Consider the following 288,358-nt stretch of genomic DNA (forward strand, 5'->3'; position numbering starts at 1 on the left):
AAGATCATTGCATGAACGCACTATTTCTATTATTACATTGGAATATAAAATTAAATATTTCAACTCACCATAAGGCAGAATCAGTGGGAGCCCTGAGTGTGTCACTTGCCACGTCGCCTGCCACCAGATGCAGCTTGTCACTTGCCACGCTGCCTGCCACCAGATGAGGAATGCCACTTGCCACGTCCCCTGCCACCAGATGAGGAATGCCGCTTGCCACACGCTACCTGCCACCAGGATAATGCCACTTGCCATGCTGCCTGCCACCAAATGAGGAATGTCACTTGCCATGCTGCCTGCCACCAAGTGAGGAATGTCACTTTCCACGCTGCCTGCCATCAGATGAATGCCACTTTCCATGCTGCCTGCTACCAGATGAGGAATGCTGCTTGCCACGCTGCCTGCAACCAGATGAGGAATGCTGCTTGCCATGCTGCCTGCCACCAGATGAGGAATTTCACGCTGCCTCCATATGAGGAATGCCACTTGCCACATCCTCTGCCACCAGATTAGGAATGTCACTTGCCACACTGTCTGCCACCAGATGAGGAATGTCACTTTCCACCAGATGAATGCCACTTGCCACGCTGCCTGTCACCAGATGAGGAATGCCGCTTGCCACGCTGTCTGCCACCAGATGAGGAATGCCATGCTGCCTGCCACTAGATGAGTGCCACTTGCCACACTGCCTGCCACCAGATGAATGCAAGCTGCCTGCCAACAGATTAATGCCACGCTGCCTTCCAGTGCCACCAGATGTGGATTGTCACTGCATTGGTGGCACTGGTTCATTTAGCATAGAGGCAAGCCTCTGTGCAGTGGGTGTTCTTGAATAGAGGCAGGAGAGTGGTGATGTGGGGCCGAAGATGAGAGATGATGTTATCTCTCTGCTCCCTGGTGCACCAGTGATGTGAGGGCAGAAGAGCTGTGATGTGGGGGCGGGCGCAGAGAGATGTAATCCCTGCTTGCCAGCTTCTCTCACCCTCCATTCTCTGTGATCCACCGGGCTCTCTCACCCGCCCGCCTCTGTGATGCGCCGGGCTCTCTCGCCCGTCCGCCTCTGATGTGCCGTGCTCTCTCACCCGCCCTGCTCTCTCATGCCACCCGCTGCATCCGCAGCCCAGCTGCAGAGATGCTATGGCCCAGTAGTGGGCTGCGGCCCTGGGGTTGGAGACCCCTGATTTATAATATTTAGGTTTGTTTACTTAAATGCAAGTGTGGATATTTTGTTTCAAATAAATGTTACTATGTTTTTATTGATTCCTGCTCTTGGACAGTTTTGTTTTCTCTGCATGTGTACTTGGATCCTATTTCAGTCTCATGTGCTTTGAGCTGTGAAATCCATACTCTTCTGTCATCCATCTAGACTTTGGGTTCAAAAGCCCATCTGTCACAGGCATCCCAGCCCCTCCAGTTGAGCACCACCACAGTTCCAGATTCCCATAGACTGTCACAAGAGCTCCTCGTCATGAAACCAAGTACTGGGAACTATTTGTTTGTATTTCATTTATGTGGATTTTCCAGGCCAGTTTACAGCTATTTCTTAAGAAATTTTTCTAAGAGTTAGGCCATAGGACTGACACAGATTTGTTATCAAGTTCTGTGAACTATTTGTTTACATTTTTCATGTGTATCTCCCCAGCCCTTTATACAGCTACTTCATTTGAATCTTAACTGACATTTATTTTACCCTTAATGATACCCACATTAATAATTTTGGTTTATATCATATACCAGGAGTGTGAGCGCCCAGTTTTTCTTGCTTGTTTCAGGGCCAGTACAGGCGGTAGCCAGAGGCAACATTGCACTGGTGTGGTGGTGATCAGGAAGACTGGCACTGGCTGAACTGGTCTGGTGACACTGGGGACTAGTGTGGTAGCAATCAGCAACACTGTTGTTGACTTACACTAGTCTGGTGACACTAGGGACTAGTATGGTAGAATTCAGGAACACTGTTGCTGACTTACACTGGTGACACTGTGACTGATGTGGCGACAATCAGAGGCACCATTGCTACCTTACATTGGTCTGGTGATAGTGTCACTAGTGTGACAGTGTTAATGAACACGGTTGTTGGCATACATTGATTTGGTGACACTGGAACTGGCATGGCAGTGATCAGAAAAAATGTCGCTGGCTGTACTGGTCATCCCCCCCCCCAGTGCTCACAGCTTATAAATCTTCTTTTTACCTTAAAATACTGCCACTATATACCTTTTTGGATGATCTGTATACCACAGTTACATGATAAACTGCAGAGTTTCTCCAGTGCTGAGAGTTCAGGTAAGAGGTGATTTCCACTACAGCCTGTATACATGCCCACATGTGTGATGTCAATATCATGTGACCTGGCTAGCTCTGATCAACAAGTAAATGTTCTCTCTAGCATACAAGACACAACTCAGCATGTGCAGGCTGGCTACCTGTGTTAGCTGGTCTTTCCCAGGTAGACAGTGCAGGAGGGGGAGGATCTATGCATATAGGATAAAAACAGCATTTTTACACAATGCATAGGATTAACCCCTTAAGTTCCACAGTGAGTATTACAAGAATGCTATGCTGCATATACAGACTGATTTTACTGTTGTGGGTTTAGTAACACTTTAAGGCTTGGTCACATGGGAGGTTGGGAGGGAGGGATAAAACTGAAGCTCAACCCCTGTCCCCTTTTAGCTGCAAAAGCAGTGGCCAGGGGTGTACACTTCACAGCTGTGATGCTTTGATTCACAGCTGTGGCAAGAATTATGTACCCCTGACAATCGTGACCCATTCAAGTTAATGGGGATGCTTGTGTGGGGTCCAAGGAGTTCAAGCAGGTGGCGAAGAGGCACCTCCTCACCCCCTTTCAAATGCTTTCTGAAGAGTGAACTAAACAAGGATTGCTCTTCAGAGAGCATTGCACAAGTGAATGAATCCTTATGATGCCCTATGGTGACAGTATGACTTGTGTGGCAGTGATCAGAGACACTGGGACTGGTGTGGCAGTGATCAGGGATACTGTGACTAGTGTGGCAGTAATCAGGGATACTGGGACTGGTGTGGCAGTGATCAGGGACACTGGGACTGGTGTGGCAGTGATCAGGGATGCTGTGACTGGTGTGGCAGTGATCAGGGATACTGGGACTGGTGTGGCAGGGATCAGGGACACTGTAACTGGTGTGGCAGTGATCAGGGATGCTGGGACTGGTGTGGCAGTGAACAGGGATACTGGGACAGGTGTGGCAGTGATCAGGGATACTGGGACTGGTGTGACAGTGATCAGGGATACTGGCACTGGTGTGGCAGTGATCAGGGATGCTGTGACTGGTGTGGCTGTAATCAGGGACACTGTGACTAGTGCAGGGGTGATTAGGGACTCTAACTGGTGAGCGGGGATTAGGGACTGTGACAGTATGAGGCTCTGTCATCATGGAAAGGACACAGCGTTTGCACATTTGCTGAGTGAAGAACTACAAAGTGTTAAAGAGGTTGTAAACCTCTCTGTGGAAGTTGTACCTATAGGTAAGCCTAGAATAAGGGTTACCTATAGGTACTGTAAATATGTCCTAAAGATGCGCCATTTAGGAGATATTTACTTGATGATGTCACCTGCGCATGCTCTGTGCCCTTCTAGCTGTTTCTTCACAAGCAAGTGCCGTGACTGGTGGCTCCTACTCGCATGCATGGCAGTGACGTCACACAGCTCCAGCCAGTCACAGAGCCGGAGTCTGCAGCCCCAGAAGGAAGAGGAACATGGCTGCGGCCTGTAGGGGGGACAGCACGGGCATCATTTGCAGGCAATTGTCACATGTGCTAGCATGCGATGCATACTAACACACTATATTTTACTTTGCAGGGGCAAAGGAAGGAAGTAAAACCCATCAGGGTTTACTTCCTCTTTAATTTTGAGCATAGAAAAATGCTTTTGCAGATGTCAGCTGCTATCCGATCCTGCCTTAAAATCCAGATGGACGGTGGTCTTATTTTCCATCCATCTGGTGGATTGGATAGGATCGGATAGGATTGGATTGGATGAAACCTGATTTCCCTGTAGAGGAAAGCAGAACCTGTCATCTGCCTGCTCAGTGGGGATCAGTGGATCGATTCCCCACTGAGCAAGTAGAGTCCATCAGGTGGCGCTCGTGTGAAAGGGGCCTTAGAGGGTCACCTAAGTGACAGAATCTGAATCTGCTCGGGTCTCTGACATCACATTCAAGATGGCAATGCCCAGAAGCAGTCTTTGCCCTTGTACACACGGTCGGACATTCCGACTTTGTCCGATTGTGTGTAGAGAATTCCGATCGGACAAAGTACCACGCATGCTCAGATGAAATTCCTAGACCAAAGCTATTGGCTACTAGCCTGAACGTAGTCCCGTCGTAGCGAAATAACATCGTCACGTTACGTACAACTTTGTCCGACCGTGTGTATGCAACACAAGTTTCGGACAAAATCCGTCGGAATGTCAGACCGTGTGTACAAGGGCTTGGTGATTTTGAATGTCTATACACGTGAGGCTAAAATATATTAATTAAATGCAAATATCTTATGAAAAAAGATGTTGAAATTATTGATATGTCGACAATGTCTCTTTAAGAAAGCCAGTTTTTACTATAGGTTTCTAATCCTGAGCGCTGTTTGCAAAATTCGGATTTCTCCACCTCAGAGTAGAGCTGCACAATTAATCGTCAATAATCGTTATCGCAATCTTGACTAAAGTTTCACAATTCTTTCTATGCAAAGAATTCTCTCTGCTCTTCTGAAGCCACAGCCTTCAAAAGAAAGGAAAAGAAAAACTGGGCAGTCTGCCAAGAATCACAACATTCTTTATCAGTTGAACTTAAAGTGGAGGGTCACCCTGAAAAAAAAAATACATTAAAAATGAGAAAAAAATCAGAAAAAAAAAATGAATTTTTATTTATTTTTTACTTACCAGAAATGCCTGTTGCTAAGCACATCATCCTAATCTTCCTCTTCCTCCTCCGCTGAGATCTTCTATCTTCTCTCCTCCGTGCAGCATCTTCTGGGTAATGGGTCGTGCTGTGTTCTGGGAACTGTGTGTCCCAGAACACAGCGCGCCCCATTCACAAAACGCTGTGCGACTCGCGCATGCGCAGTAGGAAACGGGCAGTGAAGCCGCAAGGCTCCACTGCCTGTTTCCCTTAGCCAAAATGGTGGGACCCGAGAGCCGAGGGATGGGTCAGCCTCGGACGGCCGACATCGCGGGCGCCCTGGACAGGTAAGTGTGCTTATTAAAAGTCAGCAGCTACAGTGTTTGCAGCTGCTGACTTTTACATTTTTTTTTTTTTAAACCGGCCCTCCTCTTTAAGTATAAACATTTTAAGTTTGTCAATGGAATAGCCTTTCTGTGTAAATGAAAAAAAGTTTAACCACTTAATCACTAAGGGCCAGTTCACACCGTGCAGTTCCATTTTTTCTGCACCAATACAGTCAGTTCCGGTCAGTTTCTGGTCAGTTTCTGCACTGCACTGACTGCATGGTGTGAACTAGAGCCATTGGAATACATTAAAAACACTGTGCATGCATTTTTAGAGCCAGTTCACACCAGACACAGTTCCATTCAGTTCTGTGCTCTTTTTTTTCTGCACTAAAAATGCATGCACAGTGTTTTCCATGCAGTTCCGTTTTTTCTGCATCAATACAGTCAGTTCTGGTAAGTTTCTGCACCGGAAACTGACTAGAAACTGACTGCATGGTGTGAACTACAGCCATTGGAATACATGGAAAACACTGTGCATGCATTTTTAGTGCAGATAAAAAGCGAACGGAACTGCGTCTGGTGTGAACTGGCCCTAAACCTTTTTCTGACATTTGTTGATTTCAAGTTAAAATAATTTTTTTGGGCTAGAAAATTACTTAGAACCACCAAACATTATATTTTTTATTTAGCAGACACTCTAGAGAATAAAATAGTGGTTGTTGCAATATTTTATGTCACACTGTATTTGCCCAGTGACCTTTCAAATGCATTTTTTGTTTAAATTGCTTTAAAGAATTAAAAAACAAAAAACAAAAAACTAACCAGTAAATGTGAAAGATTTTACGTCGTGAGAATCGTGAGAGAATCGTGATTCTCATTTTGGCCAGAATTGTGTAGCTCTACTTCAGAGTTACTTTTATTACCAAAATAATACATAATAAGCAATCAAAGAGTTTGAAATCTAGAAACAGCAAACTAATGAAAGAAAATGCTAAGCCATAATCAGGTAAATCAAACAGGGGGTATTACACCTTTGGAAATAATTAACATAATAAAAAATGTAAAGGATTTAAAAAAAAATATAGATAATATTTTTTTCATTGCATTTCATATAAAAGTATATTTTTTAACAGGCCCTGTTGCTTTTGTGAGCTGAACATAAAACTGTATTTGGAATTACTGGTTTTAGCATAAAGGAAATCTCTAGTTGTAGTGTAACTCAAAGACGTCACATCACATTACTGGGAGGGAATTTTCCCACTTTTCCTCCCGCCCTTGTGTGACAGGTCAACTACTGATTTCACCTGCAGTGAAAACTGATACTGGCTTGTGTACACTGTTTGTCATTGCATTTTGAATTGTGTAGTGTAATTGGCAAGGTGCCTGCAGCAAAATCCTTTCTACGTAACTCAATTCATTACTAGGTGCAGCCAGGACAAGGCTGTGTGGAGGTGTTGCTAACTACTTCTCTCCAGTAAATCTACAGGAAGCAACTTAACATTGCATTTTTGCAGTAAGGGAGGTACCAGGAAAAAAAAAAAAAAAAAAACCTGTCTTCACCAGGAAGTAAACTGAGCAGATATTCCAGCGTTCAGATTTACCTAGATACCATGTTCAGCAAGGTGTTTTCGTCATTCTTTAAAAATTTTAAAGACAGTGCTGGCTGATTCAGGACTTCAGTTACCCCGCTAAGTATTACATTTCTTTCTGCGAATAATCTGTTTTTGCTCCTAACTTCGTTTTTAACCCTGCAAAATCACATATTCTGTCCAGTTGCTTGCAATCTATTTTTTTTCCACAGGACCTAGGCTCATTCAGCAATGTTATTTCATAATATACAGCTACGACCATAGTGGTAAGGGAAAATTTGTTCACTTACCTGGACTTGGAGTACAGATTCTGACTCTCGAACCTGAGTATGGGAAACTATTTTAGGAAAAATTGCAGCTGTTGCTTGACAATTTGCCCTTGCTTCCTTAAAGAAAAGGCAGATAATTATAAACCAGATCAACCCACAGTTTTTGTGAATAACCATCGTAGGGATCCAACCGACCAACGTGTATCTTTCAACTTTCAGGGAGGACCTCCAAATGTAATTATAGAAACTCCAAGGAGCAATGACTTATATGTGGCTTTATATGACTACAAGGCTGTCACAACTCAGGAGTTAAGCTTTAAAGCTGGGGACCAATTGATGATTTTGCAGTTTACACATGAAAGCTGGTGGAAAGCTAGGGCCTTTGTTACTCATGGAAAATCAGAAGGATACATCCCAGCCAACTACGTTGCTCCTGTCGACAGCATCGAATCCAAGCCGTAAGTCTGCCATTTTATTACCGTACAGCTCTGATTAATTAGTAGGTTACATATCTACTTTGATAAATCATGAAGTATAAATGAAAATGTGGCGTTGAGTAATTCGCTTAGAATTTGTCATCCCTTTCTGCATTTTGTATAGATATTAGACATGATATTAAGGTGTCTTAATTATCGTTGGTTTCAGCCTTCTTTTGCCAAAAACTGGGCATTCGGTGAGGACTGTTATACGGCCCTCTCTTTCTACAATCTGCATGTATAATAGAGACCATTTTAAAGGGCCTTCCTGTTTACAGCGTGAATTGGACCCTATCTTGCTGAATGCTGGTAATATTAGAAAATGAATATGGGTGTAGAGTGGATCGGGCATTTGTTTTTGTTTTTGTTTGCTGGGCATTCAATGAGAAATGATCATGTAGCACCTGTTTTACACCAACACAGAGCAAGCGATTTTTGTTTTGTACTGTACATGATACTGTTTTACTTGCACTAACATCTACATTTTCAGGGTGTACCCCTTCTGCAAAGCAGTACTGCTTGGACCTCAAAGAAAGGGGTACAACCCAAAAGCTTGCCATGGAAATTTGGTTGTTATTGCAAATTAAAACAGTATTAAAAAAGTTTTGTTTTTGTTGCTAGTGCACTAATGCAATCACCCCAAGCATGTTTTGAACAAAACACTTTTAACATTTACATAGTATTTTATATGTGAAGACATGCTCTAGGAGAGAAGGTACCAGATTGCATTACATTATAAGCTCTGGTAATTTTGAGTCACTCCGCTGAGTAGATGGCTATTATTATCTATTAGTACAGTAAAATGCATCTAGAGATGGAAAATGGGTGGTAATATTAATACCAGCATAATATTTTCAAGAAAACATATCCCCTATGGTATAGGGTACCTTGGAATAATTATATTATTATTATATTATATATAACCTAATGGGACCTTCATTTTTCACTGTCCCTAATAGACAACAGCAATACCACTATTGTTATAATTAATTTACATAGCACTGACAACATTCTCAGAACTGTTGCATGACTTGCATCACTTGGTATTGAGTCTGAACAGATTACATTACTAGACTTCTGCTTTAATATATTTTAATTAAAAACTGATGGTAAAATATAGTGCTGGTATCATGTACCTGGTGATGACTGGAATGTTGTGGAGACCTCTCTTGCACCTCCTGCCCAGCACTCCTGAAGGTGGACACAGAAAGAGTGAGGGCACAGAGTGGCACAAGTGCCAGAATAGCTGGCTGGTGATGTCCACACTTAGGTGAAGGAAGCTGGGGGTCGCAGGCCTAAGAACAGGATATTGATGCAGCTTGGCACCGGAGCAGGAGATGGTAGCAGAGCTGGTCTGCAGGCAGCGACTAGTGGCAGCTGGGCAACCAAGGACTGAGTCAGCAGGCAGAGCAAGTTCAGGAAGCAGGCCAAGGTCAGGAACAGGGCAGCACAGAATCAGCAGTCAAAGACAAGTCCAGTAAACCGGCCGAGGTCAGAGAGATCAGGTGAACAAGGTTAATGCAGGAGCAAAGGCTAAATCCAGGAAAAAACAGTCATATACAGGTAAGCAGGTTCAATGGATCAGGTCACAGAAATACAGGTACAAGCTGAAGACCATTCAGCAATGGCACCAGAGCAGGAGATGGTAGCAGAGCTGGTATGCAGGCAGCGACCAGTGGCAGCTGGGCAACCAAGGACTGAGTTAGCAGGCAGAGCAAGTTCAGGAAGCAGGCCAAGGTCAGGAACAGGGCAGCACAGAATCAGCAGTCAAAGACAAGTCCAGTAAACCGGCAGAGGTTAGAGAGATCAGGTGAACAAGGTTAATGCAGGAGCAAAGGCTAAATCCAGGAAAAAATGGTCATATACAGGTAAGCAGGTTCAATGGATCAGGTCACAGAAATACAGGTACAAGCTGAAGACCATTCAGCAACTGCTCATGGTGACAGGCCATTTTAAATAGGCCACTGGGCGCCAAGTACACATGCTAATTCCTACGTGTATGTGTGCGAGTGCATGTGCGAATGAGAGCACTATGAACTGGAATAGTCTATTGCCTCTTTGCCTAGAAGTATTAGCATGTGAGCAATGCACACGTGCACAAATATGAGCATAAACCTGTACTGGTTTTCTGGTGCTGGAAATCTGGTTTACCTTACAGCCAGGTATTATCAAAATTATATTTTGTCACATAACAAAAGAAAGGAAATGTTCTTCAATAACAACAGATCATGGCAGAGTAGTAGCCACCCCCTATCAATTTTCCAGACGGTACTCAGTAGAGGCATCATCTCCCTAAGTGACATTACTTGTCTAATAAAGGTACACTTTGTATGAAATCATAGCTCTAATGCCCTGTACACACGGTCGGACATTATGACAACAAAATCCGCTGGATTCTTTCCGATGGATTTTGGCCTGAACTTTTGCATACACACGGTCGCACAAAGTTGTCGGAAAATCTGATCGTTCAGAATGAGGTGATGTATAACACAAACGACGGGGCTTTAAGGAGGCCAGTAGCCAATAGCTTTCGTCTCGTAATTTATTCTGATCATGCGTGGCACTTTGTGCGTCGGAAATTGTCTACACACGATCAGAATTTAAACAAATGGATTTTGTTGACGGAAAATTTTAGATCCAGCTCTCAAACTTTGTGTGTCGGAAATTCCAACGGAAAAAGTCAGATGGAGCCCACACACGATCGGAATTTCCGACAACACAATCTGATCGCACATGTTCCTTTGGAAAGTCCGACCGTGTGTACAAGGCATAATAAGGAAATATTGTACTTAATAGGTCACTGAGATGTCAGATATTCTCATCACATATGTCCCAGCAACCTAAGAGGACTTCAACTCAAAAGGTGACAATTTGTTGTGTATTTAGCAAACATTTAGAAATGTTAGTTGTGCCTAAGTAGCTTCCGAAAAATCTCCTGAAATAAAGCAGACCACTTCCGGGTATGTCAATGTGCTTAGATGTTCCTGTGCCTACGGCCTTATTACTATTTGTCTGCCATGTGAGATCCTGCTGGTTTCATGAGATTTGAAGTGAGCTATTGTGATGTGACTACTGTGCTGCTTGTGGTAGCGAAAGTTGTACCTAAGAACCTGCTGTCCATGCATTTCTCTGCTTCTGTTTAATTAATTATTTGAATCTGTATCCCTCCACCTGTCCTGCTGCTTCTTAAATATTCCCCCACAAGTACTTAGATCACTAATCATCAGCAGGTAGCAATGGCAAGAAAGCAAAGTGGTAATCTTTTACCAAGATGACCATCACCACACAAGTGCATAGCAATGCATGGCAAATCAGTGCTGTGCCGACTTCCTCCTGGGGCTGTACACCTGCTGTGCTCATTATGAGGGGCTCCCACCATCCCTGTGCTGTGCTCATTATGAGAGGCTTCCACCATCCCTATGCTGTGCTCATTATGAGGGGTTTCCACCATCCCTGTGCTGTGCTCATTATGAGGGGCTCCCACCATCCCTGTGCTGTGCTGACTTCCTCCTGGGGCTGTACCCCTTCTGTGCTCATTATGAGGGGCTCCCACCATCCCTTTGTTGTGCTGACTTCCTCCTGGGGCTGTACCCCTGCTGTGCTCATTATGAGGGGCTCCCACCATCCCTGTGCTGTGCTGACTTCATCCTGGACCTGTACCCCTTCTGTGCTCATTATGAGGGCCTCCCACCATCCCTGTGCTGTGCTGACTTCCTCCTGGGGCTGTACTCCTGCTGTGCTCATTATGAGGGGCTGCCACCATCCCTGTGCTGTGCTGACTTCCTGGGTTTTTAGCTTCATCATAACCAATAATCGTGATTATTATGACAATATTAAAATGATATTAACAAACATTCTTATTTTGTCCGATTATAAATCTCCCCTCGACTACCAGTACCAGTCTCCCACTCCCATATTAAAAAAGGTAATTTTCCCAACCCCCACTCAGCATCAGAAGAAAACCTCTGATTGGTCAACAAAACACCAGTCACGTTTCTGGAATTTGGATCCGAAATTCGTCAACGAAATTTCTTATTTCGTATACAATTCGAAAGCATAGAATTTTCGTAGGAAATGAACCGCACATGTCTAGTATACATGTGTAGATTATCCAGTAGAAGGAATAGCTGTCAAGAGATACTGAATGAGTCCATAGCCCAAAAGGTAAAAGAGTACACAGCAAGATACAAAGTTGCAATGATAATTCAAAACTATTTCCTTATACCTATCATTATTGTCTTTTATAACTTGCTTCATGTACAGTTTATGATGCTGTGTACTCTTATTATATTGACTTACTGCTGGTATTGATGTCAGTTTTTATATTCCTTCAATTTTTTCAATTCAAGCTTTTTTTTTTTTTTTAACAATTCTGTAATTCATTGATGATTTACTGTATATTCATTTAAATTAAGAATTGTAAACTGTCAGAGAACAGAAACAGAGGGAGGAAAATAGAGGGGATCTTAAAATTTGGAAATTTTGTTTTTGCAAATGTCTATGAGAATATTTTTCCCTTTTTGGAGATATTTCCTCTCACTTCCTGTTGTGTCTACAGGACAAGAAATGAAAAGAAATCTCTTGAATGGAAAAAAAAAGAAGAAAAAGATAGTTAAATACTTAAGGACTGCATGTGTGCCGGCAGCGGGCCGCTTCTGCTGTGATTAGTTACAGAAGAAGCCAATCAGCGGGTGCCGGGCAATGGATGCCAGGCACCCGCCAATCAACAGGCAGAGACACAAGGCAGAGCTCTTGCATCCCAGCCAAGCTGGAAATGAAATCAATCATTTCCCTCAGTAAAAACAGCACACAGTTTACACAAAAACACTGTCTGGGCACACAGTTAACCCTTTGATCCCCCTAGATGTCTAACCCCTTCCCAGTCAGTGTCATTAGTACAGTGACAGTGCACATTTTTAGCACTGATCACTGTATTTGTGTCGCTGGCTTCCACAAAGTGTCAAAAGCGTCCGTTAGTGTAAAATAAAAAATACTGCAGTCTCATTATGGGCCGGTTCACACTGCAGGCGAGGCGAGGCGACTCCGACTTGCCTCGCCGCGACCTGCAGCGGCCTCGGCGGCGACTTGCAAATGACTTCTGTATAGCCCCGAGGTCGCCCGAAAGTAGTACAGGAACCTTTTTTCTGAGTCGGAGCGACTCGAGTCGCTCCTCTCAGAACGGTTCCATTGTACAGAACGGGGGCGACTTGCGGGAGCGAGGCGAGGCGAGTCGTGTCGCCTCGCATCGCCCGCTGTGTGAACCGGCCCTATCAGTTGCTGATTGCTGCCATTACTTGTATAAAAAAATAATAATACATCTCAGTATATTTACAGTACCAGGGTTTGTAAAGACTATAACTTTTGAACATACCAAATAATATAGGCTTATTGGGATTTTTTTTTTACCAAAAATATGTAGCAGAATACATATTGATTTTCAATTTTTTATTGGATGTTTTATAGCAGAAAGTAAAAAAAAAAAAAAAAAAAATATATATATATATATATATATATATATATATATATATATATATATATATATATATATATATATATATATATATTTACATTTCTGTCTTTTTTTGTTTATAGTAAAACAAATTAAAAGGCAATGGTGATCTAATATTACTAAAAGAAAGCTCTATTTGTGGGGAAAAAAATTATATAAATTTTATTTGGCTACAGTGTTGCATGGGCAATTGTCAGTTAAAGTAACTCAATGCCGGATCGCAAAAAAAAAAAGGTCATGAAGGGGGCAAATCTTCTGGAGGTCAAGTGAGTAAAGTAGTGCAATAAGAATGTGCTGTTTCTTCAGATAAAGATGAACCAGTTAAGGGGGTTAAGGATATTTTAGAAAGATGCCCTCTTAAGGGTCCTGCTGAAAAATTTCTGCATTCTTTTCTGATGGACCAGGAGTGTTTTGGAATCCTCATTGAATATTTTGTTTGCCGCCAAAGAGAAATCAGTGCTTGTTGAAGAAACCAAATTGTAGCAAATGATCGCCTCTTTATGTGGTCAGGAAAAAAAGTGCACCAATAGAATAAAATACATTTATTGTTGTACTTAAAGGAGTTGTAAAGGCAGAAGGTTTTTTATCTGAATGAATTCTGTGCATTAGGATGAAAAGCCTTCTATGTGCAGCAGCCCCCCTAATACTTACTTGAGTCCCATCTCTATCCAGCGATGTCCATCCTCGGCCATCCGGGACTCTCCCCCCCTGTTACCCTGACACAAAGCAGCTGCGCCATTGGCTCCTGCTGCTGTCAATAAAACTTGCCTATTATGAGAGAAAGGGGGGGGGGGCTTGGCCGGGCTGCAGCTTGGCTCGGGTGCCCCCATGGCAAGCTGCTTGCTGTGGCAGCACTCAACAGGGGGGAGGGGCCAGGCGCTCCAGCCAGGGACCGTAGAAGAGGAGGATCCAGGCTGCTCTGTGCAAATCCAGCTGCACAGAGCAGGTAAGTATAATATGTTTGTTATTGTAATAGAAAAATAAATTCGATTTTACAATCACTTTAACCACTTAACAACCACGCTAAAGCTGAAAGACAGCTACAGCTTGTTAACTCTGGGAGGGCGTACTATGACGTCCTCCCAGAATTGCACCCCTGTGACCCCCTGGGGCATGCACACGGGAGTATCTGTGACTGCTGGGTCTGACGAATCATGGGTCACTGTAAATGACCACTGATAGCGGCCGTTTACCATGTGATTGCTCCATCAAATGATGGAGCAATCACTTGTAAACAAACCGGCATCATGTCCGGTTCCTCAGTCCCCTCTCTGTACCGATCGGTACAGAGTGAGTGGAGAGGGGAGAGCAGCACTGTGGGCTGGATCTGTAGTGCCCACAGCGCTGCTCTGTGCCCATTGCAGCCGCATCCATTCATCCATGCTCAGCCATCCATACTCAGCATGAGCAATACTCATCCATCCATCAATGCTCAGCCATCGATACTCAGCAATACTCATCCATCAATCCACGCTCAGCCATCCATACTCAGCAATACTCATCCATACATCCATCCATGCTCAACCATTCCATCCACCCCCATCCATACTCAGCCATACCCAGCCATACTCAGCCATACCCATCCAAACCCAGAAATACCCAGCCATACCCAGCCATACTCAGCCATACCCAGCCATACCCAGCCATACCCAGCAATATTCAGCCATAGCCAACAATACTAAGCCATACTCAGCAATACCCAGCCATTCTCAGAAATACCCAGCCGTACTCAGCGATCCTATCCATACTCAACCATACTCAGCCATGCTCAGCCATACCCAACCATACCCAGCCATAACCGCTTCAGCCCTGGAAGATTTTACCTCCTTCCTGACCAGAGCACTTTTTGCGATTCGGCACTGTGTCGCTTTAACTGACAATTGCGCGGTCGTGCAATGTGGCTCCAAAACAAAATTGACGTCCTTTTTTTCCCATAAGTAGAGCTTTCTTTTGGTGGTATTTGGTCACCCCTGTGGTGTTTATTTTTTGCGCTATAAAAAAAAGCGTTAATTTAAAAAAAAAAACACATTATTTTTTAGATTTTGCTATAATAAATATCCCCCAAAAATATGTTAAAAATAATTTTTTTCCCTCAGTTTAGGCCGATACTTATTCTTCTATATATTTTTGGTAAAAAAAATCTCAATAAAGCTATAGCATTTACAAAATAGAGGATCGTTTTATGGCATTTTTAGTAATAATTTTTTTTTTACTAGTAATGGCGGCGATCAGCAATTTTTATTGTGACTGCGACATTATGGTGGACACATCGGACATTTTTGACACATTTTTGGGACCATTGTCATTTATACAGCAATCAGTGCTATACAAATGCAAAGATTCCTGTGTAAATGACACTGGCAGTGAAGGGATTAACCACTAGGGGGCAAGGTAAGGGTTAAGTGTGTCCTGGGGAGTGTTTCTAACTGTGGAGGGGGCATGGCTACATGTGACACATCGCTTACAGGGAGCAGAGATCAGTGACACTGTCACTAGGCAGAACGGGGAGATGCTTGTTTACATTAGCATCTCCCCATTCTTCTTCCCCATGAGGCGATCGCGGGCATCCCCAGGGCGATGAAGTCTGCGGGACTCTCGACCTGACTCACGGAGGTCCTGGCATTCTGCCGACGTACATCGGTGTGCGCCAGTTGGGAACCGGTTAATGCTCAGTCATCTCATCCGTACTCAGCCATCTACATTTATGGCTCAACCATGTTCAGCCATCCCCAACGACGGCTCATTCATCCCCATTCATACTCATCCATGCCACATCAGTTTTTATCCATGCCACATCCATGTTACTACAGTATCTCACAAAAGTGTAATAGGTAGTCAGATTTGAAATGTATGCCCCTAGAACACCTGATGGTGCTCTCTGCATGTTGGGCTGTAGAAAAATCTCCCACATGTGGTATCACCATACTAGATTATAAATTGGTGTGTTTTCTTTCCAAAATTGGGTAATTTTTGGGGTGTTTCCATTGTCCTGGTGCTCCAGGGCCTTCAAAAGTGCAAGAGGTAGTCAAGAAATTATATGTGTAATTTATGCTCCTAGAAAGCCTGATGGTGCTTCCTGCATGTTGGGTCTCTGTATGTGGCCAGGTTGTGTAAAAGTCTCACACATGGAGTACTCAGGAGGAGTAGTAGAATGTGTTTTGGGGTATAATTTGTGCTATGCATATGCTGTGAGTGAGAAATAACCAGCTAATATGACAATTTTGTAAAAAAAAAATTGATATTGCAAAGAATTGTGGGAAAAAATTACAACTTCAAAAAATTCACTATGCCCCTTACTAAATACCTTGTCTACTTTCCAAAAGGGGTAATTTGGGGGCTATATGTACTTTCCTGGAATGTTAGGGTCTCAAGAAATTAGATAAGCTGCCAGTACTTCAGGTATACTTCAGGTGTAATCAGTTTTCAGAGATTGGCACCATAGCTTATGGACTCTATACTTTCACATAGACCAAAAAATATACACCAATTTGGGTTATTTTTACCAAAGATATGTAACAGTAAAAATTTTGACCAAAATGTATGATGAAAAATGATTAATTTGCTAAATTTTATAACAAAAATTAAGAAAATTTAATTTTTTTACTGAATTTTCAGTCTTTTTTTCTTTTATAGCGCAAAAAATAAAAAAGCCCAACTGTTAAATACCACCAAAAGAAAGCTCTATATCTGTGTGAAAAAAACTGACATATGGGTACAGCGTTGCATGACTGAGTAATTGTCATTCAAAATGTGAGAGCACTGAAAGCTGAAAATTGGTCTGGTTAGGAAGGGGGTTTAAGTGACCAGCGGGTAAGTAGTTAATAGGGACTTATTTCTCCACATTTCTCATGGGTGGGATAGCCTATTGAAATGAATGGGCTGCCCTACACGCAGCCCACAGCTTGCAGCTCGCAGCCAGCAACCTGCACAGATCTGTTCATCCAATAAATTCAAGCTGTGTATGAGGACCTTTACATTTGTAGGAGTATGGCACAAGAAATCTTGAAAGTAGCTATTTTATTTTGTCTTCTATAGTTTAAGTGGTAGTGGAATAAAGTGTAGTGATTTGTCTTGCCTATATTAAACAGTTTCCTATACAAGGTATATTTTTGTTGATGCAGGCCTTATGGCAAAGCCACTGTTTATGGGTCGCTAATGACATTTACAGGTTGCTCAATAAACTCTACATACATGGTTTGGGGCACAGCTTTGTGCACACAGATACTATTGCAGGAATGTAACATTCTTGTTCTATTTCTGTCATTACTTATTTTTCTTTCTGGGACAAAGTTTTTTCTTACTCTGAATTTCTGTTTTCCTTCTGTCATTTTTTTACTGCTTTTTATCATTTTTGTTAAGCTCAGGCATGAGGAAGTCCATTTGTATTTCTCATTGCCAGTAAATATGCTAACACTAACATATTCTTGGAACATTCGGTTGTGGCTCTACAACAAAGTAGTGGTCTTACAACAAGGCAATTGCGCAAGACCAGTAACAAACAATCCAATACCATCTTGCTGCTAAAAGCTGACCCACAATTGGTTGTCGTCCCTGGAGGTGCATTTATAATACAGCTTCGTGGTCTTACCATGATCAAACTGTGGCTTTGAAAAAAAAAATGACCAGCACATAGCTAAGCACATATTCTTATGCCACGTACACACGATCGTAATTCTCATCGAAAAAAGCTCTGATGGTTTTCCCGACGGAATTCCAACTGAATTCCAGTCAAGCTGTCTTGCCTACACACAGTCACACCAAATTCTGATTGTCTAGAACGTGGTGACGTACAACACGTATGACGGGACTGGAAAAAGGAAGTTCAATTGCCAGTAGGCAATAGCTTCTGTCTCGTAGTTGAATCTGAGCATGCGTGATTTTTGGCGTGTCGGAATTTCATACATATGATCTGAATTTCCGATAGAAAGTTTTTCCATCTGGAAAATTGAGAACATGCTCTCAATTTTTGACTGGAGGAAATTCGAACATCTAAATTCCGAGCATACACACGGTCGCATTTTCCGATGAAAAGCTCTCATCTGTCTTTTTCTGGCCATAATTCCGATCGTGTGTACGCAAGCAGAGCCCTATTAATTTCAATTGATAGAAAAAAAATGGCCAATCCCCACAATGCAGGAACAGTGTTAGCACTATTCCATTATTTTTTATGAATAGGCTCCCTATTTATTATTGGGCATATTAGTATAAATCACTTTTTTCCTGTGAAAAAAATGTATCACCTTTTATATAGCAAATTTTAGCTGTACATGCCATATTGTCCCCATGTTTGCCAGATTGAGTCACATTAGCTACCCTTTCTAGGTTAAACAAAAAAAAAAAAGAATACAGAACAAAAGAATAATGCAGAATTTTATTTTTTTACAGGCATTTATATAGTTCCAACAATTTATGTAGCACTTTATATATTATTATTATTATACAGGATTTATATAGCACCAACAGTTTGTGCAGCACTTTACAACATTAGGGCAAACAGTACAGATACAATATAATTCAATGCAGGAGGATTTAGAGGTCTGTATTTTACATTTGTATCCTTTCTTGCCCTCAAGGAGCCTGCAATCTAAGATACCTACCTCACATGCATACATACACATACTAGGACCAATTTAGATTGGAACCAATTAACCTAATGCCATGCCTTTGGATTGTGGAAAGAAATCCATGTAAGCACCGGCAGAGCATGCAGACTCCATGCAGGTAGTGTCCTAGTTGGGATGCAAACAGAGGAGCCTACCGCTACAAGGCGGTAGTAATTACCCCGAGCCACCCCCATCAAATCATTCTCTCCAGCTATTACCTTTTGTACAACCACCCCCTCCCTTTAGAATGTAAGCTCTATGAGCAGGGCCCTCCTGTACCTTTTGTATTGTACTGTAATTGTGTTGTCCCCCCTATACATTGTAAAGCGCTGCGTAAACTTTTTGCGCTATATAAATCGTGAATAATAATAATACTAACAACTAAGTTTAGTAACCTATTTTCTTAGCATTTCTTGTGTTCTTGATTATGTTTGTTGACCTTTCGTATTTCTTACCCCTCTCCTATTTTAAATTTAAAATTTGCTGGTTGCCATGCATGGGTATTCTGTGCACATATGGGCCTTTCTCTCTGGACTACATGCACAACAAATTAACTTGTATAATAGCCACCCAATGAATTACCTAAATCATCCACTTTTTTAAGTTTGGCCTGCAAGACTTAAAGTGGTTCTTTACCCTAAAGTGGAAGTTCCACTCATGTGATCCCTCCCCCCCTCCGGTGTCACAATTGGCACCTTTCAGGGGGGAGGGGGGTGCAGTTAGCTGGATAATCCAGGTATCTGCACCCACTTCCGGGACAGACCGCCGCAGATGCCTCACCCCCCCCCCCCCCCGTTGTGTTCTGGGAAACACACAGTTCCCAGGACACAGCGGGGACCAGCAGAGAAGCGCATCGCGACTCGCACATGCGCAGTAGGGAACCGGGCAGTGAAGCCGCAACGCTTAACTTCCCGATTCCCTAACAGAGGATGGCGGCGGGGGCAGCAGGGAGACGAGCGATCGCTCGTCATCTGTCGCCGACATCGCTGGACCCTGGGACAGGTAAGTGTCAATTTATTAAAATATTGCAGCTGCTGGCTTTTAATATTTTTTTTAAAGGTGCAGAACCGCTTTAACTAGGCAGCACTCATATTATTAGGTCAGTGCTGCCTAGTGTAGGTGGATCAGTCTGAGAATCCCCATACCTGGTATTTCCCCATCAATGTAAACCCCTTTATCATCATTGTCACAGTACAGACTACATTCCTAAGTGCTCATAGAAAATAATAGTTCTCTGCAGGGAACCCTAATGCCACATACACACGATTAGACTATTCGGGCGGACCACAGTCCGCCGGACAATTCGACCGTGTGTGGACTCCGGCGGACTTTTTCTTCCAAAATGTCCAGCGGACTTTGAAAGAAATATTGACTCAGAATTGTCCACCAGACTAAGTCTGCCAGATAGTCTGATCGTGTGTACGTGGCATTAGTCCAATTGATGTGAAGTAGAGCACACTAAGATCCCACTTCATGGCCATAGAAAAATGGGTCTTTATATATAATCCTTAGGAGACCAAACAACACTTATAATTATACGTAGATATAAAAAATCCCAGATGGTTTATTATCTTAACATTAAAAAGTAGAGGCAAGAACACCTCGGATATAAAATAGTAATATGTATTATTATTATACAGGATTTATACAGCACCAACAGTTTGCGCAGCGCTTTACAGAAATGGAAATAATAGTGCCATAAATTGTTAAAATGTAAACGTACTTCACTTGAGCTGTTTTTTCAGAACAGAAACGCCAATCTTTAATATTTTGAGATACGACTTTAAAGAAATTAATATTTAGAGAAAATCAACACACACCAAACGATACAAAAAAATAAATATATAAATATATATGTTTTTTTAGGATAATAATAATAACAAAATATTTACTTCAAGAAAGAAAGTTTTCCATACTGCTAAACAAAAAAGAAAAAAAAAAACATCATTAAATATATAAACACAAACAAACAGAACACAGACCTGTCTGACACCGTATGTCAGACTGACACCAGGTTTGTGGTCAGTCTACCCCAGCCTGAGTGGAGGATACAGAGGCACAAACACATAGATTCTGCCACGAGATTCAAGAAAAAATTAAAAGCTGAAAACTGGAGAAAAATAAATAAACTAGAAAAATCCTGGATATTGGCAAAAGGCAAATACTCTCTGGTAGAGGTGCACTAACAACCCACAGTATGGACATTAACTAGATGGTATGCTTATATAATAAAAGCACTTGATATATCTATATATTACATCAAGAACAATAGGGGAGGGGTACCGAGGCAAAATCTGGCCTGCACAAGAAAAAAATTGTCTTAAGTGAAAAATACCACACAAAGACCAAATGGTTATATGTGATAACATTATGTAAAACATTTTTCTGTATACAATCAAAGTTTTACAAAAATCCATAAACACAAAAAAGCAATCCAACAAAACTCATAGATGGTATAGGTAGCACAACCATCAATCTCCACATGTATGGACTCTCGAAAAGTCACAAGCCATACAGACTCAATGCAAAATCCCCACTCCTGCACAAAGTAAAAAACAATTGACAAACAAAAAAAATATATAACATATAAATTAATAGAATAATATAATAAATAATAAAAAAAAATAGAAGATGGCCCAAGGTTGGATCATCATGTGACCACTGCTACAGATTAACAAAGCTGCTGTCCAAAAGTGTCTTTGTGGCACCTCCATTTAGCATGGAGACACTCTAATGCCGCGTACACACGATCAGATTGTCCGGCGTACTTAGTCCGCCGAAACGCATTTCAGCGGACAATTCGAACGTGTGTGGGCTTCAGCGGACTTTTCCAGCGTGAAGTCCGGTGGACTAAGAAAGTATTTTTGCACTCCAATCTTCCCGTCGTACTTGGGTTTCAGCGGACAATACGTTCATCAGTAGTATACTAGTACGGCAGACTAAGAATGACGCATGCTCAGAAGCAAGTATGAAAAAGGAAGCTATTGGCTACTGGCTATTGAACTTCCTTTTTCTAGTCCCGTCGTACGTGCTGTACGTCATTGCGCTTGCAAACGCCGGACTTTCTGTGTGTCCGTGTGTGGCCAAGTCCGTTCGGTAGAAAGTCCGCCAGACTATCCGCCGGATTGTTTGCCGGACTAAGTATGCCGGACAATTCGCTCCCGTGTACGCGGCATAATACAGAAAGTGTGTTAGTGGCCGGATCACCAGGTGATAACAGAGAGAAGAAATGAAGACTAAAAGAAAATTAACAAAGCAACAGATTTTAGAATGTTATATGCAAAGTATCTTAAAGGCGCTGGAGTGCCAATAAATGTATGCTGGCGTCCATTTATCCATGTGTATGGGATTTTATGTTGTAAGGAGTAGAGAGCTGGATTCCATAGCATGGTTTGAGAATCTGCCAGTTGGGAACATATTGTATAAGGCACTTTATGACTTCCTTTGAATAAAAGGGGCCATAGATCCCTGATGAGTGAGCTGTTCACTTAAACCTGGTGGAAAGGAAGAGCCTGATTTCTTTTGGTGCCACATGTTTTTGACTTTTGGATTTATCTGCACTGATCACTTCATTTGAACACTTTTTCATGGATATTTTATATTTATATACATGTTTTGTTGTAAGCCATACAGAGACAGGGCACCCTTAAATACCTCCCAACACAAAGCATGTCAAAGCTTGTTTAATTGAAGTCATGCACAGTGGGCTTAATTGTTTTGTATTGTAACTCAGCATCTTGAAGATTGGCACCTCTGTCCTGATGAAGCAGCTCATATGAAATGTGTTGACAGATGAACAATTTGTTTAGGCGCTATTATTTTAATGTTCTGTATACATTTTATTATTATAGATCTGAGATGTTTTTGCCTCTATTTTTTAATGTTGAGATAGTAAAGCATCTGAGATTTTATATATCAGCATAAATAAATAAATAAAAAGTAAAATAAATAAGGAAAAAATAAAAATTAAAACCCGCCGGCTCCCACCGAGCTCATGTGCAGAAGCGAACGCATACGTGAGTAGCACCCACATATGAAAACGGGGGGTTCAAACCACACATGTGAGGTATTTCCACAATCGGAAGAGCGAGGGCAGTAATTCTAGCCCTAGACCTCCTCTGCAACTCAAAACATGCAACCTGTAGAATTTTTTAAATGTCACCTATGGAGATTTTTAAGGGTAAAAGTCTGTTGCCATTCTACGAGCGGGTGCAATTTTGAAGCGTGACTTGCTGGGAATCAATTTACGCGGCATAACATTATCTTTCACAATATGAAAAAAAATTGGGCTAACTTTATTGTTGTCTTATTTTTTGATTAAAAAAAAGTGTATTTTTTCCAAAGAAAGTGCGTTTGTGGGATAAAAATTAACCATATTAAATTGAGGGCATTGAACCTCTCATTGCAGAGTACCACCCAGAAAACTTTAGAACAATCCCACCAATTTATATGGGTGCCGGAAGCTCTACCATACCTTGCTATATATATATATATATGACCTCATCAATTCAAACGCTATACAAAAGAAATGACCCTGCCCTGTTCAAACGACTGACTGAAGACCTAGCTAGATTTCAAATTCACCCCCATCGTGGTTCAGCAGACTACACTCAATAAGGCCCTTTTCACACTGGGGTGAGAGTGGCGTCGGTGGTAAAGCACTGATATTTTTAGCGATGCTTTACCGTCATTTTAGCAGCGGTATTCGGCCACTAGTGGGGCTGTTTTACCCTCCGCTAGCGGCTGAAAAAGGGTTAAAACCGCTCGCTGCAGTGGCGCTTTGCTGGCGGTATAGCCGCGCTGCCCCATTGATTTCAATGGGTAGGAGCGGCTTAGGAGCGGTGAATACACCGCTCCTTCACCGCTCCAAAGATGCGGCTAGCAGGACTTTTTTTACCATCCTGCCAGCACACACTGGAGTGAAAGGAGACACTTTTTTCAGGTGCTATACAGGCACTATTTTTAGCACTGTAGCGCCTGAAAAACATCTCAGTGTGAAAGGGGCCTTAAAATGAAGGTGTTACCGAGAGTACTATATCTGTTTCGCACCATACCTGTGACATTGGTCCAAAAGGACCTTCAAACATTTCAAAACAAAATCCTCCAGTTCATCTGGGGAGATAAGATTAGGGCGAACAAAGGTACAATGTATACTCCAAAACAGATTTACAGAAATACTTCAACGCAACTCAGTTGGCCCAACTTTCTAGGTTTCACTCCCAGCAACCACATGCAATATGGATGAATATGGAATCTTAATCCTGTTGTCCGGAACAAATCTCACACATCATGTGACTCTCAACGAGAGAGAGACCGACTATACTATGTCCTACCCTCTCCTTCTCGTTAGAAATATGGGACAGACTAAAAAGGACTCAGAAATTTAAGTCACACCACAAACCATTAGCACCTCTATTGAAAAATAGAGTTCACCCCGGGCCTCACTCCTCACTCATTCGAATGGTGGAGCAACAAGGGCCTAATGCGAATAGCCAACCTTTGCGACCACAAAGGTATGCTATCTGAACGACCCCTAATTGATAAAGATGAAATGCCACCCGCAGAATGGTACAGATATGCCCAAATACACCATTACATACAAACAGTGGCTCCTAAGGGAGATTTAGCAACATTAACTCCCATGGAACATTTATGTAGACAATATGATAAAATTAGAGAACAAATTTATGCAATATATACAATAATGATGTATGGTTTGACGGAACTGACCTATATGATCCAATGGGAACAAGATCTTCAGGAAACCCTTGACCTCGAGGAATGACACGCAATTTCTGAGACAGCATATCATACCTCCATAATAGAGGCTAATTACAAGGTCCTCTTGAGGTGGTATATGGTACCGGCCACTTTTGTACCTGGTGTCACCTCCGAGTGCTTTAGGGGATGCGGTCAAGTGGGAACTACTTATCATATTTGGTGGACATGCCCCAAGGTCAGGAGATTTTGGATTAGAGTGTACAATTTTATTTATACCCTTACCCAGATAAACCTGACGAAATTAGCAAAACATGCACTTCTGGGTGGCAGGATAGCGAAGGCCTCAAGATCCCAAAGACGACTTCTCACATTCATATTTACCTCAGCCAAAATAACTATAGCAAGGAATTGGAAATCCACTGCCCTGCCATTCGAACAGCTTAAACATAAAATGTTGTGGCTCATGTTGAATGAAAGGTTGAACAGCAATGGTACAGGATAAGATGAAGTTATTTCACAAAATATGGGATCCATGGATTAAATATCTGACAAATGATCCCAGGACACTCTTGCAAACTAGACCTACCCTAGAGAAATGGTTCTCTGGGCACGGAGCCATGCAGGGCCAGTGCTACCACTAGGCAAACTAAGCAGCCACCCTCTGCATCTGCAGGCTGCAGCATGTAACTAACTCAGTCTCAGGCAGCAGCTCTGTCTGACCGGTAGTGTAACTAGAGGCGCAGCACTTGAGCCAGTGCTAGAGGAAGCAAAGCCGATGCTTCCTGTATAGCGCCACCTCCTGTCACATGGACAGAGCAAAGGGGATGGAGTCATAGGTGGTGCCAATGGGGGTGGCAAAATGAGGTTTTGCCTAGGGTGTCAAAGATTCTTGCACCTGCCCTGTTGGAGCAATATCTGTAACAGTTCAGAAGCTGCAGTTGAGCTGATTTATGTTGCACTGCATTTCTTTGGATGCAGTAGGTCCTATCAAGGTGCATTTGAACTCCAAACAAAACAGGTCAAATACAGTCTTTTATTGACACATGCTGTGCTGACAGTTGGACAGCATGCAGCCCTGGCTCCCAATGTCCAGCAGATCTGTCTCAGGAATGCAGCAAATATGAAAGAACTATTTTTTCCTGAATAGAATAAGGTGCCTGGTAATCAAAAAGTGAAGAAGATTAGTAAAATTTCTAACCAGGCATGCCCTGGCCTGTCATTGGATTATAAATCTGTTTTGCTTTAACAATAAAATCATGGGAAAAAGAAAAAAAATCACATACTTAGATATTTTTCAATCAATATTTTATGACTAAATGTAATTTATGAAAGAAATGTAAGGTATAACCTCTTAAGCATATCTAATCATTGGTAGAAGGTTAATTACATTTATCTGTAAAAGCTGAGCAAATAATATATCCGTCAGACCAACACAGCCAATAGGTCATTGAATCATCACATTGGCTTCCCATGAAGCAATCTGTGAATGTGTAGTGCCTAGTATAGAAAAAAAGGCCCCCACATTCCTCAACCAGGTAGCTTGTCACTATGATCGAACCAGACAAACCAAAATAAGTTCACTCCTATTTATGTAAGGAAAAAAGAAAGGAACAATCAGTTTTGGGAAATCAAAGTAAAAGCCCTAAGGATCTCTTTACAAAAAATATATATATTTTTTCAATCATACCATTGACATACCACTATTCCTTATCCTATACCCTAAGGCCCCCATTCACATTTGAGCATTTTGTAGCTTGAAGCATCTAAGCTCTAAATGCTCAAGGAGAAAAAATCAATTATTCTCTATGGAGATGGTTCACCTCTTCACTCCAAGTCACTGGAAGCCAAACACCTGAAGCTCAAAAAAGTTCTGGAGCTACTTTTGATGTGCTTTTAAGTGTTTATTTATTTTTTTATCCATAAAAATGCATTGAAACACACAATTTGTGTGTTTTTTTTAGCATTTGTTTGGTCGATTTGCAGTGTTTTGTGCTGATTGTTATGAGCCGTCACCTAAATAAATAAATAATCAGTAATTAAATAATTATAATGTAATTGCGTGAAGGGACAGAGTTAAGTATTATGTCTAATACTGTTTTACACTTTCAGTTTATCTAACAGGAAGTCTTATTGGGAATGGTTTGATCAAAGCAAGCTTCAAATAAATCATTGGGCCAATAGGCAATAAACTTTCAAAAACAGCATGGGTGAACTAGGTAACATGTCCCAATTCAAAACAAATGTAAAAAAAAATCTATTCGGCCTGTGATTTTTTTAAATACTTAAAGTGAAACATTAAAAATGGCCTATTCCTTTACAAAACATGTCTGGGGTGCCCCAATCCTGCCTTTGATGTGCTGAAAGTGTTACTGCAGCTTTTACAAATAAAAAAAAAAACATTTAAAATTGCCAGCAAATTACATTTACCTGCTATCTTCTTTATTAAAAAAGAAACAGCACATAGACTCCCATTAGTCCAGTCATAAAGCCTGGCTGGCCAGGACAGGGGCGGGGGGAGGGGGGAGGATTGAGCATGCACTTCCCGCTCTTGAACCATACCAGGCCACATACCCTCAACAGAGGGGATGCTTTGCTGGGGGGACATTATGGCAAAGCAATTTGTCCCCATGCTGATGAAGACAAGGGCCTCTTTCCCACAACAGCTTATCAGAATCTAAAGCCCCCCTTTAAAAAAGAGGTATAGCATTTAAAAAAAAAATCATAACCCAATAGAAGGCTGCAGGACCAATCCCAGCTTCAGCTTTCCCCCGCCACCACTGATCACTCAGTTCCCGGTCTTCAGCCTACAGAGATCTGGTGACTGTCAGTCGCTGGCTCTTTGCTTTGCCCCTCCAGCCCTCCATTGCTCCTTGGAGCGTTGGTCTGTGGAGGGGACAGAAGCAGTTGGCTCAGTCTCAGTTGCTGAGAGGCTGATTCAGCTGCTGGTTTAGGCATCTGGATGGATCACAATTGTAAAGTTGGGATTTTTCCCAAGCCTGGATTAGCTGTGTGATTAGCTGTGTGACTACACCCAACAAAGGGCTTTAGCCTGCTGTCCGCTGAAAACATGTTATAGGGGTGCAAAACAAACTGCACTTTTGTGATCCATCAGAGAAGCACAGCCAAAATAGCTTGGCCTATACTCATCCTTTAAAAATAAGTGGACCCCCCAGATACCAACCCAACTACATTGTACCCCTACTCATTCACCAAAAACATGTAACCTAAAAATAAAGACACCCACATATTTGACAAGCCCTAAAAAACAAAAACAAAAAATCCCCCAAAAAAGTGCCTCATTGTAAATCTAATGTCAATCAGAATGCCCGCCACCCACTGACTAGTTCAAAGTAAAAACCTTGACAGACCCAACACACATGACCAATGTTCAAATACTCCAAATGACAGTTGTCATCATCTATATACAGTAAGAGAAGGGGCGGGGATATAGTGGTGACATCATTGACCAAATATGACTAGTGGTTATATTTTGGCAGGGTCTCTCAGTCTCCACTCTAATTTATCCCAATGGTGTTCTATCAGGTTGAGGTCAAGTTCCTCCACCCCAAACTCGCTTTATGGACCTTGCTTTGTGCACTGATCCAAATCATTTGGTGGAGGGGGATTATGCTGTGGGGTTGTTTTTCAGGGGTTGGGCTTGGCCCCTTACTTCCAGTGAAGGGAACTCTTAATGTGTCAGCATACCAAAACATTTTGGACAATTTCATGCTCCCAACTTTGTAGGAACAGTTTGGGGATGGCCCCTTTCCTGTTCCAACATGACTGTGCACCAGTGCACAAATCAAGGTCTATAAAGACATGGATGAGCACATTTGAGGTGCAGGAACTTGACTGGCCTGCACAGAGTCCTGACCTCAACTTTGATTTAGAGCCGAGACTGCAAGCCAAGCCTTCTTGTCCACATTAGTGCCTTACCTCACAAATGCCCTTATGGAAGAATGGTAAAACATGCCCATAGACACACTCCTAAACCTTGCGGACAGCCTTCCCAGAAGAGTTGAAGCTGTTATAGCTGCAAAGGATGGGCCAACTCAATATTGAACCCTACGGACTAAGACTGGAATGCCATTAAAGTTCATGTGCGTGTAAAGGCAGATGTCCCAATACTTTTGGTAATATAGTGTATATACACACTTCGTTTTGAATAGATATTGGCAATATTAGAACACCAGTCAGGTTATTATTGCAGTCTCTGCCCCCTGGGATAATCACCTTCTCTATTTGTCCTGGTAACCATTGCCATAGGATAGGGACATATAGTGAAAATGTTACAGTTGTCAGAACAATATAAGGGAAACCTCTCAAAGCAGGTACTTCTTTCGATGCACTTTGCTCGCGCTGAAGTGATTTTCTCTCACTAAAGCCTAGTACACATGGGCCAAATGTCGGGCAACATTCAGCTCGTGTGTAGCCAGCTTCTGTCGAAGGGACATGACCGAAAAAGGTCTTCCAACCTGCATCCAATCAGCACTCTCAGCCAGTGTTCTGACGGGGGGGGCTGTCCCCTGTCAGAACACAAAAGCTTAACAGGGGAGATCGCTGTACTAACATTGGATTGTTAATACAGTGGCTCCTTCTGAGCTCTTCAGTTTTTTTTCCTTCAGAGCGCTTGGTAGAACAAAAAAAAACAAAAACCTCACAGTGTGAATCAAGTTTTAAAGTGGTTGTAAACCCTTACAAACCACTTTGACCTACAGGTAAGCCTAGATTAAGCCTTACCTGTAGGTCTAAGAAATATCTCCTAAACCTATACGGTTTAGGAGATATTTACCTGAAGACAGCCACCGCTGTCTAGGGCGCATGCGCCCTAGACAGCAACGCGCAGGCGCACTGGGTAAGCCGCATATCGCGGCGATATGCTGCGAGTGTCGGCTCCCGTGCGCATGCGCGGGAGTGACGTAATCGCTGCTCCGGCAAATCACAGCACCGGAGCAGCGAGACTCACCAAGAAGAATGCTCGGAACTACAGGGGACATCAGTGACTTCGCTGGCTCCTGTGTCAGGTAAGTGACACATAATGGACTGCTATGCGATGCATAGTAGTCCATTATGCTTTACCTTTGCAGGGAATGAAAGAGGAAGTAAAACCATCAGGGTTTACTTCCTCTTTAAAGTGGTTGTAAACCCACAAACAAAAAAAAACAAACAAAAAATATATATAATATATATATTATATAATATATTATATTTATATATATAAATATATATATATAATATATATAATACTTACCTTAGGTCGAAGCCCCCACAGGGGCCTTTGTTCACCGCTCCTGCCAGCGACGTCGCTCCCGGAGTCACTTCCAGGTATAGCGGGCTCCGGCAGCTCACGGGAGCTGCCGGTAACAGCACAGTCTAACTGAAGCAACAGCATGTACTACCATTGCTTCAGTGCGCATGTGCCAATGACGTTGTCACATGCATATACAGGGGATACAGGGGATGTGTTCTGACTCCTCTGTTTCCCTTTGCTAGGCATTCGGTCACTTTTCATAGAAGATAGGGAAAGCCATAGTGCTGACAGAACAATAATTAAAATGAAGAGCAGTACTGTCACTGTACTAGAAGAATGTCTGTAGGAATCGCATAAGTCTATGACCCTAATACATACCTCCCAACATTTTGAGATGGGAATGAGGGACACCTATCAGCAAAAGTATGCAGGCATAGGACACACCCCTTGTCACGCCTTCTTAAAGGAGAATTGCACAAAAAAACAAGATTGGTTGAACCCACAAGTGATTTTTTTTTTTTACCACTACTATTCCTTTATATTGGCTTTTGAAATTTACAAATGTAGCAATTTAGGAATCAGATGAAAGGTTTAGCGCTGAAAAATACTTTTTGATAGGTAAAAAGTGCATTTTATATACATCTATATAGATCAGACCAAAACGAGGGACAAATGAGGAGGAAAGAGGGGCAGAGGGACATTGCTCCAAATCAAGGACAGTCCCTTGAAATCAGGGACAGTTGGGAGCTATGCCCTAATGTATCATAGAGGCGTGCACGTGCCTGCTGCACCGGCCACCCACGATCATGGGTATGAGAGCCAGAACAGGGATTTGTGTGAATACACAAATCCCCATTTCTTACAGGAGAGGAGAGACAGATCTGCCATTCCTAGAAATTAGGAACAGCGATCTGTCTCCTCCTCCAGTCAGTCACATCTCCCCACAGTTAGAAACACACATGAGGGAAGACATTTAACCCCTTGATCGCCCCCTAGTGTTAACCCCTTCCCTGCCAGTGACATTTACACAGTAATCAGTGCATTTTTATAGCGCTGATCGCTGTATAAATGTCAGTGGTCCCAAAAAAGTGTCAAAAGTGTCTGATCTTTCTGCCGCAATGTCGCAGTCCCGCTAAAAATCACAGATCACTGTCATTACCCACTACAGCCCCGGACCAATAAACACCTTAAGGACCAGAGGTCTTTTTCCAATTTTGCACTGCGCTGCTTTAACTGGTAATTGCGCGGTCATGCAATATTGCACCCAAACGAAATTTGCGTCCTTTTCTTCCCACAAATAGAGTTTTCTTTTGATGGTATTTGATTGCCTCTGCGATTTTTATTTTTTGCGATATAAATGGAAAAAGAGCGAAAATTTTGAAAAAAAAAGATATTTTCTTCTTTTTGTTATAAGAAAAATCGAATAAACTAAATTTTAGTCATACATTGAGGGCAAAATTTATTCAGCCACATGTCTTTAGTAAAAAAAATGTCAATAAGCGTATATTTTTTGGTTTGCGCAAAAGTTATACCGTCTACAAACTAGAGTACATTTTCTGGAATTTACACAGCTTTTAATTTATGACTGCCTATCTCATTTCTTGAGGTGCTAAAATGGCAGGGCAGTACAAACCCCCCCCCAAATGACCCCATTTTGGAAAGTAGACACCCCAAGGAAATTGCTGATGGGTATGTTGAGCCCATTAAATATTAATTTATTTTGTCCTAAGGGATTGAATAATGACAAAAAAAAAAAAAAAAAAAAAATTACAAAAAGTTGTCACTAAATGATATATTGCTCACACATGCCATGGTTATATGTGGAATTGCACCCCAAAATATATTCCGCTACTTCTCCTGAGTATGGGGATACCACATGTGTGGGACTTTTTGGGAGTCTAGTCGCGCACGGCACCCCGAAAACCAATCACCACCTTCAGGATTTCTAAGGGTGCAAATTTTTGATTTCACTCCTCACTACCTATCACAGTTTCGAAGGCCATAAAATGCCAAAATAGCACAAAACCCCCCAAAATGACCCCATTTTGGAAAGTAGACACCCCAAGCTATTTACTGAGAGGCATGTTGAGTCCATGGAATATTTTATATTTTGCCACAAGTTGCGGGAATATTACAAACTTTTTTTTTTTGCACAAAGTTGTCACTAAATGATATATTGCTCACACATGCTGGGCATAAGTCAAATTACACCCCAAAATAAATTCTGCTGCTTCTCCCGAGTACGGGGATACCACATGTGGGAGACTTTTTGGGAGCATAGCCACGTACGGGACCCTAAAAACCAAGCACTGCCTTCCGGATTTAAATATAAAATGCTACCAAAAAACTGTTAGCGATCGCAGGGATCAGGCCTGACTCTGCGATCACTGAAGTTATGTGTTTAGTGTTTTGTAAGTGACAGTGATCGATCGATACTGCACTTGGGTGGGCTGGGCAGAGGGGCAAAACGCAGGTGCTAGCAGGTATCTGGGCTGATCCCGCTAACAATGCGTTTTTTTGGAACCCTGAACTGCTGGGGATGCTAGTATAGATCTGATCAGATCAGATATTGATCTGTTCAGATTCTATACCACTACAGAAGGTTTATGCTTTGCGTGTGGGTGTTAGCGGTACTGGCACTAACCTAGCGCTGCCTGGGGCGACGCAGACCCTGACCCTAAAACCTAATTGATATCACCCGCCGGGTGATCAGGGGGTTAAACCTTTATTGGGTAGTAAATGGTGGGTGCCCCGATGCTATAAAAGCAAACTAACCAGAGTCACCCGTAACACTTATACGGTGATCAGTGGTGAAAGGGTTAACTAGGGGCAATCAGGGGGTTCAAATTTTTATTAGGTAGTATATGGGGGTCCCTGGCACTATATAAAAACCTGACGGGGAACCTAAATAACTAACTGGCTAACCAGCGTCACCAGTGACACTTATACTGTGATCGCTGGTGAAAGGGTTAACTAGGGGCAATCAGGGGGTTAAAACCATTATTGGGTAGTATATGGGGGTACCTAACGCTATAAAAACCTGGCGGTGAACCTAAAAAAATAACTAGCTACCTAACGACACTAGTGACACTAATGCAGCGATCAGAAAAACGATCGCTTAGTGACACTGGCAAAAGGGGGTGAAAGGGTTAACTAGGGGCAATCAGGGGGTTAAAACCATTATTGGGTAGTATATCGGGGTACCTAGCGCTATAAAAACCTGGCGGTGAACCTAAAAAAACTAGCTACCTAGCGACACTAGCGACACTAATGCAGCGATCAGAAAAATGATCGCTTAGTGACAGTGGCAAAAGGGGGTGAAAGGGTTAACTAGGGGCAATCAGGGGGTTAAAACCATTATTGGGTAGTATATCGGGGTACCTAGCGCTATAAAAACCTGGCGGTGAACCTAAAAAAAAAACTAGCTACCTAGCGACACTAGCGACACTAATGCAGCGATCAGAAAAATGATCGCTCAGTGACAGTGACAAAAGGGGGTGAAAGGGTTAACTAGGGGCAATCAGGGGGTTAAAACCATTATTGGGTAGTATATCGGGGTACCTAGCGATATAAAAACCTGGCAGTGAACCTAAAAAAATAACTAGCTACCTAGCGACAGTAGCGACACTAATGCAGCGATCAGAAAAATGATCGCTTAGTGACAGTGGCAAAAGGGGGTGAAAGGGTTAACTAGGGGCAATCAGGGGGTTAAAACCATTATTGGGTAGTATATCGGGGTACCTAGCGCTATAAAAACCTGGCGGTGAACCTAAAAAAATAACTAGCTTCCTAGCGACAGTAGCGACGCTGATGCAGCGATCAGAAAAATGATCGCTTAGTGACACTGGCAAAAGGGGGTGAAAGGGTTAACTAGGGGCAATCAGGGGGTTAAAACCATTATTGAGTAGTATATCGGGGTACCTATCGATATAAAAACCTGGCGGTGAACCTAAAAAAATAACTAGCTACCTAGCGACAGTAGCGACACTAATGCAGCGATCAGAAAAATGATCGCTTAGTGACAGTGGCAAAAGGGGGTGAAAGGGTTAACTAGGGGCAATCAGGGGGTTAAAACCATTATTGGGTAGTATATCGGGGTACCTAGCGATATAAAAACCTGGCGGTGAACCTAAAAAAATAACTAGCTACCTAGCGACACTAGCGACACTGATGCAGCGATCAGAAAAATGATCGCTTAGTGACACTGGCAAAAGGGGGTGAAAGGGTTAACTCTAGGGGCAATCAGGGGGTTAAATCTTTATTGGGGGGTGATAGGGGGCTACCCTGGACCTAACACTAACTGCCCTGACAGTTTTAACTGTTACAACTGACACTGAATGCATTGATCAGTAAAGAAATGATCACTGCAATCAGTGACACTGTGACTGGGGGGGAGGGGGGGGGGCGGGGGGGATCGGGGGGGGGGGTTTGTACCTATGTGTACCTATGTGTCAGTGTAGTGTTTTGGTGCACTTACTTTTAGTCTTCTCCTCGTAGTCCGGTCAAAAAGACCGCCCCGAGGAGAATGACATCCCTTCCTCCTTCCTGTGTAAACAATACACAGTGGGAGGAAGCTCGTCATTGGCCAGGAGCGATCCAGAGGGGGTGGCCAGAAACCAACGGCCATCCCCTCATCACGGATCGCTCCTGGAGGGAAACGGACCGCCGTATCCAGCGGGAGGGGGTCCGATCGGACCCCCCACCCGCTGGAAGGCAGGCACGTACATCTACGTGCTTGTGCCTGCCTGTGCCATTGCGATGACGTATAATGGCAATATGGCGGTCCTTAACCACTTGCCGACCGCCGCACGACGATGTACGTCGACAGAATGGCACGGGCAGGCATAAGGGCTTACATGTACGTCCTTGCCTGCCCGCGGGTCGGGGGCCCGATCGGGCCCCCGCCCGGTGCCTGCGGCGGTCGGTATTCGTTCGGGAGCGATCCCGGACGAGGGGACGGCCATTCATTCATGGCCACCCCCTCGCGATCGCTCCCGACGAATGAAAATGTCTGGTGACATCACTTCCTCTCCTGTAATGTAAACACAGGAGAGGAAGTGATGTATTCTCTCCTCCGTGTCGGTAGTTTTCGTTCCGGCACCGAGGAGAGAGCATCGGTGAGTTGCACAAGCACTACACTACACAGTAGAACATGCCAGGCACACTCACACCCCCCCTTTACCCCCCTTTACCCCCCAATTACCCCTGCCCCCCCAGTCACAGTGACACCAATTGCTTTTTTTTTTTGCATTGGTGTCATTTGTGACTGTAATAACTGTTAGGGCAGTTAGGGTTAGCCCCCTTTAGTTCTAATGTGCCCCCCTAACCCCCCCAATAAAGGTTTAACCCCGTGATCACCCCCCGTCGCCAGTGTCACTAAGGCTGGGTTCACATTGCAGCGGTTTATGAGAACGAATGTGATTCGCACCGCACTGCAGTGCAAATCACATCCGATCTCTGTGCGATTCGAGTTCAGCCATACAGATAGTATGGCTGAATTCGTGTCGCACCCGCCGTACCCGCCGTACCCGCCGCAAATTCGCACGGGACCCTTTTTTTGGCCCGCAGCAGAATCGGATCGCATGGGTGTTCACACCATGCGATCCGAGTTTGCAGATCGCACTGCGATATGCGAACTGATCTGGGGGTGTCATTAACATTTCACTGACACTCCCAGCAGTTCGCATAGGGCAGTGTGAACTGCCGCCGGGAGGCATGCGATGCGGGAACCCGCCACGGATTCGTGGCGTTCCCGCATCGCTCCAGTGTGAACCCAGCCTAATAAGCGATCATTTTTCTGATCGCTGTATTAGTGTCACAGGTGACGCTAGTTAGGCAGGTAGGTATTTAGGTTCGCCGCAGCTTTTTATAGCGCCAGGGACCCCCATATACTACCGCATAAAGCCCCCTGATTTCCCCCTAGTTAACCCTTTCACCAGTGATCACCATATAACTGTTACAGGTGACGCTGGTTGGTTAGTTATTTTTTTATAGTTTCAGGGCACCCGCCATTTATTACCTAATAAAGGTTTAACCCCCTGATCACCCGGCGGGTGTCATTTGTGACTGTAATAACTGTTAGGGCAGTTAGGGTTAGCCCCCTTTAGTTCTAAGGTACCCCCCTAACCCCCCCAATAAAGGTTTAACCCCGTGATCACCCCCCGTCGCCAGTGTCACTAAGGCTGGGTTCACATTGCAGCGGTTTATGAGAACGGATGTGATTCGCACCGCACTGCAGTGCAAATCACATCCGATCTCTGTGCGATTCGAGTTCAGCCATACAGATAGTATGGCTGAATTCGTGTCGCACCCGCCGCACCCGCCGCAAACTCGCACGGGACCCTTTTTTTGGTCCGCAGCAGAATCGGATCGCATGGGTATTCACACCATGCGATCCGAGTTTGCAGATCGCACTGCGATATGCGAACTGATCTGGGGGTGTCATTAACATTTCACTGACACTCCCAGCAGTTCGCATAGGGCAGTGTGAACTACCGCCGGGAGGCATGTGATGCGGGAACCCGCCGCGCATTCGTGGCGTTCCCACATCGCTCCAGTGTGAACCCAGCCTAATAAGCGATCGTTTTTCTGATCGCTGTATTAGTGTCACAGGTGACGCTAGTTAGGCAGGTAGGTATTTAGGTTCGCCGCAGCTTTTTATAGCGCCAGGGACCCCCATATACTACCGCATAAAGCCCCCTGATTGCCCCCTAGTTAACCCTTTCACCAGTGATCACCATATAACTGTTACAGGTGACGCTGGTTGGTTAGTTATTTTTTTTATAGTTTCAGGGCACCCGCCATTTATTACCTAGTCTCACTAGTGTACCCCTAAATTTAGGGGTGTCTACTTTCCAAAATGGGGTCATTTGGGGGGGGTTTGTGCCATCTTGGCATTTTATGGCCTTCAAAACTGTAACGCTCTTAGAAATCCTGAAGGCAGTGCTTGGTTTTCGGGGCCCCGTACGCGGCTAGGCTCCCAAAAAGTCCCACATATGTGGTATCCCCGTACTCAGGAGAAGCAGCAGAATTTATTTTGGGGTGTCATTTCACATATGCCCATGGCATGCGTGAGCAATATATCATTTAGTGACAACTTTGTGAAAAAAAAAAAAAAAAAAAAAGTTTGTAATTTTCCCGCAACTTGTGGCAAAATATAAAATATTCCATGGACTCAACATGCCTCTCAGCAAATAGCTTGGGGTGTCTACTTTCTAAAATGGGGTCATTTGTGGGGGTTTTGTGCCATCTTGGCATTTTATGGCCTTCAAAACTGTAATAGGTAGTGAGGAGTGAAGTCAAATATTTACGCCCTTAGAAAACCTGAAGGCGGTTCTTGGTTTTCGGGGCCCCGTACGCGGCTAGGCTCCCAAAAAGTCCCACATATGTGGTATCCCCGTACTCAGGAGAAGTAGCAGAATTTATTTTGGGGTGTCATTTCACATATTCCCATAGCATGTGTGAGCAATATATCATTTAGTGACAACTTTGTGAAAAAAAAATAAAAAATAATTAAAGTTTGTAATTTTCCCGCAACTTGTGGCAAAATATAAAATAATCCATGGACTCAAAATGCCTCTCAGCAAATAGCTTGGGGTGTCTACTTTCTAAAATGGGGTCATTTGTGGGGGTTTTGTGCCATCTTGGCATTTTATGGCCTTCAAAACTGTAATAGGTAGTGAGAAGTGAAATCAAACATTTACGCCCTTAGAAAGCCTGAAGGCGGTGCTTGGTTTTCGGGGCCCCGTACGCGGCTAGGCTCCCAAAAAGTCCCACATATGTGGTATCCCCGTACTCAGGAGAAGCAGCAGAATTTATTTTGGGGTGTCATTTCACATATGCCCATAGCATGTGTGAGCAATATATCATTTAGTGACAACTTTGTGTAAAAAAAAAAATAATAATTATTTTTTGTCATTATTCAATCGCTTGAGGCAAAAAAATAAAATATTCAATGGGCTCAACATGCCACTTATCAATTTCCTTAGGGTGTCTACTTTCCAAAATGGGGTCATTTGGGGGGGGTTTTGTACTGCCCTGCCATTTTAGCACCTCAAGAAATGAGATAGGCAGTCGTAAACTAAAAGCTGCGTAAATTCCATAAAACGTACCTTAGTTTGTAGATGTGACAACTTTTGCGCAAACCAATAAATATACAATTATTGACTTTTTTTTTACCAAAGACATGTGGCTGAATACATTTTGGCCTAAATGTATGACTAAAATTGAGTTTATTGGATTTTTCTAATAACAAAAAGTAGAAAATATCATTTTTTTTCAAAATTTGCGGTCTTTTTACGTTTATATCACAAAAAATAAAAATCGCAGAGGCAATCAAATACCATCAAAAGAAAGCTCTATTTGTGGGAAGAAAAGGACGCAAATTTTGTTTGGGTACAACATTGCATGACCGCGCAATTACCAGTTAAAGCAGCGCAGTGCCAAATTGTAAAAAGACCTCTGGTCATTTACCAGCAAAATGGTCCGGTCTGAAAGTGGTTAAGTGGTTAAAGTAAAAAAATTAAAAATTTTTTAAAAAAATGCCATAAATCTATCCCCTATTTTGCAGACGTGATATCTTTTTCGCAATCAATATACGCTTATTGCAATTTTTTTACCAAAAATTTGTAGAATAAATATTGCCCTAAACTGATGAAGAAATTTGTTTTTAACATTCTTTTTTAGATATTTAAGTTAGCAAAAAGAAAAAAATCTTTTTTTTCAAAATTGTCACTCTTTTTTTGTTTATAGCGAAAAAAAGTAAAAACCACAGAGGTGATCATATACCACCAAAAGAAAGTTGTATTTGTGGGAAAAAAAGGAAGTCTATTTTGTTTGAGTACAGTGTCGCATGACGATGCAAATGTCTATTAAAGTGACGTATTGCTGTATCGCAAAAAATGGCCTGGTCATTAAGGGGGAAAATCTTTCGGGGCTGAAGTGGTTAGGATAAAAAGCCTTCTGTGTGGAGCAACCCCCTTCAGCCCCACTAATACTTAGCTGAGGTCCTTCTCTGCCCAACCATCCGAGATTCTCCTTCCTGATTGGCTCAGACACAGCAGCAGTGCCATTGGCTTCCACTGCTGTCAATCAAAGTCAAGGGCACCTTTTTGGGATAAAGGTTTTACATGAATAAATACATTGTAAAAGCTGGTCATTGGAAGTACACCTGTCAGTGTCAGGCTCCTTTCACATGGGACAAATCTGTTTTTGTTCAGCGGGGATTCGTCCACTGATCACCTGCTGAGCTGAGCAGAGTGGGTGGATGAACGGTCTTTGTCTGCTCCAGAGTGGACGCAAGCACAGCCCGCTCTGCTGTATGGGCAGCCAGATGTAAACAGACTGGCTGTCTGTTTACACCCAGCTGCCCTCCAATCTGGCCAGCTGGAAGGTGAGGAATGCCCTTCTTTTTTCTGCCGGATTGGATCAGACCCCCAATGGTAGCATACAAGTCCATTTACATCCAGTGCTCCATATGGATGAATGGAGGATTGAATAGGGTCCAGCTGCAAAACAGACAGCCAGACTCGATATGATCTTTAGAATTAAATGGTTTGTCTAATCCCTTCAACTGCTACATCTACAGGAGAGCAGGATCTCAAATTTTCCAACAAGAAAATCTAAGAATTCCGATCGGACAAGTGCTACGCATGCTCAGATCAAATTACGAGACCAAAGCTATTGGCACTAGCCTCGACGTAGTCCCGTTGGAATGAATGAACGTCATCATGTTCCGAACGATCGGATTTTCCGACAACTTTGTCCGACCGTGTGTATGCAACACCAGTTTCAGGACAAAATCCTTCTGAAAAAATCTGACGGATTTTGTGGTCGGAATGTCCGATCGTGTGTACGGGGGCTTAGTTTCACTAGGGTATTAATGCTGAGGTGTAATTGTGGCTTGCCATTGAACTGGATTTTCATTAATATCCCAAATTCTTATCTGTTTTTTTTTTCTGGAAACACATACCAGACAGTGATGGATCAGTTTGCAGCATTTGTCTTGAGTGTGAATCATCTTTCACTGTCATGAACACACGCACAAGTTCGATCATTTTCTGCTGACAGCTTTAAATAAGGACAGAGAGGGAGCAGATCCTTGCAGATAAACCATCCATTTGCCCATTCTAAAACAATCCGGTACTTACCAGCCCCTGTAGTATGCAAAAGAAGAAATGTCGAAAGGGTGAAAGAAAGCGAACGCTGTATGTAAACATTCCCTATCTCTGGCTTTGTGTTTCATCTTTTATATGCACTATTTTGGAAAGTAAGAACTAATGACAGACAACAAATGGAAGGGGCACAGTTAAAGTTTTTTTGTAGTTAGTGAGCTGTTCTTCTACCGGTATATCCATTCACCATGAAGGTAAATGCCAGCCTTTCAAGCAAAAGCCAGTTTTCATTAAGGCATCACTGTGACATGAAAACAGAAAGGCAGTGGTGTAGCTTAATACACTTGGGCCCTAGTGCAAAATATGAGCCAGAGCACCAAAGCATTGACCCTGTATCCACTGCTCCATAATGTACATCCCCAATCCCTACTCTCTTGAAGGTAATATGCCTATTTCTTTTCCTCCTGTACCTTAAAACCACTCCTTCATAAACAACCCCCCTCCATCATTTATAAACCCCTATATATTGAACAGTGTGTCTTCTCTCCTCCAGGAGTAACAGTTTGGCTGTAAACATGTTAAAACTTAAAGACAAAAGGGAGGGAATTCGGATATAGTTATGTTGGTCCCACAAGCAGGGGCTCAAACCATAACATTTGCTATCCTGGTGTCTAAACCACTTTCAGGCATCGGTGGGAGTTATGTGTTGTCCAATGGCTTTCAGGTGGTTCATGTCCCGAAACCTTGGGATTGTGCTTTGTCATCCCGCATGGTTAGCATGTAGGCAGGTAGTGGTTAATGCTGCCCCAGCCAGGAGGGAACAAGTTAACCTGTTTCCTGAATTCTGCTGGGCTCAGCACCCCTCCCTGTGCTCATGAATTCAGGAAGGAGGCCCTGCCCAAATTAGATCCAGCCACATGGGGAAAAATTAAAGGCTGTAAGGTACAGATATAATTAGTTCAGCCAAGCAACCACCTGGGGGGAGAAGAACCTGTATGGGAAACTGCTGAGGGGCTGCTGAGCCCTGTATTCCCACATTATACAGCTTGCTGCATGGGAAGGAAAGACACAGACAGGTAACCTCCAGCTGCTTCTACTGCCAGGGCTCTCTGCCTCTCTGGGAGTCCTTGTTTCTGCCAGACCCTAGAGCCTTCCACATGTAGGGAGATTGTAATCCTCCCTGAAGATACCAACTGCGGACTCTGCCAAGTATGAATTATTTCCTGTGCAGTTATGCTGGGTCATTAGGGATTAGGGATGTGATGCTGCCTACACACAACCGGACTTCCTGGCAGACTAGGTCCGACGGTCTTCCCGATGGACTTTCAGGGGAGCTCCGACTGACTTTCTGAACAAACAGACGTGGCCACACAGGAATGGACTAAGTCCGTTCATTTTGAACATGATGACGTAAACGGGACTAAACAAGGAAGTTCAATAGCCAGTAGCAAATAGCTTCCCTTGCGTTGTATTTGGTCCAGCACACAGATGAACGGTTTCCCTGATTTTAGTCCGTTGGGATTGAGTCCGTCGGATAGATTTGAAATGTTCTATTTCTGGGTCCGTCTGATTTTTTTTTTTTTCGAAAACCGATCGGACTAACCCACACATGATCGGCTTGTCCGATGGACTAATCTCTTCGCACCTAGTCTGCCGGAAAGTCCGGTCATGTGAGCGCAGCATTAGAAATAGACTGCACTTTATGTTGAACTGTTATCTTGTGATTCTCATCATGCTGCATTATTCCAGTAAAGCTTTTAAAACATTGACTTTGCCTGGTCTGAAGTTACCAAAGGGGCGTAATACAAGTAACTAGCACACATAGTCTACAGTTGGGTCACAAACACATTGGTGTGTGAAGACCTCAAAGTGGTAATACAGTGTGAAGATACAGTGGTTAACAAGGGTAACGAAGGTTGGGCAAGCGGCCTGCCATAAGCATGCACATGTGGTGGTGAGATAGCATCTTGCATTGAGGGAAATGTTGTCAGCACTCCTTTTGCAGTGATCTGTCTCCCATAGCAACAGGAACAGATCTTCATTGCTGGGACCCCCACCTGCGCACAGGTATGAAAGAGGAAGAGTTATTAAAGTACATACATTGAGTCTAGTTTATTTGTTTAAGTGGTTGTATAAAATGCTCGGCACAAGTAAAGGTACTCCCTGTGCCAGGGAAGTGATCCTGTTCTAGATGTCTAGGGTAGCAAACTCCTACAAGTAGGATTATGTACGTGGAGTAAAGATAGATATCCACTTGTTTCAGACAATCCCAGTGCAGGCATTTTGATGTTGGTGACTTAAAGCCACTCACAAGATATTTCTCCCACACACAACAATTTACCACTTACATGGAATGCAAGATATAATCAATGAGCAATCATGTACAACAGCGTTCAATGCCACACATTATAAAAGGAAATGGCAGAGACCAATCAACCAGAATTAAGATTAATAAAAGGCTTATACATTCCTATAAAGAAGAATGTCAAGGTTGTTAGAACAATTCTGTTGTTCGTGCTTACAGTAGTTTACTGTGTATTATACAGTTAATAATACTGAAGCCTTCTAATAAGTAGCCATGTAAATACATTCTTGCTTTTCACTCTTGAAAATATAATAACAGAACTATACACAGCATAAATGATAGATGCCACTGCAGTCAAACAAAGAGCTAAATAGAATTCCCACAAACTGTAGGTTGACCTTATAAGAACAGAGAACTTGAAAACAAAGCTGAATAACCTATTCAACTTTTAATTATTTCAGTTGTTTACAGAGGTGTAGATACTTATTTACTTTTTTTTGGGGGGGGGGGGGGGGGGTCAGCTCTCTCAAATTGTAAGATATTATATGTAGTTGACATCCCAAAGTTCGAAAAATACACTAGCTATGTCCTTCCTGAAATAATTCTTTACTTGGAGTCATACTAACACTACCAGGTTGAAAACACACGTAGTGAAGACATTCAGTAGGTACGAAGTGCAGTACCCCCTTACCTTTGGCCAGATGAGAGGGGCCCCCAGGTATCTTGGTGGGCTATCATTCAAAATGCTCAACTCTATGTGAAGTGAAAGGAATTGGACATCAGTCACTCTAGAACATTTTAGGAGAGTTTATTGGGCAATAAAAACTGAATTAGAGTGAGAGTTAGATAATAGGATACCAAAAAACAACAATGCAGCTCCAAGTTTCCAATACCAGCTGTTACAGGTGATGAGCCTTTAAGACCTATAATATGTATACACTGTACTGATTCTGAATGAATGTATTTGGCAGTTTCACCAGTTTCACCATTTTTTTTATAAATAGACTGTTATATAATTGTATTCTTTGTATATTGCATGAAACAAAAACTCTAATGTGGGACTTCCCCTTTTAACCTCAGACCTGGTGAAGGGAGGAACATTAGGTGTTCAACCGGAAGCATAATACGAGGGGGAATTTACTAAAACTGGTGCACTTAGAATATGGTGCAGCTGTGCATGGTAGCCAAATCAGACAAATCTGACAAATCTGTAAAGTGAACTTACACAGGACCTCATAAACGCCCCCTCACCCAGTCCCGTTGACCTGGAGCGCAGTGATCTCCTGTTATGAGCCCTGCTATAGCCGTGTCATCGGTCCGGGGCTTAGAAATCAGCTCGGCTTTCTCTCTTCTTCTTCCCCACTGACAGGACGGGCTATCCGGGTTCTGATTGGTAGGCGCCGCCCATGTGATGATTAGAATGCTCCTAAACATACCTCCTGACAGGGTACATTTTGGAGATTAAGTCAAGGGGATTTCTAAGCCCCGGACCAGTGATGCGTCTATAGCAGGGCTCATAATGGGAGATCTCCCCGCTCCAGGTCAGTGGGACTGGGGGGGGGGGGTGAGCAGGGGGTCCTGTGTAAGTTCACTTTACAGATTTTTCTGTAAAGGTGAACTTACACTTTAAGCTTTGACAAAAATACATGGAAGCTGATGGGTTTCTTTACAGAGCTGCACCAGATTTTGCACTCTCCGGTTTTAGTAAATAACCCTCTGTGTCTAACCTGCATTCTTCAATGCTTGGCTAGCTGCTCAGGATATCTTGATACATCTTTCCAATGCATCTGCACAAAAGAAAGGAATCTTCAATAAAATGGCCTACTTTTAAGGGAGATTTTTATTGGAATATTCAGAAAATTACAAATCCAAGGTTATGTGCAATTTGTTATCCAAAGTGAAATGAGCAGCCTTAACAAAATATGACAGTACAACTTCTTAGAACATGAAACGGCTAATGTGTGGCAAACATTTTAAGTCCAGGAATGTAATGAACACCATGGTAAGACATATAACAAATACCATAGGTGGCTCTTGCCACTGAGTCGTTACTTAATTGGGTGGAGGGAAGGGGTGCTTCCACCCGGACACCCCCGTAGGGTGCTAGACTGTGTCCGTGTGAAGGCAATCCCATCTTCCTGCAATTTAACCATCAAAGCAAGTTCAGCATTCAGGATCATACGACATTGATTCACAAGAAGTAGACGTTTTCAATTGTTGGGATGTGGTAAAAAGCGAGAGGGGTTATATCAGAGTTAGGAGTGTCTTAATCATTTCATTAGAGTTAATCCAGTCAGTCAATTGTTGACACTTTTGGTGCATACGTGTTTTGCTATGGTGTCGAAATGCCAAGGTAGTTTCGTGAATAAAATGTTTGTGTGTGGTGCTGATCACATCGTGGAGAGAGGAGTGATCTGGATTTTTCCATTTCTTAGCTATACTAAGGCGAGCTGCCAAGAGTATATGAATTGTGACAGTTCTTGTCGGATTGTGGACTCGATCTATATTCAGAGATAACACAACATTTTGAGATTTACAAAATGTAAAAAAAAAATTCCCCACAAAATTGTCATTGTAATAGGTTATTTCTCTCACATGGCATGTGTATACCATAAATGATGCCCCAAAATACATTCTGCTACTCCTCCTGAGTATTACGATACCACATGTGTGAGACTTTTTCACAGCCTAGCCACTTAGCCATCATCAGGTGTTCTAGGAGCATAAATTACACATCTAACTTGTTGACTACCTATTACACTTTTGAGGCCCTGGAGCACCAGGGCAAAGACATGTGACACTGTTGTGGCACTGATGACAGATGGCACTGATACGTGGCACTGATGGCATGTGACTTTGGTGTGGCCCTGATGGCAGATGGCACTAATACATGGCACTGATGACACGTGAAACTGATGACAGATGGCACTAATACGAGGCACTAATGACAGATGGCACTAATACGAGGCACTGATGACAGATGCCACTAATATGTGGCACTGATGACACATGACACTGATACGTGGCACTGATGACACATGACACTGATAACAGATGGCATATGGCACTGGGGACAGGTGGCACTGGGTACAGATGGCACTGATAGGTGGCACTGGGTACAGATGGCACTTATAGGTGGCACTGGGGACAGATAACATTGACAGGTGGCACTAGAGACAGATGGCACTGATAGGTGGCACTGGGGACAGATGGATGGCACCGGGGACAGTTGTCACTGATGCATGGCACTGATAGGTGGCACTGGGGACAGATGTCACTGATAGGTGGCACTGGGGACAGGTGTTACTGGGGACAGATGGCACTGTAGGCACTGTGTTGTGAGGTTTTTCACTCACTGCTGCAGCCATTCGCTCTCCCTCCTCACATGCTGTCTTTGTGTGAGGAGGGAGAGCCGGTGATGAGAGATAATCTCATATGTTTACATACGAGATCATCTCTCATTGGAAGCTCCGATCGTGTGCTAAATGGCCGCTGTGATTGGCCATTTAGCACAATCTGTGATTGGCTGTGTCCAAGGGACACTTTCAACACAGAATTTCCCTGATGCGCGCCCGCGGTGGCGTGCATTGGGGAAGTAACTGGAGGACGTCCAGGGAGGCCCTCCCGGCAATTGGCATCTGCGCTGTAGACGTCTTTCGTCTATAGCGCGGGCGCGAAGTGGTTAAAGGGAAAAATATATAATTATTTTTATATTGATGACGGTAATCTTATGGTCCTCAAAGAGTTAATGCACCTGTAGTGATGATAGAAGAACTAGTTAAAGGATAAGTTCAGCTTTGGGAACATGTTATATGTTCCACCTGCTTTTAGAGTGGAACATGCAATATGTTCCAGCTCCTGCAGGGGCTCAGCGTTCCAAGCTCTTGCTGTGACAGCAATACGGGGAGAAGTTCCCCCGCACAAGCTGTCACTTTTTGAAAATAGTGTACCCGTGCAGGGCTTCGCCCACATGGTCAAGTCATTAGTTCATTAACAGTTTTGTGAATGGACGAACAACAACTACTGACAGCTTTTGCGGCTGTCGGCTTGTGGTTCTTAATGAACTATCACAGCACTGTTGAGCACAGTGGTAGTTCATTGATTCTTCCTGTCAGTGTGAAACTACCTGCCCAAGCAGTTTCCAGGCTCCTAAAAAAACAAACTGTTTCTCTTTGTTTATATATTAAAAACTGTACTTTACTTGGAGACATCAATATTTTTTTAGGCTCTCTCATTACACTAAAGGAACAACGAGTTGTTACCAACTCCTTCCTAAACCATAAGGCACCAGGTGATGATGGATTATCTATGGAGGTTTATAAATGCTATGCTGATATTATATTAGCAAGGCATTTCAAAGTATTTGATGTGGTCTTCCATAAACAACTTCCACCACCCATGACAAGAATTAATAGTATCACTCCTAAACCTGGTAAAGAAGATCAAGAAGATCCTCATTGTTATAGACCTGTCTTTCTTATATAGTGTGATGTTAAGATTCCGGCAAAAGATTTGTTAAGTAGATTGAGTATGGTCATCACTTCAATCATTCACCCTGATCAATCTGACTTTATGACACAAATATCCAACTCCATTCCTGTGGCTTATTTATTAATATGCAAACTCCCTCAGATTATAGGAGTACTAGGCCCTTGCTGTCACTTGATGCCACCAAGGCTTTTGATAGTATAGAAGGACTGTATCTTTGGGTGGTGTTGAAGGTACTCCTAAAACCGAACCTCTTCAACTCCTGGAATAAATTTCTATATGCCAACCTTGTAGCTGCTCTTTCTGGAGTGATCAGATTGTAGCTTACTTTAGAATTGGGCAGGGGCACCTGACAAGGGTGCCTCCTTTCATCATTATTATTTGCATTAGCCCAGACCCTCATGCCATTTGTTTGACAATCCCTTGCCTGTTAGCCCTGAAAATCATCAGAATTGATTTTAAAGATTGGGATGCTATTGCCTTTAAGGGGGTTCGGAGTTCAAACTGTTCAGCAAATGTACCAACAACCAAAACCAGGCACATTCAGCTTATCCCTAGTAGTAAATCTAATAAAAAAATTCTCATTCGTATGCTTTATAGATGCCCAAAATTACACAAATACTAGCACTCCATGATCACCACTCTTAAAAGCTAAGTTCACCTCATCAGGCAGAATTTGACAATAAATAGAAGCCTTTTCTAACTTTCCTAATGTGCTTATCTCTCATGTACCTAGTCCATGGCAGAATGGATTCTTCACCTCTCAGGTTCAAAATGTATAAAAATGCATTCTGAGACCATCACTTCCTGTAGCATCATGTAACCATCCAGGAGACATCATATCCCATCATGCACTGTCTTACTGAATCACAGAACATGGTGTGTTTACTACTCTGGATCACACCTTCCTCATTACTATACCACCTCTGTTTCTATTTCCACCCACTTTCCTACTACTTCTTTTAAGAGGCTATACACTCTACAATTCAAATGTACAATCTCCTTTAGATTTACCATCAGACGTTTAATGCAAGGGCCTGCTTGATTTAATGCAAATTGAATATATTGTTCAGGTGGGTCATACTATTTCAGAGTTTTGGTAAATCTAATCAAAATTTTACATAGGTAGTGCAATAGGATTGCATAGCTTTATACAAGTACATGGGAGGGAGTGGATGGAGTTACTCAGCTGTCATTTTTCTTATGTAAGGAAGAAAAATGTTTCACTTACAGGCCTCATTTGCATCAAGTGTAGTGGGAGCATACGTTTTTGGCGCCCCTATTGAATTCAATGCATAGGCACTGGGCTGCTCTACAGCCAACAAATGCAGCAAAGTAGCTCATGGGCATTTTGGTGTGTTGCAGTTTGCATGTTTTTACAGCATGTTTTGCTTTGTTTGTTGCATGTTTTTGCATGTGCTAAAATGTATGTTTGCTTCTGTATTTTTGGTGCATTTAAGGATTAAACACTTAAGGACTGAGCCTCTTTTTGAGATTTGTTGTTTACAAGTTAAAATCAGTATTTTTGCTAGAAAATTATGTAGAACCCCCAAACATTATTAAAAAAAAATTCTAACACCGTAGAGAATAAAATGGCGGTCGTTGCAATACTTTCTTTCACACTGTATTTGCGCAGCGGTCTTACAAGCGCACTTTTTTTGTTTCAATTATTTTTATTAAAGGTTTACAATACAAAGAACAAAAGGTCTCAACTTTACATTGTGCAAAACACAACTTGTTCAGAGAGCTATACATTAATTATTTTGATTTACTTGGTAATTCCTCCTATTGTTACATACATTTATGATCCTAGTTCCTCATCTGACTATCGGGGGAACCCGGGTCATCCCATCGAGCAGGTATCTTCCTCCATAGCCTAAGTTGGCCATGATCTGCCAAGGGTGAATAAGAACCATAATACCACAAATGGAATCAAGATTGACAAATAGTAATGAAGAGTTATTAACAAAGGGGGGTAAAACAAATTAGAGAAAAAAAAAAGAAATTGCCGGATAGACGGCAGAAAAGGAAAGGTCAAAGAAGAAGGGGGAGGGAGGAGAACCGTGGCTGTCAGCAAATTGCCATTGACTTTACTGGAGCAGCTCCAATAAAGTCAATGGCAATTTGCTGACTTGCTTTTGATGTACGTTTTAAATGTGTAGGGATGAGCCAAATGGCCAAATGTACCTTGGTTCGATATAAGGCAGGTTCGCAGAACATGACTAATGTTCAAGTGTTAAATCTGAACCCCAATGAAGTCAACGGGAGCTGAATGTTAAAAACAGTAATAGACATTTGCTAGGCTAATAATCAAGGGATTATCAAACAAATGGCATAGAGGTGGGGGGATGTGCTGAGCAATGTCCTGGGGAACATGTACAGAAAAAGTTTTAAAAGTTCTGTTTGGTGGGGGAACAATGATTTTATTAGTGTTAGAGTCATCATTAAAAAATGCAAAATAAAATGCTTGAGGTTTGCCCTTAACTGTTTACTGCCCGCCCACCGTCAAATGACGGCGGGGCAATGCAGCTCTTGTTCTGGGCCTCTGTCATATGATGGCGGCACAGAATGGCCGCATCGTGTTGCTAGGACACGGTGCGACCCCGATCTGTGTAAAGAGCCGCATGCCGTGTCCAATCACAGCCGGTCACATGTAAACACGATATACTGGTAATCGGCTCTCCTCGTCTCACACTGACAGAGTGTGAGGAGAGGAGAGCCGATCAGCGGCATCTCCTCACAGGGGGGCAGTTAGGGAAGTAATCATCAGTGCCCTGATTACAATATATAAATAAAGTGTAAAAATAGCATGCCCACCAATGCCAGCATACAGTGCCCACCAGTGGCAGCAATCAGTGTACACACTGCCCACAAGTGCCATAAATCAGTGCATATTAGCCATGTCAGTCAGTGCTGGCAATTAGTGGCACCTATCAGTGCTGCCCATCAATGCTCATCACTGCTGTATCGGCCATCGTTGCCCATATGTACCGCCTATCCATGCTGCCTATCAGTGCCTGCCACTGACACCTATCAGTGCCCACCACTGCCACCTATTAGTGCCCATCAGTGCTACCTAACAGTACCCAACAGTGCCACCTATCAGTGCTCATCAGTGCCACATATTAGTGCCACCTATCAGTGTCCATATGTGCCGCATATTAGTGCTTCCTCATCAGTGTCACCTCATCAGTGCCCATAAGTTCTGCCTCATCAGTGCCCATAAGTGGCAACTCATCAATGCCCACCGGTTCAGCCTATCAGTGCCTATCAGTGCTGCCTCATCAGCGCACATCAGTGTAGGTGAAAAAATACTTAGTTACAAAATTTACTGAGAGAAAAAAAGTTTAAAATTTTTGGACTTTTTTTTGTAAAAAATAAAAAACCCAGCAGTGATTACATACCAGCAAAATAAAGCTCTATTTGTGTGAAGAAAATGATAACAAATTTGTTTGGGTACAGTGTAGCATGACCGCGCAATTTTCATTCAAAGTGTGACAGCGCTGAAAGTTGAAAAATGGCTTGGGCAGGGAGGGGGTGTTCGTGCCTGGTAGGCAAGTGGTTAAACTGCCTGTGAAGTGGCGCACCTGTACCATGTATGCAACCTACTATAAGCATAAACTGATATTTACAAAGAAAATTAATGCCATTAAAATTGCTGACAAATGACAGCTTCAGCCATGCTACTGCCTTTGTGATCAAGGCAGACAGGGATTTTCTTTGTCTATACCAGACCCTTATCAAGTATGACGTTTTTTCTTTTTTGGGGGGGCACCCCCACACACAAAATAAAAGAAAAAAACATAGGGACCCTCACAAAATCCATACCAGGCCCTAACTTAAGCATTAAACCTGGTTAGCCAGATAATGAAGTGGACAAGGGATAAACCCTATCCTGAACCATGCTGAGCCATATGTAATCAAAATAGGGGGTACTTTGCTAGGGGGGGACTCCCTTGGCAAAGCACCTTGTCCCCATGTTGATGAGAACAAAAGCCTCTTCCCCACAATTCTGGCCTGATGGTTGTGGGGTTTTGTGTCTGAGGTGCTTTTCAGAATCTGGAAGGCCCCTTTAATGATAAGGGTCACCCAGGTACCCAGATCATACCATTTGAGAAGGTTATGGAATGTACGATAAGAATCTGTTCTCGCATTGATCCCTGTCAGCTTCTGTTTGTCATGACCATATTTGCTCAAGGATCTCACCCAGCTTCCCTGGCCCCTTTTATTTCCTTACATAAACTGACTGGGGATCTGTCATTTGTGACAGGAGTGATGGCAGGTGAACATCGGGTTGTAAGATTACTGTGATAGATTGTGGTCCAGCGAGCTGCAAAATCTTTGTACAGGGTGAGGCTGAAAGTGCCTTTGTTGCATATCAGTGACAGCTTGTGTGAGTTTGATCAGTCATTTGTCACAAGTTGATGAAAATGGTGGAGAGAAACTAATATATCAGACAGTATAGAAGCACTCCTATGCCTACAGACTAATAGCATCATGAGATTTTGAGTGAGATTTGGTTATGTCACTATTGTGCTGCTTCCTAGAAAGGAAGCATCAAGATCTGTGGTGCAAGGATATACTTGCTTCTGCTTGGTTTATTTTGTAGATTTGTGCTATTTTAGCATTCCTACTGCCTTTAGTCATTGGGGGGAACTTTGACATGATGAATCAAAGTCCTGGCTGCTACTCTACCAAAATGTGTGGAGACCAAGGATAAGCTCAGTGTACAGACTAAGCATAAGTTTAGGGCATCAGGTGTGGACAAATGTGACAGCTTCTGGTTGTCAATGGCTGCAAAGAAAGAGGCAGGTACCCCTGCCACTTCCTTACCAACCACTGATGTCACCAGGCCCATTCACTTACATGGCTGGGAATACCTGACCATGCAAGCAAATGGTGTCACCACAATCCCTACTTTATTCTTTATATAGCTGATGACAACTTGGGGAGCTGTCTTATGACTTTGTGTCATATCAAGATAGGTCATGTGTGGTAGGTCACTGTTTTTTTCTTTGGCGATTCAGCAGGCATCGCGATTGATGATGGATCTATGAGGAATTTTTATGTGGATTTTTTTATTAATAAAGGACTTGTCAAACATTTGGGTGTCTTTTTGTCTAGGTGACAACTTATTTTTTGTGAATGAATACTGGTGATTGTCCTTTCAGATGCACAAGAAATATGTATAACATTGTTCTAAACAGAATGCTGACATATGTCCCATTGTAACATATCTGCTTCTGGGTGTCCAACGTTTTTAAAGCAGGAATGACTGTTTTTTATACTACATGTGAAAACAATGTATGTACTGTAATATAGGATCAAAAATCTCAAAAAAGGTGCCTGATTTTCTGTTAAATAATATATTCATTCCATAGCATTTTTTTCCTTTACGTGAACAAGATACCGTGCTTATAAATGAAATTCTTTGAATGTCACAGGAACACATTTACGTACATTTCTTGTCATACTGGTTTTTCTTCATTTTTTCTTGTCACAAAAATATATGAGCATGTAAAAAATATGTACATTTAAATTATGCAAAGATTTCCTTTTCTATCTAATTTATAGTATATTCATTGAAAACAAGGCCGTTTTATTTTTTATTCCAAAGTTTAGGCTAGGGGTAGATCATAAAACACTGTTTAGGAAAAATATAATTTCTGTAAATCTAAAAAACTAAATTTAACATGGGCTTTTGTTTTTGAATGATGATGTGCAAATACACCTAATTTTGATTCGCAAAGGTCTTCTGTAAATCCTGTCTGAAATTTGGTAAACCTCAACTCAACATTGAATCCAATTGTAATGGATATATGACATACGCTGTTAAACAATTTTGGAGATATTAAAGGCCAATAAAACTATTACAAAAAAAGGCAAGGAGAACTGGACACTGCCAATGGTAATTTAAAAAGAAATATAGTACAATGGGGAGAGGGGCTCTCAACCACCAGGCTGTAGCCACAACTTCCCTCCCCCTGGGCCTCCAGCCAGCTGCAAAATCCCCTAACCTACCAAAGTGCTTCCCAGCTACCATAGTGCATCCAACCTTAATTGACCACAGTGTTTATTACCCCAATAGTGCCCCCCAGGCATACCCCCCAACTTTCTGAAATAGGAAAGAGGGATACCTATCAGTAAAAATGTGTAGTCATAGGACATGCCCCCTGCTACACCTCCCTTAAAGGAGAATTATAAAAAAGAAAATGATTGGTTTTAAACCACAAGTTTTTTTTTTACCATTACCATTCCTTTATATTGTTTTTTTGAAATTTAAAAATGCAGCTATTTAGAAATTGGATGAAAGGTTTAGCACTGTTAAACACTTTTTGATAGATACATAGTGCATTTTATTTACAACTATATAGATCAGAAAGAAGGGAAAGAGGGACATTGTTTCAAATGAGGGACAGTTGGGAGCTATGCCCCCAGGGCCCCATGAGGGTTCTCAGCACCCACAGTGCCACCCAGCCTCCCATGTGCCCCCTCCCCTTCAGTTGCTGCAGAATCCTTAGCCTTCCTTAGTGCCTCCAGCCTCCAACATTGCCCCACAGTGCCTTCTAACCTTCCACAGTGCCGCCTAGCCTCAACCCCTGGAGATACCCAAACCCTCTCCAGAAACCTTGTCCCTGACATGGTCACCAAGTCTGATGCAGAGTTGCCTATCCCCCACAGTGACACCCAGCCCTATCCAAAGACCTTGAGCATTTTAGAACATATTTTGCATTTCCATACTTTTCATGTGTGTGTTTAAACTTTACTTAATTTTGGTGCATGGAAGGTTTTGGAAAAATTTAACGGGCCCTGATCTCAATCAGGTTAGAAACTAATGCCTGCGGGATGCCTTAAAACTTTATATTGCTAAACAGAACAGTAATAATACTGTTAGCCTCAGTGGATGCATACTCTCACACCGCTTATGTGGCTAGATACTGTACATACTGTATACAGCAGCCCTGAAACATGTCAGTGGTGAGTTATGCTCTGACCAAGTCCTCACTTTTATTCATAAATTATATAAGAGATGAACCATAATGGAAAGCATCAAACTTTCCAATATCATTGCCGCCAACATCCCAAAACGTGTAAATAGAAAGATCCCCTAATAAGGAGTATATATATAAATGTATATCAAAGATGTTATCTGCCAGAATTATTGATAGATCGCCTCATGGAGATGCACAGCCAGAAAGTGCTAGGGACCCATAGGGGGCCCGCATCAAACCCGCACATAGTTCTTATATTATGCTGTTGGGGGAACAAACAATCTCAACGTGTGGTATCTAGGCAGTTGAACAGCACCTGCAGCAGTGAGTAGTGGAAGAGACTTGAACTATAAACCACCAGAGCTAACTCCCAGAATGCACTAATGGCTACAATGCTAGACTGTCTAGTAAGCACTGTCAGTATTTGAGATGACAATAATGAGCATAGGGGGACTGAGGGAATTTGCAGACAGATTCAGTGAGAGGGGCAGTCCTTAGGGTGTTTATTCTGCCGGCCTTTGTTGGAGCCCTTGAAGAAGTGTCGGTGCCCTTAACAAAAAAGTCTTAATGAACCTGCATGCAGTAGATATAGGGTAGATGAGGGTCAGAAGCAATGACAGTTAAGTATAATGGTGGTAAAGAATTGGTATGAGTGCAGTATAGATTTGATATGGTACATGTGGTATGAGTTGGGTGCTAACAATCTCTGTTAGCAATGTTATTAAAAGGCAGATAGCCGCTCAGCCAAGAGAGAATTGCATTCTTTCTTTTTTCTTTTCTCAGTGACAACAACTAGCCACATTTTGCAGACATTCAGAATATGAAAAAGATTTGTCTTTGATAACAGTATTAGAGCCAGTGATGAAGGGCTTTGGGCTGCAAATGCAACATGGTTTTGACATCAGTTTGAGACACTTCCTGAGATTGTTCAAAATTAATTTTACGGATGCATTTGACCTGCGGTTGACCTCCTTCTGACCTGCATTGTTTTTTGAAATCCTATAAATTTGTAAGGGGACATAAGTATTTCTTATAAGAACAAAAGCCTATTGACACTGACTCTATATGAAGTACAGTAATTATTTTGTGATTAGTGACAAAAACTTTACCCACTAGTGGTACATCTAGTTTGAACATTATCACAAGCTGTTAAATACAATTTCAAGTACATTATTTGGCCAAATGTCTGTGAATACCCTTCCAAATGATTGCCTTTAGTGTATGCTAGCGAGGAATGTTATTAATGCTGCAGCATATAAAAAAATGTTAGACATATGTATGTGTTCTTCCACCCCTATGGCAACAGTTTGGGGAAAGCTTTTTTGTGTTCCAGCATGATTGTACAAATGTGCCCAAAACCAGGTCCATAAAAACATAGTTTGATGTGTTTGTTGTTGAGGAACACAAAGGCCTTCACAGGACCCCGATCTTGAGCCTCCTGAAAACTTTTAGGATGAACCAGAGTGTTGAATGTGAGTTAGGTCTTTTAACTTCACTTTAATTAATTACTTGTGACCTTACAAATGCTCTTTTAGCTGAATGGGCAAAAATTCCCATGGGCACATTCCAACATCTTGTTAAAAGCTTTCCCACCTCCATATTAATACCTATGGCTATGGCATTGGATTTTGATAATTTATGCTTGATGGTCAGTAGTCCACACACTTTTGGCTCTATAGTGTTATTTGTTACATGAAGATTAACGCTGAAGTCCCCTGCAATGCGACTGCATCGGTACTGCAATGGCTAATTGCTTGCTTAAAGGATGTGAAACAAATACTGTGAAAATGGTCCTTGCGACTAATGGTCTTAGGTCCTGACATTTGCAAAACCAGTGTTGGGTCCATAGCCCTACATTGGATGTGACCACGTCGAAGGAAAGTCAAACAATATAACATGCTGCCTACTGGGGAGAGGTGAGACTCGGGTAATTACAATAAGCATTTTACCCTCCTTAGACTAGACCCTCCGATTTAGGAGTTAGTCTGGAAAAGAGATAATGAAACAAACCACTCAAAACAGAAAAAGATAAAAATCTGCAATGCTATTGATGAGACAATTACTACCTCTAGGGAGATTGCACAGACCTTCCACAATTCTTATTACCAGTTATGCAATTTATGGGACCCTCAAGAGATTCACTATTGCCTTCTCAATGTCACTTAAGCAGTGGATCTCTGTGCAACAAGTCAGTGCCCCATACGCCTTTTTCTGTCTTGGTGTGGTTACCCCACCTCCCCGCCCCCCGTGCCAGGTGAACCCTTAAATCTCACCCAATGATAGGACCCACTCTCAAGGTGGTACATAGAACTTTTCCACTTTCAAGGATTTCTCCTGCCCTGACGCACCTATCGCCAATGAGAGGGCACCCCGATTTTCCTGCTTGATAGCAAACAGTTCTGTTACCTTTTATAGGCAGGCAGAGGTAGAACTGTATACTTTATCTCAAACCAGGACTGGCTTGAGCTGAAAAAGATTCAAATTATGCTTTCGTCTCCTTTGGAGTCTCTGGCTGCTTTCCGAATTAGGCACTCTCTTAGGTCCTTACCAGCACCTAATCAATATGCTAGTTCACTCTTTCCTTTTGAGTCCTTATGCTAAAATATGTCAGCTATTCCCCACCTGCTTTCGGTGGTAAACAAACTGTTTATCATTCCCTCGGATGATTATCTCCCTCCAAATATATATACTGTAACTGTCAAACCAAATTACAAACCACATTTACCAAACCCAGATAAGGAGGACAATTCCACCTTCACATCTCTGTCTAAAAGATTTCAGGATTGAAGTTAAAAGCTCCTCACACAATGATACTGGGTTCCTGCTCTCTATCACAAACACTTTCCACAGGTCCACAGCACATTGCCAGCAAGTCCTGAGTTCCTTATATCGCATGTTTTGGAAGTGCCTGTTACTTTGTCCTTTCTGGGTGGAAGTACGTAAAATATTTTGTCAACTTACTTCAACAGATTTAGGGAGCAACCCTATTTGTTATCTCCTGCAGATTAATGTAGTGCCACAAAAATGCTACAAATCTTATTAATAATAAGACACCCCCCTCGATTTGTAATGAAATTTACAAGATGGGGAAATTGACAGCTACTTTGTACAATTGTGAAGAAACATTTCTTAATACCTGGTCTCCTTGGACAGTTATTTATGATAACTTGCTAGGAAATCAGACAGTACCCTTGTTCTACTTACAGGTGTTATCAGTACGCCAATAGAGTGCCAAGTTCTAGGACCCTACCGGGGTTCAGATTGATGTAAAGAGTTCCAGAGGATGGGCGAGGCTCAGGAGAAGTCCTGGAGATGAGCATGGGAGGAGGAGACAAGGGAGCTAGAGAGAAGGCTGTCTTAGGAGGAACAAAGAAGACGGTTTGGGTGATATATTGAGACAAGGTTTGTCGTGTATCTTGGAGCACAACTGTAAATGGCTTTGTATGATGTTGTTAGCATTTTGAATTCTATTTTTGGATGATCACTGATTTCATAACTTCATCTACTCACCCCTGTCTGCAATTATCATTAAGGATTTTCTGAGAAAATAACAAAAATACTTTAACTGTTTCATTGTATTTATGCCAGAAACTAGCAGTCAGGCAGACAGCATTTGCAGGAGATTACCAATGACAGCCTCCAAATTGAAATCAGTACAGGCTTACTTTAGAAAAGTGATTCATGCTGGTGGTGAGTTAAAGCATTTTACAGTTTTGTATGACTTTCAGGGATTCTATTGGAGAAACCATTGTGCTAAGTTCTGGGGTATGCATACCTGCTTTGATCATTATGAGTGGTCCCACTATCCATGCCACTCTTATTGTTGAATTGTTTTATTTATTGTAAATTATCGGAAATTCAGCAGGAACTGCTGGATAATTGAAACGTGAATGATAACACCCAAAACTGCCAAGTGCTCCGGAAGTGTTTGGAATTATGCCCAAAAAAATTGAAAAACTCCACTTATAACTAAAAAGATCATTTTGGACAGATTGCACTAACATCTCAGTTAGAAGTTCAATGACAAGTTGTACCCCATGATTTACAATGGGTATCGTTCATATATGTGCGACTTCAAAGTAGTCCCTGTGCTACTTTGGTTCCACTTTGATGCGCCTTGGGGTCCAAAGACCTCAAGATTGCACAGGCATTGCCTCAAGTCATGTCAAAGTCAAGTCAAAGTCGCATGGCAAAGTAGCACTGTCAGGTTGCACAAGTGTGAAAGGGGCCCTTCTGGCATTTTTTTTTTTAATTTAAGTGTTTTTGCAGCTTTTTACAAGCATTCTTAAAGCGCTTTAGAAGTGTATTATCCAATCATGTGCAAGCTAAAATGCTGTTTTTTATTTTCCTTGCATGTCCCCCTCGGATCTACAGGGACTTTACTTCCAGTGCAAAGTGGATTTTCCGTTAGTAAATAACCCCCAATGTGTTCAGGGATTGCTTACAACCTACTGATTTATGCCAGTGACCACCCCTAGCTGCTGCTACTCAGCCATTAAAATGTAGCCTTATTATTATACTTGCCAAAATGAGGACACACATAATGCTTACATTTAGTGGCATGTGCTAAAAAAACTGTACCTGCTTGCTTCTCTTTCCCACATACAAAGAATGGACTGAGTTTATACAACTAATAGCTATTTCACTTCAAAGAGATCAACTGAGCAAATAATGTTCAATTTTTCAATAAAATGGAATACAAAGCTTTGTTAGTAGTGCACAGACAGAGTGTTGTGTTGTGTATATATAAATAAATACATTATCACATGAATGCTTCTCTAAAACCTGCTTATCTGCTTCTAAAAATTTATTTTATCTTGCAGTTCATTTCAGTAAATTGTGTTGACCTGCATTATTTTTCTGTAGCTCACAAGGTGGAATGAGACAATGCTTGGATCTTTTGGAGAGAATGTTATGTTTTAAATTAATTTATTAATCAGCAATGTAAATTCTATTCTTACAGAGAGCATTTCAGTCTGCTCGTGCTGGCCACATATTTGATAGGTGTGACATAAGACAATGGAACAGCATGCATACAAGGTTTATCACAACTTTGATATAAGAGTAAAAAGGGGATTTCCTCAGGTCCACTGTGGAAAGTACCCCACCAACAAACCTTAAAGCAAGGGGTCTCTTAACTTTCACAACACAGGTGCAATGCCACCCAACTGGCCCACATCAAACACTGGTTCAAAAGACCACACAAGACCCTCTGGGTCAACATAGAATCCTCATAAATGCAAAACAGGAGCCTACTTTTAATGGCTGCTGCCTGGCGACCATAACACAACAAAAGATGCCACTTCCAACTCAGACGTCTATTGCTGCTTGGAGAATTTTACTTTGCCAATCTAGGCAGGGTCTTTTCAGCTCCCACATATGCCTGCTATAGAAATTCTGTAAGTTCTCATTCCATATGTACCCGTGCACAAACTGGTGAAAAGGGGTATCAAATGGTTTGAGGAATTAATGCCAGGCTCCGCTCCTAAATCTACTTTAATTATGGAATATGCTCTTCCCGATTCCTTTTCCTTTACATGTACTTGTATCCGGAGTTTCCTGATACGACACCCCCCTCCCAAAATCTACATTAACTCACAGGCATTGAAATGTTATACCTGTCATCTGAGGCCCGTAAGGGCATATTCCTTTTTTACAATTTACTTAAATTTAAGAAACAATTTGAAAAAAAAACCTCAGATGCTTGTGTGGGAAGCAGATATTGGGAAAACCTTTTTCCACTCGCAATGGTCCACTGCCCTTCACTATAATTGCATAGCCTCACACTGCATCAATCAATGGGACCTGATGGCAAGATGGTACAGGACACCATATCAGTTAGAAATTTTTTTCTCCTTGATCTCTCCCCTTGCTGGAGAGATTGCAAGCAACCAGGTCACATTCCCTAAATATTTTGGCCCTGTAAATGTCTGACAAGTTTCTGGAACAAAATATTTAATATCTCAGAAATTAGTGGCATATTGTCTCCTCCAGATTCAACTCTAGCACTATTACACATAGGTATTGATTCCTATCCCAGTGAGCTTAGAACAATAATACATATTCTGATGAGAGCTAAGCTAATCATTGCCAGACACTGGAAAGACAACCTGGCACCAAACCCATCCGAGGTAATAATTCAAGTAAATCTTAATTAGTGATGGGCTTTATGTTTGAGTCATAATATATCATATATTGTTGATATAATATAGTGCAGAGTATATAGTGCAGTCAGTGTAGTGTATATACTACAGTACAGAGTATATAGTGTAGTCAGTGTAGTGTATATAGTACAGTGCAGAGTATATAGTGCTGTCAGTGTAATATATATAATACAGTGCAGAGTATATAGTGCAGTCAGTGTAGTGTATATAGTACAGTGCAGAATATATAGTGCAGACAGTGTAGTGTATATAATGCTGTGCAGAGTGATATAGTGCAGTGCAGAGTATATAATACAGTGTATTGAAGTGGTTAAGGGGAACCCTATGACAGAATCAAGAAAAAAAAAGCGTGGGGTCCTCCCAAAATCCATACTAGGCCCTATGGGCCTGGCAGAGGTTTTAAAGGGAACGCCATGCCAAAATGTTAAAAAAAATGGTGTGGGGTCCCCCAAAATCCATACCAGACCCTTATCCAAGCATGCAGCCTGGCGGGCCAGGAAAGGGGGGGACGAGCGCGTGCCCCTCTCCTCCTATGGTCCACTGCCCCTCTCCTCCTAAACCATACCAGGCTGCTTGCAATTAACATGGGGTGGGTTGATGGGGTCAAAGGCCTCTTCCTGACAACCCTGGCTGGTGGTTGTCAGGGTCTGTGGGCAGGGGGCTTAGCGGAATCTGGAAGCCCACTTTAACAAAAAGTAAAAACCACTAGAGACAATTTTTGACAAGTCTTTTATTAAAAAAGTGATGTAAATCCACAGTCAATCATGCTGAAAAATAGAAAAAATACAAGACACTCCGCCCCAAAGCACCCGCCCCCATGTTGAGGGAATGTGGTCTAGTATGGTTCGGGGGGGGGGGGGGGCGCTCTCTTGTTTATCAGCATTGGTGGGACTCTGCAATACATTTATGTTCCTCAAACCCGTGGGCAAATGGAACGCCAGGGGAGCAAATGGAAAGAATCTTTAAGTGGCTGGGAATAGAAAGGTAGCCTTTATTGAACTCGTTACTTGGTGCTGCATGTCATGTAACATAGCAAGGTGACTGCCTAGAAGGAGAGAATAATAGAAATTTCCTGTGTTTTATAATGTACAGTACTAAATTTATGTGTTCTGCAGCGACTGATAACCTTCACTTCACATTAATGTACTCTGAGATGACTTTCTGAGGTTAAGACAGAATTTTCTCCCACCCCACTAGTATGAGTTACAGTTGCCTGTTAGTGAAAATAGCATCCCTTTGCATATGCATGTAAATATTCTTTCTGGAGCTGTTTTTCTGTGTTGGTCTAAAAGAGGCATCAGTTTAGGAAAGAGCATTATCCTTGACGTGGAATTAGAAGAATTATGTCCTCTGCTTCTCCTGTCACTGCTTCAAGACCCAGTGCAATACATTATATACAGTATCTCACAAAAGTGAGTACACCCCTCACATTTTTGTAAATATTTTATATCTTTTCATGTGACAACTCTGAAGAAATTACACTTTGCTACAATGTAAAGTAGCAAGTGTCCAGCTTGTATAACAGTGTAAATTTGCTGTCCCCTCAAAATAACTCAACACAACTCTTCAGTGTTATCACATGAAAAGATATAATAAAATATTTACAAAAAAAAAAAAAAATGTGAGGGGTGTACTCACTTTTGTGAGATACTGTGTGTGTATATATATATATATATATATATATATATATATATATATATATATATATATATATAACTGTACATAGCATTGGCCACAGTGGGGCATGATGGAAGTGCATAGGGCAATTTTTGCACAGACAGTGTTTCGGTTCGCAGCAGAACATGCAAACAGGCAAAACATTTATTCAAACATGCGAACACCGTTAACGTCTATCGGACGTGGGCCTATGGGCTTATATGCAAGTTATTGCCATAAAAAGTGTTTGGGGACCTGGGTCCTGCCCAAGGGGACATCAATGCAAAACAAAGTTTTAAAAATTGATGTTTTTTTCAGGAGCAGAGATTTTAATAATGCTTAAAGTGAAACACTAAAAATTAAGTATTCTTTTAAATATTGTGCCTGGGGTGTCCTTATTATGCCTGTAAAGAAAATAATTGGTATGGGAGTGCCGGGGTAGCCGCTCACGCTAACCCTTAAGCAGTTCCAAACCACAATAGCAAAAATTGGACTATGTTGGTACTTAGATAACTTAAACAAGCAAAAGAAAGAAGAAAATTTAATTAAAATTTCATATTTAATAAACACATAAAGAAATGACAAAACATCACTCATTAAAATGTAATAACAAATGCACCACAGTTAGAGCATTCCCAACAGATTCCCCACAGGGAGGGTTCAAATTTGATGGCGCACAGATTTTCTCAAAATTCCTCTACTAGTTTCGCAGAGTAAAAACCGCTTCTTCAGGAGGATATCTATACAGAGTATAAGTAAATAACATTTCAATAATTAACAAACAAGAGCAGCATTATTATAAAAATAACCATTCATATAATTGAGAGAAAAAGGTCAGCTCACCACAAACTCGAGAAAATGGGTCGCAGATAGGGAGGCCTCCCTATCTGCGACCCATTTTCTCGAGCCAGGGTGACAGAGTATGAGGAGGATGAGGACAGCTTTGCTATCCAATTCGCCAACTCTTCTGTGTGCTGTGGCTCAATAACACGGCCAGCAGCAGCAAGAAATGACACGCGTGCCCCACAGCAACCTGCAGAGGATGCACCATGTCCACGACCACCACTGTTGAGCCCTGTGAACGTCTGCCTCTCCTTGGTGGCCTTCCAGACATTATGTATTTTTTGTTTTGCAACACCACACTACACTGTATTAGATACTGTGTACACCGCTTGAAGTGTATTAGAAAGTGTACAAGGGACTTAGTCCCTCTGAACCATGATTGGCCAAAGGCTTTGGTCAATTATGGCTCTCTCAGCAGAGTGCGCTGTGATTGGCTAAAGTATGCAGGTCAGGTTCATGCTTTGGCCAATCATCATACAGCAATGCATCTTGCAGTGCATTATGGGGCATTCTGCTGCACTCAAATTTTCTGTGAACGCCCCATATGTTTGGTTTGTTTTAGAACAAACGAACACCCAATGTTCGAGTCTAACTAACTTCGACATGAACAGTAGGCTCATCCCTATGCTCCACATAGCACAGATAGCTGTCACGTCTGTTCCATGCAAATGTGTCTTATAACTTAAAGTGTTTGTAACCCTAAAAAAAAATTGGGACCTCTTGCTTTAAAGTTATACAGCACAGTGCAAATGTTATTTGCCCCCCCCCGAATCACCTGAAATACCTGGCTGATACTGCCTGGCTATGCCCTCCCCCATGTAAACTGACCACGGTTTATCATGGATGCTGAGCCCTGACACAGTGGTCAGTTTACATACCTCAGTCATCCGCAGCTGTCCTCTGCCCTCCACTCCCCTGACGGGGGTGGTGTCAAGGCTCAGAAGCTATGATAAACCGTGGTCAGTTTACAGAGGGAGGGCAGAACCAGGCAGGATTATCCAGGTTTGTATAGGTTATACAAGGCGCCAAATTACACAGCATAAGCACCGTGCTGTATAACACGCTTTAACTCCTTCAGATCTGTGCTATAGCCGAATGATGGCTACAGCGCGGATCTACTTTGCTGGGAGGCCATCAATAGACGTCCTCCCCTTTGCATGCTCCCCGTGCACACCCTGCAGGGCGTGCGCTGTGATCACCGAGTCAATTAGGCTTGGGTGATCACAGATCGGAGTAAAGGGTCGATCCCAGTCCCTTACCACATAATCAATGATAGCTGATCATGTGATATAAACAGAAGATTGGTATTTTTTTTTTTTTTTAAAGCCGATCACCGGCTTCTGTGCAAGAGATCCTGAAGCCGCCTCATCTGTGCCAACCAGTACCGCCTGCCAGTGCCATCTGCTAGTGCCTACAGTGCACACCAGTGTATAACAGTGGCAGCAATCATTGCCACCTATCAATGCCCACAATGCCACCTATCAATGCCCACCAGTGGCGCTAATCAGTGCCTCATCAGTGCCACCTAGCATTGCTGCTTATCAGTGTCACCTACCGGTGTTGATCAGTGCCCATCACTGCCACCCATCAGTGCCCATCACTGCCAGCTATCAGTACCACCTATTAGTGCCCTTCAGTAGCACCTATCAATGCCCTTCAGTGCCACCCATCAGAGGCACCAATCAGTGTCACCGCTCAGTGCCCACTAATGCCACCTATCAGTGCCCATCAGTGCACCTTATCAGTGCCCACCAGTGCCACCTATTAGTGCCCATCAGTGCTGCTTCATTAGTGCCCATTAATGCAGCTTATCGGTATCCATAAGTGCAGCCTATCAGTGCTCATCAGTGCAGCCTCATCAGCATATATCAATGAAGGAGAAATAAATTACCTGTTTGCAAAATTTATTAACAAAATATAAAATGGTTTTGGTATGGTATTTTTTTAATTTCGGTCTTTTTTAATTTTCTGTAACAAAAAACAGAGGTGATCAAATACCACCAAAAGAAAGCTCTATGGGGAAAAAATGAAAAAATGTGGGTACAGTGTTGTATGACCGCATAATTGTCATTCAAAGAGTGACAGCACTAAAAGCTGAAAATTGGTCAGGACAAGAGGGGGTTTAGGTGCCCAGAAAGCAAGTGGTTAAGAAAACAGGATCCATTTTTTTTTTGTTAGGGTAACAAACATTTTAAATCAATCAACTTTATTGTACAAAAAACATACGAACATTAAAATGCTCAGACAACATATGTGCCCTAATAAATGCTCGGTCGTCTCTAATCTAGTGATTTATTCTGGCAGTTCAAGGGCAGCTTCATACATATACAGTTAATACAGTTCATTCTCAAAAGCAAAAGAAAAAAAACCTCCATGAAAAACTTAATGTCAAAATATATATGTACAGTACTAAACATGCATGACTTCACTTGGGTATGAGACACCCATTGCCTATAAATGCTCATGTCCATTTGAACATGTATAGCTCCACCCTGACAGTACAGTGGTTATGCGTTTCCCATGTAAACTGTATATCCATTGTAAATCTAATGTATCATTGTGGAAATCTGTGTTAGACAACAGATCCCATTCAGATAGACATACAGAAACAAGTTTTTCATGGAGGTTTAATGGAGGTCCAAGCTGAACCAGTATAACTACTTTTGTACTTTTGTTATATAGATACGTAAAGGTAAACATACAACAGTCTATGATTCCCTGCCTATTTGGACTACGTCCGTTTATCTTAAATTCAGTGTAAGAGCAGATTCACAAAATAAGCATATGACCCCCAACTGTCCCTCATTAGGAGTTACTGTCTCTTAGAACCAAATCCCTCCATTGTCCTTTTTAGACAGATGTGTAGACCTCTATAATAAATGCAATAAATATTACAGTACATTACACATTTTTAAAACCTTTGTATTATCGCATCATTTAAAAAACACTATACAAAAAAAACATAGTGATAAAAAAAACAAAAAACGTTTTGCTTATTAATTCTTTATGGTCCATGTAACTGGTGGCATGGCGGGGGTGTGTTCTTTGCCTACATTATTTGTGCTAATAGGTGTACCTCTTCCCCATCTCAGAAAATTGGGAGGTATGCACAAGTATCATATTTTATGAAGTTAGAGGGGGCAATTTCATCTTCCATACGTCATTATCTTACAGGGTAGGATCTGATTAACAATTGTTATGTTTCATGTTTCCAACATTTTGACAAGAAAGAGATCATAAGGCTGGTATTTTCTTCTAGAAAATGTGGCAACCATATATATACTGTGCATAAGGAAGGCATGACAGCAGCATGACTATGCTAAAAATGATTGTTTACATATCGGGGACGTGCAGTGAGGTCAGTGGCTAATGAGGCACTGTATAGTATCAGAGCCAGATACACACAGGTTACATACGGCGCGATTATTAAAACGAGAGCAATAATTCTATTACTACATCTCCTCTGTAATTCTAAACATGTAACCTATAAAAAAATTGAAAGCGTCGCTTATGGAGATTTTTAAGTACCAACGTTTGGTGCCATTCCATGAGTGTGCACAATTTTAAAGTGTGGCATGTTAGGTATCTATTTTCTTGGCGTAACATCATCTTTCACATTATAAATTAAATTTTTTTTTTTTTTATATTCATGAAAAATTGCTTCACTAATATCGTGTAACCTACAAAGTTGCAACAACCACCATTTTATTCCCTAGGGTGTCTGCAAAAAAATATATATAATGGTTGGGGGATCTGAGTAATTTTCTAGCAAAAAAAATATGATTTTTTACATGTAGGGGAGAAGTGTCAGAATTGACCTGGATGGCAAGGGGTTAATTACCATAAGTAAGTAATATACAAATAATCATTATGTATTGTTTTTAAGGTAATTTACTATATTTTCAAAAACTGTACTCATGCAGATGGCTTATCAGACAAATTACTGAAGTTTGAAGCTATAACTTCAAACCAGTAATTTCACAGTACATAGAAAATAATAAATTATTATGTTATAACATATAGCATAATATATGATGTAGCTTGATTAAAACAGTACCCTTTCAGCAGCAGAAGATTCTCATTCTCCCTCTTAACTGTGAGAAAAACAAGGGATTGTGGGAAAATCTTATACCTATAAAATCATGCTTTTTCCTTCTAGTTAGCTGGGCTGGAAGGGAGAATTTGTCTTTTAGACATCTGCCCCCTTCTATGACACCGCAGTGAGAGGATAGCCTCCACTGCAGCATTTTGTATTAGACAGCTTGTTCCAATGGTGCTTTACGATTGGTCCAAGGCTCCAAGCTGTCCATGGAGCTCAGTTTTCTCAGCTTCTGACAAGAATTGAGAGGCACTGTGAGCTCATCCTCTCAGTCTGCTACAAACAGAGTGTGCCAGCTTGTATTTAAACTAGCCATTCTGTATGTAGCCTCTAATAGGCTGCACAAGAAGCCCCATGGCAGGAGCCCAAAATCTTGATCAGTGGTGGGGTAGGACTTCGCTGCCTCCCTGACTGCACTACCCTGTTACATATTTGAATTAGTACTGTTGATTTAAAGCCTAAGTTTCGTTCATAGAAGCTGTAGTATAAATTGTCAGCTGAGCGGAAACGGACGTAGTCGGACGCTCATGATGAGAGCCTGTGACAGCTCCTTAGTTGTATTAATCTCCACCACACCAGGAGATTACAGCTGTGAGGGTGAGTGGGCACAGACAGGAGAGGATTTCAAATAAAAGTGGTGTCAGAATAAGGGACACCCTACTGACTGTCTCCTGTGCTGATTTTCTGTTTTTATTTTGGGTGCACTTAGGCTTTAAATGCCATTGTATTTGTGTACAGACCTGTTTTAGTTTTCCTCTACATTTGACATCTATAGTCTATACCAGGGGCAAACATTTTTATTTTTATTTGCTTATGTCACACCTTAAGACTATCACTTACTTGAATAGGTAGAGAAAATAAATTGTCAACATAATAATAAGATTATACATAAGTACTGTAAATATCAGTGCTTGTTATGTTGCAAAATTCTTTCTTGTGGTTCTGGTGTCATGTTGGAACTTTGTCACAAACCTTGGATGGGGTTCAGCAGTACCGTACTGATACATAACAGAGATCGTGACAGTGTATTTCTTTCTGCTGGATTTATCATGGAGCTTTGTGAGTCACCTCCCTGCATTTTTCTTCTTGTCAGATCTTATCCGTTCATACAATACCCTGTTGGGTGTGTGACTACAACCTCTGTGTACACTGTGCAGTCATATGCTTATATGACATTAGCACTGGACTATGTGCTATATTGTCATTATTGTGTGTACAGGTGTAAAATAAAAGTAAAATAAAAGTTAACACACAATGGGGAAGATTTACTTAGGCCCCTTTCACACGGGACGGATCAGTAATGATCCACCCCGTGATGATCCGCTCGCTCAGCGGGGATTGCTCCGTTGTCCCCGCTGAGCCGGTGGCAGACAGGGCGGTCTCCGCACACTGTGCAGGGACCGCCCTGTCAGCTCTCCGCTCTCCTCTATTGGGGATCGGATGAGCACGGACCTTCTGGCCGTGTTCATCCGATCCGCTCTGCAGACGGATAGAAAAATAGGATTTTCCTCCGTCTGCAGAATCGGACCATAGCGGAGGCAGACAATAGCGGGTGTCTGCGGATGTTCATCCGCAGACACCCGCTATCCCATAAGGATGCATGTATGTCCGTATTTCATCCGCAAACGGATGGATGAAATACGGACATACTGTCCGCATGTGTGAAAGGGGCCTAAAGCTGGTGCACTCAGAATCTGGTGCAGCTGTGTATGGTAGTCAGTCAGCTTCTAATTTCAGCATACCAAGTAAGCTTTTGCAATAAAACCTGGAAGCTGATTGGTTTCTATGCAGGGCTGAACCAGACTTTGCACTCTCCAGCTTTAGTAAATAACCCTCTATGTCTCTTACAAACCTGTAAGAGACAATTAAACAATAAAAACAAAGCTGATTTAAGTGATAGTTTCAGACGGAACAGGAAGTGAAGGGAAGTTTCTTCAGCAGGGGCACAGGCAGAAGTGGCGTTACTAGGGGGGGCAGAGGGGGCCATGACCACCCAAAATTATACTGTGCCCCTTATGTGCCCCCCCAACTAAAAGAAACTGACACTGGGACTCTGGGAGCAGTCTGGAATGCAGGGGACTGGGACAGACTGAGCTGCCGTAGCACTGGCTCCAGCTTCATCTGACTCTACTTCTGGCCACTGGTTGTTAGAGCCACCTGGTCTCTACCAGTGACATCATGGCCATGACTCCCTCTCTCCACAGCATGGAAAGCAGAGGAGGATTTGACTTCCTCCTTCTCTGCACCTAGTGCTCCTGGGGCTCAAAGCAGCTGTCTGGTGGAGCGTGGCCGCCAAGGTAGGAGGGGCGGCACGTAGGGGAACTGAACCGTCCATTTCTCTTCTGCTGTCGCTGAATTCTCGCTTCTCCTCCTGCAGGCATTCAGCGTGGCAGGAGATAAATTGATGTATTTGTTCCTCTATGTGCTGCCCAGTCACTCCTCTGCCACGGCCATATTGCAGGGGACCCATGCGGGCACATCTATTTATGCAACCAGGGAGCCTATAGGCTACCTCTGGTTTGTCCTCTGGGTGCAGTGCAGCTTTTGTGCCCCCCATATACTGCTCCCCATTGTATAATGGTCACTGCTCCCTGTATACTGCTTGCTGCATCCAGTCACTGTATACTGTATAATTATTTATTTAGATTGTATTTTATTATTATATTTTAAGGCCCGTATGTTGCTCACTGCTCTCCCTCCACACTGTATACTGCCCACTGCTGTCCCCCTGTATACTGCTCACTGCCCCCCCATGTATACTGGTGACTCTCCAAAGTATACTGCCCCCTGTATACTGCTCACTGCCCCCACCTCAATGTATACTGCCGACTCTCCGAAGTATACTGCCCCCTGTATACTGCTCACCTCCTCCCCATTGTATACTGACCACTCCCCTCCCCTGTATACTGCTCACTGCATCCCCCCAAACTTTATACTGCTCCCCTCCACTATATACTTCTCCTCCATATATGGCTCCCGCCCACTATATACGGATCCCCTCGTATACTGCTCCCCCCACTGTATACTGCCCACTGCCTACCTTCCCCCATATACTGCTCCTCCCCTTCCACCCCATCCTCTCTCTCTCCTCACCTCTCTTGCATGCAGGCAGGGGGAATCAAATAGGCGCTGACTAACTGGTGACAGCAAGTGAGCAAGCACTGCCACTGAACCTATCCCCCAAGCACTGCCACTCATCAAACCCCACCCCCACTGATCCCATCCTCCTAACGAAGGACTACAGGTCCCAGCATGAACCCCTGCGATCTAAAGGGTTACATCCTTAGATCTATGGGGTTCATGCTGGGACTTGTGGTCCTTAAATTTGTGAGGGAATCACATCCTTGATCCTCAGGAGATCATGTTGGAACTTGTAGTCCTTCATTTTAGGGGATGAAAGACTACAGGTCCCGGCCTGAGCCCCTCAGAGCTGAGGATTTGACACAGCCAGTAATGGTCAGTGTAGGAATCAGGTAGGTCAGTGTAGTGGACAGGTAAGTCAGTGTACTTGAGCAACAAACAAAGGTGGATTTGTAACAAGACCCCTGGAGTGCATTCTATTCTTTAAAAAAAACAAAAAAAAAACAATATATATATATTATGTTTTATAGTTGCCCCCCTGATTTTGTTCCTATCTCCCCATGTGCCTCCTCTAAATATGAAAGCTGGAGATGCCACTGACAGGCAGATGTTGAAATCGAATGGAAGTTCCAGCCCTTCCTCGCTCTGTCCAAGTAGAAAAATAAATCTGTGATTATCTGTGGCAATAATGGTAATGTATGTATATATATATATATATATATATATATATATATATATATATACTGTATATATACACACACATACACAGTGCCTTGAGAAAGTATTCATACCCCTTGAAATTTTGCACATTTTGTCATGTTACAACCAAAAACATAAATTTATTTTATTGGGATTTTATGTGATAGACCTACACAAAGTGGCAAATAATTGTGGAAGCAAAATAGCTCAAGTTCTGTCAGATTGGATAGAGGGTATCTGTGAACAGCAATTGAAGTCTTGCCACATATTCTCAATTGGATTTAGGTCTGGACTTTGACTGGGCCATTTTAACACATAAATTGGCTTTGATCTAAACCATTCCATTGTAGCTCTTACTATATGTTTAGGGTCGTTCTCCTGCTGGACGGTAAACTGCCACCCCAATCTATTCTTTTGTAGACTCTAACAAGTTTTCTTCTAAGATTGCCCTGTATTTGATGCCACCCATCTTCCCATCAACTCTGACCAGTTTCCCTGTCCCTGCTGAAGAAACGCATCCCTACAACATGATGCTGCCACCACCATGTTTCACGGTGGGGATGGTTTGTTCAGGGTGATGTGCAGTGTTTGTTTTCTGGCCACATAATGTTTTGCTTTTAGGCCAAAGAGTTACATTTAGGTCTCTGACCAGAGCAATTTCTTCCACATGTTTGCTGTGTCCCCCATATGGCTTCTTGCAAAATTCAAAAGGAACTTCTTATGGCTTTCTTCCAACAATGGCTTTCCTCTTGCCACTCTTGTGGAACGCACAACTAATAGTTGTCCTGTGACTTAAAAATGTTCAGTTTATTAATATACACATCAGGAAGTTATTCAAAGGAAATAGTTCTGGTCTAAAAAGCACAACTCCAACATTTTTATTTTATTTTATTTTATTATAGTATAGAGAAGGATAACAGGACACTATAAATAAAACAGACAGAGGTCCTAAACCCTTCTCACTCTGTAGAAAATGAAAATAAATCTTTGGATGAAGTTAGCTTTAAGCTGCTCGTAGAATTTAAATATAGCTGTAATTGTTAAAATGAAAATCAATTCTGGCATATTAATCAAAACAGGTCCTACAATAGGACCCTGCTAATTTGGATACACTCAAGCTTTAGGCTGCTCATAGAATTAAAAAGGGGTGTTGGATGAACAGGAAATGAAATCAAAAGAACTGCCCAGCATTTAAATGTAGCTACAGCAATGAAATCACTGCTGGCATATCAATCAAAACTGGTCCTAAAACAGGGCCCTGATACTGTAATTTAGAAACACGCAATATGTAAATAACTAAAAAATAATGAATTTTAAAATTAAACAGTACAACCGTATACAACATTTTTATCAGTAATAATAATAAAAATAATAACAACAATCACAATAATATTACTTCCAGAGCTTCAATAATAGACAATTAGGCCATCGATCACATAATAGAGCCAAAAGAAAGGTTTGGGAGGTGGGAAGCACAAGCCAAGCGCAATTGTAAAGATTTACTGTATGGTTGTAGTATTGATTTGCAATATTATACTTTACTTGATATGATTTGAAAAATGTATACATAATAAAATGAATGTTTTTATACGTCTATAAGATTATGACTGTATATGAGCTATACTATAGTTTGTCAGTCTTACATTATACACAAATGCTACCCACATTAAAGTAGTTGAAAAGCTGAAGGTTTTTATGCATGCATGAAGGTAAAAAAAAACTTCAGTTTGCAACATCTCCCCCTCCAGCCCCCTCCCCTTATACTTACCAGAGCCCGATCTCAATCTAGCGATGTGCACAGAAACAGATGCTGTCCCAGCTCTCTGCCTCCCCATTGGCTCAGAGACATCAGTGAGAGCTATTGGCTCACCCTGCTGTCGGTCACAGCCAGTGAGGAGGGAGTAGGGGGTGGGGTTGAGCCCTGCTCTGTGTGTCTTACAGAGGGGGGCTCAGGAGCGAGCGTGCGCAAGTACCCCTGTAGCAAGCAGCTTGCTATGAGGGAACTTGGCAGGGAAGAGAAGCCGAGAGCAGCGGTGGGGACCTGAGAAAATGAGAATCACAGCTTCTCTATACAAAACCATTGCACAGAGCAGGTAAGTATGACATGTGTGTCATTTAAAAAAAAGAAACGAGCCTTTAGTATCACTTTAGCTTGTTTTTTTTCTAATACACATTCTGGAGCTAGTCATACTACTACATCCAGCAAAATTTGCCTTTTTTTTTGTCCTGACAACTGCTGCACAGCCTTTATGCTAAAAACATCCATACCAGCAGCTCTTCTTAGTGCACATGCACTGTGGCTCCAATCATTCCTATGAGTGAGCTATATTCCACAGGATGGGTGTGGAAATATTTTTAAGGAACAAGGTCGTATGGTGCCAGCCATGTCTGCTCAGTAAAGATTACTGGAACAAGAATGGCAGGGGGTATTGAAAATATTCAAACTGTTTTTTTTTTTTTTTTTTTTTAATAAATTAAAATATCACAGCAGAGGAAATATACAACATGTGACTTCATGTTGTATAGTTTTTAGTGTGGCATCTGACAGAGGTCAGCATGGAGGACGGGGTCTAGGAGGGGCAGCCACTTGCCCAGATGAGAACTGGGAACCTTTAGCCTGGGGAGAAATGCAATCTACTTTTCCTTTCACAGAAATCACAGTCTATATCATTTTGCAAACATAGCTAAGTGAATAACGTGGAACAGGGAATGAAAAGCACAACATAGAGAATGGGATGTGTAAAAAACAGAATGTACAGCACAGTGTACAAAACAAGACAGTGCAAAATTGGAAATGTACAGCACAGCTTACAGAATAGAACAGTGCAAAATAGTGAATATACAGCCCTATTTAAGTGAGAGCGTACAGAGTAAGGTCACGTGGAAAAGGGAATATACAGTACAGTGCATAGAATGAGGTGGTTTGGAATAGGAAATATACAGTGCAGTGTACAGAATGAGGTGGCGGCAACAGAGAATGCCCCTTAGACTGTAAGCTCTAACGAGCAGGACCCTCTGATTCCTCCTGTATTGAACTGTACTGTAATTGTACTGCCTGCCCTTATGTTTTAAAGCGCTGTGCAAACTGCTGGCGCTATATAAATCCTGTATAATAATAATGTGCAGTACAGTATACAGAATGAGGCAGTGTAGAATAGACAATGCACAACACAGTGTACAGTATGGAAAGATGAGGAACAAGAAGGGGAAGGGAACTACCTACCACCTAGTTTGCCTCTGCACCTGCCACCTATCCACCAGAATCAGGATACTGCTTGATACCCAGGGCATCTAACAGCAGACTGCCAAGCTTGACAGCCCACAGGACACAGATGGTGCAGGGAAGTGTTTAAAATCCTGGGACTGTCCAGCAAAATCCTGGACACTTGGCAATTATCACACCAGTATGTGATACCTCATGGACAAAAAACAGCTGTTAAAGCAAAGAAAAAAATGCTAAATACACAGATTAAATACATATAGGAAGTTATTTAATATGCCAAATGATTTGTTTTTCTTTCCATACATTTCTGAGATTACACAGATCTGCCACATAGCACAGTTCTGTCCTGTCAAGATATGAGACCTGTTTTTCAATTTTGCAGTTAAAGTGATTATAAAGTCTTGTTTCTTTTTTTTGTTAAAAATAACAAACATGTCATACTTACCTGCTCGGTGCAGTGCTTTTGCACAAAGCAATCCAGATCCTCCTCTTTTTGGGTCCCTCTTCAGTTCTCCTGGCCCCTCCCTTCTGTCGAGCGCCCCCACAGGAAGCAGCTTGCTATGTGGGCACCCGAGCAGAGTCGCAGCTTGGTGTGTCCATTCAGACACGGAGCTGCAGCCTGGCCCCTTTTCTCTCCTTATTGGCTGACAAACTTTGGTTGACAGTAGAGGGAGCCAATGGTGCCATGCTGCTGTCTCAGCCAATGAAGAGGGGAGTTTTGGGCAGCCGAAACACTCCTGCAACATCACTGGATCTAGAGGTACCTCAGGTAAGTATAAGGGGGGCTGAGGAAGGCTGCTGCACACAGAAGGCTTTTTATATTAATGCATAGAATGCAATAAGATAAAAAATCTTCTGTCTTTTCAATCACTTTAAATATTTGTTATGGATACTATCCTTCCCCCAACGTGTGACTGGACAGTAAAAGGAGAAGCAGCACCCTGATATGTTTATCTTTCTTTGCTGTCTTCTCCTGTCAGCGTGTTGTTTGTTAGCATATAAGCACTCCATCACAACTGACTGGCTCTATGTGCTGTTTCTCCATCTCCCAGTCTGAGCCCTGAGGTATAGTGAATTGCAAATTGCTGAATCTATTTACTTATACTGCTTGTTTTATGATGTATTGAAGAATACAGAGCTGCATTAATCTGTTTCTTTTATATGTGCTTGTGGTTTAGCTCCAAAATGTGTATTAGCACAAATCCCTGGGAAATTTAGTTTACTGCAAGTACCAATCATTTTTATTTATTTTTTTCATGTGGTATGAAAATGATGAGCTGTCAAGGGTACAACAAAAAGAGCTGATTGAACAGTAGCTTACATCTACCTTGTTTACTGACTGAGGGTGAATTTTTTTTTTGCAGGTGGTTTTTCCGTTCAACAAAAAGATCAGAAGCTGAGAGGCAGCTCTTTCTACCGGGAAACCAAACTGGATCTTTTCTTATCAGAGAAAGCGAGAGCCAAAGGGGAGATTACTCACTTTCTGGTATGTTACTTTAATACAATCAAGACTGTTCCAAAACAATATTCTAAATATATTTGATATATGTGCACAAAGCAAAGTTTTTTTTTAATGTTTATTTTTTCAAAAAAATTAGAAAAAAAGTTAATAAAAACTCATGAGTGTAGTGGGTCAGAAATAAATGATTATAAGTTGGATAAGAAAACTGTTACCCTGTTATGAACTGAAGTCAATTGCTTGATGCCTGCAAACGCACCTTAACACTTTAGCCACTTTTAAAAGCGGCACACATTTTTTCTGCAAATACGCTGAAAAAATACATTGAAAAAAAAAAAAAATCCTGTGTGCATGCGCCTTATAGGAAAAACAGGAAATGGTGGTACACCACAGACATAGTCAAAGTCCTTTAAATGTATTTTATGGAATCCAGACAGACAATTACACAAGGTATACAGATATGGTCACATGTTTCACTCGAGTCACTTGAGCTTACTCATAGCAATGATATTGTTCAGATATCTGCTATTTAAAGGAGCACTAAAACGGAAATGCGCCCACAATCAGCTGATGCCCAACAATATAATTAACCCGGACAGGAACATCACACTTAAACAAGGACATTTAAAATCATTGATCTTGATAAAATATAGAGACTAACTTAAAAAAAAAATATAAAGAAAATAAAAAAACGATAAATAATAATATAATACCATAAATGTGTAAAAAATGAATGAGTGATCATAAATACAAATTAAATGAATACAGAACATCCTCATAATCAACAAGTATGGGCAAAACCAAAAAGATTTGAGTGTTCCCGCTAGAGAAATAAAAATAAAAATAGAAAATATACTTTTATTTAGGTTCTAAACATGAAATAAAGTGTCACATATAAATATATAATGTAACATGTAGTGTCACAGCAGAAAAAAACTCAAAAACTATATACTACAAAAAAAGCCTAATAATAAAACCAAAAAGACAAAAAGACTAATAGTTGTAGACATGTTTAGAGACACCTTTATGTATATATATGTATATATGTGCATATATAGTTATAAGCCATATGAGTACTTTCCTGAATTCACTATGTAAGAATACCATAATCCTATTACATTGTGTAGATACAGGCTAAGGAGAAGAATGGGTAACATCACATATATAAATCCAGCAAAATAAACATATTAATAAATCATGAAAACGAGTGATGTCCCATTCAAAGTTTAAGCCATGGGGCATACAAGTCTTAAAATGAAAGATCCAATATACTTCTCTTTTACAGAGTAGACAAAAGACATCCCCCCACCTCTTAGGTACGTTAACTTTTTTCCAAAAACCTCTACTCCTACAGCTGAAAGATCTTTATCATGCTGGCTATTAAAGTGATGTGCTATGTTAGTAGATTTATTATTTTCTATGCTATAAAGATGTTCATAAAATCTATCCTGCAAACGTCTGGTGGTATGTCCTATGTACTGCATGTGGCTAACCCTGCAGGTGATGATGTATATGACACATTTAGTATTACAATTGAAAAAAGATTGAAAGTTTTGTTCCCTATCAATAGAATACAAACGAATCACATCACCTCTAATGATGTGCCCAGAGCAAGGGCAACCAGTGCCACCACAACAATAGCTGCCCTTGCAGTGCAGCCATGTGAGGGACCTTACCTTATCTGGTTGAAACAAACTCAATGACAATGAATTATTAGTGGGTGCTCTTTTTGGAACGATATTGACACCATCCCTAAGAAGATCAGCACATATCTGATCCTCAAAAATGATGGGCAAATATCTATGAACAATATCTTTTGTCTTTAAATTCTGAACTGAAAGGAGTACTCAGAGTGAGTCTATTCTTATTAAAAAAAATTCTAAGGCATGAGGCCTTTGCAGTAGAATGTTCACCTTTTTGCTAGTTTATTGCTTTCAGTATTATGGCTATAATATATAATTGTATAGATACAGAAAGAAAACTGTGAGCCTAAGCCGAGAATTTTTATTTTTTTATAAGTAGGCCTCGAAGTTTTAGTTTTTCAAACTATTCATTCTTGTTCCTCAGTGGCATTATGTATATGCCTGCCTACAGATGGCACCATGTCAATTTCATGAAGGTTGACAATTCTGTCTCCTAATGCTGTGTACACACGATCGCACATCCCGACAACAAAAACCATGGGATTTTTCCGACAGATGTTGTCTCAAACTTGTCTTGCATACACACGGTCACACAATGTTGTCGGAAATTCCGAACGTCAAGAACACAGTGACGTACAACATGTACGATGAGCTGAGAAAATTGAAGTTCAATAGCCAGTGGGGCTCTTCTGCTTGAGTTATGTACACACGATCGCAATTTGTTGTCAGAAAATTTGAGAACCAGATCTCAAATGTTGCGCAACGGAAATTCCAATGGAAAATGTCCGATGGAGCCTACACACGAAGCAAATTCTGGCAAAAGGCTCCCATCAAACATTTTCCGTCAGAAAATCCGACTTCGTGTACAGGGGCATTCGACTTCTTCAAATGAAAATACTGCTTTTCATTGACTTATGAAAAAAATCATACAGATTTCTAAGCGACCCTGCAAAACTGAGATAACTGTAATGGTAAGCTTACATGCTACGGCTAATGAGTTGCATTTCATTTACTGCACAAGCAATTTCTTTTGCAGATGCCGAAACAATAAATGGAATGATCAGTTGTGTTTTTCTTTTACCAGCAATGTAATACATCTCATGTTTGTGAAAAAAACCTGTTTAGATTGTAATGAAGCAAATCTATTTTCAAGCTATGCTAAGTTGCCAGTTTACCTTGTTAATTATCAGAAGTAAATTGCAAACTGGCAAAGTCAATGAAGAAATAATGCTGACTGTAAAATGAAGTGAAGAAAAAATATCATGCTAAGTTTTATAATTGTAAACCAATTCTTTCAAAATAAGTGGATTCATTTATGATATACTTTTTCCATTAATAAAAAAAGCTGCTTTTAAATTGTTTATTACTTGGTAGGAATGGTTTAGTTCTTAATTATAAATTAAATTTATCTGAATAAGAGGAAATTGCCAGAAAAATGTTTAATATTACATAAAAATAATGTGCAATTAAAGAAGGGCTTCTAAAAATATTTCATATTATTTGTGTGTCTTTTTTTCATATAATTCCTAATAACGGTATAGTGATGACAGTGTTGGGCACAGTAAATTGATGCTGATATACACAGAGTGTCTGTATTATTGCATTCGGGTTATTACCTGGTTTAATAAATTTTGCCCCTGTCTTCACAATTAAAAAAAAAAAAATTAAATAAAACCTCCCTGTAAAAAAATGATATACACTTACCCTTCTGGTGGTCCATGTCTTAAAATTCCACTGCGTTGCAATCCCTGGTCCCTGCATTTAACTGATTTTGGAAAACAGTAACACCACTTTTTTTAAAAGAGACTGCCAGAAATGTAAGTATATAGCACTTCTTTTTACAAGGAGGCTTTACTTTAATTTTTACCCTGTAAAGACAGGGTGACTTTGAGAGAATTATGTAGCTGCAAGTACTGACCTTCATTTGAGAGTACCAGTTGCATGGCTTTAATACTGAGTCACTGATGCAGGACAATTGAGTATTAAAAAAATAATATCCACCCAAGTCAGTACCTCAGAAATGATTGCAGCCACTGGATCAATTGATAGCCACTTTTTGTGAAGGTTAGTCACCTCATGTTCTCAAAGTAAGAGTTTTTCCATGGTTTGATTTTATCTATTCATGTATTTATTTTTAACTACTATTCGTGCACCTTTCATTACTGATTGACTGAAAGTTTGTCTCTCCATGATCTGCCGGTCAGTGTTTTCAGTTCCTCACTGGTATTATAACTGTGTCATGGCTGTGCCATTTGGCACAGCCAAGGGGACATGTGGGAGTACTTCCCTCTTCCTTATGCCCAGGGGCGTGACTAGAAATCACAGGGCCCCATAGCAAAATGTTGTATGGGACCCCCCCCCCCCGCAAGCAGCCCCCCTATAAAAAAAATTGACTAATGCCATTGAACAACAGATTACCACACCCAGCTTATATTAATTTCGAACAACAAAGTATGCAGTATACTGTATGCAGCCCCTGAAGGACATACATTGCTGACATCCATGCCTTCTAACCAATTTCTGTTATATAAAATTAAATAGTTCATCTCGTCATAATGCAGAATCTGTGGGAGCCCTGAGTATGTCACTTACCACCATCGCCTGCCACCAGATTGTCACTTGTCACACGTTGTGGAATGTCACCTGCCACATGTTGTGGATTGTCCACTTGCCACGTCCCAGATTGTCACTTGCCACACATTATGGATTGTCACTTGCCACATCCTGGATTGTCACTTGCCACACATTACAGATTGTAACTTGCCACATCACCTGCCACACGCTGCGGATTGTCCACTTGCCACGTCACCTGCCACATGTTGCGTATTGTCCATTACTCACGTCACCTGCCACTAGATGCAGATTGTCACTTGCCACGTCGCATGCCACACATTATGGATTGTCACTTGCTGTGTCACTTTCCTGTCCTGTCACAGAGTCAGGCAGCAGATTGACACTGCAGGGATGCAGGGTGGGCGCCGGGCAGTGAGAGATGATGTCATCTCTCTGCTCCCCTGTCTGCCAGCTCCCTGACTGACCAGCCCACTCACACCTGCACTTTCACCCACGCTGTTAACCCAAAGACCCACGAAGCCTCACGCTCTCACCCACGGAGCTGCTCGCTCTCACCCGATGAGCCAACCGCTCTCACCCGCGGAGCCACCAGTGGACCCCTGGAGCCTGTCCTCACTGGGCCCAACTTGGCTGCGGGCCCCATAGTGCCCGTGTGTGTCGCTATGGTGATAGTTCCGCCACTGCTTATGCCGCTCTGTATCAGTGGTCTGCTGGTAGGAACGTTTATTACAGGTGAAGGATGTTTATGCAGGTGGGGGATATTTATTGCCTTGGTGTTTATGTTTGAAGGGATGTTTATTGCTGATGTTTATCGTGGGGATGTTTATGTTGGGGGCAGTTGGGTTTACACATTATCAGTTTCCCTGGTGTCTATAGTGTTTGTTACCATTACAACTGGTATTTTATAGCAATTTGTATACCTCTGGTGTCAGATTGTCACATGATCTGTGTATTTATTTTTAGTTGTTTATTGGGGAGTTGAAAGTATATTTAAAGTGTTACTAAACCCAGGATCCTGCATTCACTATATCTGGTCTCCCACAGTACACAGAACATGAAAATACTGTTAAAATAATAAAATATTTTAGTAAATATAGGCTACTAAATACCCTTTATCATCAGCAGTATATAGCAGTCTTATGACTTCTATCAGTGTCTGATTAAAGCTTGTAGGAGGCATTTTCATTCTTCTCTGACTGTCCTATGAGGCTGCAAGACTCCTGACTTTCTGTCTAGACAGTGTTGATTGCTGAGTACATGCATCCTCCCAAGAAAATAAAAACTCTCTAACAAAACACACCAAACTAAGCATGTGCAGAGTGCCCCCAAGGTTCTGTTCTATCAGGAGATGGATTTTGGACTGTGGAAGAAGGGGAGGATCAGAGAAGATAGGATCAAATAGCCTTTCTACCCAATGCAGAGCATTAACCCCTTAGGTTTCACAGCAAGAATAACAAGCATGCTTTACTGAATATACAGACTGATTTTACTGTTGTGAGTTTAGTAACACTTTAAGCTAAAGAGTAACTGACCTTACTTTGCTGCTCAGAGGGAAATGTAGCATTTTCTGTTTAATATCTGTTTTAGAAATATTGGCCTCTTAGAAGTGGACTCTGCTCGGCATGACACCTGTATATTTTTCACAGAATATTCAACTTTAATACCCAATTCCAAACACTTTTGAGCTCTTTCACTATACCCAAATTAGGGGTAAAAAAGTTAGCAATCACAAAAATATCTTGCTGAATCTCAGAAATCTTAATACATTTCAAATTCAAAGGAGCAAAAAATTTGGAAATGGAAAATGTTCTAAAAACACAATTTCTAACAGCATATGTATTGTTCATTCGATAAATGGCATTCATTCCAAAACCACAAGATGCTGTATCTTGTTTGTCTTGCATTGTTGATACATATTGTTATTTCTAAGATTTGTTACAACTTCTTGTAACCTGACAAAAACTTGTATTTCTTGTTAAATTCCAGGCTAAACCTAAAAAAATGCTCCCTTCCCCCTCCTGACACCTATACAGTGTGTAGGGTGCCTCTTGAGAGGGAAGACAACAGCATTGTTTTTTTTTGGGGGGGGGGGGAATCAATGTATGTATGTGGAGTGAGACAGAGAGGGGTAGGGGATAGGTGTAATGCCCTGTTCGCACGGTTGGACTTTCCGACGGAAAATGTGCGATCAGATCGTGTTGTCGGAAAATCCGATCGTGTGTGGGCTCCATCTGACTTTTTCCCATTTATAGTCCCATCGTACGTGTTCTACGTCACTGTGTTCTGAACGATCGGATTTTTTGACAACTTTGTGCGACCGTGTGTATGCTAGACAAGTTTGGGCCAGAATCCATTGGAAAAAATCTGACGGATTTTGTCATCGGAAAGTCAGACCGTGTGTACAGGGCATAACTCTGTATTTTAGCAGACAGGGCTGGCAGCTCTACTTTGGGTTTCAGTGCAGCAAAGACACTATGCTGTCAACTCAAACACGAAGTTTAGAGCACACTGATTTTTTTTAGAAAATATTTTTCTGGTAGGTATTTTTCTGTACTTGAACTATTTTTAAAGGTATAAAACAGGCAGCAACATACATTTATTGTGGAGATCTACTAAATATGTTTTTTTTTTTTATAATATGCCCCGGAATGCACTTTAAGACACAAAAGGTTTGGGCAACAATTCTTATATGTTATATACTTTTGTAACATTAGTGGAGTGATCATTGAACGTTTTAGTTGTATATTCAGTTCCCCTAGGTCAGGAGGCTTTTTAAGCGCACGATTCTAGCTTTGCTCAAAAACTAAAGCTAGGTGCATGCATACATTTCTTATTTCAATTTAGTTATTTTTAACACTAACAAAAAGACACAAATACAACTAAAACCAACATTGTTTCTTTCTGCTTTAAATTGTACTTCAGAGTTCCATTTATTCATCGTAGGATATGAATTATTAGCTCATTCTGCACAGACATCGACCTGTCAGATAACGTTTTATTATTTGTAACATTACTTACATTCTAAAGGTCACCTGATAAGGTATGTGATACTTGATTATTTTCCAATTCCTGTTTGGTTATACTTTAATTTTGCACATATCATGCTAACCTGGACTGAGCTGGTAAACATGGTACACAATGAGGAAGAGTGAATGCAGTTATAGGTAATTTACTGATGGCAGAAATGTACACAGTTGTTTACACAAACAAACTGTAACAAACGGTATATAACTTATACAGTTTAACTATATGAGAGTTTCAGAAGACAATTAGAGTACCGACACTCATACATTAGCTCAGATTGTAGTATTGTTTGTACAATCTCCATCTCTTTAATATGTAAGTTGAATATGAAAGGGTGAGAACCAATGTCATAATTTTATTGTTATTGTGTATTTCCCTAATGGGAAGATCTCCTCTCTGTCTGTGTGGTCATCAGGACAGGTGAAATCATCAATAAAAACATGACAGGGGTTCAGACCTTCCCAACATAAGTGTTGGCTAAGGTACTTTGACAGATAAGTGTGTTTTTCTTTTTCTCGCATATCTCTCTTGGGGGGGGGGGGGGGGGACAGAAAGAGCACATACCTGGAGCTCTATGTTGAGGGGGCACCCAAGAAATTCAACCGCCGGTCCCTTTCCTCACTGACAGGAGTGACTGCAGCACCTCTTCTGTCAGAAGGAGAAGGAGCCTACTGTGAGAAAAAACCTGAGTCTCAGTAGTGCCACTGGGGAGTGAGGGAAGACTACCCTCGTACTACTGTCATCTCCTAACACTAGCCCTGTACTCCAGTGATTGCTAATCAGTATGAGTTACTAAGCATTCTATTAGATACTCACCTGCACTGGAACCGTGACGTGCATACAGTGGGGTTGATTTACTCGAACTGGAGAGTGCAAAATCTGTTGCGGCTCTGCACACAAGCCATTCAGCTTCTAACTTCAGCTTATTCAATTAAGCTTTGAGAAAAAAAGCTGATTGGTTTCTATACAGAGCTGCAACAGATTTTGCACTCTGCAATTTTAGTAAATTAACCTCAATGTCCTGCCAGTAGGTAGCAACAGATAGACAGTCAGGGGAGAAGGAGTGCTTGGGGCAAGTTACTGTGTTACCTTCCTTTCATGCCTTGCACCTCCCAGCACATAACATGAGGCAGCATAGAGTTTGAACCTTCCTAAAGCCACCATGGAGCCCTGAATAGGACCATCCCTGGAATTACACAGCCCTAAAACCATGCCCCATGGCAAGATGGCACTACCAGCTTCTCTACTTTACCAAGGTAAGTGTTTGTGGCCCCACAGTTGTACTCAGGAGCTGCAGAACATATCTGCCATTCCAGGTACACACCCTACCAGGCACAGAAGGGGCTCTATGGCACAGAAGGATGTGTATTTTGCAAATTGGATTCTATGGATTTTCTAGAGGAGACCACCCATATGCAGGAAGTGGGGGGATTGACAGGTACCAGGCTAGTCCAGGTGCAGCAGGCATGAGCCCAGAATGCACCCCTGTGCTCCTTATTCTATATTATTCTAACAAAATACAGCAGCTGTGACTTCAATGATAATGCCAAACAGTGGGGACACCAGCCTGATTCAGGGTGACCACACTTTTAATCTGTGTTATTATATTATAACCACTTTTTTAATGGATCAGCATTTTCAGGGATAAATCAGGCAGCAAGGAGGTGACATAGCACCTCCTTACAACCTGTCAAACATGCTCTGAAAAGTGGTTCATGTGATGTAGCACATTCCACAAACATTACATAAATTTAATAGATTTTGCTGCGTATGCCACTGTTAGCCTCATCCCCTCGGGGGCATGATTTGCCATCTTCACCCTGGTCCCGACACTGCCTGTGGGTCTTTTCCCACTGATCTGAGTGATGTTTTATATGGGCAAATGTCCTGTAAAATGACCATTCCCTATTTTATGTACAAAATTAAATAACTGATCATCAAGTTCAGAAATTTTCCAATAGTGCCGTTTATAAGGGGAGTGTGGGAACCCTTCCATGTAGCTACATAGTTGAAATACTTAAAAAAAAAAACTTGTTCTAGGGCTGTCTTAATATCATGGGCTCCTGGGCAAAGTAATGCATTGGGGTCCAGACCAGCCTGCCCTAAATTTACGCATCTACTCTCAAGAATTAAAGTGTAAATAATTGATAGAATTAAACATATATTTATTAGTGATTTCAATATAATTGATTTTAAACAATAAAAAAACATGCTATAAATCAAAGACTAAATTAACACAAAGAGCACAGTACAGGGGGAACCAGGAGGGCAAGATACTAAGATCAGGAAGTACAAGTTTCAGGATGCTGCTTAGAACACGGCGATACTGGGAAAACTTAGTAAAATGCATGGCTATCCTAGCAGAGATGGGACAGTTGGCAAGTATGATGTAATACAAGATTATCATGGGGTCCCCATGCATCTGGGGCCCCTGGGTAGTGCCCAAGTGTGCCTAAGATTTAAAACAACACTGCTAAGAGAAGAATTTACTGTTTTTTCTTTTAAAAGTATAATTATGTCACTTTAGAAAAATGACAACATTTTCTGTTAAAACAAACTATTGTGATCATCATATGATGTTTTCTTTCTTGTGCAACCACTTCTCTTTGGTTTGTCATAGCTGAGTATTTTTGGACATGGGAAAAAAAAATCTGTTCCCATGCAATAATTGTTTTCACATGCACATGGTAAAGGTATTTCACCAAAGATTGAATGTGATCTCAAGCTCTAAGCAGAGTGGTGAAAAAGAACAGTGAACCATTTGCATGAGCAGGGGAATTGGGAATCTAGGAAGTCCTGTACGCAAATAAATTATTGCTGTCACATTTAAAATTTGTGTTAGAAATTGACAGCTGACTGAAATGGAAGGGTCATGTTCATTAACATTGAATAACAAAATGACTTGTGTAGCAATGATACTGTATCCTGTATGTTGTACCCAAGTAGAGTTTTAGAATTAAAACAAGACTAAGATACAAGATATTATTATTATTTTTTTGTGGTTGAACTGGATGGACTTGTGTCTTTTTTCAACCTGACTAACTATGTAACTATGTAAGACTTTGCTGCCATGTTGCTTAGATTTATCAATGCAGTTTGGTTTCATCAAATTAAGAATTTGCTTTTTTTTTTCTAGTCTTCGATGGCAGTGCTGTGAAACACTACAGGATTAGAAGGCTTGATAATGGAGGATTTTATATTTCACCGAGAAAAACGTTCAGGAATTTGGAGGAACTTGTGCAAAATTACAGAAATTTAAATGATGGTCTCTACTGCAGGCTCACAAGCCCATGTAGAAAGGTATTTACAGATTCTTCATTTACGTCTTTGTGTGTATAATATTTTCATGTATTCAGCTGAGTGAGATATATCATTCACAATATGCTATTCTGCATTGCTTATAATTCAGAAAGGAACAGATCCCCTGTACAGAGAGAATGTGATATTCAAACTAGCAGCTGTTACTCTACACTAATAATCAGAAACCAAGCTGTGTGGTTCCTAATCATGTGATCACTATGATAGCCAATCCTAGTGCTCACATTGGTTTGTTTACAAACCAAACCTGTCAGCTCAGCTTTTACTGTGGCTTGCCCACAAATAAGCAGTCTGTAGATGTTGCAGAACAATACAGTAAGTAAACAAAAAGAAAATGAAAACGTTGAAATAATTCAAATGTGTGTAAAATAACAAAAAAAAAATACAATAAAAAGGTAAACGTGTTAGTGTATAATACATAAAAACACAAGTAGGGTAATAATTAAAAAAGTGCACCAAACAAATGCCTTATAGCCTTGAAAAAATATTTAAGTAGGCAAATTAGTCATAGAGTTATTGTGAAGTTAACTGACACACACTGATGCCTAGTACACACGGTCGGACATTCCGACCACAAAATCCGTCTGATTTTTTTCTGACAGATTTTGTCCAAAACTGGTGTTGCATACACACGGTCGGACAAAGTTGTCGGAAAATCCGATCATTCGGAACGTGATGACGTTCGTTCGTTACGACGGGACTACGTTAAGGCTAGTAGCCAATAGCTTTGGTCTTGTAATTTGATCTGAGCATGCGTGGCACTTTATCCGATTGGAATTCTCTACAAACGATCGGAAAAAGTCAGATGTTTTTGTCTGAAAATTTGAGATCCTGCTCTCAAATTTTTTCCGTCACAAAAGTACAATAGGGCCCACACACGATCGTATTTTCCAACAATATAATCCGATCGGACCTCCTCTGTTGGAATTTCTGACCGTGTGTACAAGGCATGACACTACTAAGCTGTGTTAATTTCCTCGTCGAAAATATTTTTTAGACTAAAATACGAATAAAAACTAAAATGGCATTTTAGTCAAAAGACTATGACTAAAACCAAATCAAATCAAATTTCTTTTTTCTTAATATTCTTAACATTTAATGTTCGTAATTTGTTCTGGTAATATGTGCAATGGCACTACAGCCAAAATAGTTTACAGTTTTTTTTTTTTTTTTTTATATTTTAAAGTTGAACTTCTGTTTGTCAAAAAGCAATATTTTTGCCTGTTTAGGAAACTTTGGTTTTATTTATAAAGACATTGTGAGGTTCATTTACTAAGAAAAACGGGGAGTAATGGCCGCTCTGCATTTAGTTACGCCCAAATAAGCCAATTAAGACTTCAACTAGGTGAATATGTGCTAATACCTGCGAACATGCCTTTGGAAATGTGAAATCGGCATATCCGTGAATTTGCAAGTGCCAATAGCTACAGAGTTTATTATATGGAACTGCACTGCAGTCATGATCACATGAATCTGAATAAAACATTTTCATGTGAGATGTCCTGTACCTTGTGTGCATCTATTTATGTATATTCCAATTAGTATTCCTAGTTTGTTTTCTTCTTTTGCTAACGAATGCAGTTATGAATGAGTATAACAGAGTAATGTCTACTATTCTGTAGAGTTACATGTATTGAAATTTTGCAGTTACATATCTGTTATATGTTTTTTTTTCATGTTAATTAAATTTTTTATGAGACTATAACGCAGTAATTATTTATGTTTATTCTTTAATCATACTACACTATTGTGCAGGGCTCAGCGTACTTAACACAATGGCTTGGTGGTGTGCACTGATGTCTACAAAGCACTCAAGTTATGAGTTCAAATCCCAGCCAACCTACCACCCACCTAAGGTAGCTGTATTGATTTTTCCAGTGCACAAGCGAATTAACCCCTTCCCGCCGAGCGTATGCAGATGTGCGTACTCGGCTTCCGGGGGTATGTAGGCATCATCCCGGTACTGTTTTTTACAGCGGACGATTGGCTATCCAGCCATAACAACTGAAGAAGCTGAAGCTGTTATGCCGGAGGATCGGGAGGGGACATCCCCCCCTCCCGCCACCTCCCGCCGCTGTTACCGGTGTTCCCGCTCGATCGGGAGCACTGATTCACAATCTGATGCTTCCGGCTGCTGGGGAGGAACTGGAATGACGCCGTAATCAGCGTCATTCCAGTCTCCTAATAGTAAACATGGAAGCGACGTCATGACGTCACTTCCCGTTTACTTGGCTGCCAATGGCGCCGGTTTAAAAAAAATATACAGTATTCAGAATCGCCTTTTTTGGCGATCTGAATACTTTGAAGTGTAAAGGAGGGATCTAAAAGACCCCCGATCCCTCCATAAAGAGTACCTGTCACCACCTATTACTGTCACAAGGGATGTTTACATTCCTGTGGCAGCAATAAAAGTGATCAAATTTAATAAAAAAAAAAAAAAAAAAAAACAATTTATTCATTTTAAAATAAATTTAAATTTTTTTTTTAAAGCGCCCCCGCCGTCCCCGCGAGCTCGCGAAGCAAAGAAAACGCATACGGAAGTCACACCCGCATATGTAAATAGTGTTCAAATCACACATGTGAGGTATCGTCAGAGCGAGAACAATAATTCTAGCACCTCCTCTGTAACGCTAAATTGGTAACCGTGGTAACCGTAAAAAAAAATGTAAGTGTCGCCTATTGAGATTTTTAGGTACCGTACTTTGTCGTCATTCCACGAGTGTGTGCGATTATAAAGTGTGACATGTTTGGTATCTATTTACTCGGCATAACATTATCTTTCACATTATGCAAAAAAATTGGGCTAATTTTACTGTTTCGTTTTTTTTAAATTCATGAAAGTGTCCCTTTTCCCAAAAAGTTGCGTTTAAAACACCGCTGCGCAAATACCGTGTGACATAAAATATTGCAACAATCGCCGTTTTATTCTCTAGAGTCTCTGCTAAAAAAATATATATAATGTTTGGGGGTTCTAAGTAATTTTCTAGCAAAAAATATGGATTTCTAACTTGTAAACACCAAATTCCAAAAATAGGCTTAGTCATGAAGGGGTTAAAAACAAAGTGTAAACTATTACTCTGCATGTTAACTAGTGTGTAATTTTTGGAATTCCACACCATAATATTATTGAATACTTACAGACCATTGCATGCATTTGAAGAGTTACTATTATGGAATGAACTGAACTGATGTGCATTGGCTATTTTCAGCATATGCTGCTGAGTACTATGCAAGCATTCAGTAGGTGATACCAAGTATGAGATTTGAACTCATGGCCTGAGTCTTTCAAGGTAGGAGTGCAGACCACTATCGCACTGAACTGAGAACATTTACTAGTGTTTGATTCTTTTCATTTTATACAATAATGTTTTGCATTTGAGGCATTTATATTATGGAAACAACCATGTCCATGCTGATGTGGCATAGGCTATTGGGCATTTGCCTGTTGCAGGGAAAAAAAAGTTCTAGCGAAGATGCAAATGCTATTCAAGTCTATGGGACACGAACATGAAAAATCCAAAGTCCTGATTTTAAAGGTTTATGTGCAAGTTATTGCCATAAAAAGTGTATGGGCACCTGGGTACTGCAATAAAAATTAAGTATTCCTTTAAGTAGCATGCCTGAGGGGCCCCCTTAGTCTGCCTGTAAAGTGGTGCATCTGTGCGATGTATCATAGAACATAGAACATGTTGCAGCAATAATGACATTTCTAAAGGAAAACATGTCATTTAAACTTTCTTGCGGCTGTAATGTATTGCCGGCTCCTGGCAATATAGATGAAAAAAATGGTAAAAATGCCATAGGGTCCCCTCCCTAAGTCCATACCAGGCCCCACACTTTTGAGGGCCTTAATGCAAAACTATACCAGCAAACACATAAAGCAATCATCAAACCACAACCTTAGTGGGGTGTGGGTCCTGCATTATGCACACACCCCCAAAAATGAACATGTCTATCTGTAAACCTATATAAGCACTGCAAACAAAGATTCTGGCCTCTTCTCAGCCCAAACAACCGCCACAACTGCAGGCCTTTATATAACTTAGCTAGGATTGCTAGCACACCTACACCCACCCAGTAAAGGACACACACACACCAGTATAAATGATTCTGTCTCTTCAGGTATGCCTCAAGTGCTCACACCTGTTCATCAAGAAAACTCACTCTTTACAAATGAAAGAATGCATCAGCATATATATCTCTGTAGGGAAAACCTAAAACCTGGCCATAATCAGGGATGCCAAAAATCTACAAATAAACTTGTACATTGTTGGGCATGTGGAGAGTACAAATCAGGAGATGACAACTTTGTGAGGGCTGCTTAACACAAATTGTTGACAAAGTGCATTTAACATTCATCATCAGCATACAACATTAAAATATGTGTGCAGGATCACACCAGACATATACATCCTTATCTAATTAGAAAAAATATATAATAGCCGTGCTTAGGAAGCAGAATATTTTTAGGTTGCTGTCACCCTCTAAGCCCTCAGTCCCTGTTAGGGAGCTATGGCTGTTTAGCTATTTATAATGTTATTATAGGGCTTATGGCGCTACCTATAACAGAATTACTAATTTATCTATAATATAATACCCAGGTTATATTTCCCAGTGCTCGTGTCAGTGTATAAACAATGGGATTAGCTTATCCACACACCACGTTACCAGTCAAATATGCACTGTACTATTGTAAAGGAGACAGCAACCCAAAAAAGAATAAAAGGAAGGGCAAGGAGGCTCAAATCAATATCTTATATGAAGACAAAATCCCTAACAAAAGGCCCCTTTAATGCTAATGCGTGCTCACTTCCCACCTACCCCCTTTATGTACACCCCACTGTGGTGCGCCCAAAATGTATTGTACCCGAGGTGGGTAATGGGCGTAAACTAAAGTATTCCATCAAATAAAAGTGGTGAAATGTGAAAAATAAAAAATAATAAAAATAGAAGATCCCAATAAACAAATAACTATACGTGTTTAGTGTATCCTTCTTACAGGAAGGATCTAGGTAATGTCCACATGAACGTTCTATTGTATCTGATGTAATACAAACTCCAGATCCTTATCTCACAGATACTATAGAATCCAACGCCATTAGAAAATATTATAAACTAATAAAGTGTCCTCAAGGTGCAAATAGTGCTAAAGTGCAATACCTGCAAAAAAACTTGATGCAGCAAAAAACCATCAGAAAAAATATACACTAGACTCATGCAAAAAAATATAAAAGCTACAGTGCAGAAAAAACGATAATTGCAACAATATTTTAGACCGTACAGACAACCGTACTAGGTTGACCCATGGTAAACTCAGACACCACCCACATGTGTTGTCTATACTGCTTATCATAATGTAGCAAAGCCATACCCCTGTATGTCTGTTGAACTTCGACTCAAGGTAACAGAACAGATCAGAACAATGTTACGGCATTTTTTCCCACTACACTTTTTTACCACGAGCTGACCGGCGCACGGCGATATACGTCGGCAGAATGGCACGGACAGGCAAATGGGCGTACCTGTACGTCCCTTTAAATTTGCCGCCATGCCATCGCGTGCGCTCCGGCGGCACGTGTGCGCGCCGGTCGGAACCTCCGTGAGTCGGATTGCAGGTCCTGCGGTCTCGATCGCTGCGGGGATACCCACAATCGTCTCACGGGGAGGACAAACTGGGAGATGCTAATGTAAACAAGCATCTCCCCGTTCTGCCTAGTGACAGTGTCACTGATCTTTGCTCCCTGTCATTGAAGCAGAGATCAGTGATGTGTCACACACAGCCACGCCCCCCACAGTTAGAAACACGCCCCAGGACACACTTAACCCCATACACTGCCACCTAGTGGTTAACCCCTTCACTGCCAGTGTCATTTACACAGGAATCAGTTGCATTTGTATAGCACTGATTGCTGTATAAATGACAATGGTCCCAAAAATGTGTCAAAAATGTCTAATGTGTCCGCCATAATGTCGCAGTCATGATAAAAATTGCAGATTGCCACCATTACTAGTAAAAAAAAAAAATCATTAATAAAAAGGCCATAAAACTATCCCCTTTTTTGTAAACGCTATAACTTTTGCGAAAACCAATCAATAAACGCTTATTGCGATTTTTTTTTTACCAAAAAATATGTAGAAGAATATGTATTGGCCTAAACTGAGAAAAAAAATGTTTGTTTATATATTTTTGGGGGATATTTATTATAGCAAAATGTAAAAAATAATGCATTTTTTTCAAAATTGTCGCTCTTTATTTGTTTATAGCGCAAACAATAAAAAACACAAGGGTGATCAAACACCAGCAAAAGAAAGCTCTATTTGTGGGAAAAAAAGGACGTCAGTTTTGTTTGGGAGCCACGTCCCATGACCGCGCAATTGTCTGTTAAAGCGATGCAGTGCCAAATCGCAAAAAGTGGCCTGGTCTTTGGCCAGCAAAATGGTCCGGGGCTTTTAAGTGGTTAAAATGAAACTTTAGTCAAAAAATAAAGTCCTGATAGATCACCTCAGACTGGCTTAATTTACAGGTATAGCTGTAAATAAGCGCCTATACTTTAGTTTAAAATCCAGAAATGCAATGTCTCCCCCTGCTCTGCACATGCTCAGTTGTTCTCTACTCTCAGCACTGTGCCTAAAATCAAAGTCACTAAAGGCCAGATAGCTGACAGCCTTAAGCCTTGTATACATGATGAGAAAACTGGATGAAAAATTCTGCTTTTAACGTGATTGTACGATAATCTGATCATTAATACACAGCTGTTGTCTGAAATTTTCTAAACAAACATGAAAATTTTTCTCATACGATACCAGATTGTACAATTTTCATTTAATCAGTACAGTTTTAGTCTGAAAATACAATACAAATACACTACAACACTTCCAATTTTTTTTTCTGTTGTACAAGAATATTCATACTTTAGTAACCTATTTGCATTCGATATGGAGACTAGCACGCAAAAACAAAAAATGACAATCATTTGTCCAATAATCTCATTGTGTTTACTAGGCTTTAGGGTTTACTGTTGCTGAAAGGGGAATAAAGCAACAGGAATAAGCCAATTTGTGCAGAGCGAACACAGATTAGGAAGTGAAAAAAGAAAAGCAAAAGTGATAGAACTCTGCTACCAGGGATGCACAAAAGAGTTAAGCTTACAAGGATAGTGTCTTATCTTATCTCGCTGATATTCTCTCCTTTCTCCTTCATTGACTGCCTGTAAACTTCAGTACTGTAAGCTTCTTACTGAGCCAATACATACAATTAAGTCTGGAAATGTACATATTTTAATTGAAGAAACTGACATTAGTTTTTGAGACCAAGGAGAGGGAAAGAGTTTCCAATTAGGAAGTTTATGCTCTGACCTTAAACAAAATGGTGGCCTCCAGCAAGCGGAAACAGAAATGATGCTGGAGCCAATTTACAGCATTCCCTTATTTTGGAAGCATAAGTTACGCTTTAACCACTTCAGCCCCGGAATAATTCCCCCCTTAATGACTGGGCCATTTTTTGTGTTACGGAGCTGCATCGCTTGACAATTGCGCGATTGTGTGACGTTGTTTCCGAACAAGATTGACGTCCTTTTTCCCCCACAAATAGAGCTTTCTTTTGGTGGTATTTGCTCACCTCTGTCGCTTTTTTGTTTTTTGCGCCATAAACAAAAAGAGAGCGACAATTTTGAAAAAAAATTAATTTTTTACTTTTTGCTAATATTTGCTATAATGTACCCAAAAATGTTTTTTAAAAAAAAACAAGTTTCTTCATCAGTTTAGGCCAATATGTTATGGTAAAAAAATTGCAATAGGCGTATATTGATTGGTTTGCACAAAAGTTATAGTGTCTACAAACTATGGGAAAGATTTATGGCATTTTTATTATTATTTTTTTGTTACTAGTAATGGTGGTGATCTGCAATTTTTAGCTGGATTGCAACATTGCGGCAGACAGATCGGACACTTGACACATTGTTGAGACTATTGACATTTATACAGCAATCAGAGCTATAAAAATGCACTGATTACCGTGTAAATGTCACTGACAGGGAAGGGGTTAACACTAGGAGGCAATCAAGGGGTTAAATGTGTTCCCTCGTGAGCATTTCTAACTGTGGGGGATGGGATTAATTGGAGGAGGAGACATATCACTGTTTGTAATTACTACGAACAGCAGATCTGTCTCTTGTCTCTCATCAGAACGAGGATTTGTGTATTTACACACACAAACCCCCATTCCGGCTCTCGTGCCTACAATCGCGGCCACACCCATCGGGTCCCCAGCTGTGCAGCCGGCATATATGTGCGTGACGAATATGTGCGTGAGTCGGTCGGCAAGTGGTTAAGAAAGTATATGTTATTTAACACTTGAGGAATAAGATGAAAGTGGCACCACTCATCATACTCCTCCTGACCTTGTTCTTTCCATTTTCCAATTTATCAATATGAAACAGCAGTAGGGTAAAAATATAAATGTATTTCCTGTGCCAAATCTTATCCTTTATTTCCTCTTTTAGATGAGCTCCTAAGGACCTTCAAAATAGACACAAGTACTGTTCTCTGCATTATCTAATGCCGCGTACACACGAGCGGAATGTCCGACAGAAAAAGTCAGACGGGAACTTTTCATCGTATATTCCGATCGTGTGTATGCCCCAGCAGACTTTTTACGTAGAAAATTCTGACGGACCTAGCAATACAACATGTTCTGCATATTTCCGAGGGAACCAATTCCTGTCGTGAAAACCGCTCATCTGTATGCGGTTCAGACGGACCAAAAACGACGCATGCTCTGAAGCAAGTACGAGACGGAAGCTATTGGCTACTGGCTATTGAATATCCTTTTTCTAGTCCCATCGTACGTGTTATACATCACTGTGTTCTTGACGATCGGACTTTGGTGTGATCGTGTGTACGCAAGACAGTTTCAGCAGAATTCTGTCGGAACTCCGTCGGATAAACCTTCAGAGTTTATTCCGAAGGGAAATCCAGTCGTGTGTACAGGGCATCACTGTTCTCCTTATCCCCCCTAGGAGCCTCTTCTGGTTTAACCACCATAGTCTTCAGTGTGCCCTGCATCCCCATCACCTCAGGGGTCAACACTGAAATCACCAACCCTTCACTCTGCTGTTATGTCAAAGGGGCCCCCAGAGCTGTGGCACTTTTAGCTGAAGAAACTAAAGGGGCCCAAACACCTGATAACCAACTTAAACCCTACCCTATCCCAATGTTCTAGTACCATCTTCGAGTTCCCTAAAAGGTCTACTAAACCACTAATCCCTCCAGCCCTAACACTATCTGTGGTGCGTAAAGTGAAAGTGAGGAATGAAATCTCACTAGACCCACTGAGCTGCAACATTCCAGGTGGACGACTACGATAATGATTTTAGTGTCTAATGCCGCGTACACACAACTGGACTTTTTGACAGCAAAGGTCCGACGGAACGAGTCCGTCGGACAATTCGATCTTGTGTGGGCTCCATCAGACCTTTGCTTGTCAAAAATCCGGCGGACTTTAGAAATAGAACATGTTTTAAATTTTTCCACCGGAACTCCGCCGGACTGAGAAATCCATTCGTGTGTATGCTAGTCCGACAGAACAAAAACCGACGCTAGGGCAGCTATTGGCTACTGGCTATGAACTTCCTTATTCTAGTCGTACGTCATCATGTTCGAATCCGTCGGACTTTGGTGTGATTGTGTGTGGCCAAGTCTGTTGAGTCTGAGTTGAGTCTGAAAGTCCGTCGGAAAGACCGTCGGACCTAGTCCCTCGAAAAGTCCGGTCGTGTGTACGCGCCATTAGGCAATTGTGGATAATACGTTCATAGGTAAATGAGTCAGCAAAATAAAAATAAGTGAAACTTTATTATATCACACAATCCCATTAAAAAAAAAATACATGCAAAAGGTAAAACAAATAGCATTTCAGTGTAAGGTAAACAAAACTAGAAATAAAAACGGAAGTTATAAAAATCTGACACGCTAATTGAAGCATTGTGCTTCTTGCCTGCTCCCTGCAGCTTGTGTGAGAAGAAGGAAGTGAATATCTCAGGCTAAGAGAAAGGTAAAGAACAGCTGTTGGAATATGTCATTGTATATGTGCCGACATAAAAATAAAGTCTTTGTGTATCAGCATGATTGTGGATGAGTGTGTGTAAGCGTGTGTCCTTATGAGTGTGTCCTCTCTTTTACATAATTCAACTAGATATAAGACCTCCTACTGTAAAGTTATGTTTCCTAATACAGCTACATTTGTTATAGCCTTTTTGGTAGTTGTAGATAGAGATTTCTCCAAATATATACTGTCTACATGCATTTGACTGACACATTCTTCATTACCTCACATAAATTCTAACTGACAGAAGTGTGCTAAAATAGTCTGCAACATTAGGTAATATTTTAAATAAATACATGATATAAATATTTATAACTGAAAATATACTCGTATATATATATTTGTGTTTCCCCAAAAATAAGACCTAGCGTTATTTTCCAGGAGGGCTGCAATATAAACCCTACCACAAAAATAAGCCCTAGTTTAAAAAGTTTGTAACATCCTATAATCCACTCTATTACAGTAGTATATAATGTACAATGTGTGTGTTTCTGTAATATAATATAGTTGAGAAACACTGCAGTAGAGTATCATACTGAACATGAACAGTTGTTGCAGAGCCCATTCACATGCCTATTTCCAACCTGCTGTTTCTACCCAGACTTTGTTAGGAATCTAAGGATAATGTCCCTCTGTCCCTCTTTGCCCCTTATTTGTCCCTCAATTTGGTCTGATCCATATGGTTGCATCTAAAATGCAGTTTTTATCTTTCAAAATTGTGTCCCAATGCTAAACCTTTCATTCAATTTCTAAATTGCTGCACTTGTAACTTTAAAAGCCAATATAAAGGAATAGGAGTGGTAAAAGAAAAGTCCTTGTGGATTTAATTAACCTTTTTTTGGTTAATTCTCCTTTAAGGGAGTGTGTCAGGGGGCGTGTTCTATTACTATATATGTTTGCAAGTAGGTGTCCCTCTTTCCCATCTCAAAATGTTGGGAGGTATGCCTAAAGATACGGTTAAAAAATACAATATACATTACAAGCACGCTTGTTTATACACTATAGTACCAAAAGTACTGGGGCACCTGCCTTTACATGCACATGAACTTTAATGGCATCCCAGTCTTAGTCCTTTGGGTTCAATATTGAGTTGGCCCACCCTTTAGGCTGGGTTCATACCTCTGCTAATTGGATGTGGGATTCCCCGCATCCAATTCGCATAGAAGGAGAAAGGAGTTCACATGTCTCTGGGGCTGCTGCGGAACGCACTGCACAGAAACTCTGTGCATCTTTGCCTCTGTTTCAGGGCAGAATTCAGGCAAAGATTCTGTCCTGACTCGTCCCTGAAATGGAGAACAAGGGCGATCCGTGGCCAGTTTAGGTGTGAACCGAACCTTACAGCTATAACAGCTTCAACTCTTCTGGAAAGGCTGTCCACAAGGTTTAGGAGTGTCTGTGGAAATTTTTGACCATTCTTCCAGAAGTGCATTTGCGAGGTCAGGCACTGATGTTGGACAAGAAGGCCGAAGCTGAAGCTTTCTGATGGCAGACTCCGCCTTTCCCTCTACTCTGATCAATGGAACTGTTGTACTTACCAAGCTCTGGTTACCGTACAGCCATTGGAGAGCATTCATTCATTATTTCCTGTTTCCTTAGTGAGTATCTGATAGGCTATTGTAGTCGCATATGTTTTCAGGTCATTCACAGCTCATTGGATCCCACACTGTCTGCGGACATGCATTTGAGACTTTATCACTCTGTTTTTCCTCATCCCCAGGACTGTTCCATAATAGCAGCATTCCCTTCAGCTACGGATTGGTGTCCCTTTGATTTTTTGCAATGGCTGTTGTCTTTATTTCATTCAATAGGACTGCCTGGCCCGGTGGTGCCATTTCCTCCCATTGCACTTATCCATAGTGCTTTATTGGTCTATTTGTATGCTTGTTTTGTGTCAGATGCTCTGTCTTTGTGTGTGTTTTCTCTTTGTCCCCAGAAAATGTTGTCTATAGATGGTGTTAGGTGTAGGATATCTGCTCATTTTTTTATGTCATTTTTGCTATCTCCATTTTTTCAATAAATAATTCAAATTTTGATAATTCATGTAATTATATGTTTATTATTTCCCTGGGCTCTATCTGTGTGGCACTTTGTACTGTGCCATCTTTCTGGTTCAGTGCACATTTTTGACATGCTCTCCTTGGCCACTGAGTCCCACTCTATTTGAGTGTGTAGATAAATACCCAGGGGTACCGTCATGTACCCCCTATTTAGCTGGTTCCCCCTCCCCCTCTTTTGTTATAGGGGCCAGGTAGTTGCCAACATAAACAAAAAAAAAAAAAAATTAGACACTTTTTTTTCCAGAAAGCCAGTGTAGGTGGAGTATTCATGTTAATTAGGGGTGGGGCATTCATTTGATGGATGTGGTCAGTGTGGCAAAAATTGGTGTGGTTTAAATTACGCTAAGTATTGGGTGTGGCTTAAAGGGTGTGTGGTTAAATTGAGTCTGAGACTTTGTTGGGCCCCCATGCAATTTTGCTCTCCACCCTAACATCCCAGAAAAACTAAACACACACACACACACATACACACACATAGACTTATTATTATGTCAATAATTAATAATGTAAACATGAAGAATTGATTACTGCTCACTGATTGGTTGCTAGAGATTACTGCAGTTAGTACAAGAAATGGTAAGAGACTGCAGACATAGTACAGAGACTGCAGGCCACGGCATACTACAGGAGAGGGTCAGAGACTGCTGGTGTAGTACAGGAGAGTGTCAGAGACTGCTGGTGTAGTACAGGAGAGGGTCAGAGACTGCTGGTGTAGTACAGGAGAGGGTCAGAGACTGCTGGCGTAGTACAGGAGAAGTTCAGAGACTGCTGGTGTAGTACAGGAGAGTGTCAGAGACTGCTGGTGTAGTACAGGAGAGGGTCAGAGACTGCTGGTGTAGTACAGGAGAGGGTCAGAGACTGCTGGCGTAGTACAGGAGAAGTTCAGAGACTGCTGGTGTAGTACAGGAGAGGGTCAGAGACTGCTGGTGTAGTACAGGAGAGGGTCAGGGACTTCTGGTGTACTATAGGAGAGGGTCAGAGACTGCTGGCATAGTACAGGAGAGGGTCAGGAACTTCTGATGTACTATAGGAGAGGGTCAGAGACTGCTGGCGTAGTACAGGAGAAGTTCAGAGACTGCTTGCATAGTACAGGAGAGCGTCAGGGACTGCTGGTGTACTATAGGAGAGGGTCAGAGAATGCTGGCGTATTACAAGAGACGATCTACAACACTGCATTTAGTACAAGAAATGGTCAGAGAATGCAGACATAGTAAAGAGACTGGAGGCCATGGCGTACTACAGGAGAGGGTCAGAGACTGCTGGCGTACTACAGGAGAGGGTCAGAGACTGCTGGCGTACTACAGGAGAGGGTCAGAGACTGCTGGCATAGTACAGGAGAGGGTCAGAGACTGCTGGCATAGTACAGTAGAGGGTCAGATACTGCTGGCGTAGTACAGGAGAAGTTCAGAAACTGCTGGCGTAGTACAGGAGAAGTTCAGAGACTGCTGGTGTAGTACAGGAGAGGGTCAGAGAATGCTGGCGTATTACAAGAGACAAAAAGATTAAAGACAGACAAAACCGCGCTATGGTAATAGATATACTACGCTAAACAAAGGTTGCTGCCGTCCCTATACCTCACACCTCCCGAAGAAGGTCGTGAGCTGCAACTGTTATGTCGTGAGTTTGCAACTGCATTATAACAGTATTACAAGAGACGATCTACAACTGCATACCTTAATTTGGGCAAACTGTAGCTTACAGGACCGGAGTGATACAGCAAGTAAATAGTTCTCCTCTATTCGTCCCCCAATGGCCCTTGAAATCCTTTGATTCGTTTGAGCCTTGATGAGACCTTAGGGATAAGCATGGAACAAGTGACTCCCCTATCACAGACATTAGCCATCCCCATGAGATACAGAGCACCCACTGCTGCCTCCAAAAACCCACAAAAACAAAAACAGCCCCCCCCCCCTATCAGCCATTTGTCTCCACACAGGCCATCCACTACCGCTTCCTCTCACCCTCTCAAAAAAATAAATAAATACATAAATAAACAAACAGGCCCCCTAAAATCAGTCATTTGTCTCCATAGAGGCAACCCAGAGCTGCTTCCTCTCACCCCCCCTAAAAAAAATTGAAAAAAAGAGAGAATCTAGGGAGAAGAGCCATTATCATGGGCCCTCCTGATCCCTGGTCGGGTCTCCTGGCTGTGCAGCAGTGTCCCACTGGTCTGCGACTCTCCTCTGCCTGGTCACTATTGCTCTCCCCGGGCATTTCGGGTGTTTTAAATCCCGCTCTTTTCTCACAGGCAGAAGTACAGTAGAGGGTCAGAGACTGCTGACTTGTGGCCGAGGCTGCTCCCGTCCCATGCAGCAGCAGACCCCTCTGCCTCTCCTCTCTCAGCTAGCCATGCCCCCGCTCGCTATTGACCAATTGCAGAAGGGCACCATGAGACTTGTGACTTCACTGATCAAGAGGAGGAGGCAGTGGGATGATGATCATCATCAGAACGATGATGCTTACACCAGCGGCGCCACTTTAACCATATCAGTGCCAAAATCCCCAGATATCTGTGACAGTGCCCGATTTTAGGGACAGGCTTCCGGATCCAGTCAGTCCTACTCAGGAGAACCTGATCCCTGATTCTGTGGATCAGCTCCCCAAGATCCTTGGACATGGTAACAAAAATAGGGAAAAAAAAATAGCTGAAAGAGAACTGTTTACTCACCTCACTGTAACATAATAGGTACAGAAAGAAATGGCAGTTGCTTGCCTTCTTGGGCCTTGTTTACCCTACTCATCCCCCAGCTCTAGGCGAGTTGAATTGTGGAAAAACACGAGACGCATTTGCGATGCCATTATTTCTCAATGGTACCCCCAAATCGCTGCAAAATCGCACAAACTAAAATCGCAAGATATGTGTCACTCAAAAGAAGTTCCGTAACTAAAACCCACCTGTCAGATGTGAGCATTATTTAAACTGAATGTATGCCATCAAAACTGCAGCATTAATCCATACACAACCTCAGTTAAGTCTCCCTTTTGCCTATTGCTTCAGGGAGATACATTCTGATGTACTCCCTATCTAACCTTTATGTGCTATTTATAGTTACAGTTTACGCCAGGGTTTTTTTCATGAAGGTTTTTGCCTCTTGAAATAAAAGCATTACTTCCTTGTTTGACATTCTTCTAATAGTTGTTGTTTGGCTACAAACTGCACAAAAAGTAGATTCATGTGCCATCTTGTGGAAAGAAACACAATTGCAGCTCCTTCTTTTCTGTGTTCAGATTTCATTTTTTTTTTCCAGGTACAGTCCTGATAATAATTAAAGATATAAAAAACCTTTGACGGTGTATCTGTTTTTGCTTATAAAATATTTGGTGTAATTAAAGCAAGGCTTTCTATAAAACAAATAGCTTGGTTGGATAAGGAATTTAAGCGTTTGTGTGTAAAATAATTGTTTTGCAGACAGAGCAGGTGTTGAGGCGCTCATCCTTCAACGTGTTGGGAATAATAACAATTCCACAAGTCAGCCAAGAGAAGAGAGAGAGTTCCCAAAGCACACCTACATTGAAATTAAAAGTAGAGTGTCATTTGTGGGGCTGCCATTAAAGTAAACCTGTATCTTTGCTCGGAATGGGAAAAGCACAGGTTTACTATAAAGTGTAAATAGAAACAATATATATCTAAGTTACTTAATTACTTTTAAGTAAAATAAACTTTAAATGAATGTATTGAAAATAGAAACATGTATTTGTTATAACACCTCGGGTAATTAAGCACAGAATCAGTCTCTATGAACTCACAGCAAGTGGAGGGTGACAGCGAGATAACTTCACTTTAAAGCAGGGGACTCAAAACTTTCTAAACTAAGGGCCAGTTTACTGTCATCTAGATTTTAGGGGTGCCAAAATGTACCCATTGGGAGTAGAAATTGTCCTGGCGTCCATGGAAGTAAACAATACATCTTTGGCATCAGGGGGAGAAATAGGGCCACATCATTGGTACCAGTGAGACGAAGAGTGCCCCATTGTTGGTGTCAGTGGGAGAAATAGTGTCCCATTGTTGGTGTCAGTGGGAAAAATAGTGCCCCATAGTTGGTGTCAGTTTGAGGAATAATGCCCCATCATTGGTGTCAATGAAAGAAATAGTGTCCCATTGTTTATGTCAATAATAGGAATTATGCCCCATTGTTGGTGTCAGTGGAAGGAATAGTGTCCCAAAATTAGTGTTAGTGGGAGGAATAGTGTCCTTTTTCAGTGGAAGGAAAAGTGTCTCAATGGCCAAGATAAGGGCGAGCAAAGGGCCATCGTTTGGAGACCACTGTTCTAAAGAATTGGACCAGATATCTTGAGTTCAGGGTAGCTATCAGTGGCAGCCGCTCATTCAGGGAGCACGGGCGCCTCCCCTCTAATCCATGCGTCTAGCCCCTAATCTACACGCAGGGGCGCTGGACGTATGGATTATGGATTCCAATGGGGCTTTTTTAGCACATGGTTAGAGCCTGAGGCTCTAATTGGCTTAAAAGGGGGGGGGGGGCTCGGAGCCCACCTAGTTTTGTGACATTAGCAGATTATTATTTGCCAATTTCTTCCTGTTTTTCCTCCCGGCCAGTCAGGATTGCCCGGGAGTCTTAAGACCCCATTAGCCGGATTCCAGGACTCCTGATTGGCCAGAAGGAGACCGCTGGGAGTCGGGAAGAGAGTGATGAAGGTAGGTGCGGGCTGGCAGTGGCGACCAACGGTGGTTTTTAGAGGCATTCAATCGAGTGACGGTGGGGAGTGGTAGGGGGGATTGGTGGTGGTCAGACGGCTGGCTGGGGGGGGGGGGGGGATTTGAGCAGCAGCCACCACTGGTAGCTATTGCGAGACAGATGGAGACAGATGGCAGGAATAAGTCTCTGTACTCATGGCAGTTTCTGGCACTATTTTCACACGTGACTACTGCCATATTGTCCGAGAAGGTTCATATGTTCTACTGTGGCCCTAACGTTGGTCGGTGCATAAGCTCCTGGGGGGACCACGAAAACCAGACAGGTCAAAAGGCAGAAGTCTAAAAAAATGATTCGTTCATAAGAAAAGGGCAGGGCTCTTGTGGACGAGTGATGCCAACCTTGCTGAAAGAGTAGATCCTTTACAGAAATTAAGAAATCGGAGTTGGTCAATGTTCTGTCAATCCCAATACCAGAAAACATTAGCAGCATTAGACATGGCCTGAACACCTGTAGATAACCTGGCAAAGGATAGGGGAAAAATAGTCCTCGTGTAATGGAATGCAAGTATTCTATGCCCTAAACCTACATAACGGTATATAAATTATTTTAGGTGTGATGTTTTAAAATCATGTGAAATGTTATCTATGAAGTTTAGCAGGGATTTAATCCTATCTATCTATCTATCTATCTATCTATCTATCTATCGATCGATCGATAGATAGATAGATAGATAGATAGATAGATAGATCGAGATCCCTGCACTAAACTTCATATATAACATTTCACATTTTAAAGCATTACACCTAAAATAATGTATGGCTATAGAACTGATAAAATAACAAACAGGCATTAGGCATTAAGACTTATGTCAATGACAGATCAGATGTTCTGTTTTAGGCAAATACTGGGAAAGACATAAAGATGTGGAATAGAAAGGGGTTATCTGCTGGGTTCCCTGTAGTGCAGCATATGACAACATCAAAAATAAACAGTTGCATAAAGTTTTGAGAAGAGTGGGCATGCCAAAAAGCTGGTGGGTAAAGTGGAAAAAAATTGATATACAGTAGATGTGCATCCAGTCATCTCTACTAGTGGCTTTCAATAATATCTTTGACTGAGATTGATATCGGGGTACATTTTCTTTAATGTGGCATTTTGGAAAGTTATTAGAAAGTCATAAAAAAAAAACCCAGGTCACATCTTTATAAAACAAATGCAGTGATGTAGTTTTTTTTCCAGGCTTTCTGGCAAAGGAAAAAGGAGCACATATAATGGATTTGGTGGTTAATCAAAAGAAAGCTATGTTTCCAGAAGTAATGGGAAAGGCAAAAGATAACTATTTGTATGAAGGCAGAATTTAATGAGGAATGCTTACAACTTTTTTGCTCATTGTTTGGAGTAAATCATTCTTTGCAGAGAAAAACATGTTAAACCAGCATGTAAAATAGGTAGATACATTAGTAAGAAATACTTATGCTCATAAATATACTGTATTTTTCTATACGTCATTATTTTGTTTCACTAGACCTTGTTAGTTGAGGAGGATACACTGTGCAGTAAAGTGTAAAAATTTTGGTCTTTTACTTGTATTCTTTGTTGATATGTTTAATATATATTTTTTTTCCTCCAAACCAGACAGAAATACCGTTGCCACCAGATTTGTGTTTCCAAACTGCAGATCACTGGGAAATTGATCGGAACTCTTTGATGTTCCTGAAGAAACTGGGACAAGGTCAATTTGGTGATGTTTGGGAAGGACTGTGGAATAACGCCATATCAGTGGCCATTAAAACTTTAAAACCTGGTATGTAGTGCTGATATATGTGGAAAGTGTAATGCTAGAGTAATGTGTACAATAAAACAAACTTGTTATACTGGTGGATGGGGTTTGGAATGGAGCATTGCCAAAGTCTGGGAAAATATTGAAAAAATAAAACGGAGGTTATAAGGGAACACAGAAATGGGTATTCCAGGCTAAACGAGTAGCATAAAACTTGTGGTGCCTGCTTTTTGCCCAGATGTAAATAAATAAAATGACTTAAAAGTTTGCTTTAAGCAAGGTTCCAATAGCAGTCTAACACAGGTTTATCATGACTCAGGATACAAGGTATTAGAAAGTACCAGGTTTGTTTTTAACTTGCACATGATTGGATGATAAAATCAGCAGAGCTTACAATCATTTCAGATCTACCCCTTAGCGACTGCACTTCCAAGTGCACTTTCAGTGCAAAGTGGATTTTCCTTTCGTAAATAACCCCCATAGTTCTCTCCTACTTCTGCCTTCCACAATGCAGCTGGTCATGCCTAAGTGATCAAGCACTAGGCCTCAGGCCTATCACATGGGGGTATGGGGAAAGTTGTTAGCTCTGTAAAGTGTTACTAAACCCACAACAGTAAACTCAGTCTGTATATACAGTAAAGCATGCTTGTTATACCCACTAAGGGGTTAATCCTCTGAATTATGTAAAAAGACTGTTTGATCCTGTATGCACAGATCCTCCCCTTCTTGCATTGCTTCCAAAACATGTCCGGATAAGACAGAGTTAGTGGAGTCAGGCTGCACATGCTCAGTTTGGTGTGTATTGCTAGAATTTTTTTTTTTCTTGGGAGGGTGCATGTGATCAGCACAGGGCCAATCAGCACTGTCCAGGCAGAGGGCCAGGTGTCCTGCATCCTGATAGGACAGCCAGTGCAGAATGAAAACTCCTCCTACAAGCGTTAACCAGGAACTGATAGAAGTCACAAGACCGTTATATACTGCTAATGAGAAAAGGTTATTAGCAATTTATATTTACTAAAATTATTGCATTTTCATGTTCTATGTGTAGCTCCCTTCTAGGTAGGTGCGGCTCATGCTGTCTTGCAAATTTCCCACTGGTCCAATAGTAATGAGTTATACTGGACAGTGGGAGGAAACCCAACAGGTGGGAGCATGGATGTAGATACAGCCCTGGCCAATTAATATGCATGCTGGGTACCACTTCTAAGGAGAGAGGTGTAGGTAGGAAGGAGACGGCTGCCTCACATAAGCTGCCATGTGGCCTCAGGTGACTGACCTGAGGGCCTGAAATCTACAACCCAAGGTTCCTGTACAAGGTGACTGAGGGAGGAAGTCTATGGGTCTGGTCTTATTTCACTGGTATAGAGTGTTACTTGGAAGTTGGAAGGAGTCTACTAGCTGTCCCGGGACATTTTGTGAGTACAGACCCCTGAAGGGATCCCTTTAGACTGAGTGTGTTTCTGAAATCCCCCGCTGGTCCTAGAAGTCAGCATACTGGGTGTGTGAGCTAAAGGGGACGCATGCTAGTGTCTTAAAGATATAAAGTCCACTGAGTCTCTTCTGCTACAGAGGGACCTGTTCTTCCATACAGACACTGTATGGTTCAGCAGATAATCTGCTTCACAGTGCTACAGAGAGAGAAAGTTATCCTAACCTGTGAATAGTTAATTTGGAATATCCTACTAATTTCCTTCTCCTACCCAAGTTCCCCAAATAAAACATAAAAACACCCCTGGACTGATCATTGAAGATAATGAGCAGAATAGTGTGTATGTTACCGTGTAACTGTCTGTGGATTAATCAGTGGGAGACCCGGGTACAGATATTCAAGCAGTTCCTACAGGAGCAGTGCTACATGTGTACTGTGGGGGACCAGATATAGCAAATGCAGGGTCCTGGGTTTAGTAACACTTTAAGTTCAGATCTCGCAAGTGTTTATATTCAAAGCATACAGAATGAATTGGGGGCTCCAGCAGCTGCAAAGGGTGGTAGTATGTTTGCAAAAGTAAATGACAGACTCTTTACTAAGCCTGCTATCCAACAGACTTATTACTTTACCTATTTGCTGTATGCTTGAGTATGTCCATTTATAGGCTCCATGTTCATAGCAGGAAAACCCAAGGAAAGGAAACGTTTCTGTGATTGTTATGCTTTATCGCTGCTATATACATATCAGTGATTGAAATGTAATAATGCAACCATCCTACTATATCTAGTGGTGAAAAACAGCATTGCTTTTAAAAGAGATCAATTAGCAAAGAGCATACTAATGTTTTATGTTGAAAGATATAAGCTAAGGTCAAGTATGTGTACTACATTATAATGCGCTACTATGAGATACAGATGGACAAGCATGGTGAATGGATACTAATAGAGGGCCTGATAGGAAACGAGCAATCAGATCCTTTTAATTATTGTCAGCCTTGGGAGAAAGATATGCTCTTTATGCTCTTTATGATCTGACATCAAGTTAAGTGCATCAAAAACAAAAAAGAACAATTCCCTTTACTTTTTTATGCATTATAGGCTAATTTTTGTATTCCATTGACTTAATAATAGGTTATGTTAGAATATGCAGCATTATTTTAGGTGTAATACTGCAATCGATCTACTAGAAAGGACCAGTATAGAGGAAATTGCAATAAAAATCCCAAATCTCTTAGCCCTTGTACACACGGTCGGACATTCCGACGGAAAATGTCCGATCGGACCGCGTTGTCAGATAATCTAACTGTGTGTGGGCTCCATCAGACTGTTTACATCGGAATATCCGACAGACAAAGTTTTAGAGCCGGGCTATAAAACTTTCCGACAACATGATCCGATCAGACTTTGTCCGATTATGTGTAGAGAATTCCAATCAGACAAAGTGCCACGCATGCTCAGATCAAATTCCTAGACCAAATTGGCTATTGGCTACTAGCCTGAACGTAGTCCCGTTGTAACGAAATAACGTCATCATGTTCTGAACAATCGGATTTTCCGACAACTTTGTCCGACCGTGTGTGTGCAACACAAGTTTCGAAACTAAATCCGACTAATTTTGTTGTCAGAATGTCCGACCGTGTGTACAAGGGCTTTCTTTCACTTTTGCATTATTTATAACCCTATGTTGCTACATGAAGCAGATGTGCGATGATTAAAACAGTATTAAACCAAAAAATTTAATATATTGCAGCTTACAAATCTTTAGATGTAGTGGCTGCATTTGTTTTAGTTTTTTTATGCTTTATTCCTTCTGTTTTTCACCTGATGATCTGGCCAGTAACACACCTCCTAATCCACGTTGCACTACAAGTGCAAACTACAAGTGAAAAGTGCACTTGAAAAGGCACTGAAAGTGCACTTGGAAGTAAAGTTGCTGTAGATCTGAGGGGGACATGCAAGGAAAATAAAAAAAACAGCATTTTAGCTTGCACGTGATTGGATGATAAAATCAGCAGGGTTTCCCCTCATTTCAGATCTACCCCTTATGCTGCGTACATACGATTGGAATTCTCGTCAGAAAAAGCTATGAAGGTTTTTCAGATGGAATTCTGCTCAAACTTGGCTTGCATATACATGGTCGCACAAAAGTTTGCTGAACTTTCAACCCTCAAGAACCCGGTAACGTACAACACTACGACGAGCCGATCAAATGAAATTCAATGCTTCCGAGCATGCATCTAATTGTTTCCGAGCATGCGTAGGAATGTTACGCGTTGGAATTGCTACAGGCGAACGGAATTTCCATTCAAAACTTTTTCCGTCGGAAAAATTGAGAAGACGCTCTTAAACTTTTGCTGGTGGAAATTCGGGCAGCAAAATTCTGATGGAGCATACGCATGGTCGCATTTTCCGACCAAAAGCTCTCATGAGTCTTTTGCTGGCCGTATCCAGTCGTTTGTACCCGGAATTAGATTTACACGACTGCACTTCTGAGTGCACTTTCAGTGCAATTTCAAGTGCAGCTTGCACTTGTAGTTTGCACTTGTAGTGCAAAGCGGATTTGCCTTTCGTAAATAACCCCCTTAGTGCTCTTAACTGAGACAAGTACACACTATAGAGGGATGTGTTTTGATTATATTTCATGCCTGAGGTTTACAACCACTTTGGACACAAGGAAGTCTAGTTTATTATCTATTGAAAATCAACCCTTGTTTCTGTCTGCGTTGTCATTATAGATTTACTGTTCTCCTCCTGTTTAGAAAACTGCTGTCTGCAGAATAGGAAGAGTGGGATATTTCTGTAATGGAGTCCTGCATAGCAATAAAACCAGGCAAGAATTCAAACTATTTTAGCTATTTACAACTGAAAAAATAAAAAAAAGTTTAGACTAAATGTTCTTTTTAGTTAATGAAATAGCTTTTTATCAAGCACTTGTACATAGAGTAAAGATCATAGACAGCATTGGAAAGAGTAGATATCATATCATTCCAGCACCATTACTAGAATACTCCCTTTTTAAGGGTTAAATATGGTTTGGTGCATCCCTTATGATGTTCCAGAGTCTTCTCATTTGATTTTTTTTTTTTCAAAGGCCAGAAAGACATAAAAGGTTCTTGTTCTTCTAACCCATTCAGCATCCTCCAATTATACATTTTCTTCAGCTGAACTGATATCTTTTGATGGCTTGGAAGATTTGCAGCACCCTTCTTTTAAGATTACAGAAAACAGAAAGCAATTTTAGCTATTCCCACATGGTCCCTGTGTAGATAGGAGTAGTCCTTAATAACATCAACTCTTTGCTATTTTCTTTCTGCTGTTTGTATCTCAGGATCAATGAAACCGGAGGACTTCCTAAGAGAAGCACAACTTATGAAGAAACTTCGACATCCAAAACTGATCCAGCTGTACGCAGTGTGTAGCTTGGAAGAGCCTATGTACATTATTACTGAGCTCATGAGATACGGTAGCCTGCTTTCATATTTAAAAAGTAAGTATGCATAATATATTTTAGCTTTTTTTCTGTTCACTGCTGCATGTTTCACATGGATAGTGGAAATCAATACAGTGCATAGCATTGTCATAGTAGAGAGGTCAATTTAGGCAAATAGACCGTTACCTTATTTTCCCCAGCATAGTGCATATGGTAAAGAAGATTCACTTTGTGAGGAATACCCAACCACATGCAAGGAATATAAAAAATAAAAAAAAACGAACATTCTGATACTCCAGATAGTAGGTCCTTTTGGTGTTCATAGTATTTTTGATTGCATATTATTGGATGAAGGAAGCAGAGCTACACCTCATTCATTAGAGGGGTTGTAAAAGCATAAGGTTATTTATCTTAATGCATTCCGTGCATTAAGATAAAAAGCCTTCTGTGTGTAGCAGCTTCTTTCCGCCCCCCTAATGCCCTGTAGACACAACCGGTTTTCCTGTCGGAATAAACTCTGAAAGTTTTTACGAAGGAGTTACGAAGGAATTCCGATGAAACTGTCTTGCGTACACACGATCACACCAAAGTCCATGCGTCAAGAACGCGGTGACGTACAATGCGTACGATGGGACTAGAAAAAGGAAGCTCAATAGCCAGTAGCCAACAGCTTCCGTCTCGTACTTGCTTCAGAGCATGCGTCGTTTGTGGTCCGTCGGAAAAGCAGACAGACAATCGGTTTTGCCGAAATATTTAGAACATGTTCTATTTCTAGGTCCATCAGAATTTTCAGAAAAAAAGTCAGATGAGGCATACACATGATCGGAATATATAATAAAAAGCTTCCATCGGACTTTTTCTGTTGGACATTCCGCTTGTGTGTACATGGCATAACACTTACCTGAGGTCCCTCTCTGTCCAGCGATGTCGACGAGTGTCTCAGCCATCCGATATTCTTCTTCTTGATTGGCTGAGACACAGCAGCGGTGCCATTGGCTCTTGCTGCTGTCAATCAAAGTCAGCTAGCCAATCAGGGGAGAGAGGGGGCAGAGGCGGGTTGGGGCTCTGTGTCTTAATGGGCACACTCGTTCGGGTGCCCCCATAGCAAGCGGCTTGCTATAGGGGCACTGGACAGGGGGGAGGGACCAGGATCACAGAAGAGGGACCCGAAAAGAGGAGGATCTGGACAGAGCAGGTAAGTATAACATGTATGTTATTGTTAAAGAGGAAAAAAAACAAGCCTTTACAATCACTTTAAGCTGAGTGGAAATTCCCTTGCAAAGTTAAAATGTATTTACAAAGTGAACAGCCTTTTTGTCTTTAGTAAACTAAACAGTATTGTCTATGCTGTTTCGAAAGCCAACACTGTACCGTACACTGATCAACCATAACATTGTGACCACCCACCTAATAGTTAGTATGCCTACCTCCCAAATTTTTGAGATGTGAATGAGGGACACCTATCAGCAAAAGTATGCAGCCATAGGACACACCCCTGCCACGCCCCCTTAAAAGAGAATTGTACAAGAAAAACAAGATTGGTTAAACCCGAAAATGCTTTTTTACCATTACTATTCCTTTATATTGGCTTTTGGAATTTACAAATGCAACAATTTCGAAATTGGAAGAGAGGTTTAGCTCTGGAAAACACTTTTTACTAGATAAAAAGTGCATTTTATATACATCTATATAGATCAGACCAAAATGAGGGACAGATGAGGAGGAATGAGGGACATAGGGACATTGCTCCAAATCAGGGACAGTCCCTCAAAATCAGGGACAGTTGGGAGCTATGAGTATGACCCCTTTTGCTAAAACAGCCCTGACCCATTGAGGCATGGACACCAAACTAACATCCACATGAGTGGCAAAAACCAAGGTTTCCCAGCAGAACATTGCCCAAAGCATCACACTGCCTCTGCCAACTTACCTTCTTATACCCCATCCTGGTGCATTCTCATCCCCAGGTTAGTGACGCACACACATGGCCATCCACGTGATGTAAAGGAAAACGCAATTCATCAGACCAGGCCACCTTCTTCCATTGCTCCATAGTTCAGCTCTGATGTTCATGTGACCATTGTAGAAGCTTTCGGCTGTGGACATGGGTCACCATTGGCTTCACAGTCCCATACACAACAAACTGAAATGCCAATTTTTTCTGCTTTCACCACATCAACTTTGTGGACAACATGTTCACTTGCTGCCTAATATATCCTACCAATTTTCAGATGCCATTGTAACGAGAGATTCCCTTTACCTGTTAGTGGTCATAATGTTATGGCTGATCGGTGTATATACATTGATCTCCTGTAATTTCTCATACTATATATTATTGATAGTAAGTTGTTTAAGAAAGGTATGCAAAAGAAATGCTAAAATGTTTTAAGGTCTAACATTCGTGCATAGCCTACTTTTTTGTCCTTGTGTTAAAACGTTTTACACATCCTCTTATATCTGTCAGTCATTGGACTCCCTTTTTATTCTTGTCAGAAACAGTCAGTTTCTGTGTGAGGGGAAGTATGGTAAAATATAGAGAAGTGAATAGAAACAATGGGCTATAATTTTCCTGTGCAGAATTGGAGAATTCTGTTCACTTTATTGCAAAAGACTGTCTTGCAGCTCGTGAAAAGAAACAAAGGGAGGTGTTTTAGAGTGCACGTTTTAAAAATTCACAAATTCGTGCTTTGCAAGGAAGTAATAATTGTCTCTTTTTTTGCCAGGATTTTTACACGCCATCACTTCTAACATTCCCTTACCATTTATTGTCTTCTAAATGTAGCGGTGCCCCCGTGGGGTCGCTGCGTGTAGTAGTTCCACATATTACCCTGCTTGGCTAGGCATTCACTTCAGACACACTTTGCTAGTCAATGAACAGTCCTTTAGCATGTTTTTTTGTTATTTTATTTAGGGATTAAAATTGGATGGGGAAAAGGGACATGGGAGGCCCAAATAATGAATCAGGCTTGTTTGAACAAAGATAGTTGAATCCAGGGCTTTTTTTTCTCAGAGAATTGGTGCATGAACTTCCCCTTTCAGGAGTTACCCATTGTTTTTGCCCCTATCTACCTCTGAGCGCCAGTCCTTTGTTCTATCCCCTACCCACCTCCCAGCACTGCCCCTTTTAGAAAATACAGAGCCAAGTAACATTTGTGGTACTAAGTAATTTGTATGGAATTTGTTATTGATAACAAGAAAAGTAGTAAAATAGACACCCCCACAGCCAACAACAATAGACCCACCAGCAACAATAGATCCCCCCTCCCAATGGACCACCTACAACAAAATACCCCCAGCAACAATAGACTCTCTAGCAGCCAGCTATAATAGACTTCTCCCTCAACAGTAGATCCATCCCAGTGACAACTGACCAATCAACAAAAGATTCACCTCAGCAACAATAGATCCCTCATCAACAACCATAGACCTCCCCAGCAGCAATCAACTCTTCTGCAAAAATAGATCCCCTCCAGCAACAATAGACCCACCAGCAGCCAGCATCAATAGACACTGTAGCACAACCCAGCACTCCTTTCCATTACATACATTCAGTGATGGAGGTGCCGGACCTGCGTTCCCCCACGTTCCCCCGCGTTCCTGCTGAAAAAAAGCCCTGGTTGAATCTATATTGACAGTCTCTAGAGCTCCACACTCCTCCAGCACTCTACTTGAGATAACTTTGCTTTCTCTACTATACAATCCTAGATTCCTGTCACTGTTATCACATGGTTAGGCCTCACTCTGAATAAGTCCCAACAGTTCAATAATAGACATTTTCTGACAGGGGTCTGCAGTCCCCTTTGGTGTAGCAACCAAATAACGATGGAAAAAACATTTGCGCTAACTGAAACTTGGTGGACTACTGATCCCAGAAAGTCCGGTGCAAGTCCTGCCAACCCTCTTGGCTGCAGCAACTTGACTTTAACAACACCACAGTCTCTCCCTCTGGCTTCAAATCCAATCCTGGCATGTCCCTCCCAGAGCTTCTCACTGTGCTTCTCACTCACCGGCCCCAGAATGGATCCCTCCTGAATGACTTGCCCAGCAGAGTCCCCAGTGTCCTCTAATGGCTCTAATCAGATGCTTCAAAAAACCACCCCAGCCTCTGTAATTCACGCGTCTGGCATCCTAAAAAGGGCCGGACACATAAATAGGGTTTGTCTGCAGTGGCAGTGGATAGATTCATGCTATGCATGAATCTATCTATTATATAGGGGGTGGTGTGGATAGAGGGGGCGGCACCCGTGTGCCCTTAATGGATGGGCCGCCCCTGACCATGAAATATAAAATACTATACACTCAATAACTAAATAAACCAAATACTAGTATGGTAAAGAAATACCGTACATGAAGGGCAAAAAAGATTGCAACAGGACACTAGTAGCTTACCTGCTGTGTGTCCAAACCTTACTTGTGCCATGGCATGCAAAGGCATAGAATGTTTGGATTTTTGTCTATCATCACTGCTTAGACCATTGTTACCATGGTGCAGTTCCTGAGCCTTCCTACTATTCATGTTGTCTATTAGAACCAGCAATATAGTCTCAGACATTCTACCCAACTGCAGGGGTGCTGCCAGCATGCCTACATATTAGCAGGTGATGGCATGCATCCTGATCCAATTCCCATATAAAGGGAAATAGGCATCATTCTCAAATTGAACCGTGCAAGAGTTTTTTTGTGAGTGTACTCCTTACTGTGTAATGTAGTTACTGATCATGTTTAAATATCATCTGCCCTAAATCTTGCTGTTCTCTCATGTGTTAGCTGTCTGTTTAATTTTTTACATCCAGCTGTGGGTATCCTCAGCATTATGCTCTGGCAACATTTCCTGAATACCTTTTTTCTCAGTTGCTGGCACATTTCACCCCTGGATGGATCCAAACCTTTACCTGACCATGATCACATACAGGTGATACTCGAAACATTTGAATATCGCACAAAAGTTCATTTATTTCACTAATGCAACTTAAAAGGTGAATCTAATCTATGAGATAGACTCATTACATGCAAAGCAAGATAGTTCAAGCCATGATTTGTCATAATTGTGATGATTATGGCTTACAGCTCATGAAAACCCCAAATCCATAATCTCAGAAAATTAGAATATTACATGCAATTAATAAAACAAGCACATAGAACAATCTCGGACCTCTGAAAAGTATAAGCATGCATATGTACTCAGTACTTGCTTTGGGCCCCTTTTGCAGCAATTACTGCCTCAATGCGGCATGGCATGGAAGCTATCAGCCTGTGGCACTGCTGAGGTGTTATGGAAGACCAGGATGCTTCAATAGCGTCCTTCAGCTCTTCTGCATTGTTCAGTCTCATGTCTCTCATCTTTCTCTTGGCAATGCCCCATAGATTCTCTATGGGGTTCAGGTCAGGCGAGTTTGCTGGCCAATCAAGCACAGTAATCCCACAGACATTGAACCAGGTTTTGGTGCTTTTGGCAGTGTGGGCAGGTGCCAAGTCCTGCTGGAAAATTAAGTCGGCATCCCCATAGAGGTCATCTGTGGAAGGAAGCATGAAATGCTCCAAAATCTCCTGGTAGAGGGCTGCGTTTGCCCTGGACTTAATGAAGCACAGTGTACCAGCACCAGCAGATGACATGGCTCCCCAAATTAACACAAACTGTGGAAACTTCACACTGGACTTTAAGCATCTTGCAGTGTGTGCCTCTCAATTCTTCCTCCATACTTATAGATGCAAAATGTTGCTCTCATCAGGAAAGAGGACTTTGGACCACTGAGCAACAGACCAGGTCTGTTTTTTTTTTAGCCCAGGTAAGACGCTTCTGACGTTTGTTGTTCAGGAGTGGCTTGACAAGAGGAATAAGACATTTGAAGCCCATGTCCAGGATCCGTCTATGTGTGGTGGCTCTTGATGTACTGACTCCAGTCTCAGACCACTCCTTGTGACAGTCCCCAACACTTTTGAATGGCCTTTTTCTGACAATCCTCTCCAGGCTGTGGTCATCCCTGCTGCTTGTGCACCTTTTTCTTCCACACTTTTCCCTTCCACATAACTTTCTATTAATGTGCTTTGATACAGCCCTTTGGGAACATCCAATTTCTTTTGCAATTACCTTTTCACAATATTCAAATTTTCTGAGATTGTGGATTTGGGGTTTTCATGAGCTGTAAGCCATAATCATCACAATTATGACAAATCACGCCTTGAACTATTTTGCTTTGCTTGTAATGAGTCTATCTCATATATTAGTTTCAACTTAAGGCATCAGCATACTGAGACATTTTGGAATATTTCATGCTCCCAACTTTTTAGCAACAATTTAGGGATGGCCCTTTCCTGTTCCAACATGACTGTGCACCACTGCACAAAGAAAGGTCCATAAAGACATGGATAAGCAAATTTGGGGTTGGGGAACTTTACTGACCTGCACAGTCCTGACTTCAACCCAATAGAACACCTTTGGGATCAATTAGAGTGGAGACTACGAGCCAGGCATTCTCGATCAATATCAGTATCTGATCTCACAAATGTGCTTCTGGAAGAATGGTCAAACATTTCCATAGACACACCCTAAACCTTGTGGACAGCCTTCCCAGAAGAGTTGAAGCTGTTTTTGCTGCAAAGGGTGGGCCAACTCATTATTGAACCCTACGGACTAAGACGAGGATGCTATTCAAGTTCATGTTCATGTCTGGAGGATATTAGTTATGAGGAAAGGTTGCGACCATTGCTGTAATAAACCTGAGTGTGTACTAAATGCTGTGTAGATTAAACATTGCTCATATTAAAGTGGCTAGTACTGGAACTAATGTGATTCAATCTGTGAATTCAATACATAGTAACTAAATAGTATAGTTCTTGTAAATATGTGCACAGTCCTTCAAGCCTTAAAAAATTGCATAGAAATTTCCATAAAAAATTATTTGACAAGAAGTGACAGGTGCTCTTAAAGAGTGACACTGTTGCTTTTCAATCTTTTGTGCTGGTGCTCTTTACAGTGCCCCTATAGGAAATGCACTCACCCGAAATCCTCACCCCACACAGGGGTATAAAGCATTCACAGTATCTACCACTGTGCGGAACTCTGAAGATCCACAGTTTTCTTTATTCCTATATACGATCCACCCAGACATACAGGACAGACAGGTCAACTGGGAACCAGAGAGAAACCACTGGGAATCAGAGAGAAACCACTGGGAAGAGAGACGAGAACACCCCCGCAGACCCCAAAGATGGGGAAGAGAAAATGTGTCAGAGGCAACGAGGGTGGAATTAAGTAAAAGAAGGCGAGCGCAATAGAAGGAGGAATTTTTAATCTAATTGAAGTTGTTTTTAATGAAGAAGAATTAAAAATATTAGATTTGGGATTGAAATATGCACCTGACAAAGACTTAGCCCTTGTACACACGGTCGGACATTCCGACAACCAAATCCGTCGGATTTTTTCTGACGGATTTTGTCCAAAACTGTTGCATACACACGGTGGGACAAAGTTGTCGGAAAATCCGATCGTTCAGAACGTGATGACATTATTTCATTACGACGGGACTACGTTCAGGCTAGTAGCATATAGCTTTGGTCTAGGAATTTGATCTGAGCATGCGTGGCACTTTGTCCGATCGGAATTCTCTACACATGATCGGACTATGTCCGATCGGATCATGTTGTCGGAAAATTTTATAGACAAGTTGGAAAACTTGGTCTATCGCATACTCTGACTGAAACAGTCCGATGGAGACCACACACAGTCGGATTATCCGACAACATGGTCCGATCGGACACCTTCCGTCGGAATGTCCGACCGTGTGTACAAGGGCTAAGATAAATTTGAGGTCTATATAGACCTATAAGAAAACTGAATATAAAAAAGTTTTTTGCCTCCAAGAACTGAACCAACAAGCAACAGAATATACACTTTGCAACCACTCAAATTAAAAAAAAATCAAATTTTTAACCTTAAAATACAATACGAAAGTCTAAAAGTCTTCAAAAGGATGGTGAAAGAAGACATTAAGAAACTGAAGGTAAAAAAATCCAGGAGAAAGAATATTTGGAATACAATAAAATAAATAGAAAAGAAGAAAGAGGTAATCGTATGCCTGGCCGATAAGGGAGGGGGATTGGTTATCCTCAATAAAGGGGATTACGAAACAAAAATTAATAAATTAATGTGCACAGGACACATAAAAAAACTTCAGAGAAACCCAAAAGTAGAATATGAGAAAAATTGAAAATCTTTTATTAAACGAGGAAAAGGCAAAGGAGTTCTACCAAAAAAGGAAGCAAGATATCTAATTCCTGACTCTGCATAAACATCGGTCATTCATTCACCCACTGGCCTGTATGAGATTGTTGTACAATTTTTAGGCCTTTTTCCAAGGCATCCTGGTTGAAAAAGACTGCTTTATAAACACCATGAGTGTTATTTAGTAATGATTCTAACACAGTGTTGTCTACCATCTTCCCCATGGTCCATTCCCCAAAATGTAAACAGATATTGCATTATTGTTGAGGGAAGAGTGTTTGGAGCCATTTCTTTACAATGTTAAGTTTTGCATTCTATCTTTTTTTTTTTTTTTATTTCTTATGCATGGTATTGCTAATGTATTTTGTAATGTGAATACAGTATAATACCGTTGTTCAATATAGTGTTATATTGGACCATTGACCTGTTGAAAGCATATGGCCCAGTAAAAATAGGTCTGAGGAATAAAGAATAATTGCCCTTAAAACAAAACCTTATTAATTACCATTCCTGGACTATTGCAGTTCAGCAAGCTCACAGAAAATGTAAAGTCTCTTTACTTTGAAAAATGTGAATGAATTTGTTCCTGGTTGAAATTGCATTGCCGTGCACTAGACAGGGATAAGAGTTATTGCAGTTTTGGGAAAGAAAAGTAAAAGAAACGTAATGAATTGCCCTGCCAGTAACACAATTTCTGTCATTAGCAGAATATTGATTACTAGCTGTTCATAGTAATGCATTTTTTCCAATAGTAAAAACATCTAATTGCTTGTCATTCTTACTGGATTTTTGATGTTAAGACTTATATACTGATGTGCTGTATTTAAAACGATCAATGTATCTCACTGAACTTAACCTATAATCTAAAGAACATATCTGTATAGTGATAGTGTAAACTAGTGGTACATAATATATCTCTGAATACGTTTTGTGCCTCCACATATTTTTTTAAGTGCACTAACAAATGTTACGTAGACAAAAACAAGTTCAAGTAAACAAAAGGCCCTAACAAGTCTTGTATGACAAACGCTCCAACATTGGTAGCTCATGTCTCATGACATGTGAAAATCAATCTTTCCCAATTTTGAAAATGCTCCCTTGACTACTTTGGTCCCACTTTGGTCCTACTTCAGCCCATTGAATATCATTGAAGTTATATCAAAGTAGGATCCTTGTCCTGACCATCCAACTTGTGACATCCGACATGGTGATTACAGCAGTAGTAAAAGGAATTTATGTCACAACAGGATTGTTTTGATTGGTCAAAGGATAAGTCTACTATCACAAAGTTGGATCAAAATAGTATCCTGCTCATTCAAGTCGGGTGGATGTAGGACCGATGTAGGACTGATGTTGACAGTGGTATGATTGTTGTGTAGTATCAGTGTGAACCCAGCCGGGTATACACAGGTGAATCTTGACCGGTTCAGCAGGGACCGACAAGATTCGGTCCGTCAATGGGCAGACTGAATGTACCAAGTTGATCGATCGATTTTCTTGCGATTATTGCTAGCAGCTTCTATAGCCTCTAGCAATTACATTTGTCTTCTCCTAGTGGGAAAAGCTTTCCCTCACCCTTGCCCACCGGGAGAGGACAATTACTGATTCCCCTGTCAGCACTGTCTGTGTTGATGGGGGAATCGTTCGGATTTCTTTCTTGCAACCCGTGCTTGCAGGAAAAAAATTTGCACTATGTATGGCAGGCCTAAGTACTCATTCACACTAGAATGCAATGTGGGAAGCCTGCGATCCATGCACATTTCCCACACCACAATTAAAATACACTGCCTTTGCGATCTGCAGCGGGTATCAGTAAAATGTTAACAACACTCAAATGCAGGTTGCAAGGGATGAGGTTCACATTTACTGCAATCTTTGTTCCTCAACAAGTCCTGTTAATTTAATTTGCAGTACTGGGAAATGTTTACTTTAACCAGTTATGGTTTGCATTGTCTTTAAACTAGGGCTATCAGGCTTAGAAGGACCAATAATGGGGACTTTGGATAAGCCAGCCCCTTCATAGGTTGGGATGGGGATATGCTTAGAAAAGCCAGAGTGTCGTGTTGTAGCTTTTTTAGGAAGAAGATAGTGAGAGCTAATATTTAAAGAGGGAATCGTTTAGGACTTTAAATGAGGTATATGGTCAAACGAGCATACACCTCCATCCCTATTCATTGTTAAGAAAAAGGGGAGAATTTGGGACTTTGAGTGAGACGTGTGTTTGGACAAAAATAAATATTAATAGATAAATTGCACAATAAAGAGGAAGTTTATTCATATAAATGAACATGGGACATGTTACATAGCAGATATGAAAAGCTGATGGGCATATATTAGATATAAAATAAAATTTATATTATTGCACATGATACATAAAATAAAAAAACAGAGTATGATGTAAATGCGTGATTGAATGAAAAAAATGCATTTAAAAGCTTGACGTGTTTCGTGGATGAAGTTCTACTTCTTCAGAAGCAAGTGCAGAGTGCGTATCTATAACACATATTCCAAATTACTCAAATGAAATTGAATAGGGATGTAAGGGGGAGAGAAAACCAAACACCCCAGAGTTACTTACATATCAGCTTTAAAGTTGGTCATAGAATGCTAAAACATGATGGTTGAGGAAAGCGGGTAAATATCCTTGCTGGGAGCTGTGGGGGCATATGACTGCAGGCAGCCAAGGTGGAAAACACCACAATCAAGGGGAGAGATGGAAGGTGTCCATGGAAGGTATTGCATAAAGATGTCTGCAAACAGTTCCAATCTGTATGAATGTAAAATGTAGGTGGCCAATAGAAAGTGTATGGCTTGACTAACAAGGGGCATAGAGCCTGTAGTGGTGGAGTCAATGTGAGAGTGAAGGGACAGAAAAAAGTGTGGTGAAGACCACCAGAGACCCTCACACCAGAGCAAACAAAACATGATGGGGTAAAACATCCTGAGCTCACGACAGACCAATCCTGTCCAGAAATTCAGGAACTGACTGGGGTGGCGAAAAAACAAAAAAACCCCAAAGGGAGAAGTGGAAGTAGTGAGTGTACCTGGTGATCCCAGTGCTAGTGATGTGGCTTCCATGTGTGATCCAAAATGTATCCAGCATGAAATGAGGGACAATGCCTCCCTCAAGACTGAAGTGTATATACCCGCCAAGGCTGTTAGGCATAACACCCCCCAGCGTCAAACTGAGCGTGTTTGAAATGAAGGCATTCCCACCAGAACAGCTGAAATGATGCGGCCAGTGTCTGGGGAGATGCCCAACACACGCTGAAGTCCCTTCACTCTCACCACTACAGGCTCTATGCCCCTTGTTATTCATACTATATACTTTCCATTGACCACCTACATTTTACATTCATACAGATTGGAACTGTTCGCAGGCATCTTTATGCAACTCACCATGGACACCTTCCACCTCTCCCCTCAATTGTGGTCTTTTCCACCTTGGCTGTCTGCAGTTATACACCCCCACTGCTCCCGGCAGGGATATTTTCCAGCTTTCCTCAACCATCAGGTTTTAGCATTCTATGATCAACTTTAGAGCTTATATGTAAGTAAATCTGGGGTGTTTGGTTTTCTCTTCCCCTTACATCCCTATTCAATTTCATTTGAGTAATTTTTATTTTATAGATACGCACTCTGCACTTGCTTCTGAAGAAGTGGAACTTCATCCACAAAACGCGCCAAGCTTTTAAATGCAGTTGCACATCTCACTCAAAGTCCCAAATGCTCCCCTTTCTCTTAACGAAGATAGTGAGAGCTAGCAAACTGCATTTAACTGAATGTTCTTATTGGGACTACTATCTGTGTCAACAAGAAATCTAAATTCTAGCTCGTGGCAACCACCCCCTTTGTTGCTTTCTTTCTTTTGAGGTTACTTTTATCCGGAACTTTTTTCCTTTTGATTTTAGTTGGTGCTCAATTTTATCTGTAGTTCGGGTTTATCTGCTGCTGTCCCATCCATAGCAACGCTTTATTTCAAACATTTTTACTACAAGACTTTCCTTTAAAAAAATAAAGGTGTGTTTTTTGTTTCTGGGGGTGATATTTTAGGGTTTTTACTTCTTTTGGAATTTTGTATTAAAAATCTAAATTTCCTGTCTCCGTGGAATCAAAAAAAGAAATGAGGAGAATGGACATCCCCGGAACAGAAAAACATACAGCAATACGACTAAAAAAGGTTCCAAACCTTCCCCTACTCTGCTAAATAAAATTTGTTTTGTTCCTTTCTGTGTTCAAATTTGGAGATTAACCAAATTAAATTAACCAATAAAAATAACCATTATTTTACAGAAATCTCCCCATTCGGGAACATTTCCAATTTTCTTTCTGCAGTGCTTGTAGTTGGGCTACAATAAGCTTTCAATCTAATGAAAGATTATTTAGCCTACATGGTTAAGTGGAGTACATGTTTATGTAAATTGGGAAAATTGCAGACAATCTTGCTGCCACTTTTCTTTTCTCTTAGGAGAAAAAAGGGCCAACATTAAAAACCTAGGAGACAGCCTTTTTATTGAAAGAATTCTGTGTCACTGTGTCTTCTAAGATGGCACCATACACATTTGTTGTTATAAAATACTTTAATAGGCACTGTGATGAGATATCTATAATATATATATATATATATATATATATATATATATATATATATATATATATATATATATATATATATATATATATATATTATTTTTTATTTTTTTTCAGATGATAATGGCTCAACGGTTAGAGTACCTCAACAGGTGGACATGGCTGCTCAAGTGGCTTCAGGAATGGCATATCTAGAAACACAAAACTTCATCCACAGAGATTTAGCTGCCAGGAATGTACTTGTTGGAGAAAACAGTGTTTACAAAGTAGCAGACTTTGGACTTGCAAGAGTTTTTGAGGTAAAAATATTAATTTTACAACCAACTATAATTTAGTTTGAGTTTGGGGCACTGAAAATCGTATTAACTAGATTCAGGTGTGCACAATTTGCGACTTTCAATTTGTTGGCAGTGGAAGGTTTCCTTCCAAAATATCCTTAAGATCAGATCCAGTGATTTTCTAATTTTTAAATGGCTGAAAATCATAATGAATATGCCTGTTACATGTACAGACTGTTCATGGCTGTTCTTTGTGTCAGTTCCTCTCACTGTCTGTATCTGTTTTTAAAGCCTACATTTAGTCAAATTAAAAACAAAAATCATTACAAGTGACATCACTTGATATTAAAGAGGAAGTAAACTTTCTCTCCAAACTTTTACCTATATGTAAGGCTATAATAAGGCTTACCTATAGTATTGAAAATATCTCCTAAACCTGTACAGTTTAGGAGATATTTCCAGTGCATGCCGACAGTGACATCACTGGTGCATGCGCTCTAAAGGAACAGCCCATGGGTGCCATTCCTTCTGAGCCTGTGGTGTGAACGGAGGCTCCTGCATGCATGCACAGGAGTGACTTCATTGTGGCTCCGGCCATTCATATAACTGGAGCCCGTGAACCTGGAAGAAGCTCCAGGAAAGATGTCGGCCGTGACAGTGGTGTGTGGGAACCACTGCAACAGCTTTGTCGTAAGGTAAGTATTTCATAATGAGCTAGTATGCAACGCATACTAGCTCATTAGGCCTTTGTCTAGGATTTTTTTTCAGAGGTTTACAACCTCTTTAATTTGACGTGTCCCTTGTGCTGCTGTCTCCTGCTTTCCTTGAAATCTTCATCATCTGACACCCTTCCCCCAACACCACTGCTGTAAAATTCAGTTGCAGTGGGTGTTAAAGAGGAAGTAAACCCTGGTGGGTTTACTTCTTCTTTATTTCCCTGAAAGGTAAAGCATACCATTATGTGTCACTTACCTGAGACCGAAGCCCACAAAGTCTTCATTGTCCCCACGAGCAGGAAACATCCATCTTCGCCCCTCTTCCTTCTGGGGCCGCAAACTCTGGCAATATGACTGACTGGAGTCACGTGACGTCACTCCCGTGCATGCGCTCGGGAGCCGCCAGTCACGGCATGACCCCTATTAGCAACGGCACAATGTGCCCTTTCTAAAGGGGACATGCGCCGTCACCATCGGCGCTCGTCTTTTTAGTAAATATCTCCTAAATCATGAAGGTTTAGGAGATATTTCCAGCACCTACAGCAAAGCCTTAATATAGGTTTACCTGTAGGTAAAAGTGGTTGTACAGGGTGTACAACCACTTTAATATTACAAAGGCAGATGTGACAGACACTCAAGAGTGACTATGCCCACCCTTTCTTCTCCACTCTGCCATTTATAAAGGCTGGACTACAACTTCTATGAATGAAACACAATCTGGATTGAGGATTTACAGAAGCTGCAGTACAGTTTTTATAGATGCAAAATGTGAGTGGAAATTGCAGGCATAGTTTATTTTATATGTGGCTGTCATAGCTCCATTCGTTCTATTAACCCTTGAAGAGTAACGTGATTCTAAAGGCAATTAAAAAAAAAATAGCAACCATGTCACACTTACCTGCTCTGTGCAATGGTTTTTCACAGAGCAGCCCTGATCCTCCTCTTCTCGGGTCCCACGCCAGTGCTCCTCACTCCTTTCCCCTAACTAGCTGCTTGCTCCGGGCACTCATATGTCCTGGATCCTGAGCCAGTTTTGTGTGTCCATTGACATACAGAGTGCATCATGGCCCATCACTGGCTGTGATTGACAGCAGTAGGAGCCAATATCTCCAGCCAAGTTGTCACTGCCAAATTTTAAAAGTTCTAACTCTCTCTAGGAAATTTCTAAACTTATGCTATCTGACACATCTTACCTGTATTTACAGTATCCCACAAAAGTGAGTACACCTCTCACATTTTTGTAAATATTTTATCATATCCTTTCATGTGACAATACTGAAGAAATTACACTTTGCTACAATGTGCTACAAGTAGTGAGTGTACAGCTTGTATAACAGTGTAAATTTGCTGTCTCCTCAAAATAGCTCAACAAGTTAAGTTAAAATGTCCAAATTGGGCCCAAAGTGTCAATTTTGTGTGTAGCCACCATTATTTTCCAACACTGCCTTAACACTCTTGGGCATGGAGTTCACCAGAGCTTTATACGTTGCTACTGGAGTCCTCTTTCATTCCTCCATGACGACATCACGGAGCTGATGGATGTTAGAGATCCTGCGCTCCTCCAACTTCGATTTGAGGTTGCCCCGCAGATGCTCAATAGGGTATGGGTCTGGAGACATGCTTGGCCAGTCCATCACCTCTACCCTCAGCTTTTTTAGCAGTGCAGTAGTCATCGTCCCGGAGGTGTGTTTGGGATCGTTATCATGTTGGAATACTGCCCTGCAGCCCAGTCTCCAAAGGGAGGGAATCTTGCTCGGCTTCAGTATGTCACAGTACATGTTGGCATTCATGGTTCCTTCAATGAACTGTAGCTCTCCAGTGCTGGCAGCACTCATGCAGCCCCAGACCATGACTTTCCTACCACCATGCTTGACTGTAGGCAAGACACACTTGTCTTTGTACTCCTCACCTTACACACGCTTGACACCATCTGAACCAAATATGTTTATCTTGGTCTCATCAGACCACAGAACATGGTTCTAGTAATCCATGTCCTTAGGCTGCTTGTCTTCAGCAAACTGTTTGCAGGCTTTCTTGTGCATCATCTTTAGAATGGCTTCCTTCTGGGACAACAACCATGCAGACCAATTTGATGCAGTGTGTGGCGTATGGTCTGAGCACTGCAAGATGACTCCCCACCCCTTCAACCCCTGCAGCAATGCTGGCAGCACTCATACGCCTAGTTCCCAAAGACAACCCCTGGATATGACGCTGAGCTTGTACACTCAATTTCTTTGGTCAACCATGGTGAGGCCTGTTCTGAGAGGAACCTGTCCTGTAAAACCACTGTATGGTCTTGGCCACCATGCTGCAGCTCAGTTTCTGGGTCTTGGCAATCTTCTAATAGCTTAGGCCATCTTTATGTAGAACAATTCTTTTTTTTCAGATCCTCAGAGAGTTCTTTGCCATGAGGTGCCATGTGGAACTTCCAGTGACCAGTATGAGAGAGTAATAACAAATTTAACACACCTGCTCCCTATTAACACCTGAGACCTTGTAACACTAACGAATTACATGACACTGGGGAGATAAAATGGCTAATTGGGCACAATTTGGACATTTTCACTTAGGGGTGGATTCACTTTGGTTGTCAGTGGTTTAGACATTAATGGCTTTGTGTTGAGTTATTTTGAGGGGACAGCAAATTTATACTGTTATACAAGCTGTACACTCACTACTTTACATTGTAGAAAAGTGTAATTTATAAAATGTATGTAATAATAAAATATTTACAAAAATGTGAGGGGTGTACTCACTTTTGTGAGATACTGTAGTTTACATGTATTTTTATTTCACACATTTTTTTGCATTTTTTTTTTCAGGATGATGATGTTTATGAGTCCAAAAATGATATAAAGCTTCCTCTAAAATGGACAGCACCAGAAGCAATCCGCCACAGCAAATTCACAGTCAAATCCGACGTCTGGTCATTTGGTATTCTACTTTATGAAATAGTGTCCTATGGAAAGATGCCTTACCCGGGTACGTAATGTGATTTCACTCAATAGGTGGATGCAATTTGGTTTTCGGTAATTCACAGATTAACTTTTTTATTAAAAAAAAATACACCTAATTGTACAAAAATTTGCATAAAATATCTATCTGGCAGAAGAGCCATCCCTAAGCCTCCTTATGTTTGCATTTCTCACTTCTTTTTAATTCTTATCAACCCTCTCCTGTATGTACAGAGCCCTAGATAACAACAACAACAATAAAAAAACTGACAGTGTTCTAATCCTCCCCTATCCTTCCCCACTCTATCCAAAACTAAACATAAGTTTGGGTTGGGCAGGACATATATTTTAACTCAATTTAATCTTGTTAACAAACCATTATATTATACATTTCAGATATATATTTCTACATAAAACTTGCATAGGTACCCAAAAGTATCTTGATATGCCTCTAATGAGTACAAAAAAAATGCTAATAGTAGGGAAGAGTAGTGGGATGGCCTCCACTTTACTTCTTTTTCTGCACAGTCCAGTCGCAGTATGGATTGGTTGCAGGATCAAACAGAATTACCTAAATGCACTGTTATCTGCAACCTGAAATATTTTTTTGCAAAAGCACAGTTGTTTAATTTTTTTTATTTGAATATAAGATGTGTTTCCATACTTCTTAACATCCTAATGCTGTTAATTTCCTGAAAGTTTGCAGTCACCTCTGTCTAAATACAAGTGTACATAATAAGTGCTGCAGCAATAACCGCATGGCATTTCTCAGGCCCACATGGCTTTTTTACACAAGACCAGCTTGTGTGACAAGGTGACAACACAGGAAACAGGGACATAGTGGTTTCATAAAAAAAAAAAAAAAAAAATGAAAATCCATGAACAGTAACATACATGGCAGGATTACCAAGTATTGTTTTAATAAAAGCTGCATATTTAAAAACATTGCAAACTACATTTGAAATTACTTGAAAATATTACATCTTATACGAGACTTTAGTGACTGGGTTTACATACTGTATAGGTTAAAAGAAAAGAAGCACACTAATCAGAGAAAAGAGCAACGCTGCACATCCTGTTTTTACAGGAGCAGTGATTTTAATGAAGCTTAAAGTGCAATAACAAAAATGAAAACTTCCTTTAACTATAGTGCCTGGAGGGCCCAGCATGCAGCGGTCAGTGATGTCACAAGGCGGGGCGGTGCCACCAGGGTGATGTCGGCAGGTGGCTTGGCACCTTACCTACTGTATATAAGAACTGTCAAACAGCAAGCCAGGCATCAGCGGTTTGCCTTAGTTGACAGCAGAACATTTTTTTTTCCTTTTTTGGGCCCCCCCTCACCCCAAAGCACCCACCCCCCATGTTGAGGGCAGGTGGCCTGGCATTGTTCAGAAGGGGTGGCACTCGCTCACCCCCCATTCCTGGCCTGCCAGACTGTGTGCTCCGATAAGGATCTGGTATGGATTTTGGTTTTTACTTTTTGGATTTCACTTTTTTGTAGCCGGCAAATCTTTAATGTTTTTATTTTATTCAGCAGTCAGCAGGGAAGCCTATTGACGGCTCATGACTTATCGGTTGTTAAAAAGGAAGTAAACCCTGATGGGTTTACTTCCTCTTTCATCCCTGCAAAGGTAAAGCATAATGGACTACTATGCATCGCATAGTAGTCCATTTTGTGTCACTTACCTGACACAGGAGCCAGAGAAGTTACCGCTGTCCCCTGTAGTCCGGCGCATCCATCTTCTCGGTGGGTCTCGCCGTTCTGCCGCTGTCATTCGGCGAAGCCGCGATGACGTCACTCCCGCGCATGCGCACGGGATCCGCCACTCGCGGCATATCGCCGTTGACCGCGGCACGCTCAGTGCGCCTGCGCGCTGCTGTCTACGGCGCATGTGCTGTAGACGGCGGTGCCTGTCTTTCAGCAAATATCTCCTAAACCATGTAGGTTTAGGAGATATTTCTTGGACCTACAGGTAAGCCTTAATCTAGGCTTACCTGTAGGTCAAAGTGTGTTGTAAAGGTTTACAACCACTTTAAGGATGGTGCAGCCAGCTTCACAGCTTGCTTCTTAACAACCAACTATTCACTGCACCCTGATTGGGAAAAGCTTTGCCTAATCAGGGCTTAGAATGCACTGTGCAGCACGCAGTGCATTGCTCGGTATTCAGGGGGGCGAACATCCACCGAACACCCTGCAAATTCGGCAGTTCAGGCCCAAACCGTTCACCCAACTCTCCTTAAAATATATAGTGGATAACTAAGGCTGCTGTTAGAAATCACAGGGACCTGTAGAGCCTACCTAACAGGCCCCTCAATAATGATATTTTTGCTTAAAATAAACTAAAATGATTATTAGTGGACACAAGCACAACTAAATTCTTGCTAAATCTAAAAAAATAAAACTGTATTGAGTTAATAAATAAATGAATGAGGTCTTGGGGCTCATGCACAGGGGTGCTGTGGTCTGTACAGTGTCATTTAATGATTTGTTTATGTGGCTGGAGCCACCTGGAGCTGTGTGCAGTTACCCTCTGTTACGGTATGTGGACACAGCAACTCTCCGAACACAGCCGCAGGTCATAATTTGACAGGCTTGTAGGTGCAGGTGTATGACCCTGAACACAGGCAGTGTGCATTCAGGGCCACTCACTCGTACCTGCACATTTATCAAATTAGGACCTGCGACTGTGTTCATACAGCCACTGCATCCCCTTAGAATAACAGGTGGCTCCAGCTGCATGCACAGTACATTCATTTACTGTGTCCTTAGGACTCATTCACATCTGAAGTTAGAGTGCGGTAAAACCCAATGGTTGAGCTGCACTGTTACCGCCCACCAACCGCTTCCCCTTAGTAACAGAGGCAGTGGCTAGGGTTGTAAACATGCCACAGCTGCAATACTATGCTTTGCTGCAATAGTAGAAATTATACTCTCTTTGAACAAGACCCATTCAAGGGAATAGCACTGCTCTGCAAATGTCCTGCGACTGTGTGTAAAGAACGTGGTTGTGGCATTCTAGTGTGGGGTTAAAGTGGATGTAAACCATATTTAAGAAATTTGACCTAGGCGCATATATCTGTAGTGTTTACTTATCTCTCTCCAAAGCACTAAGTCCCATGTCTTTCTGCTGTTTCGTCCCAGCATGAAAACTTCTGACAAGTTCTCTGTCAACTGAGATAAAAGCAGCTTTAAATGTGTGCCAGGGAGGGTGCTATAAATAGATTATTAGACAGCTGGTCTTGTCACAGCAGAGCTCTGCAAGGATCTTCTTGAGGGAAGGGGAGTGTGTGCTTTTCCTCCAATCAGCTGTCTCAGTGTATGCCAAGAATACACTCCTACATTTGAATGAGGAAGTAAAAATTCTACCACGATGTTAGAATTCTAAATATATAAAGCTGAAGACAGCAGATATGAAAGTAAAAGTTATGGAGGGAGATTTGTTTCATCCTTGTAGATCATCTGAAGCTGTTCACTTCACTGGGTATATGTGAGGGTTTACATCCCCCTTTAAATCAGGAGGTAAGGAGGCAATAAACTTCCTCACCACCTGTCAAATGCTCTCTGAAGAATGATCAAAATACTAACCGCTCATCAAAGAGCAAAGGACATGTAAACAAGCCCTTCATTTTTCTTTAATTCATTTTTTGTATTTTTCTTTTCAAATTATTTTTTGTACCTTTTTTTAACAGCCCTGTTGGGGCACTTTGGTGAAATATTAGTAGTCAAAACTTGTTGTCTCACTTTTGAGACAGGGAAATGAAAAAAGGACAGAGAATCCTTTGCAGCCTCAGCTGTACAGATGAATGAATAGGAAGTGCTCTGAGGCTTTCTGATCATTCACAAGCTGAAGCATAGTCAACAAAGTTCACTATGCTTCATTGATGAATAGACTAATGCCCCGTACACACGAGCGGACTTTTCAACATCCAAAGTCCGAAGGACCGAGTCCGTCAGACTATCCGATCGTGTGTGGGCTGCAACGGACTTTTGTGATTCGCCAAAGTCTGACGGACTTTAGAAATGAAGCATGCTTCAAATTTTCCCGACGGAACTCCGCCGGACCCGGTCCCCTTCGAAAACTCCGCTCGTGTGTATGCTACTCCGACGGACTAAAACCGACGCTAGGGCAGCTATTGGCTACTGGCTATGAACTTCCTTATTCGAGTCCAGTCGTACGTCATCACGTTCGAATCCGTCGGAGTTTAGTGTGATTGTGTGTGGCCAAGTCCGTTCGGCCGAAAAGTCTGTCAGAACTCCGTCGGAATTCCAGCAGAACTCCGACGGAACTCCTTTGGAAGTCTGTCGGACTTAAGTCCGCTCGTGTGTACGGGGCATTAGGAACATTCAGTACTGATCGCTGACTGTGTTTATTCAGAAAAGGAAGGGGCTAGTAAATATGACATATTTATGAGCCACTCACACTCTATCCTGAAATGGGCCAGAAATCTCCAGCTGCCAAGGAGAGAGGAGAGGTGGGAAGCTGGCAGTGCAGGCACAAAGAGAGGGCTCGGACAGTGGGTGGAAGAGGGGGGCCCGGACAGCAGAGGGGTAGGGGCAGAGATACTGTAATGAATCGCTCTGCAACGCAAGAGGAAGGGATGCGTGGAGGGAGAGAAAATCTGGCAGCGCTACAGGGGGAGCCACAAGAGAATCAGTGCTAGCAATAAGGCAGTACAGCAATCCTTCCTACTTGGCAGATGCCCAGAACCCCCTTTTGAACTGATAGGACCTATATCTGGTACAGGAGAGCCATTTGTACTGCCTTACCAGTGAAGTAGGGGTTCACAAAAAAAACAAACATATCTACTCACCTAGATGGCTGCAGCATTGCTCCATTGGCTCTATACTGAGAATTGAGTTATCAAAGACTGCTGATCGCTCAGTTCTAGGTCTTCAGTGAGCAGAAAGCCAGTGACTGACTATCTGTTCTGCCCCTCCAGCGCTCACTGTATTACCAAGCTGTGAAGGGTGTGAGAATGGCTGGCTCAGGTTCTCAGTGGCCTGCTGAGATGCTGAGTCAGCTGCTGGTCGGGCATTTAGGAATCTCCTGACATTATTATCCATGCAGAGCCTGGGCCTGCTCTGTGATGTTAGCCAACAGTGGGCTTTAGCCTGCTGTTGGCTGAATCTGGGACACAGGACTGCAGGAGTTCTGGCCATACTTCTTTTAAATACTTTGGTTATAGAAACACAATTCTAGTAAACAAAGTAATTGTAATAGAATGAGAAATACGAGTAATGCTCAAACATTAACTTTCCTTTGAAAATACCAGTTGCTCATAAAACGCTGGAAACAAACAGTGACAAGACCACATTTTCATTTAATTGAAATTATCTACCTATTATTAAAATAAAACAAAGTGCTTCAAATACTTTGCTGTAAATTTTGGTTTCATTTGAAATTCTTTAATAAGAAACTCAGCATGTGGAGAGCAATTACAACTATGGCTTACCTGCCGTTTCACCAGCTGAGCAATTTCATGTTTTTTAATTGCTGATCAAGGTCTCTTTACTTTAACCTCTTTACAAGGTTATCATGTAGTTAAAAGAATCCCACCGAGAACACTGATGAAAATGCATCCCTTATGTAAATTCTTAAATTACAGGGCTTAGTTTTAATTTTTCTCTTCTTCTTTTCCCTTTGTGTAGGTTGGAATGGAAGACAGACACTGGAACAACTTGAGCAAGGGTACAGGATTCCTAAACCACTCAATTGTCCTCCAGAACTTTACAATATAATGTTAGAATGTTGGAATGTCAAGCCAGAGACCCGACCAACTTTTGAAACATTACAATGGAGGCTTGAAGATTTCTTTGAAAATGAATCATCATCCTACCTTGATGCAAATACATTTTCAAATCCTGATTAGACAAAATCAAATTGACCTCAAATAGAACTAATTCAATAATCTTTATCTCTGGTTAATAATATACTGATGACTGTGAAATACAGTCAGTGATATCTATTAAATCTTTAAAACAGTGAAGGAAAATCAAAAGAATCCTAATTTCAACAGCCGACGCATGTCTTACGTAAATGAAATGTTCAAAAAGACTTTTTCAAGGGATTATGTGAAAAAAATCTAGCACTTTAAATCAGCAGAAACACTCCCAAAACGAATACGTATGCAGTATACCAAAACACATGGTGAAAAAGGTTCCTTATCTCATTTGTTTTTGTGTTCTCCAGCAGAAGGAAACATAATCTGGATGTTTATCTCTTGTAGGATTAAAAAATATATATATTTTATTAAATATATTTTAGGGTATTTCAGTACACTTAAGCAGTGTTTCAAGTATTTGGTGACTTATATACCATCATTACTACCTATATAGCAAATATAACAGTACCACTTGAACTTAGCATTAAATAATAAAGTATACTCTTTGTCTATGATGCCAACATCAGATCACATAGTACCCATATCATATCCAAAATATCTTCTGAGAACAAAGAAGCAGAAATAATTGATTAAAACAACATGCTGCCGTGGCCTGCCCAGACTCCTGATGCCAGATGGTTCAGCACTCAGTGGGTATGTGTAAGTGCCAGGTCATGGATTATATTGTATGTGCACAGAAAGACTTTCCACTATTTTCTGAGGCTAGGTTGTGGTTCTTATCCCAAGCATCTGTCTCCATTGAGATGTAAATTCAGGCAGGCCAAAGTATCAGGCCGTTTTTTCAACAGTTTTTTTTAGAACATTTTGAAAAGTGATCACTCTAAAATTGCAGTCATATTTTCGAGGGCACTTTTTAAATATTACTGTTGAGCTTATGAAATAAAGTCAATAGGTTTAAGTTACTTACGGGAACCAATAGGGTATTATGTTTTGTTAATGTGCCCACATCAAACTGGAATCTTATTGTGTGTCAAGCATTATTGTTCACCATTACTCTTAGCAATGTTAATCAATATGTCCGTTTCTATTCACATTTATATCAACTCGTTTCCATTGACATAATGTATGCTGTTTGATGTTTGTATAATCTGTGTAATTTAATGCCCCTATATTTGTAACTGTGAACATTTTACTTTTTAGGGAATGATATTAGAACAGCACTAAAGCAGGCCATAGTTGAATAGAACTTTGAACAAAAAAATTCTTAAGAAAATTTGCACAAACATTCTCAAAACGTGCTCAGAACATTCAAATGTTGTTCAGAGGATTTTGTTTGCTTTTAACATCTGGATTTTGAAATGAATGGACTTTAAAGAGTGAAAAACACATACATTTGTCCATTTGAGAAAGAGCTTTCATTCTGCTCCTTTAACTTTTCTTATCATTGCAATTCAAAATGAACCTACTAATGAGTAGAACAAAACAAACTTTCTTAGAACATTCTCTACTTGAGATTTTTTATTCAAAATTCTACCAATTAATGGCCCTCTTTATTATTGCTAAAAGAAAGCAGTTGCTTTTTTGTGCTGTTCCATGTATTATTAGTAAGACCATATTGGAATAAGTTCAGCAAAGCATTGCACATATTTACTAGCCTAATCAAGCTTTTTGCCAGAAGTACAAATCTTCAAACTGAATGGTGGGTGGTGGGGAAATATTTTGCTATTGCTGACAATAACAAATGCAGCAGGATATTTTAAATTGTGGGACAAAATGTTCCCCTCCTGTGGCCTTTGGTGGCTGGGGCAGAGAAATGCTTGGATTAAATACTGGCTATATCTGAAAACTCCATTCATTCAAAAAAATAAATCTTTACCACAGCATAGGAAAGAGACTGGAAATTGTAATGTTACTAGGTATAGCTGAAAGATACATGTGGATAGATAATATATTGTATGTGCCAAAAGAGCCCTGCTCCATATGAAAACTGTAAGACTGCTAGTGTTGCTTAGACGCGTTAAGGAGTGCGATAATGGTAAATGATGGTTTTGAAATTACTAGTTTATTTTAACTTTTGCAGAATCGAGTTTATCGTTATCAGAATGATTACATTCTAAATTAATCCACGTTAAGCATTCAGTTTTGACTCATACAGTATCATAGCACCGTTATATAAGAAGTGTGAGTATGGTACTTTAATGATGATATATGCATCTATGCAGAAAATGTAGGAATTCAAGGAGAATGCAAAATTGATTTACTGTAGACAACCCAGAAGATGACTTTTGAAATTAAATGATAAGTCACCAGTAAACCGGTGCACTCTAACACATCCACAGTCCATTAGTCTGCATCTTCCACTAACCTAATTATAAGTATATTCTTTTTTTAAATAGCTAAAACGTTCACACAGGTAAAATAGTCATTGTTATAATATGAAATTAAATGTTTTCTCCTATTACATCTAAAGGCATCGGTCCTTTCACTGGCCTTCATGCCCCCTAAAAGACTGCTAAACATCTTGCTTATATCATTTTGTTTTTTTGCTCCTCAAATAATTCAGCTTGGTACAACTCTTGGTGTTCACTATGGCAGTCTATTGATTGCATTGTATACACTGTATATCTGTACCATCTATTCCTACTTAACACTCAGCCCTTATACACACGGTCGGACATTCCGACGGAAAATGTCCAATCGTACCATGTTGTCAGATAATCTGACTGTGTGTGGGCTTCATCGGACTGTTTCCGTCGGAATATCCGACGGACAAAGTTTTAGAGCTGGGCTATAAAACTTTCTGACAACATGATCCGATCGGACTTTGTCCGATTGTGTGTAGAGAATTCCGATCGGACAAAGTTCCACCCATGCTCAGATCAAATTCCTAGACCAAAGCTATTGGCTACTAGCCTGAACGTAGTCCAGTCGTAAGGAAATAACGTCATCACGTTACGTACGGATTTTCCGACAACTTTGTCCGATCGTGTGTGTGCAACACAAGTTTTGGACAAAATCTGTCTGACAAAATCAAAATGTCCATTTGTGTGTACAAGGGCTTATGGTTGTGATTTAAAAGCCCAACTCCTGCCAAACTTTTTGGAGGAAAGGATCAGAATTTATGATAAATTTGTATTTGTTCTTCCTGTGACTGTACTGGGAAGACTCATAATTACTTTGTGTACCAGTTACACTACCGTGGCACCAGAGCAAGAAATAAGGGACTGAAAGTTACATGGGTTTTAACCTTTCTGAATGTGCTAGAAAATATTTTTTTGTTTTTGTCCTTGTTCCCCATAGGAGAGATTTCTCATCTCTTTCCAGTTGGCTCAACCACCAAAAAAGCTAGAGAGGGGCGTTAAAGTGGATGTCTCTTCAATGGTAACACAGGCAGCAGGAAACTTAAAATAGCTAGTAATAGTTTACAAATGTGCCCAGGCTGAGTAAAATTTTGACTCTTTTTATTAAGCCACCATATACCACATTATTGCATTAAGTATAAGAGCACATCTCACTGTGATATATTGTGTTATGCCGCATACACACGACCGTTTTTCCCGTCAGAATAAACTCATGGTTTTTTCGACGGAGTTCCGCTGAAACGGACTTGCCTACATACGATCACACAAAGTCCGATCATTTAGAACTCGGTGACATACAACACGTATGATGGGCCTAGAAAAATGAAGTTCAGTAGCCAATAGCTGCCCTTGTGTCATTTTTGGTCCGTCAGAACAGCATACAGACGAACGGTTTTCCCGATAGAAATTGATTCCATCGGAAAGATTTAAAACATGTTCTATTTCTAGGTCCGTCAGAATTAAAAAAAAAAAAAGTCAGATGAAGCCCACACAGGATCGGAATATCCGATGAAATGAGTCCATCTGACCTTTTCTGACGGAAAGTCCAACCGTGTGTACACAGCATTAGAGTAGATGTAAACCCTAACTGAATGACATTTGTTTTGCTAAAGCACTGTGTATCATGAACAATTTCTATGATTCTTTTTTTTAATAAAATACATTCCAGTGCTGCTGGTTTTCTGCAGCCATGTCCTGTTTACATTCACTCCAGCAATTATTGCATGTCATTTCCTGAGAAATTACCAGATTTTTTTAAATGACAAGCTTACAATTTTAAAAATACTGGAAATTACTTTAAGATTTGTATAAACATGTTAAATTGTATATAAGATTTTAGTGATTGGGTTTATACAGTACATAATTTTTTTGGTGGTGGAAAACACCTTCCCTGCTTCTGCTCAGTTGGGTCACCCTCACCCCCCCCCCCCCCCCCCGAGGGTCATGCGGTTGGTCATCCAACTTTGCACTTAACCCATCTAAGTTGTGGCCGCACAGCGCTCCTATGGGCGTCCTGAGTGCACCCTTTTTTGAAGCCTATTAGAGCTTCTGGCTCTAATCACATGCTTCAAACCCCCCTCCCCCAATTGGAATTTGTGCGTTCGGCACCCTGCATGTAGATTAGGCGGCTGGACGCATAGATAAGGGGGGCAGCGCCCATGAGCCCATAGTGGTTGGGCGGCCACTGGCAGAAAGTGATTTTTTTACTTACATACCAATACTCACTGCAACATAACACAACTTTTACTCATATTGTGCCTTAAGTACAAATCATTCTAATAAGTAATATACTTTTTAAATGTTTTCAGCATTATATGTTTACACAATTTTCAACTGAAGGTTTGTCTGTGTTTAAATGCACCTGGGTTACAGTTGCACTGCATATCTAATATTTAATATTACTGAGTAACCCAAGGGTAATTTAATATGGTGGTGAAAAAAGAAACAGGCACAGTTTAGTACCCCTTAGGTATATATCAATTATCAGTATACCTTATTCTAATTAGCTATTATAGATAATTACACTTTGGATGGTGCTCTTTAATTAACTAATACTTGATATGTATTCCAATTCCATTGTTAATTGTGAATGCATTTCCAAGAAGCATGCAAAGAATTGCTGCACATATTAACTAAAGCGTTTGTGAGTCTACAAACTTATTTTAACGTAGTGTACAATTTGGATGCTATTATTTTTATGAAGGAAGTTTTACTGTTGCCGTGTACTGTTATGCTTTTGTTTATATGCAGCTCTTTAGCAAGTAAGGAAAACCCATTTTGAATTCAGAATTATAGGAAAAAAAACAAAATGAATTACCCATTCTTATGTTTTTAAATGTTATTTTAAAATATTTTAATATGTTTACTATACAAATTAAAATAGATCTAAACACTAACTGGGTTACAGTTTGCTGTAAATACTTTGTATCATAAACAATAATTTTTTTCATAAAATAGCCATTTTTTTAGGAAGTACATAAACCTTTGTGGTATTTTTTATTGAGAGTGTATACCATATTTAACGGCGTATAACAAGCACCTTTTCCCCCTGAAAACAGAGGATAAACAGTGCCACCGATAATGTTTTACCAACAGGAGGTAGGGATCGGGCGGTCCGCTCTGGGAGCCACCCATTGGGGGGTGTCAGGCTAGCTGCCCCGCCTCTTTTGGTCCTGGGACAGCGCTGCCTGCATAGTCTAAAATTTAGAAAAAAATCACTTGCCAGCCCCTCCTCATATACTGCTCCTCCTGTGTCAGTGTTGTAAAACAAAGCTTTTAAATATCACGATAGCTCAGTTTTTTCTGGCTGCTCTCCTCCTCCTGCTGCTCCTCCTCCTCCGAGTGTAGCTTTAGATTGGAGGAGGAGAGCGGCCACATGACCATCTATGTAATGTCAGAGGAGAGCAGTCATGTGACCAGGTCAGTGAAAGAAACTGGACCAATGAGGTATATGAAGGCTTCGTTTTACAATGAGTGACACAGAAGGAGCAGTGTAGAAGGTGCTGGCAGTGATTTTTTCTTAACTGTAGAGTATGCTGGCAGTGCTGTCCCAGGAGACTGGAAATTTCCCGGGAGTGCAGGGGGAGGGGGGCTGTATACTGGATAGGGGGCGGTGTACTGTGCAGGGGGTGGTGTACTGGATGGGGGGCTGTGTACTGGGGAAAGGGGCTGTATACTGGATGGGGGCCTATGTACTTGATGGTGGTATGTGTATTGGGGAGGGGGACTGTATACTGGATGGGGGACTGTGTGCTGTGGAGGGGGGCTGTATACTTCATGGGGGGCTGAGTACTGTGAAGGGGAGGGGGGCTGTTTACTGGATGGGGTCTGTGTACTGGATGGGGGGCTGTGTACTGGGAAGGGGGGCTGTGTACTGGATGGGGGGCTGTGAACTGTGGAGGGGGGCTGTATACTGGATGGGGGCTGTGTACTGGATGGGGGCTGTGTACTGTGTAGGGGGGCTGTGTACTGTGCAGAAGGAGGGGCATTGTTTACTGTAAAGGGGGCTGTGAAAATATTTTTTCATTAAACTTCCCTTTTAATATTGGGGTGCGTGTTATATGCCTGTGCGTGTTTTACGCCGATAAATACGGGTATTTAAAAAAAACCTTTTGAAATTACAATAACATGGTAAACCTATATAGGATGTTGATTGGATTTAGATCCACTTTAGGCTTCAAAAGTAAAGTGTAATTGTATACCTTTTCAGTCACATTTACAGATTGCTTATTTTTTGCATGACACTGCTTTCAAAAACCGTTTGCTTAAAGAGGAAGTAAACCCTTCCAAACAACTTGGACCTATAGGTAAGCCTAGATTAAGGCTTACCTGTAGGTCCAAGCAATATCTCCTAAACCTATATGGTTTAGGAGATATTTGCCCGAAAATGGGTACCGCTGTCTACGGCGCATGCGCCGTAGACAGCGGCGCGCATGCGCACTAAATGCGGCAAATCCAAGAATGGATTTGCCAAATTTGTCGACTCCCGTGCGCATGCGCGGGAGTGACGTCATCGCGGCTTCGCCGTATGACAGCGGCGGAGCTGCGAGGCGCGACTCCCGTGCGCATGCGCGGGAGTGACGTCATCGCGGTTGCGCCGCTGTGATTCGTCGGAGCTGCGAGACGCCACAAGCAACATGGATGCGGCGGACTACAGGGGACAGCGGCGACTTCGCTGGCTCCTGTGTCAGGTAAGTGACACATAATGAGCTACTATGCGATGCATAGTAGTCCATTATGCTTTACCTTTGCAGGGAAAAAAAGAGGAAGTAAACCCATCAGGGTTTACTTCCTCTTTAAATGGAGTTGTTAGTGTGGGCGCATTTAAATCTCCTGCCAGGCCTTCCATGCTTTCTGGAACACTAGCATTGTTGTTCATTGTTTTCACTTGTAAGTTTGCAATGTATTTCTAATGGATCCAGGTTCAAGTTAGCTGAAAAACTACATTTTATACACCACCCTGTAGAAAATTCTCTATACAAATATATTAAGAATTCATCCATTGGGAACTCCTTTGGCAGAGACCTAGCAGGAGACTGAAGCTTGCCCCACTCCATCCAATTGAAAAACATACATACATTAGCTATTCACATACTCATTGGAGTTCTCCTCCAGATAACTAGCACCTACCATATATATTGATATGATTTGTTGAACCTTTTCCAGTTCAGTGAAAATTGTGCATATTTCAGACAGTTAAACTAGTGGAATATAAATATGTATGGGAATGTTGATAAACAAATAGTTTTGTAATTTTTTGTAATATGAAGCATACCTTTATTACTGTGCCTTGGATAAATGATTGCCATTTGTAACTATAGTCATAGCATTAGGCTAGCATTGCCAGTTATGACATTAGGAAGTATGCATTGTGATTAGCTAAGATGTATGTACTAGATGCAAAAACTGTCTGTCCTTTGGAAATAACTTAAGAAATACTAGGTATAAATATTTATACACTGTACAACACATAATGCATATGATAATAAATGCAAATTAATTTAAATAATAATAAACAGAATTATATTTTTTTCTTGTACAAAGTACATGTTAAAATTCTAAACTCTACAAATAAACTTGACTACATGAAAAGTAAATTATTTTCTTTTACTATAATTCTGCCATGGGTGCTTGGGCAGCAGCATATCTTTTTAATTATACAGTATAAATATTCAAACTATGTGTAGCATAACACCTTTTTTCTTAAAGCGGAGATCCGCCTTGGAGAAAAAAATGTAAAAGTCAGCAGCTACAAATGCTGTAGCTGCTGACTTTTAATATATAGACAGTTACCTGTCCAGGAAGCCCACGATGTTGGCACCCCCGCCGATCTTCGGTTTGACTGTCAGGTGCAGCCGCCGCCATTCCAGGTAAGGGAACCCGGCAGTGAAGCCTTGCGGCTTCACACCTGGTTCCCTACGGTGCATGTGGGAAGAGCACTGCAATTTGTGATTGTGATTGCAATTTGTCAAAAAAGACCCTGATTTATTTATTTTTTCTTTGATGCTAAATGTGTTGCTGACACTGTTCCTGAGAGCCATAATGATCAGTAATTCAAAATAGTAAAACTTAGATGCTTAATATATGCCCTTTGAAATTACATTACTGCTTTGTGAAACAAAAAAAAAATCTATGTTCGCTTAAGCCCAGTACACACGATCAAACAATCTGGTGGAAAAGTCCGCTGGACAATCCGCCCGTGTGTGGGCTCCGGCGGACTTTTTTACCCAAAAGTCCGGCGGACTAAGATTGTAGTGTTGCACATCAATCTGTCCACCGGACTCGCATTTCGGCGGACAATACGGCCGTGCGTGTGCTAGTCCGCCATACTTTTGAAATGAACAAACTTTTCCCACCCGGAGAAGAGTCCGCTCATTTTGAGCACGGCTCCAGGTAGCCGGGACCAGCGAAAGAGGGGGGGCTGGTTCCATCACCTGGTATGGACTTAAAGGGGAATCCCTACACCAAAAGAAAACAGCGTGGGGGTCCCCCCCAGGTCCACATAAGACCCTTATCCGAGCACGCTACTGGGCCGGCCAGGAAAGGGGGTGGGGACGAACGAGCGCCCTCCCCCCTGAGCCGTACCAGGCCGCATACCCTCAACATGGTGGGGTACCTTGGGGAAGGGGGGGCACACGGCCCCCCTACCCCAAAGCACCTTGTCCCCATGTTGATGAGGACAAGGGCCTCTTCCCGACAACCCTGGCCGTTGGTTGTCTGGGTCTGCGGGCGGGGGCTTATCGGAATCCGTGAGCCCCCTTTAATAAGGGGGCCCCCGGATCCCGGCCCCCACCCTATGTGAATGAGTATGGGGTACGATGTACCCCTACCCATTCACCTGTGAAAAAATGTAAAAAAACACAACACACAAGGTTAAAATTGTTTATTGCACAGCTCCGGGGGTCTTCTTTCGTCTTCGGCGGTCTTCTTGCCGGACTCCTCTGCTATCTTCTGCTAGCTCTTTTACTAGCGGAGGAGCCCTTCTTTCTTCTTCACCGCTGCCCTCTTCTTACAACTTCGGGGGTCTTGTCCCCCTCTTTGGTTCTTCTTGCTGGGCCACCACACCTTCTTCTAGCTCTTTTACAAGCGGTGGCCCAGTCTTCTGTCGCCGCGTTGTCGCCGCCTTCTGTTCTTCTGTTCTTCTGTTCTTCTCTTATTCTTTTCTTGAGCTGTTGCTCACCTCCTGGTGGGGCGATCCTGAGGACCGCGACCTGGTACTAACATGCAGCAGAACCCATCTCCACCGTCTGATGAATACTGATTGGTGCTTACCTCAGGTAAGCCATCGTCTGCCAGATGGACCTGTTTGTGTATTTATCCAATAGGTCGGTGGGATCATCTCTACTGCTATACCTACTGGTCTCTGAGCCTGACACCTGGCCATGACACGTTGGCAATGTACAGGCAGTAGAGTACCAAGTTGATGAGCAGAATCTTCATCAGTCCAGACTGAGGTTGGTAATGGAGATAAGCAATGATTATAGGCAGACAAGGTTAATCATATGCAAAGTCGCCTATGTACATACAATCTGCAACAGAAGTTTTTGGTCAGATAATCCCTAAGAGTTAATTTATTTTAAAGAGATAAAGACAATGCAACTTTCCTCATCAGAACACTGAAAGTGCATCCGCTGATTATAATAAAACAGACCCTCCCACTTAGAATCCAAACGACGTGGTCAAATAAACAATTATTTCTTGAGAGCAGAAACCAATCGGAATCTGCAACAAATCTTTTTTTAAATCCTTGCAATGTAGATTGATCATCAAGAGGGAATTATTTTTAAGTTGTGTTGCCACTGCAACTTTCCTAATCAGAACACTGAGAGTGTATCCGCTGATACAATATAATAAGACAGAACCTCCCACTCAGAATCCAAATGATTTAGTTGAACAATTATTTCTTCAGAGAAGAAACAGGTGAGAATCTGCCACAACTTTTCCTTTAAACCCAGAGGGGATTCTTTTTTGAGTTGTGTTGCCATAAAATCAGTAAGCGTGTGTCTATCTTTGTAGGGCCCTCCTTAGAGCAAATTTTTTCCACTATTCATACTGTAACATATATTGCTTTGACAAGCGTTTACATGAGTTGAGATGTATCAAAATTCTGAAAGAATCCCTTTACTATGGCTTGATGGTAAAACTGAAGATCAATTGAAACAAAATGCATGCAGGCAATGTTCGCTATGCACTGCAACACAACATATTGGTGGAAACATGCTGTGTTAAAAAAAATGAATGAATAAATATTCTGATGTACATACATTTTGCGTCAATAATACAGCAAAATGCATAATATTTCATCTGGTAGGACCAAACTGTTATGTGAAAAACTTTTATATTTTTATGATTGTAGTGCATTTGTATTTATTTTTAAGGACATCATCTTTCTCCCTTGTTGGACTTCAAGCCCCACATATGTATTCTATGTTTTTTTTTTTCAATTTACCTTTTCATATATCTTCATGGGAAGCAATGGGTCCTTTTCCTCTTTGCAACTTTCCTTGCATTGTGGTGTCTTTTTAGACCTCCTGAAGTGCCAGATCCAAGTTTTTATTTTAGTTTAATCAATGTACACTGCACTTTTTTATTGTATAAGGAAATGTTTGTGTTTTGAAAAAAAAAATGATAACATTTTATTCTAAGATATGTTTAACAATTAAATACATTCTTATGTCACCCAAGATGTTTTCAGCTGCATAATAAAAACCCTTTTAATAATGAGCATGCTTCTTGCTAATTAGCAAAAGACAATACGTTTTGCTGAATCATATTTCATTTTCGAATTAAAGAAGTATTCGATAGAGCAGAACAACTTACAAATTCGTTACACAGACAAACTTCTTTTATTTCAGAGGGTGATGTGGCAAAAAATATTAGAAGCAAATTAACTATGAATCATGAAGAGTGGGCATAATACTAATATTGATATTATTTATTACCTGGGAAAATTAAAGGTATTAGAGCTGTGTTTATTAAACAAACGTCTAAATACTAAACTAAATATAACTTTTTGTTTAGGCAAAATGCACTACTATGTACAAATACAGACATTAAGATGTACTTAAATTTTTTTTAAAAAAAAGTATATACTTTTGTGTAGTTATTTTATTATCTTACAATTGGTCTCTAAGCATATGTTATTTTATGTTTTTAACATCTGAACTTCTGGAATTAAGGAAAAAACAGGTACAGGATGCAAAAGCCCTCTTAGTGCCCACGAATGCATCACATTAAACCAGGTATTTAGAACTGCTAAGTGATTGAACCAATCTAGGGGTATAGCTCAGGAATGCAGAAAGCTCCTGAAGCAGTGGAGGCCCGAGCACTTCAACAAGGATGAGGTGACAGTATTTTCTTAAGGACTGTTGAAACTATACCCTCATAAAGTAAAAATGCAGAAAATTGTTTTGGGCCAACAGTTCAAACCGAGCAAGAGTTCGACCCAAACATCCAAATTTGCGAGTCGCTCTGTGGGTTTTCGCCCACCGAGCGCCCCACAATGCACTGCATACTTTACAGTACATTCTAGGGCCCTAATTGGATGAAGCCTTCCACCTGACTACTGGTCAGGTACAAGGCTTCGGCAATTAGCATTGTCAGAGCCTTGATTGGACAAAATGATGATGACTTTCTCCAATCACGTCTCAGTGCTCATAGTCCCACCCCGCACTATAAAAGGTAACTTCCCATAGAAACCTTTTGTTGTGTGTTGGAGTGGAGATAGATAGAGCAAGAATCAGTTTGCTATTAACAGTTATGCACTGTACACATGATCGGACTTACCGATGACAAAATCCATTGGATTTTTTCCGACAGATTTTGGCCCAAACTTGTCTTGCATACACATGGTCACACAAAGTTGTCGGAAAATCTGATCGTTCTGACCGCGGTGACGTACAACACGTATGACGGGACTATAAACGGGCCAGTAGCCAATAGCTTTCTTCAGATTTTGTTGTCAGAAAATTTTAGATCCTGCTCTGAAACTTTGTGTGTCGGAAACTCAGACGGAAAAAGTCAGATGGAGCCCACACACAATCGTATTTTTCCAACAACAAGATCCGATCGCACATTTTCTGTCAGAAAGTCTGACCGTATGAACAGGGGGATTAGTGTGTTTACTCATGTGTGTCATGGTTATGCAGTGATCTTCCTGTGTTTGCTTACCTCCCATCGTGTGTTCAGACTAAGAGGCCAGCCACTTCCACCTGGTGGTTTTTATAACCTCTCCTCTAAGCATGGCTCCACCCCAGGCCCTATCAGGGAGCCCTATATTAACCTGTGCACTGCAGGCCATCAGTGCTGATTAACCATTGTGTATACCTTTGTGTGTTAGCGTCCTGTTTCCTGCCGTGTGCTCTTCTACTGTTTTCCGTTACCGACTTTGACGTGTCTTCGACTATCCCTGTTTGCCTGTGATCCTGACCTTTTGGCGTGTCCCCGACTATTCTTGTCTGCTTGTGGCCCCGACCTTGGCTTTGTCCCTCACCATCCCTATCCTCCTGTTGCCTACTGTGGATGTGAGCTGGGGGACCCTGGGGGTCGCGACCTGGAGCCAGTTGCAGCCAAGTCCATCCTCACCACTAGAGGCGCTGATGAACACCTGCTGGCTCTTAGACTCCGCGCCCCAGGGAATATTACGCTCTAATCCCAGTGGGATCTGTCCCCCATCTGCAGCAGTCAGCCATAGGGTCCACAACCTTGCGGTGCACTCCTGATCCCTACGGTGTGCATCTGTCACCTCGCCTCAAGGTGACCTGACAATGTGACTCTGAGTGTAGAGTGTTGTCCATTTAGAACCTTGATTGGACAAAATGATGATGACTTTCTCCAATGACGTCTCAGTGCTCATAGTCCCACCCCACACTATAAAAGGTAACTTCCCATAGAAACCTTTTGTAGTGTGTTGTAGTGGAGATAGATAGAGCAAGAATCAGTTTGCTATTAGCAGTTATGCACTGTACACATGGTCGGACTTTCCGATGACAAAATCCATCGGATTTTTTCCGACGGATTTTGGCCCAAACTTGTCTTGCATACACATGGTCGCACAAAGTTGTCGGAAAATCTGATCGTTCTGAACGCGGTGACGTACAACACATATGACGGGACTATAAACGGGCCAGTAGCCAATAGCTTTCTTCAGATTTTGTTGTCAGAAAATTTTAGATCCTGCTCTGAAACTTTGTGTGTCGGAAATTTAGATGGAAAAAGTCAGATGGAGTCCACACACAATCGGATTTTCCGACAACAAGATCTGATCGCACATTTTCTGTCAGAAAGTCTGACCGTATGTACAGTGCATTAGTGTGTTCACTCATGTGACTCTGAGTGTAGAGTGTTATGAGCTGTACACACGATCGGATGTTGGATGTGAGCTTGTTGTCGGAAAGTCCGACCGTGTGACCGTGTATATGCACTAAACATCACTTTTTTTCAAAAAAGTGCATCCAATCACACATTTCCAAGTTTCTTATATGATGAGGATGGAGGGGATGATGATGATAATGAGGTCACTGATATCACTTGGGTGCCAGATAGAACAGAGGAGGAAAGTGAGGGGGAGAAACAACCCCAACAAGGCAGGATGTCCTCCAGAGGCAGCCACCATGGAGGAGTGGAGAGCAGCCACCCTGTTCCATCAGATTGTGGCGCTATTATCTCCCATCCCACTTCCCACAGCTCATCTGTGTGGTCCTTTTTTTAGCACATGGGCAGCCAATCGCACTGTTGCAATTTGCAATCTGTGCCTCAAGCAGGTCTAGCGTGGCAAAAATGCCAGTCATTTGGGTACCAGATGCTTGCAAAGACATGTAAATTCCCACCATTCAGCCCCTTGGCAAGAGCCACACAAGGGACACAATTCTTCTCCTCCTCACTCCTGACCTTTTATGTCTACCTCCGCTATGTTTCATAACCTCTCAGCAGCCTCCACTGACAGGGATGATGGTATAGCAAAGGATGTCATAGGTCCTTGCAACATGTCTGCCAGCAGCACACCTCCAGATGTAGAGTATAGTAGAAAATGTTCTCTGCTCCAGCTGCTGCATTGAAAAAAAAATACACTCCCTGCCACCCACATGCCCAGCATCTAAACTCCAGCTTGTCCAAATTCCTGGCTTTACAACTCCTGTAATTCCATCTGATGGATTCTGCCCCCTTCCATAAATTTGCAGAATGTTCTGTACCACAGTGGCATGTTCCCAGTCACTATATCATTGCATGTAAAGTCATTTCAGCTCTGTACTATGAAGTGGAAGGCAATGTTTGGGCATCATTGGGCAAGGCACAAGGTCCAAATTACTGCTGGCACATGGTCCAGCAAGCATAATCAGGAACGATATATTTTGTTCACAGCAAACTAGGTAACGCTGCTTGCAACTAGGATGCAGGACAGGACTCAGTGCTGGAGCTTGTTTTGCTGCCACATCCCCATACAGCTGATGGTGATGATGCAAGATCTGTCAGCCCCACCCCCTCTCCTCCTCCTCCTCCTCCATGCCTACCTCTGCTGGATTGTCCTATGAACCAACAGTACCCCATAAGTATTCAAGGAGCCATTTAGCGAGTCAGGCTAAACAATACCATGCAATACTTCAGCTGATCTGTCTAGGGGACAAGAGCCACCCCAGAGCAGAGATTCTTTCAGTGCTGCAGGGGCAAGCGCAGAGGTGGTTCACACCATGGAAGCATGAGCCAGGATCAGTGGTGTGCAATAATAGCACTAACCTTCTGTCGATAGGGAAAGTTGACACATGTGGCATGCCTGGCACATGCCCTCAATTTGATTTTGCAGCTTTTCTTAAACGGGTGCCCAGGTTTGCAAGATCTTCAAAAGCAGGTCAGAAGAGTCTAGCCATTTCAAGCTGTCATACACACCCAGTGTTTGGTTGGCTCAAATTCAGCGGGAATTCAACTTGCCAGTACATTACCTGATTTGTGACATGCCCCCCAGGTGGACCTCAACTTTGGCAATGCTGCAGTGGCTGAACATGCAACAGAGGGCCATCAACAAGTACCTGTGTATGTATGGCACCAGGGCGGGCTTAGGGCAGCTCTGCTTTTTTCAGTGGTTGCTGATGAAGGATACATGACTGTACTGTCACCATTTGAGGACTTGCTTCCCAAACCTCCGCAAACTTGTGGTGCATGGGCTCCCTTATTCCTCAAAGCCTGTGAAATTACCCGAGAATTTGTGGCATCAAGGATAAGGATCATTATTAGTTTGCAACCCCCCTTGACCACCGTTACAAGGGGAAAGTCTCGGAACCTATCTTGCCCTTGCAGAGGGAGCACAGGATGAAATATCTTGATGACACCTTAAAGAGGAGTTTGTGTAACACCTTTTCAGACTCTGGTAGGTTACAGGCTCAGAGAAAAGCTAGTTTTTAGGCTTCTGTTGGTCAAAGGAGGAGTGGTGGAGAAGGGATCTGCCTCAATGATGCATTTAAAAAAAAAATTCTCCTCAGCGCCCAGGGATGTCAGCTTCAAGGTGCCATCGGCAGCATCATATGGTGGAAGATTATCTAGGGGCAGAAACAGACATAGAGAGCTTTCCGGTAGACAATTCACTGGGTTTCTGGGTCATGAAAATAGACCTGTCAGGAAGGCTCTTTCAGAAGACAGAATAATAGAGGTAGACACATTTCTGTTTCCTGAATCTCTGGAAGAAAAGGGACAATAGCGCATGCTAACGTGCAAACGCATATGCACATGCGAACCAATATGCGCATGCGAACAAATATGCGCACACATGCACAAATGTACGCATCTCTTGACATATAAGAGTGCCAAATGGGCTATTTATTCTGGATCCGCACCCAGGATCAGTACTGTCTCATCTGCAGCATTCTGTGATTGTCCTGTTCCCTGTTACTTGCATCTGCTCTTGAAATACTGACACAGCTTGTTCTTTGACCATTCTCTTGCCTCCACATCTGTATTTAATCTGATCATTCTGTGTATGACCCAGCTTGTCTAACTCTGCTTATATTCCAGTCGAGTCAGAGCTACCAAGTTGCTTGCACCTGTACATCTGCCACTGGGACCTGCTCTATGGCTAAAGTACTGTCAGGACTGGCTTAGGCCTTCCTTCTCTGGGCTCGCTGCTCAGCTTTCGGCTAATTGCCAGCTCTAAACTCTCTCCACAGTTACCCAGCTGTTCCTGATCCTGCTCGTCTGACCTGCCTACTTAAAGCTGTCCAGCTCACTTCATCTCTGCCTTCGCCTTGGTCACATCACAACAAACCATCTCCTATGTTCCTGTCTAAAGACTTTTATTTTTTATTAATAAACAAGTGCGATTTAATTGTACTTCTGTCTCGGTCTGGTTGATGGTTTCTGACAAGTACCAGCCTGTTCTTGTCCTCAGGAGATCCACTGCCATCTAGTGTACTACTCCACCAGCAGCCCATCAGCAAGCATGTCTACAAGCATTGTACAACTCTGCACACCTGCACACCTGCAACACCTGCACCACCTGTATACTCTACCAGGGGCCCCAAGTCAGAGGTGTAAAAGAGGCCTTCCTCTGCATAGACCAGGCTCTACCAACCAGGTATGTAGAAAGACCACTGGCCAGAACTTGCCCAGTATGCAATTGAGCTGCTGGGCAGCCCTGCATCCAGCGTGCTTTTTGAATGGGTATTTAATGCTGCCGAAAGTTTTTGTGACAGATAAAAGTGTTAATTTTATCACAAAGTCATTTTTTGGTAAAGGTTTTATGGGCAGAATTATTCCACACCTGTTTGACAGGGTCATCAAATTTCAATATATTATAGCAAGGCCAATTATTGCTTTCATGAAGAGTACCTCTATAGGGTTACGGTGTGAAGGCACCACTAACACCCAAAGCCCAATTTGTCCGCACTTGTTACTTCTATCCAAAGTCTGTGAAAGAGACACAAGACTTTATGTAAATTGTGTCCCCAAGCAGTTGAAATAAATAAAACTTGCAGGGAAATCTATTTAAATGTCTTTTTTTTCCTTTATAGAAGGCAATACGTTTTGCTACAGCAGGTTCTATACACGGTACAGATGTGACACTTTACAGGCAGACTAAGGGGACCCCCCAGGCACTATATTTAAAGGAATTTTTCATTTTTATTGTTTTACTAAATCACTGCTCCTTTAAAAACAATCTTTATTAAAAGTTTTTTTTTTTTTTGCATTGCTGCATGTGACCCAAGGCAGTAGCTGGGACCCATACCCTTTTTATAGCCAATAACTTGCATATAAGCCTTCAAAATTAGAATTTTTGATTTTTCCTGTTCGGGTACCATAGACTTCGATTGGGTTCGTCCAGACTTTTGCGATGTTCGAGAGTTCTGGCACAAACCAAACCAGGGGGGCGTGCGGCTCATCTCTAGTAGAAAATTAAAAAATACTTCAAAGAACAGAAGAAAATATATTGAGAATTGTAGCATTAGAGAAACAAAGGACACACTTTTATTTAAGATTATATAACAAGAAATATTACCTCAGTTTTTAAAGTCCATAAAAGCTAGCACACTTTGTTTTTCTGTTTTAAAATACATTTTGAGCAATTTGTCAAAGCCCAATGACTCCACTCATGATTTATTCAACAAATCTAACTTTGTGTACATTCAATTTACATTATACAATATTATTCAGGCAGAATTATTAATCATTTAAAATTTTACATAACGGCATTCTGTATGATAAATTGCATGGAAATAATGGGATATTCTTTTATTTGTTTACATAGTGTTGAGGTGGAATTTACTAACTCCAGGATCATTTGGAAATTAAACGTTAGTGTATTTAACTCTGTTGTGAATTCACTAAGAAAACTCGAGTGATGCTTTTGTAGCTCAGTGCTTGCCACTTGATGGAGCTAATCAGCCTCTTCTTTATAAACCAAATCCTAGTTATCCATTTCACATAGTTTTCAAAGCAGTATTTTCATTTTGTGAAGCTCACAATATTATTTTATGTGCACTGTGTAAGTGTAATTTTCTGTCACTTTCATCTACTATCCTCAAAGACCTAGAATACGTAGAATTTATGTCATGCTTCTGTTTAAAAGAAATGCATTGCTGTGACCTAATAATAGCTTTCTTTTTATTATGCCTATCAATTACTCTGCTATATTTAGTATGTTTTATGCATGCCTTTATGTAACCCAGTTTGGAAATGTGCTTGTATACCTGCCTTATCAAATTCCTTGTTGTGATTATAAAGTAGACTAACATGCTCTTTGATGTTTCCTACTTTGAGATACAATTTTTTGAAAGGAAACAGGCTTATGCAACTGGACTGAACCGCGATAAAACTTCAGTTTTTAAACTATCAACATCCAATAAATACTGATTTCCCATGGTTGAATAAGTTAGTAATTTTCGATTTGTTGCCGTAGTTGATTTGGTATTTCTTAAATTCTCTCAACACTTCATTATGGAATGTCACAGTAACTTATCTTCCATGTTACAGTGCCACCATCTACTATGTCCCTGGCAGCCAGGCCTATTTCTGGGTTCTGCTAGAGGTGTTGTGATTCTGGTCACCATTTATCCCAAGCAGGATCATTTCTTGATGCTCAAACATCTAGTCATCTATCTATCTATCTATCTATCTATCTATCTATCTATCTATCTATCTATCTATCTATCTATCTATCTATCTATCTATCTATCTATCATATCTGTCTGTCTGTGTACCTATCTGCCTGTCTATCGATCTGCCTGCCTATTGATCTGTCTGTCTGTGTACCTATCTGCCTGCCTATCAATCTGTTCACTTATCAATCTGTCTGTTTACCTATCTGCCTGCCTATCGATCTGTCTGTCTATCGATCTTTCTGCCTATCGATCTGTCCGTCTGTGTACCTATCTGCCTGCCTATCGTTCTGTCTGTGTACCCATCTGCCTGTCTATCGATATGTCTGTGTACCCATTGGTCTGTCTGTCTGCCTATAGCTTTGCCTGCCTATCGATCTGTCTGTGTACCTATCGATCTGTCTGTCCGTCTGTGTACCTATCAATCTGTCTGTCTGTGCACCTATCTGCCTATCGATCTGTCTGTCTATAGGCCCTATCAAGGGCGAGTGATGGGTGGGGGTGTTGTTGGTTGGGGCTCTGTTTGCACCCCCCAAAAAAAATTGAGCACCAGCCACCACTGATGCAGACTGTTACTGCAGCCTGTTCCAGACCTGCCATCCCTGCTTTATTGCCAATCTCAAAACAGCCTGCCAGCATAGTGTACTATGAAAAAGTCTTAGGCAGGTGTGAAAAAAAAATTAGAATAAAGAATTCAATTAAGAATGATTCAGAAATAGAAGTGTTAATAGTTTATTTTTATTAACAAAATAGAAAGTAAATGAACGGATGAGAAATCCAAAAATAAATCAATATTTAGTGTGACCACCCTTTGCCTTTAAAACAGCATTTTAGAGAACTAACCACTGATTGTCTATTGATGTAGGCTGCCTCAAATCCTCCTGTCTCTTCATGTAATCCCAGCAGTGGTGGCCGGTGCACAGTATTTGGGGGGTGGCAAACTAACGGCAACCCCTCCCCCCCGTGCGGGAGACGGGCAGGGTGACAGCACCCCTCCTCTGCCACACGGGGGGGGGGGGGCAGATGGGAAGGTGGCGATCAGAGGCCTTACCTTAGGAGGTGGGGATAGGAAGAGTCGGGCTGTTTCTTCTCCTCCCAGCCAAACAGGAAGTGTGGCCTGAGGCTCTTTTGGCCAGGGAGTCCAAAGACAATTTTCTTATTCAATTTATTTTAGATTTACCTACTATGTAGTGCAAGGGCTTGCCTGATTGCATACACATTTAAAGTGTTTAGGATTGACCTCATATTATATGGAAAACTGTATAATGTATGGCCAGTTTTACAAAAGTAAAATTATATCAAATAGATGAAGCAACAGTAAGCAGGTTAAATGAGGCAGTGATAGCGTTTAATATATGTAAACAAAACAGACTTTTTTTTATAAGTCTCTAAGCTCACATGCCTCATGGAAAGTTTTGATGAAAGTCACATCAATTTACAAGAAGAAAATAAATCACATCCAGTGTCTTCACAACGTTGCCACCTCAGCATGCTTCTAATTACTGCTCTCAATGTCAGGTAGTGTGCAAGAACATACTCATTAGTGATAGACACTTATAATTAACCATTAATAGACATACCTTATTTATACTTACTACTCATAAGAAATGCCTCCACAAATATCTGTACTCATTGTTTTAGTTTATTTTGTACTTTCTCTCAATTACTTTGGTTGTTACACTGTTATCTTTTATGCCGCGTACACACAGACTATCCCCCCATGTTGAGGACATGCGGCCTGGTACAGTTCAGGAGGAGGGGGGAGGGCGCTGGCTCGTGTCCCCATCCCCTTTCCTGACCGGCCGGGCTGTGTGCTCAGATAAGGGTCTGGTATAGACTTTGGGGGGACTCCCTGCCATTTGTCGGCATAGGGGTTACCCTTAAAGCCCATACCAGGCGACGGGGCTCGCAAGGTGTCAATCTCGCTGATGGAGGCGGCGACATTGACTTCCTTCTCTAGTCCTGTCGTACCTGAAGTCAGGTTCAAAATGAATGAACTTTAGACTGTGTGGGCAAGTCCATTCATTTGGAATGTCCAGTGGACTAGCACACACATGAGCGGACTGTCCACTCGAAAGCCGAGGCCGGCGGACAATTTTGAGTCAAGTCTTCTTTCTAAGTCTTTTAGGAAGAAAAAGTCAGCTGGAGCCCACACATGGTCGAATTGTCCGGTGGACTCTAGTCCGCCAGACAAAGTCCGCTGGATAGTCTGATCGTGTGTACGCGGCATTAGTGTGATCTTACATCTTAAACAGTTTTATTGTTGTGCACTGTTAAGCTTGGTGTGTTTTTATTTTTTGTATTATCAACATAATGTTATCATAAATAGACAAAGATCTTGAAAATGATGTTGGTAATTTGATTAGAAGTAAAGATGATCATACATTTGTATATTTTTGAACTAATGTTCTAACAGCCGTATGGGAATTTGTATACAAATTTATCATTGACTTGAAGAATCTCTTTCAAAAGAACTTCACAATGTGTTTACTTTTAACATACTATTTTTGAATGAATGAAGTTTCCCTAAAGAAAGCATTCACTGTTAGAATTGTGTTCATTTGAGAAGAATTTTCCATCCTGCTCCTTCAAATATTCTTGTCACTGCAGTAGAAAATGACTGTTGTTTTTACCCAACTAACGATTCACAAATTGAACAAATATTCCCAAAACAAAAGTTTTCAAGCAAAATTCTTCTAATGTATGACCACTTTGTATGGCCATAATCTAGATGGTTGTGTATGAACAAAATCGTTAGAAAGCAGTAAAATATTTAAAAAAAGGTTGAAATGTAATTTGAACAATAAGTTATAGCCCCCCAGACAGCAGTGGTAAAAATTAGACATGTGCATAGTGAAATATTTTGTTTTGGAATTTCGTTTTCGAAAAATAAATTTATTTATTTACTCCCGAAATTCGTTTTTATTTATATTGTTTTTCATTCAAAAATTGCATTCGTCCGAAAATCAAAATGAATTATGGTCGAACCTGTCTTTGAAGGCTTATGGTGTCTGTCGAATGTATAAAGAAGATTAGACGGAGCTAGTATATAGCATACTACGTGTGAACTTTAGAACCCTATTAAAGTCTATGGGACTCCAACGTTCAAAATCTAAAGTGCTAATTTTAAAGGCTAATATGCAAGTTACTGTCCTAAAAAGTGTTTGGGCACCTGGGTCCTGCCCCAGGGGACATGTATCAATGCAAAAAAAACGGCAGTTTTTTCGGGAGCAGTGATTTTAATAATGATTAAAGTGAAACAATAAAAGTGTAATATTCCTTTAAATTTTGTATCTGGGGGGTGTCTATAGTATGCCTGTGAAGGGGCGCATGTTTCCCGTGCTTAGAACTGTCCCTGCACAAAGTGTAATTTCTGCAGGAAAAAAAGTCCTTTAAAATCCCTCACGGCTATAATGAATCGTTGGCTCCTGTAATACAGAGAACACTCATTGAAAGTCATTGATAAAATAAATAAATAAATAAATAAATAAATAAAAAAGCGTAGGGTTCCCACAAATTCAATTACCAGGCCTTTCAGGTCTGATATGGATATTAAGGGGAACCCCGTGTGAAATAAAAAAAAAAATTGACGTGGGGGTCCCCCTAAAAATCCATACCAGACCCTTTATCCGAGCACGCAACCTGGCAGGCCGCAGGAAAAGATGGGGGGGCGAGAGAGTGCCCCCCTCCTGAACCGTACCAGGCCACTGTCATGGAGATCCTGCCAGAAATCTGCGCCCCAGGCCCTCTGGCTCGTGCTCGCGGACGCCACCGCGCGTGTGCACGCGCCCCTGTTGGCGCCAGACAGGCTATTTAAGCCTGTCTGTCACAGACGGTCCCTGCTGTCTGCTCTACAGCGTTGTGTGCCTGAGAACCTGATCCGAAGTACTTACCTGTGATTTAGACCCGGCTTGTCTGTGACCTACCTGTTATCTGCCTGCACCTGACCCCGGCCTGTCTGTGACTACTCTTCTGCCTGCTCCCTTGTACCCTGCTGCCAGCCCGATACCTGACCTTGGCCTGTCTGTGACTACTCTTTTGCCTGCTTCCTTGTACCTCGCTTCCAGCCTGATACTGGACCCGGCCTGTTTGACAATCCTATCTGCTAAGCTGTTCCAGTTTGCTGAGCTGATCCCATCTGCTAAGCTGATCCAGTTTGCTGAGCTGATTCCATCTGCTGAAGTGATCCAGTTTGCTGAGCTGATCCCATCTGCTAAGGTGATCCAGTTTGCTGAGCTGATCCCATCTGCTAAGCTGATCGAGTTTGTTGAGCTGATCCTATCTACTAAGCTGATCCAGTTTGCTGAGCTGATCCAGGTTGCTGAGCTTATCCAGTCTGCTGAGTTGATCCTGTCTGCCAAGCTGTTCCTGTCTGCGGAGCTGACCCAGTCTGTTTATCCCTACCGGTCTGTTGATCCTGCCAGGCACCCATGCCCCTCCTTACTCCTGTGTCCCCTGTTACCTTACCAGGGAACCGGTAGTGGGAGCCATAAGGGAGGTCTCCCTCTGCAATTCGGGCTCAAAACCACTAGGTACGTGACAGCCACATGCCCTTAACATTTGGAGGATGCTTTGGGGTCCCCTTTGGAAAAAGTCCAAAGAATATGTCTGATTAAATGTATTAGCACTTATCATCAAAACACTTTCCCCCTGATGAAGCCCCAAAAAGTAATAAAACGTGTAGGGTTGTCTGTTTTTATATATTTTGTAGTTGGACAATAAGTTAGATTTTTGGAGGGAGTTAAAATAAATAAGGATAAATAATACAGCTTCAATCATAGGGTAGTACAATTGTGATGAGTAGGGTGTTGATGCTTTTAACTAAAACAGGACATTTTGAAGACATGTAAGAAAGTTTTAAGAGAGACTCTGTAGAGGTTATGTTTTAGCATCTTGAGGGTTTGGTGTTGGATGCAGAAATGATTTTCCTACGATACAATTTATTATAAATGGATGATTGAATATATGTATTTAAGAGTTTATGACTGAAACTTTTGGAGCCTAATCTCAAAGTCTTTACCAGAGTTTTAGTAATGGTTTGTTTCAAAATAATAGTATGTAGCCAGCTCATTAATAATTAAAGAGACTAATTTTGTACGTATTGATAATCATTAGAAAATTCTATCTTCTTTTATCTGTGACCCATGTTTCATAGAGTCTCCAGAGTGGCAATTTGCAGTACTTAGCAATGTGAACATTTAAGGAAAAGCAACATATTGCTTATTATAATTGAGTTTCTTGTCTAACTTGCTATCATGTAGGTTAATTACTTAATAAAATATTAAAATCATTTCCATTTTCAACTTAGGTTTCTAAACCTTTTTTCAGATTACATCATTCAGTTTTACCACATATACCCTTTTCTGAGTTCAATTAAAATATTCCTTCCATTTGTTTCAACCCAAAATCTCTAAGGACAGTATGACTCTGTTTCTGATATCTAAGTATGTTAGTTTTAAATAGAAATACATGTTTAAATCACGTATTATCCAAATTGTTAATATCCATTGTTTTATAGGAGTTCAACACAATATTTAACATGGAATTTAAACCAGAAATGTATATAATTTATAGAAATGAGTGAGCATAATTTTTTTTATATAGACATATTTGTTTTCAAATTCTGGACATGAATATGTAGCCATAGCATAGGGTGTGAATGCATGCAAACAACCTTTCAGGTCCAAGACTCCTGGCATCAAGAATAAGTCAAACATCTGCAGCTCACCTAAATACAATAAAAAAGTTTCCTTCTCTAAAGTACCATTTATAACACTTAAGTCAAGTAACATTAAAGGTTTATTTTTTTGCATTAAAATAATAAACATGTTATACCTACCTGCTCTGTGCAATAGTTTTGTACAGAGCAGCTCCAATCCTCCTGCTCTGAAGGAACAGCAAAACTGTGCCATTCCAGCAGAACTGTGTGCGCTGGCCAAGACTCCAGTGTGCATGCCAGCCAGACAGCTGGAGTCTTCGAACCCGAACTAGGTGAAGATGTTAGTCTCTGCACTAGTGACAGTGCACTGCTGTAGGGCTTCACTTTAAGATAAGTCTTGCATCAAGTGGGCACTAGCAAAATTAACAAGTCAGTTCCCATAGACTGCAATAGTATTTGTTGTATACCTTTTGCCCATGTTAGGCTCTTTGTTGACCCCCTGGACTGGGGGGGGGGGGGGTATTTGTCCCATCTGTAATTTTGTAGCATGCTGGATGATGTTCTTAATTTTGGACAGGGGGTGGCTTATTTTGTGCTAGTTGCATTTGGGATGGTCTGGGCATGCTCAAGGACTTTGGTTTTTTGGTGTGGCTTTTGGTGTGTCATATGCAGTTGGGTTGGTCTGGGCATGCTTTGTTTTTTTTGTGCTTTTTGTGTGTGAACAGCACTTGGATTTTTCTGCCATGCTCAGAGAGTGTTTTTTGGGTTAGTAATTTAAGGACATCCTTAACAGGTGTACCCACTTTGAAGTACTATCTCTACACTGGGTGAACTTGCATTTTGTGTGTTTCGTGGACTGTGCACGTGTTTTCAATTGCCTCATTAGCACACAAGCCTATGTTATATAAAGCTTTCAGATAACATTCTTTACCTTGCCCTGAAAAGAGGCCAGAGAGTACATTTGGGTGTCCTTATAGAATTTGTAACACATGTATTTTTTCTTTGTATTTTGTTTATGTCTTTGCAAAACAGATGTGTTTTAGAGCAAGTATTGTTTTACTTTTGTTTATTTTATTTTTTTTGGGGGGGGGGGGGGGTATTTTCCCTGAAGTATGTTTGATGTTGTCAATGTGTGTTGTTTGTAGGTTGTTAGTTTCACTTTGATTTAATTGCTGCATTATTTTGCAAAATCTTCCTCAAGATGTTGTGACTAATAAATGTTTAAATCCTTAAGACACTGTCCGTTTGTGGGCGCAGTCCTTTTAACTCCTGTTAATTTCCTTTGCAAAATGGTCAGATCTCAAAACCATATTCTGTTAGTGTCTCACGTTAACATGTGTCTTTTGCTTTCCATGCTTTCCTTGCTTGTTTTGTTAATAATTTGTTTTGCAGATGCATGCTCAATCCAAGTAATGGATTTTCCACCCCCCCCCCCCCCCAAACAATTTCCATGCAACAGATTTCCCTACTGCAAACTGATTGTCATGGCAAAACAGAAAAAGGTGTGATTTGTCTAAAAGCTACTTTCCTGGTGCCTTCATGGCAGCATACATATGAATTGTGTGTATGCTGCCATGGATAGTCACCAGGAAAGGAAAATTACAGAGAGCTAAGTATTCAATTTTCCATTTTAGCACATTGGTTCTCAGCCTCAGTCCTCAAGTACCCCCCGACAGGACATGTTTTGGGAATTTATGTTAGCTAATATAGCTGTTCAAAATACCAAGCCATTGACTCTGATTTAAAGCACTTGTGCAAGATGAAGGACAACCTGCAAACATGGGCTGTTGGCCATGATTTAGAGCACTGAGCTAAATCTAGCTCAAGACAATCCTATTTTAATTGTGGGAATTTGAGGGAAACCAAGTGAGTGTTAGAACCCCTGCTTGTCTTTTTTAGGTAGGGCTTTGTGTTCCTTTTCTTAAAATTGGCTTCACTTCCTGTTACAGGAAGTGAGGGTAAAACCCTACCAATGTCCTTCCTTGGGGACACAGGGGGACAGGTCAAACTAACTAGTGTCCCCATTAGGCAATTGCACTCTAGCACTTTGTTTTTCTCTTACCTATCTGGTAAAGGTCATTAGGTCTGGTGTCAAAATGGAAGGGTGATTTCGAACAAGCAGTCTTTTAGTAATGTGAATAAAAGCTTACATGCTTAATGCGTGGGCTGGTGCCATTTAGGAAGTGATTACAAATTTTTGTACAAAAACTGTTGATGGGGAATTCTGGGGAATTCTGCTTTTGTCTTGACTAAGTCAGGACCCTAAACCGCTGGAGCATGGAGAAGAAAAAGCTACGGAGATTGGTCTATTTGCAGGGAGGAGCAGAGGATCTGGTAATAAATCTTTTTTTTGTTGCCCTAGGTCAAAACAAGCATTTTTTTTTGTTGCGTGAAGTTGGCCTTTAATATAAGGTAACCATCCATCCCTGTTTCTTGGGGACAGTCCCCATTGTGAGGGGTCTGTCCCCAGGAAGCAGGCATCCCATAACTTGTCCCTAGGAGTCAACACCATAAACTTCACACTGTACAGGCTCTAATTCATCACTTCAAAAATTGAGCAAATAGAGTGTTCTGTTACATGCACAGCCATGCATGCTGCTGCATATGTGCAGACCACACCCGATGTGTTGTTTTGGGCTGATGCTTGAAAAGCATAGCTGGAGGGGTCTATGTGTGCATGGCACATGCTCAGAGCACTCTTCTAGCATCATTTTTGAACTGATGCTTTTGCAATGTGATTTCTGGTATGATGCTGGGCTCTGGCTTTGGGAAAACAGACAAAAGCCACAATCTGTGACTAACTGCATGATAAATAAACTACTAATCCTGATCTCTAAACTCTCTCCATTGCTTGACCCTGACCCATGATGTTCAGGACTCAGGATTAAATGGTTCCCAGAGTTTAGGGGTCAGGATTAAGTAGCCCTCAAAGTTCAGGGGGTCAGGAATAGCTGAACTTTGTGTGTTAACTAATCCTCGCTCCTGAACTCTGGGCGTTACATAATCCTAACGTTTGAACTTTGTGCCTTACTCAGTCCTTACCCTGACCCATGAACTTTGCATGTTACTTAATCCTAACCCCTGAACTCTGTGTGTTATTTAATGCTAACCCTAAACTCTATTCGCTGCTTAATCATGACCCCTTAAAGTGTTACTAAACTATTTTTTTTCTATTAAAATAAAAACATGTTATACTTACTTGCTCTGTGCAATGGCATTGCTCATATCAGTGAATAGATAAAGTCGCACTATGGACTACCCCCTTTTATCTGTGACTAAAGAAAATAAAATAAATGAAAAACTGTGAATGGGGATATTAATAAGGGGTTAAGGCTGCCTATGCCTAGATCCTCCACCCCTTAAGTAAGGGGGGAGGGGTAAGAGATAAAAAATTAAGATAATGGGCTGTGGCGCTAAAACCCAATACATGTGCAGCACTGTGCATAAAAATATATATGTAAATTAAATTTATATAACGGTGCTATCAACATTATTTTAGTATATCAAGTTTGTGCATATATGTGCTAGTACTACGGTGGCCCATGCATATAATATACTTATACTGATAATGATAAATACATAAAATTCATAAAAAACATCCAAGAGAATCAAAAAATTTGCAAATTAATTAATCTCAGCAAACATGCAGATATCGTGCAAAATGTTTAGTCCCAAAGAGCGTCTTTATACATAAGAACTTTTCAAAATTGCATTCTGAAATCGCTGGAAAGTTTCGTCAAGAAGGAATATCTCCCCCTTCTGACACTTTTAATTTTATTTCACATTTTTACTCCATTTAGCATCCAGGATCTTCAGTCTCATACTTTGAATTTAATAAAAACACAACCAGCGTCCCTTTATTGAAGCAATTATGATATTCACGTACAAATCGTTTTAGTCTAACAGTTTTCATATATTCATGCATTTCTATTGACATTTTAATTTTAATTTGTAATGTTAATTCTATTTCTATTTTTGTAAAGATTCCATTTTGATCCTATTGGCTTAGGGTTTTATATATGGGATGTTTTTATTTTATTTTTATTTTTATTTCTATTTTTATTTTTATTTTACCTTCATTTTCATAAAATTTTTTGTGTATATTTACATAAACATTTTGGGATATTACCAGTTTAGGGATATTATACGTGTAGTAATTGTCTGGTCAGTAGCAAGCTCATCCAGCCATGATAAGTAGGCTACATATATGCACACACTTGATATACTAAAAGAATTTTGATAGCACCGTTATATAAATTTAATTTACATATATATTTTTATGCACAGTGCTGCACATGTATTGGGTTTTAGCGCCACAGCCCATTATCTTAATTTTTTTTATTGCTCATATCAGCCCGTATCCTTCTCTTCTTGGGTTCCCTAGAGTGATCTTGGCTCCTCCTCTTCTTCTGCAGGACTACCATAGCCAGTCGCTGGCCATGGGGAGAGGTAGTCCTCGCACACCCGAGCTGTGTGTTTATGGAGCCGTGCTCCACAGGCTTACACAGCGGGACTTAGGCCCGCCCCCCACTTCCTCTGATTAACAGCAGCAAGAGCCAATGGCTCCTGCTGCTGCTGGAATGCAATGTAAACAGGAAGTAAGGGGAGAAAAGATGCAGCCCTGCACAGTGCTGATCTCTTCTCAGGCCGCGTACACACGGGTGGACTGTCTGACGGACTTGGTCCGCTAAAACACGTTTCAGCGGACAGTCCGCTCGTGTGTGGGCTTCAGCGGACAGTCTGGCGGACTAAGTCTTTCGGAATTTCCGTAATATTGTCCGTCCAACTTTGGTTTCAGCGGACAGTCCGCTCGTGAGTAGGCAAGTTGGACAGACTAAGTATGGCGCATGCTCAGAAAGGATTTACACGGCCGAAGGTTGCATTGCAGTGTATTGGACGTCGTATTTCTAGTCCCGTCGTACGTGCTGTACACGTCATCGCGCAAGCTTTCAGCGGACTGTCTGTTCATCGTGTGGTGTGGTCAAGTCCGTTCATTCAAAAGTAGGACGGACTGTCTGTCGGATTGTCTGACGGACTTAGTTGGCCAGACAGTCCGCCCGTGTGTATGCGGCCTCATGCTTTTTCATTATTTTGACCTATTGCAGCACAGATTTAGGTTTTTAAATCCATACCCTTTTAATTTCTACCCACTCTTAACGCAATGTGGCCACACTCGCAATTTGCAGAAGTGCACTACAAATGCCACACCATTACCCTTCTCATGGCACCCAAGGTATTTTGTCATAAGACCTCCAAAGAATGCCTTTTATTCCAAAACTCTATGACCGTTTTTTTCAGGGTTTGCTAAAAAATGGGAGCATGAATTTGTGACTTTTGATACATATTAAGGTGTGGTTTTGTGGACATGGCCAGTATAATGTTCTCAGATTTTATTTTGAAGCTCTGGTAACTTTAATTTACCTGATAAAACAAAGTAAACAAGAAAAAATAAACTGTTAGATTTATATATAGAATAATTCCCCTATCTTCATTAGCTGCTTCCTGCTTTTCCTGAAGTGCAAAAGGGATTAACTCATTATATATGATCATTAGAGCATTATCTTGTATTGGCCACACTTAATCATAAGATATAGCAATAAAGGTTATGTAAAGAATCAAGAAAATAAGTTTCATATTTTTCATTATGTGTCTAACATTAAAGTCATCATTTGGCTGTGCACTAAATTTGATGGAGATATTTGATGTCTTTTTGACTTTTACTGAAACTTAGTACCAATTAATTATTGTAGTTAATTTTAATTACTTTGCTAAATTGCTATTAAAATGGTAACAAATGGCAAATTTGCATCCAATATATTAATTTAAATACATCACACATGAAGGTTATCTTAGGCGGTTATAATATATTTAATATAGTAGTTTTTAACTGCTTAAGTAAGTTTAAAGGTATAGTGGTTGTAAATAGCTAATATAGAGCCTGATTTATTAAGGTTGAAGGTGTGCATTATTTTTCTTTTTTCGGGTGTCCTGATTAACGATGGATCTACATCGGAGGAACATTGTTTTTTTATTTTTTCATACTCATTCACATGGGGGGAAGCCGGGATCTGATCCCCCCTGGTTAAAGCTGGCTTCCAAATTCTGATAAGACTCCCACTAGGGATGAGCTTCGAGTTCGAGTCGAACTCATGTTCGACTCGAACATTGCCTCTTCACCTGTTCAGCGAATGGTGAACAATTTGGGGTGTTCGCGGCAAATTCAAAAAGCCGCGGAACACCCTGTACAAGTCTATGGGAGAAATCTAAAGTGCTAATTTTCAAGGCTAATATGCAAGTTACTGTCCTAAAAAGTGTTTGGGGACCTCGGTCCTGCCCCAAGGGACATGGATCAATGCAAAAAAAAGTTTTAAAAACTGAAGTTTTTTCGGGAGCAGTCATTTTAATAATGATTAAAGTGAAACAATAAAAGTGTAATATTCCTTTAAATTTCATACCTGGGGGGTGTCTATAGTATGCCTGTGAAGGGGCGCATGTTTCCCGTGCTTAGAACTGTCCCTGCACAAAGTGTCATTTCTGCAGAAAAATCCATCTTCTGTCTCCACGGAGGAGACACTGCGGGGATCCCGGCGGCCTGACATTTGTTATATGCGGAGGGCGGGGCCACCCGTCTCCTGACCCCACCCCCCTCTGACACGATTGGGGAAGCCGGGCTTCCTCAATTATGTGTGGGTGACCCCACCCCCCTCTGATGTAACGGAAACCTGCGTTACATCAGAGGGGGCGAGGTCATCCATACGTCATTGGGGAAGCCCGGCTTCCCTCACTAGCGTCAGAGGGGGGCGGGGTCAGGTGACGGGTGGCCACGCCCTCCGCATATAACAAATATCAGGCCGCCGGGATCCCCACAGTGTCTCCTCCGTGGAGACAGAAGATGGAAGGATGCGCTGCGCTGGATCAGATCAGACATCACTGGACCCTGGAGAGATGATCATCCGTCACTGGATAGCAAGAGTGGATTACCACCGCTGGAATCTTTTTTAAAAAAAAAATTATTTTTAATAAAGGAATTTTTCAAAAGTGTGTTTGTCTTATTTAACTATTTTTTACACTTTCTTTGTGAAATGGTAGGGGTACTTTTGTACCCCTTTACCATTTTAAACAGGGGGGGCAGGATCTGGGGGTCCCCTTGTTAAAGAGGATTTCAAGATAAAGTTTTAAACTTTTTTAAACTTTTATAAAATAAAGTTTTAAAGAGGTTTCCAGATTCTGATAAGCCCCCCCACCCGCAGACCCCCAAAACCACAGTCCAGGGTTGTGGGGATGAGGGCCTTGTCCCCATCAACATGGGAACATGGTGCTTTGAGGGGTCACAGACTCCCAAAGCATCCTCCCAATGTTGACGGCATGTGGCCTGGTACGGTTCAGGAGGGGGGGACGCTCTCTCATCCCCCCTCTTTTTCTGTGGCCTGCCAGGTTGCGTGCTCGGATAAAGGCTCTGGCATGGATTTTTAGGGGGACCCCACGTAATTTTTTTTTGACGCAGGGTTCCCCTTAATATCCATACCAGAACTGAAGGGCCTGGTAATTGAATTTGGGGAAACCCCACGTTTTTTTTTTTTATCAATGACTTTCAATGAGTATTCTCTGTATTACGGGAGCTGACAATTCATTATAGCCGCGAGTGATTTTAAATGATTTTTTTTTCTGCAGAAATTACACTTTGTGCTGGGACAGTTCTAAGTACGGGAAACATGCGCCCCTTCACAGGCATACTACAGACACCCCCCCAGGTACGAAATTTAAAAGAATATTACACTTTTATTGTGTCACTTTAATCATTATTAAAATCAGTGCTCCTGAAAAAAACGGGCGGTTTTAAAACTTTTTTTTGCATTGATACATGTCCCCTGGGGTAGGACCCAGGTCCCCAAACACTTTTTAGGACAGTAACTTGCATATTAGCCTTTAAAATTAGCACTTTAGATTTTGAACGTTCGAGTCCCATAGACTTTAATAGGCTTCTAAAGTTCACACCAAGTTTAGGTCTGTTCGCAGGTTCTGGTGCGAACCGAACCGGGGGGGGTGTTCGGCTCATCCTTAACTCCCACAATCACCGCCCAGGGTTGTCAGGAAGAGACCCTTGGCACTTTGGGTCTGGTATGGATTGGGGGGGACCCCCATACCTTTTTTTCACTTTTTTCTATTGCTGCCAATGTTTTTTTTTTCCATTCAGCTGTCAATGGGAAAAATCGTTGACCTAAATCCAATTGAGAATCTGTGGCAAGACTTGAAAATTGCTTTTCACAGACGCTCTCCCTCTATCTGACAGAGCTTGAGCTATTTTGAAAAATAGAATGAGCAAAAGCTGGTAGAGACATACCCAAAAAGACTTGTAGCATTAAAGTATTGATTTAGGGGGGGGGGGGGGTGAATACAAATGCATGCCACACTTTTCACATATTTATTTGTAAAACAAATGTTGAAAGCCATTTATTATTTTCCTTCCACTTCATAATTTTGTGCCTCTTTGTGTTGGTCTATCACATAAAATCTCAATAAAATACATTTACATTTTTTGGTTGTAACATGACAACACGTGGAAAATTTGAAGGGGTTATCAATACTTTTTTAAGGCACTGTATTTGGGCCAAAGCAAACTGAGGCGAAAATAAAGCTGCTGTCCACATAACAACAGCTAGGTTGTTTTTTTCTTGTAAGATGATACAGCTGTGTGATGAGGTACTGTGAGGAAAAATGCCTACTTTTCTACACATTTCTATGCAAAAAGATAACATAAATCAGTGTTAATTTTTCACATGAGAAGTGTTTTGTTTTTCTTAGCTATCAATCATTTTCAAACTTTTCCACTAAAACTGTCATTTTCAGTTTCATAATGTAATCTTGCTGTGATGGTCTATACAGAACAGATAAATAAGGTCAGCAGATAAAGTGTTTGGCTCCCAGTACCATCTGATTTGAATCCACTTTCTGACATAGAAAGAGTTCTAAATTGTGAATTACTATGTCAGGAAAACAAAAAAAGTCTTCATCATCATCTAATGTGTTGCTATGCCTTTAAAGAGAATGGGGCCACCTACAAAATAAGTCTGAAATGTGGGCCTAAAGCCTAATGTGGGTAGCCTAATTCACGCGATTTGTTTTGTATTTCTAAATAGAGTGGAGAGTTAAAACCTCTGAAAGGTTTTATTATTTCTTTCTATGACTACTTTGGGTAGCTGTATTCTCACTGGGGCATCACGGCAAAAAAATAATAGTTGTCACTAGCCCAAGTGGTAAAAAAAAATTGTATCAGAAGGTATAACCCTTTATCTCTCAACTGAAATGTGCTTACTGAAGTGAGTGGATAGCCCCCACAATGGATACAGACATAAAAAAAAACATGAAAGAGGCTGTAACTTTTCCTTGCTCTATTTAAAAAAGAAAGGAAAATGTTTTGGCTGCCCACTCATCTTTGTCCTCACTCTGTCCCAATATGCACATTTAAAGGCTTGGCCAGTGGCATACCAAGGTGGGGGTGGGGGTTCGGTCCATCCTGGGTGCTGCACATTGGGGGGTGTCAGCCCAGGGGTGTGCAGTGTAGGATAATCTGGAGATGGGATCACAGCAGGGCCGTCTTAACCCTTTAAAGTCCACATTTTTCAATGAGTTAGCGTGACTCAAAATGTGCTCTACCAAACGGTGGAGCAGAACGTTAAAGGGTTAATGAGTGCACGCCCCATCATCAGAATGCCATAGGGTTGGCAGGGGGCCCAGGGGTGTGAGGGGAGGGTGGCTGCCTGTCTCACCAGTCATCCAATCAGGCAGGCTGTCCCTCGGGGGGTCTTCAATATTTCCCGAGCCCTGAGGCAGCTGGAGTTGGTGGGCAGAGACAGAGGTGTGGCTGCCTCCTTCACCCCTCCCAAAGACTCATTCGCTGGCTGATCCTGCAGCTGAAGGAGGAGAAAGAGGAGAGAACACAGGAGCCATGGGTGTCTGCATCTCCAGGCATGCTGTAAATAACTGAACACCTTGTCACTGTTTACAGCCTTAACCTGCCACCATAATACCCTATACAGCCCTAGCCTGCCACTATAATACCTTATGCTGCCCAGACCTGCCACTATTTTCTAGATTTTTAATTTATTTTCTACATTTGTTCAGTTTACCATATGAACTTTTATTTGTTGATGTTGAAGAACATTTTGTCTTTAACTGAGCTTCATGTTGATTTTTGCCCTTGTTTATTTTTGTGCCACTAGCAGTTGACTTTACTTTGATATGTTTAGCACTTATGCACTTTAATATTGGTACACATTTATCCTATACTTGTCACCTATACGTCATTTAGTGTTGGTTCCACTTACATTGATTTTCATTGTATATTAGCGTTGCTCTTTTTTCTTTCACCTGCCACTAGGTTGGGTCAGGCCAGTGAACTCCCTCGTGATTTATTATGTATACTGTATATGTATTTATACAGTGAAACACTGGTTGACAGGACTTTAGATGGTGTGTATGTGTCACCTAGTTACCTAAGTTTCTCACATACAAATAGCTTTTTGTTTGCTCGGAATCTTAGTTCTGTGTCCTTAGTTCTGTTCTGGGTCCCGAAGCCCAAACACTTTTATTGCCTTCTACTTGCTATTCGATGAAAAGGCTGAGTGCTGACAGAACACTAAACAAATACAAGCACTGCCTGTTTGTTTTGGAGAACTCGTGAGGGTGCACCTTGCTAATCAGGGACTTACTTTAGTTTATTTGGCTGCTCGAATGAGCGCACATTTTTTGGTTTCATGGACTTTCTGAAGAAAGCCCTCCTGCATTAAAACTGTATTTGTTGGATGTCTTGTAGAATAAAAGGGACAAGTTTGCTTGGGCTGTTCCTGGGTATCCCTGTGTCGTTTACCACTGCCAATACCAGTTGAAACAATCGTATTACTTATTTGAATAAAGAGCAAGAAGATTTCAGTGCTGCAAACTTTGCTTCATTTAAATTATTGGAACAGTTTAGACTGTTTCTTGTTGCGAGTACCACTACTGTGCACCTCACCTTTATATAAATATATTATTGTGTGCCATCAAGTTTATGCCAGCTCCCGGAGACTGCATGAATAACGTTTCTCACCATGAATATAATAATTTGTCTAAACCTCCAAGTTTCATGATGCTCCACAGATCTGAATGCAAATAGTTATATCAATTAGTAAACCAAGACTGTCTTTGCCTAGCTCCTTCTGAAAATGCTAGTGGGCTGTATGTGACTTCAGTATTTTTGGAGTCACTGAACCAGAACAAATATGCAACCAGTGAATTCAGAACTTCTGATCTGCATACTTGTTCAGGGACATGGGACCTGATTCACTAAGGTGTGAAGTAAGCTGAAATGAGATAACAGGAGGTAAAGTAAAAAATAGAACTTGGCCTGAAATTTTAATGTGCTAGGTAACTTGAGAGGAGCATATGATCATCATGTGCAGGGGAATATGAAAAGCTATTCCCTTGTGATTCCCCTGCAGTATGATTAGTTGTTTGAAGTAAACACATGCTAATTTCACCTCACATTGCTTTTGGTTTATCAGCTCTAGAATATATTCTTCTTTACTTTACCTTATATCACTTTGCTTTAATAAATTCCCTCTCTGGACTCTGAAATCATTAATCCCATAGGGTTAATGTGACAGCCGAAAACAAGTAAGCCAGAAGAGGTCAACAATAACATTCCATGTATTTCTCTCATGGTAGAAATGTTGAATGTAGGATAATCAATGAAGTAGTCAAAATTAATTCACAAGTTTATTTCACTATAAAAGATGAGGTGGGGGAAAAGGACATCCCTGAGTTTATACTATATAAGCAAAGGACACCCATCTGCCATGTTCCCAATTACCCCAGCTATGAATATTTATTGTATAGACAGTGCTAATTGTATGTACATATTATATACAAGAAAAAAGACAATTGAAGTGATCATGGTCTGGAATAGGCCATGATCGGTTGAGTCTGATGGTTCAGTCTGAACCTAGGCTCGGACTGAACTTTGGCTGTTCAGTTTTCAATTTGGACAAACATTTGACCTCGTTCAGTGGGAGCCAAAAATCATACTTATGCCGCGTACACACGATCAGATTGTCCGGCGTACTTAGTCCGCCGAAACGCATTTCAGCGGACAATTCACTCGTGTGTGGGCTTCAGCGGACTTTTCCAGAGTGAAGTCCGGCGGACTAAGAAAGTATTTTTGCACTCCAATCTTCCCGTCAGACTTGGGTTTCAGCAGACAATACGTTCGTCAGTATGCTAGTACGGCGGACTAAGAATGACGCATGCTCAGAACAAGTACGAAAAAGGAAGCTATTGGCTATTGAACTTCCTTTTTCTAGTCCCGTTGTACGTGCTGTACGTCATCGCGTAAGCGAACGTCGGACTTTCTGTGTGTCCGTGTGTGGCCAAGTCCGTTCGGTAGAAAGTCCACCAGACTATCTGCCGGATTGTATGTCGGACTAAGTAAGACAGACAATTTGATCGTGTGTACACGGCATTAGAAGCACTACTTCCATCTCTTTTATATATGACAGCTTCTTTCTCTCAGTAGTTCCTAAGGCAGCTGTGGGTCAACGTCCCTAGGAACCACTGATGACCCTGAGTATGCTTGCCACTTAAGTGTAGCGCATGGCATTTGGGATCAAATGTCACACGCTTTGTAAATTTAGTTTTTGACTTCAGGACAATAAAGGTTCTTAGGGTTACTTATTATAGGTAGGCCTAACACCAGTCTGGCCAGGCTGTGTTTAGAAGTTCTGCTGGGTCATGTGAGCAGTGAGGTGCACATGACAGGCTAGAACCAGGTCTGGTTGGATGTTTGGGTATGGCACCCTCGGGGCCAATTTGCGGGAGTGCCAGGGCCCGCTGAGGAGTCTGGGAGGGGTTACTTAAGCGGGTGTGGGTCACATGTTCGGGGTTCCAGAGTTGTTTGTGAGACCCGTCTGGTCTGTTCTGGTTCCAAGACCGGGGTAGCCCAGTGAGGGGTCCCGGTCACGGGGTGTTCTACATCCCGCAACATGTTCCTGTCAGTGGCCCCTGGTAGACCCATCTGGTCTGGGGTGGGGATCCGTCCGTTCCCGAGTCTCGGAACTGGCCCGAGGAGCTGTTACTGAGGGAGGATTCCAAGTGTCAGAGTGTGCTCTCGGCTTGGAGGGACACCACAGCTCGTGGAAGTGACCGGGTAAGGACTCTTCAGAGGAGGGCCGGCAAGTAGCATCCTGAGAAGTGCCTGGTTACTGAGTTGGGAAGGACATTGATGAGTTCACACTTTTCCAGTACCTCAAAGGAAGCAGGAAACGTTCCAGGTACGGTTGGAAAAAGGTTCCTGTATACTCCCAGTTGATTGCTCAAGTTTTGAGACAATGTGCTGACTGCCATGATCTCTGGCTAGAGATCTGTTCAGCTTTGAAGTGCCCAGCTGCGAGTGGCTAATCTCTGGGTGGAAATTGAGACTGTGTTAAACCTGCAGTCCACGGTACCTGAGTTCTTCACCCGTGCCCTCTGTTCCCTAAAGAGACTGTGTTTTTGAAAGCTCTACTGCAAAATAAACCTTTTAAAAAGGACTTCATCTGTGTCAGTGTACAAGTCGTTGGGTATCAACCCTGGGAACCCCTAGATGCGAAGGAGCAGGCCAGGAGAAGGTAATCGTTAAGCCCATTCAGTCAAGGCCGCCCTGCAATGGGTTATGGCCGCTACATAAGCAAAGAGGATAGCAATAGAAGTGACATCTGGACACTGGTCATATTTGTTCAATGATGTCACCACCATCTCTCAGCCTTTTTTTTTTTTTTGCGAATAATAGCTTGGGAAGCTATCATTCGACTATGAGAACCCTTTAGGATTGGTCATGTGTGCCAGGTGGTTTTTTTTCTTTTTTTTTTGCGAGTTGGCGGGCGGTGGTAATATTGATTCATGAGTGGCTTTTTAGAAGATTTTTATTCTTTTAAGAAAGGACAAAGGTTTGGGTGTCAATATTTCAGGGTTCCATCTTTTATTTTGTGAAATAGTTAAAAGACTATGTACCCTATACCCATCCACATAGGTGGCCTGGAATTTTAGAGGCCCCCTTATTATTAAAGGGTCTTCCAGATTCCGGTATGCCCTACTGATGCACAGATCTGCACAACCCTGGCTAGGGATGTGTGGAAGAGGCCCTTGTCCTTACCAACATGGGTACAAGGTGTTTTACCGCCCACTTCCATTCCTGGCAAGCCAGGTTGCCTGCTTGGATTAAGTATCTGGTATAGATTTTTAAGGGGATATTTTTTTTTCTTCTGTTAGCTAATAGTGATGGACGAACTTCCGACGGGACGTTTCGCGAACGCGGACTGCAAACGCAGCCAATAGTTCACGAACCGTAACGTTCGCGGTGGGCCCCATTGAGTTCAATGGGAGGCGAACTTTGCAAACCTACAGGTCAAATTTGCAGCCACAAAATAATTACTAGCTGTGCAAACATAGTCCCACCACATGGCCAATGACATAACACATGTATGAGGTGAATCTGGGATCGACAACTACAAGCATTCTTTTTTTATATGTGAAATTGTGACAATTCAGGACTGTGGAGCGCATGAAGGCAATGGAGGAGAGGGAAGGTCAGGGTAGGCAAAGAAGAGGGTGCAGGAGATGATCACCAGCAGCGTGACATACAGCAATGACACCTGCACCCTGATAGAGTGATCTCACACCAGCACCGTGATAGAGAGCACTGACATCAGCAGCGTGACATACAGCAATGACACCTGCACCGTGATAGAGTGATCTGACACCAGCACCGTGATATAGAGCACTGACATCAGCAGCGTGACATACAGCAATGACACCTGCATCGTGATAGAGTGATCTGACACCAGCACCGTGATAGAGAGCACTGACATCAGCAGCATGACATATAGCAATGACACCTGCATCGTGATAGAGTGATCTGACGCCAGCACCGTGTTAGAGAGCACTGACATCAGCAGCGTGACATAAAGCACTGACACCAGCACCGTGATATACAGCACTGACACCAGCACCGTGATATACAGCACTGACACCTGCACCGTAAGCAGCCCCAGGAGGAAGTCAGCATAGCACAGGGATGGTGGGAGCCCCTCATATTGAGCATAGCACAGGGATGGTGGGATCCCCTCATAATATGCACAGCAGAGGTACAGCCCCAGGAGTAAGTCAGAATAGCACAGGGATGGTGGGAGCCCCTCATAATAAGCAGCCCCAGGAGGAAGTCAGCATAGCACAGGGATGGTGGGAGCCCCCCATAATGAGCATAGCACAGGGATGGTGGGAGCCCCTCATAATAAACACAGCAGAGGTACAGCCCCAGGAGGAAGTCAGCACAGCACAGGGATGGTGGGAGCCCCTCATAATAAGCAGCCCCAGGAGGAAGTCAGCACAGCACAGGGATGGTGGGAGCCCCTCATAATGAGCATAGCACAGGGATGGTGGGAGCCCCTCATAATATGTACAGCAGAGGTACAGTCCCAGGAGGAAGTCAGCACAGCACAGGGATGGTGGGAGCCCCTCATAATAAGCAGCCCCAGTGGAAATATGACACCGCTCAACCTCTTCAAACATATAGTACGGTGTGCTTTTTTTGGACAAGGAAGTGAGCCAAATGAAGAAAGAAGGTCTATGTGCTCAATTAAAAAAATCGTTTATAGACATATACATGGTCTACTGGTCACATTTGTTGAATTCCTCCGAGATCCATGCCTCATTCATTTTTAGAAATGTGAGGTAGTTAACACTGTCGTGAGCTAGGCGAGTGCACTTATCGATCACGATCCCCCCTGCTGCGCTGAACGTCCTTTCGGACAGGACACTGGATGAGGGGCAAGCCAACAGTTCGATTGCAAATTGGGCAAGCTCTGGCCAGAGGTCAAGCCTGCCCACCCAGTAGTCCAGGGGTTCATCACTCCTCAGAGCGTCCACATCGGCCGTTAACCCGATGTAGTTGGACACCTGACGATCTAGGCGTTCCCTGATGCTGGATCCGGATGACACCTGTCGATGGGGTGGCTGAAAGAATGACCTCATATCAGAAGTCACCAACACATCTTCAAACCGGCCTCTTATTGCAGGCGCTGTTGGATTGTTACCTGCAACTCCTTCTCTGGGAGTGGGAATTGCTCCTCTGCCAGCGCATGCAAAAGCAGAATGCAGCATTTCTCGAAGCAAGGCCTGGAAGTGCTCCACTCTGACAGCCCTCTGTGACGGCGGTAACATTTCCGCCATTTTGTGTTTGTACCGGGGGTCTAAGTAAGTTGCCACCCAGTACTGGTCCTTGACCCTTATGCTTTTTATACGGGGGTCCCTATTAAAACACTGAAGCATGAAGGCCCCCATTTGTTCATCATCCAGGATATTGTCGTCCTCTTCATTCTCCTCTCCCCATCCACGCACAACAACAGGGATCCCAGAAAGGTTTAAAGCATGCTCTTCTTGCTCCTCCTCATCTGCCCCGGCACCATCCTCCTCTGACTCCTCTTCAGAATCCTGTTGTTCACTTGTCTCAGATAGAGTAGCCCCCCCCTGGGAATTCATCCAGCATTGCGACTTCCTCATCTTCCCGCTCCTGCTCCTCCACAGCTTGATCAATGACACAACGCAATGCACGCTCCATAAAGAAGGCATAAGGTACCATGTCACTGATGGCGCCATGGCTGCAACTGACCAGTTTGGTGATCTCCTCAAATGCCCGCAGAAGTTTGCATGCGTCGCGCATGAGCAGCCACTGGCACGGTGAAAAAATACCCAGCTCCCAGAACCTGTTCTGCCGCAGAGCTCATACAGGTAGACGTTAACTGCACGTTTCTGCTGGAGCAGCCTATCAAGCATATAGAAGGTTGAGTTCCATCACGTCGGGCAATCGCAAATAAGACGTCTGACCGGCAGATTGTGTTGCCGCTGAATGTCAGCAAGGCGAGCCATGGCCGTGTAAGATCTTCTGAAATGGGCCGAGATTTTCCTTGCCTGCCGCAAGATGTCCTGGACTCCAGGGTATTTGACAACGAATCGCTGCACGACCAAGTTTAAGACGTGTGCCATGCATGGCACGTGTGTAATTTTGCGCTGTTTCAATGCGCTAAGCAGATTGGCACCGTTGTCACAGACCACTTTACCAACTGTAAAATTGAGCGGTGTTAGCCACTGATCTGCCTGTGAACGCAAAGCTGAAAAGAGTGCCGGGCCAGTGTGGCTCTTGGCTTCCAGGCACAACAGACGCAGCACTGCATGGCAACGTCTCACCTGACATGTCGAATATGTTCTGGGGAGCTTGGGCGGCGCAGCGGAAGAGACGCTAGCAGCGGAAAAGGAGGAGTCAGCCGAGGAGGAGAGGGAGGAGGATGGAGTAGGAGGAGGAGGAAAAAAAGAGCCTGCATGCAATCCGTGGCGGTAAAACCAAATCTACACGGGTGCCACGGGTTACATGCTTGACGGCCGTCAAAAGGTTCACCCAGTGGGCAGTAAAAGTGATATACCTTCCCTGCCCGTGTTTGCTAGACCACGTGTCTGTGGTCAGATTATCTTGGCACTGACACTGTGTGCAAGAGATACATTCACTTGCCGCTGAACATGGCCATATAGCTCTGGGATGCCCTTCTGTGAGAAATACTTCCTTCCTGGGACCTTCCATTGTGGTGTTCCAATGGCCACAAATTTTCGAAAGGCATCCGAGTCCACCAGTTTATATGGCAGTAGTTGGCGGGCTATCAGTTCTGACAAGCCAGCCGTCAACTGTTGGGCAAGAGGGTTATCCGGCGTCATCATTTTTTTACACTCGAACATTAGGCCCACGGAAGCCTGCCTTTTTGCAGAAAAACGTGAGCTTGGCGTTATGGAAGGTGGAGTGGAGGACAATTGTGAGGAGAGAGGAGAAGGAGAAGTAGAAGTCGAGGCTGGACGGTGAGAGCCTGGAGTGTGGCTTTGTGTGTTCCGTTGCTCCCACTGGGCTCGGTGATGGCAGCTCATGTGCCTTCTTAAGGCGGTCGTCCCTAGGTGAGTATTGGGCTTACCGCGACTAATGCGTTGACTGCAAAGATTGCAGATGGCAACACTATTGTCAGCAGCGGACACGTTAAAAAAAGCCCACACTGCAAAGCCATGTGCCGGCGTCCTGGGAGCGCCAGATGTGACCGTACATGGTCGATGACTCGCTCCTGATACATTAGCAGTCTGCTTTGTCCCTCCTGTGCAATGTAAGTTATTCCTGCTTCTCCTCCCTATCTGCTGGTCCATATCTCCCTCTGAACTCCCCTCCTCTTCCTCTCTTGTGGGCACCCACATGACATCACTAGACACGTCATCATCGACGTCACCTTCCCCACCACTATAAGTAGAGATCTCGGAGTAGGCAGCAACACCGGGGACCAACCTCCTCCTTGGGCTGATCTGGGTACTGTCGGCAGACTGCTGAGTGGCGGTTGTTGCTACCTCCTCTTCCTGATCCAATGCCAAGAGTGGCTGCGCATCAGAAATGTCTTGATATGGATCGGAAAATAATTCCTGTGACTCAAGCGGAAGGTATGTGGTGGTGTTGTTGGTGGTAGTGTCTTTGGGGGTGCACATAGCAGAGAGTGAAGAAGAGGGTGCAGATCGAGAGGATGAGGAGGGTGCAGAAGAGTAAGGCTGAGTGAGCCACTCAACCAATTCTGGTGCTTCCTTTGACGTAATTGCACGCACCTTCTGCAATTTCCCACTTTGGCTCAAGCCTGTTGCTCCTGCCCTACCCCTACCACCCCTGCGGAAGGGCCTGCCTCTTCCTCTGCCTGTGATTTTTTTAAAATGACCCTGTGACAAAACTCTCAGTCCCTATACTGATAAAGGACTGCTGCAGAATAGGGCAGCAGTCAGCAGTAGTGCACCTCAACCCTATATATTGTGGACCTATACCAGTCCTTAAGGATTAGCAGACTGTACCTCACTCAACCCTATATACTCTAGTACGCTATACCTTACCAGTCCTTAGAAGGACCTTTGTGCAACTAGTAGGTTGTGATTAGCAGACTGTACCTCAGTCCCTATACTGATAAAGGACTGCTGCAGAATAGGGCAGCAGTCAGCAGTAGTGCACCTCAACCCTATATATTGTGGACCTATACCAGTCCTTAAGGACTAGCAGACTGTACCTCACTCAACCCTATATACTCTAGTACGCTATACCTTACCATTCCTTAGAAGGACCTTTGTGCAACTAGTAGGTTGGGATTAGCAGACTGTACCTCAGTCCCTATACTGATAAAGGACTGCTGCAGAATAGGGCAGCAGTCAGCAGTAGTGCACCTCAACCCTATATATTGTGGACCTATACCAGTCCTTAGGGATTAGCAGACTGTACCTCACTCAACCCTATATACTCTAGTACGCTATACCTTACCATTCCTTAGAAGGACCTTTGTGCAACTAGTAGGTTGTGATTAGCAGACTGTACCTCAGTCCCTATACTGATAAAGGACTGCTGCAGAATAGGGCAGCAGTCAGCAGTAGTGCACCTCAACCCTATATATTGTGGACCTATACCAGTCCTTAAGGATTAGCAGACTGTACCTCACTCAACCCTATATACTCTAGTACGTTATACCTTAGAAGGACCTTTGTGGAACAGGTAGGTTGCGATTAGCAGACTGTACCTCAGTCCCTATACTGATAAAGGACTACTGCAGCAGAAGGGCAGCAGTCAAGTATAATATTCTTTCTATATTTGGAAGAAAGAATATTATACGTGTACAACCCTATTACCATACCAGTCCTGAAAAGAACCTTTGTGAACCTAATATTAACAGCTACTGATTAAACTGACTGTCCCTCACTGCCACACACAGCTTCCTGTCTGTCCCTATTTAAACTGACAAAACACAGGCTGCTGCAACAATAACTTGAATAGCACTCAAAACTATATCCTGTACTACTTTACCATACCAGTCCTGAAAAGGACTTTTGTGGACCTAATAGTAACAGCTAATGATTAAACTGACTGTCCCTGCTGCACACAGCGTCCTGTCCCTCTCTACACTGACAAAAGACAGGCTGCTGCAACAATGACATGAATAGCAGTGCCTCAAACCTATATCCTGAACTACACCTAACACCTATACCATACCAGTCCTTAAAATAACTTTTGTGGACCTAATAGCTAGCGATTTGGTTCACTGTAGTCTCTCCCTGCTCCACACAGCAACCTCTCCCTATAGTGACATACGAAAGAATGTAAAATGGTCGCCGGATCGGGTCTATTTATAAGTTAGGGGGAATGTCCAAGTGTCCATGTGCTGTAATGTCTCAATTGGCCATCCTGTACCACATGATGGATGTGTCATCATAGGTCTAAGTTATTTTACACAGTAAACACGGAATCCGCCGGGCGAACAGCGGCAATAGTCCGCCGATCGGGCGGACCGCGAACAGCCGAAATTCGATGCGAACCGACCGCCGGGCGAACCGTTCGGCCATCCCTATTAGCTAATCTCTTAAAAGGCATACAAGCCTCAGAGGGCCAGGAACCTGGCAAACTACATAAACCTATTTTGGCCTGTCTGATAAATGTTAGTTCAGGTTGAATCTAGAAGGTGCGTGGATTTTCACAGTGGGAAACATCTGTGAAATACACTGTAAGTTGCAAAGGAACTGAATATCAACAAAATTGCACGTGGAGGTGGACTGCAAACTTTTACATTGACAATTGTATGGACACTTTAAGGGCACTTATTGCAATATATGTTAACCACTTCAATACCGGGCACTTAAACACCTTCCTGCCCAGACCAATTTTGAGCTTTCAGCGCTGTTGCACTTTGAATGACAATTGCGCGGTCATGCTACACTGTACCCAAATGAAATTTTTATCATTTTTTTCCCACAAATAGAGCTTTCTTTTGGTGGTATTTGATCACCTCTACGGTTTTTATTTTTTGCGCTACAAATAAAAAAATACCGAAAATTTTGAAAAAAAAATTGTGTTTTTTGTTTCTGTTTCAAAACTTTGTAAATAAGTATGTTTTCTCCTTCACTGATGGGCACTGATAAGGCGGCACTGATGGGCACCGATGATGTGGCACCAATGAAGTGGCACTGATGAGGTGGCATTGATGGACACTGATATGTGACACTGATAGGTGATCAGTGATCAGTGCCATCTCCACGCAGGGGGACATTTAGGAATGTAATCAGGGCACTAATTATCAGTGTCCTGATTACAATAGTAAAAAATAGGGTCACCATACAGTGCCCACCAATTCCCACCAATGCCAGCGATCAGTGCCCACCAGTGGCAGCAATCAGTGCCCACCAATGCCCAGAAGTGCCACCAATCAGTGGCCATTAGCGATGCCAGTCAATGCTGGCAATCAGTGCTGCCTATCAGTGCTGCCCATCAATGCCCATCACTACTGTCAATCAATGCCCATCAGTGTCACCCATAAATACCACCTATCAGTACCCACCAGTGCCGCCTATGAGTGCCACTAGTGCCGCCTATTAGTGCCCACCAGTGACGCCTATTAGTGCCCACCAGTTCCGTCTAACAGTGCCCATCAGCGGGGCATAACAGTGCTCATCGGTGCCACATATCAGTGTCACTTATCAGTGTCCATAAATGCGGCATATTAGTGCCTCCTCACCAGTGGCACGTAATCAGTGCCCATAAGTGCCGCCTCATCAGTGCTCATAAGTACCATCTCATCAATGCCCACCAGTTCAGCCTATCAGTGCCCATCAGTACCGCCTCATCAGCGCACATCAGTGAAGGTGAAAAATTATTTAGTTACAAAATTTACTGACAGAAAAAAAGTGAAAAACATTTTTTTTTTCTTACATTTTTAATTACGCCCAAAAAGAGATTTAACTGCTTCAGCCCCGGAAGATTTGGCTGCTGAATGACCAGGCCAATTTTTGCAATACGGCACTGCGTCATTTTAACTGACTATTGAGCGGTCGTGCATTTGTATCCAAAAACAAAAGTGACGTCCTTTTTTTCCCACAAATAAAGCTTTCCTTTGGTAGTATTTGGTCATCTCTGCAGTTTTTATTTTTTGTGCTATAAACAAAAAAAGAGCGAAAATTTTCAAAAGAGAAACAATATTTTGTACTTTTTGCTATAATAAATAGCCCCATTTTTTTTTCTTAAAAGAAAAAATTTCCTCAGTTTAGGCCGATATGTATTCTTCTACATATTTTTGGTAATAAAAATCGCAAAAAGCGTATATTGATTGGTTTGCGCAAAAGCTATAGCGTCTACAAAATAGGGGATAGATTTATAGCATTTTTATAATTTTTTTTTACTAGTAATGGTGGCGATCTGTGATTTGTATTGTGACTGCGACATTATGGTGGACACATCGGCCTGTTTTGACACATTTTTGGGGCCATTGGCATTAATACAGCAATCAGTGCTAGAAAAATACATTGATTACTGTATAAATGTCACTGGCAGTGAAGGGGTTAACACTAGGGGGTGATCAAGGGGTTAACTGTGTTCCCTGATGCATGTTCTAACTGAAGGGGAGTGGGACTTGCTAGGGGAAGAGATAGATCAGTGTTCATACTCTGTATGAACACACAATCTGTCTCTTCTCCCCTCAGAGAACACACAGAGATCCCGGTTCTCACCATGTCACGAGCGATCACGGAAGCCCGGTGGTCATTGCGACCGCCGGGCACTTGCATTGGCTTCGGGGACAAACAGCGGGTGCGCGCATCCTCGTGGCCACAAATAGAGGTGACGTAACATGACGGCGATTTGCGCCGAGCCATGTTGCTGCAGTACGACTGCGGCGGCTGGTTGGTAAGCAGTTAAAATGTGCTGCAGTATATCTGTGGTATAGGGCACTAATAAGGAGCAGATAATATATGCCGAAAATGTCAGCACCTTTTTTAGGGTGCTTTGAAATGCTTTGACACCCTCTTTAGGGGCAGCCTAGCATAACATCTCTCAATGCACTAAAGCCATACAGCCCACTCTGGTATTATGTAATGGGCCCTAAATATTTTGTTGTAATTTATATACCCTTTTCCCATCTCAGAAAGATAGGAGCAGGGGCGGACTGACAACTCAGGGGGTCCCCGGGCAATAGGAGATTATGGGGCCCCCGGGCAATAGGAGAAGATTATGGGGCCCCAGGCAATAAAAGATTATGGGCCCCCCAGGCAATAGATTATGGGGCCACAAAGTATACACACACAGACACACAATATACACACACAGTATACACACACAGAATACAAATACACACACTGAAAAGGTACTGGAGAGGCGGGGCAGCTATAATCTTGGGATTTTTAAAAAAACACAGATTTTTACATACTGTCCCTGGCTTTATTGAGACTGTCAACCCTGATGGGGCCCCTTAGTGGCATGGGGTACTCGGGCACTGCCCGAGTGACCCAAGGGTCAGTCTGCCCCTGGATAGGAGTTGTGTTATTATACCAATACCCTCCACTGATCCTCTATTGAAATTATTAATATTTATAAATACACAAAACTAAACTAAGAAAATCGCACAGGATGCAGTCTGTCTACGTGAATTAGAAAACTCATATCTTCTTCAGCATCAGCTCAGAAATAAAAGCCAATATTCTTTCTTTGTGGTGTCGCTCTCACTGCTGAAACAGTTTGAAGCTTTTAAAGTTCAAAATAAATTTAATGAAAAATAACCCTTAATATCAGCAGTCAGACAGGAGATTTGCTTTGGGCATTGTCAACATGTAAGACAAAGCGAAATATTTACACAGGTAAAGATGTTGAGCTGAAAATAATTCCCATTCATGATGAAATGATTAGTGATGTTTTCCTTTACTTATAGTCTCCGATGTACATTGTCAGAGTTTTCAATTAAGCAACAGGAGGCAGTAACATTCACAACCTGTCTGGTTGGTTTAAAGTCCATCAAAGTGTGATAAGGGGTGACAGAGTGATATTATTTTTTCTGGAATGGAACAGCAGTTGTGCATTGATCACCTCAGCATGCATTGACTAATTTCATCTAGTCATTTAAATCCTTTGTAGAAATTACTTATTTTTTTAGATTATATTACCAGCTGGAATAAATAGGCAATCTGCATGTCCTTAGGTAATAGGATACCTGTAGTGAACTGTATTAAGATGAATTATACACACTGCCTTAGCTTTATTTAGTCCATATGCCTCCCTTTGAGCAGCATTAGCCATTTTCTCATTCATTCTGTTTACTTATTAATTTACTTGTATTGCAAGCAATATTTTACAGTCCAACAAGCAGTATTATAAACCTTCATAAGGCTTATAAATTATTATTTAAAAGAAAAAAAAAAACCTTTTCCACTTGTTGCTCTAAGTTTCCTGACAAAATCTGTGACATTTACAGTTGAGTTGCTCAGAACGCTTCTGCGGTCACGTTTCCACACACTGCAGAAAGCTGATTGCTTGAGGTTCGACGAAAGAGAGATCTCTGTTGGTCTGTACAGGCAACTGCATTTAAACGACAAATCTGGGTAAACATAAAATGTTCCCTTGCAGTTGGGAGTTAAAGTTTAAAAATTTTAAAGCAGGTAGAGTATTATGGCAGAAGGGACTTTGTCCTTTGCTACAATTTTTTTTTTAATTTTACACTAATGCCCTTAAACACCACCGGTTCTCCTGTCGGAATAAACTCTGAAGGTTTTCCAATGGAATTTCGACAGAATTCCGCTGAAGCTGTCTTACGTACACACGATCACACCAAATTCCGACCATCAAGGACACGGTGACATACAACACGTACATCGGCCCCCAAGCTGTCAGATCGAGCAGGACCCACCTCAAACGGACCCCCACACCTCCCGGAAGACTCAGGGAACTGACCCGCATGCCGGGCGATCTCCACAAAAAGAAGTCAGCCACCAGCTAGACTTCGGCCTGGCAGCCCCTGCACCGTCCAAGATGGTGGTCGCAGTGAACACAGGATCAGGACTCCATTGCTGATCCACCACCACCACTCCAGCAGCCTATTCCCTTGATGGTAACACCTGTGAGTAACAGTATCCCTCAGGGAATCTCCCCAGCTTCCACCTAATCCCTGCTGAGCAGGAAGATGGGGGATTTCCTCCAAACCCCCAGGATGAACTCCCCCCTAAGCCTAGCAGCCCCCCAGCAGAACTTCCCCTCGCTGCCTGTCTATCCCCCTGACACAAATCAATTGCTGCATAGCTTTTTTGAAATGCTGGCTGCAGGCCTTGCCCAAAATGCTACACAGATTACAGCTACCATTAAGGCAGACTTGCAGAGCCTGGGGGCCTGCATGGACGCCACTGAACAGGCAGTAGATAACACAGACACTCGCACCAACCAAAACACCACCTGAATCCAAACGCTACACGATCAACTTGAAGCTGTACTAGCCAAAATTAGATGATTTGGAAAATAGGAGCAGGTGATACAAATTCGCTATAAGTCTCTGAGCCAAGATGGGCTCCCGAGGGATGTTGTGGCCAAACCCCACTATGGCGTCATCGTGAGGGGAACCCGAAATCTGGATAACCTCTCCTTCCAGGGACACAAAATCCAAATGTTTTGCGGATATCTCCCCTACCACTATCCAAAATTGGAGATCCCGCAAACCTCTCCTTGAAATTCTTGCGCAGAAATTCATCAAATACCAATGGTCATTCCCTTTCCATCTCCAGTTTCAATTTAGAGACAAATCATATGGTTTTACCAACTTTCAAGACAGGAAACAATTGCTGTTACAACTAGGATTTATTTCCCAAGAATTAGCACCTCAGCCAGCAGCCGCCAAGCCAAGTTCCTCCAAGCGACCACCTCCGGGCAGCCCACTGACCTGCTGTGGAACAAGAAGCTATTAAAGAGACACTGAGACTCTCATCTCTTGAGATGATCTGCTTTCCCTTGAATCCCATACAGGATATTTTACCCCTATTTTTTGGGCTGGATGTATGTCCCACTCGTTAGTGGACTACCCTAAACACATTTGGTTACGGGTTAACTCATTGGACCTCTGGTCTCATTATATTGGGTCCCATTAGCCCTTTTAATGGCTAACTGGGATACCTCCCTTACCTCCAGCTTCACTACCTGGCAGGCCTGTTATCTGCCTGACAGTGACTGTATGCACAAAGTTATGCTCCCTCGAGTTATCCTTGCTCAGATGTATTTCTGCTACTCCCCTCTTCCCCCCATCCTCCCCCTCCCTTCCTTTTCCCCCTTGTTATCTGTCGTTAATGTGTGGTTTACTTTATTGTTGCTTTTTCTTCCGAATCTGATTGCTCCTTATTGCACCTGCCTTTTAGGGTCCCACAATGTTACTTCCCCTAAAAGGGTACCTGACGGCTGGAGCGGCCCAACATGCCACCCCTTCTGTTTTGACGCAGAGGTATTTTTCCTCCTCTGGTGACACCAGGTAAACAACCCCTTCCAAGGTTGTCTCCTCTACGATCCTACCTTTTTTGGGGGGCTTGGACTAGGACTTGGCTTGCCAGTCCTGTAGCTACACTGCTAGAGTCTGTAATCTTTGTTTTTTTTGTTGTGCTTGTACTAATTATCTCTCTTCTCATAATCTCACTTCTTATCTCCTCTTTCCTCCTCTTTATGCCCCCTATGGGAGGGGGAGGGATTCCCCCTAGAGAGAATACCCTCCGATCCATCCTCAGGAAGGCCACATGCTCCCAGGATCTTGAGGGATAATCCCTGATCTCCAGAGGCAGAGGTAAGCTCCCCTGACATATACTCGCTAGCCCTCCCATACGCTCATAGCTGACTTGAACCCCCATCACATGTCTCTCAGGATTGCTTCACATGACATGCAAGGGCTTAACTCACCTTCCAAATGTCAGAAGGCCTTTCAAAGTTACCACACCAGAAGCCTTGATATCATCTTACTACATGAGACCCATTTTCCCACCAGCTACACTCCATCCTTTCTCCACCGCAACTTCCCCACCTTCTATTTAGCAAACATGGACTCCAAAAAAAGAGGGTTGCCATCCTTTCTTCTAGCTAAGAGGATCCCATTCGTACACACACACACACACAGTCAGAACACAAACGGTAGATATATATTGCTCAAAGGGCTCATTGAAGGGGTGTTGTACTCCATCATCTCCTACTATGCCCCAACCAAGGCCAAGCACACTTCTTCGCCTCTATGTTGTCAACCCTCTCCCCCGTACTAGAAGGCATAGTAATTATAGAAGGTGACTTCAACATTACATTTGTTCATTTGCTACATAAGTCAACCCAGGACAGACCACATCTCAAAAGACCACCTAAGCAGATTCTCCGTATAGCCCATCTACTTCACGACCTGGACTTGATTGACACCTGGAGGGAACTGAACCCCACAGATAAAGATTATACACATTACTCTGCCCCACATAAGATGTAGGCCAGAATTGACCACATTTTTATCCCCAACTCAGAGATTCACACAGCCTCAAATGCATCTATTCATGAGGTACCCTGATCTGACCACTCTTTGGTGATTCTGAGAACCACTAGCTCCCTATCCTCTGTAGTGCCCCCCCCAGTGGCGCCTTAGCGAATCCCTCTTATCAAACCCAGTTCACTGTACCATGCTGGAAAAAGACATTAGGGATTTTTTCTTCATTAATGATACTGGGGACAAGACCACAAACTCCCTTTGGCGAGCACATAAAGCTGTCTTAAGGGGAAAAATGATACAGCTCGAGTCCAAACTAAAAAGGAAAAAAAGCAGATATAGAGAAATTAGAAAAAGACTTCAAATCCCTCAGCAAATCCCATAAGCCCTTGTACACACGGTCGGAGATTCCGACAACCAAATTTTGTCCGAAACTGTTGTATACACACTGTCGGACGAAGTTACCGGAAAATCCGATCGTTCAGAACGTGATGACGTTATTTCGTTACGACGGGACTACGTTCAGGCTAGTAGCCAATAGCTTTGGTGTAGGAATTTGATCTGAGCATGCGTGGCACTTTGTCCGATCAGAATTCTCTACACATGATCGGGGTATGTCCGATTGGAACATTTTGTCGGAAAATATTTCCGGCAAGTTGGAAAATTTGGTCCGACGGATATTCCGACAGAAACAGTCCGATGCAGACAACACACAGTCGGAATATCCGGCAAAACGCTCCGATCGGACACATTCCGTCGGAATCTCCGATCGTGTGTACAAGGGCTAAGAGTAACCTTACGTCCAATACCCTAGCCAAATTAGAATCCACTAGAGTAGCCCTGAATCTGGCCCTGGCCTCCAACGTGGATAAACATCTCAGCTGGATGAGTGGCAGATTCTATTTGTGGGCCAACAAAATTGACCAACACTTAGCAGCTAATCTCTCTCCCAAAATAAAACTTTCTCCCTCCCCAAGATCAAATCCATGTCAGGCACCCTAACCCAGAATCCCCCAAAAATTCTTAAAATCTTTCACTCCTTCTTTTCCAAACTTTACTCCGCACCTGACTCGAACAACGCCAACTTCATTAACTCATTCCTGGAGGACATCTATTCTGGAGTCACCCTTCCAGGAAAATGAAGTCCGAGAGGTTATTAAGACTTATCTCAAGACAGGTTCAGCCTCAGGCCCCGACGCTTTTCTTCTCATTATTACAAAACATTTGCTGAGGTCCTCCAACCTCATCTGGTCCACCTCTATAACTCCCTGCACAAGGGCTCCCCCCTGGAGCCGGCAGCCAAACTAGCATATATAACCGTTATTTCCAAACAGGGTAAAGACCCCGGTGAAGTGGGGAACTATAGGCCAATCTTGTTAATCAATAACGACTTGAAGATAATGACAACAATTTTGGCCAACAGACTGGCATCCTTCATCGATACCTATATCCATAAGAATCAGGTGGGATTTATCCCTGGAAGTCATGGACCGGACCAGATTAGGAGAGAGGTAGACTTGATTTCCCTCATGCAATCTTCTTGGGATGGAAGCCCTTCCCAAGCAGGATATATCTTCTCCATAGACCTCCAAAAGGCCTTTGACATGGTCACCTGGCCCTACCTCTTTACTATCCTACAAAAATGGGTGAAACCCTGGAAACCCTTTACTCCTAAAGCTCAAATTAAACTACAAGGTCACCTCTTTCACCAATTCCCCATCCTGAAAGGCACCAGAAAAGGATGCCTCCTTTCCCCCATCCTATTCTCCATTGCGATAGAAACATTGGCTTTAGCTATCAGACAAAACTCGGACATACACTGGGTAAAATGCAGTCAATTGCACCACAAGTGTGCCTTATTTGCCAATGACGTTGCATACACACGGTCAGACAAAGTTGTCGAAAAATCCGATCTTTCAGAACGTGATGACGTAATTTCGTTACGATGGGACTACGTTCAGGCTAGTAGCCAATAGCTTTGACGTAGGAATTTGATCTGAGCATGCGTGGTACTTTGTCTGATCGGAATTCTCTACACATGATCGGAGTATGTCTTATCGGACCAGTTTGTCGGAAAATATCTCCAACAAGTTGGAAAATTTGGTCCAACGGATATTCCGACGGAAACAGTCCGATGCATACCACACACAGTCGGATTATCCGACAACACGGTCCGATAGGACACATTCCGACGGATTCTCCGACCGTGTGTACGGGGGCTTAGGCTGATTCAATCTACTACATGTTCTGGAGTAAGGAAATACCATTTGTGAATAGGGGGAACTATTTAATACCCTCCTTAATAATTTCCACTTGATCATCTTATATCACTATTGTTACTATCAAATTTTCTTTATTGATATGGCTCCCATGGGATTTTAGGTCTTGGTTAAGAGAGCAGCCTTGCCCTCTCCCTAAAGTCTCTGGCCGCACCCCCGCTTTCCCCTTGCACAGCAGGCTCCCATTTCTGGTGCATAGGGCGAAATAGGGTGGTCCATAAACAGAATCGGTCAGAACTGTATTTACTATCACCCCCTGTCCATTCCTCTGTTTTGATTCTTCTATGCATCTGTTGGCGATTACCTGTATTTTGTATTTTGTATTTTTATCAGATAGTTTTTACCCATTTTTGTACAATTGTTATATTTTTTGAATAAACGTTTTAAAATGAAAACAATAGGCTCACTACAATGTCTAATGACATTCAACACCCACAAAGCAACTCTAAGCCAAAGAGCATGTCATCTTTGTTTAGTCTGAAAGTGTCATCGTAGAGCTCGGAAAAAGCATTTTTTATTCTTTGCAAGAAGAAAACACTTTTTTTATATTTGAAATATGTGTGTAATGTTGACATTTGCCATGTAAAGTGTGATTTATATTGACAGGTCCATTTTAACAAGTATACAAGCTCAGATATACTGTAAATGCGATGCTAGGTACTTTTTGAAATAGCATTGTTTACATTAGAATACATTAAAGAACATCTTTTTGTAAAACCTGTTTGAAATTCAGCCTGCATCTCAATTTGCGGTTTAGTGAGCTGTTCCCATTTGTCCTTCAAAGCACAAGATAAATGAGATATGCTGAGCATATATTTAGTGTTCTACTGACAGGTCAATGCCCACTTCATTGATAGATCTCTTAGCTGCCACTAGCTGTCATGACTTCATTATACTATTTGACCTGTCTTTATTGTTATCCTTACTCATAAACATTTATGTAGTTTGTGCTAAACAGGTTGCTTTGAACAAACCTTATAGGAACACTAGCATTTTTTTTTTTATTCAGTGATATTTGTCATTAAAGGAAGCACTATATAGGACTCATCTTTGTTTTTCTTCTATGAAGGAGCCAATAAAGAAAGAAATTTGATCATTATTAGTAATATTATCTAATACGTGATACAATCTGATAAAGTAAAGGATGGTGTACAAAGCACAGGAGACTTTAACTCTTTGCTGAGCCTGGTGAAGCAGTAATAGATGACAGATTGTATACTTGGCTATTTAGTGAAAAGTACACTAAATTAGGTTCGCTTTGGAATAAAGATCAATAAATCAAGAAACTAAACAACAATCCTAAACTTTGAGTCATTTACCACTATTTTCATATGCTGAAATTTGCATTTTGCAATCTCTAACATTTAGTGAGATCCTGTAAAAATGTTGTGGGATCCAGCAAAAATATTTTTAGAGGTCAAAAAGTGCTTAAGTTTATGTTTAAATGTTCAATTGCCATGCCCAAAAAGGTGTCAGAGCGAGAAGTTGCTTTTTACTCATTAACCGCTTCAGCCCCAGAAGATTTTACCCCCTTCCTGACCAGAACACTTTTGCGATTCGGCACTGCGTCAATTTAACAGAAAATTGTGAAGTCGTGTGACATTACACTCAAACAGAATTGTTGTCCTTTTTTCCCCACAAATAGAGCTTTCTTTTGGTGGAATTTGATCACCTCTGCGATTTTTCTTTTTTGCACTATAAACAAAAATATTATTTACTTTTTACTATAATAAATATCCCCAAAAATATATATATAAAAAAAAATTTCCCCAGTGTAGGCTGATATGTATTTTTCCACATATTTTTGGTAAAAAAAATCACAATAAGCATGTATTGATTGGTTTGCGCAAAAGTTATAGCGTCTACAAAAAAGGGGATTGTTTTATGGCATTTTTATCATAAATTTTTTTATTAGTATTATCGTGACTGCGACATTATGGCGGACACATCTCACACTTTTGAAACAATTTTTGGACCATTGTCATTTATACAGCGATCAGTGCTATAAAAATGCACTGATTACTGTGTAAATGACACTGGCAGGGAAGGGGTTTAACCACTTGCTTACTGGGCACTTAAACACCCTTCCTGCCCAGACCAATTTTCAGCTTTCGGTGCTCTCACAATTTGAATGACAATTACTCAGTCATGCAACACTGTACCCAAATGAATTTTTTGTCCTTTTTTTCCCACAAATAGAGCTTTCTTTTGGTGGTATTTGATCACCTCTGGGGTTTTTATTTTTTGCGCTATAAATGAAAAAAGACCGAAAATTTTGAAAAAAAAACGCATATTTCTTTGTTTCTGTGACAGAATTATGCAAATTATTAATTTTTCTTCATAAATTTTGGCCACAATTTATACTGCTACATATCTTTGGTAAAAATAACCCAAATTAGTGGATATTATTTGGTCTTTGTGAAAGTTAGAGAATCTACAAGGTGTGGTGCGAATCGCACAAAATTGATCACATCTGATGTACTGGTGGCCTATCTCACTTCTTGTGACCCGAACAAGTCAGGAAAGTACAAATACCCCCCAAATGACCCCTTTTTGGAAAGTAGACATTCCAAGGTATTTAGTAAGAGGCATAGTGAGCTTTTTGATGTTGTCATTTTTTTCCCACAATTCTTTGCAAAATTAAGATTTTTCATTTTTTTTTTCTCCACAAAATTGTCATTGTAATAGGTTATTTCTCTCACGTGGCATGTGTATACCACAAATGACACCCCTCAAAAAATTCTGCTACTCCTCCTGAGTATTACAATACCACATGTGTGGGACTTTTTCACAGCCTGGCCACATAGAGAGGCCCAACATGCAGGTAGCACCATCATGTGTTCTAGGAACATAAATTACACATCTAACTTGTTGACTATTTATTACACTTTTGAAGCACCAGGACAATGACATGTGACACTGATGACAGATGGCACTGATACGTGGCAATGATGACACTTATACGTGGCACTGATGACAGGTGGCACTGATGACAGATGGCACTAATATGTGGCACTGATGACAGATGGCACTAATATGTGGCACTGATGACACGTGGCACTTATACGTGGCACTGATGACATGTGGCACTAATATGTGGCACTGAAGACACGTGGCACTAATACGTGGCACTGATGACAGATGGCACTAATACGTGGCACTAATACGTGCCACCGATGACAGATGGCACTAATACATGGCACCGATGACGCGTGACACTGATGACAGATGGCACTGATAAGTGGCATTGAGGACACGTGACACTGACAGGTGGCACTGATGACAAATGGCACTGATACGTGGCACTGATGACAGATGGCACTAATACGTGACACTGATGACAGATGGCACTATGTGGCACTGATGACACGTGGCACTGATGACAGATGGCACTTATACGTGGCACTGATGACAGATGGCACTGACGACAGGTGGCACTGACAACAGGTGGCACTGGGGGCAGGTAGCACTGGGGTGGATGGCACTGGGGGCAGGTAGCACTGGGGTGGATGGCACTGGGGGCAGGTAGCACTGGGGTGGATGGCACTGGGGCGGATGGCACTGGGGCGGATGGCACTGGGGCAGATGGCACTGGGGCAGATGGCACTGGGGCAGATGGCACTGCTGGGGGCGGATGGCACTGCTGGGGGCGGATGGCACTGCTGGGGGAGGATGGCACTTTTTTATTTAATTTTTTTACTTTTTTTTTTACTACGCTGCAGCCATTCATCTCTCCCCTCTCACACTGTCTGTGCGAGGAGGGAGAGCGGCGCTGAGAGATGATCTCATATGTTTACATATGAGATCATCTCCCATTGGACACGCCGATCACGCTGTAAACGGCCGCTGTGATTGGCCATTTACAGCGATCTGTGTTTGCCTGTGCCCGGGGGACACGGCGAACACAGAACTTCCGCGATACGTGCCCGCGGCGGCGTGCATTGCGGAAGTAAACATCAGGACGTCCAGGGACGACCGCCCGGACGAACGCGCCTGCTCTACGGCCGTCATTCGGCTATAGGGCGGGCGCGAGGTGGTTAACACTAGGAGGCGATCAAGGGGTTAAGTGTGTCCTAGGGAGTGATTCTAACTGTGGGAGGTATGAACTTCCACTCAGATGACAGCGATCACTGCTCCCGATGACAGGGAGCAGTGATCTCTATCATGTCACAAGGCAGAACAGGAAAATGCCTTGTTTACATAGGCACTTTCCCGTTTTGCAAATCTGTGACACGATCGCTGGGAGACCAGTGGACATCGAGTCCACCGGTCCCGCGGGCACGGTCATGCTGTACGCGCCATGCGAGCGCGAGCGCCCGCTAGCCCTACGAATTAAAGGAAACATACAAGTATGTCCATTTGCCCACCGCTGCCATGGTGCCCACGTATATCAGCGTGCATTGGTCGGAAAGTGGTTAAACCGGCAGCCATCCACCTTTTGTATTTAGACTAAACTTATGGGCTTTGTTCCTACTCTGAACTTTTAATTTTTTTATACTTTTTTATTGCTTGTGCTGGTTTCCCTCTCCCTCCCAGAGCACCACATATTCCTTTCTGTTGTTGCAAAAAGCAGTCAGATTCTTTGTCATTTCTGAAGGAGGACTATTGGATCTCTTGTATGCAAAGTCTTAAAGTATAACTAAAGGCAAAAACATTTTGGATAGAGCGGAGAGGGATTAGAACCCCTGTCAGGTTTTTATTGCCGTCTCTTCCCCCATTAAGGAGAGTCATCCTCTCTATTTGTCTTGTTTACCATTATCATTGAAAGTGAAAGTGAAAGTAAAAGAAAATCCCAATTTTGGATTGTTCCCAGAAAAAAAATAGAGGGTACATTTTCCAATGGGGAAACCTGGAGGCAAAAAAAGGGAGTTTTGGGACTTTAAATGAGACATCTTACCATACATTTCCATCCCTAAATCTGGTACATATAAGCAGGTTGGAACTTTGAATGAGGTATGTATGATAAGGCTCAACAATGGAACAATGTAATATGGATATGTTTATTGTCTAAAACACACAGCAATAACATGCAGCGATGGATACATACAAATAAAGTAAACACATAGAAAGCATGTTGCAAACCATAAACATGTAAAAAGCAACTTATAAATGACAATATTTAAAAAAGTAATCCTCCACAAAATGTAATTGTTATAACACAAGGTTTGGTCTTATGGATGAGACAAGATGCAGCTGTGTAAGGCTGACGCATTTCATGGCATAATGCCACTCTTCAGGGGTGGATACGTGCTAAATTGGATCTACAAAGAGACATGGGCATATCACATAGAGTATAAAAATTGGGAAGAGGTGACATAGAATGGAGAAGGTGAACATATCTACCTCCTAGACTACTTACATGTTGTTAGCATGTGAAGGTATGTAAGCTGGAGCACATGGGCTTGTGGAGTTGTCTGCCCTGGGATCTGAGGTTGGGTCTGTGGGAAGACACGGAACATGGGTGTGATTCCCAGAGACATGAATATCCAAACAACAGGTGAAATAGGGACTCCAATCTAAAATTAAGTAATAAGTTGGTCTGTCCCCAGAAAAGTAATAGAGGGGAAATCTTCCAATGAGGAAACTAGTTCTGGGAACCTGGGGGTCCCCAAGGAATTCCCTTTAATTTTCAGGGATTTCCTTGTTTGGCTATGGGACAGGAAGTAAAGGGAAATCTGTGCAATGGGACACAGTTGACGAAAAAAAAAAAAATCTGACTGGTCTACAAAATAGGGGATAGATTTATAGCATTTTTATTATTATTTTTTTTACTAGTAATAGCGGCGATCTGCAATTTTTATCAGCACTGTGACATTATGGCAGACACATCGGACACTTTTGACAAATTTTTGGGACCATTAGCATTTATACGCTATAAAAATGTCACTTGCGGGGAAGGGGTTAACTGTGGGGACAATCAAGGGGTTAACTGTGTTCCCTGTGTGTGTTTCTAACTTTAGGGGACTAGACTGACCTAGAGCAAGTGACGGATCAATCATGGTTCCTAGCTATTAGGAACTCATGATCTGTCACGCCTCACAGAACAGGGATGTGTGTGTGTTCACACACACACACATCCCTGTTCTGCCTCTCATGCCCACGATTGCTGGTGGCTGGAGGTCATCAGGACCATTGGCAACGAGCATCGGCACCCCTGCTTTGCAACAGGCGCATGCGCACCTTCTATCCTGATCCTGCGAGCTGACATATAGCTACGACAGCTGGCGGGATCATGCCGACCTGCAGCCGTAAAATAACGATGGCTAGTCGTCAAATGGTTAAAGTATTGAAACGCAAAGACAAAACAATAATTTATAAATGATGAATTAGGAATGCCCATTCTTTGTAGTTATGGTCACAAGTTAAAGAGATTCTGCAATTGACCAATTATAGTAGTTGTCAATTGAAAAGGTCCTACCTACACATACACAAACATTCCCTTAAGCCCCATACACAGGATCAGAAATTCTGCCAGCAAAAGTCAGATGTGAGCTTTTGATCAGAAATTCCGGCTCCATCTGACTTTTGCTGGCAGAATTCCAGCCAGCAAAAGATTGAGAGCAGGTTCTCTATTTTTCGGTCGGAAAAAGTTCCGGTCGGAAATTCCGATCATCTATAAAAAATTCCAACACGCAACATTCCTACGCATGCTCAGAAGCATTGAACTTAATTTTCTCGGCTCGTCATAGTGTTGTACGTCACCGCGTTCAGAGAACTTTTGTGTGGGCGTGTGAATCCACGTTTTTTCCGAAGGAAAATCCGCTCGTGTGTACGGTGCATAAGTCACAAAGCAACAGTGTGCATAAACATTGCTACAAAACCATACTGAAAAACGCAGGGCCAAAGTTAATCAATGTACGCTGACAGCTGCATTGGCTTAGTTCCAATTACTAATGTCTCATATAATCAAGGGTGTGTTTTTTTGTTTTTTTTTCTGTGGGGTTCAGCTCTATTAAATTATAAGGCAGTTTATCTAGCTGGCATCCCAAGGTTCAGAAAGAACTATCAGTTATATCCTTACTGAACAAATCAATTACTTGGAGCCATACTAAGTTAACACAATAAGGTTAAAAACACACATAGTGAAAACATTAAGTAGGTACTAAGTAAAGGGCTTTTTAAATTGAAAGAAATCAGGTCATATTCATGTAGACTGAAGGAAGAATAAAACAGTACAACTATTATCTCTTTTTGCTGCTTCCAGCCATCTTTTCCCATCCCCTAGAAGCAGTAATGCTGTTAAATGTAATGCTACACTGACATGATCTATGCTTCTTTCAGCTATGGAGGATCCGTTTAGACGCGTTTTACCGCGTTTGCACCTATAAGCATTTGTAAAGATAACATCATTTTTTTTTTGCTTCTGGAAAAACTAGATTAAACGCAACTGCCTAGAAACGGGAAAAAATGAGACTGTGTACATGGACACATAGGATAACATTGCATGAGTTCAGGGGCAGTTGAAAAAAGTGTCCACCTGCCTCTGAACACACGTTTAACAGCCTCTCATGTGCATGGTGCCTTACATCTTCAGTTGCTCTGCCGAGGTTTGTCTTCTGTTGTGTAGCTGAGGATGTAAGGTGTTTGTGGCGCTCATCATCACTGACAGTTAGGCTTAATTTTTACCGCCCTTTAGCAGCGTTTTACCTAATTTTGCCGCATTTGTGTCTAGAAGTGTTTAGTTAAGCTAACATCATAGACCCTCCCAAGCTCAAAAAACAGTATTATTAACTATTTCAGCAATTTTGTGAGACCAGAGTGAGTAGCACCAGCTGTGAGAGCAGCAGTGTACTTGTATTTAGCGTGTCACTTGCCACGGCACCTGCCACAAGTTGTGGATTGTCCCCTTGCCACGTCACTTGCCACGTCACCTGCCACGTCACTTGCCACAAGTTGTGGATTGTCCACTTGCCATGTCACCTGCCACGTCAACTGCCAGGTCACTTGCCACGTCACCTGCCACAAGTTGGGGATTGTCCACTTGCCACATCACTTGCCACGTCACCTGCCACAAGATGTGGATTGTCCACTTGCCACGTCACTTGCCACGTCACCTGCCCCATCAGCTGCCACGTCACTTGCCACGTCACCTGCCCCATCACCTGCCACAAGTTGTGGATTGTCCACTTGCCACATCACCTGCCATGTCACCTGCCGCAAGTTGTGGATTTTCCACTTGCCACGTCACTTGCCACATCACCTGCCACAAGTTGTGTATTGTCCACTTGCCACGTCACCTGCCATGTCACCTGCCATGTCACCTACTACAAGTTGTGGATTGTCCACTTGCCACGTCACTTGCCACAAGTTGTGGATTGTCCACCTGCCACGGCACCTGCCACAAGTTGTGGATTGTCCACTTGACACGTTACCTGCTCCATCACTTGCCACAAGTTGTGGATTGTCCACTTGTCATGTCACCTGCCACAAGTTGTGGATTGTCCACTTGCCACGTCACCTGCCACGTCACTTGCCACAAGTTGTGGATTGTCCACTTGCCACGCCACCTGCAACATCACCTGCCACAAGTTGTGGATTGTCCACTTGCCACATCATCTGCCACGTCACCTGCCACAAGTTGTGGATTGTCCACTTGCCACGTAACTTGCCACGTCACCTGCCAGGTCACTTGCCACATCACCTGCCACGTCACCTGCCACAAGTTGTGGATTTTCCACTTGCCACGTCACTTGCCATGTCACCTGCCACGTGTTGTGGATTGTCCACTTGCCACGTCACCTGCAGATCACTTGCCACAAGTTGTGGATTGTCCACTTGCCATGTCACTGGCCACTTCACCTGCCACGTCACTTGCCACAAGTTGTGGATTGTCCACTTGCCCCATCAGCTGCCACGTCACCTGCCACGTCAGCTGCCACGTCACCTGCCACAAGTTGTGGATTGTCCACTTGCCACATCACTTGCCACGTCACCTGCCACAAGATGTGGATTGTCCACTTGCCACGTCACTTGCCACGTCACCTGCCCCATTAGCTGCCACGTCACTTGCCACGTCACCTGCCCCATCACCTGCCCCATCACCTGCCACAAGTTGTGGATTGTCCACTTGCCACGTCACCTGCCATGTCACCTGCCACAAGTTGTGGATTTTCCACTTGCCACGTCACCTGCCCCATTAGCTGCCACGTCACTTGCCACGTCACCTGCCCCATCACCTGCCCCATCACCTGCCACAAGTTGTGGATTGTCCACTTGCCACGTCACCTGCCATGTCACCTGCCACAAGTTGTGGATTGTCCACTTGCCACGTCACTTGCCACGTCACCTGCCATGTCACCTGCCATGTCACCTACCACAAGTTGTGGATTGTCCACTTGCCACGTCACTTGCCACGTCACCTGCCACATCACTTGCCACAAGTTGTGGATTGTCCACTTGCCACATCACCTGCCACGTCACCTGCCATGGCACCTGCCACAAGTTGTGGATTGTCCACTTGACACGTTACCTGCCCCATCACTTGCCACAAGTTGTGGATTGTCGACTTGCCATGTCACCTGCCAAAAGTTGTGGATTGTCCACTTGCCACGTCACCTGCCAGGTCACTTGCCACAAGTTGGGGATTGTTTACTTGCCACGCCACCTGCCACCTGCCACATCACCTGCCACACGTTGTGGATTGTCCACTTGCCACATCATCTGCCATGTCACCTGCCACAAGTTGTGGATTGTCCACCTGCCACGTCACTTGCCACAAGTTGTGGATTGTCCACTTGCCACATCACCTGCCACGGCACCTGCCACAAGTTGTGAATTGTCCACTTGACACATTACCTGCCCCATCACTTGCCACAAGTTGTGGATTGTCCACTTGCCATGTCACCTGCCACAAGTTGTGGATTGTCCACTTGCCACGTCACCTGCCATGTCACTTGCCACAAGTTGTGGATTGTTTACTTGCCACGCCACCTGCCACATCACCTGCCACAAGTTGTGGATTGTTCACTTGCCACATCATCTGCCACATCACCTGCCACAAGTTGTGGATTGCCCACTTGCCACGTAACTTGCCACGTCACCTGCCAGGTCACTTGCCACATCACCTGCCACGTCACCTGCCAGAAGTTGTGGATTTTCCACTTGCCACATCACTTGCCATGTCACCTGCCACATGTTGTGGATTGTCCACTTGCCACGTCACCTGCAGATCACTTGCCACAAGTTGTGGATTGTCCACTTGCCATGTCACTGGCCACTTCACCTGCCACATCACTTGCCACAAGTTGTGGATTGTCCACTTGCCACGTCACTTGCAACCTGCCATGTCACTTGCCACAAGTTGTGGATTGTCCACTTGCCACGTCACTTGCCATGTCACCTGCCATGTCATCTGCCACAAGTTGTGGATTGTCCACTTGCCACATCACTTGCCACGTCACCTGCCATGTCACCTGCCACGTCACCTGCCACAAGTTGTGGATTGTCCACTTGCCACTTCACTTGCCACATCACCTGCCATGTCACTTGCCACAAGTTGTGGATTGTCCACTTGCCACATCACTTGCCACATCACCTGCCACATCACCTGCCACAAGTTGTGGATTGTCCACTTACCACGTCACTTACGATGTTACCTGCCACATCACCTGCCACAGTTGTGGATTGTCCACTTACCACGTCACTTAGCATGTCACCTGCCACAAGTTGTGGATTGTCCACTTGCCACATCACCTGCCAGGTCACTTGCCACGTCACCTGCCACAAGTTGTGGATTGTCCACTTGCCACGTCACTTGCCACGTCACCTGCCACAAGTTGTGTATTGTCCACTTGCCACGTCACTTGCTACATCACCTGCCAGGTCACTTGCCACGTCACCTGCCACAAGTTGTGGATTGTCCACTTGCCACATCACTTGCCACAAGTTGTGGATTGTCCACTTGCCACGTCAACTGCCAGGTCACTTGCCACATTGCCTGCCACAAGTTGTGGATTGTCCACTTGACGCGTCACTTGCCATGTCACCTGCCACGTCACCTGCCACAAGTTGTGGATTGTCCACTTGCCACGTCACTTGCCACGTCACCTGCCAGGTCACTTGCCACGTCACCTGCCAAGTTACCTGCCACAAGTTGTGGATTGTCCTCTTGCCATGTTACTTGCCACCTGCCATGTCACTTGCCACAAGTTGTAGATTGTCCACTTGCCACGTCACTTGTCACCTGCCATGTCACTTGCCACAAGTTGTGGATTATCCACTTGCAATTGCAATTGTTTAAAATATTTTTTTAATGGTTTTTCATCATTTGTAATCATTTTTGAGATTTTTAATGTAAAAAAAAAGGTCACCTTTAAGAACGCTTATAAACGAAAAAGGCGACAAAACGCTTTTTGTGTCTGAAATGTGGAAACTTTTGCGTCTGAACCCATTTTTTTGCTTCTGGAAAAACGAGCAGATAGATTGGTAACTGTGAAAGAAGGGGAGGATCAGAAAAGACAGGATCAAACAGCCTTTTTTACACAATGCACATGATTAACCCCTTAGGTTCCACAGTGAGCATAACAAGCATGCTTTACTGCATATACAGACTGATTTTACTGTTGTGGGTTTAGTAACACTTTAACCACTTCCGGACCGCCCACCGTCATTCTATGTCAGTACTTTGAAGAGGAATATTGTTGTTATGGCCACAGCTAGCTGCCATAACCCCGGTATCCTCTTCTTCAGTGGGCGGTCCGCTTCAAGATATAAAAGTGGTCTCTGCAGCAGATTTGCCACAAGATCGCTTTTATTGGAGCCATCAGCGATCAGATGTTGTCCCTTGTGTGATATGGAGATGAGTGAGGGGAAGATGGCTCCCACCCGTCTCCATATAATTACAGGGCGGAAGTGACGTCAAAGTGTCTCTTCTGCCCATAGCGCTTAAAGGGACATTTTTTAATATTTTTTTAAATGACACCTTTTTTATATTGAATTTTAGTGTAAATATGAGATCTGGGGTCTTTTTGACCCCAGATATCATATTTAAGAGGTTCTGTCATGCTTTTTTCCTATAACAAGGGATGTTTACATTCCTTGTAATAGGATTTAAAGTGACACAATTTTATTTATCTTTTTAAAACAGTGTAACAAATAACAAATAAAATGTAAAATAAATAAGAAAAAAATATTTTTTTTAAACATGACCCTTCCCGATGAGCTTACGTGCGGAAGTGAAAACATACAGTTCGTGAATAGCGCCTGCATATGAAAACGGTGTTTAAACTACACATGTGATGTATCGCCACGATTGGTTGAGCGAGAGCAATAATTCTAGCCCTTGACTTCCTCTGTAACTCAAAACATGCAACCTGTAGAATTTTTTAAACGCGCCTATGGAGATTTTTAAGGGTAAAAGTTTGTCGCCATTCCACGAGTGGGCGCAATTTTGAAGCGTGAAATGTTGGGTATCAATTTACTCGGCATAGCATTATCTTTCAAAATATAAAACAATAAATAAAATGGGCTAACATTACTGTTGTCTTATTTTATAATTAAAAAAGTATATTTAAAAAAAAAAGTGCGCTTGTAAGACCACTGCACAAATACGGTGTGACAGAAAGTATTGCAACGACCGTCATTTTATTCTCTAGGTGTTAGAAAAAAAAATGTATCATGTTTGGGGGTTCTGAGTAATTTTCTAGCAAAAAAAATGTTTTTAACTTGTAAACAACAACAAAGAGGCTCGGTCCTTAAGTAGTTAAAAAAAAAAAAAAGATAATCATGGTTTTTCTCATCCCTTTAATTTGATACATCTGCAAGAAATCCTGTTCTCACACCTGTCTATGTGGTCAGTAAGAAAGGAAATAGGGGGAAATTTTTCCACATAAAACACTAATAAAAAATTATTATCAGTAGAGTAGGGAAAGTTAGCTATGCTAGGGAAAGTTAGCTTTGCTATGCACTGATTATTGAGAAGATCCCAGTAGGTGCAGATAAATCTCCCCAGTGGGAACCCAGTTAGCAATACAAATCTAGCAGAGTATCATATAGAACAGAAAGAAGAGGGATGTTTCTTCTACAGGGACACAGCAGTTAATATATCACAGACTATTCTAAAAAAAAGGAAAAAATTAAAACCTTATTGAAGGTTTATCCCTTGTCCATTCTGTAAGCATATGCTGGTTTATTTGTTATTTAAAGGCTTGCTTTTGACATAAGAACTTTGAAACATGTCCAGGACAATTCTGGATTGCTACTACTTTGTGTACAAAGTAGATCCTGTCACCAACTTAAGAAATTGCAGGTAAACGCTCATGAAGTATTGTAAAAGACCACTTGCAATGTTTTCCTTTCCATAAATAGTTTTTTATTGACTTGCCTCTCCATTCACACAGGGGCAACCCGACTTCCAACATGACTTTTGGAGGCAACTTGGACACGACTTGAGTATGAATAACAGGGCAACTTGGAGTGACTTCAACACGACTTGGGACGACTTACAACGCGACTTTAATTTGCCCCAGGCCAGACTACTTTGGCCGTGGCCAATCAGAGAATAATCAGCTCTCGAGGGGGAACTCCACGCCAAATTTTAAATAAAAAACAGGCATGGGTTCCCCCTCCGGGAGCATACCAGGTCCTTAGGTCTGGTATGGATTTTAAGGGGAACCCCCCTATGCCGAAAAAACGGCGTGGGGGTCCCCCCAAAATCTATAACAGACTCTTATCCGAGCACGCAGCCTGGCCGGTCAGGAAAGGGGGTGGGGACGAGTGAGTGACCCCCCTCCTGAACTGTACCAAGCCGCTTGCCCTCAACATTGGGGATGGGTGCCTTGGGGAAGGGGGGCGCCCCCAAAGCACCTTGTCCCCATGTTGATGAGGACAGGGGCCTCTTCACAACAACCCTGGCCATTGGTTTTTGGGGTCTGCGGGTGGGGGCTTATTGGAATCTGGGAGCTCCCTTTAATAAGGGGGCCCCCAGATCCCGGCCTCCCACCCTATGTGAATGCGTAAGGGGTACATCAATAAAACAAAAACACAACACAGGTTTTTAAAGTAATTTATTAATCAGCTCCGAGGGTCTTCTTCCAATGTCGAGGGTCTTCCTCCAACTTCTCTGTTCTGTTTGGCTTCTTCTGTCCGGTCGAAGGATGCCCCCGTTCCCCAAAGCACCCCCCATGTTGAGGGCATGCAGCCTGGTACGGTTCAGGAGGGGGGTTGCTCGCTCATCCCCATCCCCTTTCCTGACCGGCCAGGCTGCGTGCTTGGATAGGGTCTGGTATGGATTTTGGGGGGACCCCCATGCCCATGAATGTTACATTAGGTTTTGGCGCTGTTCCTATGGCCGATAATACTGTGTTATACCCTCTGCAGGTTATAACCTTACATGTGGAAGAAGTCCCAAGGTTAATTAAAACAAGTTCACTTGAACAACCCTAATGGGGCTCGGAATTTATATCCCTTCTACCTGCCCCACCCTGTGGTGAGATACACTCTGGCCTAAATACTTTTACGCGTTTGAAACTCAGCCTGTGCCTAACTACTGTCTGTGAACTTTTTATGACCCTCTTGAGTATTTTCCTTGGTTAATTGGGCCTGGTGCTCACAAGATTTTTCACTCAGGTATAAAAAAAAATATTTTTGAAATTAACCTGTGTTAGACCCTCTGGGTTTTTTTGGGGGGCAAGTTAGTGAAAAAAATAATAGTATGACAATGTGAAGCTAAATTAAAAATAATTTACCGTGTTCTAGTGGAAGTGAAATATTGTGCCAATTAAGTGATTTATGCTCCTGGAATTCTAAATACCTCCAGAGAAAAAAAAATCAACATAAACCAAAATGACTGGGACAAAATTAATGAAAATAAATTAGAATAATTGCAACAATAATAATTAATCAGAGTACTTGCAATAATGCTATATACACATGTGTGTACAAGAGGTAGACAGGTTCAGTGCTGGGACCCTTACTAAGTTTATCAGTGGTGTACCCCAAGGTTCAGTGCTGGGACCCTTACTTTTTAACATCTTTATAAATGATATTGGTTCTGGGATCAAAAGTAACATTTCTGTCTTTGCAGATGACACCAAGATATGCAGTGGAATAACCTCCTTACAGGATGTCTCCAATTTACAAGCCGATCTCAATACACTGTCTAATTGGGCGACTATGTGGCAGATGAGGTTTAATGTTGATAAATGTAAAGTTATGCACTTGGGGGCTAAGAATATGCATGCATCATACATGCTAGGGGGAGTACAACTGGGGGGATCCATAGTGGAGAAGGATCTGGGGGTTTTGGTAGATCATAAGCTCAATAATAGCATGCAATGCCAAGCTGCGGTTTCCAAAGCGAGCAAAGTCCTTTCTTGTATTAAGAGAGGTATGGACTCCAGAGAGAGAGATATCATTTTGCCCCTGTTCAAATCATTAGTAAGACCTCATCTGGAATATGCAGTTCAGTTTTGGGCACCAGTTCTCAAAAAGGATATCGGGGAACTGGAGAAAGTGCAGAGAAGGGCAACCAAACTGATAAGAGGCATGGAGGAACTCAGCTATGAGGAAAGATTAGAGGAACTGAATTTATTCACTCTTGAGAAGAGGAGAATAAGGGGGATATGATCAACATGTTCAAATATATTAGGGGTCCATATAGTGAACTTGGTGTTGAGTTGTTCTCTGTACGGTCAACCCAGAGGACAAGGGGGCACTCTTTACGTCTAGAGGAAAAGAGATTTCATCTTCAAGTACGGAAAGGTTTCTTCACAGTTAGAGCTGTGAAAATGTGGAATAGACTCCCGCCAGAGGTGGTTCTGGCCAGCTCAGTAGATTGCTTTAAGAAAGGCCTGGATACTTTCCTGAATGTACATAATATAACTGGGTACTAACATAGGTAAAGTTGATCCAGGGAAAATCCGATCGCCTCTTGGGGGATCAGGAAGGAATTTTTTTCCCCTGCTGTAGCAAATTGGAGCATGCTCTGCTGGGGTTTTTTTTCGCCTTCCTCTGGATCAATTGTGGGCATAAAATTGGGTATTTGCATTGTACGATTATTTTTTATTTTATTTATTTGTTTTTAAGGTTGAACTGGATGGACTTGTGTCTTTTTTCAACCTGACTAACTATGTAACTATGTAACTATGTAACAGGTGTATGCACCTATATATATCTCCTGTACAACCTTTTCTCTATATACATAAAGTGACTAGTGCTTAATATAGTAAACAAAGTGGCTCTGTGCATTCCATAGGAAAGAAAAAGTGACTGATGCTTAATATGATGTACTCCATACACATAAACCATACACAAAAAGTGTCTAGTGCTCAATACAATAAACAAGCAAAGTGACTTTGTGTTCTAAAGTAGTCCTGTGATCAGACAACTTTTTTGGGAAATATTCCTTCTTGTATGGATGGTGCGTGGTGCTGTGATTATTATCCATGCTCCTATTGCCAATACACTCACCAGAGCACCTAACCCCTCCAGGGGTACTTCGTGGTCACAGTATGTGCCACTGTGTAGCAATTGGTGGCTCCTGGGCTTCAGTATAATGGCGATTTCTGTATCATCAAACCGGAAGTGATGTAATGCCGTTCTGCGCGTTTCTTCGTCAGACGTCGACTTGAACGCGGGGTTCCCCTTAAAATCCATACCAGACCTAAGGGCCTGTTTTGCTCCAGGAGGGGGAACCCATGCCATTTTTTTTTTTTTAATTGGCGTGGAGTTCCCCCTCGAGAGCTGACTATTCTGTGAGAGAGTCAACATTGTCACTTCAATATAGTTGGAGATCCGACTTGGAGGCGACTTCCATTGAAATCAATGGGTACAAGTCGCCTAGAATTCGGATTGAAGTAGTACAGGAACCTTTTCTGAAGTCGGAGCGACTTCAGTAGTGTGCATTAAGACGGCTCTCATTCACTTACATTGATTTTTACATGTAGCGCAACTAGGGGGCGACTTGGGGCGACTTGAAGTCGGATTCAAAGTTGCCCCTGTGTGAATGGAGTCTTAGAACCTGCTAATAAAGTTGACTAGGTCAGTTCCATAGGATAGCCCCCTTTAGGGTTGCCAAATCATCTCTTTAAAACTGAATATATATTAACCGGCACACGCCGATGTACGTCGGCAGAATGGCATGGGCAGGCAAATGGGCGTACCTGTATGTCCCTTTAAATTTGCCACCCTGACATCGCGAGGGCACTGCCGCCGGTGTGCTCACATGCCGGACGGGACCCTTCGTGAGTCCGGTCACGGGTCCCGCGGACTCGATCATCGTGGGCATACCCGCGATCATCTCACGGGACGGCTGTGAGCAACTAGCGACGCTGATCTCTGCTCCATGTGATTGGAGCAGAGATCAGTGTTCACTAAATGAAAGCCCAGCCCCTCACAGTTAGTAACACACCCCTAGGAACACTTAACCCCTTCACTGCCACCCACTGGTTAACCCCTTCACTGCCAGTGTAATTTACACAGGAATCACTGCTTTTATATAGCAGTGATTGCTGTATAAATGACAATGGTCCCAAAAATGTGTCAAAAATGTCCGATGTGTCCGCCATAATGTCGCAGTCACAATAAAAATCGCTGATCGCCGCCATTACTAGTAAAACAAAAATTATTAATAAAAATGCCATAAAACTATCCCCTATTTTGTAAATGCTATAACTTTTGCGCTAACCAATCAATAATCGCTTATTATGCATTTTTTTTTAATAAAAATATATAGAAGAATACATATCGACCTAAACTGAGGGAAAAAAAATGTTTTTTATATATTTTTGGGGGATATTTATTATAACAAAAAGTAAAAAATAATGCATTTTTTTCAAAATTGTCGTTCTATTTTTGTTTATAGCACAAACAATAAAAATCGCAGGGGTGATCAAATACTACCAAAAGAAAGCTCTATTTGTGGGAAAAAAAGGGCGTCAATTTTGTTTGGGAGCCACGTCGCATGACCGCGCAATTGTCAGTTTAAGCGACGCAGTGCCGAATTGCAAAAAGTGGTCTGGTCTTTGACCATCAAAATGGTCCGGGACTGAAGTGGTTAATTACAAAGGTTCTGTGGCTGATTAAGGTGGTAATTAAACTCACGTGGTGCCTTATCTGTATTCAATTAGCCTCAAAACCTGTGTTATTCATATGTGTTTGGGTTTAAAGGGATGAGGTGACAACTCTAGCCCCCTCCCTCCTTGCACATCACTAGGGATGGTCCTGATGGACATTGTCTGTTAGTTTTTGAACATGATGATGTAAGACGGGACTAAAAAAGGAAGTTCAATAGCCAGTAGCTTCCCTTGTGTCATATTTGGTCCGTCAGACCAGCATACAGACGAACGGTTTTCCTGATAGGAATTGAGTCCGTCGAACAGATTTGAAACATGTTCTATTTCTAGGTCCGTCTGATTTATTTTTAATGAAAAACGATCAGATTAGCCCACACACAATCAAATTGTCAGACGGACTGATTCTGTTGGACCTAGTCTGCCGGAAAGTCCGATTGTGTGTACGTGGCATAAGCCTTCCTTATTCTATCCCAAACCATAAAGCAAAAAAAAAAAAAAAAGGAAAGAATTTGTAGTAACATTTAAGGAGTGGGGAGGTGACAACCCTGTGTTCCTTAAAGCACTATTAAACCCCAAAGCAAACATTTATTATATTGGAGCTAACCAATTCTTAGATGTGATCGCCAAATTTGTTTTATTTTTAAGCTTTCTTTCCTTTACTTGGTGATCCAGCCATTAAGTCTGTTGTTTTTCAAAAGAACAAGCTCTCCTGCAAATGTAGCAGTTAGAATGTTGAGATAAACTATTTGGGGTACTTACAATGATCAGCTTTTATTTATTCTGGTAAAATCTTTATCTCAAAGGAAAGCTGTGTAACTACAGTGGAAGCTGGAGTTTTGCTTCATTGTATTAGTATCCAAATCTAGCTTGTACATCTAACACTCCCTTCCCTCCAGAGTGAAAATGCTCTTGTCCAAAGAAGCCCCTGTGTTCCTTTATCCAGAGTGCAGATACTCTAATTTAGGAGGTGTATTACTGGCCAGAGCGCCGGGTGAAAACAGAGGGAAAAAAAGAAAAGAAAACGAATGCAGCCACCACATATAATGATTGGTTAGCTGCAACATTTTACATTTTTGGTTTTGGGTTTAAACCACTTTGACTCTAAGAGAGAATGTAGTGCCATTCTGGCTTTGCTGTCTGACAAAGATGAGTAACTGGATAGAATCACAAATCCTTTGCAGATAAGGCAGTTCACAAATGTGAATTTCAATTGTTTATTTGAGCCGGCGCCTCTTGGCCCTTTAAGGGGTTTAGGATGCCGGGAGGTTATGATCATGTAACCGCCATGATTGGCTGTCATGGCAGTCACATGATTGGAAAGCTCCTGATCGCAAATAGTGATCGTAAGGTAACATGCGCAGGGTGTGGCCCCTCAGCACCAAGGCCCACTCACTGAGAGGACGCATATTTGTGTTTGCCTTGGGTTTCATTTCAAGTTTTAATAATTACCTTTGCCTTTTTTTCGTTAAAATAGTATAGCGGTACATAGTTTGCCGCAATGTGTATATTTTTATTGCTTTGAGGATGTAGAGATAATTTTATCATTACTTTTCCCATGTTATATTTTTTCTGGCTGAGTTACACTTTTCCTTATCAGAGTATTGATTTACCAGTATATTCTCTTTGATTTTCTTTTTAATTTGAAGTCCCAGAGCATTTGATAGTTTCTTCATGAAACTAAGATTTTATAGTAAAGGCTTAGACATTTCTCATTACATGCAATAACTTTTATATGTGTCAGAATTTGTTATATCTTGTGTTGCGTTACATGCTTTCTGATGCTAAATTATTTAAAAAAGAAAGCAAAAAACGAATTCAGTGTTTTGTCCACAAACATACCTGAACAGAAATTAGATGTTTGACATAAATGTAACTTTGCTACAAAGCTTATGACCTTGTTCACACGGTCATACTCCAGTGTACACCCATGCTAGGGCCTTGTTTACCTACACGGGAATGCATATTTGTTGTGTCCACCCTTGTGTAGTCTCTTTCAGATCAAATGGGAGGTAGTGGCTGCACGGACACAGCTACTACTCCCAATTTGACGTCCCTGCAGGTGGGTGCCTGGCCTTGCATGCAGACAGTGTTCAAATCCAAATTATTTAAAACAAGCTGATATTTTAGGCTAAAGATGGCAAAAAATCACAGTTAAAAATTGATAGGAAATGTGTTATGAGTAGGTAGATTCATTATGTTTATGATTCATGAGTAGGGTTGAGCGAACCCGAACTGCAAAGTTCGGGTTCGTACTGGGTTTTTGGGTCCCGAATAATTTACTGTATGTTCGGTAATGTAATGACGCTTTTTTAACAGCTGCAGGGCAGCCAATTAACATTCATTTAACTCATGTGCCCTTAGAAGCCATCACAGCCATGCCTACTAATGGCATGGCTGTGATTGGCCAGTGCATCATGTGACCCAGCCTCTATATAAGCTAGAGGCACATAGCACAGCACTTCACTCTGCTTTAGATAGTGTAGGGAAAGGTTGCTGCTGCTTTGAGGGAGAGAATTAGATAGGAGTCCTGCTTCAGAAATGTAATTACTCAGCGAGCTACCTTGGTTTTGTTGTGTGGGTGCAGTGCACATTCTTTTTATACTGCCCTGAGCCCAGTGCCAGAGAAAATATAACTTTTATCCTTCTGTTAGTTAGTTTGGCGTCGGCAGGGATTTTATGCAAGCTCAGTGCACCAGCACTGCATATGTTACTGTGAGATACACCTTTTAGATACTGTTGCTATATTCTGCTATTCTAAAAACACCCATTTAGGGCAAAAGAAAATATTTTACAATATTTTCTGCATATCTGTACGTGTGAGATACACACTTTAGATACTGTTCTTCTATTGTGCTATTCAAAAAAAAAAGATAATATAAGGCAAAAAAACATTTTTTTGAATAGCATTTTCCTGCATATCTGTACATGTGAGATACACCATTTAGATACTGTTGCTCTATTTTGCTATTGTAAAAACACCCATTTAGAGCCAAAATAAATATTTTACAGTGTTTCCTGCATATCTGTACATGTGAGATACACACTTTAGATACTGTTCTTGTGTTGTGCTATTCCAAAAAAAAAATTTGGGGCACTTTTTTTTTTAAATAGCATTTTCTTCATATCTGTACATGTGAGATACACCCTTTAGATACTTTTCTGCTATTCAAAAAACACCCATTTAGGTCAAGATCCTAAATTTGAGAAATATGAGGAGAACGTCAAATAAGGGACGTGGCCCTGGTCATGGTGCTGCTGGTGGAGCTCCTGTTGCAGGGAGAGGATGTGGTCAATCTGTGCCACAGCTACACGCACAAGTGAAACACCTTCCTCAGGTGCGAGTAGGCGACAGAGCCTGCAGCGGTATTTGGTCGGGCCTAATGTGACTCTACGAATGTTGAGGCCAGAACAAGTACAGGCGATAGTAGATTGGGTTGCTGACAGTGCCTTCAGTTCCTTCACATTGTCTCCCACCCAGTCTACTGCTGAAAGATCAGAGTTGGCACCTACAGCCGATGTCCATCAGTCTTTTACATCATCCCTTTGCAAATCAGCCAAGCAGTCTGAGCCCCAAATCATGCAGCAGTCTCTTCTGCTTTTTGATGGCTCTGTTAGCAGGGTTTCCCATGGCCATCCACCTAGCCCTGCCCCAGAAGTGGAAGTGATTGAGTGCACTGATGCCCAACCACTTATGTTTAAAGATGAGTACATGGAAGGACCATCGCAGCACGTCTCAGATGATGACAAAACACGGGTGCCAACTGCTGCTGCTTTCACAATTGTGTGGACAGACAAGGAGGGCAGGGGTGAAGACTGGGTGGAAGATGATGTGGAGGATGATGAGGTCCTCGACCCAACATGTTATCAACATCGTGCAGGTGACCTATGTAGCTCAGAGGAAGAGGCAGTGGTCGCACAGAGCCACCAGCACAGCAGAAGAGGGAGCAGGGTGCAAATGCGGAGCGTCTGTCCCCTAGACAGTACGCCTGCTATTGCCCAATGTAGCAAGGGACTGAGCACAACAAAGCCAGGTCCAAGGAGTTCCCTAGCGTGGCAGTTCTTCAGACAATGTGCTGATGACAAGACACGAGTGGTTTGCACGCTGTGCAATCAGAGCCTGAAGCAAGGCATGAATGTTCTCAACCTAAGCACAACCTACATGATCAGGCATCTAAGTGCAAAGCACAAGCTGCAGTGGCATAGACACCTCAAAAACCAAGAAAGGTCTCTGGCTCCTCCTGCTTCCTCTTCCGATGCAGTCTCGGCCTATTCATCCACCTCTGTAGTGACAGTGCCACCTGCCAACCCGCAAACAGAGGATCTGCCAGCAACACTACCACCTGGATCACCAACCATCTCCATAATGTCCCATGGAAGCATTCAGCTCTCTATCTCCCAAACACTGGAGCGGAGGAGGAAGTACCCACCTGCGATCCCTGGCCCTGAATGCCAGCATTTCAAAATTCCTGGCCTTTGAAATGCTGTCATTCCGTCTGGTAGAGACACAGGGTTTTAAAAGCCTGATGGCATTGGCTGTCCCACAGTACATCATGTCCAGCCGCCACTACTTTTCCAGGCGAGCCATCCCTTCCCTGCACAACCAAGTGGGGGACAAAATCAGGATGTGCACTGCGTAACACCATCTGTGGCAAGGTCCACCTAACTACGGATACATGGACCAGTAAGCACGGTCAGGGATGTTATATCTCCCTAACAGCACACTGGGTAAATGCAGTGGCGGCTGGGCCTGAGGCAGATAGCAGTTTGGTGCATGTCCTTCCACCACCGAGGATTTCTGGAGCGCTTCAGTAACACCTTCATCATAACTTCAGCACAGCCAGGGCTAAACGACAGCAGGCAGTTTTAAAACTTTCCTATTTGGGGGAAAATCCCCACACCGCGCAAGAGTTGTGGAGGGACATGGAACAACAGACGATGATTGGTTGGTGGCAGTGATCCTCAAGCCTGGCCTGGTGGTGTGTGATAATGGCCGAAATCTGAATCATGCATAGGTGAAATCTGGGAACCCCTTATGGTAATAAGCTCACCTCAGAGCGTGTGACCAGCTTTTACACTGAGTCAAAACATGCACATGAACCACTATAGGGTTCTCAGCTGTTACACTGGATCAGTAGTATCCTCAATGCAATGATCTCAGAAGCGCATGAAAAAAGGAAAAAGACTAATAGTGCAATACTGTTTTTAAAAATTTAATAGACATATAATAATATTATTGATATTTTATTTCCTGGTGTGTTATTGTGCATGGCACCTTGTAACTCTAAGTCCTTGTACACACGGTCGGACATTCCGACAATAAAATCCGTCGGATTTTGTCAAACGGATTTTGTCCGAAACTGGTGTTGCATACACACGGTCGGACAAAGTTGTCGCAAAATCCGATCGTTCGTAACATGATGACGTTATTTAGTTACGTCGGGACTACGTTCAGGCTAGTAGCCAATAGCTTTGGTCTAGGAATTTTGATCTGAGCATGTGTGGCACTTTGTCCGATCGGAATTCTCTACAAACGATCGAACAAAGTCCGATCGGATCATGTTGAAGGAAAATCTTTATATCCAGCTCTCAAATTTTGTTGGTTGGACATTCCGACGGAAAAAGTCCGATGAAGCCTACACACGGTTGGATTATCCGACAACACGGTCCGATCGGACATGTTCTGTCGGAATGTCCGACCGTGTGTACAAGGGCTAAGGGGTCCATATAACCTCACAGAGTTTTATTGGCACTTGTGCACTTTATATTTAGTTGTGCGTTTTTAGTTGTGCTTTTACAGTTTTTGTGCACATTATTTGTTTTGCTATATTTTGCACTTTCACACCAGTTGCATGTTTACTATTTTATGCACATTATTATATTCTTGTGGATCTATAACTATAGATTAAGATACAGATTATTCAGTGCATAGCCATTCCAGCGCAGCGTATATTCAATTTTAGAACCTGATTTGAGGTTCTTAATGACTTCCTGTACCTCTTCTTCTGAGAAGGGGGCCTCCAGCATATTATATTTTATTTTGATGTATTTTATGTTATTTTAAGTTATTTCCCTATCCACATTTGTTTGTAGAGCACTTTCCATGCTCTTAGCAGCATTTTACTGCCATTTGCAGTCCTCTAGCCCTTTCCATTACTTTTTTAGAGCCATTTTAGTCCTCAAAAGTTCGGGTCCCCATTGACTTCAATGGGGTTCGGGGTCAAGTTCGGGTCCTGAACTCAAACTTTTTTGTGAAGTTCGGCTGTACCCGTCGAACCCGAACATCCAGGTGACGGCTCAACCCTATTCATGAGTAGGGATGATCACATTAATTTTTTTTTTCTGGAGTGAAGTTTGGCAGGTTCCCCCTTACAGATTTACCAGTTTCCACTTTTCACTTGGTCAGTGAAGTTGAACAAGCTTGATGAAGATCTCTACGCTCAACAAAGCTTTCAAGTAGACAGATTTGCTGCTTATGTTTATTATAATCCTTGGACATAAGTAGCTCAGCAGTGCTACAGAGAATTGTTATTGTTATTCAATGCTTTTTTTTATTTTGAATCTTCAAATCATACCTTTTGCAAGGTAGACATTTATAGTACTATGCACAGTGGATTTTAAATAAATAAAAAAATAAACCTACAATAAAAATATTTTTTATTGCAGTGTCACTTCATATGACATTTTCCAACAGTAAATTCAATGCATATAAGTCTAAAGAGAGAAAAATTATAATACTATGCATTTGCTTTAAGCACTACATTATGGCTGTTTTATGTTGTTTTTTGGTATAAGTATTTCCAGCTCATATTAAAACATAGTTAATGATCAGTGTTTAGGTTGCTTTGAATAAGAGTACAAACATATTTAAGTCTAAATTAAGCACAAACCATGTTTCTCCACTGATAGTTTCAACATAAAATAACAATTAAACCATTAATCTGTGATTGCTGGTATAGTAAAAGTGTTCCTGTAGTTTTTTTAGGCAAATTAAAATGTAGAGCACAATTACAATGATTTTGTTAATTATTGTGGATTTGCCAAAAGGGTTTATTTTTTTTTTGTGCAGCAATTAAAGAATTGTATTTAATGACCAGTATCTAAACTTCATAGAATAAAAAAAAAATAAGAACAGTGCCCCAAACAATTCCAAACAAAAAATAACTCTCCAGTACTAGTTTATTGAAAAAACTTAATTGCATCATTATTCCATTTTCAGTGTACAAAGGATAACCGATGTGCATTTTTAGTCAATGTTTTGTGCTATTTAATGCCCTACCTTTTTAAAAACATGTTTACTTGAAAAAGTGAGTAAAAAATAGACACATAGTAACTGGCCTTTTTTCCTTTTAGTAATTTTGTATATACTGTAGTTGATTGAATCACTTTCCTATAATAAGAAAACAGAAATATGTCATTTTTTTAAATCATTGGGCCCTGTACAGACTACCTGATACTCCATCGAGTTTAACCTGTGTATGTACGTCATGGTACATTGTATATCCCTGTATGTTGTGGTAGCTAAGGTGCCCATCTAATAGTTTTTTTGAAATGATCAATGTTCCCTGCTGATATCAATGCTTTTTGAACAGAACTGCACATCCTTATCGCTCTGATAGTAAGCAAAAAGATCCCTCTATGCAGTTCATGCCACGTACACACGACTGGACTTTCTGGGAAACTAGGTCCGACAGTCTTGCGACGGACTTTCGGCGGAGTTCAGACCAGACTTTCTGAACTAACAGACTTGGCAACACACAAACGGACTAAGTCCATTCGAAAGTCCGTTCACTTTGAACGTGATGACATTAGACGGGACTAAAAAGGGAAGTTCAATAGCCAGTAGCTAATAGCTTCACTTGTGTCTTTGGTCCGTTGGACCAGCACACAGACAAACGGTTTTCCCGAAAGGAGTTGAGTCCGTCGGACAGATTTGAAACATGTTATATTTCTAGGTCCGTCAGATTTTTAAGACCTAGTCTGCCAGAAATTCCGGTCGTGTGTACGCGCAGCGGCACTATGGTTAAACCGCTTCTCTTCTAATCTTAGTGAATGGCTGCGTGTCTTTTTAAATTCCCTTTCACTGAAACGTTTTTTCCCTAAGCTAGGGTTGCCAGTACGGTATTTATAAATTGCTATCATATCCCCTCTCAAGTGTCTCCTCTCCAGAGAGAATACATTCAATTTCTGTAGCCTTTCCCCATAGCTGAGGTCTTCTAGTCCCATTATTAGCTTTGTTGCTCTTCTCAGGACTCTCTCCAGCACCAGTACATCCTTCCTGAGGACTGGTGCCCAGACCTGGATGGCATACTCAAGATGCGGCCCGATCAGAGTCTTATAGAGTGGGAGAATTATCGTTCTATCTCTCGAGTGAACCTCGAGAGATAGAACGATACAGTCTTTTGACTAAAATGGCTTTTAGATTTAGTCATATTTTAGTCATCTCAATTGTTTTTAGTTGTATTTTAGTTAACTAAAATAGTATTAATTTAGTTGGCTGAAATGTTTTAGTCATTTTAGTAAACTAAAATGTTTTAGTGGTTTTAGTTGTCTAAATGAACAGCCTCCCATTATCACATTGCTCACCTTTCCCAATGCTAGAGTTTATATGAGAGTCACCAGTGCCCTTTTGTACAAGTTCTATTCCCTTGATTTATGCAAAAGTAGCACAATTTGTACATTTTTAGGCTTAACCACTTAAGGACCGAGCCTCTTTTTCAGACTTGGTGTTTACATGTTTAAAACATTTTTTTTTAGCTAGAAAATTACTTAAAACCCCCAAACATGATATATTTTTTCTAACACCCTAGAGAATAAAATGGTGGTCATTGCAATACTTTTTTTCACACCGTATTTGCCCAGCGGTCTTACAGGGGCACTTTTTTGGGGAAAAAATCACTTTTTTTAAATGTGAAAGATAATGTTATGCCGAGTAAATTGATACCCAACATGTTACGCTTCAAAATTACGCCCGCTCGTGGAATGGTGTCAAACTTTTACCCTCAAAAATCTCCATAAGCGACATTTTAAAATTTTTACAGGTTGCATGTTTTGCATTACAGAGGAGGTCTATGGCTAGAATTATTGTTCTCGCTCTACTGATCGCGTATGGTTTGACTACCGTTTTCATATGCTGGCGCTACGTACGTATGCGTTCGCTTCTGCGCGCGAGCTCGTCGGGAAGGAGTGTTTTAAAAAATATATATTTATTTTTACACTGTTTTAAAAAAAAAAATGGATCACTTTTATTCCTATTACAAGGGATGTAAACATCCCTTGTAATAGAAAAAAGCATGACAGGTCCTCTTAAATATGAGATCTGGGGTCAAAAAGTCCTCAGGTCTCATATTTGGACTTAAATGCAATAAAAAAAAAAAATTATTTTAAAAAATGACATTGAAAAAATGTTCCTTTTAAGAGGTATGGGCGGAAGTGACATTTTGACTTCTATGGTATAGAGACGAGTGGAGGCCATCTTAGCCTCACTCGTCTCTATACCCAGCATAGAAATGTACCCGTTCACCTCCGCCGCTACCAACGGCTCCGGTAAGCAGTGTAGGGCGCGGGAGAGCGGCCGGAGGGGGGGTGGCACCTCTCCCACCGCCGATAATGGTGATCTCGCAGTGAAGCCGCCGCAGAGACTACCATTATTGTACACACGACCGGCGCCTGAAGAGACAGATATCCCTCTTCAAAAAATGGACGTACATTGTCGTGCGCTGGTCCTAAAGTGATTAAAGTGGATGTAAACCCGAATTTATTTTTATTTTTATGTCATAATGTAGAGGATACGATTTCTTATCATTTGAGCCCAGTCTTGCCACACAGAGTTACTCCAGCTCTGAGCAATCGTCTTTTATTGTTCAGTTAAAGAAATCTGGACAAGGTCTCTAAAACTTTGTCAAAACCGCCCCCTTGCTGTGAGTGACAGGTTATTTATCTATCTCGTGCACTAGCCTGAGACAGGCACATCCTGTGTAAAAAGTTCACAATTCACATCCCCCTCCCCTCCTCTCCCCTCCAGCTCTCCCATGATTGGCTGCCTTTACTGTGTTTTGACTGGATGTTTCTAATCATGGGATGTGATCCTCCTGTATGCTGCAGTGAACAGCAAGAAGAATATATACAGACAAGTGATTTAGGGGAGTTGTATGTAGTCAGAGCTGGGCAGTAGTGGAACATCCAGTGATCTGATGATTGTTATAGTGCGGTGTGTCTGAGGTCACCTGATCACAGTTGCAACATTCCTTTCCATCACCAGGATGTGTTATGTGGGGGAGGGGTGGATTTCTCACTTTTTATAATTGCACCCAGTAAGGCTGAATGGGCTTAGGGCCAGTTCACACCAGTGCTGTACGAGATCACATGTGATTTCCACCGCACCGCAGTGCAAAACTCAAATGCGATGTACGTGCAGTGCGATTTCAGCCATACAGATAGTATGGATGATATCGCACCGCATTATGACCAAACTCTCTCACAGGACCCTTTTTTTGGTCCACACCAGAATCACATGGGTGTTCACACCTATGCGATCCGATTCATGTCCTAACTGTCAGTTCGCAGTGCGATATGCAAGTTGAAATGGGGGTGTCGTTAACATTGTGTGACCCTCCCCAGCAGTTCACATATGGCAGTGGGAACTGCTGTGCGAGTTGGATGCAATGTGGGAACCCATAGTGGATCCGCAGGGTTCCCACATCGCACCAGTGTGAACTGAGCCTCAAAGCATACAGCCTACAAATGTCACCTGACTGCTCCCACCAAGGCTGCAATTCGGGAAACCTGCGAATCCACTGCGGGTTCCACATAGCATCCCACTCGCACGGCAGTTTACACTGCCATATGCAAACTGCTGGGGAGTGTCATACAATGTTAACGACACCCCCATTTCAGCTCGCATATCACACTGCGAACTGACAGGACATGAATCGGATTGCATAGGTGTGAACACCCATGTGATTCTGGTTCGGACAAAAAAAAAGGGTCCTGTGCGAGTTTGATCCGAATGTGATGCGATTTCAGCCATACAGTTTGTATGGCTGAAATCGCATTGCACAGACATTGCATGTGATCTGAACAACAATGCGGTGCAAATCACAGGGATGCGGAGTGTACAGTGGTGGGTAGTACGTGCAGGATGGTGTCAGGATAGTGGATAGTGTCAGATTATTTTTTTATTTTACCATTACATTTTTTTTTCAAAAGGTTTTTTGGGACCAGTGGATTTTTTTATTTTTATAAATGTATTTTTTTTGTTTGTTTTTTTACAATTTATTTTTGTACTATTCTAACAATGATGGGAGGGTGGGGCTTTATTTTTTAAATATATTTTTTCACAGTGCTTTTGGGAAAGGGAATGGTCGGTGTCAGTGGGTCAGTGGTCGTGTCAGTGGGGCAGTGGGCAGTGGACGGTGTCAGTGTCAGTGGGGCAGTGGACGGTGTCAGTGGGGCAGTGGACAGTGTCAGTGGGGTAGTGGTTGGTGTCAGTGGTCAGTGTCAGTGGAGTAGTGGTCGGTGTCAGTGGGGTAGTGGTCGGTGTCAGTGGGGTAGTGGTCGGTGTCAGTGGTTGGTGTCAGTGGACGGTGTCAGTGGGGTAGTGGTCGGTGTCAGTGGATAGTGTCAGTGGTGTAGTGGTCGGTGTCAGTGGGTGGTGTCAGTGGGGTAGTGGGTGGTGTCAGTGGGGTAGTGGTCGGTGTCAGTGGGGTAGTGGTCGTGTCCAGTGGTTGTGTCAGTGGGGTAGTGGTTGGTGTCAGTGGTCGGTGTCAGTGGAGTAGTGGTTGGTGTCAGTGGTCGGTGTCAGTGGGGTAGTGGTTGGTGTGAGTGAGGTAGTGGTCAGTGTCAGCGGACGGTGTCAGTGGGGTAGTGGTTGGTGTCAGTGGACGGTGTCAGCGGTTGGTGTCAGTGGACAGTGTCAGTGGATGGTGTCAGTGGGGTAGTGGTATGAGTCAGTGGTCAGTGTCAGTGGGATAGTGGTCGTGTCAGTGGTTGTGTCAGTGGAGTAGTGGTTGGTGTCAGTGGACAGTGTCAGTGGGACAGTGGTCGGTGTCAGTGGGGCAGTGGTCGGTGGCAGTGGCAGTGGACGGTTGTGTTTTTTTTTTTTACAATTTTGGAATATTTTTTTTTTTATCAGCCCTTTTGGGGGCTTTGGTGACATGTCAGGGTTCTAAATAGAAACCCCTGACATCTCCCATTTGAGACGGAGAAAGGGACAGAGGACACTGATTCCCCAGTCCCTTTCTCTGCATTGAAATTGAATGGAGGGGAGACAGCGGCTCCTCTCCATTCATACACTGAAGCAGAGTAACCCACAGGTTACTCTGCTCAGTTATCAAAGGACACAGATCGATCGATCGTTAACGAATGCTCTATGTCTCCACTCTCCATCCTGACAGGTTCCCCACGTGCCCCCAGCCCCCAACCCCCCCTCGCAGCCCGCGGTAGAGGAAAAGAGAAGGAAGCAGTCTGCAGGGGACGAGGGGGGGCAGAGGAGGAGGAAGATGCACGGGGGGAATGTGTACACATTGCAGAGAGAGGCGAGGGGGCGCAGAGGAGAAAGACAAAGTGGGGGGATGTTGTGGACACACGGAGCTATAGGGCACTGCGCCGGTTTAACTGACAATTGCACGGTCGTGCCACCCTGTACCCAAACAAAATTGACATCCTTTTTTTCCCCACAAATAAAGCTTTCTTTTGGTGGTATTTGATCACCTCTGCGGTTTTTATTTTTGCTCTATAAATAAAGATCAACAATTTTGAAAAAAAAAAAAAACATTTTTTTCTACTTTTTGCTATAATGCATATCCAAAAATATATAAAAAAAACAAATTCATTCATCAGTTTAGGCCATCATATATTCTTCTATATATTTTTGGTAAAAAAAATTGCAATAGGTGTATATTGATTGGTTTGAGCAAAAGTTATAGCGTCTACAAATAGGGGATGGATTAATGGTATTTTTATTATTATTATTTGTTTTACTAGTAATTGCGGCGATCTGCGATTTTTAGCGGGACTGTGACATTGTGGCAGATGGATTGGACACTTTTGACACTTTTTTTGGATCATTGACATTTATACAGTGATCAGTGCTATAAATAACCACTGATTACTGTGTAAATGTCACTGGCAGGGAAGGGGTTAACAAAGGGGTTAAATGTTTTCCATACAGCAATGGCGATTAGTGCAGGAGAGTGCGGCTGGTTGGCAAGTGGTTAATAGATGGTGGTTAATAGATGTTTTAGAGTTTAGAGGCAAGAGCATTTAGAGGCAGGAAAAAAATCACCCATCAAAGTTGCGTTCAGTAGCTTTTGAGCATAAAAAACACACCTTAACATGTATAAACCTATGTTAATGGTAGACATGTTTAGCACTTGAGTGTTGCCAGAATAAATTAATATTTTGGCCAATAATATGAATGAATGGCAAAACGCCCAAGTGCATTTACAAAAATGCATCTTTAGGCACATTTATGATGCTGATCTTGAAAAGCCATTCAGAAGAGCCCAGTGTGGCCATGGGGCCATATAACAAAACCACCACACAAACTTGCTGGATCTGGGTCCAAGTCATGGACACGATCTGAATTTTGGTCAGAAAAAGCTCTGATGGTTTTCCTGATGGAATTCCGACGGTATTTCGCTCAAACTGTCTTGCATACACACGGTCACACCAAGTTCCAACCATCAAGAATGCGATGACATACAACACGTACGACAGGACTAGAAAAAGGAAGTTCAATAGCCAGTAGCCAATAGCTGGTAGTTGAATCTGGGCATACGTGAGTTTTTGTGCATCAGAATTGCATACACATGATTGGAAACTTTTTCCGTCTGAAAAATTGAGAACCTGCACTCAATCTTTTAATGGCGGAAATTCGGCCAGCAAAATTCCGTCAAAAGGCTCTCATCGGTCTTTTGCTGGCTGAAGTTCTGACCATGTGTATGCGCCTTTAGTGCTTGTGTTGACTTGCTTTGGGCTTGTGTTTATGGCATCAGTTTGAAATCAGTTTTGAGGTGCTTCTAAAATCATTCGGATTTTATTAACACATACATTTGACCTGCTTCAAGCAGATTTTGAATTCCCATAGACCTGTATGATAATTCAGAATCCCATTGATGAACAAAAGCCCATAAGAACATTAGATATATTAGCAGTATTAGATTAGCAGTAGATATTGATATGTCCTTCTCTAGTATTACTACTCATAATAGTCTTAACAATAGTCAAGTTTGTAGCTAGCTTTGGGTAAGTAAAACTTAATGTTTTCTCTGTTTTTTGCATTCTTAGTTCTTTAGTCATACTGCATGTGTGGATGGAAACGTGACAGCTCAATATACTTTTCTTTTAATGTGCTACAAAAGTTTGCCAAATGACACATATTAAAATAAGAAAAGATGTTAAAGAGCAGCCATTTCTCAAACTGCCAACCACACCTCCTCCAAAAGTACTTTTTAATAATGCATCAAAAGTTAATATATATCCTTTCAATAGCTTTTTTTAAGATAATAGGTTCTATAGGGATGTGAATACCATCAATTCATTTTAGTACCATTAGTCATTTTTTAAATTTAGAAGGAGATTGTCTTGTATTTTTAATTACAGTACAAGTAAAAATGTCAATGCTTTAAAATACATTTGACTTTGAAAAAAGTGTGTTAAAGTTTGAAGCATCTCTAGAAAAACTTTAAAGGAATAAAACATTATATCTTATTTGTGTATATTTGTGTATATACAGTGGATATAAAAAGTCTATACACCCTTGGTAAAATGCCTTAATTAAACACTTACACAATATTCAGTTAAAACCAGCTCTGTATAGTCCTGCACACCACTGTGGCTGCGTGACCTCCTGGGCTCACGGGGTCGGCTCCTCCACTCTAAACGCGTATCGCCCTCTGGGCTTTCTCTAGCTATCTCTAGAACTATCTATTAAGAAAGCCCAATCAGAGGGTGATACACGTGTAGATGGGAGGAGCCAAGACCATGAGGTCATGCTGCCATAGTGGTGAGTAGCACTATACAGAGCTGGTTTTAACTGAATATCTTGTAAGTGTTTTTTAATTGGGGCATTTTAATAAATGTTGCAAACGGAGAGCACTATGTATCCTCTATTTATTGTTGCATGAATGTGGAGCTATATCCTATCAGGAATACCGAGTAATAATGCTGATGTGAAGGAAGGAGAAAAGCAGTGAGGCAGTATATATGAGAGATCTTTCTTGCAATCCCCCTCGGAGGCTCCTGCTTGGAAAGTGGATACAGAGTAGCTGGTCAGATGTGAAAGACATGAGGCCATAGCTGAAGGAAAGAAAGGAATAGTTTTTAGTCTTTCTGATTCATGTATGAGGTGAGCAGGTATAACAGCTGGTGAAGGTGTGCACATAATCTGCTGAAGACATGATTTGCACAGTGCTGGGGAATATATGAATTGAGAAGTCAGAATAATTGAGAAGTACTTCATATTCCCATCGCACACATTCCTGGATAAGCATTCCAGTTTGGGTGCTGTAGCAACAACCAGCTGGATACATGCCTGATGAAGGGGTCCTGCATGGCTCCGAAACATTGCTCTATCCTTGTGTTGTGATCATCCAATAAATCATCCGTTTGGATGCTATCTATGTCGTTCCATGGTGTGCTGGCAAATATCTTCTGAATAATTGAGAAGTCACAATAATTCAACGCAGGAAAGTTTCAGCATTTGTAAATTTTAATTTTACACATTATTATATAGATTTATTTCTTTATTTGAATATAATTTGATGTCACTGGATATTTCACATGATAGTTTAATAGTGAATGAATGAATGAATGCAATACTTGTATAGCACACAATGCGAACTGAATCGCCTCTAGAGCTGCACTTATATTTTTCATTTTGTTTTATATTACCAAAAGAACACCATACCCACAGTGAAGCATGGTGGTGGCAGCATCATGCTTTGGGGCTGTTTTTCTTCCACTGGAACAGGGGCCTTATTCAAAGTAGCGGGAATTATGAACAGTTTCACATACCAGTCAATATTGGCACAAAACCTTCAGGCTTCTGCTAGAAAGCTAAACATGAAGAGGAACTTCATATTTCAGCATGACAACGACCCAAAGCATACATACAAATCAACAAAGGAATGGCTTCACCAGAAGAGGATTAACGTTTTGGAATGGCCCATCCAGAGCCCAGACCTGAATCTGGTTGAAAATATGTGGGGTGATCTGAAGAGGGCTCTGCTCAGGAAATGCCCTCACAATCTGACAGATTTGGAGTGTTTTTGCAAAGAAGAGTGGGCAAATTGACAAGTCATCATGTATCATGCTGATAGACTCATACCCAAAAAGACTGAGTGCTGTAATAAAATCAAAAGGTGCTTCAACAAAGTATTAGTTTAACTGTGTGCACACTTATGCATATACAGTATATATATGTACAATATACAGTACATTTGCAGTATGTGTGTGTGTGTGTATGTGTGTATATATGTATATGTATATATATATATATATATATATATATATATATATATATATATATAATATATGTGTGTGTGTGTATATATATATGTGTATGTGTGTGTGTGTGTGTGTGTATGTGTATATATGTATATATATATATATATATATATATATATATATATATATATATATATATATATATATATATATATATATATGTATGTATATATATGTATGTATGTATATATATGTATGTATATATATGTATGTATATATATATATGTATATATATATATATATGTATATATATATATATATATATATATATATACACACACACACATACACACAGTATAGTTCCAAGGGTAGCCAAAGAGCTCTATGCTTGAAGTAAATGCCAAGGTACTCATCCACAAATAAGTCCATATATGCCTCTAAACCAGATTCGGTTTACATGCACACGAACTAACTTTACTGGCATCCCAGTCTTAGACTGGCCATACACCTATAGATTATCTGCAGATTTTCTATGGTCAGATGGAAAAAGTGGAACAGATTCCTCCATCTACTTTGAACTGTGTGGATGGAAGCCACCAGCCCAATCATCCATATCTTGCTAATCAGCCCTGCTCTCACAATACCTGAACATTCCGATTGGGTACAGGCATTGTTTAGGTTGAGAGCCAGAGGGGCCCACTAGCAAGATACTGAAGCTTGGCCCAGTGGGAGATTCCTCCATACACACAGTTTAGCATACATGGAGTAATCTGTTGCACTTTTTCCATCTAACAATAGAAAATCTGCAGATAATCTATAGGTGTATGGCCAGCTTTAGTCCATAGGGTTTAATATTGAGTTGACCCACCCTTTGCCGCTTTAACAGCTTCAACTCTTCTAAAGCACATAATCATGCTGTCTAATCAGCATCTTGATATGTCACACCTGTGAGGTGGATGGATTATCTCGGCAAAGGAGAAGTGCTCACTAACACAGATTTAGACTGATTTGTGAACAATATTTGAGAGAAATAGGCCTTTTGTGTACATGGAAAAAGTTGTAGATCTTTGAGTTCAGGTCATAATAAATAGAGGCAAACTACACAAAAGGAATGCATTTATAATTTTGCTTGGAGATATATAGTGACAGTACAGTTCCCTGTCCTAGTAATTGTCGCCCAGGGTTCTAAAAAACGGCAGGTTGAGGGGCTCCAGGGGTATTTAATGTGGAGGAATCTGTTTTATCAGTTTCCTCCAAAGTTTGTAAAATCCACTTGGGGACCTGGAGCCTGGAGATTCCATAGCGTTATGTGTGGTAAGGAATCTCCAATTCAGGGACTGGGTTTTGGGAACAGCCAGGAGTCTGGCTGGCTGATTGAGCAGGTGAGTCCTGGGCTTATAGCAGAGTCAGGATTAGGGTTCGGGGCTCCACCCAGAGAGACAGGAGGTCTCCAGGAATCCAGAGAGTGCAGGTGTGCACTAATGAAAGCCAGAGACCCAAGTCTGAGGATCAGAGCAGTGAGGGGCTGCTTTCTAGATAGACGCTGTGTGTGTTGAAGCTGTGTGCATCTACGGAGACAGATGAGAGCCTGAAGTGGACGGCCTGAGCAGCAAGGAAGCTGAAAAGAGGTACAGTAGTTGTACGGGAACCCTGTTATATGGCCAAGAGGGCTGAAGCGTAAAGCCTAAATGGCAGTACTGCTGAAGAGAGCCAGGTGGCTTGTCATTTTTAATTCATTGTTTTTGGGAGAAGAACCCCTGTGTGGGCAATCAAATGCATTTATGAACTTTATGTTGTTCCTCTTAATAAAAGTGGGCTACCATGCCCTTAAACTAATGTAGCAGCGGGCTCCTGAAGAACATGCGCTATGTTTTTCAAAGTTAAAACTTTACCCAAACTACAGTTTGGTTTGGGTCTATTTGCCTAAATTTGACTTCTGTGCCAGTCTGGCTGGGCCGTGAGACGTTCAGCCTGTCCACAGGGAGGCGCTGTCTCTGGTGGCAGGTGTGGAACTATGGTCTGGTCAAACGCTTAAGTTACTCTCTTTCAGGGGCAGGTCAGTGGGAGTGCCCCTCTCACTGTGCCCTCTGGGAGAGGGTATTTAAGATGCAGACGTCACGTGGTTTGGGGTTCCGGTCCAGTATGCTGTGCTGATTAGATGGTCCTGGTCCTCCTGACCAGCCCCCAGGAAGGCTATGGCCTGGGGTGCGGTTCCACCCGATTTTAATGCCTTGGGGCTGGCTAGCCCAAGGCATGGAAACTAGAGGAGGATTCTGAGGTGGATGGGTACCGTCTTCGGTCCGGGAGAGACCCATTGGACTTCAAGCATTCCAGGGAAGGACTCTTTAGAAGAACACCATGTGTGAGTTTGGTTTTCTTAACAAGAGCCTGGAAGGGCTGAAGTAACTGAGAGAATCCGGTCTTGTGGATATCGCCAAGCAGGCTGAAAGATCCAGGTATCCTACAAGTGTTCTACAGCTTAGTTTCCCACATGTCCTGTAACAACGTCTGTGACAAAGACTTTGTTCCTGAGTAAGCACCTTGTTGACTGCTAGGCCTTGTGAGAGAGGGACTGTCCAACTTGAGTGTTCATCCAGCTGCGAATGGCTATTCTCTGGATGCAGTCAAAGTAAGCAAGTTCCTTAACGTTTATAGACTTTGACATTGAGAGTACATGAATTCCTTCCCAACCCTCTGATCCCAAGTTGAAAGACTGTTCAGTGGTTGACGTTTGCAAATAAAATCCATTCAACTGGATCTATTGTCAGTCTCAAGTTACTGGGTCATCTACCAAGGGACATCCCCTAGGCATGCAACAAGGAGAAGTGGAAGGTAACGGTAAGCCCAAAAATAACCAGCAGCTCCTTCGGGGGTTAGTGTTACACTAAAGTTCCTGTTTGCTTGTTCGCTGTGAACTTACTGAAAAGGCATCTACCACTGAGTTAAACATCCTCCAATGTCACTATATATATGAAAAAAGAAAGAAATGTTGGGACTGTATATGAGACTATGACCATCCAGTACACAGGTCTCCATCCCTGTTTATATGAGAAATAAAGGGGAAAATTAGGGACAATTGGGACTTTATATGAAACGCATCACTAGGGCAGAATAAGTCATCAAATGTAATTAAATTTGTATATTTATTTGCTGATACCACATGAGAGCACAATGCAATAAATGATACAGACATAGAATCAATAATTATGGTACAGAGTAGATAAAACATGATAATTTAGTCACATTATAGTAAAATAATAGTTAAACACTGTAACACATGATACATGATAGTAACATTCAGCACTGCACCCAACATGTATATACACAATCAGAATTGTATTGGTATAAAATTGATGGCTTAAACATTGAGACCCCTTGATAGGTACCGTATTTATCGGTGTATAACACGTGCTGGCGTATAACACGCACCCCAAGTTTAGGAGGGAATTTTAAGGAAAAAAAAAACGTATAATTTAAATGCCAATCAATGCAGCCTTGTCAGTGTCCATCTGAAGCCTTGTCAGTGTCATTTGCAGCCTTGTCCTGCAGCCTGTCCATCATTGCAGCCTTGTCATGCAGCCTGTCCATCATTGCAGCCTTGTCCTGCAGCCTGTCCATCATTGCAGCCTTGTCCTGCAGCCTGTCCATCATTGCAGCCTTGTCCTGCAGCCTGTCCATCATTGCAGCCTTGTCCTGCAGCCTGTCCATCATTGCAGCCTTGTCCTGCAGCCTGTCCATCATTGCAGCCTTGTCCTGCAGCCTGTCCATCATTGCAGCCTTGTCCTGCAGCCTGTCCATCATTGCAGCCTTGTCCTGCAGCCTGTCCATCATTGCAGCCTTGTCCTGCAGCCTGTCCATCATTGCAGCCTTGTCCTGCAGCCTGTCCATCATTGCAGCCTTGTCCTGCAGCCTGTCCATCATTGCAGCCTTGTCCTGCAGCCTGTCCATCATTGCAGCCTTGTCCTGCAGCCTGTCTATCATTGCTGCCTTGTGCATCGTTGTCCCCTTGTATTACTTGCAGATTTTATTTTTAAAAATGGCGCCGCCGAGATGTCCTGTGTAATCTCGGTGGCGCCCAGTAGTTCTTCGGCTCTTCTCGCGGCTTGTTGCCGCCTTCGGCTCTTCTCACGGCTTTCGGGCGCCTTTGGCAGTTCTCGGTGGCTTTTGGCCGCTCTCGGCCATTCTCGGCGGTTTTCCAAGAATGGCCGAAGGCGGCCGAAAGACGCCAAGAATGGCCGAACGCGGCTGAAAGCCACCCAGAGGCTCAAAATCACTCACAAATCGCGGAGGATCGGCATATAACACGCACCCATGATTTTCCCCTGATTTTAAGGGGAGAAAAGTGTGTGTTATACGCCGATAAATATGGTACATGATGTCATGTCACAGCAATCATGTACCTATCAAGGGGTCTCAATGTTTAAGCCATCAATTTTATACCAATACAATTCTGATTGTGTACATACATGTTGGGTGTAGTGCTGAATGTTACTATCATGTATCATGTGTTACAGTGTTTAACATACTATTATTTTACTATAATGTGACTAAATTAACATGTTTTATCATACCTGTACCATACTTATTGATTCTATGTCTGTATAATTTACTGCATTGTGCTCCCATGTGGTATCAGCAAATAAATATACTAATTTATTTATATTTGATGACTTATGCTGCCCTAGAGATGTGTTTCATATAAAGTCACAATTGTCCCAATTGTCCATATATACAGCTGTTGAGCATAAAACAATTTTGTTTGTGAAAAACTTTAAGTTCTTAGGTCAGTGCAACTTACTGAAGTAAATTGTTAAAGTTTAGGTATGCATATTTTGCAGTGTTGAACACTCACTTACCAATGTAAGTATGCATGTGTCATACCTTGATTGATCTTTGTGAAAGCTGGAAATCACTTTAGTTGACGCTACTACTACACTAATTGCCACTAGCTTCCGGATTCTACTTAGTGAAGATGCCTCTTGCTTGACACAGGCACCATTCAGAGAACACCTTCAAAGAATGTAAACGTGTTCTCTATTTGTACAAGGTGGAGAGGTGGGGTGGTGTTATCAGCAATGTGAATTTGTTGGTGACACAGTGAAAGCTGCCCTTTGTTATAAGCACAGCACTGCATACTATTGTTGTCCAGTTTGGTCCACAAACAATCTCTCCTATCCGGCTATTGTCATGGCTGTCAATTAACCATTACTATTATGTCTGGAAGGCCTAAAAGGAGAGCCAGAGGTTGTTTATGTGCAGATGTGCAGCTATTGGGGAGCAAGCAGGCCACAGGCCAGAGTGGTGGTCGGGGTGCTCCTTCAAGAGGCAGAGCACAATTGCCTTTCTTTACTAGGGATGAGCAGAACTTGCGAACAGCAAAACATTTGTATGAACACGCAAACACCGATAAAGTCTATGGAACACGAACATGAAAAACCAAAAGTGCTAATTTTAAAGGCTTATATGCAAGTTATTGCCATAAAAAGTGTTTGGGGACCCGGGTCCTGCCCCAGGAAACATGTATCAATGCAAAAAAAAGTTTTAAAAACAGCCTTTTTTTGGCAGCAGTGATTTTAATAATGCTTAAAGTGAAACAATAAAAAAATATTCCTTTAAATATCTTTCCTGGAGTGTCCTTACTATGCCTGTAAAGTAATGTGTTTTTCCCCGTGTTTAGAACAGTACCAAAGCAAAATTACATTTCTAAAGGAAAAAAATTAATTTAAAACTACTTGCGGCTGTAATGTATTGTCAGGTCCTGGCAATATAGATAACAATCCATTGAGAAAAACAGCATTAGTTCCCCCCAGTCCATTACCAGGCCCTTCAGGTCTGGTATGGATATTAAGGGGAACCCTGCGCCAATTTTTTTTTTTTAATGGCATAGGGGTCCCCCCAAAATCCATACCAGACCCTTATCCAAGCACGCAACCTGGCAGGCCTCAAGAAAAAGGGGGATGAGAGAGTGCCCCCCCTTCCTGAACCATACCAGGCCACATGCCCTCAACATGGGGAGGATGCTTTGGGGTCCCCCCAAAACACCTTGTCCCCATGTTGATGGAGACAAGGGCCTCATCCTCACAACCCTTGCCCGGTGGTTGTGGGGGTCTGCGGGCGGGGGGCTTATTGGAATCTGGAAGCCCCCTTTAACAAGGGGACCCCCATATCCCACCCCCATGTGAATGGTTATCGGGTACGTTGTACCCCTAGTCATTCCCCAAAAAAATATCTAAAAATTTACAGTAGACAATTTGGGACAAGTCCTTTATTAAAAAAATAAAAACTGTCCCACTATGTTCATTCATCTTTGATCACAGCATCCGACGACCGGATAAAAAAAAAAGCAAAAAAACTGAAAAAACTCTACCTCTATGGGAGGCTCCCATTGACTGAAACCTCTTTGCGATGACAGCTGTTATATAGCTGAGGGTGGGGCCACCTGGTGACATAAACAGGTGACTCCGCTCCCTCTGACGTTGCATAACATCACTTCAGAAGGAGGCAGAGTCACCCATTTACATCACCGGGTTGCCCCATCCTCAGCTATATAACAGCTGTCATCACAAAGAGGCTTCAGTCAGCGGGAGCCTCCCATGGAGGTGGAGTTTTTCCGTTTTTTTAGATTGGGTCGTCGGATGCTGTGATGAAAGATGAATGAACGTTTTTTTTTTTTTTTTTAAAGAACTTGTCCCAAATTGTCTAGTTATTTTTAACATTTTGACACTTTTTTGGGTGAATGGGTAGGGGTACAATGTACCCGATAGCCATTTACATAGGGGGGGATCTGGGGGTCCCCTTGTTAAAAGGAGCTTCCAGATTCCAATAAGTCCCCCCACACGCAGACCCCCACAACCACCAGGCAAGGATTGTGGGGATGAGGCCCTTGTCCCCATCAACATGGGGAACCCCAAAGCATCCTCCCCATCCTGAGGGCATGTGGCCTGGTATGGTTCAGGGCGTGCACTCTCTCGTTCCCCCCCTTTTTCTGTGGCCTGCCAGGTTACATGCTTGGATAAGGGCCCGGTATGGATTTGGGGGGTCACACCATTTTTTTTTGCACAGGGTTCCGCTTAATATGCATACCAGACCTGAAGGGCCTTGTATGGATTTTGGGGGATCCCCCGCACAATTTTTGTTTTAACTTGGGTGCGGGGTTCCCCTTAATATCCATACCAGATCCAAAGGGCCATTTTTTTCAATGATTTGTATCTATATTGCCAGGACCAGACAATGCATTACAGCTGCGAGTAGTTTTAAATTTTTTCCTTTAGAAATATAATTTTGCTATGGTATTCTTTTAAACAGGGGAAAATGCGCTACTTTACAGGCATACTAAGGACACCCCCCAGGCACGATATTTAAAGGAATATTTAAATTGTATTGTTTCCCTTTAAGTATTATTAAAATCACTGCTCCTGACAAAATGGCAGTTTTTAAAACTTTTTTTGCATTGATACCTGGGGCAGGACCTGGGTCCCAAACACTTTTTATGGCAATAACTTGCATATAAGCCTTTCAAATTAGCACTTTTGGTTTTTCATGTAAGCTTCCCACAGACTTTAACAGTGTTCCATGGCTTTGGAGTTTGCCGCGAACGCAGCATATTGTTCTGTGTTTTGCGAACAGGCGAACACCTGATGTTCAAGTCGAAATTACGTTCGACTCGAACGTCGGGCTCATCCCTATTCTTTACTAAGAGGAAATGGTAGAGGGACGCTGGACACAGGTTATTAAAATGCGCACAAAAGTATTACTTAAGCCTAATTGGCCAGTGTTCTTCAGCTCACCACAAAGTTGGCCCCTGAAATAAGTAGGGGTGTGATTCTCCCTACTTTAATATATTTGTATGACAATATATATATATATATATATATATATATATATATATATATATATGTATATATACAGTGGTGTGAAAAAGTGTTTGCCCCCTTCCTCATTTCCTGTTCCTTTGCATGTTTGTCACACTTAAGTGTTTCGGAACATCAAACCAATTTAAACAATAGTCAAGGACAACACAAGTAAACACAAAATGCAATTTGTAAATGAAGGTGTTTATTATTAAAGGTGAAAAAAAATCCAAACCATCATGGCCCTGTGTGAAAAAGTGATTGCCCCCCTTGTTAAAACATACTATAACTGTGGTTGTCCACACCTGAGTTCAATTTCTCTAGCCACACCCAGGCCTGATTATTGCCACACCTGTTCACAATCAAGGCATCACTTAAATAGGAGCTGCTTGACACAGTAAGATCCACCAGAAGATCCTTAAAAGCTGCACATCATGCCGAGACCCAAAGAAATTCAGGAACAATTGAGAAAGAAAGTAATTGAGATCTATCAGTCTGGAAAGGGTTATAAAGCCATTTCCAAAGCTTTGGGAATCCAGCGAACCACAGTGAGAGCCATTATCCACAAATGGCGAAGACATGGAACAGTGGTGAACCTTCCCAGGAGTGGCCGGCCGCCCAAAATTACCCCAAGAGCGCAGCAACGACTCATCCAAGAGGTCACAAAAGACCCCACAACAACGTCCAAGGAACTGCAGGCCTCACTTGCCTCAGTTAAGGTCAGCGTTCATGCCTCCACCATCAGGAAAAGACTGGGCAAAAATGGCCTGCATGGCAGAGTTCCAAGGAGAAAACCACTGCTGAGCAAAAAGAACATCAAAGCTCGTATCAATTTCTCCACAACACATCTTGATGATCCCCAAGACTTCTGGGACAACATTCTGTGGACCGATGAGACAAAAGTGGAACTCTTTGGAAGGTGTGTGTCCAAGTATATCTGGCGTAGAAGGAACACTGCATTTCATAAAAAGAACATTATACCAATAGTAAAATATGGTGGTGGTAGTGTGATGGTCTGGGGCTGTTTTGCTGCTTCAGGACCTGGAAGACTTGCCGTGATAAAAGGAACTATGAATTCTGCTGTCTACCAAGAGATCCTGAAGGAGAATGTCCGACCATCTGTTCGTGTACTCAAGCTGAAACGAACTTGGGCTCTGCAGCAGGACAATGATCCTAAACACACCAGCAAGCCCACCACCGAATGGCTGAAGAAAAACAAAATGAAGACTTTGGAGTGGCCTAGCCAAAGTCCTGACCTGAATCCTATTGAGATGTTGTGGTATGACCTTAAAAAGGCCGTTCATGCTCGAAAACCCTCTAATGTAACTGAATTAGGACAATTCTGCAAAGATGAGTGGGCCAAAATTCCTCCAGGACTCTGTAAAAGCCTCATTGCATGTTATCGCAAACGCTTGGTTGCAGTTGTTGCTGCTAAAGGTGGCCCAACCAGTTATTAGGTTTAGGGGGCAATCACTTTTTCACACAGGGCCATGATGGTTTGGATTTTTTTTCACCTTTAATAATAAACACCTTCATTTACAAATTGCATTTTGTGTTTACTTATGTTGTCCTTGACTATTGTTTAAATTGGTTTGATGTTCCGAAACACTTAAGTGTGACAAACATGCAAAGGAACAGGAAATGAGGAAGGGGGCAAACACTTTTTCACACCACTGTATACATATATACATATATACAGTATCTCACAAAAGTGTGTAGACCCCTCACATATTTGTATACATTTTATTATATCTTTTCATGTGACAACACTGAAGAAATTACACTTTGCTACAGTGTAAAGTAGTGAGTGTACAGGTTGTATAACAGTATAAATTTGCTGTCCCCTCAAAATAACTCAACTCACAGTCATTAATGTCAAAAGTTGTCCAAATTGGGCCCAAAGTGTCAATATTTTGTGTGGCCACCATTATTTTCCAGCACTGCCTTAACCGTCTTGGGCATGGAGTTCACCAGAGCTTTACCGGTTGCCACTGGAGTCCTCTTCCACTCCCATGATGACATCACAGAGCTACTGGATGTTAGAGACCTTGTGCTCCTCCATCTTCCATTTGATGATGCCCCACAGATGCTCAATAGGGTTTAGGTCTGGAGACAAGCTTGTCCAGTCCATCACCTTTACCCTCAGCTTCTATAGCAAGGCAGTGGTCGTCTTGGAGGTGTGCCTGGGGTCATTATCATGTTGGAATACTGCCCTGTGGCCTAGTCTACGAAGGGAGGGGATCATGCTCTGCTTCAGTATGTCACAGTATTTCATTCATGATTCCCTTAACAAACTATAGCTCCCCAGTGCCAGCAGCACTCATACAGCCCCAGACCATGACACTCCCACCATCATGCTTGACTGTAGGCAAGACACACTTGTCTTTGTATTCCTCACTTGGTTGTCGACACACACGATTGCCACTCTGAACCAAATACGTTTACATTGGTCTCATCAGACCACAGGACATGGTTCCAGTATTCTATATACTTAGTCTGCTTGTCTTCAGCAAACTGTTTGCAGGCTTTCTTGTACATCATCTTTAGAAGAGGCTTCCTTCTGGGATGACAGCCATGCAGACAGATTTGATGCAGTGTGCGGCATATGGTCTGAGCACTGTCAGGCTGACCCCCCCACCCCTTCAACCTCTGCAGCAATGCTGGCAGTGCTCATATGTATATTTCCCAAAGACAACCTTTGGATATGATGCTGAGCAATTGCAATCAAGTTCTTTAGTCGACCATGCCAAAGCCTGTTCTAAGTGGAACTTGTCCTGTTAAACCGCTGTATGGTATTGGCCACCATGCTGAAGCTCAGTTTCAGGGTCTTGGCAATCTTCTGATAGCCTAGGCCATCTTCATGCAGAGCAACAACTTTTTTTTCAGAGAGTGAGAGCAATAATACCAAATTTAACACACGTGCTCCCCATTCACACTTGAGACCTTGTAACTCTAATGAGTCAAATGACACCAGGGAGGTAAAATGGCTAATTGGGCCCAATTTGGACATTTCACTTAGGGGTGTACTCACTTTTATTGCCAGCGGTTTAGACATTAATGGTTGTGTGAGTTATTTTGAGGGGACCGCAAATTTACACTGTTATACAAGCTGTACACTTACTACTTTACTTTGTAGCAAAGTCACATGAAAAGATAAAATAAAATATTTACAAAAATGTGAGGAGTGTACTCACTTTTGTGAGATGCTGTGTGTATATACTCATATTTTTGTAAATATTTTATTACATCTTGTCATATGACAACACTGAAGAAATTACACTTTGCTACAATGTAAAGTAGTGAGTGTGCAGCCTGTATAACAGTGTACATTTGCTGTCTCCTCAAAATAGCTCAACACACAGCCATAAATGTCTAAATCACTGGCAACAAAAGTGAGTACACCCCTAAGTGAAAATTTCCAAATTGGGCCCAATTAGCAATTTTACCTCCCCGGTGTCAGCTGGGAAGGATGCAGGACAGGGTTAAGTGTTGTTGGAGCTTGTTCCGCCATCACGCCTCCAAAATGCTAGTTGTGATTCTGCCACAGCTCTCTCCTCCACTCCCTCCTCTTCTTCTTCTTCTTTCTCTATGGCCTCTTCTGCAGATTTGTCCTCTGAACCAGTGGTGCTCCGTAAGCATTCAAGGGGCTATGCAAGCAGTCAGGCTAAAGATGCCATGTGGTGCTTGAGTTGGTCTGCCAGATTCTGTCAGCTCTGTGGGGGCAGGCTCAGAGGTGGGTGACACCCTGCCAGCTTCACCCAGGAATGATTGTATGCGACAATGGCACCAACCTTCTCTCCACCCTCCAAAAGGAAGATATGACCCATGTTCCAGGTTTGGCACACGTCCTGAATTTGGTGGTGCAGCGGTTCTTGAGCAGGTACCCAGGCTTACAAGTCTGTAGTCATTTCTACCGGTCCTATAATGCCAGTGCTAGGCTGGCTGACATTCAATGGGAATGAAACCTGCACACCAACTGCCTCATTTGGGACATGCCCACCAGGTAAAAATCAACGTTGGCAATGCTGCAGCAGCTACACACACAGCAGAGTACCTGTGCAAGTATGGCACCAGGACAGGGTCAGGAGAGCTTGGTTTCTTTTCACCACGCCAATGGCTACTGATCAAGGATGCATGCACTGTCATGTCACCATTTGAGGAGGCCACAAGGATAGTGAGCAGTTACAATGCATGCATCAGTGACACTGTCCCTCTAGTCCTTCTGCTGGAGCACACACTTCATGAAAATAATGAATAGGGCACTTTAGGCAGAACAGGGGGAGGCAGAGGAGGATTTTCTTTCCTCTCAAGGCCCCCTTTATCCAGCTAGCATTCCTGCCAGAAAACACAGGAAGAAGAGGAGGAGGAGGAGGAGGAGGAGGAGGATTTTGTCAGCATGGATGTAGAGGATTACACTCGGCAGTCTTCAAGGGATGGTTTTCAGTTCCCAGAAACCCAATGAGTTGTATGTGGCTGGGAGGAGGTAGTTACATCATGTGATCCTTAGTGATCCTCAGAATCGAATGCCTCTGAAAACTTATGCTGCATGGCCTCCCTGATTCTGCGAAGCCTGCGAAAGGACCCTAGGATTTGTGGTATCAAGGAGAGAGATCATTACTGGCTGGCAACCCTTCTTGAACCATGTTAAAAGGGTAAGGTTGAAGAACTCATCCTGCCTTTAGAGAGGGAGCAGAGGATGAAACATCTTTAGGAGGCTTTGAAGAAAGGTTTGTGAAATGCATTTCCAGACCCTGGGAGGTTACCATTTCCTTGTGCTGCACAACATGTTGCTGAGGCTTCGTTCAGTCAGAGGACGAGCGGTGTAGAAGTTGGCCGTCTGACCGATGTCTTTAAACCAGTTTTTCTCTCCTCAGCACCAAGGTCTGCTTTCTGAACACACATTCAGTGCTGCTGAGGATTTGTGATGGATCACAGAGTGTGTCTGTCCACAGACTCCGTTGATATGCTCACATTCATAAAAATGAATCAGTCTTGCATCAGCAGCTATCAAGCACCTGATGCTGATGTAACTGATTTAATTTGCTATGGATCTGGGATCCCTTGAAGGCTGCCTATGCTGACTATCCTATTCCTCCTCAATCTTGATGATGCTAGCTTCCAACAATATTTTTAGTTTAGGGCATCACCACCACCACCCAAGGCCCAATTTGTCTGCCCCTGTTTAACAGGGAAAAGTAATTACAATTTTTGATCTAATATTTCACATCAGGGCCCGTTCCTGAACCCAACAAGTATTTGTGAGGGGTTACCATGTTGTGGCACCACCACCCAAGGTCCAATTTTTCTGCCCCTGTTTAACAGGGGCATGAATTTGAATTTTTGATCCAATATTTCACAGCAGAGCCCGTTCCTGCACCAAACAAGCGTATCTGTGAGGGGTTACACTGTTGTGGCACCACGCCACCACCACCACCCAGGGCCCAATTTTTCTGCCCCCATTTAACAGGCATGTAATTAAAATTTTTGATATAATATTTCAACACAGGGCCCATTCCTGTGCCCAACAAGAGTATCTGTAAGGGGTTACAGTGTTGTCGCACCACCACCACCCAAGGCCCAATCTTTCTGTCCCTGTTTAACAGGGGCATGTAATTACAATCTTTGATATAATATTTCAATGCAGGGCCCTTTCCTCCACCCAACAAGAGAAACTGTGAGGGGTTACAGTGTTCTGGCGCCACCAAAACCAAAGGCCCAATTTGTCTGCCCCTGTTTAACAGGGGCATTTAATTACAATTCTTGATAGAACATTTCCCAGCAGGGCCCAATTCCTGCACCCAACACGAGTAACTGTGAGGGCTTACAGTGTCCTGGTACCACCAACAATTTTCTGCAGAGTATATAGGGCCGTAGTATACAGTATATACTACTTTTCAGAATATATAGTGCCTGGGGGACCCCCACTCCATTTAAAAAAAAAATATTGGTGTGGGGTTCCCCTTAATATCCATACCAGACCTGAAGGGCCTGGTATGGATTTTGGGGGGGCATCCATTTTTTTTGGTAGTTTTATCTATATTGCCAGGGGACGGCAATACATTACAGCTGTGAGCAGTTTTAAATTACATTTTTTCCTTTAAAAATGTCATTTTGCTGTGGTACTGTTATAAACATGGGAAAGGTGCGCTATTTTACAGGCATACTAAGGATACCCCCCAGGCACAATATTTAAAGGAATATTTCATTCTTATTGTTTCAATTTAAGCATTATTAAAATCACTGCTCCTGAAAAAGCTGCCATTTTTAATTTTGTTTTTGCATTGATACGTGTCCTCTGGAGCAGGACCTGGGCTCCCAAACACTTTTTATGGCAAAAACTTGGATATAATCCTTTAAAATTAACACTTTTCATTTTTCACATTCGTGTCCCATAGACTTTAATGGGGTTTGCATATTCGCACAATTTTTTTGCCTGTTTGCATGTTCTGCTGCAAACCAAACCGGGGAGGGGGGTGTTTGGCTCATCCCTTGTGGGCATGTTACACAGCCAATGCAGCAGGTAAAAAAACAATAACAATAAGATACGAATGCTTATTCATTCGGTCCAGGCTGCAGATGCTAGCTCACCCTCTCAGTTGCACCATTGGGAGATAGAGCCAGCCGCTCCCTCTCCTCCACAGCCCAGTGCACCAGTGAGCACTGGAGGGACAGAGAAAGGAGCGGAGACTAAGGCCGCGTACACACGGGCGGACTGTTCGCCCAACCTTGTCCGCTGAACAGTGTTTGGGCGGACAGTCCGCTCGTGTGTGGGCTTTCAGCGGACAGTTTCAGCGGACAGTTGGACGGACAAAGTCTTTCGGAAATTCCGAAAAACTGTCCGCTGAAACTGTGCTTGAGCGAACAGTCCGCCCGTGTGTGGGCCTGTCCGCTGTACTTTCGAAATGAGCGGACTGTTCCCGCTCGGAAAGTCCGCCCATTTCGAGCGCGTGTACAGGTAGGCGGGGCCCGCGAAGGAGACGTCGCGGGCTCCGCCGCCTGGAATGGGCTTAAAGGGGAACCCCAACGCCGAAAAAAATCGGCGTGGGGGTTCCCCCAAAGTCCACACCAGACCCTTGTCCGAGCACGCTACCCGGCCGGCCAGGAAAGGGGGGCGAGCGAGCCCTCCTGAGCCGTACCAGGCCGCGTGCCCTCAACATGGGGGGGTGCCTTGGGGAAGGGGGGGCCGCGCGGCCCCCCCACCCCAAAGCACCTTGTCCCCATGTTGATGAGGACAAGGGCCTCTTCCCGACAACCCTGGCCGTTGGTTGTCGGGGTCTGCGGGCGGGGGGCTTATCGGAATCCGGGAGCCCCCTTTAAGAAGGGGGCCCCCGGATACCGGCCCCCCACCCTATGTGAATGAGTATGGGGTACAATGTACCCCTACCCATTCACCTGTGAAATAAAGTACAAAAAAAAAAAAACACAACACAGGGGAAAAAATATTTTATTGCACAGCTCCGGGGGTCTTCCGTCTTCGGGGGTCTTCTCGCCGGACTCCTCCGCTATCTGTGTGTAGCTCTTTTACTAGCGGAGGAGTCCGGCTTTCTTCCTCCCCGCCGCCGGCCTCTTCTCCCGACTTCGGGGGTCTTGTCCCCCTCTTCGGTTCTTCTGCCGGGCCACCGCGCCTTCTTGTAGCTCTTTTGCAGGCGGTGGCCCGGTCTTCTGTCGCCGCTGCCTTCCGTTCTTCTGTCGCCGCCTTCGGTTCTTCTGCCGGGCCACCGCGCCTTCTTGTAGCTCTTTTACAGGCGGTGGCCCGGTCTTCTGTCGCCGCTGTCGCCGCCGACTTCCGTTCGTGTTCTTCTTCTTGTTCTTCTTGTTCTTCTCCAGGAGATGTTGACACGTCGCTCCCTCCGGCCGGAATGCCAGAGCCGCGCTGTGCGGTCACTTATATAGTGACAATGGGGCGGGGTCACATGGTATATGTCACATGGGTTGGTCACATGGTGACCCCGCCCCCTTACGATGTCATAGTCCCCATGTGACATCAACCCATGTGACCAACCCATGTGACATATACCATGTGACCCCGCCCCATTGTCACTATATAAGTGACCGCACAGCGCGGCTCTGGCATTCCGGCCGGAGGGAGCGACGTGTCAACATCTCCTGGAGAAGAACAAGAAGAACAAGAAGAAGAACACGAACGGAAGTCGGCGGCGACAGCGGCGACAGAAGACCGGGCCACCGCCTGTAAAAGAGCTACAAGAAGGCGCGGTGGCCCGGCAGAAGAACCGAAGGCGGCGACAGAAGAACGGAAGGCAGCGGCGACAGAAGACCGGGCCACCGCCTGCAAAAGAGCTACAAGAAGGCGCGGTGGCCCGGCAGAAGAACCGAAGAGGGGGACAAGACCCCCGAAGTCGGGAGAAGAGGCCGGCGGTGGGGAGGAAGAAAGCCGAACTCCTCCGCTAGTAAAAGAGCTACACACAGATAGCGGAGGAGTCCGGCGAGAAGACCCCCGAAGACGGAAGACCCCCGGAGCTGTGCAATAAAATATTTTTTCCCCTGTGTTGTGTTTTTTTTTTTGTACTTTATTTCACAGGTGAATGGGTAGGGGTACATTGTACCCCATACTCATTCACATAGGGTGGGGGGCCGGTATCCGGGGGCCCCCTTCTTAAAGGGGGCTCCCGGATTCCGATAAGCCCCCCGCCCGCAGACCCCGACAACCAACGGCCAGGGTTGTCGGGAAGAGGCCCTTGTCCTCATCAACATGGGGACAAGGTGCTTTGGGGTGGGGGGGCCGCGCGGCCCCCCCTTCCCCAAGGCACCCCCCCATGTTGAGGGCACGCGGCCTGGTACGGCTCAGGAGGGGGGGCGCGCTCGCTCGCCCCCCTTTCCTGGCCGGCCGGGTAGCGTGCTCGGACAAGGGTCTGGTGTGGACTTTGGGGGAACCCCCACGCCGATTTTTTTCGGCGTTGGGGTTCCCCTTTAAGCCCATTCCAGGCGGCGGAGCCCGCGACGTCTCCTTCGCGGGCCCCGCCTACCTGTACACGCGCTCGAAATGGGCGGATTTGCCTCCTCCTTACGTGGGCGAGTCCGTTCATTTCAAAAGTTGAGCCAACTGTTTGGCAAACAGTTCGCTGAAACAGTCCGCTCGTGTGTGGGCAAGTCCGCTCATGCAAATTTTGAGCGGACTGTTTGCCGAAACTGTTTGCCGAACAAGGTTGGGCGAACAGTCCGCGCGTGTGTACGCGGCCTAAGAGTCACCAGGTCTTTGCTCAGAGTGGAGGGGAGAACTGAGCGCTCATTTCTTAGTGCAGAGGTGGTGGGGGGACAGATGCAGCATTGGATCAATGCTGTATCAACCCAGGAAAGTTTAAGGGGTTTTTTTTGTTAACCCCATACTTATCTTTTACATACTCTATACACTTCATATTAATGAATAATATTTTCATTAATTATAACACAGTGTGGTAGTAAAAAGAAAACTTGTTTTGCTACTGTTTTGCAATCAGTATGAAGTTAAAGAGGAAGTAAACCCTGATGAGTTTACTTCCTCTTTGATTCCCTGCAAAGGTAAAGAATAATGGACTACTATGCATCGCATCGCATAGTAGTCCATTATGTGTCACTTACCTGACACAGGAGCCAGCGAAGTCACCGCTGTCCCCTGTAGTCCGGAGCATCCATCCTCTCGGTGGGTCTCGCTGCTCCGCCGCTGTCATTCGGCGAAGCCGCGATGACGTCACTCCTGCGCATGCGCAGGGGAGCCGCCACTCGCGGCATTTCGCCGTTGACAGCGGCGCGCTCAGTGCCTGTCTTTCGGCAAATATCTCCTAAACCGTGTAGGTTTAGGAGATATTTCTTGGACCTACAGGTAAGCCTTAACCACTTGACCACTGGGCACTTAAACACCCTTAACCACTTCAGGACCGCCGTATTGCCATTGTACGTCAGCACAATGGCACAGGCAGGCAGAATCACGTACATCTACGTGATTGCCTTCCAGCGGGTGGGGGGTCCCATCGGACCCCCTCCCGCTGGATACGGCGGTCCGATTCGGTCCAGCAGCGATCCGTGATGAGGGGATGGCCGTTCGTTTTCGGCCACCCCCTCTGGATCGCTCCTGGCCAATGAGAAGCTTCCTCCCCTGTGTATTGTTTACACAGGAAGGAGGAAGTGATGTCATTCTCCTCGGGGCGGTCTTTTTGACCGGACTACGAGGAGAAGAGTAAAAGTAAGTGTGCACGAACACTACACTGACATGTAGGTACACACAGGCACACAAACCCCCCCCGATCCCCCCCCCGATCGCCCCCCGATCCCCCCCCCCCGCCCCCCCTCCCCCCCCAGTCACAGTGTCACTGATTGCATTGATCATTTCTTTACTGATCAATGCATTCAGTGTCAGTTGTGACAGTAAAAACTGTCAGGACAGTTAGTGTTAGGTCCAGGGTAGCCCCCTATCACCCCCCAATAAAGATTTAACCCCCTGATTGCCCCTAGAGTTAACCCTTTCACCCCCTTTTGCCAGTGTCACTAAGCGATCATTTTTCTGATCGCTGCATGTGTCGCTAGTGTCGCTAGGTAGCTAGTTATTTTTTTAGGTTCACCGCCAGGTTTTTATATCGCTAGGTACCCCGATATACTACCCAATAATGTTTTTAACCCCCTGATTGCCGCTAGTTAACCCTTTCACCCCCTTTTGCCAGTGTCACTAAGCGATCGTTTTTCTGATCGCTGCATTAGTGTCGCTACAGTCGCTAGGTAGCTAGTTATTTTTTTAGGTTCACCGCCAGGTTTTTATAGCGCTAGGTACCCCGATATACTACCCAATAATGTTTTTAACCCCCTGATTGCCGCTAGTTAACCCTTTCACCCCCTTTTGCCAGTGTCACTAAGCGATCATTTTTCTGATCGCTGCATGTGTCGCTAGGTAGCTAGTTATTTTTTTAGGTTCACCGCCAGGTTTTTATATCGCTAGGTACCCCGATATACTACCCAATAATGTTTTTAACCCCCTGATTGCCGCTAGTTAACCCTTTCACCCCCTTTTGCCAGTGTCACTAAGCGATCGTTTTTCTGATCGCTGCATTAGTGTCGCTACAGTCGCTAGGTAGCTAGTTATTTTTTTAGGTTCACCGCCAGGTTTTTATAGCGCTAGGTACCCCGATATACTACCCAATAATGGTTTTAACCCCCTGATTTCCGCTAGTTAACCCTTTCACCCCCTTTTGCCAGTGTCACTAAGCGATAATTTTTCTGAACGCTGCATCAGTGTCGCTAGTGTCGCTAGGTAGCTAGTTAACTAGGCTCCCAAAAAGTCCCCCACATGTGGTATCCCCGTACTCGGGAGAAGCAGCAGAATTTATTTTGGGGTGTAATTTGACTTCTGCCCATAGCATGTGTGAGCAATATATCATTTAGTGACAACTTTGTGCAAAAAAAAAAAAGTTTGTAATATTCCCGCAACTTTTGGCAAAATATAAAATATTCCATGGACTCAACATGCCTCTCAGTAAATAGCTTGGGGTGTCTACTTTCCAAAATGGGGTCATTTGGGGGGGTTTTGTGCTATTTTGGCATTTTATGGCCTTCGAAACTGTGATAGGTAGTGAGGAGTTAAATCAAAAATTTGCACCCTTAGAAATCCTGAAGGTGGTGATTGGTTTTCGGGGTGCCGTGCGCGACTAGACTCCCAAAAAGTCCCACACATGTGGTATCCCCGTACTCGGGAGAAGCAGCAGAATGTATTTTGGGGTGTCATTTCACATATAACCATGGCATGTGTGAGCAATATATCATTTAGTGACAACTTTTTGTAAAAAAAAATTTTTTATTTTTTTTTTTGTCATTATTCAATCCCTTAGGACAAAAAAAATAAATATTCAATGGGCTCAACATACCCATCAGCAATTTCCTTGGGGTGTCTACTTTCCAAAATGGGGTCATTTGGGGGGGATTTGTACTGCCCTGCCATTTTAGCACCTCAAGAAATGAGATCGGCAGTCATAAATTAAAAGCTGTGTAAATTCCAGAAAATGTACTCTAGTTTGTAGACGCTATAACTTTTGCGCAAACCAAAAAATATACGCTTATTGACATTTTTTTTACTAAAGACATGTGGCTGAATAAATTTTGCCCTCAATGTATGACTAAAATTTAGTTTATTCGATTTTTCTTATAACAAAAAGAAGAAAATATCTTTTTTTTTCAAAATTTTCGCTCTTTTTTCATTTATATCGCAAAAAAAAAAAATCGCAGAGGCAATCAAATACCATCAAAAGAAAGCTCTATTTGTGGGAAGAAAAGGACGCAAATTTCGTTTGGGTGCAATATTGCATGACCGCGCAATTACCAGTTAAAGCAGCGCAGTGCGAAATTGCAAAAAGACCTCTGGTCCTTAAGGTGTTTATTGGTCCGGAACTGAAGTGGTTAATAACCAGACCAATTTTCAGCTTTCGGTGCTCTCACATTTTGAATGACAATTACTCAGTCATGCAACACTGGACCTATATGAAATTTTTGTCCTTTTTTTCACACAAATGGAGCTTTCTTTTGGGGGTATTTAATCACCGCTCGGTTTTTTATTTTTTGTGCTATAAAAGAAAAAATACAGAAAATTCTGTAAAAAAAAGAATTTTTCTTTGTTTCTTTTATAAAATTTAGCAGATTAGTAATTTTTTCTTCATAAATTTTGGCCAAAATTTATACTACTACATATCTTTGGTAAAAATAAGTACAAATTGGTGGATATTATTTGGTCTTTGTGAAAGTTATAGAGTCCACAAGCTATGGTGCCAATATCTGAAAATTGGTCACACCTGAAGTACTGATGGCCTATCTCATTTCTTGAGACCCTAACATGCCAGAAAAGTACAAATACCCCCCAAATGACCCCTTTTTGGAAAGAACACATTCCAAGGTATTTAGTAAGAGGCATGGTGAGTTTTTTGAAGTTGTCATTTTTTCCCACAATTCTTTGCAAAATCAAGATTTTTTTTACTTTTTTTTTTTTTTCACAAAATTGTCATATTATCAGTTTATTTCTCACACACAGCATATGCATACCACAAATTACACCCCAAAACACATTCTGCTATTACTCCCGAGTACGGCGATACCACATGTGTGAGACTTTTACACAGTGTGGCCACATACAGAGGCCCAACATGCAGGGAGCGCCATCAGGCATTCTGGAGCACCCAGGACAATTCTGACATTTCTCTCCTACATGTAAAAATCATCATTTATTTGCTAAAAAATTACATAGAATCCCAAAACATTATATATGTTTTTTTTAGCAAACACCCTGGAGAATACAATGGTGGTCGTTGCAACTTTTTATCTTCCACGGTATTTGCGCAGCAATTTTTCGAATGCTTTTTTTTTGGAAAAAAAAAACAGTTTTGTGCTTAAAAAAAAAAACAAACACAGTAAAGTTAGCCCAATTTTTGCATAATGTGAAAGATGAAGTTATGCTGAGTAAATAGATACCTAACATGTCACTCTTCAAAATTGCACACGCTCGTGGAATGGCGCCAAACGTCGCTACTTAAAAATCCCCATAGGCGACGATTAAATTTTTTTTTTACTGGTTATATGTTTTGAGTTACAGAGGAGGTCTAGGGCTAGAATTATTGCTCTCACTCTAACGTTCGCAGCGATACCTCACATGTGTGGTTTGAACACCATTTTCATATGTGGGCGGGACTTACGTATGCGTTCGCTTCTGCATTCGGCGCTTTAAAAAAAAAAAAAAAATTTTATTGTTCATTTTACTTTATTTTAGTTTGACATTTTTTTCCCCAAAAATAAATTTTTTGATCACTTTTAGTCCTATTACAAGGAATGTAAACATCCCTTGTGATAGGAATATGGCATGACAGGTCCTCTTTACAGTGAGATATGGGGTCAATAAGACCCTGCATCTCACTTCTAAGCTGGGAAGCCTGAAAAAAAAAAAAAAAAGATTCTGGCTTTGATCGTATTGGCGAGTCGGTAGAAGCACCGGAGGGCGGCGGGAGGGGGCTGGGGATGTCTATGGCTGGGTATTGCAGGGTATCACCGACTATGGCTGGGTATCTCAGAGTATGGCGTTGCAGAGCATTGCAGGATATTGGCGGGTGTTGCAGAGCATTGCAGAGTGTTGCAGGGTATTGGCGGGTGTTGCAGAGCATTGCAGAGTGTTGCAGGGTATTGGCGGGGTGTTGCAGTGCATTGCAGAGTGTTGCAGGGTATTGGCGGGGTGTTGCAGAGCATTGCAGAGTGTTGCAAGGTATTTGCGGGTGTTGCAGAGTGTTGCAGAGTATTGCAGAGTATTGCAGAGTAATGCAGAGTATTGCACAGTAATGCAGAGTAATGCAGAGTATTGCACAGTAATGCAGAGTAATGCAGAGTATTGCACAGTAATGCAGAGTATTGCACAGTAATGCAGAGTAATGCAGAGTATTGCACAGTAATGCAGAGTAATGCAGAGTAATGCAGAGTAATGCAGAGTATTGCACAGTAATGCAGAGTATTGCACAGTATTTTAGAGTATTGTAGAGTATTGCAGAGTAATGCAGAGTAATGGCAGGGAATTGAGGGGTTAATTTTCGGTGAGCAGTGATGTGGGCACTGCAGATGCAGCCCACGTCGCTGCTGACACCGATCTCTTCCCCCTCCGCTGTACCGATCGGTACAGAGAGGGGGAAGGAGGAACCGGCGTCATAAGATGACGCCGGTTTGTTTACAAGTGATCACTCCGTCATTTGACGGAGCGATCACGTGGTAAACGGCCGCGATGAGCGGGCGTTTACCGTGATCCGTGATGCGCCGGGTCCTATGGAGTCCCTCGAGTGCGCGCGAGAGCGGAATTCTGGGAGGATGTCATATGACGTCCTCCCAGAGTTAAACAACCGCCCTGTAGCCATCATTCGGCTATGGGCCGGTTGTTAAGTGGTTAATCTAGGCTTACCTGTAGGTCAAAGTGGTTTGTAAGGGTTTACAACCACTTTAATAGATTTAGCTTAAAGTGTTTTCCTTTCAGTAGATTTTACATCCATTGTGTCTGCATCTTCCATCTTTTGTCTTGCCAAAATACTTAAAATTAATACTTTATTGGTGCAAATAAGCCATTTTGGGTTGCTGCTGCTGTATGCAAGCTACGGGAAAATATAAAAGTACTCTAGTATGTGCTGTCCATATACTAGAGTGCTTTTACTGATGTGGATAGGTTTTACATGAATACCACAGAAACACATCATATCTACTGCCAATACAAAGCATCTGTATGCATAATGTGTAAATCAGAATGCAAAATGATTTTTTTTTTTAAATAATTGACAGGATGGGCAAAATGCTATATAACAGGTCACAACATCTACAGTATATCAGTATGAAATAGTTGAATTACCTTATAATATCATTATAAAATGGTTATCAATTTCTCCTGGAGCAGCCAAAAATAAAAGACATGAATTACAGCATATATCATGTTATGCAGAGAAAATGTCGAGACCCTGTGACCATTTAGGAATCTGTTTCAATTTATGAAAAATATATTTTGAAATTAGATATTGATTTTACTAATATTTTACAGATTTTTCTATGGCATGGTCATATGTCATGACTTGATTATTTGAGTATTAAAATAAGATCAAAACTGAGACCATGCAGTCATAGAAGAAGATACCGTTACCATCACATGATAAACAGTGCACTTCAAAAGAATGATGCCATTCACAATGCATAACAGACTACTTTGGGTCACTACTCACTAACATTGAATTAAATATTGATTAGCTTAAGTATATTTTTTTGACTGATGATCAGTGGAGTACAGAGGAAAATAGATTTTTGTGGTTCAAAATGGTTACAAAACAGCTCCACAGCTAGCCCGGCCTGTATCTGAGGGAGGGTGGGGGCCAACGATTAGATGTCTGACCCGGGGTTCAGGCAAGGAATCCCATCCAGACCAAAGAAAGCAGCCAAGGAAAGGCCAGATCAAAAAAAAAAAAAAGTTTTTGTCAGGTCACATTATTTTCTTGAACTGTTTTATCATGGTTACGTGATTTTGTGTTTTTTTGGGGGATTGTATTCGAGATGTGCAAAGAGAGATCACGCAAACATTTGTAGATATAACATTTAATTAAGTAATGACAGATACAGATAACAAATGTACCGTATTACTTTTAGGAAATATAACAAGAATAATTAACTGAAGATTCTGTTTCACCACAGAGTCCCACCTGCTTTATTACAGCTTGGCATGATGATCAGATGAGACGCATGCTTAATGCAGCTCAGGAGATGAGACTGAATATTACAAATTTTAGCTGTGTTATATACAGGTCTTGTATGTAAGGAAATTACCAACCCCTTGCAAGCAACATTACCTTTTAAGGACTTGCTCAGTTTGTAATAACATTCCTTATTTATAAATTCAGCTGAGGTAACCAGGCTTTGTAGGCTTTATTAGATATTGTGTGACAACTTTAATAAAAAATATGAAATTTCCCTATTAACAACATTCTTGTGGGAATGTCTCTAGAAACTGGAAATTACTGCAGTAGGCACAGCTACTTCAGTGATGTCCACTAGTTTCCTGTGCCAAGTCGCTTCCCTGCAGCAATGTGAACACAGAAGATCGGCAACTCGGCACAGGCAAAGCATTCTCTGATTAGATGAGATTCAGAGAGTGCTTTTTATTTATTGAGAACATACTAAGCATTTTTTGAGCTGTACCTATGTTCACAATACAGCAGGCAACCGCGCCACGTGGGAACCAGAAACTAGTGGTGGTCACTGGCATACCAGTGCCTACTATAGTGATTTTCAGCTTCTAGAGAGATCCCACAGGTATAGAATACACAGATATGGTCCAAGTTGGACAAATGAAACTATGTTGTTTTAGGCAGCTCTGTTAAAGACTTTTAACCACATCAATACTGGACACTTAAACACCTTCCTGCCCAGACCAATTTTGAGCTTTCAGCGCTGTCGCACTTTGAATGACAATTGCGCGGTTATGCTACACTGTACCCAAATGAAATTTTTATCATTTTTTTCACACAAATAGCGCTTTCTTTTGGTGGTATTTGATCACCTCTACGGTTTTTATTTTTTGCGCTACAAATAAAAAAATACCGAAAATTTTGAAAAAAAAAATGTTTTTTTTTGTTTCAGTTTCAAAACTTTGTAAATAAGTATGTTTTCTCCTTCACTGATGGGCACTGATGGGGCTACACTGATGGGCACTGAAAAGGCGGCACTGATGGGCACCAATGTGGTACCAATGAAGTGGCACTGATAGGCGGCACGGATGGGCGACACGGATGGGCGACACGGACGGACACTGATAGGTGGCACAAATTGGCACTGATAGCTGGCATGGATGGGCGGCACGGATGGGCGGCACAGATGGGAGCGGCACAGATGGGCATGGATAGGCGGCACAGATGGGCATGGATAGGCGGCACAGATGGGCATGGATGGGCATGGATAGGCGGCACAGGTGGGCACTGATAGGCGGCACAGGTGGGCACTGATAGGCGGCACAGGTGGGCACTCATAGGCGGCATTGGTGTTATACTATAGTAATGGGTGCCAATCAGTGCCAAACAATAATGCATGCCAATCAGTGATGCCCATTGTGGGCACTGATTGGCATCCATTATGGGCACTTATTGGCACCCATTGTGCTGACTGGCATCCCTGGTGGTCTAGGGAGGATTACCTTTTCCCTGGTGGTCTGGTGGCGTCCCTGGTGGTCCAGTGTGGGCATCCTCGGGGGGGCTGTGCTGATAATCGATCAGCACAGACCCCCCCTGTCAGAGGAGCAGCCGATCGGCTCTCCTCTACTCGCGTCTGACAGATGCGAGTGAGGGAAAGCCGATCACCGGCTCTTCCCATTTACACTGTGATCAGCCGTGATTGGACACGGCTGATCACGTGGTAAAGAGTCTCCGTCGGAGACTCTTTACCGAGATCGTAGTTGCCGGGCTCATAATCCTGATCACGTCATATGACGTCCGGTCAGGATTATGCAACCACTTTGCAGCCGTCAATTGCCTATAGGGCGGGCGGCAAGTGGTTAAGCAGTCTTCAGTTTTAGTTTAGAGATGTTAAAAACAGATCTAATGCATGGTAATGCATGTTACGTGTGTTGGTATGCTGTGGTATCCCATTGCATCCCAATGAACCTCTGTTGCAGTGCATCACAACATGTGATAATGCATTACAGAACACTGTGGGACACCAAATGAAATGCTATAGGAGTGATTGTTTGTCTGTGGTGGTGCACTAGGCAACCTGGTCAAATGAATAGGCTGCTTTAAATCAACGTGTGATAATAATGCACATGCATTAAATGCACTGCAATGGACCTCTCCAGTGAATGGGTCATTAATGGGAATGCAGACTAGACTGTCACTTTAACCACTTAACAACCGTGCCATAGCCTAATGACGGCTAGAGCGCGGCTCGATAACTCTGGGAGGGCATACATTGACGTCCTGTCGAAGATAAAGTGTAAGCGCTCAACTTATATGTATGTGTTTTTTATGGTGATCATACGTGTTCCTGTGTCTCAAAGTGTATATAAGATAACCCCAAAAAAAAGGGGAATATTACAGTTTTGCAACAAAAAATAACTATAAAGTCATCTATAAGTATATATGTGAAGACCATAAATGGGGACTGTGTGAGTAAAAATTATCCCAGTGAAAAGGAAACCAAACAATAACTATAAATATATGCAAGTATTACTAATAATAATGAAAAAAGTCCATAAACAAGCATATAGTCCATATGGGGATGTGCAAGGTATCAATCCAAACGTGTTGTGCTGACAGCCAGGATTCTGTGATATTATAACCAAAGAAGATGATATTTCACCCTGTGACGGTCCCACCACCTTATAGGGTACAGGCTTACCGGATCTGGATGACCCTAGCAGACATACGTCTCAGGGGTCAATCAAAGCTTATGGTCCTAGCCAAGGATTGGATGTATCAATCGTGCCGTGTACGATCCCCACAAACGACTAGATGTAATCACTGTTCTTCATATGTACATACAAATCCGACAACAACTCAGGCATGGAAGATGAAGAAACAAAGCCAACATGGCATAATAACGTTTTTAAAAAAGACCTTTAATAAAAAATGTTCTCAAACTCACATTTCCAGGGTGAATAGTAAAGCATGTCAGAGAAAAAAAAAAAAAAAAAAGTGGCAGTAGCGGAGTCCTCCCGACGCGTTTCGACCTATAGGTCATCATCTGGGGTGGGCTCCTGCTACTGTCATACTGCCTTATATAAGTACTTACACAATGAAGTGATGCAATTACCCCAAGTGTCACAATCATGCCCACTTCCGGTTTTCTAAAATGGCGGACGGGCGTGCGTTCCACGCCTCTATTGTTATGCGTTCCACCCATGTATCCAATCTATTTAGGCCTGGAGGGCATGGTTAGAGATAGTAATAGCTCAACTTCCGGTTAGAATGGAAATGGCGGTATGGCGTGCGTTCCACGCCTCGACTAGTATGCGTTCCACCCATTCACAATGAAGTGTGATAGAAAAAAAGGAGGAAGGGGACTTACTTAATATAATAGTGTGACGACTAGCAAAAAAGAGGGGGCCATCCCCCTATATAAGTGTTCGTTTATTACAACTCAAAAAAGGGCATGGGGGTGTATCAATCTCTCACTAAAATTCTAGCACGAAACCGGAAGTGTGCGTCCATGATCACACAGGAACCGGAAGTGGGTAAACATCACTTCCGGTACGGAACGAAAATGAAAACGAGGCTTGAATATGTAAAAAACATTATCTCCTCTCTAATGCTGCTATATCGATGCCACAATGACACCTAGTGGCCACAAAATAAAACTTAACAATAAAAGAGCAATGCATGACATATATCCTATTGTACATGATGTATATCACATGGTATAAATTTATAATCCTGTGATTTAAATAAACTGTCTTAACACAGAAAATATACATGTATAAAATTAGTATAATCATTGTAAATAAAAATAAAAAATAAAAAATAATAAAAGATAAATAAAAAATAGATACAAACTGCTTAGTAAAATATACCTGCAAATAAATTTGTGTGATGCCAGATTACGTATTGTACATAGCGTCTATGAATCATCTATGAAGGCATTAATGTCCCACTCGACATTCATACCGAATGGAGAGTGGGATTGAAGCTCATAGATCCAAAAAGTCTCCAGCCTGGAGACCCCACGTGTGAGGGGACCCCCTCTCCAGGGTGGGGTGTACCTATCTATCGCGACAAACTGTGTGCCCCTTAAATCATTGTTGTGACATTCCCTATAGTGTCTAGGCACAGTGTGTTTAGACAATTTACTTTTAATCAAGGAAATGTGTTCGCCAACCCTCGTGGAAAACGGCCTGGTAGTGCGGCCGACATACTGCTTCCCACAGGGGCAGGTTATTAAATAGACCACATATTTGGTCTTACAGGTACAGAAACACTTGATTGAATATCTTCTCCCTGTTACTGTAGATGTAAATTCCAAAAATTTTCGTTGTGTCAATGCATTATGCTGACATACGCTGCATTTTTTGCACGGAAAATAACCTACCAAGTTGTGAAAAAAAGTAGGCTGGATTGGGGCATTAATGATATTGGGGGCTATTTTGCTTTGCAGAGTTGGGGCCCCTCTAAACAAAACGTTCGCTTTTTCAGGAAGATTTGGACCAAGCACAGGGTCTTTTCTCAAAACCTCCCAATGTTTACTGAAAATCTTTTTCACTTGCCTATATTGCATATTGAAGGTGGTTATAAAAGACCACCTAAATTTATCATTGTCATTCCGAGGGGTTTTGACCTGTAAAAGGGTATCCCTATTTATATATGAGACCTCCTGTAGTTGTTTTTCCAGAGTAGGCGCATGGTATCCCTTGTCCAAAAACTGTTGTTTTAAACGGTTCGCCTGATCTAAAAAAATGCGATCATCCGTACAATTACGACGTAGTCTAATAAATTGACTACGAGGGACGGAAGTGAGCCAACTTTTATGATGGCAGCTATCGATGGCAATGTAGCTATTACGGTCGGTAGACTTGAAATGGGTTTTAAAATTGAAACCACCTGGCGTGATTCCAATTTCCAAGTCTAAAAATTGTATTTTGTCGATACTGGTCTGATAGGTTAATGAAATTCCCCTATCATTGTTGTTCAAACCACTGAAAAATTCACAAAGCGCCTCGGGAGTGCCCCCCCATAGGAGGAGGATGTCGTCTATATAGCGGACCCACAAAATCAATGATGGGCTCCGCTGAGCATAGACGACATCCTCCTCCCATTTGGCCATGAAAAGATTGGCCAAACTAGGCGCAAATTTGGCCCCCATGGCCACACCCCTTTTTTGCAAATAATACTGACCATCAAACCAAAAGTAACTGTGGCTGGTAGCAAATTCTAATAATTCTATAATGTAATCACGTTGGCAAGGGACTAATGTATGTTCTTGATCTAAAAAGAAACGAACCGCTTGGATCCCCTTATCCTGTGGGATACAGGTATAAAGGGATGCCACATCCGCGGTGGCTATGATACATTGTCCTTTGAAATTGTGTACTTTCCAATTTTCTGATGGTATCACCTGTGTCCTGTATGTATGAAGGCATTTTTCTAACGAGTGGTTGGAGATAGAAATCTATATACCTGCCTATACGTGCTGTGACAGAATTAATGCCACTCACAATTGGTCTACCGGGAGGGGCCGTCAGGCTCTTATGGATTTTGGGCAGATAATAGATGGTAGGTATTCTAGGGGATACTGGAACCAAAAAGGCTCTTTCTTTTTTATTCAAAATTTTTTGTTCAAAACCTTTATCGATAAGGGTTTTTAATTGTTTTTTGTAAACATTAGTGGGGTTATTGGGTAACTTGCAATACGTATCTGGCTCACTCAAAATATTCGCCATTTCCTCCTCATATTGAATCTTGTCAAGTATAACTATACCCCCTCCCTTATCGGCAGGGCGTATAATAACCTGTTTCTGATCACAAAGAGACCTCATTGCGACTTTTGGTAAGGAAGTGGGGTAGTGCTTTTTAACTGGTAATTTAGCTAAATCGCTGAGTACCAAATCTCTAAAAAATTTTACTGCAGGAGCAGTAGGTACTGGAGGAGAAAAGAGAGAGGGGTTAGATAACCCTGAATGGACAGTGCCTGACGTACTGGCATGATAGTCTGTACGATACGGATTAGATGTAAGATATCTCTGAATATTCATCTTCCGTGTGAATTTGTGTATATCTATAAATGTGGAAAATTTATTGAGTTTATTAGGAGGTGCAAACTTTAAGCCCTTGTCTAGAATTGACATCTCCTCAGATGTAAAAGACTTGGTGCTCAAATTAAAGACCCCCTGGCCTATCAGAGCCTTCTTCTTTTTCCGTCTTTGTAATCTCCTTCCCCCTCTACAACCTCTCCTCGTTCTTGGCCCCTTTTTTTGGGGTGCGGGTCCTCGTGAAAACCCTGTTGTTCATAATTGGTATTAGGAGGATTGTATGGATAGGGGGAAGGAGAATGCCTGGTATAAGTGTTGTCGGAATTTCTCATGTCACGTAAAGGTGCAAACCTGTTCTGTGAAGAAGGTATGTCCTCGTAATGTTGGATTCCCCGATTGTAATAATAAGGGGGGTTTACCTCTCGAGGGGGGGGGTAGTTTTGATGGTTAGAAGGATATGTTGTTCGTGGGGAAGAATAGTATGATGAATTGTTATAATCGCCAGGAACAGAAGTGTTCCTATGGTGGGAATGACCCCTTTGGTACCCACGTCCTCCTCTTTTGCCTCTTTGGCCGCCCTTACCCCTTTTTTGGTTGTTCGACATATATGGACTATAATGTTGGATATTTTGTGTCCCCTTATCGGACCACTTCTGAACAACCTCACTATATGATCTAGGGAATGGTATGTCCTGAGAGGAAGAAGTTCCCGGATTCGGGCTACTTTCTATATTCACAGAAGGAATGGTTTGGTTAGGGGGTGGTGCTAAAATTAATTTTTGCCACCCAAATCCATTATTTGTTTTGTAGTCGTTCGTATCCCGGGAATATTTTTTCTGTTTTTTTGTTCGCGATCTTCTTTTTCCAAATAGTTGAGTAAATTGGACGAAAGAGAGGTGTATTCAGGCGAACCTTTGTAAATATTCAATTTATCTTTAATTTCTTTAATTTCTTTATCTAGGTTTGTTAAACGGGCCTTTTTCTTTAAAATAAGAAAAGAAAGAAGATTAATTCCTGCCTCGTTGAAATATTTGAACCAAGAGTCTGGATCTGATTCTCCTTGTTGTGGGCAAATATCCCATCGGAGACTACGGGGAACCATTTGTTCAGTGATGTATTGTTGTAAAAACACCAAGTCCCACTGTAGATGTAATTCAGTGGACATGATGTTTTTCAACCTTGTGAAAAGGCCCCCGATCTCAGTATTGCTACTGTTGGCGTCCTCCCAGAATTGCACTCCCGCATGCCCCCTGGGGTGCGCACACAAGAGTATCTGTGACTGCTGGGTCCTCACGGATCATGGTAAATGGCCACTGACAGTGGGCGTTTACCACATGATCGCTCCGTCAAATGACAGAGTGATCACTTGTAAAAAAGAACAGCGTCATGTTCCGGTTCCTCTCTCCCCTCTCTGTACCAATCCATACAGTGGAGCGGAGGGGAGAGATTGGGTGCAGCAGCACTGTGGGCTGGATCTGTAGTGCCCACAGCACTGATCTGTGCCCACTGCAGCCTCATCCAGCCAGCCATCCATACATGCTCAGCCATCCCTCTGTCATACTCATCCAGTCAGCAATCCATGCTCAGCCATCCCTCTGTCATACTCATCCAGTCAGCAATCCATGCTCAGCCATCCCTCTGTCATACTCATCCAGTCAGCAATCCATGCTCAGCCATCCCTCTGTCATATTCATCCAGTCAGCAATCCATGCTCAGCCATCCCTCTGTCATACTCTTCCAGCCATCCATCCATGCTCAGCCATCCTTCTGTCATACTCATCCAGCCATCCATCGCCAGCCATCCCTCTGTCATACTCATCCATCCATCCACCCCCAACCATTCTCAGCCATACCCAGCCATACTCAGTCATACCCAGCCATACGCAGCTTTTACCATTGAGGTTGATGCTTCTGAGACTGGAGTTGTGCCCTTCTGTCTCAACGTGCTACCTCTGAGAGTGCTATGCATCCTCGTGGCTACTTTTCCAAGAAAGTGCAATTACGAGATTGGTGACAGAGAGCTGTTGGCGATCATTTTAGCTCTTAAAGAATGGAGACATCTCCTCGAAGGTACCACTGTGCCAGTTCTCATTATTACTGACCATAAGAATATCACATTCTTGTCTGATGCCACGTAAACACATTTTGCGCATCGGAATTGGTACAGACTATCGCAATTTCTGATTGGAACTTTTTCCAACCGAAAAATTGAGAACATGCTCTCAATCTTTTGCTGGCTGTAATTCCGCCAGCAAAAGTCCAATGGAGCATACACACGGTCGCATTTTCGGACCAAAAGCTCTCATCAGACTTTTGCTGGCGGAATTTCCGTTCATATGTACGGGGTATGAGGCTAAACGCCTCTCTACCAGAAGGGTGCGATGGGCTCTTTACTTGTCAAGTTTTAATTACATTGTCTCATTCTTACCCGGTACTAAGAATGTAAGGGCTGATGCCTTGTCATGACAATTTTCCTCCACTTTCAAGTTGGAGTCGGTTCCGGTTCCTCTGATTCCTCCTGATCATATTCTGGCTCGCACCAGTCTCACTTCTCCTTTGGGTGACAAAATTCTTGCTGCTCAGGTCCATGCTCCTCCTGAGAAACCTTGTGACCGCTGCTTTGTCCCAGAGAGTCTCTGTACTGCCATGCCCCAGACTTACCATTCTCTGAAGACTGCTGGCCACACTGGGAAGAATCAACTCATTTGGGCCATTTCCCAACAATTCTGGTGGCCTAGGCTATGTGCTGATGTAACTGCCTTCATAGATGCCTGTTCCGTATGTGCTCAGAGTAAGGCTCCGTGACACCTTCCAATGGGCCTCCTCCAACCCATACCCAATGGAGAGAGGCCCTGGACCCATCTGTCTATGGATTTCATTGTGGTGTTACCATAGGATCAGGATGTGCCAACACAGGAGCAGAAACAAAGGCGGCCTTGAGACTCCAAAAGGCCTTAAGGGACTCCGGAGACCAACTCCGTGGGTTACCGTCCTTTCTGGTCATATCAGTCAGGGGCTTGACCAGAGACGAAAAGTTACAAATAAACTTCCAATAATAGTTGGCAAAGCCCAGGAAATGCTGCAGAGGACTTAAACCCATGGGTCGGGGCCACCGTAGAGCTGCCAAAAAATTCTCTGGGTGCATTGAATAAAACAAGCAGTGGTATTACATAACCCAGGAATTTAACCTGTTCACGACGTAATTCGCACTTCTCCAGTTTACAATAGAGATTGTTCTCTATTAGTTTCTGAAGCACATGACAGATATCTGTATGGTGGCTCTCCAGGTACTTGGAAACTTAGGTGAGGAAATTACTTTGCATTGGATTATCTCATGGTGAAGAGCCCCTACGGCCATGGACAATGGAACCGTCTCATGAGTCACGTGGGCAGGCTGTAGAGGTCTCCCGTCAAGAGCCTCAATGGCAAGTGGAGTGTCACGCAGCTGCAGCGGAATAAAGTGCTTCAATAAAAGGCAGCATCAATGAACAGGCCTGCAGCCCCAGAGTCGGTTAGAGCCTGTATCTTGACGGATGACTCAAGCCAAGAAAGGGTGACCAAAACCAAGGGCTTATCCTACTAGATAATTGGGGATGAAGCAACGCCACCTAAAATCTGTCTGTGACAGGACCTCAAGGTTTGGGTAGGACAAGACTTAAAAATTGGCCTGCCTGGCCACAACAAAGGCACAATCTCTCCCTCCTCCTAAAGGATCTCTCATCCGCAGAGAGACACGTGAAACTCAAGAGCATGGGTTCACCTTCACTGATCGACTCTGGACCAGGAGGCATGGGAGGTGAGGGAAGCACAGATGGGGCTGCAAACTTTGGAGACAAACGTACAGGAGGCTTCCGCAAGCGATCCTTAAAAGAGAATCTTTCTTTGAGTCTGGAGTCCATGAGGATGGCAAACGTGATCAACTTCTCCAGCTCAGTGGGTATATCTTGGACTGCTATCTCATCCTTGATGGTATACGAGAGACCATGAGAAAAATCAGCCACAAGGCCCTCATTGTTCCACGCAACCTCTGCTGCCAGAGTACGGAATTCAATAGCGTGGTCGGCAACAGTTCTCGTACTCTGCTGGATGGACATGAGGCACTTGGCAGCAGAAGCAGAGTGTGCGGGGACGTCAAATACCCTTTTAAACAAAGCCACAAACTTTGGGTAGTTCAAGACAACAGGTTTTTGCATCTCTGATAGAGGGTTTGCCCAGGCCAACACTCTCTCTCAGAAAGCAAAGATATTACAAACCCTACTTTGCTTCTCTCTGAGGGAAACGCCTGGGGCAGCATCTCAAAGTATATCTCAACCTAGTTGAGAAACCCTCTGCATTAGACTGGATCACCCCCAAAGTGGAAAGTGGAGCGGAACCAGACATACCTCTTATAATACTAGGTAATACTCGAGGTGGGTGCCTGCACAGAGTGGAGCAACAGCAGGGTCAGCCTGCAACATAGGTTGTACCGGAGCGGCCACAGTGGGAGATTCCAGGTGAGCCATGCAACTCAGGAGCATTTGTAACACCATGGCAAATTGATCCATGCAGTGATCCAGTTCATCCAATCTGGAAAAAAATATTACCAACAAGTGGATTGACTGCATCTGTTGAATTCATGGCCTTCGCCTACTGTCAGAAACCGTGAAATCAGGCCGAGACAGAGGTACAGTTAAATCACACTTGTTTAATAATAAAAGTAAAAAGAACAAACATAGTCAAAACATACCCAAAGATTAGTAACAGGAACGGATAGTCAGCCAAGGCACAAGTCAGGGATCAATGTAGTGGAACAGCAAGCAGGATCTGGAGCCAGACGGGATGTCAGCAAAGCAAGTCTTGAACAGGATCGCAGGAGATAGTTTCTGTGATGTTGATCGAGGCAGAGAACCTCTGGACTGGGCGGCTTAAGTAGGCAGGACTGATGATCAGGATATCATCAACAGCTGAGTAACTGTGGAGAGATAGGAGCTGGCAATTAGCCAACAGCTGAGTGGCCAGCTCAGAGAAGGAAGAACACAAAGACAAAGGCCTAGTTTGAGCCCTGGTTCACACTGACAGCGGGAGGAAGTTGTCAGAGTTCAGCTGAACTCAATTTCATTCCTACATGTCAGTCCAGACTGCGGGGGGGATTTAAGAGACATCTGTGCAGGATGGAAATTGCAGCGCCACACCAATTAGGAAGGTGCAATTGCAGCCAATTTGGCATGCAATTTGACATATCAAATCACATGCTAAATCACAGCAATGTGAACCAGGGCTGACACATACAAAACTGCCTATTCAACAGCTGATTTCATTACCTGCAATTCTCCACAGCTGTTATAGATATGTAGATTCCACCTAATCACCTTTATCATTTACTTGCAGGTGTTCTGAAGAGATTTGTTTTTTTGGTGCACAATTATAACTTTCTATGGGCATAAGAAAGATACTTAATTAGAAAGAAAGAAAAGAGAAACAACAAATAATGTGCTTTTATTTTGCCAAGAGAAACAAAATGATGAACATTCTTTTACTAGCATAAAAGATTATACAGTATATATGGTGCTACATTTAGCAAAACAGTTAGCAATTGGGTTTTAAGGGACCTGCTCATAGGAGTTTACAATCTAAAATTTGTCTAAACCTTAGAGTGGACACAGCTTTACTTTCAGCGTAATAATGGGCAACAAATTTCATAGTACAACTACTCACCCACCAACCTACATCACATTTTTTATCCGCAAGATTATAGAAACATACTTAACAGTCATTATTCTTACAAAGCATTCCAATATAATATTAAAAAAGGCACATATTTAAACCAACACCCACCATCACTCCACAATCCACACACATTTGTGAGTACCGTATATACTCGAGTATAGGCCGACCCGAATATAAGCCGAGGCCCCCAATTTACCCCCAAAAAAACTGGCAAACTTATTGACTCGTGTATAAGCCGAGGGTGAGACATGCCTGTCCATCCCTGTGTGTGTGTCCGTCCATCCCTGTGTGTCCGTCCATCCCTGTGTGTCCGTCCATCCCTGTGTGTCCGTCCATCCATCCCTGTGTGTGTGTGTGTCCATCCATCCATCCATCCCTGTGTGTGTGTGTCTCCATCCATCCATCCATCCATCCCTGTGTGTGTGCGTCTCCATCCATCCATCCATCCATCCATCCCTGTGTGTGTGTGTCTCCATCCATCCATCCATCCATCCCTGTGTGTGTCTCCATCCGTGTGTGTGTGTGTGTGTGTGTGTGTGTGTGTGTGTGTGTGTGTGTGTGTGTGTGTGTGTGTGTGTGTCCAGCCTACCTTTGTCCCGAGCCTCCGTCCCGTGCCTTGCCTCCTTGCCTCCGTCCCGTGCCGTGCCTTGCCTCCTTGCATCCGTCCCGTGTCGTGCCTTGCCTTGCCCCCGTCCCGTCCCGTGCCGTGCCGTCCCGTGCCCTCTTCGTCGGCGGCCATTGTAAAGTTCAAAAGCTGCGCCGCCGCCTTCGCCTGTGATAGGCGGAACACTGAATTTCCCAGCAGCCTGTGTTCCGCCTATCACAGACGTCGTATCATCCTCGTCCGTAGTACGAGGATGATACGACGTCCGTGATAGGCGGAACACAGGCTGCTGGGAAATTCAGTGTTCCGCCTATCACAGGCGAAGGCGGAGCCGGAGGCGCGGCTTTTGAATAGAATGGCCGCTGTCTGTCTGCTCGACACGCTGATCGAGCGGGCAGACAGCGATGACTCGAGTATAAGCCGAGGGGGGCACTTTCAGCCTCAAAAAAGAGGCTGAAAATCTCGGCTTATACTCGAGTATATACGGTATGTTCTGCTGGACGCTGCATTTCTGTGTACATGATTAAGCAGTGAAATCAAAGAGTAGAAGGTCAGCAGATGCTCCCAAGCCATGAATGCATGGTCAGACAGGAACAATAAACACACAACATTGACAGCATAGCCACATAAACCCACTTTTGATGGAAAGAATGCACAATGAATGCCACACTGACTCCTGGGAATTATGACACAAAGCTCCCAGGAGACAGTGCACTGCAGGATATGACAGAGATATCAGTGGGTGGGAGAAGCTGGAAGCGATATGGAAAAGCTTACAATTATGGTAAGCTAACAAAAAAAAAAAATGCCAATTGAAGAAAATATGGCCAGTGATATATAGATTGAGATAAAGTTGATAAAGTGGGTGAAACTCCGATTTAAAAGCATTTATTTTTGGGAAGTTACTATTGTATCATTAGAATCAATGGCTGAAACTTGCATTGGACCATATAGCGCTGATTTTCACTCTCAAAAACGCATTTTAGCCCAGTGGTAATTTTGGTATTTACTATAGTGCCCTGTAAACAGCCATGAGAGTTAAACTGAGAGTAGTTTGCAGGTCTCAGCATGCTCAGTTGTGTTGGCACCTAGTTGTACAAAGACGTGAATTTATCTCTTTTCAGACTTGTAAAGATATTTCAGTGTAGAAATATTTTTTTCACACACTTTAAAAGCAGATTATCGAGGGGGCATGTCCGGCCGGCCGAGAAGATGGCCGCGTAGCTGCGAGCTCCTGCCGCCTAACGCTGTATAGCGGCTCACCGCGACCAAACTGAGGAATCCCCAGAGAGCTGTTGGCATTCCTGTAGTGGCGGACATCACCGGCACCATGGCGAAACGGCGGAAGAACAACAGACCGCTTCAGCGCCGCAGGGATTTCTATCCGGCGGTGCCTCCAGCGAATCCAAGATGGCGCCGGCGCTTGCTCCGGCGGAGGACACAGCACGAGCGTCGGCCTTCAGCCTGGGGTGAGTCAGGCTCCTGCCGTTCTGAGGGACACAGGGGAGAGCTCACCCCCTTCTACCCCCACTATGCGCAGCCCTGCTAAATCCAGGCAGCGAAGGGAGGGAGATGAATTCTCTGCTGGGTTGCAGCATGTCACAGCTCTCCTCACAGAACACACAGACTGAGCCTTCAATTGATGTGTTCCCAGGCTCTGACAATGCTATCTCTGAGAGCACCATGAAAAGTATGCTCTTATCTCTCAGGAGAACTTTATTCACTGACTTTTCTGATATGTTTGCCTCTGTGAACAATACTGTTCAGGCTCATTCTACCCAAATCCATCATTTAGAGTCTAAAATGGCGGATCTTTACACTGCCCATAATGAGCTTGTTGATGCGTACACTGATCAGGAAGCTGAGTTGCAATGCCTCCAATATAAATTATCAGATTTGGAAGACCGCTCAAGGCCTTATGAAAGAAAACTCTTATTCCATCTGACGGGCATTGAATTGTGTGTGGATAGGGCGCACCATATTCCGAAACCAAAATTCCTCCCTGACACTGCTCCTAGAGATACTCTGGCGCGTATTCATTATTATCACGTGAAAGAAAGGATAATGGTGGCGGCTAAACAAAGCCCGGTGGTTCCTGATGAATTTACCGGTATCTCTCTATATACCGACATCTCACAACAAACGGCATTGAACAGGAAGAAGCTGAATCCACTCATGAAAATTCTGCGCAACAACAACATAAATTACAGATGGGGATTTCCCACGAAGCTCCTGGATTGGTAAAGTATTCCCCATACATAGTGTGGATAAAGGTATACAACGTGGATAAAGGATAAAGGTATACAACAATCTGCTCCCGCCTGATGCGCAACCCCCGTTCCACCTGCTCCAGAACACCTGGCTACGGAATGGTCGTGACCCGCCTGTTGAGAAGTCCAAGTCCTCTCCGTTCCGTTGCTACTTTTCAGTAGCGTGAGGCAAGGAGCTCGAACGTTTAGTTTGTACCTTTATTGTTGTGCCTAGTGCGCCACACTAGTGGCCTATCTACCCCACACTGCTGTTGAAGCAGCTTTGGCTGCCCATTGTCCTGTTTTTATAGGTCTTTTTTTACTTATGTTGATCTTCTTCCCCTTTCTTTCCTTCGTCCTGTGGTTCTCTCCTTCCCTTTCTTCTTGGGTCACCGCTTACGGAATATTCTTCACTACAAGAGAACATGGCTTCTGGTCTGCGTTTCCTCCATGGATTGTTGCTCTACCTGGACTGCTACTCCTTCAGCTGCAAGTACACCGCCTTTTCCAAGAGAATGTATATCCCAACTCTGCCTGGCTCCTTATAACGGGGATGCACGAGTCTCCTAAGTACTCTCTTCAAGGTAACTGGACTACCTGGTACCGCAACCTCTCAGCACATACCCAAACTTTGTCATGCCCTTGACGTTTATGTCTATCAATGCGAAAGGCCTCAATAGCCCCTTTAAACGCTCTGCACTGTTAAAAGAAGCCTGCTCACTTAAAGCGGATGTCATATTCGCTCAGGAGACCCATTTTGCTGCACATAAGTGCCCTAAACTGTACTTCAGGAACTATTCCCAAGTTTTCACTTCTAATGGTCTTAAAAAGGCATGAAAGACTCTGTCATGTTTCGTCCCATCCACACTATCCGGGACCCCCTTGGAAGGTACCTCATACTTATCTGTGAACTCAACCAAACAACGTTTACTTTGGTCAATCTGTATGTTCCCAATGCCCGACAAAAAAAGTTTCTTGCTCCTTTGCTTACCAAACTTCAAAGGTGGTTCAGGGTACCCTCCTTTTGGGTGGAGATTTCAATGCAGTCCTTGACCCCGCCTTGGACTCATCAGCCCAATCCAGGAGACCATGGCAATCTATTGTTCCTCTGCTTCTGCAATATGAACTGTATGACATTTGGCACTGTTTCCATGGCTCAGAAAAGGACTATACTTTCTTATCAGCGGCACATTCCTCTTACTCTCGCATAGATTTATTTTTGACTGGGAAAAAATTCTCTCCAGAATGTCTTGAGATCCGATATTGGCACAATATCTTGGTCAGACCACGCACCGATTGTGTTATGCTTTGAAGACACATTGCGTCACACTCCTCCTCCACTTTGGAGATTGAACGCCACCCTTCTGGGAGACAAGCTATTGTGCCAAACGATCTTACAGGAGCATCAGAATTTCTTTGAATTTAATGACTCACCTGATATTAATAGATTCACATTGTGGAATGCTTATAAAGTGTATATGAGGGGGGTATTGATTAAGTTGGCATCCATTGTTAAAAAAAAGAGGACGAAGCAGATTGACAATTTGCTCCATTCCATATCCTCTAAAGAAAGAGACAACAAAATTAAACCAGACCCCCAACTGACGCAGGATATCCTTTGGGATAGACAGCAACTGAGGTTATAAGCAAGCAAACCATCTCAAATTCCTTAAAGCCTCCTATTACGGGTTGCATAACAAGGTGAGAGCATGGTTGGCTAGAGTGGTGAAGGCAAAACAGATCAAAAGAAAAATAGCCACCCTTACTCATCCGCTTACGAAACAATCTGTTACTAGCCCTAAAGATATAGCCAATGTGTTTGCAGATTATTATCAGTCTTTATACGATCTTCGTAATGATGTGTCTACCCCTCAACCATCTCCAGAAATTATTGATGAGTTCTTATGGAAATTAAAGCTTCCCACCCTCTCCAAGGATCAAATCGATTCCATATCTCAATCATTTACTACCCAAGAGATCTGTTCGCCCATCCACCAACTTCCCAACCGTAAGTCCCCTGGTGAAGATGGTTTTATAAATGAGTACTATAAACACCTCTCTAAAGAAATTGCCCCACACCTTCAATCAGTCTTCAATCTTGCTTCATCCTTGGGAAATTTTCCACCTGACATGCTTAAAGCGGTGATAGTGACGTTGCCTAAACCCGACAAAGATCCTACTAGTCCAGTAAATTATAGACCTATTTCCCTCCTTAATACAGATGTGAAGCTGTATGCCAAACTTCTAGCTACTAGATTGCAATCAGTCCTTCCCTGCCTAGTCCACCCGGACCAAGTGGGCTTTGTTCCGGGTCGACAGGCCCCGAACGGCACCAGACGTCTTCTCAACCTAATCTCACAGGCTGGATCCTCTCGAGTGCCTTCTCTGCTTCTCTCTCGGGATGCGGAGAAGGCATTCGACAGGGTCCACTGGGGTTACCTTAGGGCAGTACTCAACGCCTTTGGAATTGCGGGCTGGCCTCAGCCACGGTACTCACATCAGGGATTACCTCAAAACCCATACACATTACCAACGGGACAAGGCAAGGGTGCCCCCTTTCCCCAATAATTTTTACACTGATCATGGAACCACTAGCACAGCATATTAGATCTCATCCTCACATAACAGGGCTATCTATAGCTGGTAAAGAGCATAAAATCAGCTTATTCACTGATGATGTGATGCTCATACTCTCTAACCCCTTGACATCATTGACTGAGACTCAGCAACTGCTACAGGATTTCAGTGCCGTATCCTATTACAAATTAAATGCCACAAAATCCCAAATACTTGGTATCAACGTCTCCGCGGCCATGAAATCCACTTTAACCAGAAAATTCCCCTTTACTTGGTCCACTCACTCTATACCCTTTTTAGGTATCCATTTGACCCGCCAGACCTCTCAATTGTATAACTATAATTTTAAACCCTTTCTAGAAGCCTTACCCCAACAACTGTCATATCTACATGTTCAAGGTCTGTCCACCATGGGGTAAATAGCGGCACTTAAAATGATCATCCTCCCTAAACTTCTTTATTTATTTCGCCCACTAATTATTCCTATACCGCGCACTTTCCTTTCCTCGGTTCAAACGACGTTTAATCAGTATATGTGGAACCGCAAGCCACCTAGATGTTCTATCACTATTCTGTTAAAACATAAGAAAATCGGGGGTATGGGTGCCCCTAATGTAACAGCTTACTACAAAGCGTGCCTCCTAGATCAACTTAAATATTGGTGGTCCCCCTCCGAACACAAAACGTGGACATCCATGGAGGTTGGCAGTAATCCTAATAGAGACCTTAAATCAGCCCTGATTGCTATTCAATTGGGTGCTCTTGTCCCTCCCTGCCCTATACCCACTATACAGATTTCTACCACCTTATGGTCAGAGTTTTCTATTTCCTCCATACCTAATCAGCCACTCTGTAAACTATCTACCCCACTTTCGGTCCTTTACGATTTCATTCCGTACCTTGATTTAAAACCTTGGATCTCCAAAGGCATTACTCTTATCAAAGATTTATACCATGACGCTTCCCTTTACAAATTTGGTGATTTGGTCTCCAGATTTTCTCTCCCCTCCTCAGCTTATTTCTCCTATCTACAAATTTACTCGTTGCTAATGAAGCACCCCTTACCCTTTTACCTGATGTTACCTTCCTCACTCTATAAATTCCTCCAGGACCCTAGTAGCCCTATCAAAGGAATTTCCCTACTCTATGGTATTTATAACTCCCACGACTCCTTTTCCAAAACAACTACTATCTCTAAATGGGAAAAGGTCGTGGGTAAATCCTTTCCTGACAATTACTGGAAGTCAGCATTTTCTATTACATATACTTCTTCCAGATGTGCTAATCATTGGGAACTTTTTCAAAAAGTTGTTCATTCCTGGTATCTCACTCCCTATAGATTGAGTAAATTTTGTCATGACCGCACGGCCTTCTGTTGGAGAGGTTGCGGAGATGTGGTTACTTTGTACCACATCTTGTGGTCTTGTAAATCGGTGTGATCCTTCTGGAACAAAATTTTTATGTTGATATCCGAATTATGTGCTATCCGTGTAGATCCCTCCCCTGAACTTGCTCTGCTTCACCTCATAATACATGAATTTCCACCCAACACTAGAATAGTGCTTACTCAACTTTTGCTAGCAGCTAAACTGACTATTACCCGACTGTGGAACTCAGATAAATCTCCATCTCCTACAGATGCAGTACTTACTTTCAATCATCAGTGCAAGATGGAGAAATTATTAGCTATCACTGATCTTAGGATTATGTCATTTCAGACCAAATGTAAACTCTGGCTTTCGCACCCACGGTGTATGGTTAAAGATTGATAGCATGTTTTCATTCCTCAAGCCATCCCATGTACTCATACCTATCATTTATCTGTGTCCTTGATACTTACATAAGGTGACTCCTCCCTCTCTCCCTCTCCCGTTATTCCTTCATCTCCCTCTTATTCATCTGCGAGAGCACCATCTCTCCAAGGTAATCAACTACTGGTAGTGAGCGGATCTCTACGGGGACGTTGTGAACTAACTATATTGAACTTTCTATCATCTTTGCTACCTGGTGCCTCTTGAGGTCTGCATTTCTCATATCTTCATAATGCCCCGCTTGCCTCCCCTATTTTTGTACCCTTTCCTTCTGTGTCTGTCTACTTTCCTTTTTTTTGTTCTTAATAATGCCGAATTTGACGGGTGGGGGCCCCTTCCCTCTCGGGCACAGTGTGATCCCATTGGGGTGCCAGGGAGGGAATGGGGGGATACCTCTTACCTGATATCTGAGCGAGTTATTCCTTTCCAACACTCTTTTTTTTTTATTGTACAGATTTGCCAGTGTACGCAACTATTTCATGCTAGCTGTTCCTTGTATGGCAGATATTGGTTATATGACTTTGTTTCTTTGCGGTTTATGTTATTTTCTAAAAATTCAATAAAAACTATTGAAATTAAAAGCAGATTATCCTTAAACAATATACTGCATATTTCAGTACTATTTAGTCAATTACCGTATTTATCGGCGTATAACACACATCTTTTCCCCCTGAAAACAGAGGGTAAACAGTGTGTTCTGCCTCTCCAATCTAAAATTGAAAGTGTGATTTCCGAAACTTACAGTTAGTTGTGTTGAGATGTCAATAGCCCCAATCTTATTTGGATAAACAGACAGTGACTCGATCCAGACGACACCTTGTTGATCTTGTGAAGTTTAATTCATAAACTGTGAGGATCTTACAACAATGAACATTGGATAGGTCAAAACATCATAATGTGATCCAGTCCACATGTGTGCAGAAATGCATTACTGGGGGAAGGGGAGGAACCAGGGACAGAATAATACATATAACATTTAAAGGCATATCACAAGGCATGTTAAACATGACACTCCCTGTCGAAATCTATGATTTCTATTATTAGCAACTTTAGTCCAAGTCCAAATATAAGTACTGAAGTTCTTTCCAAGAACACCTGCAAAACAAGAGGGAAGGGAAGAACAAGGGAAACAATGCAAACATTAACATATACTTGCAGATGTTGATCTCGAAGGTCTAGGCCAGTGATGGCGAGCCTTGGCACCCCAGATGTTTTGGAACTACATTTCCCATGATGCTCATGCACTCTGCAGTGTAGTTGAGCATCATGGGAAATGTAGTTCCAAAACATCTGGAGTGCCAAGGTTCGCCATCACTGGTCTAGGCTGTGACAAGGAAATATCCATCTTCAGAGGGGAAAGCTGCAACATGCATCAATCCTTTGTACCTCCCTTTGAATCAAGTTGATGACTTGTCTTCTTCTTTGGGCAAAAGAAGTACTAGTTCCTTTATAGGCCTCAAGTAAAAGTGTGCAGAACCTTCTTTCATTGCTTTAACTTCTACTTTCCGTACTTTTCCGTCAATACTCGGCATAGTCTTTGTAATAAGACCCATAGGCCAACAGTTGCGATGAGAATCTGTAGAACTGGTGGAGATAGCCATGATGTGTGCATAAATGCATTAGTAGGTACTGCACGTCTGCCGCGATCAGCAGGGTTGGGGTTAGTAGGAACATAGTTCCATCTTTCAGGCCTAGAGAACTTCCTAAGGCATTCCACTCTGTTATTTGGTAGTCTCTTTCTTGTGATACAAAATGGTAGAGGTGCTACCCAACTGTTGGAATCATCTTGGTAGAACTCTTTACTCATGGTTTTCAAAAATCCTTTGTCTTCCATGGTAGCTGCTAACTCCTGGTCTTTAGTGGTTATTTCGAACACTTTGTTGCCGATGTTGTCACCCCAGACTTTAAGGGCTTTCTTATCACCTTGTATGATGTGCTGTTGTGCACCTTTTGCACACAATCTATCTTTTACATTATATTAATGTGGTCATTGTGCAGAACAAGTAGTCTGTCCGTTTGACAAGACGTGTGTTTTTAAAGGAAGAGATTGAGTAAGAACCTTTGCCTTTGTCTCGACAGACATTGCCTATGACGACCCAGCCTAGATCCAGATACTGAGCATATGGTGCATGATGTGGACCATTGATTTGCTGACGAACCTTGTGCACCCTTAAGATGTCTTGGCCGAGTAACAGCAGGATATCAGCACTTTCATTGAGGGCTGGTATTTGGTCGGCTATGTCCTTCAAGTGAGAATGATGAAAGGCAGCTTCAGGAGTAGGGATCTCCTCTTTGTTTGGGATTTGGTTGCACTCAGTGATAGTGGGCAAGAATATTTCCACATTGTCATTCAGGGGAGCAACTACAAGACCACTGGCTCTCCTACCTAAGACTTCTGTAGAGCCAGCACAAGTGCTCAGGGTATAAGGTAGAGCATCTCCTGTTATGTTCAACAGTTCAAAAAACTGCGTTCTTGCAAGAGATCTGTTGCTGTGCTCATCCACAATAGTATACAGTCTTATGGCCTTTTCAGGTTGGCCTTTGGGGTATACATGAACCAAGCAAATCTTTGCACAGGATTTGTCACAGAGTCCTTTTCCATAGACCTCTGAACATGTAGAGAACACTGAGGTGGAAGGTGCTGTTTTATCTGTGCACTCCCCACCTTGCTTTGCCTCAGGAAGATTGTGAGTATAGTAGAGTTGTGCAGATATTGATGAAGAGTTTGCACATGGTCATCACTGTCACACTATACATTTGATGATAGTTTTACAGTCCTTTGCAAAGTGTTCTGTGGAGGCACAGCATTTGTGGCAAACTCCAAATTTCTTTAAAAGTTCCTTATGTTCTTGTAGGGTTTTCTTTCTGAAGCTGATACATTTCTTAAGTGGATGTGGTTTGTCATGTATTGGACATTGGCGATTTGGGTTCTCAATTTTCTTGTTTTGATCAGTCTTTTCGAGAACTGTAGCAGGTGCAGGTAGGACATTAGTCCTTTTCACTAACACTGGACATCTATGGTCTCTGTGTCATACGTGTGTTCATAGGTCTTGGAGAGGGTGAACTGAGAGGGTTACAGTCACCATAGGAGAAACTTGGGTCATTCTTAGTGTCTGAAATTCTTTTGATGAACTCGCAGAAGTAGGAAAAAAGAGGAAAGGCAACTTAATGATTTTCCTTATACTTTGATCCAATCGCTGCCCATCTTTCTTGAATGACATATGGTAGCTTGAGAACGATAGGGTTGATGCCACGAGCTGTGTCAAGGTAACTGAGACCAGGTAAGTTGATGTCCGCCTTAGCAAATTGAAGCTCTAATAGAACATCGCTGGGTTCTTGAAACTTTATATTGCCTCTAGAAGAAATATTTGGGAAGCTTTGCAACCGTTTGAATAAGGCATCTTCAATGGCCTCTGGGCTGCCAAAGGTACGTTCAAGTCTGTCCCAAGCAGCATTAAGGCCTGCAGTAGAGTTGTCAATATGAACTGCTTCGAACCTCTTGATGCATTCAGTTGACTGGGGACCTAGCCATCTGCTGAGCGGATCTAATTCCTCTGTGGCATTGATGTCTAGGTCACTCATAGGGGTCTTAAAGGTGAATTTCCAGCCTCTGTAATTTTCAGGCTTGTCATCCAACTTGGTGAGGCCTGTCTTAGTGAGCTCTCTGCTGAGCATGTATTTAGCAAACTGTGGCGTGTCCATGTTCTCAGACTTTAGATGCATGACTACAGGTGGAACAGAGTTAGTTGTTATGGCTGGTGCATTGACATTAAGGGACTTGGGAACATATGTAGGTGTGAAGGCATTAAATGCTGGAACTGGCTTAAAGTTCATTGATATGTTGGTCTGTAGCTGTGGATTAGTGTGCTTGCCAGGAGGGTCTTTGTTAATGCCAAAGTAGGGTGGACAGTCTGTTATATGCATACCAGTGTCTGCTGCTTGCTGAGATGCTGTAGTCTGATGTACTGGAAGATATAAAGGCAAATTGTCTTGAAGTACAGTTTTGAGTCCTTTGGTTACTGTGACAGGGAGTTGACGTTATCGAGAGGTATGTGAAGAATCTGAGGCATAAGATAAAACTGAGTTTCTGCAACTGTTGTCTCTTTCGCTTTCACTAGCGGCTTGTTCTAAGACCCTTAACCTTGCCTTGGCTGTGGCATGCTCACATTATTTTTCCAAGACATCCATTTCTGCTTTCTGGTGTGCAGCTTCAGCTTCATTCTCTGATTTCTGTTGTGCAGCTTCAGCTTCATTCTCTGCTTTCTGGTGTGCAGCTTCAGCTTCTTTCTCTTCTTTCTGGTGTGCAGCTTCATCTTCTTTCTCTGCTTTCTAGTGTGCGGCCTGTGCTTTCTGGGGTGCAGCTTCGGTTTCCATTCCTGCTTTCTTTTGGGTGAAAGCCTTCTGAATTTTAGAAGCTTCAGTACCTGCACGGGTCTTTATAAGTTGTTGTCTGAGTGCATAAGATCTTGATTGTAGAGATTTGGAAGACCTCGTGGAGCGTCTAGTAGATGCAGAGCGATAAGATCTGGATTCATGAAGCCATGTTAAGGCTGCAGTTTAATAAAGGTTTACTCTGACTTTCTTATAAGATTACACAGACAAAAAGCCATGTGCTGATGCATACAGAGGCAGTGTATAAGCTGTTTGTATGAACATTCACAGCAGTAATATTGTCCTGTGGCTGATGAGTGCTATGCTGAGACTTGCTTGCAGACACACATACAGACTTGTGTATCAATGGCTGCACTGACTGCTATTTCCAGTGTCCATATTTTTTTTTTCCCAAAAGATTTTTATTAAAATTTGTGAACATACACACATATCGTCAATAATAACATACAATCTGATTGTGAAAAAGAAAGCCAAGTAATGCAATTATAAGGCTATACAAGATAATATCAGTTTATACCGTAAAGAGCACAATAATAGAAATGTTGATACTACTATATAGATGAAGTGCCCGAAAACAACTATCACTTAGGATTCTCTAATTTCATAACTGAATGTGGGGAGGAGGTAATGGTCCCTAACATCTTCGAGTACTTGAGGATCGTCCTCGGGATTAGAGTCTGTCACTATAAGGGTGTCAAATTCCATCCCTGGGGAGAGTTTAGGATCCAAAAGTGTCTAAAGCAAGGGATCGGTCGGGCAAAAGAGCCAAGGGTGGAAATATGAAGGAGAAGGGAAAAAGAAAGGCGAGCAGAAGGAAAAAAAGGGGTCTTTCCGCTAACTCCGTACCCCCTACCCAGTGTGGTGGGTGAGCGATTTATAATCAGAGGTAGAAAGAAAGTGAAACCAGCATGTCCAAGTGGAGGTGAATTTTTCTGATTGATCATGGGCTTGATGAATAAGGTCTTCCATTTCTGCCGTTTTTCTGATTCTCTCCAACCAGTCTACAGTGGTGGGAGGGTCAGACTTGCGCCACTTGGTCGGTATACATAATTTGGCTGCATTTACCATATGCATTGCGAGGGAACGGAAATATTGTTTTTTAGGAATGGAGGGTAAATTTAGTAAAAATTGCGAAGGGCGGAAGGCTAAATCAAAGGTAGTGACCTGTTTGATCACTCTGTGGACTTCTTTCCAAAACGGTTGTAATTTGGGACAAGTCCACCAGATGTGTAGAAAAGAACCCACTCCGTCTTGGCAACACCAACACTGAGGGGAAAGGTGCGGAGCAAAACGCTGTATCTGGAGAGGTGTATTATACCATCGTGAGATTATTTTATATGCGTTTTCCTGCGTGTGTGTGTTCAAGGATCCCTTATGAGCCAGCTTGAATATAGTGTCCCAATCTTCTACGGATAGAGAATGGGACAGGTCTCTTTCCCACTTTTGTTTCAATCTATCTGGAACAGATTTAGAGGAGGACAATAATAGAGCATATGTTTGTGAAATGAGGTGTCGTTGTGGTTCTGTCAATACACAAAGCTGTTCGAATTGGGTGAGAGGGCACGACCACTGGGATTGAGAGGGAGCTGCGTGGAGGAAGTGTCTTAATTGGACGTATGACCAAAAGGGAAAAGAGTTCGACTGTGATGTAGCAACTAATGATTCGTACGTTCGCAATTTGTTTCCCTCGTAGAGGTGTCGAGCTTGTAAAGGCTCCTGTGGCCATAGATCACTAAAGAAGTTTTTCTCCATGCCTGGAGCAAAATCAGGATTCCTTCTCAAAGGAGTTAGGGGACCTTGAAGGGAAGAAACATCATATTTCGTAAAGCACTCTTTGGATGCACTTAAAGTGGGGTAAATTAGAGGGTGATTTTGCATAAGAAGCAGTGTGTGTTTTACAGGTAGCCATGGGAATAAATCTAACGTTGATGGGGCTAGGGCTTTTTCAAGTTGTACCCAGTCTTTCGTCGTAGAGTGTAAATTCCAGTCGAGGACCCTAGTGAGGTGGCTAGCGAGGTAGTATTTGTGAATGTCCGGTAGACCTACTCCTCCCTCACTCTTAGGCAGGGTGAGTTTCAAGTAACTAATTCGAGGAGGCGATTTTCCCCAAATGAACGACACAAAGTCTACGTAAGGAGGCAAAGAACGACTTTGGGATGGCAATGGGGAGAGCCTGCAATAGGTATAAGATCCTCAGAAGGATATTCATCTTAATTATGGCGACACGCCCAAACCACGAAAATAAACCTCCCGACCAAGTGGTAAGGTCTTTGGTGATATTCTGTAGTAGTGGTAAAAAATTAGAGGCGTACCAATCTTGTATAGAGGTCGTGAGGTGAATCCCCAGGTATTTAATCCCATGCGTACTCCAAGTGAATGGGAATTTAACTTTACACTGGTCACATACTTCTTTTGGGAGAGTCAGGTTGAGGGCGGTAGATTTTGAGTAGTTAATTTGGAGATTAGACAGGAATTGGTAGTGTTGAAGTGTACGGAGTAAGGCGGTAATAGTGGACATCGGGTCTGTTAGAAACAAAAGGATGTCGTCGGCGAAGGCCACTGTTTTATACAGATGTTGATGGATTTGAATCCCTTTTATGTCCTGGTTCGCTCTAATGCAGTTGAGGAGGGGTTCAAGAGCCGGGAAAGCGGACAACCCTGACGGGTGCCATTTGTGATGGGGAAGGTGTTTGAAAGGTGGCCATTCACTCTCACTTTAGCCGTGGGAGTGGAATAAAGTGTCATGATCAGGTTTAACATCGATGGTGGAAGGCCTATGGATTGTAGTGTTGGAAACATAAAATCCCAGGCCACCCTATCAAACGCCTTCTCCGGCTCTTGCCCGGTTTCATTTGCTTGAGGGCCAAGGTTGCTTCCGCAGCTGACAATGGTTCTTGGAGTCTCAGACACTCCTCGGCTGAGATTTTAGAAGGGGCGTATGTACTTAAGAAATCTGAAATCATACCCTTCCTATCTAGTACCGGCTGATCTTGATTGGTAGGGGAAAGATTATACAGGTTTTCATAAAAGGAAACAAATTGGAAGGCTATGTCTGGGTTAGATGTGAATTTACGACCCGATGCATCCGTTAGAGCATGAATTGTCACAGCCGATTTTTTTCATCTGGAGGGCTCTGGCTAACCCCTTGCTTGCCTTATTACCGTATTCGTAAAAATACTTTTGAGAGAGGATATATTTACGTTTGATTTGTTTTCCGAGGAGTTCTAACATTTCCTGTCTAGCCTGGATGAGCATGGTTAGGGATTGTAAGGCCTGAGTTTGCTTGTGGGCTTTCTCGAAATTGGAGATTTTGGATAAAAGATCACGGAATTGTTTTTGTCTAGCTTTCCTGCGGTGGGTCATTTCTGCTATAAGAATGCCTCGTATCACACGTTAATGAGTTTCCCAGTTGGTCAAAGGGGAAGTATCTGTAGGTTTGTTTTCCGCAAAGAATTGTTGGATGCGAATTCTGATTTTATCAAGGGTTGCTAAGTCTGTGAGTAAGGAGGGGTCAAGACGCCAAATCGGGGCTTTGGAAAGTTCGTCGGGCATAGAGATGGACATGGAGATCGGGTGATGGTCTGAGAGGATCTGAGGGTCGATCGAGGTGTGTTGAAGGAGATGTAGATCTTTTTGGGATAGGAAGAAGTAATCTATACGGGAATATTTATTGTGTGGAGGGGAGAAGAACGTGTAGTCCTTGGTATCGGGGTGGAGGGTCCGCCATGAATCGTGCAACATGAGGTTGTGTAATTGATTCTTGATGGAGCGTAGTGCAGCATATGGGATAGCTGATTTCCCTGTCGATGTATCGAGTAATGGGTTTAGCGGAGCATTAAAATCACCTCCCAAGGATTAGGGTCCCCTCAGCAAAAGGAATCAAAGGTTGGTTAATATTTCGGAAAAAGGAAACTTGTCGGGAGTTTGGTGCATATATGTTTGCTATGGTGTATGTGGTACGGCCTATTTTCCATTTCAGGAAGAGGAATCTACCTCCGGGGTCTGCCAGTTTGTCTTGGAGTATAAATGTACACTGTGTGGCTATAAGTATAGAAACCCCCTTTGATTTGGCCACCGGGAAGTATCGGGATTGTAGTTTCGGAATCGCATTCGTCCTGAAATGCGTTTCTTGAATGAATAGAATGTCAGGTCGAGATTTTTGCATCTGTAGTAGTAATTGCCTCAGTTTTTCAGGCAAATTTAGGCCCCGAGCATTAAGCGACGTGAAGGTGAGTTTGGGCATGCTGGGGTGCGGCATTAAACGAGTCAGTAAGCTAAAGCAGGTGGTATGCCTAGAGCTAACGGAGGCTGGGGATAGAACCGGGGCACGGAGTCAACGGAAAGAAGAGCGCTGGAGGTAGAAATAAGAAGACAGATTATAGGGTCAGGGAGGAGGAGGGGATGAAAACAGAGAGGAAAAGGGGAAAAGAAGGGACGATCAAATAAGCACCGACTGCGAGGGCACGCCTACGGCCCCTCTGAAATATTTACAATAAGTCGGTATGAGTCGGTTGAACTGCACGATAGATGTAAATTTTTGCAATTAGTCGAATCGTGCCAGTCCACCTTGTGGGTGGTGGGAGTACCTTGAGGAAAGTTTTTCAAAGATCCGTCGTCAGACCTACGACCTATAGAGGAAATAGAGGCCCAGTAGTGGAAGTCATGGGGCTCTATCAGTATGAAGATAGGGTACACATGTGAGCAATGAATAAGATAAAATTGAGTGGGATAATAAATCCATCAGGGTGACACATGTAAAGGATGGTGCTAAACGTGTCTCCCATAATCTGAGGCCTGGGATATGACTAAAATAGAACCCATTCTTTAAACAACTAATGCTAATTAACTGGTATATCCAAGAGAAATCATAGCAAGCATCCAACTAGGATATCAGGGGAGTTATTCGTAGTACTGACAATTATTCAAAATCCACTCCCATGCCAGGATGGAGAGACACTAGACCGCCAGGAATCACAAACAGACATCTTTCAGGTCTCCTGTTAGTAAGAGCGAAAGCGTCTCCTCGGATTATGCCTCATAGTGTGTCCACATGGGACGAGGTTTAGATATGTAGATGTATAGTGACAAATAGTGACCCTGGCAAAACGAGCAGATCCCGACAGATAAATTGGAGGGTGTGAGAAAAAGTGGATTCAACCATAATACACAATAAACTGCATATGCTAACACTACAGAAGTACTGTCCTGTGTCTGAAGTCCCTATTCCATACGGTTGTTCAGTCCAGACCATACTCACGAAAGCGCATTCTTCTGATCGAATAACCCTACAGTCACTCCAATCTGATCGTAGTGATAGCGTACGCTTCCGGGTGACCGAAACAGTCATGCAGGCTGAAGTTGCTCCATCGGAGCGTAGACTGTAGAAGTCTGGTTCGGCAGTGTTTCTCCTAGGTCAACAATTGAAACAGCAGCAGCAGAATAGCTGCAACATTGTGCGTCTGAGGGATCCGAATAGGCGATTGACAGCATTAGAATGTCTCGCGATAGATCCCCTCTATGGAGGGTTGTCTCACTGCTGGGAGATAAGACCTGTCAGCAGGCTTAGGAATATGTAGTAAAAGGGAGAAACAAACCTCTCTAGGAACAAGGTGAGAAAGTGATTATTCCGAATAACGATCGAACGAACAGTTAGAACTGGGAACACAAGTCAGCCGTATGCCGGGGGGAGACAGACCTATGTCACTCCTTTTTCCGGGAAATAACACTGATCCATCGATTAGCGGTCCCTGCGCGCACGGCGTGGGGTCGGACCAGTAGGAGAGCCGCTGGTATGTGGTCGTTGGTGAGCCAAGCCTCTGTCACTTAGAATCGGAGATGGGGAGCGACGGCATCTGGAGGAGACATCTGGAACTTCCATCGGTTCTTCCCTGTCGCGATGCGGGGTCTTGTAGCGGGCGAAGTCCGCGTACCAGGTAGGAAGCTCGACAAATGGTAGATCAAGAGTATGGCAGAAGTTGTCTAAATTCTCCGGAATCCTCAGTATGGCGGTGCGAGCATTGTGGGTAGCCTGGAGTCCGAACGGAAACTTCCATTTGTAGGGTATGCCTTTCCTTCTGAGGATATCCAGAAGCGGACGGAGATCCCTTCGGTTTTTCAGGGTGATGGCTGACAAGTCCTGAAATATGTGGAAGGGCCGTCCCTCATGGGTGATGGCGTCTTTCACTCTGGCCCTCTGCAGGATTTCCTCTTTTAAGGCATAATCTACAAGGCAGCAGATGACATCCCTGGGCGGATCGGTGTCTCATCCCCTGGGCCTGAGCGCTCTGTGAATAAGCTCCATGACTAGTGGTGCTTGCGGGGACCTTTCCAACAGATCATTAAAGATGGCTGTGACAGTCTGTGATAGGTTTTCGCTCCCCACAGTTTCAGGTAATCCACGGACCCTCAAATTGTGTCTCCTGCCCCGATTATCGAGGTCCTCCACATGTCGTTGGAGGTCTCTGAGGTAAAGGCTATGAGTGGTGGTCTTACGGTCCAGGTCTTTCAAGACCGTTTGATGGCAGTCTGTCGTTTTCTCCACCGCATGTACTCTTCCCGCCATCTCCTGTAGTTCCTGGCGTAGGTCAGAAATTGCAGCTGTAAGGGTGTCCTTTATATCGGACGCAACTGCCCGAAGGTCTGCTAAACTCAGCGGTTGTGATGAAGGAGGGTTGGAAGTTGGGGATGTCTGTACGGAGCTTTGCTCTGAGGGGGAGAGGACAATGTTGTCGTTGTGCCTCGATGTATGTGAGGTACTCTCCGCCATATTGTGTCTCTGTGTGTGGAACATCTCCGGGATGTTATAGGCAGCACGGTTGTCTGGTCCTCTCGGGGAACGGGAACCCAAATTGCCGCGGGATGAAGTCCCCATGTGTAGATGACTAAAAGATCGCCTCTCGACAGTGAAAGCTAAAGGAATAGGCCGAGGTCCGAAGGAGATTAAGAATTAAGCTGCCATCTTCCTCAGCCGGCAAGCCACGCCCCCCTTTCCAGTGTCCATATAACCTCTCGCAGTGGTTTCAGAGCTAGCAAGGATTAGATCTTTTGATTGATCTTTCTAAGGATGTATTGGCTGATCTTTCAAACTATCTTTTGACTGTTCTGCCTCTCCAATCTAAGCATTGAAAGTGTGATCTCTGAAACTTAGTTGTGTTGAGATGTCGATAACCCCAATCTTATTTGGATAAACAGTGACTCGATCCAGACGACACCTTGTTGATCTTGTGAAGTTTATTCCATAAACTGTGAGGATCTTACAACAATGAACATCAGATAGGTCAAAAGATCATAATGTGATCCAGTTCACATGTGTGCAGAAATGCATTACTGGGAGAAGGGTGGGGCTAACTATACAGAATAAGCTGAGATACATGAAGGGGATGAACCAGGGACAGAATAATACATATAACATTTAAAGGCATATCACAAGGCATATGAAACATGACACAGTGCCTGCGTGTTATATGCCAATATCATGTTTTACCAACAGGGGGTGGGATCAGGTGGTCCGCCCCAGGAGCCACCCATTGGGGAGGGTGTTAGGCCAGCCATCCCACCTCTCCTGGCCCTGGGACAGCGCTGCCTGCATAGTCTAAATTTGAGAAAAATCACTTGCCAGCCCTTCTCCTACCCTGCTCTTCCTGTGTCAGTGTCATTGTAAAACAAAGCTTGTAAATATCTCAATAGCTCCATTTTTTTTCTGGCTGCTCTCCTCTTCCCGCTCCTCCTCTTCCTCTGATTTTAGCTTTAGATTGGATAAGGAGAACGGTCACATGACCATCTATGTAACGTCAGAGGAGAGCAGTCATGTGACCAGGTCAGTGGAAAAAACTGAGCTATTGAGGTATGTGGAAGCTTCATTTTACAATAGGAGTGACACAAGCGGAGCAGTGTGGAAGGGGCTGGCAGTGATTTTTTTTCTTAACTGAAGAGTATGCTGGCAGCACTGTCCCAAGAGACTGGGGGTCTCCTGGGAGTGCAGGGAAGGGGTTGTATACTGGATGGGGCTCTGTGTACTGGATGGGGGGGGCTGTGTACTGGGGAGGGTGGCTGTATAATGGATGGGGGCTCTATACTAGATGGGGGGGTGGGGGTTGTATACTAGGGAGGGAGACTGTATAATGGATGGGGAAGCTATATATTGGGGAGAGGAGCTGTATAATGGATGGGGGCTATGTACTGGAGAGGGGGGCTGTATACTAGATGGGGGGGCTGTGTACTGGGGATGGGGGCTGTGTACTGGGGAGGGGGGCTGTGTACTGGGGAGGGGGGCTGTATACTGGATGGGGCTGTGTTCTGGATGGGGGGCTATATACTGGATGGGGGCTGTGTTCTGGATGGGGGGCTGTGTACTGGATAGGTGGCTGTGTAGTGTCAAGGGGGAGGGGACTGTTTACTGTAAAGGGGCTGTGAAAACATTTTTCCTTAAACTTCACTCTCAAAATTGGGGTGCATGTTATACACCTGTGTGTGTTATACGCCAATAAATATGGGCATATCATGCTCTAAACATTATGTGCACTACTGCAGGTTTTAGCAGAGTAAGGGTTTGGGCACCATTTGTTTTCAGTAAACTATAGTAAATTTGATTTTGGGAGTATTTTTTCACGAGCTCTATAGTGAATACCTTTTTTAGCACTAATTAGCGCTAATTTGCGCCGCAGCGCTAATTAGACTCCCTGCACTCTGTGTGTTACATACGTCTGACCTCTTCACTATGTAGAATACACACTCCAGAATCCCGAGCTCTATGTGTTTTGCACTCCAGTTCCCCATGCCCTGTGCTTTTACTCCTCTGTGGGATACACACTCTTGAGCCCTGTGCTTGATTAATTATTCACTCCAGACCCCTACACACTGTGCCTTCTGCACTCCTGAAATCTGTGCTATGTGTCTAATCTACTACTAACCCCTGAACCTTGTGCGTTTATTCATGTCTGAACCATACAATCTGATGCATTCCTGACCCTGTGTTTTGTGTTATGAATTGCTAACACCTGCACTGTATGCCTTATGCACCATTGACTCCTGTGCTCAGTGCATTATGTACTCCTTAGCTTTACGCTTTGTGTGTAACGGATTTCTGACTCCTGAATGCTGTAACATATTAACTCCTGTACTCTGTGCATTACACAGAGCTTTGGACCATTATGAGGAATCCTTGGTGTGCTGATGACATTTCTCCATTCTGTGTATTACATACTCCCAACCCCTGCACCCTGTGTGTTACAACCCCCTAACCCCTAAACTCTGTACATTGCTTACTATTGATCCCTGTGCCTTGTGGCTTACTTATCTATAACCGCTGACTCTGTGCCTTACACACTCTTGAAATCTGTGCTCTTTGTGTTGCTTACTCTTTACTCCTGTGCTGTGCTCTGTCCCATATGCACTTTTGACCCTTGCTCTCTTTGCATTACATATTCCCAACCTATGCACTCATATTTCCTGCACTCTCTGCATTAAGCACTCCTGAGCCCTGTGTTCTTTGCATTACATACTCCTGACCCTTTGTGTGCCTTATGCACTCCAGACCTCAACAATATTTACATTACACACCCCCAACCTCTGTGCTCTGTGCCTTGTGCACTCTTGATCCCTACTCTCTATGTATTGTGTTTTGTGGCTTACGTGCTCCTGACCCCCACACTTTGCATCTCACATACATCTAAGGTCTCTGAATTACACACTCCTGACTTTTATGCTCTATGCATTGCACACCGTTGACCTGCAGTCTATGAATCACACACTCCCAAGCCCTTCACTACATATACTAGGTTGTACATTGCATACTCCAGAATTTTAAAAACATAATATACTCTTTACCCCTGCTCTCTTCATGTTACATTATACATTACACACTCCTAACCAAAGGGTTTATTGTCTCAATAGTTGCTGGTTGCTATGTCGTCACTGACTAAAAAAGCATATGTAGAGTAAGAGATCTTTTTTTTTTTAAATGATTGTGCTGACATTTGAATGTGTCTGTTGTAACTTAGTAATTCAAGCATATTTTGTAGATTCAATGACTGTGGCATTTGTGTACTAGGTATACTAGATATAGGTATAGGTACTAGGTATACAGTGAATAGGTTTTATTTAACCATGTTCCTTTAAGCCCCTTCCATTGTTAGAACAAAATGGCCACATGTATGGTCTCATTGTTCTCTGGTTGCCCTGGTGCATTGTCTTTCAGAAATAGGTCATTTCAAGTGGTTTTATATATGTGTGGTTATAGATAAAGTTCTAATAATTATGATGTGAAGCTCATCACACATATTTTCTGTTATCCTCTCTAACATGTGTTGTGGAAATTTTATGAAGATGTATTTTAATATGTATTTTCATAGTGTCTCCCAGTGTTAGTCCTCATGCAACCCACTCTAAAGAGCTGACTGGGGCAGATTGACGCTGGTTGAGATCTGTTTGGTAGTGGAAAACTTCCTGAAGTTGGAGAGAAGTGTTTGTGGAGTGGGGATATGTCCGCCAGCAAAGGGCCCCTGTGCCATGCACAGAACGATCGTCTGGAGGGGATGTGTTCGCTCTGCAAAGACATTATCAGTTTAGGGGATGTGTACTCATGTCACCCCTGTATGCCTGATCAACATACTTGGGGTGCCATGGCTTATATCTGCAGATAATCTCACGTCCACAGAGACAGTAGTATAGTCCAGGTATGTGTTGTTTTCTGAACAACACAAAATAAGTAAAAATTGTAAAAATGTGAGCCTTTGGGTGCATTATTGTCGGACAGCGTCCATGATTTAACCCAGCCATGTGGCTTCCATTGACTAGCTGAGGATAGCTTACAAAGACAGGGGGCAGGAAATCATACATGCTGCCCATGCCCAGACACGCCCATAAGACTCCCCTAGTTATTGTTCATTGGTTGTTGTATAACCCCTCCTGTTTGAGGGAATGCCTGTGCTTGATTGGAATGAGGGAGCGATGAAGCTAAGATGGTGATTATGTCCGTTTATTGGGGAAAAGGGGAGACATGGGTTATTTAAAGATGCATTATACCATTAGACTGAAAAGAAGCTTATTAGCACAAAAGAGTATGGTGGTTTATCCACGACACATGCATCATATATTCTAGGAGGAGTACAACTGGGGAAGTTCATGGCTGAAAAGGATCTGGGTCTTCTGGTAGATAATAGACAGTAGATAAAATCATGCAATGCCAAGCTGCAGTTTATATGTAAGCTACAGTATTAAACAACATGGGTATTATTGGTAGCTGGAGGCACTATGGCACAACATTCCCTTGTTCCCCTTCCCCCCTCTCTCTGCTATATGATTCCACAGTAGAGTGTATTTCCACCCTAACATTGAGCACTTCCTGTACTGTTCACCAAGCTTCCTTCTCAATCCAACGTTTCTATGGCAACCCTGCTGACTTTTTTTATTTCATAGTATTTACTTGTGCCGATTATCTTGTGTTTGCCTATGTCAGTCTTATCAGCTTCAGCTGATAAGACTGCAGTAATGTTGTCTGATGCCTTTTTTTCCTCTCCATGTGAAGTCACATGGGGTGTAGGAGGAAGCTCTGAGTGATTATGCAGTCTCATGGGATTTCAGTGTTGTGCCGTAGGAAGTCCTGATAAAAGATAGACATGAGATATGGGCATGCTCAGTGACGTCATTCTAAAGAACAAAAAGGATTACAACAATACTATGCAAGTAAGGAGATATCTACAAGCAGTGTCCATTAGGGTTTTTTATGCTGATTCACATGGGGCAAAGTTGTGGGGGAGAGTTTACAACAACTTTAAAGAATTGTTGTTTAACAAAGCCAATAACTCACTTTCCTTGTGTCTCTATACTTGGCATTAGCATGTTTTTTTTTCTTGTTTTTTTTTTGTTGGGGTAATGCAAAGACGGGACGATTACCCACTCATGATTAATTCACCCTGGAACCCACAAGGTCTTAAAATGGCCCCTATTGCTAAATTAAAAACATCTACTCATTGAAAGAATGAGAGCACTCAGGGAGGGTCAAAAACATTTCTTTTGTATATACAAATGTTGCAGCTCACTGTCCTTTTCTCTCTGTAGTGGGAGAATAATGTAGACCAACATTGATCTGTTATGCCCTTTGGTACAGCCTTTGCCTCTTGGCATGACTGAGGAATTTTGAATCAGTTTTGCCAAAGCATTAATAATACCAAGCATGACTTTCCTAGCATGAATTATCTGGTACAGTAGCTGCTTTAATACACACACACATATTTCAAAAATGTAGTGGCTCATATGCAAATATAATATTCCAGATGAATGCACTAACTTGTACTTACTCAAAAAGCTAATGCAAATTGCTTGTAAAAAAAGTAAATTAAAGTGCTCTTCAATATTACATGAGTTTTTTTTTCTTTTATTTAATGTCTTTGATATATACTTGCTTTACAAAGATGCGGAGAAGTATTTACAGGCAAAACATCTAGCAGAATTTCCAATATTTGTAGTGGTATAAATTCAGCTTAAAGAGTAATTCCAGGCAACAAATAAACTCAGTCAGTAATCTAATGATATCTAGGAAACCTTACAGCTGCTCTAAAGTTATAAAAATCCTTTCATTCTACGTTTACGTTTTTGCACTGCTTTGAAAAAAAAAAAAAAAAAAACAGAACACAGTGGTCAGAATCTGGAAATTATTCTACAGGCTTAGAATCAGAGAAACAGAAATATCAGCAGTTGGATGAAAATAGCAGGTAGAGCAGTCAGAGGACGATAGCAGGTAGAGCAGTCAGAGGACTATAGCAGGTAGAGTAGTCATAAGGCTATAGCAGGTAGGGCAGATAGAAGACTATAGCAGGTAGAGCAGTCAGATGACTATAGCAGGTAGAGCAGTCAGATGACTATAGCAGGTAGAGCAGTCAGACGACTACAGCCAGTAGAGCATTTAGAAGACTATAGCAGGTAGAGCAGTCAGAAGACTATAGCAGGTAGAGCAGTCAGAAGACTATAGCAGGTAGAGCAGTCAGAAGACTATAGCAGGTAGAGCAGTCAGAAGACTATAGCAGGTAGAGCAGTCAGAAGACTATAGCAGGTAGAGCAGTCAGAAGACTATAGCAGGTAGAGCAGTCAGAAGATTATAGAAGGTAGAACAGTCATAAGGCTATAGAAGGTAGGGCAGTCAGATGACAGAGCAGTCAGATAACTATAGCAGGTAGAGCAGTCAGACAACTATAGTAGGTAGAGCAGTCAGAAGACTATAGCGGGTAGGGCAGTCAGACGACTATAGCAGGTAGTGCAGCCAGATGACCGAGCAGGTAGAGCAGTCAGACCGCTATAGCAGGTAGAGCAGTCAGAAGACTATAGCAGGTAGAGCAGTCAGAAGACTATAGCAGGTAGAGCAGTCAGAAGACTATAGCAGGTAGAGCAGTCAGAAGACTATAGCAGGTAGAGCAGTCAGAAGATTATAGAAGGTAGAACAGTCATAAGGCTATAGAAGGTAGGGCAGTCAGATGACAGAGCAGTCAGATAACTATAGCAGGTAGAGCAGTCAGATGAACTTGGAGCATTTCACCTAATAGTATTTGTGCTGTGAACTTTGAATGCTAACTTTTCACATCTGATGGAAGTGTAATTGTACATTAGCACGATATTTATAAAATACTTCTTGATCCTTTAACCCCTTCACAACCAGCCACCGCAGTTATACTGCGGCAGGTTGGCTCCCCTGGGCGAACCATTGTAGCTATACTTCGGCTCGCCTTTCGCCACACAATGACAGAATGGAAATATGTCAATGTAAACAGACAGATCGCCGTGCTGTCAGGGGTGAGGAGAGCAATCTGTTGTTCATACTAAGTGTGAACAACGATCGCTCTCCTCACCCGGGCAGTTCCATCCCCTCCCCAGTTAGAATCACTCCTTAGGTAACACAGTTAACCCCTTCATCGCCCCTACTGTTAATTCCTTCCCCGCCAGTGACATTATAGTATAGATGCCAATGGTCCCAAAAATGTGTAAAAAATGTCCAATCTGTCCACCATAATGTTGAAGTCCCAATAAAAATCGCTGATCACCCCCATTACTAGTAAAAAAAAAAAAAAAAAAAAAAATGGCATAAATATTTCCCTTATTTTGTAGAGGCTATAACTTTTGCTCAAACCAATCAATATACGCTTATTGCATTTTTTATTACCAAAAATGTGCAGAAGAATACATATCGGCCTAGACTGAGGAAAAAAATTGCTTTTTAAAAAAAAAAAAAATGGGGATATAGCAAGATGTACAAAATATTGTGTTTTTTTTTTCAAAATTGACACTTTTTTTATTTATAGGGCAAAAAATAAAAAAACGCAGAGATGATCAAATACCAGCAAAAGAAAGCTTTGTTTGTGAGAAAAAAAGGACATCAATTTTGTTTAGTTACAATGTCGCACGACCAAGCAATTGTCGCAAAAAATGGCCTGGTCATTGAGCAGCCAAATCTTCCTGGGCTGAAATGGTTAGAGCACAATTCCTTCTAAAACTGAATTGACTCATCATGTAGAATTTAAGATTTTGATGCCTAGCTGAGCTTACTTTTGGTCAATTGCCATGTCTGGATCACCGTTATGTCACCTACAGTATATGCCAGTTTTCAGAAAATTACAATGCTGACTTTAGGTAAGATGCTAGGATAAGAATTCCTTTTCAGTATCAACATTTGAAGTTCCATCAATATGTGTATTGGCAAGGGAGCCAAACCCATAACATGCACATGGAAATGCTTTATCTATATATTTTAAAATACAAAAGAAGAAAGCCTCATTCTGTTTCTGTTTTTTTTTTTTGTTTAATTCGTTTTTATTGAAAAAGTAGAGGGAGAACATAGTGTACAGTACAATTATTAAGAAACACGGAGTGCATTTAGTGAATCGTTAGGTACAATTAACATAACATAGCCAATAGTAGTGTGAGAACATCTATTGAACATGACTTATACTATAAAAAGAAAAGGGGGACAAGTGGAACTTTAAATGAAGCATGTCAATTGAAAATAACAATGTATGAATACATGTGAATAAAATAATTTAGATTTAATTTATAATCAATGACCCCTAGGGGTTGTCCATGATCTGAATGCATACAATGGTAGTACAGTAATATAAATATAGATATACACTCAATATATTTTCATAATAGTAATCAGAGAATCTGGAGTATAGACAAATCAATGGACATGCATGGATGCAGTTCATAACAGAAATACATAAATTACTAATCAAAAATCATAAAATCACATGAATGAGTACAAACTCTATAGGACAAAAGTTGATATTATCAAGGATTAAAATAAGCTTAAGTAGGCATCCTTAGTTTGAGAACCCGACGCGTTTCTTGGCTTCTTGCCAGTCATCAGGGGTGGGATGCATGTTTTTAAAAATAGCCCAAGAATTGGGCAGAACTTCCAGCAATGGGAACTGTTGGGGCTGAGATATAACCGTCTCATCTGGGGTTGAGGCAGGGTTCAGACCATCCCCCAACAATGTCAGGGGGCAGGCCAGGGGGAACCGAAACAGACATCCTCAACACAGGTCCACTAGGTACTAAATGTATATGTGTGTTACCCAAATCTGCGAAAAAGAAAAAAGAAAAAAGTGTGATGGGTCACCAAAAGAAAAAAAAAAAACCTAAAGCAGGACACTGAGTGTTGGATTGAACGTGTTGAATGAATATAGCTAATTACTGAAAAGTGTGTGTGAATAAGATATACACAAATGATTGGGAAATAGGAGAAGACTAAATGTGTGTTGAATAAGTGGGAATGGATGATGGGGAAATACAAAATCTTCCAATTCAAATGTGTAAAAAAATATGTGCAGTGCTCTGAATGAAACAATGTATGTGCAAAAAGGAGAGAAGAAAAACGGAAAAAAAAAAAAAAAACATGAATAAAACTCTATTACCCATATGTAGAGTTAAGGAGTGATCTCTTCCCAATCTCTCCTATTTCCCAATCATTTGTGTATATCTCATTCACACACACTTTTCAGTAATTAGCTATATTCATTCAACACGTTCAATCCAACACTCAGTGTCCTGCTTTTTTTTTTTTTTTTTTTTTTTTGGTGACCCATCACACTTTTCTTTTTTCTTTTTCGCAGATTTGGGTAACACACATATACATTTAGTACCTAGTGGACCTGTGTTGAGAATGTCTGTTTTGGTTCCCCCTGGCCTGCCCCCTGACATTGTTGGGAGATGGTCTGAACCCTGCCTCAACCCCGAATGAGACGGTTATATCTCAGCCCCAACAGTTCCCATTGCTGGAAGTTCTGCCCAATTCTTGGGCTATTTTTAAAAACATGCATCCCACCCCTGATGACTGGCAAGAAGCCAAGAAACGCGTCGGGTTCTCAAACTAAGGATGCTTACTTAAGCTTATTTTAATCCTTGATAATATCAACTTTTGTCCTATAGAGTTTGTACTCATTCATGTGATTTTATGATTTTTGATTAGTAATTTATGTATTTCTGTTATGAACTGCATCCATGTCCATTGATTTGTCTATACTCCAGATTCTCTGATTACTATTATGAAAATATATTGAGTGTATATCTATATTTATATTACTGTACTACCATTGTATGCATTCAGATCATGGACAACCCCTAGGGGTCATTGATTATAAATTAAATCTAAATTATTTTATTCACATGTATTCATACATTGTTATTTTCAATTGACATGCTTCATTTAAAGTCCCACTTGTCCCCCTTTTCTTTTTATACAATTTACCCGGGATGGAAGCATGCCATTGCTACTTGGTACTGCAGCAGGTCACTTCTCTTAAATGACTTATACTATGTTATACTGTTCTGCACGTGCGTACAAAGTGGTAATGTGAGGTTTAAACAGTCAAAAATTCCCGAACAAGAGCCCTTGTAATGGTATATACCATTAGTGTAATTTCACTGTACATAGAATTGGTGAAAAGGGGGGGTAAGGAAAGAGGAAGAAAGAGAGGAGGGGGGGGGGGTAAGAGCTGAGGGTAGGCATGGGGGGTGGGAAAGTGGGGATCTGCCTCAGTCTAACCCCTTACAGGTGTCAGTTGTAGCTTTTAAGGGTACATGTTTCATGTAGCCTGAGACATAATCTCTGTGTAGGCGGTTGTATATTTAAAGGGGAACCAGCAGGACCATATCTTTTTTACTAGGTCTGACTTATTCCTGAGGGAGTAAGATCTTCCATGTAGTATGTGTTGTCTACTTCCAATAGCCATTGGCGTAGTCATGGTATGGTTGGTTGTTTCCAATAACGTGGAATGAGGGCTTTCGCTGCATTGAGTAGGTGCAGAGTTATTGTTTTTTGTATGCTCCTAGCCCGTACAATGTAGTAACATAGCCCGTACAATGTAGTAAAATAACCCAAGGGTCATTAGGAATTTCGAAACCTTGTATCTCCTTTGCCCAGTGTAGTATGGTCAGCCAGTAGGAGCGTATAAGTGGGCAATACCACCAGATGTGGGTGTGAGAGACTTGTTCGCCGTATCCCCGCCAGCACAGGGGTGATACTTCTGGGAATATCTTGTGAAGGACTACTGGAGTGTAGTGCCACCTCGTGAGCAATTTATAATTTACTTCCGCCATTTTAGAGGCTGTGGAGGAGGTGTGAGCCATTTGCAAGATGGGGGACATTTGAGCCACTGATACTTCTTTGTGCAGGTCCTTTTCACAGTTAGCTAGGAAGGAAGGGTATCCAGTGGTGGACAAAGTCTGTAGGGTCTGATAGAAGTAAGACATGGGTTTGTTGACTGGTTGGCTCTCAGAGAGAGTGGATTCCAAGGGTGTTAGATCAGAGTTTATGAAAAAGCCTCAAAGGATTTGTTTAAACAAGATACCATCGTCCCAATTTAGACATGAGGAAAGAAAGGAGCGTATAGCTCAGCAATAGGAAGAAAACTCTGGGAGAAGATTTCCTTAAAACAATGGGAACAGTGGGGACTATTGCGGTATCTAATGGTAATCAATAACAAAAAATTTGTTTAAAAAAATTAATAGAATTTTATTGTAAATAACAAGTAAAAAAAGAAACAAATACAGACAATAATCAAACTAACAAAATAGTAATCAATCCATAAAATGGACAATGTCATACAAAAGGTGGTTGAAAGCCCCATGCAGGAGTTTTTTTTTACATAGATGTAGAGTGGACGTGTGGCTCGACCGGTTTCGCGGCAAAAAGGCCACTTCCTCAGGAGACGTCACCTACAATGTCTAACATACACAAGAGAATGATAGTTCAATAATTACAAATAAATAATTGACAATTTTGGAAAAGAGTTCATAGCTATCAAAAAATAGATACAATAAGACCAGAGATAATACCCGTAAGAAAATCATGACTCACCCAAGGACTTTTTTACCCCTCAACATAGAGACGACAAAATGCGAGACACACTAAATTAGGGTGCCCCCCTGGGAGCGGGCACGGGGGGGTGATACGTAGGAGGGCACACTTTGCACTACAAATAGAAAAAATTATAAAATAAAATAAAATAAGATATCCCATCTCTATTACCAATAGAAATTGTAGCCCATGGACAAGGCAGTACAGCATATGAGCTTTGAGGCATTGAAAGATAGCTTAGAGTAAATAAAGATTATGCCAAATCAGACTGAACACCCAGTGGTCCATGGTTCATACACATAAATAGTGAATAGAAAAAGCAGGGAGAGTGAACTGATAATCAGGACCTACCCCGGATTTGCCAAAATAAATAGAGGTTAGGCATTAAGCATCGCACTTCACTAAACTTTAAACAGCCAGAGGTGTCTTCAGCACAGAGCCCCCACGGAGTCCAAAAAAGGTTGCTCTAAGGGCAAAATTGATGTATAGATAAGGCAATATATAAGGCTAAACATAATCACTATCTAATGTGTTGGAGGTAAATGTAATATAAGGGGGGGGGGGGGAAGAAAGGAGTAAAGAAAGACCCCCTCTCTCCTTCTCTCCCTGGTTCAGCAGCCGTCTTACCTTCGGGGGATAACGGAGTGCGTGTGTGTCTCTCTCTCATTGGCGCCGCTCTGAGAATTGCATTCAAGAGCGGCGTCTTATACACCCCCAACCCGGAAGTAATCGGAGCGTCGATAGACGCTCACCTATGTCATCTCTAGATACTGCGTAGGCGCAGAAACAGCGCGTGCGCATTTGTAATCTCCCATTGGAGAGATGGTATGGGGGGAGAGCCCGGAGGCACGGCAGGGCGGGCGCATGATCACCAATCAGCGCCCGCCCGCCGTCACTCCGACCTGGGACGACGTATCTCCGGGTCAGGTGACCAAAAACACCAGCGCGGCACTATAATCGTGCGCGCGTATCCTCCCTGTCAGACCAAGTGTCCGCAGCGGAGTAAAGAGGGCGGAAGTGGCTTACACAAATGGCCAAAACCGTCCTCATATGGTCACCACATGTCCGCTCATGGGGGGGGGGAGAACTCCTCAAGCCGCCCAGGTGGGGGACAAGCCCGAGGGGAGCCATGACAATTACAATAAAAAGTAAACACATAAAACACCAAGATAACAGAGGTCAGTCAATGGCCGGCTCAGGTGACAAGGAGTAGGGTCATACCAAGTACCCACCTAAGCAACCAGAGCCAGCGGTCGGTGACACCCATTGGTCATAATGTCATAATACATAGGGCCTGCCCACCAAGGAGTTCGCCCATGAATTAATCAATAATATCCTCCCAATTCATCGGAATATGGGAGGAGTATAGAATAAAATAAATTTACAATTTAAATGCTGGGTGTATCCCAAAGACAGAGCCCTGGTGAAGAGGAAAATGAAAAAGAGAGGAAACACAGAAAAGAGAGAGAAAAAGAAGAAAAAAAAGAACAAAAATGAGAAGAGAATTTTTTTCAATTCTTTTCTATAAAAAGAGATGCACATCTCTAAGCAGCACCATCAACGAAAGACTGACAACTGGCTTCAAAGGAAGCACTTATAAGAGTGAGCCTCATTCAGACCTGGGGGAATGAGGGCATTTAGCCGCTCTATCCATAGAGCTTCTCGTCTGAGGATCGCACAGTCCCAGTCACCTCCTCTGGGGTCCTGTGGGATAACCTCTAGAACCAGAAATTTCACTTTTTCAAATTGAAATCTGTGATGAATACCGATATGGCGACCAACGGTAGTCATCTTGCCATTAGTTGAGTAATATAGGTGGTCACCCAGGCATTGACGTAGTTCCCTGATGGTTTTGCCTACGTAGAAAGCCTGGCAGGCACAGACCATCAGGTAAACGACCCCCCTAGTACCACAATTAGCGTGGTGTGGGGGCGAAAAAGTCTCGCCATTTGGTAAAACCACTGCCCCCCCTCCTGGATCCACGGACACTTGGGACAATGTCCACATTTATAAGTGCCTCTTGGTCCTTCCAGGGACCTAGAACGAACTCTATAATGGCTGCTCGTCAGCCTGTCTCCAAGGGAGATAGCTTTCCTAAAAACCAGTTCAGGAATGGGTTTAACATACCGCCCTATCACATGGTGTTCCGTCAGAAGATGCCAATGTTCAGATAGAATATGTCGGCATTGTTGATGATGTGAAGAATACTTAGTTACTATTTTAACAGTAGGGGGTTGTTGGTCACGTGTAGGACCATAGAGTAGCGACTGACGGCTCAGAGAGAGAGCCTTATTGAAAGCCTTCCTTAAATTTGTACGGCTATAGCCTCTAACCAAGAGGCGTTTACGTAGTAAGTTGGCTTGCACATGGAAATCCCCATCCTCTGAGCAGTTTCGTCTCAATCTCAAGTATTGAGCATACGGGATACTGCGAACCAGAGGACGGGGTTGTGCACTGGAGGCATGTAGGATAGTGTTGCCTGCTGTTTGGTTTTCGATATAAATCTGTAATAAGTGTGCCTGATGGGTGTTTAATGATATTTAAATCCAAGAATGAAATATTAGTATTATCCGCCATGTAAGTAAAATGT

General features: G+C 42.5%; 1 protein-coding gene across 1 annotated transcript; it reads left to right on the forward strand.

Moving 5' to 3' along the window:
* Window positions 1–6,712: 6,712 nt before the first annotated feature.
* On the forward strand, window positions 6,713–133,240 carry FRK (fyn related Src family tyrosine kinase). Its single transcript, XM_077487085.1, has 8 exons — window positions 6,713–7,516; window positions 74,645–74,766; window positions 85,117–85,280; window positions 103,745–103,913; window positions 108,646–108,804; window positions 121,676–121,857; window positions 125,375–125,534; window positions 131,157–133,240. The coding sequence occupies exons 1-8, from the start codon at window positions 7,119–7,121 to the stop codon at window positions 131,375–131,377; spliced, it is 1,575 nt and encodes a 524-aa protein (XP_077343211.1). The 5' UTR covers window positions 6,713–7,118; the 3' UTR covers window positions 131,378–133,240.
* The last annotated feature ends 155,118 nt before the right edge of the window (window positions 133,241–288,358 follow it).

The sequence above is a fragment of the Lithobates pipiens genome, unplaced genomic scaffold (assembly GCF_037356315.1).
Source record: "Lithobates pipiens isolate NorthernLeopardFrog02 unplaced genomic scaffold, aLitPip1_a1.2 Scaffold_18, whole genome shotgun sequence".
Lineage (NCBI taxonomy): Eukaryota > Metazoa > Chordata > Amphibia > Anura > Ranidae > Lithobates > Lithobates pipiens.

Coding starts and splice junctions, on each gene's coding strand:
- FRK (XM_077487085.1), top strand. CDS start 7,119: ATGGGAAACTATTTTAGGAAAAATTGCAGCTGTTGCTTGACAATTTGC. Junction 108,805..121,675: donor CCTGCTTTCATATTTAAAAA/GTAAGTATGCAT, acceptor ATTTTTTTTCAG/ATGATAATGGCTCAACGGTT. Junction 121,858..125,374: donor GACTTGCAAGAGTTTTTGAG/GTAAAAATATTA, acceptor TTTTTTTTTCAG/GATGATGATGTTTATGAGTC.